Source organism: Accipiter gentilis, chromosome 17 (assembly GCF_929443795.1).
Source record: "Accipiter gentilis chromosome 17, bAccGen1.1, whole genome shotgun sequence".
NCBI classification, from domain to species: domain Eukaryota; kingdom Metazoa; phylum Chordata; class Aves; order Accipitriformes; family Accipitridae; genus Astur; species Astur gentilis.
Window position 1 is genome coordinate 6604271 of NC_064896.1, and position 212109 is coordinate 6816379.

Genomic DNA, 212109 nt, shown 5'->3' on the forward strand with positions numbered 1-212109 from the left:
TTGTTTTGAAAACATCTGAAATGAGCACAATTCGACACAAGGCACCCTACGCAAAGCATCTTCTGTCAAAGGCGGAAATCTCAGACACGTGTCTGAAAAAGACTTGAAAGCTTTTTGTTGTTGTGTTGCTGGTGGTAATTTTGTTTAAAAAAAAAATTAAAGGAAGAGACTCCTTTTTTCAAGAACTCACCCAGATGTTTGTGGTTTGGGATTTTTTTTTTTTAGAGCCTGGTTAGTCTCATGTATATTGAAACCTGCTCTGCTCACACAGAACAAGAGGGCTCTGACAATGTTCAAAGGGATCTGGAGAGCAGCAGTTTATACAAAGCTTTGCTCTGCTTTCCTGCAAGAGAGGGAGGAGGGAGGGAATGGTGGGTAAGAGCTGTAAGGGCAGCTGTTCACTGCAGTAGCTTAGTCTATAGAAACAAAATCCAGTGAAACAGAGCTTTAAAGCAAGAAGCCCCAGAGCCACACTCAGGCTTTTCTCCAGCATAATGTTCCCAAAGTCTTCAACAGATTTCCCGGTGAAGGTAGAAAGTGCAGCCAAACATGGAAGAGTAAAGACCTTCTCCATGTATCCCCTAAACATTAACTGACTCCTGCCTCCCATCGGGGCATGCTGTGGCTGTCCCAGGTGTCACCTCTCTTCTGTGAACACTTATCACAGAGTTATACTTCTGTGTAAGGTGGTGAAGGTAAAGGCTTAGGACAACAGGGAGAAGAAGCCCAAGAAGCCCACTAGGCATCAGGATGAAATACAGGGCATTTAGGAACAGTCATGGTGCAATGGCAGGGGTAGGAGCCTGGAAAGATGCAGATTTTCAAAGCATTTGAATTCCCCTTCCAGAATTCATGCCACCACATCCGGAAAGGCATCATCTATCTGACAGATTGAACCGACACAGAAACCTGTGTCTCCTCATAGGGACGCCAAAGGACATAGTCACTACTTGAATGCCAAACATTACTTCCCAACACAGCAGTGCGAGTGTATGCACAGCCACCCAGCAGCCTTTAATGCTCCAGTTAGAGCTAGTTGCTGTTTTCCACCCTGAAATACAGTTTGACCTGAAAGAGCATTCCATTGCAATTTTTTCCACCAAGCCAGGAATTGTCAAATGGCAGATCAGAGCTGAGCACAAGCAGACACTATGCAGTCGCAAGACAGAAAAACAGCCAATTACCCCCAGATTAGACAAATTGCAGGAACTGGTGCTGAGGGAGGTTAGCTATCAAGTGTGCTGGTGAATCAAGTCCTCTTGGCTCAGCAGTGTCAGCTCAGACAACAAGAACTTTGCTGCTGCCCTCCCAGCATGTCCACCCACATCATCCCCTTCCATTCCAAAGGACATCAGCATCTCAGGATGCTGATCCAGGCAGCCAAGCTCAGAGGGGCTGGATGGCTCATCAACTGGGCAGGACCTCAGCAGGAGAAGATGCACAGCCTCTCAAAGGTAAATAAATAAAGTCTCAGGAACAGCATATTCTAGCAGGGAATATGCAAGGCTGGGGCTGGAGAGAGGGAGGAGAAAAGCCTTCCTGGTCTCTGCATCCATTACTACTAGACATACCTGAAATGGATCCAGGCAGGATAGATGTTGCTAACTAGGTACATTTTTCACCAGGCTAACGAGGAGATGTTTTAAATCTTAGCAAGGAAAAACTAAATAATTCAACAAACAAGACTGGGGTAGGTGAGAGGACTGAAGAGAGTCAAGTTCGCAGCTCTGAGAAAGCCCAGCAGTATCTGAACCACCACATAAGCTGCGATGACAGCCCCACAACACTTGACCATATAGGTTTGGGCCCCACGGGTGCTAGTCATTAAGCAGTGGCCAGAGGACCCATCTGGCTGTAATGGGACTAGTAGCAGAGCTAGGCTGAATATATGGATCTGCAGTGCCCTCGGGGCAAGGCAGCCACTTCATGGATCACTTTCAGGGTCCTGGGGACCCAATTCCTCCTCAAACCCTAGTCCTCACCTCTCTTTCTTGCCTTTTTTTTATATATATATATAGTAATTCCTAAACACTAAGAAAGCATGATGCTGATATTAGAGACCTCTGCTTTTTGCTATGACTGTGATGCCCCAGGACAAGAAAAAAAGGTGGAGAACTGCCTTGTGATCACCAATGCAAAGGGCATTGCTCTTTCCCTGCATCTCTCCCTGGGTTGAGCTCCTGGGTCTCCATGGTGCTGTCAGTTTACCTGCAGAGCACTTTCTTTCTACAAGGCTGCGCCCCATCAGACCACCACAGGGCTGGATCTGGCCCTCAAGGCTGGAGGAAGAGTCTCACCCCATATGTTACCCTCCCCTATTTCCTTTTACCCTCGTTTTGCTCTCAGGACTGGATACCTGCCAAAGAGCAGACAATTTTGCACCAATTGTCTCTCTGCTGATGTTTCCATCAAGATGGGAAACACGAAAGGCTTCACTGATTTACCGAGGCTCACTGGTTTTGTGCCTTGACAAGAATTACAAAAGGAATCTCATTACAATCTCCTCGGTTCTCATCAGCCTGGCACAGTGCCCGCTGGTGTGCCGTGTCGATCAAAGCCTCGCTCATGAAAGCCCAAAGGGTGCCAGCAGAGCTGTTAGGAATATGATTTTTTTTCTTCTTGTCGTAGCTGTGGCACTCATGTGAAACCAGGAGGGAGGCTGGAGGATCAATCAGGGGATGCAGCCACTTTGGGGAGAGTGTTAAACGTGTACCCCTGCCTGCCCTCCTCCAGCTGCCAGTGGGAAACTTCCAGCTCCATTTGTAGCCAGCATCTGGAGAAGGCTGTGATCTGGGATCACGCAGAGTGTCTGAGCTCTGAGGGACAACCATCTTTCTGCTGTAGGTCCAATTATATAGGGCAAAGCAGAGGGATTGACATCCATGAGCAGGCTGGAAATCTATTTCCATGCAGGGAATGGGGGTCTGACTCCATGCTATGAGATCAACTCCAGGCCATGCTGGGGACCCGGGTAAAAGTTAGGCTTGCCATGCCTAATTTAGGCTTTCCTTCACAGCCCCTGGGAAGCATTGTGATATACCTGCATTCTGCAGCATGTTGGACTGTTGAAAGCCACTGCCATGGTTTGAGGCGCTCTGCCAGAGAAAGGTCTGTGATAAGACACATGTTCAGCAGCAGAAACTGAAGAACTTGGGGATATTGTGGATGAAAATCTTAGCTAAAAGCCCAGGTTTGGCAGCAACAGAGATGGGATGGGATGCTCTAAATCCCTCTGTGGCGGCTGATCACACAGGAGGGCTGTCATGGAGGTCTTTCAAACCCCAACAGACTCTACACGGATGGCCAACTGCAGGACATTCCACCTAGCAGCTTCTCCTATTAGTTCCGCTCCCTGGCTGCCAAGGGCAAGAGCAAACGCTGCAGTCCCTGATGTATGCCAGAGTGACGCTTCTGTTAGATTTCCTTCCTCAGTTGAACAGAGGCTTGCTTGGAAATAATTAAATGTTGATGGGGAGGAGGATTCAGGACTGTTTCCTGGTTTTTGGCCTATTCATTTAGGAAGATCTAATTGGCTTTCCATTCCTCCCAGTAGCCTTTGAACCTGCCAATTAATTTCTAGCGAATTTGATAAAGTGGGAAAAGTTTCAAATGTGTCACGGTCCTACAAACTGTGTGAAAATAGACGGCTGGGAGAGAAGATCCTGTTAATGTCTCACTGGATGGCTGCAGGATGAATTTATCTGGCATGTCAAGCACCAGCAAGCCCACGCTGGAAAGTGCTGTTAGGACTGTACCTAACCTCAAGAGAAGATCTGGTCAGAAATTGCATTTCTCTAGGCACAGGAGCAAGAGAAAAGAAAAGGAAATCAAGTATCCCAACCCCTACTACCTGTGTGGGAACTTGTTTTAACCAGTGAAAACATTTCTCTCCTTGACTCTGAAGTTGCTCTAATAATCTGGTATCTCCAATTAGGGCAAGAAACACGTTTTCTATTCATTATTAAATCAAGTATGTATTGCGACATCATGGGGATGGTATCTTTGATGTTAGACTGCACAAATGAGCTTTGGTGGAGCATGGAATAAAGAATGGTGGTAGAAGTCCCTAATGGGGACCCCCAGCACACAGGGTAGGTGCACATCTCAGTGTCAGCACGATGTGATGGGGATTAAGTCACAAAACACCCTCTGAGAATTTGGATGCTGCAAGGGTTTCTTCTCACTTTTACACATGAGGCTTGTCAAAACAGCAGCGTCCAGCTTGTTAACATTTTTTAAAACATTTACACAGCAGTTGCTTTTCTAGTGGCCATTAAGACAATTCCACTTGGCCGATTCCCCCTCACCTCCTATTTGTTGTCACAATAATCTGGCTCTGCGTGTTTTGGAAAACCAGTTGAATTTTATGAGGGCTTAAATCTGGAGTCATCTCCACAGGACTTCCTTTAAATGTTTTCATCGTCTCCCCTTCCCCTACTCTGCAGACTCCAACACGGAGGAAATTTTTTCAAAAGCCGGGTTAACTTGCTGAGACGTCATTATAAATCCAAAGCAAATAGGCCTGAGATGTTCCTTGCAGGCCTTTTATTCAGTGAAATGAGTTCAGCAGCACGGCAGTTGCTTTGCATATACAGTGCAAAGCTTTGGGGTTTGCTTCGAATCATGGCGTCTCTCTTTGCTGCCTGCTCCTTGGAGCTGGAGGAGGGATGGGAAGGTCACTGGATTATGCCTGCCAAGAAAATGCTTTCTCACAAGTGCTGGATGAGCCCCCTTTGCATGCTAAAATTGGTCTGCAGAACTGGAACCCCTTACTATATCTGTAGGGTTAACTCTTGGAAGACATTTGGCACCGCTCACTTTATACCAACCTATTGCCTCCATGAAAACCTATGAACATTCCACAAGCCCTGGTGGTGCTGGCTGCCTACAGAAACCACTCCCAGCAGACCTGGGTAGTGCAGATGACTGACCTGAGTATGAGTTGCTCTGCCAGGACATGCCTGTGAGAGCAGGTCTCCCCGTTCCTGCCTTTGCTAGACTCGACACATTCTCCTACCACACACATCCCCTCCAGCCATGACTTGGTCAAGTCCTGGGAGCTCCAGAGCACCATGAGTTCATCTGCACTGAGCACTTCAGTGCTTGTAGGGAGCAAGAAAGACAGAGAAGTCCAACCATTAGATGAAATGACTAACAGTAGTGGGCAGAGCCAAACCAAGACCAGACTGGTTTCTGACAAACAGGGATGACCAGCTGCCCAGAGAGGTACCAGCACAGAAGCTGATTAGAAGCACACAGTTCCCTTTCCGTCCCCATCGGCACCAGCAAGTGTCATCCCTGCACCCATGAGCCCTCCCTATATGATATGTTGGTCCACCTTGGCCTATGGCCTTGAAAATGGGGTGCAGGGAAGAACCCAGAGCTGGGTGATGCTGATGAATCAGTCCCTCTCTCTGTTATATGCTTTGTCTCTGGAGAGTACAACTGCTGTAAGGCAAACGCTGGCTCCTCTCTAGAGATCCTCTAGCTGTTAGCTAAGCATGAATAATATCTTTTGCATTTAGTTGCACCTAATGAAGACTAGATGGGAGGCAGTTCTGCTGCTCCTTCAGCTGCTCTTAGAGGTGGTTCTTCTCCATTCAATCAACTGCTGTTGTGTCAAATATCCTTGCCCCGAGAGATAAATGAACACAGTTTGTTCAGCCTCTGATGAAGGTAGATGAAACCCTCACTCAATTTCTGAGATTCAATCATGCTAAAATCTATCAATTAACTAAAGACATTGGAGCTTGCTAATGTCAGACTAATTAAGACATGCTTCAAGCACTTCCTATTAGTTATTCTTGTGGTTATTAGGTGTGGAGGAGATGTATATAAATAGACAGGGGCTCTCTGCTAACGCAGGAAAAACGTGCAAAATTAGGCTCTGGTGGGGTGTTTTGAAATGAAGTTTGAGGGATATTGTTACTTAGCAAAGGAGGGATTTAATCTAAATATTAGCCATATGACAGGAGCATCTTGAAACCTCTCAAGGGATTAGGGCCTTCTTATATTAGGCACTGTATGACTAACTGTAGCTGTCTAAAATGGAAGGGTTTTCCCGAGAAGGCAAGCAATACCAGAGGACCACGGAGACCCTCTCTCTCAGACACACTCCTGAAATGCCCCTCTCTTCTCAGCAAAGGGGACTTCATAAAACAGACATCTAACTTCTAAATAGACAAAGCTTGGGGTGGTCTCAGCCCTAGTGAGCCTGTGAGGTTGTGTGCCCTTGATGCGTTTCATGACAACACTGACTTCAGCCCATGGTCCCTGGAGTCCCTTGCCCTGACTTTGCTGGCTCCAGGCCCTACAGACCAGACACCGCACCTGATCCAAAGCTGGTTTTGGAGACTAGGCTCGGAGGCATCATCTCAGCCATGCCCTCTGGGAGGAGGGAAATGAAGGTTTGCTTTGAGTGTCTTTCAAGCAGGAAGATAAATTAAACTTGAGTTGGACATGGGGCTACTGGAATTGGTCTCTGCCAAAAACATTGTTCATGCATGTGTTGAACTGAGAATGGGACATGAGAGCTAGAAGACCAGAGCACCCATTGAATTTTCTCCCTTCTGGAAACAGGGTGCATGATCATACTAGCAGCTACTATTGCATCTGTCTGTCCTAAGTAACTTGCAAACCTGCTGGCTGACTTCAATGCTATTTGAGATAGGGTAAGAAGTCTCAAGGAGATAATTTCTCTACTGGTTTAGTGGAAATAAGTAATAAGAAAAATTCGGAGGGAAAAGCTGCCATACAGATTTAGCCTTTATTATACTCCTGACTGTTCACACAGGAGGAAAGGGCTATAGAAGTCCCAGCCACAAGGAAATCTTCCTTTCTCTGGTTTGACCAGAGGACTGATCCATGAGATCTCTAGGAAAATGGAGGTCTTTTTATCTGTGCTCCTTCTGTTGGAATACACAGCTAAAGCGCTCTGAGCCGCCTGGCAAGGCTGAAATTCTCACTCCAGTGGAGCAGAACAAAACATCAGACCTGGAGAGGTACCCAGAGATGACCTTTTCCATAAGAAGAAGATAAGGCTATGGCGATCAAATGGTCCAGCCCGGCCTCTTTGCTGAGGCCAGTTACACTGGTGGGTTTATATGAAATGCCATCAGAGCCCCAGGAAGGAGGACCATGAGCTGGCAGCTCTTTCTGACATACCACCCAACGGGTCACCAGCACAGGGGGTTGGAGAAAGTCTCTGTTCTCCATTTCCATGCTGCTGAGCCATTCAGCATCCTCAAAGAGCTGCTCTTTAATCAGGCATCTGAAATAGCAAATAGAAGACTCACCCAGGGAGCACGGCCCTGAAGTTAAAAAAGGCACTTACTATGAAGCCTGAAACTAAAGACAACCCGCCCATGAGTTTCCTCCTGCAAGTTATTCTCTTTTCTATCCAGCAAAAACCTCAAGGGATCAACTCCCACTAAATTACCCTCTTCTCTGCCAGCCAGAAACTTATATGCATCACCTCCCACTAAATTACCCTCCTCTCTGGCCAGCCTGAAACCTCAGTGGCTCACATCCCCTAGCGCTCCCCTCTGCCAGCCACAATTAATCTTTTCAGTTGAATTTTCATTCCCAAGTTCTCCTCCAAATGAAAGATCTGGGGCTCCACTATGGAAAAAACAGTCTGCAGGCTTCTAGAGATGTCCAAAGTGGCCTTGAACAGCAGGCTCCTACCAAAGCCAGGCACGAGCCCTCAGGCTTCGCTTTTGCTGCTCCTTAAAAGCTCCCTCAAATGTAGTGGGAATCCAGAGTTTCTTCTCTTTTCTTGAAACAGCTGCAGCTTTGGGGGGTTATTTCCACCTGTTCTCAGAGGCAGCAGAGTAGAGGAGATGTAAAGCCTAGGTGGGCACCTGACGATGAATCCCCCTGTTCACTCACTGAAAACCAGTGTGTAAATTGGTGTTGCGATTTTCTCCTTCTCCATGTTCCTAACCTGCCTGGAAAGGAGCTTGGGGAAGCCCTGCTCTTCCAGGCTTGGCAGGTCTTGCACCATAGCATGACACTACAGCTTGGCAAGTCCATGTCCCAGCTCTGTCCTGACCCCACAGTTGCCATCTCCAGGCCTCAGTGCTATAAATATGGGATAACATTACTTCCTAGATATCAAGACACAGTGGGATAACCTGCATTTTAGCAAATAAGAATTACTCAGATATTATAATGTGAATCCCTAACAAAACCTCAAATCTGCTGCATATTCCCCTTCCCATTCTGGGCACTTCTGCAGCTGTATTTCTGCTCTGTCCTCTCCTCAGCTCCCCCAGGAAGGACAAAGTCATGTCCCAGCAAAGTCAAGGGGCTCTGAGATGTGCAAACCATGGTGGTGAGGAAGGAGAAGCATTAAACATTTTTCTTTCCACCCTAAATCTCTTTGTAAAGTGTTTGATCTGGCAGCCTCTAGTACATTTACCATAGGAGATAATCTTTGCCGTTTGGGGCTAGTGATAAAGAAAAACTGCCTGTTATCAGCTGACCAGCTCGTCCCAGCAGGAGACATCCTATCTTGGGCACATCAAGGCAGATTTCATTATTAAAGAAGCCGTTTGTTTGTCCCAGAGAAAAAAAAAATATGGCAATTTCTTTTGTTCTCCACAAGCAGCAAATCAGTGTTGCTGCTCTGTCTTCATTACCTGCTCAGTAATTGTCACTGCTGAGTGCCTGGTGAGACATCGTGAAGGATGCTAAAAGCTTTCCTTTCCCTTTTTGCAGCACCATCTGCTTTTGTCTGCTCACAGGCTGATGGAGGCAAGGAAACGTCTGCTGCTTTTAAAGGGGCAGGGTGGTGTAAATGTAACCTCTGGCTTTATTTTTAATGCGTTAAATAGTAAAAATCAAATGGCCTTTTGCCCATCCATCCGTTGCCCTCACCATCTGCTGCAGGAGTTGATTTATTGGAAGCAACGTCCTTTGGCTGTGAAGGTGAGGGCTCCCCTGGACACCTCGGCTCCCTGCCCTTCACCTCACCCAGAATTAGCAAAACAAGGTGAAATTTGAGGTGTTTCAGAGATGGCTGGGGAGTAGATATTTGCTTGCAATGTCCATTTCCCCGCTTCATTTCAGGACAGGACACAGCTTTGTCAGAGGTGTGTGACAGCAGCTTTCCTACACAAATGCTGTAGAAATAAGGAATTTCAAACCAGAAAGAATCATTAAAAGTCCTTGAAAGGTCCTTGAAAGGCTAAATGATGGAGATCCCACAACCGTCCCAGGTAACCCAGTCTCCGCTCTGCTATCGCTGTCTCTAGGATATTATTATTCCTTCTTGCTGTAATTTAAACTCACGATGTCTTGTCTTCTTCACCACAGACATCAAAAAATCAGATTTCGTTTTCATCACACAACTAATATTCAACAAAACCAACACTTTTTAAGGGAAAGATCTAAGTCACTACCCTTCTTAATGTGAATAGCTTAGAGTAATTTCTTAAAAATAGTTTAAATGGTGCAGTTTGCCATTTTCAAAGATGACACAAGATAGGTTTCTAATTTTAAAATGAAAAACCATTCCGACATGCAAGCCAATTGCCACACCACTTTCTTTCAGAGGCATTGTTTTAATTTGGGGTATTTCAGAATTAGTAAAGCAAAATCTTCCTGTTGAACTAGGTGGGATTGTTTTTCTCCGGCTCTGCAGAAGTCACATGAAGACCTGATATGGAGATGTTTAGTCCCATTCCAGGGCAGGGAAAACATCTCACATCTTTTATAATTTCTCACCCTGCAGCGCTCACCTGCAGAGGATGGAGGCTGTAGCATCCCAAAGTGATCACGGTCTTCCCCCTTGACCTGGCTTGGGGTTTTCCCTCCTAGGTCCCTGTCAGAGGCTTCTCCAGCTCTCACTGCTTGGATTTTTAGGAAGCTTCTAATTTCTAGTTTAATTTTATTTACGCTAGTTTATACCGACTTATTTCCTAATTATTGCCTTCGAGCTTAAATTGCTCTTCTCCCTCTGTAGCGCTGATGCTTTGGATGTTATTAGAAACAGAAGCTCCTGCTCAGCCTCTGTTTACAGGGTTAAACACAAGGTTTTGTGGTCTCTCAGAAAAAATGCTTGGGGCTCCCCAAACATCCTGAGAACATTTCTTGGCTCCTCTTCTAGTTTCATGTGCAGAGATGCAAATTGCACACAGAGAGCAGATTTTGGATCATGTCTCTTACATCTGCCCAGGTTTTTGGCCCAAGCTACTCTCAAGACTCAGGGCTGGGAGAGATGCAAACAACCATTGAAGGATGGCTGAATCGCCCTTCGGAGGAGCCGATCTCTTCCCTGACCAGAGACAGGGCTTGGGCCGATGTAGCATCTCAGGTGGCTTTTAGAAGGGACAACAACACATCCTTGACTGGGTGTGTTGTACCACAGGTTACAAATAAAAAGGCACACAAACCACCACAGCCTGGAAAAAAAAGATTTCCTCTCCTTCCCCAGTCAAACCCAATTCAACTAGTAATTTTTAGCTTGTTGCCTTGGCTATTAGTGCAGACGTATGCATCAAGAGATGAGTTTTCTGCTTCACAAGGCAGAGTCCCTCCAATGCAAGGGGGATCCAGGTTATAGCAGTCATCTACACATCCCCACCCTGGGCTGCAGCTCCTTGGTGGCCGGCCTTGGAGGAGAGCTGCCATCCAGTCAACCTCCCAAACATTTGTGCTTATTTGAACTTGTAGTACAAAACGTTTCAGCGGATTATTCAGTGCCTCCGGGAGCTCTTGAGGAGGCAGAAATAATGAAAAAATATTAATTAGGCTATTATTAATTTATTACAATTGTTAACTGCTGACATTCTTCTCGGCACCAGGCTTGGCTCCAGCTGGTGGGACTGGAGTTGCAGATGGCAAGAGCCTGCTATGAGGAGAGATGATCTTGTTATAGCCCTGCTCCACGCCATGCCCCGAGGTGAGCATGAACGGGGGAATGGGGAGGAGGTAGAGGGGCTCTTCAGATGCCTCCAAAAAAAATAACAGCCCAGGATTTCCATAGGTATTAAATTTCCTGCCCAAGCAGTACACACAGTCTAAACTATCTTATAGGAGGGGTGATAGTAGCGTAGAGAACAGTTTAAGGATGTGAATAGTGTTTTTTCAGAGCAGAAAGCCAGGTGAGATGGGAAAGCTGTGGTCCAAAATCTTCTTGGTGGAGCAGGAGGACACAGAGCACACGCTGTACATATCATTATCCCACACCAGACAGGATCAGGGCTTTGTGTGCACATCCACATTGATGTGCAGTGCTCTCTCTACCTAAACCATCCTCCAACTTCTCATATCAATGCACGGAGACCTTATAACGTCAAGTTTCAGAGACATCCCTTCCCAGGGCACTGCTCTTCATGCAAAACACACAGGCAAGAAGTGCCTAAAAACCAGCCTGCTTTTAGAGCTTTTTCACTGATTTTAGCTGTTGAATTCATTGCCTTGAGTCGGTTTGGGTTCAAAGAGTGTTTGGCTTTTACAAAGGGAAATGGCCTGGGGTATAATAATACGGATTCAGACTGAAACCCGAGCTCCAGCCTGCGCACAAGACCTAGTGTTTCTGAGCAGGAATTAACTCCTAACCATTCACAGCCAGGAAGAAACTTTCAGCTCCAGTTCAGAGAGCAGCAGAAGGAATCATTTCCATCCCCAGCTGCACCCCTAGCTGACACTATTAGAGAAATTATTGGATTAGAGCAATAGGAGATAAATCACTGCCTGTGCCTCAGTTTCCCTAGGATGTAGCTGAAGAAATAGTTCAGCCAAAAAGCCTAAAACTCAGAAACCCTCCTGGTTCAAGCACACTGAATATGATTTTAGGATCTTGCCAGAGAACTCCCTATTGTCCCCCACCCACAGCAGCTCCTCTAGGCATACTGCTGCCCAGCAGTTGTCTGGAGAGCACCCCTGGGTGCCAGGGTGCTTGTTGTAGCCTCTGCTGTGACCCAGGTGTGGAGACGTGCCACAGCCTTGGTAAGTCATTATCCAGTTACCTTGAAATCACTTTTAACTCAGGCCAAATTAAGGTAAAGTGCAAATAAAGGTGTTAATTCCCAGCATCCAAAAATAGACAACAGAGCCAGAGATGTTTGTAGAGGACATAAGTGAGGGAATAAAGAAAAAAAAACCACACTTCACATAGCCTCAGTAAGTTCAAATGAGAGCAGTCTCCCTCTGTAACCCCTCCTCTGTTGTAGACTTTTCCAGACAAGGTAGTGGGGAGGATTCCCCCTCCTGCTGCTCCTGGCCCTCAGATTGCCTCTTTTGCTGGTAGTGAGTTGGCGGGTTCATGTCTGTCGCCTGCATGTTCCCAGGGGATGCCACCCAAGGGGTCTTCAAGCAGCTATGACCACCCCAGCTTTGCAGGGAAGGGAGCAGATCTCCAGTTTACCCACCTCATGAAAGGTATGAAATGCAAAGCCACAGCAACATTGCTTGCAAGAAACGTCCTACCCTATGTGGCAAATATCCCGCAAACTGTTTAATGCAATTATTTGCAGCTGTATGGATTATTTGCATATGGAGACCACCTCTCACATTCATTAAATGAGCTCCTGTCCTGATATTTAAAGGAAGAAAGTTGCATTAGGCGCTGTGCTTCTGGCTGGATGGTGTGTGGTGGTTATGGGACTCAACTAACAGTCTTCTCAAGTATTTCCAAACTTCTGCAGCTTTGTTCTTTAAAGAGAATGCTAATGATTTCTGTGGTGGGATGCAAGCAGAATTACCTAGCAGCTCCTCTTGCCAGGTAAGTTTACTGAGACCAGACCTGCAGGAGAGCTTCCCCAACCTATGCTGTGAGAGGATGATGATGACTCCTACCTCCGACACAATCCTTTCCCTAAAATTCTAGTTGTGGAAGATGAAGAGGCTTCCTGCAACTTAATGGGTCAAGTCCAGAGAGAAATCCCATGGTCATGTCAGGAAACACCATCCATGGTGGGAGGAGTGGGGCTGCCTGTGTTTTCCTCTGGAAGTCATTGACAGGGATGAAATTTGGTCTGAGTTTTATCAGAACCAGCTGTTCCAATTCTCCATTTCCAATGACTTAGTGTTGATGAGAGAGGATTACAAAAAATAATGAGAAAGGCAGAATCAGATTGGAATGTTTGGATTTTATCTTAATGGAACACTTAAATTGACTTAGCCTTTTATTATTATTGTTTTGTTACAGGCAGTAGCACAGGGTCCCTATTATTTTTAATTGGCTTTGTTCCTCATTAGATTGAACACAGATTGTCAACCAGCAGAATTTCTCATTGAATACAAATCCAGGCACCAATTGTCCAGGCTCCAGCAGTCCTGGACAAATGCTGATTTTTCTGAACCTTTCTATAGGGGGAAATATCCCACCAGGGAATTCTCTGTCCTCTCAGATGTAGGACACAGGGTGAACTGTCCTGTCCCCCCATCACGAGGATGGATGCAGCCTCAGGAAAAACAGCACCTGGTTTGTGGAGGGGAGGAAATACCTCTGAGTGGGGCTGGGAGGAGGTGAGGGACATGTGCAAATCCCAAAGGTATGTTTATCGGCACAGATGCCAATTGTCTTGAAGCAGGTAAATAATGGGAAATGTTTGACGGCTGTATTAGCTATTATTAATATCTGCTGATGCTCAGGAAATGTTGTCATGCAGAGCAGGAATAGACTGCTCTTTGCCTTGAATCCTGTACAATGGACCAAAAATACTCCAAGGCGGCATTCTGGAGCCACTGGTGTCTGCCGTGCCCAGATATCTATCCCTCCCATCGGGCAGTCCTGTCTTGCAGACCAGGACGAGGAGTTTCATCCGGCCATTCTCTGCTGGGATTTTACTTTTTTATTATTATTATTATTGTAAAGGACTTCCTGCCCTTGAAAAACAGGGGAAAGAGTCCAGGACCGACAAAAGCGAGGTGGGGAAACACAGGGAGGACACTTGGGGAGTGGGACTTGTTTGAGCCCCAGAGATGAGCTGGGTGGGAGGGACCTCAGAGGAAATAGGAAAAGATGGGCGTGAGGATGTGAGGGTTCTTTATTTACAGCAATGCAAAGGACTCTGAAATAGGGTTTTGTGTACACAGGATCAGGCCTGCCAAGGATCTGGGAGAAAGGGAGGCAGGCAGATGACCCACCACGTCCGTGTACTGAGGTGGGAGCAGAGCAGCGGCTGCCTGCTCTCTGGGATGGGCAGGACAGGCCATCACTGCCTTCAGCAAAGCTGCCTTGGGAGCAGTAAGTCAGCATTAGTCAGAGCAGTTGGTAAATACAGTTTATTTGGAGTATGTGGAAAAGCTCAGAAAGGATTTGTAACCCTCTGAGGATCTAACAGGGGGTGACTCTATCACTGCTGAAATGCAGCTGGTGCTGGGGTGGTATGATGTGAAATCTGGGAGTGGGGGTAAAGCCATAAAGGCATTTGAGCCTGACCTCATTCTTCACTACCTGAATGTTTAGGGGGATTTATAGTCTTGGCAAATCCCAGGCAGAGGTACATGCCCCTTTGTGCCCTGCTTCCCTTCCAGCATGCCCCAACGGCTCGTGTACAAGGTTCCCATCCTGCCTGCAAGCCCCTGGCAACCCCCTTCCATTGCACCCAAATATTCTATAGCATTTGGGCACTCTGGGGGACCTGCTCAGGCTGCGAGGACTGCTAGGACATTCATGTATGGCATCCTGTGACCCTGGAACCTGACTCCATCACGCCTTTGAAATGCTGCCTTAGAGAAGCACATCTCCATGGCAGGAATGGGCAACAAAAAGACAAATCCAGCTGAACCACCAAGGCAGTTTATGCAGGTGTGTTGCATTTGAGATATGCTAATGCATCTTTCATGGCTTTGAAAGATTCTCTCTCTGTACTGCTGTTGCCTTGGTTATATCCGTGCAAGAAAGAAAGGTGGCCCAGTGGCCTGATGCCCTGGTGAGGGGCGCTTAGGAGCCCTGAAACTATTTCCAGGCTTGAGGCACATCAGAAAGCAAGAGCCACCAGTGGGATGGCTGTGGATGGTGGATGCCAAATGGGGTCTCCCTGAGCTGCTATGTCCTTGCAGCAGATACATCCTGTGTGGTAGGGCAGCTGGGACGCCTCTGGGCTGATGACTGAGGACCACACTCATCTGCAGGTGCTGCCTTGGCCTGGGATGAAGCACAGGTGTGGACATGGCACATGGAACCACACTATCATGATCTACTGTGATTTTGCTTGCTCTGTATCACAGAGATGCACAGTACCTTGATTTGCATCTCAATAAATATTATCTCCCAAATTTTAGAATGCATTAAACTGCTTTGAAGAAAAACTCTTGATCCCTGATACATTCAGCAAAGAAACAGGCAGGACAAAATGCCTTCTCAAGGTTTCTGTGTTGGATGCTTGAATTATCTTCTGGTGGTACTGACTTCTCCGCTGATTGTGGAGGTGATATTATTTTTTTAATGATACCCTTCCAATTTATTAAGATCACTTGGAATTCCTGCCCTGTCCTCTGATGTGCTTGCTGTCCCTTCCAGTGAGGTATTGTCTGCAAATTTAATAACTATCTAAGTTATGCCATCATTCAACTGTTAATGAAAATATTGAATAAACCTGCCCCCAGGAGAGACCCTGTCTGGACACCCACTCAATCCATCCATCCAGTTTGACAGTGAACTGCTGATAACCACTCCCCAGGTATCTTACGAACAGGTTTTTTTACCCATCCTACAATAAACTGCATATAGATGAGGGTCCCCTGTGTGACGGTGACAAAACCTCACTGCCCTGACCATGTTTGACACAAACAAGTCCTTGTCTGTGCACAGAGCAAGGTTTCTGGTCACAAAAGGACTTTAGATTGATTTGACACATCTGTTCTTGACAAGTCCATCAAGACTGATGTCCTTGTCATCCTCAGGGTGCTTACAAGCAGTGTGACTATTTCATCCAATATTTTTTCTAGTTTTTAAATAAACTAGGAAGTTTAAACCACCCTGGTTCTTCTTTTCCCACCTCTTTGGAAGTCTTTTCACAGGTCTTCAATGGGAACTAATGCTTCCAGATGGCTCAGCCACATTTTTAAGATGTTTATTGGGTCCAGGTTGTTTGAAAACATCTATCTCTGAACAGCTTGTTCATTCCTTTGGTCCTGATTTAGCTTCTCACCTGGACGTGCACTTCTCTGTGAAGTCTTGGTGAGACCTCGGGGCTGAGACTTGCACCCTGTGGGCCTTGGTGTCAGGTTTGACCTTGCTGCCTTTCGTCTTCACTGTGCATCCCCTGAGTACAGGGACAGATGTGGGGGCCTGTTCCACATCCATCCTTTGTTAACCACTCACTGCATTTATCTGGGATAAATTAGCCCCGATCTTTCAATTCTTCATGATTGGCAAGCCGATCATGAGAGCCCATGTCATCAAAGTGCCTAAAAAGCCAAGCCCAGTGTTAACCCTTTAACTTACTGCTGTTTAATCTTTTCCTTTGAAGGCTGAGTAGAGCATTTTCCCACTCCATCTGAAGCCCATCAGAAGTAATAAAAGTAATTTCAGTGTTTTTAGAAATCTCCTATGCTGACTAGAAAGAAATGTTGTATTTCAGCTAAGGTGGTCGATGTTACTTCTTTAGAGTTATTTATTCGTATCCCAGTTTCAAGGAGCAGTGCCACTGCCTATCAGCCTGGATATCCCCTCCCCAAACTTAGCTTAAGCTGGAACCCTAGTTTTACTCCTCCTGTGGGCATCATTTGCAATACAGCTTTTTAGAGCATAGGCACGATGGTTGCTCCAACTGTTGGCTCTTGAAGGCTTTGGGGACAGTTTACCCAGGACAGTGGTGACAATCTTATTTCCCTCCATGCTCTTTTCAGCTCAGGGTTGGTATTTCAAGATCTTTCCCAGCTGTGTCCCCATGAGGTGGTCAGCACTGGACACTTAGGTGTGCTTCATCACTGTTCTCGTGCAATTGCCTAAAAGCCCTTTGAACCAAGAGGGGGTTAGTGCCTTTAGCCTATTAATTTGTAAGGTGAAGTCTCAGTTAAAGTGTTATTTTTGGACGCTCTGCTCATTTCACAGAGATTTATAAAGGGTGAGTCACAGGGAGCCCCTTTTGCTGCAAAAAAACCCCCCACTTGCACATTTGGGGTTATCCTACCAAATCCTGGGGGTCTGCAACGGTGCTGTGGGAAGGGAACATTCCCATAACAGCCGTTTGAGGGGGGGAATATACAAGAAATGGGAATGGGGATATTATTAGAAGCTGTTTCAAGACTTCAGCCTGAATACCAACACCTCACTGCAAGCAGTTATTCACTTCACTTCACTTGTAACGGCAGCTGGCTGCGGCTGCTGCCAAGCGTACGGGTAGTCTGACCGCCAGCACAGTGAAATCATTATTGTTGGGGCTGGGGACAAGCTTGAAAACCTGAATGGGTGGCCCTGGTAAATCTGAGATGCTTCTGTAGGCAGTGAGAGCTGCTGTGGGGAGCAGTCCTGGGGGTACATAGGGGCTGGGGGTGATTGGGACCTGCCCGGCTCTGAGAGCTGATGGTTGGGGTGAAAAGGGAGATGATTTGGGGCTCTATCTGCTACCACCATCCAGCAAGGTACTTCTGAGCTGCCTGGCCTCAGAGGAAGGATGGGGTTTATCCAGCATAGCAGTCTGTGACCCTTGCTAAAGGCTGATTGATGGGTTGTACAGAGCAGCAGTTTAACTATTTTATAGTGGATGAAGCACTTAGAGATGGAGCTTGAGAGCCTTCAGCCAGAGATTTATAAGGGAAGCAGGGTCCAGTTTGGTAACAAAAGCCAGCAACCCTTCAAGAAACGTACCCCAAACCCAAACAAAGTGATGTTCCCTGAAATTCACACCAGCAGTACAACATCACCAGGGCTGTGTGCAGATTTCCTGGCACATAACATGGAGCACATCTGGCCCGTGGGGCTGGGGAAATACTGCTGGTAACCTCCTGGGGCATGGCATTTGCCCTTGGCCACGGCTGAGGCCATACAAACCATGCCTTCTGCTGCGAGGCGGGATGCATCCACGGAGGTCTGGCCTCTGCAATGCAGGAGCCGGTTAAATACAAGTATCTCCTTATGGAGGCCAACAGCATCGCTGCCAAATCTCTCACCGCATCCGCTTCCAGGAATCATTTTGGAAAGGAGAGCTGCGAGAGCAGGACCCCAGGCCGACAGCTCTTACAGTCTGGACATCTTCCCCAGGTTGCTGCTGATGCTCGTGGGACGTGAGGACACGGTGGCTCAGCCAAAATGCTCTGCAGATCTCCGTGCTGTTAAGACACACCTGTATCACTTGCAGCAGCACCCCCACACACACATCCAAACCTCCCCCAAGGTCCAGCACAGGTGGAATTGTGCTGTGCTGGTGTGGTCCACACTGTCACCGGCTCCTCAGCATCGCTGCAGAGTTGCCATGGAGACCGTTAATTAACCATCCCTCGCTTGACGGTATCGAGCCCTGAGAACAAGTGAGATCTTCTGCCTCCACCTTCATCGCACACTGGCACGACAAAAACCAGGGGACAGGCAGCCCACAGCAAGAAAGCAGGTGAAGGCCTGGGCAGACAATGTTTAAATGACTTTATTTTTTTTTTCCTCCTTTTATAAATGGGCACAGCACAGAAATAATTAAAAAAAATAGACAGTACCATTACAGTGCTAGATCCATTGGCAAAGATTATTTTTATAGTCTTTTTTATTATTTTTAAAGTTTTGGCCATTGAGTAAGAACAAAAACAATTAACAAACATTTTATTTTATTTTATTTTTGTTTTTTTAACAGACACTATGAAGCAATTTAAGTACTAAACTCTAGAAGAGTTATGTACATACAAAAAAAAGTTCTGTTTAAGATATGTTTCCTATTAAAAATATTTACATGCATTTTTTTTCCCTCCCATATTCATTGAAAGGTAAAACACTTGTAGTTTCTTCTATTGTTAAAGATTTTTCATTCTCCTATTGGGAATTTAAATCAGCTCCAAAGAAAAAGTGAAGTGGGGCTCACTTGTTGGGCTTTTCTTTTTCTTTTAATTACTTAAATCTTCTGGAAAGGGATATTTTTTTGGATGTATATCAATGGATTTTTTGTTCCATTTTTTCTTTTTTTTTTTTTTAATTTATACAAGAATGTTTCATGTTTATTTACAGAAGAACCAATGGGTGTCAATTTATCCTGGAGACATGGTGGTAAGCGTTAGTGAGAGATAAGCATGTGATTTTAAAAAGTAGTTCTATCAAACTGCAATCGATATATATTTTTCTAAAGTCAGCAGTTCTGTCTGGTTTGATTGTCAGCTGTACTTTTATGACTTAGACCAGGGGGACCCAGAACAGGGGTAGTTTATGCACGTAAAGTCACTGGTACCCTTGAGGTCTGTGGAGATGCGGTGGATGAGCTGTCTGGAATGTGGAGTGAAAAAAAACATCTGGGCATCACACGGGCGTCTCCTAGGGTGACTTTTTCCCAAAAGTAAAAATAATAGTAAAACCAAAAAAAAAAAAAAAAAAAAAAAAAAGAGAAGAAAAAGAAGTTTGTACACTCCAGACTGAGACTTCTCTATAGAGACGGGGTGTGGGTACGTCCACGGAGCTGCAGGCACAAGGTATGTGGGACAAACCAGAGCGAACACGGAGCCGTGGAGGGGCTTTGGCTGCCTCGCCAGCATCCCAGGCTCCACTTCAGCTCCGGCCGGGGATGCAGCAGTCGGCAAAAGGCTCCTTATCCTCAACCCTGGCAGACCCCGACCGAGCACCGAGGCAGCCGGGATCAGGCCATTGCTGTGACAGGGCAAAGAGCAGGAGGGAAGGAAGGAGCCAGCGGCGCAGGGCCAAATCCTGCAGCCCATGGCAGAGAACAGGGTCCGAGGGTTGCAGAGTCCAGCACACGATGCTGGCTGATAAACCCTCCTCCTCCTCATTAGGTGCAGAGTTTACACTGAACCTGTGCACGCACGTGTGCTTTGCACACACACGTATATACATATATACATATATATTAATTACATACACATATATATACATACATACACACACGACACACCCATCCCTGTCGCCGCAGGCTCCAGCCCGGCCGAGCAGCTGGCGAGGCGCCTGGTAAGACGCCAGTTATTCTAATAAACCTTTCAGTGTTGAAAACTCAATGTCACTTTAGGAGCTGCCAGAGCCTTGTAGAAAACCTCCGAGCCCAGAAACGCTTATAATCATAAAAAGGGGGGGGGGGGGGGTGGGTGTGGGAATAATAAAAAAAATCCATTCTTGTTTTTAGCTAATGGTTTTATTCCCGTTAAAGCCTCCGTGATGGTGACTCATGGCAGGGGTCGGATAGCTCTGAATTATGAGTCTGGGGAGCAGGAGCCAAGGCTCGTGTGGAGCAAATAAGCTCCTGGCCGTGGATCTTCGGCATCCACCCGGCAAAATGAGGAGGGAATGGGAAATTTAGAAGCAAACCAGCACACCACGGCACACATCCAGACCAGCGCCATCGCCTTCCCTGCAGCAGGATCCCCTCCACTGCAGGGTCCTGCTGCTTATTTTTGAAAGGTCCAAAATCAAAGAGATTTTTGGAGGAAAGGGGCAACTCGCTCCCACCCCTGCAAAACCTGTCCAAAGCTGGGTCCTGCTGCTGGCCGGGCCCACCTCCATCCTCATCCCTTCCCATCCTCCCGCTTCCAGCCCCTCATTTGGGCTCTCGCACACATTTTCTGGTCGTCCCTTCCATTTCACCCCCTCCTCCTGCCTCGTCTTATTTATGTGGCCCAGGAGTCACTGGTTACTTTATCATTCTCCTCTGAGGCATCGGCAGCTGCAAATCACGGCAGAGAGAGAGAGACTGAAAATCAGCACAGCTGGGAGAGGAGCTGACACCATCTTTCATGCCTTGCAATTGCAGCTCTCCAAAAGTTACAGAACTGGCATGGTGAAGGGTCTTCCTTCAGCTCCACTGTATCATACACACACACACAAGCATGCAGAAAAGAAATGGGAAAGCCCTCCTCTATGCCCACGTGGCTGCCCATGTTCTCGGGGTGCACAGCTGGAAGGACGAGCACATCTGGGCACTATCCCAGCTGGGAGACTGCAGCTGTTCATGGATGATAGCACTACAATGGATATGCACAGGCTGGGGAAGGGGCTGAATTTGTGCAGAGAGAGACAATACCAAATCTGGCAGGCATTGGAAAGGGATGATGTGGGAGAGGCTCAAGCTACCATTGGAGTTAATTTTCCTAAAAACTTGCTCTGTGGCCAAATTGACAGCTGAGAAAAGATGCTCTCGTTCCTCCCCCCGTGCTTTCTTGCCTCTTCCCCATCCATCTTCACACCAGGAATCCCTCAAAAGCCCCAGAGCATGGCGAGCCACGTGTGCCCGTGCAGAAGTGCCTGCTGGAGGAGGCAGCTGCGCCCCACTGCCCACCATCTGCCTCCGGCTGCCCTCGGCATGGCCGCCGGCTCGGCACTGCCGCTCGGTGCGGGGCCAGGAGCCGCGACGCACCACGTTCACGTGGCGTCATGCACAGCCTGGGGGATAGCTACACTGCGGGCCCCCCCCACCCCCAACCCCCTTACATACTCTGGCAGCATCATTCGCCTGGGTTTCATTGGGGTTTTACCTACCCCCATTGCTCTGGTAATAGAGAGCCGATGGTTTCTGCAATTTTTCTGGAGCTGGGCTTTCCCAAAAAACCACAGCCCATGTTCAGCTCTGTCCCACCACCCCCTAGTCTACAAGGGAGGCACAAGATCAGCTATCCTCCAGCATGACAAGGCTTTTTTTTCTTCCAAGCATCAACTCCAACAACTAACCCGGTGCTCCTGGGGAGTGGAGGTGACGGGAAGGTCTCCATCATGATTTATCACCAAAAAACAGGTGGGCTCCAAGCCCAAAAGACAGTCTCCTTGAGCTCACATCCCCTCTCCAGGCAGAGAGCAATACAGCAAACACGTGGAAGCAGCAGACATACAATGAATTAAGACTTTGGTCAATTCTGATTACCAGTTTAATTGCCTTCACCTTTTCTTGTATGTGGTTGTCTCGTACTTTTAATTACTGCAAGAGAAAGCGCTGCCCAGCCTCCTCTCGCCCTCCCACTTCCAGCCTTCCTCACTTCTGAAACTGTAACGGATTTAAGTGCCAGGATTACAACTTAACACCAGCTGAGCAAACCAAGGTTAAGCTTGAGTGAATAAAAAAATTGTATTATAGAACTTCAGACTATTAAATGGGAAAAAAATGGAATGAAGAAGATTAGGGAAGCAGCTGAGAAAGGCAGCATTTAAAACATTAAGCTTGGAGGGGTTTTTTTAATCCAAGCTCAAAAGATTAAGTCCACATTTTTCCAAAAGATGGTGATTTTGGGTGGCCTTGATACTTTCTATGCCCAACTCATTAAATCATGAAAAGGCTTGATTTCTGCACTCTGCAACAGCTAGGGCCTTTTGTGTAGTCCCAACAGGACCCAAAACCACCAAAACCATTAAACAAGTTGAAACTTTCCCATTCAAGCAGGACAGAGAAAGTGGCTCTTGGAGCCAGGTTGGCACCAGCCTTCTTCAGACATGTGGCCCCCCCTTTACAGCATCCTCATCCTCCATAGCCGGGATGGACCCAAGAAATGGGTGTACACAGACACACACACACGCACACACACTCTCTACACTGTCTGCCTTTCAACATCACCATCCAAGACATCCAACAGGACCATCTTCTCCAAACTAAAAGAACCAATATGATGACTATTTTGAGGCTGACATCTCTAAAACGGAGATTTTAGAGCTGACTTGGGCACAGGAGCTCTGCTCCTTACCCTGAAGTAAAACCAGGTTGGCATTTTGGGTCGCAGCCTCCACGCTGCACATCCCAAGGGAGCATAGCCCAAACCTTACATCTTCACAACCACAAAGTCCCATCCAGCCATCATATGCAGTGCAATGAAAATTTACAGGGATTTCATTTCATATATATATATAACTGTGTATGTATGTGAGTGTGTGTGTATATATATATATATATATATATAAAATATGCGTTTGGCCTCTCGAATTCCTAACATAAAGAAGCACTGCTGTCTTGTAGCCTCCACCAGGGTCATAAATCCCTATATCCACTAACACCCTGAGGGGACAAAGTGTCACTGTGTCTCTGCAGGTTAATTCATGATGCAACAGAGTCAAAGCAACTGATTTTTTTTCTGGTTTTCCTGTTTAAATTGCTCTAAGAGGAAAACTAAGGTCTCCATGGGACACCATCGAGATTGCAACCATCATGAAAAGAAAGCTCCTTGACTGCACTGCAAACAGCACTTCAGCTAATTAAAAGCCAACTTATTGAAATATTTAATGACTTTTCTGTGCAGAGAGCTTGCTCCAAAAAAAATCTAGCCTTTCTAGAAGGCACAGTTGGGCTCTGGATTAGGCTCTGCTACTCTGCACCTTAGGTAGCATCAGAGGGGAAACCGCTGCACTTGGGTGATGATGGCTTCCAGGATCTATTGCTCTCAGGCTCCTGGGTGCCCTGTGGGTTATACTGGAATTTAAGCAACAATGAAAGAAACACAAACCATCAATCCTGGGTCTTGCAAAAGATATGTAGCAGCTAACCTGCCCTGGGGCTGACCAGTGGAAAGCCACCGCTGTGCCTCACCTTCCTCACCTTCTGGGTGCGAGTGGCCCAGTGGGGACCCCTGCCCGACCCCTGAGGGAACAGAGTATTACCTCTGCATTGCATTTCTTTTCTTAGGCTGCATCTCACGCCTTGTAGAGCTTTGTTATCCCCTCTGGAGGAACTGGGGAGACGATATAGCTTCTCCGTTTCCAACTCTTCTCCCTACCAACTCCCCACCAAGAAACGTCCCATTCCATTTTAAAACCAGTGCTGTCGGTGGTACTGTGCAAGCTGAGTTTTATTGGTCACAGTGAAAACCCAGCAAATGCAAGGTCCCTTCTCAACCAAACCCCTCAGTGGTCGGCGACACGCGGTTTCTATAGATTCAAGGTCTCTGGCTGTGCACAGCGATGCAGTAAAGCGAGGTGGTGGCAGGAGGGGAGCAGCATGAGATACCCCAATGCAGCTTCTTGCTGCTCCACAAACTCTCCAAAGAGTTGATCTAAAGAGATAATTTCCAGCGTACTGGCCATGTTTGTATTTATTTTTTTCCCCCACTCCAAGAGCAAACCCCAGGGCATCAGGTATTCCAGCCCCTTGTGCTTTTTTCAAGGTTCGAAGCGTATTTGAGAGTCGTGTCCTCTCTTCAGACAGAAGCAGGGAGCAAGGTAATTCCTGCAAAGCAACCAACCCCATTCAAAAAGAAAGTAAAAAATAAAAACAAGAGAGAGGGAAAGAAACCTCCCTCCTTTCCGAAGGGAAAAAAAAAAGGAAGATAAATCCAAACCAACCCCCCTGCGCCCCAGGGCTGGTAGAAGGTGTCCAGATCCCAGAGTCCATTGTGTTGGTGGGAAAAGCCCAGTGACCTCCAGCCGCTGTCGGCAGCCTGACCGCCCCGTCCTGCGCTCACCAGGGCACTCCCCGGGCACAGGTTCCTTGGCGTTGGCTCCTTGCCCCGTCCCTCCCGCTGCACAAAGGCCAGCGGTACTCGGTTTGAACTCGGCAATGCTCTGGGCGCTTGATTTTTCATCATGCCGAAGATGTGTTTTCTCCTTTAGCTGTTGTGGGTTTTGCTTTTTAAATTCACAGTCTGATCCAAAAAAGAGAGAAAAGGGGGGTGGGGGGGGAGGGGAGAGATATTGGATGAAGTAGAGGAGGAGGGAGAGTTTGGAGCGGGGAGGGAGGGAGCGCGAGGCACGCTGGGCTCTCCTTCTACGCATAAAACTCCTCCTGCTTGTCAGGCTTCTGGTACGTCACATTGGCTTGCTTGGGCTCCTCCAGCGTGTAACTGCCCTCGTCCTTCTTCTTCATCCGGTAGATGAGCAGCATGACCAGGAAGGCAGCAAAGAGGGCTCCCACCACACCACCCACGATCACCGCTGTAACACAGAGAAGTGGCACAGCCGTCAGTGCTGCCCCGCAGTCCCAGCCTGGCTTTCGGCACAAATAATGTGGGGGGGGAGCATTTTGGATTCCAGCTTGGTTTTGTGCTTTGTAAGTTTGTCCTAATTTTCTCCTGGAAACCCATCTTAGCAAAAGCAAATTGTGCACAGCTCTGCACTCTCCTGTCAAAGACATGAAGACTGCTGGGAACCCCCCCAGCATGGGCCCTGGAGCTATTTTGGCAGGTGACCGTGGGTTAACCCAGGCTCCACACTACCCCAATGCCCTGCCAAAGACCAACCCCTCTCCTGGGGCATGAACAGCCCAGCTGTCTGAGCCCCCCACAAACACACCAGCTCTTCACCCACAAGCCCATGGCCTCCAGTCTCACCTATCAATACTTCTTTCCTCTCCAGGATGTTCTTCTGAGGGAGCTGAGCGGCTGAGTTACCGGAGTCTATCGTGTTGTCAATCAGCCCCGGCTCTGCGTTCTTGCCCAGCCCGGGTCCCGACGGCGGCGTCACCACAGCCATCACCTCGTTACTGAGCTCGGGACGAGTCGTTTCTTCCTCCTCCCGGATCTCAAAGTCCCCACTGGGGCCGCTGCTGACTGGGACCTCCAGCTCGTTGTCAGGGACTGTCATCACCTCCCCTGGCTCCATCTGGGAGAAAGGACAAGATGGAGCAGGGGACAAGGACCAAAGGGTGGTTCCTGCCTCCAGCAGCTCTGATGTGTCCAGAGGAAGGACATCACAGTACCGATGGCAGGGTGGCCCTCTCAGCAGGGAACATGGGGGATAACATTGGGGTGTCCCTTCCCTGTGTCACTGAAGTGGACAGTTATATTGCAGCAAGCAACACAACCCCACATCTTGATGGTCACCAAAAGGCTGAGGCCACCGTGGCTGAGCTGGACCATTCTTGTCTGTCCCCATCCCAGGTGCCCGCAAGATGCACAAACTCTCACCTGTTCCCTGTAGCTTCCCCTAAAGAGAGCCCCACATCCCAGACCCTCATTTGGGCTCTCTGTCCCTAGTGCAGACCGATGGCTTGCTAAAACATCTCACAGATGCCTCCTTGCTAGACATGAAGTGATGCAACGGTGTGTGCTGCTACAGCAACATAGGAAGTGTAAGGATCGGATGCCATCAGATGAGCCCTAGGAGGGTCCCTTCCCTCTCCCTTTTCTCCCTTCAACCTGCTCTTATGGTTGCAGCCCTGCAGCACAGGGCAGGAGCAGGAAGATGGGTCCTTCTCACCCAGGCCATGGAGCCAGCCCAGCTCCCTGCTGTGGTCCCTGACCAAGCCTCCTTGGCAAGGAGGTGAACCCAGCCTGGATAGCAAATATGGGCTGGGCAGATGAACCACTCCAACCCAACCCTGACCTATTCATTGCCTCCTGCACATCCCCACACCTGCAGCTCCCTCAGGGCCAAATCCCACCTGACCTTCCTCCTTGTCCCAGCAGCCTGACCTGCTATGTGTCCACATGCTGAGCTGGACCACACTGAGCATCCCCCAGCAAAACCTCCCCGGGATCCCTCCTTCGCGGGGCAAACAGCTGCCTCCACGCCTGCCTCGGGACATTACAAATTGGGATGGGTGAAGAGCTTGACGGGCCCAAGCCGGGGAGGGCGAGTAAGAGCCCTCTCCATGTCAAGCTGCCCCCGGCATAAGTGCATGGCTCACTGCTTCCCACAAGCAGGCGTTTTTGTGACAGAGATTAATTGAAGGTCAGAGAAAGCCCAGAGCGCTATACATACATATACGGACACAGAAAAGAGGGACTAGTTCAGACAAATCACTCCACCTTTCAGTCAAAGCGGTTTTCAAAGGGCCCCTAGGGGGTTCTGAATGAGAGATGGATCAGCAGATTAAATCCCCTGCTCAGGACACCCGAGGGGCTGGAAATGCACCATCAAGCTGTAATTGCGGAGCATTTGGACCTCCCACTGAGGGGCTGCAAGTTGGGAAACCGTACAATGAGCCCAGACACCAAACCCAGAGGAAAGCTGCTCTTTCCCCATGGGGCGGTGGTACCCCTGGCCCTGCTCCCCTCCTGCCTGGGGAAACTGCTCCTGAGCAGCTGGGCACTGCAGAGCTGGGGGCACCGGGGACTCGTGGCATACCCCTGGGTGCCCTCCATCACCTCTCATGCCAGCCCCATCACCATGCTCTGCCTGTGCTACATCCCCCACCCTTTAATCTCCCCTCTCCAGCTCCCCAAATGTTCTACTCCCCCCAGAGCTGGAAAGAGCCCAATCCGACTTGACTTCCCTCTGAGCAACTGGCTAAAGACGGATCAACCCCAAAGGCTTCCCATCACCATTGCTTGGCTTCAAACGTGGCCCACAAGCCCTTTAGCAGGTGAGAAGGGCTCCTGCCTCCTACCTGGGGGGCTTCTGTGGGTGGCAGCGTGGCAGGACTGGATGGCAAGGCAGTGCTTTTTTCTGTGAGGTCTGCAGTCCTGGAGGTGCTTGGTTTTGGCAGGGACCTGGGCTTGGCCGTGCTGGTGGGGACAAGCCGTGATGTGGCCACCTCTGTTGGTGTGCTGGTTTCAAGGATGGAGGTGGTGGGTGTCTCCAGGGTTGTGGCCCGGGTGGTGGCTGCCTTGGAGACAAGGGGGGGCAGGAACCTCCGGACGGTGGTGGGCTTAGCAGTGGCCATGGTGGTGCTGGTGGTGGTCGTGGCCATGGTGGTGCTGGTGGTGGTGGTGGCCGTGGTGGTCGTGGTGGTAGTTGTGGTGGTAGGGGAGTCGCTGGCAGTGGTACTGGTAGTGGTTGCTTTCCAACTGGGGATCACTGGTGTCTCTGTCATCCTGGGGATATACAAGACGCTGGTTGTCTCCTCAGGGGTGGTGTCCTCAGCAGGGAATGGTTCAAAGGGGGTTGCCACGGGCTGCACTGAGGTGATAGGCAGCACAGCCGCCGTGGTGGGGAGCGTGACGGACATGTCCGTGGTGAGGCTCACTGCTGTCTCGAGCCCCGACTCCTGCTCAAAATCTGAAAGAAGGGGAGAAGAGCAAAGGGTGAACCTGCTGCTGCCCCAGCATTTCCCAGGGCTGACAGGCACCTGGCCTCACCCCCCAAAAAACTGAGATCATGGACTTGTTCCAGGCTAAGCAGAAACCAAGGGCTGCAGATTCCCATGTGGCGGCCAAAGCCCCTCACTGGGGTCAACAAAACCTCTATAACATGACATGTGCTACTGTGCTGGGGAAGGGCTGATCCTGCCCAGTGGGGCAAGAGACTGAAATGGGAAATGGAGTCATTTGAGCTCAACCTTTGGGACAGTTCCCTTTGCTTTTGTCTAGGAGAGGGCAGCTCCAGAGAGGGATAAGGAGTGATCCCCTCCCTCACATCCCACGGCAAACCCCTCTCCAGTCCCACCAAAACTCATGGCCAGGCTCCCCAGGGACCCTTCCCCAGAAACCCTGCAGCTACTTACACCCTGAGCCGGAGCCCGAGTAGACATCGTCCAGTTCATCGTCCCCAAAGGGGTCATCGTCCCCGGAGCCCTCCAGGTCCACGGGCCTCTCGTAGTTCTCGTTGCGCCAGCGCTGAGCCTGCAGCCAAGCAGGGAGAGACACGTGAGCAGCTCCAGCCTGAGCAAATCAAGACCGGTGCCTGCACAGACACCCCAGACAGCCCTCATGGGATGATGCACGGGTTAAACAGGCCAGGGAAAAGCAAGACCAAGGGAGCAGGAGCGCAGGCAGCGGTCCCTCCAGCTTAACCACCCAGAATTGTGGGGGTTTTCCCTCAAAACAATTCGCTGCTGCAAATCTTTCAGACAAGCTGACATTTTGTGGAGAGCTCACATTGACTCCAATAACATTTCCCACAGAAACAAGCCCTCTGGAAAAAGGGGGGAAAAACCCAACAACTGCATTTGGAAACTGTTAGAAAAATTATCAGTTCAGTTCTTCAGTTCACTGTTGTGTTGTTTTAGATGATTTTCGTGTCATTCTTGGCACAGGTGTGACAGCAACACACACTATCAGCTGCCATAACGCGGAAAGTCTCAATATGAAACAATACCCGACTTCCAATATTCCACTGCTTTACAGTGCTGCTAAACTTGAAGGGCCCTTGCTAGTAGGGCTCTTAAATATCTTGTTTTGCAGATCAAAGTGTCTCCTGTTTGTGTTGCAAGGAAACAGTTTGACACTTCATTACAACCCAAACAAGGAGGCTTTGATCTGCAAGATAGCATCAGATGTTTCAAGATGTAACAAGCCAGGTTAGTGCATAAATTTAAAATAAAGGGGTTGAAGGGTCCCCTTCACCTATTAGAGCATTTTACCTCTGAAAACAGCTTCGAGTTTCTTTGTTTTCATTCCAGATCGGAACAAAAAAGAGTTTTGTAAAGTCAGAAGGTCCCATGACTTAGAAATGTGGGACTTTTAACTCGAATTTTGTCCCCACACCTCTTCTCCTGGAGCCCATCAGAAGGCAAGGGAGAGAAAACCCGGCAGCCCTCAGCTGCAGCGAGATGCTCAGGGCTGGGAAGTGGGAGGACACTTCCCACGGGCTGCAAGCTGATTGCTGCCATGGTGCCCAAGCTAAGGAGATATCTGCTGCCCAAACCCTGCCTATATAGTCACTGGGGTGCTGCAGATGTACCACTTCTGTCATATGCCCATGGTGACAGCATGAGCACATTCCTGGGGACATAAATCTCTCTGGAAGGTCAAGGGGATTTGGGCTTTTAAGTGCCTGTCTCTCCTGAAAGTGCTGCTGAGCTTTTTGTGGCTGGATCTATTCCATGATCTCCAGCGACAGCAGTGCTCTCCCCTATCACCACAGCCACTGCTTATATCCTGCCAGTCTCCAGCACGCCACGCACTTTCCAAATCACTGGGAAGGTTCAGACTTTACCCCAAAGATAATGCACCATCCTGGAGTTTCAAATACATCGTCACCAGCTCACATCTTCAGCAGCTCACTGAAGAAGTCTGATATCCACCAAAATTAATCTGCAGGGAACTGGGAATCATGCAGCCCCTTGCTGAGCCGCAGAAGCCAAACCCTGCTGCAGCATTCAGTGCTCTGAATATGGGAGTCGGCACTGATTAACCCTGCAGAGGTGCTGGGAACCCCAGCAATGGCCACGGTCCTGGGGAAAGAGCCTGGAGAGGGACCAGGAGAGATGGGGTGGAGGCAGGAGGTAGCCAAGAGCGAGGGGAACATCTCCCTACAAGGCAGAAGGTTGCTTTCCCTCCTTGGAAATTGTATTGGGTTTGTGTGGCAAGGTTTTGGTAGCGGCGGGGGCGGGGGGGGGGGGGGGGGGCTACAGGAGTGGCTTCTGTGAGAAGCTACTAGAAGCTTCCCCCATGTCCGACAGAGCCAGTGCCAGCCGGCTCCAAGTCGGACCCACTGCTGGCCAAGCCCAAGCCCGAGCCCATCAGCGCCTCTGGAAGAACATATTTAAGAAGGGGGGGAAAAATTGCACAACTGCAGCAAGAGAGAGAAGTGAGAATACATGAGAGAAACAACCCTGCAGACGCCCAGGTCAGTGCAGCAGGAGGGCAGGAGGTGCTCCAGGTGCCGGAGCAGAGATTCCCCTGCAGCCCATGGGGAAGACCCTGGTGAGGCAGGCTGTCCCCCTGCAGTCCAGGGAGGTCCACGGGGGAGCAGATATCCACCTGCAGCCTGGGGAGGACCTCACACCAGTGGGTGCCAGAAGGAGGCTGTGACCCTGTGGGAAGCCCTGACAGGACCTGCAGATCTGTGGAGAGAGGAGCCCACGCTGGAGCAGGTTTTCTGGCAGGACTCGTGACCCCACGAGAGACCCACGCTGGAGCAGGCTGTGCCTGAAGGACTGCAGACTGGGAAAGGGACCCACGTTGGAGCAGTTCGTGAAGGACTGCAACTTGCAAGAGGGAGCCCATGCCAGAGCAGGGGACAAGTGGGGAGTCCTCCCCCTGAGGAGGAAGGAGCAGCAGAGAAAAGGTGGGATGAACTGACCCCAACCCCCATTCCCCATCCCCCTGTGCTGCTGGGAGGAGGAGGTGGAGAACTCAGAAGTTAAGCCGGGGAAGAAGGGAGGTGTAGCAGGGAAGATGTTTTAAGATTTAGTTTTTATTTTCTCATTACCCTACTCTGATCTGATTGATAATAAACTAATTTCCCCAAGTCGAGTCCGTTTTGCCTGTGACGGTAATTGGTGAATGATCTCTCCCTGCCCTTATATCAACCCACAAGCCTTTTGTTATATTTTCTCTCCCCTGTCCAGCTGAGGAGGGGAGTGATAGAGTGGCTGTGGTGGGCACCAATGGGTGACAAGTCAGATGCGCTTGGTGTTGCCAAATTATTTCAAATAATTATTTGCTCTGATCTATGGAAGAACAGGCTTCAACTCCTGGAGAGGAGATGGTAAAAAGTAGGGAAAAACTGATGCACCAAGGATCAGTACAAGTGATTTTGCTAAATAGGTGATGTCTCACCTATAAACTGCTGTGCAACAACAAAATAAATAAAATACAATAACAAACAGATGCTTGGATAGGATCTGCTGTAGACCAGGGGGAAAGCAGTGGATAGAAGTAAAAGACTCCTAAGAACCACCTTTGGTTTCACCATCCAAGTTTTCCATTACTCCCCAGTACTGACTACAAAACCCTTGTGGCAAAGTCCCTCCTGGGTGACCAGGACAAAGCTATGGAGCTCACTCACTGTGAAATGGCCCATCCAGGACTTCTCTGTCACTGTGACCAGTGCAGGGAAGTCAGGGACCAGGAGATCCCAGGGGACATGCTGGGGCTGGTTCAGTGTCTTCTGAAGGCTGATGGGGTGCATCACCCATAAGAGCCCATAAAGTATGAGACAGGCCACCAAAACTGATGGGAGGGCAAGGAAAAATGGCAAGGTTTGAGGGGTGGGAGGAAGAAACATTTGGAGTTGCTCTTATTTGCCTTTTGTTTTCTTTTTACACCAAAAAAAATTGAGGTTTAACAAGAAATGAGGAGACCACTGCGCAGGCGCTCCCCAGACCACCCCTCACCCCTGCCAGCTATGTCGGGTGAGCTCCCTGAAGGCTGGATTCTCTCTGCGTGACCTGCAAAGCCTCGCCATAATGGGAGCCACATGGCCCAGCTCCATTAAGCCCCTTTCTCCCTTAAATTGGAACCAGATGAGGCAGCTCCAGCCACCGACTTCCCGGCTCCCCATGCTTGGACCAGGAAACGAAAACGGAAGCGCATGGCCCCAGCGTGCCATGCCAGCCCCCATCCATCCATCCATCCATCCATCCATCCATCCCACAGGGTGGAGAGACTCAGCAGAACCAGTGCATGTCCTGGACCTGCTTTGCCCAGGAAAAGAGCCTGGAGTGATGCAGTGAGGGAAAATGGGTAGATGCTGGTGAGAATTGTCCAGCCCCAAAGCCAAAAGCAAACCTTCCCATGAGAATAACACCCCTGTATTTTGCTCAGACAGCAACTCAGCCCAGCAGCCCCCTGCTCAGCACATGGCCAGGGAGGAGTCCGCAGGCACCAGTGCCCGGCTCCAGCATCCTCCCAGGGTCACCAACTGATGCTGTGCTCCAACCTGCAGCATGTGGCTCCCTGACATGATGCAGACTTTTGGAGCTGGGAGCTGTTCCTCTGGGTCTGTCTCCTCCCCAGAGCTGCACCCCCTGCACTGGGCAAACACCATCGCTCCCTCCAGGTTGTGGGAGCAGGATCTCTTCCAGAGCCCCACAGGGATCCATCTCCCGGAGCCACTGACTGCAGCAGGAACAACTTCACAGCAATAAAACACCTCGCAGGGCCAAAACTCGCTCTCCGGAGACAACTCCCTTGATGTGAGAGACGTCTCTCCCACGCCTGCCCCTCACATGCCAGCCTGCAGGAAAGCAGATGTTCTCAGCCAGGTTTTGCCCTAAGTGGATTCCAGAGGATCGGCAGCGATCAGTGGAGTTTACACCAAGGAGGAACTACGGCAGCCCATGGCACAGGGCAGCCCACCAGCAGCCCAGCTCCAGCTGCTGCCTGCCCAGCTCAGTGCATGTAATAACAGCTCCTGCATGACCAGGCAGCACGCTGCTGTTGCACTGCAATATTCATGAAGCTGAAGCGTTCCTGCTGCTCAGGGAAAGTGAAACAGGACCTAAAGTGGGTTGGCAGAGAGTTTCCCTTCTCTTTCTTGTCCACAGGTCTTTGGAGGCTGCTCCTGAGCTGCTCCTGCGTGCAGGGGGAGCTGGTGATACAAAACCACGATGAGCAGCAACGGGTGCTGGGCAACCCTTTGCTCCTCTCCAGCATCCTTCATCCTAGGATTGCATCTGCTCGGCATAAAACCCTAAATAACCACACAGCCAGGACCAGGCATGGGGGCACCCCTTGACTGCAGCAAGCACAGCTCCAGTCCACCAAGCTTCACAAAGATTTATTGAGAAAGACTTGTGAAACATCTCCAGGTGTTCCTGGTGCAGAGGGGGGTGTTTGGGACATGGCTGTTCCCCAAAAAGCCCCCATGTCACTCCCGAGGTACTGACGTAAACCTCCTCCTGGCCAGGCTGCCCCAGCTGCAGCCCTGATGGTATTAGGTCAGGCTCATGCAATAAATCTTGGGAACAGTCGGTGTTTATTTGGATTTACTGCTGCTTAGATCGTTAATGCTCTGCGTGCACCGAGCCTCGCAGTCATGCACGGCCCCCTGCCTCCCCCCAGCAACGAGGGGGCTGCTCACCCTTGCACGGCTGGGATGAAGGGGAGAGGAACAATGATTTTGCCAGCCCGGGAAATCACAAATCACACAGGACGGCAGCTCCCACCTCCTGACCTGCGGCTGCCTCCCCATCCGTCACAGCCTCTGTTGCAGCAGAGACGCAGCTGGCTGGATTTGTCCCAAAAGAGAAACTTCATCCAGACTTTATCCTGGACCCAGCAGGTTCCATGTGGTCAGAGCAAGGTTGAAGGGAGCCCACTGGCAGGACACCCTGGGCATGCTGGATCCGTCCCTTGCAGCCCCTGAGGATGGTGTGAGGGGCTGTCCTGAGCCCGCTGCAGGAGGGATGGGGCTGCTGCCCCAGCAAGGATTGCTAGCCCCAAGAAAGGGTTTTCCACAGCACGAATTTTGTGCCTGCCTAGGGCTGGGAGTCACGCAAGCCACATCCACACCCTTGATCAGTCTCCTCCCGTGGTTGGGATGGGGGGACACGCTCTCAGGACTCCCAGGTCCTCTGTGCAGTCCTCTCCAGGTGTCCAACGCAAAGCTGGGCCAGGTGGGCAGAGGCTCCTTGGAGCAGGGAGGAAATCCCAGCGCGATGCTCGTCCTGGCCCTGGTGCCCCCTGCCCCACGGCAGCCCCTGCCCTGCCTGCAGTGGGATGCCGAGGGCCACAATTAGCTGGCTCAAGCCAAGGGACAGCAGCTCCCATCCATGCAATTACAACTTCCCAGTTAATGGCTCTTGGCAGGGGGTTTCGCTAACCAGCTCAGCACTGCTTCCCCGGCTGGGCTTCATTAGGGAAATTAAACCAGGGGTCAAGGCAAAGCTGCTGGAGGCACCGGGGCCTAAGACGCCGGCTGGGCCCAGGGGGTTGCATCGTCTTTGGTGATGTCCAAGTCTGGGGGCGGCAAAAAGGAACAGAAAGGTTTAAATGTGTGCTGTGAGGTGCTGGCTCTCTGCCGGGCCATGCTCAGGACTGTCCTGCAGAAAGAGAACCACTCATGTCACGTCCCCGTGGCTCAGCCCATGAGCTGGTGACTGCCATGCCAGCCATGGGAGCAGCCCAGGCCAGGATCCGGCTCTGGCATCATCCAGACCCCAATCGCCTGCCCTATTTCTACTCCTCCAATGTTCAAAAAGGTCACAGATCTGCTGCTATAAAAGCAAGACCCAATGCAAAGCAGTCTCCACAGGGCAGGGCCAGAAAGTCAAATTTCAATAAAAGTTCCTCCAGTGCTCTAAATTACCCAAAATAAATGCCAGACCCAAAGGATTTGGATGTCAGCAGCTCTGGAGGTGACAAGGCCACTATATTGAGCTCAGATAAGAGAAAACATCCCCCACTGGATCCCAGAGGACCCTTTTGCTCCTGCAGCTGCCACAGGGCTGAGCGAGATCGGCAGGCGATGGATGACCCCCCTACCCGGCTGCTCTCTGTCCCCTTCAATGCCTCTGTTCTGCAGCTTGGCTGGACCGGCCAGGAATGGCAGCCAAGGGCCACAGCAGTGCAAATCACACCCAAATCCTGCACTAAGAGCCTTGGAAAGCGAGCGGGAGCTCAGGCCCTTTGGCCTGGCACGATCACAGCTGAGCAGGGAGATTAGAGAGGCTTCAGTCCCTTTCCATCATCTATACGCATCTAACACCCCCAGCACAGTGGATGCCCTTCCCTCCCTCTTCTCTCCCTTTATCAAGGTGGGTGACACCATTTTACAGGTCAAAAAATGTAAAGCTTAGGTAAAGGGTCCCACCCTGCCCTCCCATAAGCAGCTATCTGTACACCAGAGAATTTGGGTAGTTAAAAGACGGGGAAACCAAGGCACAGAGGGGATCTGCTCACCACCTTCATCTATGGTACAAACATGCTCCTACAGACCCCTCTACATCTTTGTACATGTCCTGGGGGACGGGGACCAGCTGGTTTGGTTCTTCCTAAATTCCCTGTACACCCATGCTGGCATATGTGTCCCTCCTCCTCTAGGCAGGGAGGATTAGGGTGTTGTATTTTTTTAGGGTGTTCCCAGTCTGTGGCAGGGCTTTCACAGAGACTCTTAAAATTCCTGAAACGTGCCCCAAACATTAAACCCAAAATGTGCTGCTATTGCAAAAGTGATATTCACTGCTGAGTGTCTGGCTTTCACACCGGGAGGAAAGGACCCTTATAAATCAATCCAACTTTAACCACAGGGAGAGGCTGGTGAACATCCCCGGGATGCTCTCAGGCCCTTCGCCGGTAGCCATCGGCATGGCAACGGTCGCCATGGAAACCGCCTCCTCCATGGCGACGCATCCATCGCTGGTGATGGGTGGTGTCCTCCAGCGCATCCACCCGAACTGGGTCTGGGGTCTGCTTCCCCAGGGGTGTTGCGGAGAAGGAGGAATTAAATGGCCTCGTGGGATGGGCTATGGGGACAGAGAGGGGGAGAAAAGTCACCTCCGAAAACACGGAGGAGCTCCCGTGGGAGTGGTCCAGGTAGGGGGTTGAAATCCTGACTCGAGTCCCAGCATCCGCTGTCTGCAGGACTTTGCAGAGGGTCAGAGCATCTCCCCACACTCCAGCAGCCCTGGCTGGGAGTTATCTGCCCCAGTCTGGGTGGTGGAAGTGATTGAAGGCTGTGCATGTTTCTAGCCCTCCTGGCTGGGGACAGAAGCTCAAGACTTTTCCCTGAAGGAAATCAGAAAGGGAATAAAAAGAGCTGAAATCTGGTGGTTTCTAAGGCAGCCAGGACACAGGCTTGGTTCGTGCCTGGAGCTGAGGCTGGCGGTGGTGGGGGACAATGCTAGGTGGTAAAGTCCTTTCCCCAGCACGTGTGTAAGGCTCATTGGCAGCGTGCACGGAGAGCAGAGCTGAGCAACTCCAGAGGCAAAGTGAGCCCCAGGAAAGCATCGCAGCCCGAGGAGCTCACGCACCTCCTCCCACCGGGTCCGGCTGCAGCCTTCAGCACCACGCATGGGGTTTGAGATGAGAAGGCTCCTGCCGCAGGGAGATGTGCCATGGCAAGCTGGGGATGGAAGTAATTTTATCCCGTGATATGGATGTCCACGGCCATCCAGCAGCCTCCGGCACAACTCTGGGGCATGAGATGGGGCCAAGGCAGGGGAAAGGATGTATGCGGAGAGCATCAGCAGGGACACAGGGGACCAGCCTTCTCCACATCCCAACAGGTGGGCAGTTAAAGAGGAAAAGGAAAATTGAATCAGTGTGAAAGCAGCCTGGAGAATGGGACAGGATTGTGCACAAGGACCAACTTGCTGTCCCATCCCTCCCCATCCCTTGGTACCAGGCACAGGTTCTTGTCTCTACATCCCATCCCCTGCCCATCCCGCTTGCAAAACAAACAGCAAAACCAGAAAGCCAAAGTCCCAAAGGTCTGTTTGCATTTCAACCCAGTGAGACAGCTTTGGAAACCCAACCCCCCTGCTCCCAGCAGCAGACCCACAGCCCTGCATGCTGCAAAGGCAAGGGGAGAAGATAAGGTGGGCAGGAGACTGAGACTGGCCTTGCCAGGACGGAGCATGCAAGAGTAACAGTGACCCAGTGTGTGTCCTCCAAGGGAGATGCTGAATCTGGCCATGCTGGAAAGCTTGGAAGGACGCAGCCAGGGTCAGCAATCCATCAGGGGCTGAAAGCCGTTTTCTCCAGGAAAACACATTTAAACTGAGAACATATCGCAGGAAAAGTGTCGATTATTTCTATGATATTTTCCACGGGATATTTTCAATTAATCACCCCTTGAAAGCACTTTTCTGGTGTTTTATATAGAAAACCTTAATAACTCATCCCAACATGTGATTTAGTGATACTATAAACAGTTGAAATAATATTAACCCACACATAAAGTTGGAATGAAAACATTGTTTCTGAACCGTAAAGACTCCACAATTCTTTTCCCACTACAAAAAAATCACTGAATTTCCACTCTTCGATCCAAGGCTGGGAGTTAAAGATAAATCTGTTGGAAAGCTGCTCTGGACAGCATCTCAGTGTCTCTGGGACCTGCTGCTGCGGGAAAAGACCTCGATGTCCCAGCATGGTCAGCCCTGGCCAAGATTTAGCCCAAGGACTGATGCTAGAGACCACTAAAGCTGCTTGTGACGGAGTTGTCCATGACAAAGCCGAGGAGGCTGGGCTAGAAGGCAGTGCCACGGTATGGCTGGAGTTTGGGGATGCAGGATGCTGGTGGAAACCGGGGGGCTGATGCTCACAACCGGCAGAGATCCCACTCGCAAGATGTGGTGTAAGCTCAAGTAAGCAGCCGCCATTATTTTGTGTAACTTCAGTCTTTCTCAGATTAATTAAGCCCCTGAATAACAGCTGCCTAAACCCCAGTGCATTTTGATTTAATAGGCCAGTTATTTTATGCAAGTAAAATAATCATTAACATTTACCGAGGAGCAGCAATTATTCTGGCTTTGTATTGATTCTCCGCTGCCAACGCAGGCAACGCTGTGAGGAGCCAGGCTGGGTGCAGGCACATCCCGAAACCTGCATTTGGACGCGTACGCTCGTGAGTGTTTAATCATCGCTCAGGGAATATAATGAACTGCCGGGTCCAGGTACCCTGGACTAGGCTCAGCTCTTCAAACAGCATCTCTTCCTCCTCCTCCTTGGGATCATCTGTCTCCACCGTCATTTTTTATCCCAGTTCTTCAATGGATTAGTGCCAGATCCTACCCCACTACACAATAAATATCCTCGAGCCAGAGCTGGCATGAAAAATAGCAAACCTCCCGATGTAAATTGTTGCTAACACCTCATCTCCCAGCACGCTCCGCTTTTTACCTCCAGGGAGATGGAGGAGAAAAAAAACCAAACACACAAACAAAAGTCCCCACCTCCTGCTGCATGCAAAACCTCGGATGAAGAGGCACAAACGAGGCACAATCCCAGCTCTGCCACGCATCAGCTGGGATTGCATCAGGCAATTCAGGTGGCTTCTTGGGGTTCCCCTGGGGTGGCAGGTCCCCCCAAGCCCTAAGCACCCCCAGGGACCGCCGTGTTTGGCTCCTGCTGCATCCGCAGCAGTTCAAAGTGCAGCCCTTTGCCCCACAGCTGTGGGTTTAGCCAAAGCTGATGGAGCATTTGGCTGGAAATGATGCTATCAGCAGATGCAGGAGTGGGGCAGGAGGTTCCCCGAACCCTGGGTGAGCCAGCTTAGGGAAAAAGCCAAAGTGAAGTTGGGCTCTACAGACCCACCTTGGTACCCAGGAGTGGGGAGGGTCCCGTGCCACAGCCCGGAGCACCATGATACCCGCTCACGGAAAAATCCCAAACCTACAGTGCTCTCCATCCTCCTACGGAGAACATCCTGCTAATCCAGGCAGGGCAACGGAGACAACCTGCATGGGATGGAGCAAAACCAGCCAGGCTGGCAGGCAGGGCTCGGGCAGCCGGGGTGCCTGCACGCCCAGCTCTGCCGCCTGCCCTCCTCTGCCTCCCTGCTTCACCTGGCCAGGCCGATCTCTTTTCCACCCCGAAGGATTCACAGTGCACTCCAGTCTCATTAATTCCCGTGGGACTGCACATTGCCATGGCAATGCAGGCAGCCCCGGGAAGATCCTGCCCTCCCCAGCACGCTGCCTGCAGACCCCAGACCACCATCCATGGATGCTCACGGTGGTTCTCAGCCCCCCGGCTCCATCCACCATTTCTTTCCTGGGACTCGGGACCTGCCGCCATCAGCAGGAACTCCCCCCAGTCATTACAGAATTGATTTAATTTGCTCTGCTCCATAATCCTATTGCAGCTTAACATGCAAAACTGTCTTGGGCTTTTCTCACCTTCCACAAAGGCACATTTCAGAGCTCGCTCCCCTCCCTGAGACTCAGTCTCTCCAAAGAGCTGCAAAACAGGACTTTATATATTTTTTTTCCTGCCCTTCCTCGAGTGCTTGGCACAGGGACTGCCGCTATGTCTGTTAAACACCTCCCTGATGGCCTCCCGGCAGCAGGACGTTGCTAATTGGCACTTTGGGATTCACACACTCCCCGTCTCACCTCCGTCTCCTCCCCAGAGACCCAGCAGCACAGACAAGCCCCCAGGAGTGCTCGCCCTACCCAACCTGGGGGAAGACGGTCCTGTGCTCCGTATCCACGCCACGGAGATGGAGTTCGGCCAAGACAAACACCTTTGGTGTTGTTGAGGGGCAGGGAGCTGTGGATACAGTCACATGCCCGGGTGGCACCCATGGGGCACAAGTCATCACGTGCCTCAGTTTACCTGCCTGCAAAATAGGTGCAAATAATGCAGGGCAGGGGATGGGAACAGGCAGGGGCTCCTCTCCCATCCCCAGGGCTCTGGGAACCAGATCTCTGCAGAGAGGCATCCATGTCTCATACCCTGCTGACCCAGCAGCTCACGTTTCTCTGCTCCCCCACTCCCCCAGATGTAACTCTGGGCTGAAAGTCAGAGTTTCCCCACCAGCCAGACATAAAAAAGGGTGAGCAGCCTCCTGGGGGAGGCGGAGAGGCCAGCAGGAGAAGTAACCTCTGTGCCACGGATTATATCATGTCTGCTAGTGCCAGTGGGCAGCACATGGCAGGAAAGGGCATCGTCAGCCCTTGCCTCAGTTTCCCCCTTCCCTGAGGACCGTGGGAAAAAGGCATGATGTCCTCTCCAACCAGGACTCGACCTCCTGATATGGGATGACAGCAGGGACAAGCTGGAAGGCAGAGCTGGAGGGAGACAGGCGGACAGGTCTGCGTGGTTTATTTTGCATCTTGCTTTAACCTTGCCAGAGCCCCAGCGCACGAGACAGCCTTGCTGTTAGAGCGGATATTTAAAAAAAATCAAATTGAGACTTGAATGATGCCAGGGGCCACCGCCACGTTAAAGAGAGGTTAAAAACCATGTTACGGAGGTTGGGGTTTTTCAGCTGTGCAAACGTCGTGGTGGTCAGAACTGCTGGGAGCATCCCCTGGGCTGGGTCCACGGGTGAGTGCTGGCCTTGGGCCAGATCCTGCAGCCGCTGCTGGGCAGAGGGTAAAGGGACTTTTCCTTATGGAGGAGGGAAAAAAAATCTCTATACAGATCCAAAGAGGTGGAGCTGGAGATGGCATGTGCAAGTTGGGAGGAAAATAAAGAGGTGCCTGCCTGTGGGGAGGGTGCTGGGGGGGGGAGCAGAGCCCTGCTCTCCACTCCGAAGGCGTGCAGAGCACCCACAAAGCCAGGGTGGGTGCTGCGCACTGGGACCATGACCAGTGAGCTGGACAGCCAGGCTGGTGGCACGTCAAGGTCTCCAGCCTGGCAAGAACCGTTCCTGTGAGCTGGATGTGCACTGGCTCTGATGGCATTTCTTGTACCAAGCTCTTATTCAACCTTTTCTTTTTTCCTTTCTTTGTTTTTTATCTTCCCCCTTTATTTTTTTTCCTTTATTTTTAACTTTTTCCTTTTCCCTCTCAATTCCATGCTCCAGGACTCAGGGCATCGACCGAACCTCTTTGCGCTCCCCAGCAAGGAGATGGAGAGAAAAAGCTCATTCCCAGCCCCGTTTACTGCAAAGAGAAGACCAGGAATTCGCACCATAATGCCTCAAAACTAGAAGCAAAAAAACCCCAACCCAAACCCTCGAGAGCTCTTAAGCCAGACCTAAGATATGAGAAGAGCTCAACAGAAAGTTTTGCACACCCAAAGTTTTGTCTTTGAGCAAACAAACCTGACCCCGAGGAGCTGTGGGGGCATACGGGTGGGGAAGAATTGGGGTGCTGCACCTTGCCGGAAGGCAGCTTCTTCTCTCCTAATTGCTCTCCTAATTAGACCTGAGAGGCTTTTGGTGGGGACCTGAACTAACTATTCCTACTTAACATGACACCTTCATGCATCCTCCTACCTGTTACCCATCGAGGGTGGGTAAAAAAAATAACTCCCTGGTTATTTTGTCCTCATAAGGGCTTTTCTCCAGTCCCAAGGACCAGATGATTCCTTTTGGTCGGTCACTAGAGGTTCAGCCCTTGCAAAGCCACCAGCAGCCCTGGCTGCAGCCGAGCGCAAGCCCTGTTGAGAGCTGGGTGGGTTTTGGTGACAGCTTGAGCTCCGCTGTGCATCCAAATCTCCCCAGCCAGATGGTTGGGCTGATTACACGCTTCCCAGGTCACCTGAGGGCAACACCAGCATTTCCACAGGCCCACCAGTTCCCGAGTGAGAAAATATTTACTCTCCCAGCTTCAGATAGGGAAGGAGCTTTTTTTTTTTCCCCCTTTCCACCCTAATTGCTGCCAACAGGAGCCCATTCACTTCCCTTCTTTGTGGCCAGGGAAGGATGGACACCACAGCCAGAGGAAAGCCACAGCCATGCACCTGATGCCTGTGAGCCCTGTGGAGCAATCGGGTCTCTCCAGGTTCAGTTTTTCTTTACAACCCCAGCAGCAGAAAAGGGGCAGAAAAATAGGTGCTAGGATGGTTTGACGCACAGCACCTCAGACACTGGCGTCCTTGTTCTCTGCTGGCCACACTGCACGGCCGGAGCGGGGGAAACCTAATCCTGCTCCCTCCCCACTTGGATTTCCCAACTCTTCTGTGTTGAAGCACTGACGAGGCAGGCATCAGCGCTAACAAAATATTATGTTGGCGCCAGCCCTTGAGACACAACTATTTAATGCCTGGTGCATTACAAGCAAGGCAGGGATGGAGTAAGGTTTTGCATGGTCTGCGCTCCCATCTCCTCCATTTATTGCAAGCCCCTAAGCCAGGACGGACTCTGGCAAGGGGGTTAATCCTCGTCGAGACCATACTGAGGACAAGACCCCAAAGCAAAATCCCAGAAGGGATGCAGGGATGAGTGCACGGAGCGACTGGGATGCAAGGATAATGCTGGGGCCATCAGGTTCCCGGTGAGGTGCAGTGATTTCCTGGGACTGATGTGTCATTACCACTGGGGGAAGGCACCTGATTTCGGGGGTGTCGAGAGAGTTAATCAATCAGCACTTGAAAGATATGCAAATGCAAGTGTTGCTTGCGTGCTTGACACTTAAATACCCCAATTTTTTGCACCTTAAAAATAGATCGACGGGTGATTAGATTCAGAGCAATCAGGTGTTAATGCTGCAAAGGGGGTGTGAAAACCCCAGGTCAAGCTTCTTGCAAGCTGTGAGTGGTGGTTCCCAGCACACGTGGAAGCGCTTGTCACTGCCTAGAGTAACCCAATTTCTGCTGTCTTGCCTCATCACTCAGCTCTCCAACAAGAATTAGAGCAGGGTGGGGAGTTCACACTGGACTCCCTGCCCTCCCTGCCATGCCCAAGAAGAAGAGGTGATGCCACAAAGCAAAGGCCAGCAGCCAGCCTGGGGCCGCATCCTGGCTCTACTCAGCCCCTCTGAGCAAGACAGTGGTCATCCAGGTCATGAAATTCATTTCAGCTGCATTTTTCAGCTGCAAAATCAGCCTACATCTCTCCAAAAGTGCTCAGGAGCAGGTCGACATTTCCCACCCCCAGCAGATCACCACTGGAACTCCTCGATTTAGGAAAAAAAAGGGTATTTCCTCTTCCTAGTCCACGCACAAGGAGCCCTCAATCTATATTTATCTACCCTGAACTTTATCTGCTGCAGTTATTCATCTGGAAATGTAATCAATCTCCCTTCCGACGGCACCAGCCCCTTCGGCTCAGCGGCTGCACAGCTGCCCTCCCCTTTGCATCCAGAGGTGTTGATGTGTGATAAAGAAAAAGATAAAGAAAAATAAAAACGCAATTAAAAAAAAAAAATTCCCCACACTGGGCAGCTCATACATTTGTTAAAATTCTGCCTTTTTGGATGTCATCCTGTTTTGTGCAAAGGGAGGAGAAACGGTCACAAGGGACCTGCCGGCTGCAGGAGCATGGGGACAGCCCCCAGCAACAGGGTCAAACCAAACGTGGCCACCACTGGGACAGGGCACAGCAGGCGGGACACCAGGACCTATCTCCCAGTGTGTCCTGTCTGGAAGCACTTAGGCTCTGCACCGTGCCAATAAAGCTAAGGTTTCCAGATGAAAGAAAACATCTCGAATCTGCTGAAGATCAGAGCCTTGACCTGAGCGTTGCCCATCTCTGGTTACTGGTCCTTGCCCAGGAAATGCCGCCAGCCCTGCAGGGCTCAGCTTACCGAGAAATAAAAGAGCTGGAGGCTTCAGGCCTTATAAATGAGCAAAGCTTCAGCCAGTGGACAAAAATCACTCCACGCTCTCACTGCCCCTGCACCGGGAATGGGGGATTTGAAGGCTTTTTGTATGCGGTGGGAAATGTTTCAGGGTATCCTGTCCGCATGCGATGGGTGTATGTGTGAAAGGGGGTTATGTTGCTGGAAGGAGTTGTTCAAATATTTATACAGCCTGAGCCTCCTTATTTCCTGCCCCCAGATGAAGTCCTCTTAATGAAATGTAACTAAACAAGCCGCTTCCATTCTGCCTTTCTAACGATAATTACGGCTGATAAGTAAGCGGGATGGCAGCGTTTCAACACCCTGCCAGAGAGATGAAAACCAGCATCCTTAAGGCAACATCTACCAGGCAGTGTCATCCCCAAAGCTTTAAGAAGAGGGTTTGCATTTTGGTGGCGTGACCTCACCAGGGATCCCACCATCCATCTGCCTGGCCAGGTTGTTCATGGGGCTGGGATGGCATCACCGGTTCTGCAGAAAGAGCCTCTCTGTGCCGCTGGCCCAGGAGAGCCACCAGGTTAGTCCCGGCCCCTGATTGCTCTTTACATTCTTCTCTGCGCGGGATATTACCATCATCACAGCAGGTATTAATTTTGTTGGGGAATAAGCAGCTGAAGTGAAGCAGCAGGACCATGTGCAGGGGCAGAGACTGCACACGTTGGAACTGGTATTTGTTGTTGTCGGGTGGGAAGTGCCCCTTAAAGAGCCTCTCCTGGGTACCTCCATCTCACCCATTGCAAAGCACTTGGTGATAGAAGGGGAAAAACACCCTCCTGTGCTTGACAGGGAGAGGGAAACTGAGGCAGAGCAAGGGAATGGACAACAGTGGCAAAGTCCAGCATCTTCTTAATAAATAAGGGCAGCCTCTGCTCTCCTCCACCTTCTCAAGCTGGCAGGGGTCGGATGGACACAGCAAGATACCCCAGTGTGTAGTGCTGCCAGTAGAAAGCAGGTTCAAGTCCTTGCTCCACCACGTTTCCATCACCCTTCAGTCAAATCCCTTTGCCTGCCTCCAGCACCACACATTTTGAAGACAGGTCACCTGGGCAGAAAGAAGGATTTCCACCCCTTCAAAACTTGCAAGAGCCCAGGGCAGCACTGTGCGATCAGCAGAGAAGACAGGCTGGGTGCTGGGTGCCGTGTCCCATGGGTGCTGAGTGCCATGCCTGCTGGGTGCATCAGCAAGAAAGACAGACACCCAACATCAATTCCCTTCTCCTTGGGAGAAGAAATGTTGTGTTTCCCAAGGAGAGGAGATCTCCAGCAGCTGGAGGCAGCAGTCAGGGGTGCTGACGCCCACCATGGATGGATGAATCCTGGGAATGGCTGAAGGCAAATCCCTGGTGCCGACAGAGCTGAGCATCTCCAGCCTGGGCACCTCAAAGCATCCTGCCAGCAGGATAGGAGTGAGGTTGCAATGACCCAGGGGACAGCTATGTTTATGTGTACTTACAACAGCCTGTGCCAGAGTGGGGAGAGATCCTACAGCCCAGCTGGAGGGCTCTGCTTCACCCCTGAGGGGGATTAGCAGAGCAGGAGCAGTGCAATGGGACCACACTTCATCCCATGGACACGGCAGCATCCTGGTGTGACACACACCTCCCTGAGCTCCATGCACCTCAAAAGGGCGGCTGTAAGTTGTAGGGCCAGCCTGGTTCACAGGGAGCACCCTCTCTGCCATTCAGGTGGGGAAACTGAGTCACAAACGACTGGGCAGCATCTCCTCAAAAGCCTGTAAGAGCCTGGGAGAGGATCCAGGAGTCCTGGCCTCTGTCTCACACAGCCTCTCCTCAGGGGATGTGGAAAGCCAAAAAATTGGGGTGTCAGGGCCATGACCTGATCCAGCATCTCTCCCAATGCACTCGCAGCATTATCTGGCCCCACTGCAGCAATTGGGCTCCCCAGAAAGAAAAAAAAAGGGGATAGGGAAAAACACCAGGAAAAAAAAAAAGATTTTCAGCTCACTAGTCTTTTTTTTTTTTTTCCAGATCTAAAATTGATTAAAATAAACCCAGTGATCTGACTTAGCTGTTTCTATTTAGGACCTGAATAAGGACTTGCGAGCCCAAAAGCTTATCTGCTTTGGAGCTTTTTTCCCCCAACTGTATCGGTTGCTCTAATAAAAGATACAGCCTCTCCCTGCCAGCCTCCTCACACTCACATCCTTCAACTGTCATGCTTCCACCCGTACAACTACCACTACCATTGATTTCTTTGCTGGCTGGAGCGAGCAGCGAGGTCTCCAACTGCTATCGCTCAGCAGAGGAGCGACAAGGTTACAACTTGCCTAGCTGCTGCTTAGTCTGCAACAAAAATTTTTAAAAAGCAAGAATTTATGTTTAAAAATCTGCCTCATTCTCCCTATTTATTTTCATGGCTGGTGGTGATCTTCCCACCAAGTTCCCAGCCCAGCCCTCAACACAAATCTTGGGCGCCCACCCAGTGCCAGAAATGATGCTGGAAAAGCCATGGGAGATGGTTTGCATGCAAAGGAAGCAGCAAGGCTTGGGTGCAAGCAAGCTGGGAATGCAAGGCCAGAGCCCAGCCTTGGATGAAGGCAGCTGCCTGGCTGTGTCTGGGTCCTCTTGGCCATTTTGCTGCAGGTGGGGAGAGCAGGAGACCTGGGGAAGCAGCTCTGTGCTGGGAAGCACATGTGGATGCTCAGATTTGGGATGGGGGACTGGAACACTGGGATGCGGCACGGGTGATGGACAGGGGACTGCGGTCCCACAGACCGGCTCTCCCTGCAGGCCCAGTCCCCAGATTCCCGGTTGAAATGGTGATGCTCTTGCAAATCAGGCTCCCAGGTCCTCCAAATCTGGGATATCGCCCTCCCACTGGGGACATCAGTGCCCCTTCCAGCCTTCCCCTGTGCAAGAAGAGCAGCAGGACATGCACCTTGCTGCAAACCCAGGGCAATACAACCCAGCAGCTGGGCTTGTGCAACTCCTCGTCCCCCACCAGCAGATTTTGGCCCTGGCTGGGCAGCACTTTTACCCAACCCTGGCGATCGCTTGCTTGAAAGCAAACCCAAGCTCACCCTGTGCTCGCTTCCTCTGCCCCACGGGTAGTTCAGCGAGGGACAGGGTGAGGATTAAGGATGTGATAGCGGAGGGGATTACCCGCAGCCCTCGCTGGGCGCTCAGATCCCAGCAGATTGCCTGTGCTGTGGGGGCAGGGAAGCATAAAACCTCCTGTCTTTGCATTTGATAGATTTTTATGGTGTAATAAAATGGAGGATTTACCTGGGAAGGCTTAAATGCTAAAATTACACCAGGGAGGTGCACATGCGGTAGCAGAAGCAAGCAATATCCATTGTAACACTGCGATGGGTGAGCGATCCTTGTCTGACCAAAGGGGCACTTTTTCCCCAGGAATTTAAAACCTGCCAGTCTCCGAGCAGCTCAGCAAGGCACCTCCACTCCCTTTTCACCCATGGGGAAACTGAGTCACAGAGCAAATCCCCAGCATGGCTGTAAGTCACTTCTCCGTGAACTTCACCACAAACAACCTCAGAAATGAGTGGGAATTTCCCTTGCTCTTCTCTACATCCTCAGACATCAGCACCCCTGAGCACCCAAAAGAGCACCCCAACCTCTATGTTGCACCCAGCAGCCCAGAGCTTGTGCTCATCCCAGCTTCGCTTCTGCCTTTCCTCCTGCCCACTTCCCAAAATGCACAAGGACTCATATTTGTAGATAAAAAGCCCTATTTTTAGCACCTTGTATCATTAACCTCTGGGACTTACTGCTACACGTGGCATCCCCAGGGACAAGGTTTCAGAAGGGTGCATCAAACCCAGGGACGGGGAAGGCATGCTTACATCAGCCAGAATGAAAACCAGGTTATAAATTTGCACATTGCTGGTGTGGAGAAGAGGGTGTCCTCTATGCTTACCCCCAACTATCTGAAATAAAGTGGTTTGCACACTCAGGGCTGCACTCAAAACGTGGATCCCAAGCCAGGAATGGGAACGCTGGCAAAGCGGTGATGGCTCCGCTGTCCCTGGCCCTGAAACCCCACCAGGACCGAGCTGAGCATGAAGCTTGGCCCAACACCAAGGATTAATGTGGAGTTGCCTTTTGCAGCTGCTGCAGGGATGCTCCGGAGGATGCTACCTGCGCGCACTGCATAGAAATCCTGATTTCTGCCTTTTGCAGGCAACAAGGCTGTGCTTGCCCAGCTGGGCTCTGCCAAGCCCTGCTCCCTGCCCAAAGCTGTGCCCGGGGCTCATGGCAGCAGAGCAGCATGATGCCAGGCTGCTGTAGGGATGGGAGCAGGAGAAATAGTGTGGGTGACCCACTACCGAGGGATGTTTCTTGGAAATCAGCACTGGCTGTGCAAATTGGAGCAATAGGGCTGGGAGTCCCCCACCGCCTGGCTGCGTCTCTCCCATCCCAGGTCTGGGTTGGCTCCGTGTCTCTGGTTCTCAATCCACTGAGCCAGCCCAGCCTTTAGCATCTCCAGCAATGAGTCTGCACAGCATCCCCACAGCCCCTTTATCCCAGCACATCCCCACCAACGTGGGGTTCCTGTTGCCTGGCCCAAAGTTTTCCAGCTGTAGGACGTGTCTCTCACTAATTCTCCATGACCACAGTGGTGCCTGCCTGCTCCTGCCTGCCCCTGCCTGCCTTGTGCAGGGTGACCCAAGCACCTGGGTTCCCTCCTCAACGGCTGCTCAGGCTGGGCACTTGCCATCACTTGTCCCCACACAGATAAGCAATTTTGGGGGTCTCTGCTGAAGAACACTAATGCAGTGCATGGGAGTAAGAAGGTGCAATGGGAGGTGGGGGATTTCTCAGCTGCAGAAAGCACCGAGCATCCCCACTGCTTTCACACCTGATTTCGGGTGATGCTCCCTGTCCATAGGACATCCCAGTAAGCTGGGGGCAATTGGTCTAAAAAAACCCTCCAGGAAAAGCCCCTGGCTGCCAGGAGTGAGGTGGGGAAGGGCTCTCAAGGCCAGGCTTTACCCAGAGAGGTCAAAAACGCCACGATCCCCTTCACTTGCACAGGACTGCTCCCCCCACCCCAAAAAAAGATGCTCTTCAGCATTGGCATCCATCATCATCTGACCTCAGCCCAGCCTTGAGCTAGGCACGTCCTGAGCACGCAAAGGCTGCCATCCAGCCCCCCAGGGTGACCTGCCCACTGTCACCCAGGGGTGACGCCACTGTCACCCAGGAGGCCCCAACCTCTAATTGCAAGACCCCCAGTGGCTCATTTCCCTCCCCCCTCAAACCCCACCACCTCCTTTCGACCCTCCTGTCCCTGCAGTTTTATCTTCCTTAAGCCGATTGCCGGTGCTGCCGCCGGCGCTGGGGCTGCCCGCGGTGAACCTCCGGTGTGCCACCGGCTCACAGCCACCAGGTGAAGCAGGCAGCACTTTGTGGGTTGCAGCACGAGCCTGCCTGCGAGGATTAAAGGGAATTATAGCCACTGCTTAAATAAGGTGGTGGCAGCGAGCCGGAGCAAGGCAGGAGCCAAGGTGCCACCCAAAAGCAGTCCCCAGCCGAAAGCATCCTCCCCGGCATTCCCCGTCGAGCATGGGGAGAGAGGTCTCCTTATTCTCCGTCTTGTTCCCAACCACAGCAGGTGGGTCTGATCCCAGCCTTCCCTAAACACAGGTGGGAGATGCCCACGGGGTGTCTTCCCTCTCTATTTCCAGGAGCACATACATGCCTGGATCCGAACTCGGCCACTGAAGGTGGCATCCATTCCTGCCACTCCCAACCGTCTCAAAACAAGGGGTTTCCCCAAAACCAGGCAGAGCCATTCCCTCTGCAGCCAAGGGAGAGACATGGGGAGGTACCGAGGGTAATTATCCCCGCGTGGGTGAGCCCCCCACTGGGGTGTCACCAGGATGGATGCTGCAGGGGCTGTCCCTGGCGTGGGTACGGGGCTGCAGGGATCAGCTCAGGGCTTGCAGGGAGCTGAGCCAGGGTCTGCTCCTACAAGGACCAGATGGCTCAAGGGAGCCTAATCCTGCCCGGCGCAGGCAAGGAGGGCTGTGGGACCTCCAGGCAGACAGCTTGTCGAGCAGAAAAGCCACAGGGGGCTAGGATGGTCCCAAACCAAGGGACAGTACCAAAACATGGGCACTTGGGAGGGGGATGGGCTGGGGGCTGCCAACAGCTCTGCAATGTTCGGGGGGAGGGGGGGTGTTGGGGTGTTAAGCCCCTCCCTGTGCAATGATGCAGCAAGAAAGCTAAGGGAAAGGTCCCCAGTAAAACCTGCTTTAACACCCCCACATTGCTTCCCCGGGTGCATTTTCCACACTAGTTGCATATTGCTGGAGTGTGCCTTCTCCACAGGCAGGGAGCTGAGGCCACGGCAGGCTCTGGCCACCCACCCCACGTCCTTCAAAGGAAAAGCAGCCTCCAAGCCTGAAGGAACTGTATAAAAGCCTGTGACTTGATGGTTGCGTGGTCCTTTCTAGGCTTAAAACCTACCAACCAAGGTATATCCCACCGGATCTGCGCCTTGGGATGGCACAGCGGAGTTGGGAGCTGCTGGAAATGGGCGGGAGGCAGTGGGGCCGGATCCATACTTGGTCCCCTCCTCCCACATTTCCCACCATGGCTAAAGAAAAGCCCATGGTTTTCTCTCCCTAATTATGGCCAGGAAAGGTTTGCAGTGCCGGGGAGTGCGGTCTCTGTGCTCTGGCTCCTAATTACAATGCAGAGCATGCAAAATACAGGTCACCCGGTGCTATTATTACACACCTGGATGGTTTCCATTAATTAAGGGGGGAAAAAAAGGAAAGCTGCGGAGGGAGATGTGCAACACAAGAGCCTGAAGTGATGGATGTAAAAATACCCTGCAAGGGGACGAGCCACGGGTGACTCATTGGGACTTGGCAAAGCGTGGCCAGCACCAGGATGCCGACAAGATGGGCTCCAAAGATGAGCTGATGACACGTCCCCATCTGCACTGGCTCCATGGGTGCTGCTCCCATGGGCCTCCCAGCTGGGGATAACAAGGGTTTTGGGGTGTCTTTGTGTCCTGGGGTGTGCATCCCACCGTTGCTGGTAATGCACGGAGGAAGAGCGTTACACAATGTGCAGGCTGAGTGGTGGGTGCTGTGTGGAGGCGGGTGGGCGAGGGGAAGAGCAAGATGCTCTCCCTAACGCCGATTCCCTGACAGCACATAAATAAATACCCATGGGCTGGGGCAGAGGGAGTCTCTGCTCCCGTCAGCATCGCATAGGAATATTGCTTATGGGCTTCACACCACAGCACTGGGACCCTTCAGGACCCTCTGTGTGCATCCCAATGGGCACCCTGCAAGCAGTTTTTGGGTTTACAGGGCTCCCAGGAGCCTTTTTATACCCTCCTCTTCCTCACCCTTTCCAAGCAATATAGACCAGCTCTGGATCCCACTTTGGGGTAGCTCTCAATAGCCCCACAAAAAAATTGGGACGTTATTTTTTTGTTTCCCAAACCTCTGTCCTGAAGTCTCATTTCAGTCAGGCTCGTTGAAACGCTCCCTCCAGCCAAGCACCAGCACTGCCAGACTGCTGTTCCCTGCCTGCTTAGATAACAGCCCTTTGCTAAACAATGAAAACGCGAGGAAAAGAGCAATTACCCTTTTTAAAAGCCAGCCAAGCGCAGCCTCAACCCTCCCACCCATCTAGGCTGGGCCGGTCCTAGCGCCGAGATGCAGGCAGGCACTGGCAGCGTAGATTCGGTCCCCACGACCCGGCAGTTCCCCTCCTCTACCAGGGCAAAACCCTTCTTTGCAGCAGGGAAAAGGCTTTGGGGTGCTTGGGGAGCCACATCCCAGCTTGTTCGATGCTAAGAAGAGGAACTGGCAGCCATCAGGCCACCGATCGCAGTATTTTCACTTATATCCCCTACTTAATTTCCATTGGAATAGGGAGGACAATGTTTAATTGTGTTGTGGGAAGAAGAAAATGATCTCATGACTGTTTGTGGAAGAAAAGGTTTCAGCTGGAAACGCCTGCGCGCCAAGGGAAATCACCCACCGACGGAGGTGGGACACGGGAACTGGCCACACCACACCTCAAATCTCTTTTCCATGAGGTTTCTGATGGGGAGCGGCAAGGGCTCTGCCCTCCCCAGGACCAGCAGAGACAGGATGAGCTCAGCACAGTTATTCAAGGATGTGGGGACACAGCCCAGGGACCACGAGCCAGGCTGAAAACCTCTTCTGCTTTTGGGCACGTGATGCCCTTCCCAGCCGGAGCAGCCAGAGTGACCCAGGAGACAGAAATCCCCCTGATCGGAGGCCACCACCGTGTCATCTCCTTCCACGAGCACAAGGCCACCACTGTGTCACCTCCCTCCATGGGGAACACCTCCATGGACCGAGTTGTCCCACTGTGGGTGATACTGGCACAGGTCAGATGCACCATAACTATTTTTTTCCTCCCTATAGAGACTAAGGAGAAATCTGGACCCCCCCCAAAATAGACCTCCGGGGAGCGTGGGATGGCTTCAGTGAGCCGGGGTACTGTCATCCTGCCAGGGGATGCTCAACCGAAACCACAGAAGAAGCAGCTGTGGGAGTAAAAAGCCTCTTAATGACCACAAAAAGCAATTGTGGGATTTTTAATTTTATTTTGTTTTTTTAAATGCCACTTCATTTTCTGGGATTGGCTTAATTGTGGTCATGAAGGTGACAAGGGGAACACTGAGCCTCTGAGGGATGGGCTGGGGCAAGGAGAGGAGGGCTATGGGGGCAGATCTCAGCCCCTTTGCTCTTAGAAGGAAGATCCTCCAGCCCTACAAACCATCCTCCTTCTCCCAACCACCCCCTCAGCTGCTGACTCCTCTCCCTCCCAGCCACTGCCTCAGTTTCCCCATCCCCTAACCAAGGAGTAGCAAGTCACAGCTGGGCATCCATGTGCTGCAGCAGACACGCTTGGTGGGACCCGAGAACTTCCCCAGCCATGAGCTCCAAGAGCAAAGAAATAGTCACCATTAAGAAGGATTTTCTCCTGTTTCCAAGGACACCAGGCCAGCAACATGGAGAAGGGGTGCTGACGCCGGTGGAGGGGCCGCATCCTGCCCCCACGGCGAGGGCAAACAGCAGGGCCTGCAGAGCTGGGTGTCCCCCTATGTTTTAACAGCTCTTTGAGGGTTTTGTGCAAACCCCACCGCTTTCTGAAGCTGCTCCCCATGCACCAGCATGTAACGCTCAGGAAATCCGCACCAGCTCCCCCCACGAGCTGCCCCCTCCTCGGATGCGGGGAGCCCACCCAAACGCATCGCTCCCAGCCACGGGAGGGCTCTCGGCATCATTTTTAGGGATGCAGGAAGCATCCAGGTCCAGGTTGCACAGCAACCATGAAAATGGCAATAAATGCATTTAAAAACAGGGGGGTTGTGGGGACACTTCGTTCACACCACATTTAAGTGGTATGGAAAGGAGAAAAGCTATCGCTGTCCTGATGCCATGATAACCATTGCCTATCTGCTCCTAAAACTGTTACAGTTCAGTTATTGGAGCCCTGTTGCCCCTCCCAATCTGTTCTCATGCTGAGCCACAGCTAATGAACCTCCTAATAATGATTAATCAGGAATATATTAGAGCCTCTTGCATGCAGCTGGAGATTAATGCCAACTCCCCCTCCCCAGCGGCAGTTCCCCCATACCACTGGTGAAAAAATGCCCTTTTCCCAGGCAGCCCTTCTCCTTATGGCATTTAATTAGGAATAATTAATCAAGGGTGGTGCTTTGCTGACCACTAGCCCGAGCAGCAGGACAAGAGTGTTTGCAAGCTTGCGTGTATTCAATGGGAAGGAGTTTCTGCCCACCTTCTCCGGAGTTGTCATGGAAATTGTAAGGGATGTTGATTAAGATGCTGCACTTGCCAAATGCAAACGTGCCGCAATTTTCAGAGGGACTCCAGCCTGAAAGAGATTAGCCGGAGTAATCCTGCACCGGGTTAAAGGGAAATCATTGGAGGGAGACCCAGCCCCTTGATGGGCATGGGGAGAGAAGAGATGCCCCAAGCCTGCCCAGACAAGCTTCATGCTTTGCAAATGCAGCTTTAAAGGGATTTTTCTGCCCTATCGCTAGGAGGAATTAAAAAAATACCCCAAATATTGGGAAGCATGGAGCTGGGGTAGGATCCGCCAGCAACCACTGCCAGAAGTGCCTGGTGCAGGCAGGGGTGGAGGCAGGGAGCTCAGCACCCAACCCAGGCACGGGGTGAGAGCTTTCACCTCCCTCTCCCTGCCCAGTTGGACTGGGAAGCAATCCCAAAGCCTCATCCCAAAACTGCAGACCCACGAGCATCCTCTCTTCACCCCAGAGGTGGAAACAGGATTGGACCCACCTGTGGGGCCCCGGATAAGCCCTGTGGAGGGGACAGACAGCGAAGTATTTCTCAGAGCCGCCTGAGCCCGCAGTCATGCAAGCGGCCATAAATAGACCCGATTTACATATGTAGGACGGAGCCCGCCACGCCAGCACGGCCACGACCTACTTTCCTGCCACCCCGGCGGGACATGGACGCATTCGGGGGCTGCAGTGGGCTCAGCTCGGCCCCCCCCCCAGAGCAGCCCACATCCCCCCCTCCGCAAAGAGCAGAAATAGGTTGGGAGTCCCGCTCTTGACGCATCCCTGGGTTTTCACACCCAAAATGGCAACTCCCGGGGGATGCGACGGCTGCTCACGCCTCCGAAGCGCTGCCGGCGTCGATACCTACGGGAAGGGACCGGTGGGCTCAGAAGATACGTCGCGTTTAGTCACACGCTCATTGCAAATTGCTCTGGAGCTCTGAGCAAGCTGAGGAGCTGGTTCCCACATGTGTCACGAGCTGTGGGCACGCAGCTCCTGCACATCTCTGTCTCCCGGTCCTTGCTGCCATTCCAAAGTCCTCAAGCAAAAGGCTCTTGCAAGGTGGGGCACATGATATAAAGACCCACACACACCCTCTACACGCTATTTTTAATTTTATAAGCCTTTTTGCAACACTGAGCATAAAGCAATAAGCTTTTACCGGTGCCTCTGGGATGCTCCTTCCCTTAAAGGCCACAGAAACCGATTGGTTTCCGTACGAACACGGCTTTCTCCATTAAGAAAAAACCCAACATAATCCACCACTGCTGAGCATCTTCCCACTCACAGGCGTTTCAGCAGCACTCACCTGCGGGTCTGAATTGGGGACAGCACCAGGAAGTCCCTGAGGGGAGAAATGCCGATATTTATTTCACACCCTGTTGTTTCCCTCAGCCTGGGCAGCTCTCGGCAAATATCCAGGCAGGAAGGAGGTTTCTGCTCCGTCTTTGTACAATAGCAAAGATTCAAAGCAGCTTTAGCCTTCTGGTGGAAATACCCCTTCCTGACACATTTTGTGTTATTTGTTCAGAGCTATTCAAGCCTTCCAGTCTCTGCTGTTGAAGAAAAACTTATTATTGTAGAGGGAAAATAAAAACCACCTCAGCTAGCTCTCAGAAGTCCCTAGAAGCCAGTGAGGAACAAACACCCAATGCAAGAGGAGGGTGTCTCACTGCATCTGAGGCCTCTTTTTTTCCATCCAGAGTAGTTTGCTTTAGTGCCCAATGGCTGAAAGCATGAAAGGAAGATTCAAAAGGGAAGAGAGAAATGATCTGCCTGGCCAGGGAGGGTTGAGAGGGGAAGAAAGAAGAGAAACCTCTTTCTTCTGATGGTGGGTGGTCAGTGCACTGTCAAACGTACCAGCATCCCCATGGCAGGACTGTCAAATGTACGAGCATCCCTGTATGGGAACAGGTACCAGCATCCCTGGGGGGGGACTGTCAAACATATCAGCATCCCTGTATGGGGATTGGTATCAGCATCACTGCCCAGGGATGGATACCGGCATCCCTGCAGGGGGACTGTCAAATGTACCAGCATCCCTGTGTGGGAAGAGGTACCAGCATCCCTATGGGGGGACTGTCAAACATACCAGCATCCCTGCATGAAGACAGGTACCAGCGTCTCCAGGCAAATACCACCCAACTACACTCAGGACCAGCCTCGCCATCTCAAGCCCTGCAACTCTTCTCACCCACAACCCAAAAGCCATGAGACCAGGAGGAAAATTAAAGCAGGGAGAAACCCCATCCCAGGGGAGCATGCTCCCAGGGCACCAGGATGCTCGTGGCTCCCTGGCAGGAGAAGCCACGGGGCTTGTTTCACTCCATGCTCAGCTTGTTCTCCTGGGGAGATGTTTCTGGCCTCTGTACAGAGTGAGGAAGAACCTCTCCACACAGCGGCCATCTCCCACCACGCACCATGTTTTCCTCAAAGCCTCAGCTCCACGAGTCAAGGGATTCACCTTGTGCTTGGAAAAGTATTTCCAGCTATTGAGTCAGCAGGGAAAGCTTGAAAACAGGACCCTGAGAAACTCTCACAGCCCAGGGGGTGAAGGAAACATGCAAAATTTTGGTTTCGCAAAATTTTGGTTTCACAAAATGGGAAGATTTTCATGCGGGTTTCACTACTGGTGTGATCACATCAAAAAGGCACGTTGTTGCAAAAGCCAACATAAAGTCAAGACAATTATTAGCCTGAAAGACCAACTGACCCTTCGTTTTTGACAAGGCCAGCTTGTCTTTGTAATAGGTTGTTTGGGTTTTTTTTCCCCAGGAAACACTTTCCTATACTTCAGCGGGACTGTCAGCTCCAGGAAAATGTGGCTTTCCAGGTCCCCCTCCCTTCTGGCACCAGCAGGACCCGCTGCCACCCCCGGGCAGCGCCCGCCCAACGCCCTTCTGGCAGTTTCACCCAGACCTGCTCTTCCTCCCCGGATTTCCCCTCCTGGGATTTTCTTTCCTCTTTCTCATACAAGCAAGGTTCAAGCCATGCTGTGCCAGGCACTCGCTCCCAGAGCCACCCGGCCAGGGTGAGTGAACCCTCAGAGCTCTATGCCAAGATCAAGCCCCGGGCCCCAAAACCTTCGGTAATGCAAAATGCCATGACACCGGGTGCAGTAGCAGAAATAGCCCTAACCCGTGCCCGGTCCTGGACCACAACCACAGTTGACTCTGAACCTCCATCTTCTTGCCCCAGAGAAGCAGCCATGCTCTTCAGCCAGCTTAAAACTTTTCCAGAAGGAAAGAAAAAAAATCATGAAAACCTACTAAACCACTGATTTTTAGGCAGGGACGTGCAAGGCTTGAGCAAACAAGCATGACCCTTGAACCCTACTGCCCGCTGGAGAACTGGGGATTTTTTTTCCCTAGAGAATATTGGGTCAAACAAAGCAACATCAACATTCCCCTTATCCCCAGCATTTGGCCTGTTTCTCTCAGAGCGCCTGTTTTCCCTCACCTCCTGCCCCATCCTCACCCCTGCCATAGCCCAAGGAGGAGAAGGACCCATTCGCACATGATAAATCCCGCTGCAGCTGGCCAAGGCACTGGGGAAGTTCAAGTTGGGTGCTTCCCTAATTAACGGCATCCAGAGACACACAGGAGGCACTGACCCCGCTCTGGCATTGCTGCAAACACCAAAAAGAAGAAGGAACCCAATTAACTTCTTGGTGCCCTTTCATTTTAAGTCAAGATTGAGTTTTTAACATGCTTGGTAGAGCCACAAGATTGGGTGTTCAGCCTGGTTTGATACTCCTGGGTATGAGAGAGGGGTTAGACCTTGTCCCATCCTCCAGAGCCACCGAGATGGGAGAGCAGGAGGCAGGGACCCTGCAACCCCAGCACAGGATGGGAAGCACTCAGAAAAGAGCTGGAATAACACACAAATCGTGTTGTTGGGTTGGCTGGTTTTCTTTTTCCTTCTAATTCCTTTTGCTATTTTAACTGAGACAGACATTTCCTTGACAATTTTCAAGGGCTATAAATGTTTTATGTCCCTTTCCTCTACACTCAGACATCAACTTTTGTTGATGCTTGGCGTAAGCAAGACCTGGAGCGGAGCAGCTAGGTGCTGCCAGGGTGCAAAGGGACTGGGACACCGGCCGCAGGGAGAGGATCTAGCCCTGTATCCGCATGGAAACCCACCATCCTCCCCCCATTCCTAGAAGGAGATCCCACCGCCCGGCCTCCGTGCAAGATGTCTTTCTGCTGCAGGAAACTATATATAGCGCCTAAACCCTTTGGGGGCTTTGCTGCTCTCCGAGATATTTATAGCTGGAGGCAAACTCCAACTGCATTCAGTGGAAGTGGCTGGAATTGCACCAGGAGAGGCAGGATCTGGCCCATGCCTGCAGCAGGGGAGTGGGTGCTGGGGTGAGCATCCCACCTGGCAGCCAGGATCAGCCCCTAAACCTCCGGTCCCCTACGCCACCATGGGAGAGAAGGTGTGGGATGCTCACCTGCCAGGGGTCAGGGGGTTTGGGGGAGAGATTTGGAGGTTTTGGGCCAAATCTGGAGCAAAAAGGATGAGCCATAGAGCTGAGAGGCTCAGGAACAGCCCAGCCGCTGGTCTGTGACTCCTATTCAAAAAAGCAGGCACCCAACCCAACCCATTTCACCACGAGCATTTCCCAAGGGATGGGAAATTCACCCCACATGGCCCCTTGTCTGCTCCAAGCATCCTAAATGGAGCAGGAGGGAAGAAACGGTCCCTTCTCCCAAAACCTCGGCATCCAGCCCTGCTCCTCTCACACACCCGACTGGGGGAGGGCTTGCACAGCCTAATTGCTGGCAGCTTGTCCTCCTCACATCCTGACTTTAATACAGTCCATCAGGCAAAACACTCCGGCTGAAGGAAGGAAAATAAGGAGGGAGAGGGATGGGGAGGGGGACGCCTGGCTGCCTGCAGGCAGCAGCCATTTCCTGAGCTGGGGGATGCAAAAACCCTGCCGGGACAAGGCAAGCGGGGATGAGGGGCACGTTGGGAGCGTGGGGGCTTTGCACCCCAATCCTGCCCGATGGAAAGCAACTGCTCTTTTCCCTGTCCCAGCATCCCTGGCATCACTAGCAGCAAGAAGGTGTCTGGCATGGATTCAGTAATGCTTTTCATCCAGGGGTTACAGCACTGGGACGCACAACCCTGAGGGAAATAGCCTTACTGCTTGCGCTGGAGCTGGCGAGAGCAAATGAGGAGTTTGGAGCTAGGTCAGAAGGAAAAACGTAACATTTGGGTTCCCGGGACTCTCTCCAGTACCGCTAGGTGCTTTGCAGCCAGGATGGCCCCAGGCAGATCCTCAGCCTTGCACCAGGCTGGTGGGACCAGCAGTCAAATAGCTCCTTGTGGAGGAAAACAAAAAGGGAAACAAAAAGGGAAACAAAAAGGGAAACAAAAAGGGAAACAAAAAGGGAAACAAAAAGGGAAACAAAAAGGGAAACAAAAAGGGAAACAAAAAGGGAAACAAAAAGGGAAACAAAAAGGGAAACAAAAAGGGAAACAAAAAGGGAAACAAAAAGGGAAACAAAAAGGGAAACAAAAAGGGAAACAAAAAGGGAAACAAAAAGGGAAACAAAAAGGGAAACAAAAAGGGAAACAAAAAGGGAAACAAACTCTTTTTACCAAATATTGTGTTGGAGTCTATACAGAGGAGCCCATGGGGTTGATCATCTCCAGTCCCTTCGCTGGTGCTTTTAACTCAGCCCAAAACTTGGGTGCCCAAGGGCTGGATGGAAGCAACCCAAGGAGACAACCCCAGGTGTTTAGAGCCAAAAAGTCACTATTTAGATCCAAAAACTCACTCCTCTGGGGGGTGGGAGGCAGGACACAGAGCTATTGCTTCCTTCAGCCCCAGCCACCCCCTGCCTGCTGCCTTCCCTTACAGCTGATGTAATTCCAATTTCCTCTCGGGTCGGGGCGCGTTTGAAGCTGGATTGCTGCATGCAGAGCCTGGCCAGGCTTTTCCCCCCCCCGCCCTTTCTCCACACATCAGCTGAAAATACCCAAAGGACATGCCACTCGCAGACTATTTCTGGGTCTTGTTTGGGATGCTACAGACAGAAATAGAGGTTGGTTGCCTGCAAAGCCAGCTCAAACTTTGGTAAACAGCATCCTTTGCACACACATCTCCAGCTGGGCAAGTGTGTGCATAGCGGGGAAGTTTCGTGAGGGTCCGGGGGATCTGGAGGATTTCACGCTGGCAGAGGTAGGGTGTGTTGCTCTGAGGATGCAGACCACCATGGCGCATCCTCCTCACCGACTCTCTGCAGCCCCTTTTTATTGCAAGAGTAAGCAGGCACAGTCTGGTTGAGCTCAGCCCAAAGGCAAGGAGGCACAGCTGCTCCAAACACAGTAGGCACTGCTGCGGGATGCCACTGATGGAGGAATGTCCATAGGGATGCGTATGTCCCCACACAGGGCAACGTGCCAGGGACCAGCCCGTGGGTACCAGGCAATCCCTGCAAACCCAGCCGTGCCCATCCAATCCCCACGCCACATTCAATGGATTCCCTCTCTTCCTCTACGGCAGCAAGAGCCTTCCCTCCCACCCTCCTCCTCCTCCAGCCTTTGACTGGGTGCTTGAAGAGCTCTTGCCATGCAAAATAAAGGGATACAGGATGCTCTGCAGCCAGGACCTGTTCCTGTCTAGGACCAGGCATCCTGGAGGGAGCAGGGCTGCAATGATCCCCCCAGCACGGAGAGCATCTACCCGCCTTCCCACGAACATCCCTGGGGATCACCCGCAGTGGCTTTAAGGACACCTACATAGGGACATTTGGGGATGGAGTGACGCACGCTGCAAGGTCCTGTGCACGGCTTTAAACCCCACAGCCTGGAGATGGGACAGGCACCTTGAGTCAGAGGAACAGGCATTAATTAATCCCAATTAAAGGCAAGAGGGCAAAGAGAGAGAACCAGCTGCATCGCTCCAATTACAGCACCAAGGGATGTGGCTCATAACTAACACTCCAAAAATCCAGGGGATCCTGCCCAGCAACACGAGCCCCCACAGCCCCGATACCCCAACAGGGCTGGGGACACCCCAATGCCACAGCAGACACCCCAAGGAGCCAGGGCAGCTTGCTAACCCTCCCTACAGCCCTCTCCCACAGCCTAATTGCAGCTTTCAGGCAGCTAATGAGCAAATTGCGCCCAAAACAATTATTTACTGATAAATGGGGAGAAACAGCTCCTTTCAGTGCCAGGAGAAAACAAAGCCAACCGATTACGGAGGCTGGGTGCTGCCGGGTGCCGTGTCCCAGGCAGCTCCACTCACCTAAGCATCCCAGCTGGGTGCAGCTCCAACATCTCCAGCACTTGCAGGTCCCCTGGGCGCCCAGTGGGATGACGATGCCCCATGGCCAGCAAGCCCAGCACAGGACCCTATTTCATCCCAGCTTGCTGCACCTGATGCCCCAACTCCCTGTTTGATCCCCAGGTCCTCATTTAACACCCCCATTTACCCATCACTAAATACATATCGGCATGCTCCCTAATTAACACCAGGATCCGCCCCCCAGGTTTGCCCGGGATGTTTGTAATCGTTCTCTAAACGAAGGCAACTGGCAGCACCACACAAGGTGTGAGCCACACACACTGGCAGGGCACCAACTCACAACCACTGGTGGCTAATTAGAGCTTAATTAGCACTCATCAGTGCCATGGGAGCACGAGGAGTGGGTGCTCCAGGTTGTAGCCCCCTGGCACCCAAGCACACTGCCTGGGCTGGGGTGCACCAAGCTCATCAGGCCTCAGCGGGAGGGGAGCAAGCTGCAAAGCTGATTTATTACATTCTGCATTATTTGTCGCGGAGGAGGAGGCGCAAAAGGGAGTGGTGACACCGGCTGAGGACCAAAGCACCCCAAAGTCACAGGGACACGGCGGCCGTCTCTCCCAGTGCCTCCAAAAAAGGGAACCTCGTACTCCAAGCAGCCTCCTGGGCGTGGGTTAAAGCATCGCTGGAGCTGCATAAAATCATCCCGTTTCATCAACAAATACCTGGCAGCTCTGGGTTTTTCCACTGGGCCAGAGCCAGGGCTTCAGAGCTGTTTAAGTGCTGGTCCCTGCCTCCTCCCCACGCTCCCCATAAGTGCCATCTCCGGTGACACTCAGCTCCGGCTCTTAAATGTCCTCGTCCCAGCGGCAGGAGATTCCCACGACACCCTCACCTCGCATTGAGCAAACACACATGCAGCCCGTGCACGAGGGAGAAGGAAAATTAAAGGCTGGATGATGCTACTAGCCAAAAAGCCTCCAAAATGGGGAAAAGAATACATTATTCCAGCTTTCCCCAATTAATCTTTATGGGGTATGATGGAGAGGTTTCCCAGGAGCATCTTGGGACACAACAGACAGCCCCAGGACAGGCAGCACCTCGAAAAGTTATTAGGAGCCCAGTGGACCCGAATTTGCCTTAAATGAGCTGGAAATGGTGGACTGACACCTAGTTTGGGGTAGTAAAGCTCTTTGCGTGGTCCGTGCCAGCACCACTCGCTGCCTCTGCAGGGAAAACTGCTCTGGGGTAGGAGAGAAACACAGAGGCTTTCTGTTCAGTTACAGCTTTCCTTGCAAAAAATAAGAAATAAATAAGTTTTTTTAAAAAAAATGCCCATTTTGGACCAAAACTCCCACTCTCTTTCCCCAAAACGCAGCCCTCTGCTATATTTTTGACATTTGCTAACGCGAGCATCACTTATAAACCAAGCTAAACTCGTGCTCGGGACCACACGCCCTTCTCAGCAGTTATTCAGCCCGACCAACGCGGCTCATGAAATAGCTTCATTCCCCTCCTCCTCCTCTGGAAAACAGAATTTTTTGGCAAATAAACTGTTTTGCCAACAAGTTGTGCTCCGTGCTGCCTGAGAGATGATGCTTCTCCGTGGCTCCAGCCTCCTCCACCCCGATGGGCCCCAATTCGGGTCCCACATTGGGGCTGCAGCAGTGGGGACATGTGTCCGGCCTCCCCCAAGTTGAGTTTTTTTCCACCCCTCTTGCTAAAATAATCCTTGTTTCGCCATCGGCCAGGAAAGAAGCAGCAGCCCTGAGGTTGCTGCTGTTATTTTTATCTTGAAATAAATAGTTTGAGCCGCGGCCAAGCTGTTCTGAGGGAGGGAGATGCTTTGGATCGTGGCCGCAGAGATGTAAACACACACGGCCTCCGTCTCGGCAGGGGCACATCGCGCGGCCGGGGCAGAGCGAACATCCCGCTCCAGACCAGAAAGCGCTGAAATTGCTTATTCTGGGATGCCAAGGTGGAAAAGGGGGTTGCAAGGTTGGGGGACCATCCCTCCCAGGGTGAGGACTGTAGCAGTACCCATCACTGTTCACCTCCCAAATAGATGCTGTCCCCTCCATCTGCTCAATGCATCACATGCACTGCCACAGCTGGGTTAAATACTGGTTTAACCAGAACCAGAATTAACTTTTTGAGTCATTTTTCACAAAAAGCCTTGAAAGAACCAGCTCTAAAAATGCTTTCACCTTCCTGACAGCAAAAAGGAACATCCCTGTGCCACCCACATGACCCCGGGTTCAATCTCATTGCTTCCCAACCACAGCAAGACCCCAAAAAACACGAGTTTGGCAGGGCAGATGCTGCAACCAGGCTCAGTTCGGCAGCCCCAGGAGCTGCCCTCTGCCTGGATCCGGCCACATCCTTCCCCCCGCCTTCACTTCCAGCAGCTCCCGTCCTGCCCCGCGGGGCTGGGCACAAAGCGGGGGCCTTTGCCCCATGCTCTGCTCACGAAGGTCGCTGAAACGCTCGGGAGGTTTGCACGAGAAACTCAGCGTAAATGTCAAATTAATTAACTGGGAAAGATGTATGCGCTGCCACAAAAAGCTCTCTGTTTCGCCCCGCCGCCCTTCCTCCCACCTCTGCTCTCCCCAGAGCCAGGCACTGGCTGCAGCTTGAGAAAGCCATGGCTGGGGGAGGCCAAGGACCGCTGGGCACTCCTGACGGCAAATATTTCCCCCCAGCCCCCCCCCCCCCAAATAAAGCACCTCATCACGGGAACAGGGAAAAAGCACAAAGCAAGGATGGAAAAGCTGGGAAAACCTCTCCGGCAGCAGCCGCTCCTCCCTCCGCACACGTGTTGCTGCACCGTCTCCAGGGACACGGCCGCCAAGGGACGAGCATCTTCTGCCAGGGCCAGGCTTACACCGCTGGGGTGAAAAGCAGAGGCACGTCCCCCTTTGTGCCCACGAGAAGCTCGATGGCATCACCTCTTCCACAGGATAAATTTTTCTCTGGCAGCTCCCTGGGGTCCTGAGCCAAAGGAGTCTCATGCAGGCATTAACCAGAGTAAGGAGGATGTGGAGGGAAGAGGGATGCTGAGGGATGCTGAGGGACACGGAGGGATGCTGAAGACCACAACTCCGGTGAAGGTACCTGCCCACTGCTCCCAGGGGATGCCAAACCATGTGCCAAAGGGGGTTCTCCCCCACAAATAACTGCTCCCCATCTCCTGAGCACCAAGGCTGGGTTTGCAGAGATGCCGAGCACTGGGTTCATGCATAAAGGAGCAGAATAAAAGCAAAAAAACACCCAGAGCCACGTAGGGTGCAAGTATGTGAGCCTACCTGCCCTGCTCTGAGTATGGGGAAAGCTCGGTGGGACAACAACGTGGGTAGAGAATCAACACCCTGACGTAAAACTATTTTAGTCTTTAAAAGTTCAGGAAGTGAAAGGCTCCGATCTGCCGGGGCACAGCCCCGGTTTCAGTGCCTTCCCAGCTGACCAGCCCAGCAGGGTTTGGTATCCCGCTCACGTCGTGCTGGGGACAGGCATTCCCCTGGTCCGGCTGCCGTCTCCCAGGGCTGCCACTCGTCTCCAGGCCACTCTTGCAAGGGGAAAGGGAGCCTTAGGGACACTTGGGGATTTATCCCCCACTTTGCCCATCCGACTCATGGACAGGAGGTGCCGGTGGCTAGATGACCCTGCGTCCCTTGAGAAGCTCTGGGACCTTTTTTTTTTTTTTTTTTTTTTTTCAAATTAATCCATGAACTTATTTTACCTCTTGCTTATAAGAGGAAGGAACTGGGTGCTGACCACAGCTGGATGGGAAGAGCTGGGATGTCCCTACAAAGAGGGCTGGATCAAACCACCTCATTAACCCAGTTCACACCAGGGAGCTCAAATCCACCCCCCTGGGAGCCGGGCTGAGTCCTAGCAAACTCGTGACATACCACACAATTTCATGGCAGCACCCACAAACCTCAGAAGACCCCCCATGGCCCCGATGCCAGGCTGGCCACCGGGGGGCTGCCGACCCCGGACCACCAGCGAACATCGTGGGAACAAGGGTGCCCTGCAAACCCCCCAGCCCCACGTTGGTACCAGTGGGACCCAGAGCTGTGGGGGATACTGAAATCCCCAAATCCTCTGCAGGGGGAGGTGGATGCTCCACCCCAAACCTCTGCAAGGCCCTGGGGCATCTCTGGGTCCCATGTTCCCCATCATCCTTCCAGACTGAGCCAAGGGTGGATTTTAAGGGATTGCAAGGAGCAAGGGATGCCATCCCACATTGACCCTCGCTGGGAGAGCCCCTGGGAAACACACTCGGACTAAATCAAAATCACTTCTCTGATACCCTATGAGGAGGAGCAGGATGAGGCCAGCCCCAAAGCAGCCTGCCCCCAGAGCCGTCCCAGGCAAAGCTCCAGCAGGGATAGGGCCAGGACCTGCGGAAAGGTTACGGCTAATCGACGCTCTCGTTAATTAAGGTGATGAGTTGATCCCTAAGCTCACAGCTCGGCCAGCCAGCCAGGGCCAAGGCAAAGCATCCTCCCCCAGCACGCCAAGGGACTGGGGGTCCCCAGACCGGGGGTGTCACGCAGGGCTGGCTGGATGCACCCGCTCCCCCGGCATCTCGCCGCAGCCCACCCTCGCTGATTAAAGCTCATCAGCCGTGCTTTCCCTGCATCTAATTAACGTGAGCAGTGCTGCCTGGCGCTGCCCTCTCCCTCTGCCCGCTCTGTCCCCAAACGGTCCCCGGATGCCGCTTGGCTGCCAACATCCCGGTTCCCCACAGAGGCCCTGCGCAGAGGAGGAGGAAGAGGAGGAAGGAACGACACACACACACACACCCCCCCCCAGCCTGCGTGTGGTCTGAGGGGTGGGGAGCAGCCAGCTCTCCCGGCTGTGCAGAAAACAGCCTGCCCTTGGATTCTTGGGTGTCTAATAAGGGGTTGAGCTCTCCCCTGACATGGGCATGGCTTATGTGGGGGCTCCTCTCCACCAGCTGCCTGGATCTCCCAAAAAAGTCGAGACCTTGTCCTCTCTCAAAGTGGTCTGTAGCCAGCTCCAAAGCAATGAAACAGGAGACGGGTCAGCAGGGACAGACGGGGTGAGCTCATGAGCTTTACAGCCCTGGGGAATCCCGGCCAAAACCAAACCTGCGTGTCCGTGACACTTGGGAAAACCCACTGCCAGGATCGGGTCTCACCAGAAGAGGCAGCCTGTGCCCCACGGTGCTCCCACAGAGGCACGCAAAGGGTTAAAGGGACCTATCCCAGCGGGACCCATCCCAGCTTCCCCAAACCAGAGGCCAAGAGGGATCACAGCCATCATGAGATCAAAGGGAAGCGCTGAGTCCCGGGAGACTCATTATGGTTCCCAAACCCTCCAGCAAGGCCATGGCACAGCCCCGTCCCTCCGCACTGCCCCAGGCTGGGGACACGGAGACGCGGCGCTGGGCCCATCCCGGGAAGCTTGTGGGCTCAGTGCCAACGGGAGCCAGAGTTATTTGACCGGTCTCCGCAGTGCAAATATTAATTAATTCTCCGGGTGCTGCTCTGGAGAAGGGCTCCCTGGCAAGGACCCGGATCCAGCACAGGGTTTGCTGGCAGCGTCACCCACTTGCCTGCACAACTGCACCAGGGGGACGGGGGTCCCCAAGTCCATCCCCCATCCCGTTATCATGACAGCCAGCTGAGATGCACCAGAGCTGTGCCAAGTCACTCTTTCCCATCCTGATGACCCCAGGGAGAAGCTGAGACTTTGTCCAACGAGACGGAATGATTTAAAAGGTTCAGCGAAGAGGAGGGGAGAGGAGAGGCCTCAGTCCCCTCCAGGTGAGGATGCCCGATGTCCCCTGGAGCATCCTTCACAGAGGAAAGCAGCCTCCCCCTCCCTTGGGCCGCCTCCCCCAGCCCTTGTGGACCCCAGGAGCATCCCAGCATCCCATCACCTCCCATCCTGGCATTTAACAAGCCTGTAACCTTTCTTGCCTAATTATCCTCAGCAAATGCCAGCAATCGTCTGCGTCACCAGCCACTAACCAGCAACTAAAATTCCCCAAACAGGGAAGGGGAAAGGCTTATTTGGGGGGGGGGGGGGGGGAAGGAGCACCCATACAGCCGACCCCACACCCGCCACGGGTGCTGGAGACGCCGGCATGGCCGCACACACCTCTCGCTGCCGTGGGCACCCAGTGATGGAGGGGAGCTGCCGGCGGAGCTCGGGCTTCCCCGGATCAATAGCAAAGCACAATATTCGGCTTAATAAACTGCCCTTTGATCCACTGCGCAAGCGGCCGTGCGGCATCACCGGGAGCCACAATATTTATCACCGCTCGGACAAGTAAATCACACACCTGACGGTCTTCTCAACAGCAGCTCAGCAGCCTTCTCGGAAACACCGAAGTTTCATCTGCCTCTTTGGGAGGGGAATAACCGCTGCCGGGAAAGCCGGACGAACACCCCGCACGCACCCCCTGCCCCAAAGAAAGAGGGGTGCCGGCCCCCAGGCACACAACGCAGAACCCCAGGAGGATGGGGAAGAGCTCTGGGTTATTTAAGGCAGCAGGTCGTGCACTGGTGAGCAGACAGGCCCTGGGACTTCTTCCCCTCTTAAAAAAAAGAGGAGGAGGAAGAGGAGAAGGCGGCAGCCTTCTTCCCCCCCCCCCCCCCCCACTCTCCCATTCCTTCTGGGCTGTGTTGGTTGCATGGGAAAAGCATCTTCTGGCTGTAGGAGGATCCTTCCCGTAGAGCATCACCCAACAGCCAGCACCCTGCAAAGCCGCCCCAGGTCCCCCAAACACTCCCATAAGCAACTCGTGGAAAAGCACGCGTAAGGCAGGGCAGGGCGGCTCTGATGGATGGTTTCCCATCCATCAGCCCGTGGTGGGGAGAAGCAGTTTTGGAAGTTCCACGAGAAACCACAGACCCTTTCCTTTTGCCAACATCGAAATCCTCTCCCATGAGCCGGGGTAGGAAAACCTCCCAGGAAGGACCCGGGCAGAGAGGGGCAATGCCTGTGTGGGCAAGGGGTGAGCAGCAGGCAGGGCTTGCCTGCATCTACCCCTATCCATCCAGCGTGGGGCTGGAGATGCAAGAGAGAATCCCGGGGGGGGGGGGGGGGGGCGGGCAGGCAGCGCTCTGTGCCTGCAGGGACGGGGCAACACCTCCCCCCCCCCCCCCCCCCCCGCAAGTTTCCTCTGCCACCGAGAAGTGGGAGCGGGCAGGAGCAGGATTTTCCTCCCTCTCCCCCTTGCAGGGTTATTTTTAAGGCGTGTTTCCCTACGACCTTCAAATGGCATCTGCCTGCATCCCCCTCCCCACGCACACGGCAGGGCCCCAGCCCCCTGCCTGTGTGTGTGTGTGTGTGTGTCCCCCGCCTACCTGCTCCTTACCCAGCCCTGCCTGCACCCCTGGGCTGAGCCCCTGCCCCAGCACTGCCCCGGGGGGGTGCTCAGGGGAGGGGGCACCCCCGGGGGGGGGGGGGGGGCGGGGGGGGGGGGTAGGGGTGGGCACTGGCTCCTGCCTGCGCTGCCCGCTGGGGGTCTGCGGCTTTGGGGGAGTGGGGGGGCTGTGCAGGCAGGGAGGAGCCGCCGCGGAGCAGGGTGCGGGGAGAGCGGAGCCCCCTCGGGAGCTGGGTGCCCACCCACCCCCAGCAGGGTGCGAGCCCCAGGCTGGGCGGCGGAGCCTCAGAGCCCCCCCGCCACCCAGCAAGATACCGGCCCGACCCCACCCGAGCAGGGGGCCGGTCCCCACTACCCCGGCTGCGGGACCCCCCCCCCTCCCCTTCCCTCCCCGCCGGGTGCGGGTCCCAGGGCAGGGTGCGAGTCTCGTGCGCGTGTCGCCCACCCCCCTCCCCCCGCACGGTGCCGATCCCCTCACGATCCCGCTGCCGGTCCCACGCCCCCCACCCGCCGCCGGTCCCCTCACGACACCGATGCCGGTGTGTCGTCGTCGTCGTCGTCCCCCCACCCCACACACCCCCTCACTCACCAGCGCTGCTCGGCCGCCCAGCAGCAGCAGCAGCAGCACCGCGAGGCTCCGCAGCCCCCGGGGCGCCGGCGGCGGCACCTCCCCGGGCATCTTCCTGCCGCAAGGACGGCTGGCGGCGGCGGCGGCGGCGGCTGCAGCGGCGGGAGGCGGCGGCGGGGGCGGGGAAGGGCCTTTGTTGCCGCCGCCCGCGGGAGGCGGTGTGGGTGCGGGCCGCCGCCGCGCCGCCCTCCCCGCCGCGCCCCCCCACCCCACGCAGGAAGCGCCGGGCCGTATTCCGCCCCCCCCCCCCCCCACACACACACCCTCCCCGCCACTCGTGGGTTGAGGCTCCCCCCGCCCGGCTGAGACCGCCCCACCGCCGGGGGCGCCCCCGGACCCGGCCCGGGGGTGGGGGACGAGGGAGGGACACTGGGGGAGATAGGAGGGTCTGGGGGTGAATGGGGAGGGGGGGTAGATCTCGGGGGGGGGGGGTGGACGGGAGCCAAGGGTGGGTTAGGGGGGCTGGGACAGATGGGGGGAGTCTGGGGTAGATATAAGGGGCAGACTGGGGGGACCCCGGGGGAGATGGGGGGGCGGGACTGGGGTAGGTAAAGGATGGGACTGGGGCAAACTGGGGGCGGATCTGGGGCAGACTGGGGGGATCCAGGGGGAGATGGGGGGACCCGGGGGTAGATGGGGGAGGGCTGGAGTGACCCTGGTGCAGATTGGGAGGACCCTGGGACAAATTGGGGGGGGGCGGGGGACCTGGGACAGATGGGGGACCCAAGGATGGACACTGGGGGACCTAAGGCAGATTGAGGGGGCCCAGGAGTAGAAGGGGGGGGCTGGGTCAGATTGAGGAGACTCAAGGGTAGATGAGGTGGTGCTGAGGCAATGGGGGGACTCAGGGGGAGTTCGGGGGGCAGGAAGGGAGGGGGGGGGGGGCTCAGGGGGATACGAGGGGGATCAACAGGCAGATGGGTGGGGCCCAGGAGATGGGGGGATCCTGGGGCAGACGGGGTCACCTCCGGGTAGACGGGGAAGAGGAACCAGGGGTAGGTGGGAGCCCCGGGATCTGCCTCCAGGGTGGGACCCTCACCCTGCCCCTCCCCTCCATGGGACCCCTGGATGGGGGCTGGGGCCAGGGTCACCCCTGGGGGTACAACCCAGGAGGGGAGAATCCTCTGGGCAGAGCCAGGACTCGCTCCTGGCCCTGGGCCAATGGCTCAACCAGCCCCCCAGCACCGTGCCTCAGTTTCCCCTTTCAAAAAAAAAAGGGATGACAGTGGGATCAGAGGACAGGGCAGTTCCCTGTCGTGACAGTGACTTCCACGTGGGTACCAGGTGACCCTGGGGTGACTCTAGATGTTCGGTCACCCTGCGGGGCCCGGGAGGCGGTGGCTGTGGGTGAGCTGGGAACAGACGGGATGGGATAGAAATGAGTTGTTTCTCAGCCACGTGTAATTCCTCCTAATGGCTTTCGCACGCTTTCTGTGAAAAGCTTAAAAATATACTTGGATTCTCATTAAAAAAACCACCATTTGGATGCGAAATATACTCCGGGAAGGGGCCAATGGGGGATCGGGGGGGGGATTACCTGGGAGAAGCAGCACTGCCCTCCCAGCACTGCCAGTTTAGGAGGGGAAATCAGCCACATTCAGCTAAAAATTGGGATGCAGCCCCTGGATGGGGAGAGCTGGGGCACGTCCTCAGCAGAGCATCCTCCCTGTCCCCTGTTTGATGGGAATCTCAGAGCAACCCTCTTCTTTGGGGGTGTGAAACATCGCGGGGGGCTCTGCCTCGGGGTCCCCACCTGAGTCACTTCTCTCTAATTGCGCTGTAATTAGCAGGATCCAAATTAATAATAATTTCTCTAAAAAAAAAAAGTGCATTCCTATCCTCAGCCAGAAGCTGGGGCGGGGAGGAAAACCCGGGGAAAAGCTTTGGGTGGCGCAGAAACGCAGCGGGGATGGGTCGGGCTTCTCGGGGGAGGGGGTGTCCCTGGGGTAGTGGGGGGCTCCCTGAGGCAGTGGAGGTGGGGGGGGTGGGCAGCGGGGAGAGCGGAGCCGCCGGGCCGGGGGCGCGTTGCTGGGGCTGCACCGCCCCGCCGTGGCCGCGGCCACCCCTGCAGCTCCGCGGGGATGGAGCGGGGAGGCCAAAGTCCCGGCTGGTGTGTGTCCCCCCCCTCCAAGGGGTTGTCACCAGAGAGGTGGCCCCTGACGCGTGGCGGGACCTGTATACGAGAGTCGGGGTCCCACGGGAGGTGGGGGACGGGACGGGACGGGACGGGACGACCTTTTGGAGCCCGCTGAGGCCTCACTGGAAGTGGGAGGTCTTGTTCTGTCGGGACGCACCCTGGCTGATGTGATGGACCCTGGATGTCGTGAAGGATCCTGGGTGTCATGATGGACCATGGGCGTTTTGACGGACCCCAGCTGACGTGACAGATCCCTTCACATCCCTTCTCCATCAGCCACGCTCAGGAATAACCAAAGAAGGGCCTGCACGGGGTGACCTGGCTGTGATCATCCTGGCAAGCCCCCGCCGTGCCCCTTCCCTTACCCTGGCAGGGCCAACAGCGCTGGCTGTGGGGGGGGTTGCCCAGGCTCAGCCCCCGCCATGCCGATGCTCAGGCACTGCTGGGCAGAGCCTTCTCCCTGAGGAGGAGTTTGCGGGTCTGGGCAAGAGCCAAACCCACTCCCGAACACCTTTGCTGGTGTGGTGCGAAGGGTGCCCAGGGTTAACCCTGGACCCACGGGTGTCCAGAAGAAGAAACACGGAGCCTGGGCTCTCACCCCACTCTCAAAACCAAGATAAATGCTCCATGTGAAATTAAATTAGAAAGATAAAACATCCCTTGTTTTTGCCACATTCTGTCCCAAATCCACAGCCTTGCTGCTGCCTCACTGAGCTGCTCAAGCACTATGCTTTAAATGAAGCGTTAACGAGCTCAAAATGCTGTAAGAGCTCCGAAGACGTGGGACCCAAGTGCTCCCATAACCCTCGTGGCTTGGTGCGATGGCCGTTGCTTATTGCAAGAGGCGCAGGCTGGCTTCAAACCCAGGGCAAAAAAGGTGTCAGAGAGCCCAAGTCAGCTCTCTTTGCTAAATTTAACAGGTGTGAAAACCGATTAAAACCACTGTTGGGTCACAGGGGTATGGTATTGGTTTTTGTTGAGGAGTGAGAAGAAGAAAGTGGCAGCGTAGGAATGATCAGTAATTTGACATATACTCTGAAATCAATCGTTTTAATGTGCTAAGCTATAAAACCTGATTTCCTGTAAAATGGGAAGTTTCTTCCCCTCCATCGATTTATCACAAGTCACCCTATTTGCACAAGTGCTCAAACTTATCAGGATTTCCCACGATTCTGATGACAACCTTCAGAAAAGGGTCTTTCGAAGCAGCAGCCACCAAACTGCACCACAGGGAGAGGGAAGGTTCTGGACACTGGTAAATGGAGAAAAATTGGTGGGAAGAGGAGGCCAATTTTCTCCACGAGCAAGGGTCACGCACGGAGTCCTGTGCAGTGGCACAGGGGATGAAATGCAGAGCTGGAGCTTCCCCGAGACAAGGGAACTGGGGGAATAAAGGACGATGAACTGGGGGTAGGGGTGGGACGTGATGCGGGTGAGCAGGACAGTCCTACCTTTGCTCACCCAGCGCTGGACTCTGAGGTGAAGGAGAGCGTGTGACAGGGAAAATCCTCCATGGAAACACAAGCCAAGCGCTTGCTTTTCTTTTCTAGCAGTTCTCAATGAACTAGAAAACATTGCAGCACTCAGTACTGCTGGGGCATCGCCACCTTGACTGCCAGGTGCGGCTCCCCAGTCCCCTCCCAGCACCTTTCCCCCCCACACCCCAAAAAGTGAAGATGATGAGGATACAAACAGCTTCTGCACAACCATCACCTCCGTGGACCAACCCCAGCTGGCAGAGAGGGCAGGAGGGATGGGAGGATGAAAGCTGCAGAGGAAACCACAAGCAGAAGATGAGACGTACCAGGGAAAGTTATTCCCTGCCCCTCTCTGCAAGAGCTGCAGTGCTTAAAATGACCGAGACACGTGGGGTGGTTGTTCACCTCCAACTCACTGCCAGAGGACAGAGGCTGTGGGTGCTATGAGTTTGTTCAGGCTCTGAAAAGGTTTAGATGTGCTCAAGGAAGTGGGGGGGGGGGGGGGGGGAGGGGAAGCCAAAATCCCAGACCCCCAGAGGAGGGATGGCAACAGTGGGATGCAGAGATATATACGTGGTTGCTCTGCGCTTCATTTTCCATGTGTCATCTGCTGCTCAGAGCAGACACGGCCACCATCGGCTGACGCAGGAAGGCTGCTCTTAAATAAAAGAGAGGGTAAAAGTTGTGGGGGTGGCACACTCTTCTGAAGGTGTTCAAAGTAAACACAAAGCCAGATTCCAAAGTTCTGTATTTTTCAAAATAAAGATCACACGTTGTTTAGAGACAATCTACACAAGAGTTACAAAAAATAGTCGCCAAGGCATAAGCATACACAGGTTTGTTAATTATACACATATGGTTACAAGTGTGCTTGCAAAAAAGTTCATTGGAAATATACACAAGGCTCTGTAAATGTACACCGTGTAGTGTTACAATTCTATATTCAAACAAGGAAAATTGACAGTATGTTACATTCACTTACAAGTAGACAAAATGCAAAATACAGTTCATCTTCTGTACAAAAAGGGAAGGTGATTCACACTTTACAAGGTGAAAAGGGACTCTGATTGTAAGGAAAACTAGGGGATTCTGTACTTTTGCACTTCTTGTTTCTTACTGTCACAAAATAAGCAAAACATTACTTTTTAAGATTCAAAAAAACACTATTTTGAACTGAATCATTTTTGTATAACATTTAGAAAGGATCGCTACTGTTCAACTAGGTGACAAATAAAACCAAGCATTTATTTTTTTTTTTAAACATTAACTAGGCTGTATAAAGAGAACATTTCCTTCAAAAGAAAAAATTTACTTCTGGTTGAAATTACAATTTACAATATACAACACTATATGCTACGACCATAAAAGGTGTGAATATACACTGAAATGCACAGGTTTTGCTAATTCTTTTTTCTTACCAAAAAACGGGTTTATGTCGATTCAAACTTCTCCACATTTACATTACAGAGGTTTACAAATGTACAATTGTACAGTCAGAAGTATGTTCCACTACTAGGGTACATTATAGATACAGATCAGACATCAAAACAAGAAAATACTACAAATTTTTATATATGTAAAGTCTACACCAAGTATACACTATATATTTATAGAAGCAAGACCAAAGCCGAGTTGGATTTTTTTTTTTTTCCTCATGCTAAATAATCAAATTGTGTCTCTCAATGTTAACAGAACAAACTGAGTAGGCAGTAAACAAGTACACCTGCCCCCCACTCCCTCGCTTTAAAAACTTTCTGGGTGTGTACGTTTTCTTCCAAAAACGACAGCTAAGCTACCTCCTTTAGCATGTTATACTTAAAAAAAAAAAAAAAAAAAAAAGCAATTAAAAAGTTTCAAAAACTTAATTCTTCTTTTAAACTGAAGCTTTAGCAAGTTGAATTTTTTTTTTTATATTTATAAACAGCGTTAAATGTGTCCTTTGTGCCATTTAACTAAAATTCAAACTTCTTGCTGACTTTTGACTAAAAGGAGAAAAAACAGGTATTTGCAAAAAAGTTCCCTGCAAGGCAGATGAATTAAAAACTTTTTTTGTTGTTTTTTTTTTCTTCAAACCAACCACCCTGAAAGTTTCCACATTTGGAATATAGATACAACAGTGAACAAAAATGTGGCCTTCCATGTACATTTGATACCTATGTACAAGTATTCTATACACCAGTAAAACAGCAGGGCAATTAGTTAATTAAAAAAAATAATTAGTACATGTTATGCATAATAAAATTAAAGAAATTTACAAAGGCTTTTCTTTTTTCTTTTTTAGCAGTTTAGCAACCATAAAACATTTTCTAACTGTATACTGGAATATTGTCGGTTGCTGGTTGTAGATGCCGGATGGCCAGTGAGCTCCTTCCCAGTTTGCTGCCTCAAATGATACCATTTGGTGGTCCACAGATGGGCCCTAGGTCCACCCCGTTCTTCATGTAGTACTTCTCCAGCTTGGCCAAAATGTGTTTGCCATAGGTGTATTTACGCAGGGTAGCGATGTGAGGCCGGATCTAGGAGACAAAAGAAGAGTGAGCGAAGCTTTGGAACCCGAATTATGGCCGCATCAAACCTGAGTGAGCTCTGGGTACCGAACAGTCAGAGTGCTGGCCACCAGCGGAAGACCACAAAAATGCCTGAAATATTGAAGTGCCATTTACTATAATCACATCAATCACTGTGAATCAAGTTAACGTTCCATAAGTCACTGATGTTATTTTTAGGAGGAACTTCTGGTCAAGCAGGTGGCACTGTCTTGAGCCATATTACTGGAATCCAGTTAGATCTGAGTGTGTAGATGGATATAAGGCTTTGTCCCAAGAGAGGAGGATGGAAAGACAGGACCCCCAGGTGCTCGACCTTCCCAAGCGTGCCCTGACACTCTGCCCCCAGCCCAAGGGCAAACACACTAAGGCAGTAAAGGCATGAGAAGGGTCTAGTGAGGCTGAGCAGCTTTTCCTGAACATGAGCAGGGTCTTCTGCCTCCTTCCAGGCTACAGGCTGAACTTCAAATGCTAAAAGCCTGAAAGAGTGGCTGGTATGAATTTCAGCAGTATATTTGAAAGAGCTACTGGGAGAGGCAAGCAGTATTCCTGGGCTGAACAGCAGTTTAATTTCTGAACCTGACAATTAAAATACTTATTTTAAGCAGAGAAGATGTCTCTGGAAGCAAACTTCACTCGCTCACACTACTTCAGAGTAAAAGTCACTTTCAATGCCACTGTAATTACGGTAGCCAGGCTAAAACCACCTTTACTGCCAGAGCAGCCAAACACAGAAAGCTGTTTTGGTTGTAGTAACATCATCATGCTGCTGAAGTTCTCCTGGACAGTTTCAGAGGAACAAGGCATAAGAGCAATTCATTTTCATTACTAGATGAGAAATACCCCACACCACCAGCACATTCCTTCAATAACGCAATTACAATGGACTTTTTATTCTACAAGTGGAAGCTGTAGACAGGATGAGAAAATACGCAGACCATGATGTACAGCACTCCCTGCTCCTCCAGTGGCTACATCACCATTACTTGCCTAAGCCAGGACTGACCATAAAACTCCCATAGGAAATCCATCTCAAACTCATCGTATTTCATCAGCTCAGCCTCTAGCCGTTTAAATTCCTATTTCACTTCAAGGACCCATCCTGTAATAGTCATAAATTGACGCCTCGGCCCTCCCCACATCCCATTTCCAAGAAGGTCTGACTGCTGCTCTGAGGTTAAGGAGAGGTAAAGCTCCACAGGTCTAACAGTTGCTCTTTGTTCGTCTTCATTTCTAAGACTTCTTTTTTTTTTTTTTTTTTAACTGACAGAACTGACTGTTAAAATTACTTTTCAATATTTTATTTTTTTTTAAATGAAACTGCTGTCTTTAACAGTAACATAAACTGCTTGTTTGTACTAATAGCAATTTTCACAATCCAAAAGCAACAGTCAATACATTCAATTTTCCCAGACTTTCATTCAGCTTGATAACATAGCTGAAATCTTCATATTCAGTCAGTCCTATTTAGCTGTCATCCCAGTTCTATTTTTGACAACCACACTGATAACCTAATTAGCATTTTATTCAAAAGACTTTGCTTGACAGGAAAAAAGAACATGTCAGTAAAGATCATTGGTGTATATATATATATATATATTTTTTTTCATAATCACTGGTATATATATTTTTTTAATATATAACTCTCCATATAGATTAGCAAAGCTACAGGTCATTTTGCTACAAGTAAACTGCGTATATCCCTTGCCATACATTTTTATTTAATTATAATTTCTTTTGGACTAATACAGATTTTGGTTTAAAAGAACTACTCTGAATGATTCCTAAACCTGAGAATTAACCTCCACGAAGATCATTTCAGCTGCATGTATGTTGTCTACACACTGATCAACTGCCTCGTGTAGGTAAAAATCATCTCCTTTACACAGATAATACCCACTTCTTTTTACAGAAAAATCACTTGGCCCATTTTACTCAAGGATTCTTAAATACACTTGATTTCACTGGGATCTGAATACCTGACACTCTTCACAGTTTCTCTTAAAAATAACTAAATATGGGGTTTTCCAAGCCAGTGTTAGTATTTTATTTCTAATAAGAGGTCTAGCTGTAGCTGGTTATTTTTCACAAAGTAACAGACTCCAAAACATGTGACTGAAGAAAATAATCTCAGTTCCACTACACATGTAAAAGCATATTTTTTTCCATCCATTACAATTATAAAGATCCTCACGCGTGACCTTTAAAAGCAGGAAAATGAAGACATCACCTGATTTTTAGAGCTTCCTGCCCATGGGGCAGCAGGCTTATAGCCTTGGGAGGCAGGACTGGCAGCAATGCCTATTTAATGCATATTTAATTCCAAAATGTCTTCATTTTTGACAAATATTAAGTCCTGAAACTGTTATGCATGCAAATGCTGCAGCATAATGCTAAACTGTGCAAGTCTCTCATCAAAACCGTACTCAAAACTGAGAAACAGAGAATTTGATTAATGGCTCCAGGCTCAGACGCTACAGCAACATGCCCTGTTAGCGCAGTGTTACCAGCCAACCTGACTGTCCTGATCAGGGCTGTAAAGCAGGGATGTGAAGTGACAAGGCAGCGCTGGCAGCCCTCAGAAAAGCAACCAGCAGGTCTACACTCGGGCTTCAGGTGTATGGAGGTCTGGCTCGGCTCCGCTGAGCGCATTAAACTGCTCTCATCAGCGAACGCTGTTCTCAGTGAGGGCAAGTGTGTCATCATCGCCAGACCTTCAGAGGACCCTCACAAGGCACCAACCCAATGGCACTGCTGCAGTAAGTCTTGGTGGTTTTTAACAGCATTTGCTACACCACAAATGCAGAACTAGGTTACTAGGTCAGAAGAGATTGCTATAAGCAACCAGCTAGTTTTAAGTCTAAATGGCATCTCGTTATTTCACATTTTCATATTTCAGCTACTACTGAAATACGCAACTTTGAAATACCTCCATTGTTAGGAAATTCTAATGGCAAAAGCAATCATCTCAGCCTTATTTTCTCTCCGCAACCAATGTGGCAGTCACAAGCCTTACATCCTTATCAATCGACGGCAGCTGCTTACCTTGTGCATGACAATCTTCCGCTGAGCTGGTTCTGCCACATCGATCATCTTCTGTACCACGTAGTTGGCGTACTGATCTTTCATCATGGTGTATAAGGCACTGTGAGGGCCATCATTCATAGTGCACACCTCATCGATCAACATGGCACGCTCCGTACGGGAGGCGTGAGTAACACATTTCTCCACCACGTTGCTGTAAAAATAAAACAAGGACAATCCATGAGCACACAACATCTCTACTGGGCTTTTCATTCAACCCCAAGGAGATCTCTTATGCATCTAGCAAGGGCAGAGCATTTGGGAGAGACATATGTACTGGCACAGAAGTTCAGCAACGTGAAACAGAAGAGCAGTCCAAGGAATTTGGGATCTGAGTGGGAATTTGGGTAAAGGACCAGTTCAGGTTTTATTTCACCCAAATTTGTGCAACTCTGCAACAATGCTGTATTTGAGATCAGTGTCTGTTCTCATAACGTGCCGATTAGAGAAGCTGATGAGCTGTTCTTTGTTTGGTTTTCTCAGTACTGGAGCTCGACAGGAAGAGAGGTCCAAGGTTAGAACAACAGGGAAATGCTTACTCAGGAACGAAAAGATCTTAGCAAAGGCAGAGAACTTCCAAAATTCCTGAATATATTAGATGACTAGTCTCTGCTCTCCAGAGAGCCAAGTTAAATAGGATATATGAAAGGGGATGAAGAGTTTTTCTAGTCTTATCTTCTGTATCCCTGACTGAATCATGAAATCACCAAGTGGTTTGCCACAACTAGTGCTCAGCTCAGGGGATATCCTACACTAATTAACGCTCCATCTGGAAAGAAGTTTAGAAAAAAAGTGCAAGGCAAGTCAGGGAGGTTGAATCTGAAATAACAACATTAAGATCACACTCTTCTAGTTCTTGTTAATGTTACACCTCCCTTGTGTCCATAAGTATTAAAGCACCATTTTACTAACCATAAAAAGGGGGGAATACTGAGCCTTTGAAGAGCTCAGCCTTCATGTTCAAATGCCTAGAAACACACACAAAAAAGAATCTGCAAATGTGGGAAGTATTACTGTGCCTTGGCATCAACTAAGGTACCTGGATTTTGCTTCTACCTATGTGTAGCTCTGTAGCATCTGGACTAACAACCTCAGACTGCTGCAGCTTCCCTTAAGAGAATATCATTATGCACGTGTCTCAAAAAGGACCACAAGACTTAGCATATAAAAAGCTTAGATTCTTCTCTGAAAAGTAGGATGAAAAAAGAATTGTTGCTACACTGATTTCCCAAATTCCCTTGTGGCTTGACACAGCATCCCAGGAGAGGTGAAATGCTCTTACGGCATGTTATTATCCGAGGGATAGTGACCACTTAAAAAACACCAAAACAAAACAAAACAAAAAACCCACAACACACACAAAAACTCTTGGTCAAGGTTCAGGAACTTGGACGAGAGCTACTCTTCAACATCTTCATCCTCCTTCACTACAAGTTAAACTTACCTTGCCAGTCACTCATCCCACTTTGTAAGCAGTTATAAATAGCCTTCTGTTGTTAAGCAAAAAGTTATTTTCACCTCCTTTCACCTACCTACACCCCACCCTTAACTCTTCTGCAACTCTAGCATGTATCCATGCTCCCACAGGGTGTGGAGACTTCAAGGAACAAATTCATACCTAGCAAATTTATGTTGACTCAACACGAGCACGTTGCCTCTAATTTCTGCTACAATCTTGCTCTTATCCTCAGGCCGACCATGTTCTAGTACATGCTGGATAACATAGTTCCCATACTGATCCTGTTTGAGAGACAGCAGAAGTGTGTGACAAAATGTGGAGAGGAACCATTAATATCAAACTAGTTCCCAATGTGCATTAAGACTTATAAACTTGAACTAAACACTAATTAAAATATCTATTGTACAAATCATGTAAATACTTTCTACTTCTACAAAAACGTGCATTCTAGAGTTTTATCAGGAGGTAAAATGCTGCATGTTTGTACCAATTGTAAAACTCAAAACAACGTCCTTGAACATGAAATGTCAGTCTCTGCTTATTTCAAGTTTCTTTGCTATCTCCAGGTTCAGACATACAAAATCACATGTCCTGGAGGGCTGTGTCATGGTTCTAGCTACAGAAGACTGTCCTTATGCATGTTCATATTCTGAATGTGTGTATATTCAGATCACAAGATATCTATTTTCCCAGTTCAAAATACCAGAGGCATGACCTGATGCCTTGCCTCCATGCCCAACCTCTTCCCACCTTCCATCTGCTAAATAGGTGAACATATAGGACAGCGTTCATTTGGTGTTATATCCATTGTGCCCCAACATCAGAATCCTAGTAAAACAAGTTCTCAGGACTGCGAGAAAGAAGAAAGGCAGCCAGGAAGGGGGTGTGCATAAAACAACTACGTTTTAAGAACCCCAAATACTTGGCACTTTTTTTTCCTAGAAGTAATCAGCTTTTCCCATCAACTCCCTTTAGGTCTTACCTGCACTGTAACTTCTGGAGTGAAGCATTAGGACACGCACCCCCTCAATACTTAAGATCCTTTTCAAAAAGGAAAGTAACTACAACTTTGATACCTGCTGGATATTTGCACATAGCCAAAACAATTAGTGGTGATATATTTCTTATCTGCTGTGTTCCTTCCCATTCCTCATCAGGAACAGAGCTCCTGTGTTCACATTGCCCCAGCAGCACTACAGCTGCAGTCCCAAATAGGCTGCCAGAAGCTTTCCTCCCAATACAAAGCAGTAACTGAGAAACATCTTACAGCACCTGCATTCCCCCTTCCCACACTGACCTGAACAAGCTGCTCGGTGTGTTGGTGAAGTTCCTCCAAGATGGGAAGGGTCTGCTCAGGAAGACAGTGCTCGAGGATCCTCTGGATTACACGACAGCCATATGGATGTGTAGACAATGCAAAAACCTGCATTCAACAAAGACAGGCAAGCACAGGCAGCAACACATCTGTTAGTCTTTGTGAATCCTAGAAACCTTTTGGAATTAAATGAACACATGGCATTTTTTTTCCCAGGCATGGTAGGTAATGCCAGCTTGCAGCAGGGCAGCTCCAGATAGCATAAACTGAAACTGGAAACATCTGTTCCCCACTGCCACAGGACTAACTGGGTGATCACAGGCACATCACAACCCTACCTGTGCTTCAACTTCCCCATTCATGAAACAGGAAAACAAATAGTAAAGCCTCTTGATTAATAAAAAGAACACGGGGACAACCAATCATTATTAGAAGCTGTGTTAAAACACTGTTTCAGAAGAATAAATCCAGCATACTGTTTGCCAGCTACGTATTTTAAGCTATGTAAGAAATGGTATGAACCAGAAAGGTTAAAAGTGCCCAGCAAAGGATTTTCTTCAACTATTTGGATTTTTTAAAAGCCTTAACTGTGCTTAGGAGAAGCGACAACAAAGAACCTTCTTTCTCATTTCTAACGGATTACCAATTCTGTTGGTAAGAACATGACACATTTTATTAGTGCTGCACAGTTTTCTGTCTAAAGCACAAAGTCCTATTTGGTTGCTTAAAATTAACAAAAGTAGCAAATCCAAGCACTGAAGTTAAATTGACAGTCTACAAAATTTTAATAACTATTGAGTAAACTGTGCAGGAAAACAGGACCTGAAGTACAATTAACTGCAGAAAAATAGTCTTGAAGCAATAAGTTTAATCTTCCATATGAAAGTTGATGAAACTGGGACAGCTGGTCAAAGAAATGTCAGTGCCATCAATGAAGTTCCCAGAGGTATTTCTGCCTTGCCTAACTCCCTAGGGGAAGGTCCAAAGCTAAACTCTAACCAGCAAATTTGCTGAGCCAGTTTCCCAGCCAGCTAGAATCCTGCTTGTTTTGACATAGCCAAACAAGTCCCCACTTTCACAGCTGTTCCAGGAGCAGCCAAACTAATGAAGCCTGGTTCCTGCTATAATAACCCCAGGCTATCCTCACACCCCTGTGGCAAATCCCTCAACGCTTCAAAGTCCCCCTCCAAAGCCAATTAAGTTGAAGTTGGAAACGCCCAAACCAGTGCTTTTGTAATGGAAGACAAGCTGACTACACACAGAATAAGACACGCTGGCAGAATAAAGCCAGCTACATAATTAACATCCAGGACATCAGTTCAGGAGAAGATACCAAGAAAAAAGCTAGCAGAACGAAGCAGTAACTGTCCTTTTCTAGATTAAACTCGTGGTTTAGCCCTGGTCTGAGACAGCAGTCCTCTAAGCCATCCTCACAGACAGGAATCATAATGAAAGTTTACTATACCCATCACAAAACTCTGCTCACCACCTTTACTATGAAGATAGATTAGCTTAGCGAGAGACTTGTTTTCCCCTCCATCAGTCAAAAAATACTTGATGTTCCAGGAAAACAGATTTTTGCAAGGATGCTTTACTGTGATATACCTGCACAGAAATGGTAAAAGATATGACCAAAGAATCTCTAGGCTCCCTAATGCTGCTGCACAGACCTTTCAACTGATGCTTGCTAAAATTTAGAATTCAAAATAGTCGAACAAGTTACAGCCACTCTCATGCTATTCAGAGCAACATATAAGAACATAAAGAATGAGTCAGTATCTTGGTCAAGGACTTACCTGTCCCTTAAATGCATCAATGATAAACTGCAGGGACTGAGGCTGCACACACTCAATACACTTCTGCACCACATGATTACCATTCTGGTCTTTCACGCATTTCAGGACATGGCCATCCAACTCCCGTACCATCTCATTCTATTAGGAGGAGAGAAGGACAAACAGAAAGCACCACCAGGATTCACGGCTGATAAATGCAAAGTTTTCATTGCTAAACGTGGTCAAGAATATCAAAGGTATGAAGGATGCACCAATGTATTTCAAACTGGAAGTTTTCCAGTGGCCAAGTGCTGAGATGAAGCTTGCTGTGCTACAGAAACCACCAAGAAAAATACTGTTATGAAATTAAGACAAAGCACTCCTTTCATTAAACATGTGTCCTCTTAGAAGTATGCAAATTTAAGAAATTTTACTTATCCACAACTCTACTAGGCATCCCCCATTTCCTCCTCTGCTCCCCTCAAAGACAAAGAAATCTAAAATTCCCAAACTTCACGAACTTTTCCAGTTATCAGCTTCGTATGTTGCTAAAATGGGGTCAGCACTGGGATGAGAACTTGCTAGTATTTTACATAGACAAGGTAATACTGCATGATAATTAAGGAATCCGAGCAGATAAAGTTTAGATATGACTAACGTACCACACATGCAGGCTAAAAGCTTCACAGTAAAAAAACAGAGAATGACGGTTTTGGGAAATTTAATGATACTACAAAACTGTATGAGTTCAGTTTTGCAACTGATACAAACCCAGGCATTTCAGGAGCACAGAGTACTCAAAAATACCATTCTGGAGGAAGACAATTAGTAAATCCTTGGACCAGCAGTGCGGGAGCTTGGGCGCCACCCTGCTAACATACTAAGGCAACAGCTTAGCTCAGGCTCAACCTAAAGGGAATGAGCATTCCTAAAGCCTCTAAAGCTTTTTAATTTAATAACCTACATTGAGATTCTTGTATTACGATTCCTAACACCTTTATTAGCTAGCTTGCTGAGCGTATTTTCCATCTTGATTCATTGTTCATAAAACCCTAGAGGAACTGCTTTATTAATGAGCTTTGAGTGGCACTCTGGCTATCATCCACATCTCTCCAATGCCAGGCCTAGCTCAACAGGAACTAGGAGCTCCTCATACATCTCACTGCAGGAAAGCAGAATATTGACCCACATATCAAAGCAGTGGTATCTCAGTGAATGTTAAAGGCAAAACTCTGGCACCGCTTCTTTCAAGGGATTTAAAAATGTCTTCTAATTCACCATCATTCTCAGTTTCCTCTACATACATAATCTGATTTCGGGGAATTAACAGAGAACCAACACCAATACCAGTTAAGTGGAACAAGGAGATGACAACGAGACCCAAGAACAGCATCACACACTTTTATCATGCATATGAAATGTAACAAACATGCCATAAACCAAACCAAAACAACACCAGCCACAACAGGAACAGAAGGTCGCAGTTCAGGTCACCAAACAGCAAGGAACATTAAACATCAAGAAGAAAGTTAAAATTGAAACTTACAATTACCTGCTGGTCTGGGGGAATAAACTCAAGGGCCTTCTGGATCACCCTACAGCCGTACATCTGCAGAGCCAGGGACAAAACATGCCCACGGATACGTTCTGCCAAGGCTAACTTCTGTTCCAGGCTGCCAAACTGGGAAGATGAAAACTATTCACTACAAGCACAAAACCCTCAGGTGGCCAAGCAGCACAGCAGCCCTCCCACGCTGTCACACCAAACTGTTAAACAAGAAACACTGTGCCTACTGAAAAGAAAATACCAACCACACCTCAATGGATGTGAACAGGCACAAGCCAGATGTCTGTTCAGTGTCTCAGACGTGCCTGACGTGAAACTAACTCCAGAGTCAAAGGTGCTGGAGCCGCCAGGGTGACATGTGCCAGTTTACTAACCCTTGACAGGGTTGATATAGAATCACTGGACAGAAGAACCACAAAGGCTTGGTGGAGAAGGAACAGACCAGTTTCAAGAAGGAGACATGGGTGTTTGCCCAACCTCCTGGTATGAAAAAACACTTTCTTCCAGAGGATGCTGTTCACTGGAAAAGTTTCTCTGGCAGCTCAGCACAGCATCCTTGAAAAGTCTTGTTGGACCTACATCTCCTGGATATGCCGCTATTTATTCCTACACCTTTTGCACCTCAAAGCAAAGTGTTATTTTTCAGATGAATCTTTATGAGTCCCACACCTCAGTCACCCCAACAGGAATGATGCAACAGCCTGTGGGGAGGAGATGACAGCAGCGTTGACAGATATCCACCGTTTTAGCCATATACCAGGGTTTCTACGAGCTTGTCCAATACCTCAGGACAGCAGACATCCGAGTAAGACTTGCAGGGGAATGCAGACTTACTTCAAAGAACTTCTGGATGACGTAATTTCCAAATACATCGACCATCAACTGATAAGCTGCCTGGAGGATCTCGTTGAACACAAGCTGACGTTCTGCTGGCGTAGCACGCTCCAGTTTCAGCTGAATAAACCTGAAAAATAGGACTGGTGTGATGTCGCTGGCACATATGCCCTCAACACATTTGTTAATACAAATCCTTTCCAAAGCCTCATACACTAAGCTCTTGCAAAACAAATCTTTAAAACACAGGTGCCCTATCCAGCAATCTGAAACCTCGGGGTGGTTGCAGCCATGAGGTCCATGGCCACACATCATTCTCAGTACCCCAAAAATCTCCTCATTCCAAGCAAAGCAGATCTCAATAGAGTAATACAGCAAGGTCTCGTGTCCAGACAGCTCTTTAAAATGCATTAAAGCTACGCCAGTGGAACTAGCCAGCAAATTACAAAGCAAACAAGCTCTTCTTTCAAGGAGGAACTCCTGCTATCAGCATTTGTACCCAAACAATCTTTAAAAAGAAGGGTCAGAGTGTTACACTACTTGTCTTTTCACACGTCCTTTTCCCTGTTCTGCCTCTTTGCTTCGGGATGTGATGCAAATTGCAAATGATGCTAAGAGCAGCTGTCCTAAGAGCTTCCCATAGGACAAGGTTTTTAATCCCACCTGGAACCATGCTGATCTTGGGAGAACTCCATGATGTGCCCAGCAATCTCCCTCAGCTGTAAATTAGGGTACCGGTTATTGCGAAAGTCTTCAAGCAGCCTGCTTCGGCCAGAGGGCATAACATCAGACATCCCATAGCGCAAGCGAGATGAAGGGAAGAGTGTACTGCTGGGGCTGAAGAGGCTGGAGGCACTACTTGCACTGCGGTACTTGGCTTCAGCTCCAGGAGCAGCAGAGATGTAACGGCCACTCCCATTTGTGAGCCCTCCTGCAAGTCATAAAAACAAGGGCATTCCACGAGATGAAATCAAGTGGCCAGGGGATTCATTTACAACATGTGCATGCCATTTTACTCCTATATACTCCTTTTCCACTGAGATGGGTTTCTGACATTTGTTCAGCTGGGAAGCGTTCTCAGCTAAGATAAATCAACTGCCCACAAGATAATTTATATGGGGACACGTTCAAGCATCATTCCTTAGCATGGCACCATTACATTAAGTTAGGAAAAGCTATAGAGTTCAGCTAAGAAAAGACTGTAACAACTTCTGTTCCTTGCTCTGCGTTGAAACTGTCTAAAACAGACAAATGTTAATCCCAGCACTTGCATCTTTTTGCTAATTTGTGGTTTCTAATTACCTTATCCTCCATTCTCGTTTTTTTTTTCACCTATCCTGCTGCTGTGTGAAAGATTGATTTGAAATAAGCATACTGGGGTTGGGAGACAGAATTAAGATGAAATTAGATAAGAAAAAGGAAGCAAGAAGCACGTATAAAAATTTTGGGTATAAAAGCCATAAAAATCACTATTAAATACAGGTAAATAACAATAAATTAAAAACAAGAAATAAATAAATACTTCAAAAAATCCTGTGCTTTCACAAATGCCCTAAAGATTTTCACCCATATTTAGACAGCCGCTGAGTTAGCCAGTAACAGGTATATGAGGAATAGGTAATGATTCATCATATAGTTAGTAAACTGCAAGCGCTGACAGGAACCAACTTAAAACCTTTAAACGCTATTTCCTTGCCCATAATTTTTCAAAATTTGCTTCAGAGCTATGGCAGAGGATTCTTCCCTTTCTTGCAGGGCTTGGGATCCCTCTGCTGGTCAAAGACCGCAAGATGCCTTGAGAGAGTACGGTGTTTCCTGGATGGGACAAAGTCTTCTTATCACATGGGAACCTGCCACCTGAAAGACCAATGTGAGGCAGAGAAGACAAACCACCTGAAAAAAAAAAGCGACAAGAAGTCTTTGCACAGGAGGGAAGACCTTCGAGGCAAAACACTGGTAGGGCTGTCTGCAGAGAGAACAGACCACCTCCTGGCAGCCGTGCCCATGACAGTGTCTGGAAAAAAAAAAAAAAAAAAAAAAAAAAAAAAAAGAGCTGAGTGAACTGCACTCCTCTGCCATCAATGCCTGAAGGAAGCTCCCATGCAGGAAACACTGTATCAGAATTAAGTATCTGGTAACAGCCTAATTAAGTTCCCCCTTCTCTGAGCTGGGCAAATGTGTTCTGACTTCTCCAGAGCTGATGCCAAAGCTCCGCTTTCTCAAGGAGACTTGAGAGCTTCTTGTTCACATCTCTTTTTTTATGCTGCCTTGCCAATGGTGCAGCCATCATCTTCTCTACCTACCTAACTTCCTAATTGAAGAAGAAGTCTGAAAAATGACCAAGTGATATTCCTTACTGCTGGGAGGACCAGGATGTTCAAAGGAACAGTTAATCAACTCTCGGGTAAAGGAAACCCAACAGTGACAAGCTGAGCAACAGTGTACTGATGTTTTCCATGGCATTCAAAGAGCTCAGAATTACCACTTGTTTTTTGAAAGCCTGGAGCAAGTAAGAGTCATACCAGTAACACGCTGAAGTGGAAAACTAGTTCCTGATCATCTACGAATGGCTGTAAGAGGAAAGGGTTTAGCTGTTATCACCTCTGCCTTATCTCTTAGTTAAGAGGGAAAGCACAGTTTGTGCAGAAAGTCTTCTCTGTTGGAGGTTTTCTGAGAAAAACCTTCTGATCTTTTTAGGGATTCAAAATAAACCACAAATTACTCCAGTCTTCTACCTGTCTCTCTTCTGGAGATGTTGTCTGCAGGTCTCCCCATGATGTTCAACATCATACTGGGAATTAAGAGACCGTGGGGAACAGGTTTCCTAAATCAAGCAAGCGCTTCTGAAACCCACCTGTCAAACACCAAAGGTCAGAAACATTGGAACATCTCAAGCTCCTTTATGCCAATGTGTGGCTGGGAATACAGTGACTTTGCCAGATCCCAGACTTCATAGAATCATAGAATCATTTAGGTTGGAAAAGACCTTCAAGATCAAGTCCAACCATTAACCATGCCCACTAAACCATGTCCTGAAGTACCCTGTCCACTCGCTTTTTGAATATCGCCAGGGATGGTGACTCAACCACTTCCCTGGGCAGCCCATTCCAATGTTTGACAACCCTCTCGGTAAAAAATTTTTTCCTAATATCTAACCTAAATCTCCCTTGCCTCAGCTTGAGGCCATTTCCTCTTGTCCTACCTCCAGCCACCTGACAGAAGAGACCAACACCCACATCACTACAACCCCTTTTCAGGTGATTGTAGAGAGTGATAAGGTCTCCCCTCAGCCTCCTCTTTTCTAGACTAAACAGCCCCAGTTCCCTCAGCCGCTCCTCATAAGACTTGTGCTCCAGGCCCCTCACCAACTCGGTTGTCCTCCTCTGAACATGCTCCAGCAACTCAATGTCGTTCCTGTAGTGATGGGCCCAAAACTGAACACAGGACTCGAGGTGCAGCCTCACCAGTGCCCAGCACACGGGAACAACCACCTCCCTGCTCCTGCTGGCCACACTATTTCTGATACAGGCCAGGATGCGATTGGCCTTCTTGGCCACCTGAGCACACTGCTGGCTCATATTCAGCCGGCTGTCAAACCAGCACCCCCAGGTCTTTCTCTGCTGGGCAGCTTTCCAGCCACTCTTCCCCAAGCCGTAGTGCTGCATGGGGTTGCCATGACTGAAGTGCAGGACCTGGCACTTGGCCTTGTTGAACCTCATACAACTGGCCTCAGCCCATCGATCCAGCCTGTCCACATCCCTCTGTAGAGCCTGCCTACCCTCCAGCAGACTGACCCTGCCTCCCAACTTGGTGTCGTCTGCAAACTTGCTGAAGGTGCACTCAATCCCCTCATCCAAATCATCAATAAAGATATTAAACAGAACAGGGCCCAACACCGAGCCCTGGGGAACACCACTTGTGACCCGCTACCAACTGGATTTCACCCCATTCACCACAACCCTCTGGGCTCAGCGATCCAGCCAGTTTTTCACCCAGTGAAGAGTGCACCCATCCAGGCCACGAGACGCCAGCTTCTCAAGGAGTATGCCATGACAGACAGTATCAAAGGCCTTGCTGAAGTCGAGGTAGATAACATCCACAGCCTTTCTCTCATCCACTAGGCGGGCCACCTGGTCATAGAAGGACATCAGGTTGGTCAAGCAGGACCTGCCTTTCGTAAACCCATGCTGACTGGGCCTGATCCCCTTCTTATCCTGGACTTGCCATGTGAGTGCTTTGGTGAGATCTTACCAATAACTACAATGAAACAGCTCCTTGTTCAAGAGCAATACACAGAGGCTGGAAGCTCCTGAAGCTCTTAGGGACACTAGTGTAGAGCAAAGGGGGCAAAAACCCCAAAGAAGGGACAGGACTCCTGCAAGATGTTGGCACCAATCAGTTCTGCATCCTCAGCCAGAACAAACTTCAAAGGGGGGGGGTCTACAAACCCTGTGGAAACATCCTATCGTGCTAACACCATGCTGCCCATCCAATGCACCCTGCATTGATATATGACAGCAAACCAGCACTGTATACAGTACATGGAGGTTGTATGGAAGCGATAGCTGTGGTGTGATTCTGTCTCTGAACATACCAACCATATTTTCTTTAAAATGTCTGGGATATGTCAGGAAAAATCTGCATCCGGAGAGGACAAAGTGCACAGACTGTATCCTGGGGACTCCAAGGCAGACATGTTACTCAGACTCACACCACAGCCATAACAACTGAGCGTTTCCTATTTTGAAATGGTAAGTCATCTTCTCAGTGGTTGCTGGGACACTTGAGACAGATGTTAACCTGAAAGAATTACTGACTGGGGGGGAGGACAATGAAAGGATGAGTCAAAAAAGAAAACAGGGGAAGAAACACAAAGGCTGCTGTCTGAAAACAAAGCACTTCTTAAGCAAGCTTCCAGGGGACTTTTATAAGGCCCTCAAATTGCTCTGCAACGCAGGAGTCCCCAGTATGAGAAATACCAGAACAATAGGGGAAAAAAAGCAAGATGAAAAGATGGCTCTGTGAGAAAGCAGGCGGAGAAGACGTCCCTGCTGCTCTCCCCTACGAAGGGCTAAGCGCAGAGGCGCCAGACAGCGCCCGCCCAGCCGAGGGGACCCCATGCTCCCTCCCCGGGGCTGGGAAGGGCAGGAGCTAGCCAGCCTGGAGACACCCCCGCCAGCATCATTGTCCCAACCTGTCAGTCCGTGCAGCAGCCCGCTGCTGGGGTGTGCCACCAGCCACCCAGGGAGACACAGCCCTACAGCCCTCCCAGTCGGTCACAGCTAACTAGTTATCAACTCCCCAGCCAGTTTTCCCCCAAAATCTCTAATAAATTTAATTCCCACATGCGTGTATCAGCTTCCTCACACTGATCCTGCCTTTTAAATTACAGGCTGACTACAGTATGGGACTGCTCTCTCCCAAGCAGCTTCTGCAAGAATATAACTAATTATTTTAATGTTATCCGCTGCAAATCCCAATCCCCATTCCAAACTGGGAAAACCCAGAGCCGGACACATTCAGCCCCAGGGTTCAGCATGGTGTTTCTATTGACCATGCTAGCTACATATATACAAGGGCTGGCAAAAACTGGTTGTGGGACTACATAAACCAAGGTGAAGTGTAACCTAGCCAAAATTAAAATTTATAATTTAAAAAAAAGTATTTAGCAATTTATAATTCTATAATTTTGATCAATAGTGGGGAAGAAGAGGGCCACTGTAGCCTTTAGCACCCAAAAGTGCATATTTATTTACAGTTGCTTTAACCTAGCTATGCACAGTTGCATATGTTGCATACACCTTTGAGTTTAAAGCATGTAATTAGCTCAGCCTTCCTCCTCCAGTAGTTCTTTTCGTAACAACTGGCTGCATGGTTATTCCAGGTACTTGTGATTGCCCAGACGTTTTACAAGGTCACTTTACAACACCAGAAAGAAAAACTAGCTTGATAAATACACCCCATTTTTCACAGCTATGAGCTTTCAGAAAGCCTGAAGAGCCAGAGCTGAATCTTTGCACACATCACCAACCCAACAAATGATTGACTTGCGCATCCGTGAGACATGACAAAGTCAAACCCACAACTTACACTGCGTTTAACCATAGATTTGCTGACTGCATGTCAGATTTAATGCAAACTTCTTAGGTCTTTACGTAACCCTGAAATCAAAGCTCCCTGAAGTGACTGTCCCAGGTTATCTTCCTCCACGTAACACAGTGGCAGGACGTGGTTCTAAACCCAACTGCTCTAACTGCCCTTTTTGCAAACAATACATTTGGGTGTTCCCATCTGTCCTTTCATTTTTAGATATTTACAAATACTCCTCATCCTCTTTATCACAAACCACTTCTGATATCACTCCAAATAGAAAAGGAATCACCCTCAAGCTTCTTAAGAGGAAAAACAACGCCTGTGCTGTTTTTATAATATTAAAACTTATTTTACATCTAAAGTAAACTACAACTACACTGAACACTGTCTTCCATTACAGGTGAAAGAGAAACTTTAAAAAATAAAATTATCTTTTACAGATTTCAAGGTGAAAACCACACAAATGCAGAGCTATTCTACGTGAGATTTTTTTTGTGTGTGCGTACCAAGCAGAGTCAGCCACAGAGGAAACCTGGCTACAAGGAGAGGAATATTTTGTCAAGATGGAAAGACCCATGCTAACTCCACTTTCTTTCCAGAATGTGTTCTCAAACAGATTAACCTTTCTCTGATTCAGTTTTTAAGATTCATTCTTTTGTTTGCCTGCAGGGGCAACAGACTTTTTTTAGTGCCAGATTTGGAATCTGGTTAGTCTTCAGCATTAATTTATTGTAGCTATTTAACTGTCAGCTTAAGGAGTGTACAGCTGCATAAATAAAGCTAAAACCCCTTTGAATTCTATTAAAGGTCTGAACAAGGAAAGATGGTAAATCTAAACTTGATCTCAAAAAATCATATTTATTACTATTCCATGCTAACCTTTAGCCAGCATCAAATTATCACACATGCATGTAATAAACATGATCAATATAGTATTTGATGAGTGTGTGTATATGTATGGAAAATGTTCTGATAACCAAATGTTTTGCTAAATCCAAACAGAGACATGACAGAACCAAAACAAGGTGATTTTTTCTAAGCAAGTACTAAATTATCTGGTGCAGATGCAACGAATAACCTATCTTGTTTCTTTATGAGGCCTGGAAATGAACACTTCAGGAAGTTCAGATGAGAATTGCATTATTATTTAGTATTTGCTTTATTTATTTTAAAGATTTACTTTATTATATGTAAGAGCTCTGGGCTAACGAGAAGCTCTTCCAGGAGATGTAGTTTGTATAAAGTAATGTATCTTACCAAGATTAAGAAAGCCTCTCCCATGCACTAATGCGCTTTTGATAAGGCCACATTGATGGGAAATTTTCAAAAGCAAACTCACAAAATCCTCAGCTAAAAGCTAAGTACTGCTCCAGATAACATTGCATATTTTGGTTAAAAGATGAAACTGTATTCTAAGCTCATTAATTTATTACTGAAAACTTAATGGCTATTTTAAAACATTTGACAAGTTTAAGGATCAGCCCTACATATCTATTTTATTCAAGGATAACAAACAATTGGTGCTGTTACCAAGGTCTGCGCAAGAAAGCCAGTTTGTTTTTCAAACACTTGGAAATGTTGTTATCTGTAATGTAGAGATGAGGAAACAAGGAGGCAATACATAAACCTTCCTGTTTAACAGCTGAGCTACTGCAAGAGACAAACACGTAACATAGGTGCTACAACTCCTGCTTCAGCGTTTCACCTACTTTTTCTGCAAAAGCAGGGACCCTGCCACAGGAGTAAGAACAGCAACCAGGCAGCAGGTACCTCACCTACCCAGCAGTGGGGTGTTCACATCTCTGCACCAAGGGACAGCAGAGCAGTAACCTGCAGTGCCAGGACAGTGGCATCATGGCTCTTACCCAGGTTTAAACTTGAAGATGATCCATGTGAAGATAAGGAAGGCGGTGGAGTCTGAGAGTGGCCAGGTCCTTGACTGGGCAGAGGCATTCCCACAGGTCCAGGAGAGGAGGAAAAGCCAAGGCCATTATAAAAACTGTGTCCTATAGGTGTCAAACTGCTGGATGTCCTCTTGTACAGGTCACTGCTCCCTGTAAGGGAGTCTCGGCGGGAGCCACTACCCGTGTTGGAGTTAGCAACTGTAAAGCAGAAGAGAGTATAATTGGGTGATGTCAACAAGCTGCCCGAGACAACTGGATAGCTGGAGAGCCAGTACAACGGCACCTATTAACAACTGCATTGCACCAGGCTGTTGTTTTCCTAAGGGTGTTGCATGTGCCTAAATGAAATGCATTAATTAAAACCACGTTGTTAATGATCAAGCAGAAATCCTTGATTTAAAAAATTAGATTGAATCCTGTCTTTGCATGTATAGTTTTGTAGGTTTTGTACCAATAGAACACATTGAGAAATACAGCTCCAAAACTCTACAAGCAGAAAGATCAAGAAGATAAAAATCTACCTAAGGGAAGTGATAGAATGAAGTGAACTCATTGGCTTTTGGACACAAACACTTGCGCTTTGCTTCTGAACCTTCAGAAGAAGGTTTGCACACTTCAAAGCTCTTTTCCCCTAAGCATATCACTTAGTTTAACAGAAGATATTAGATTGCCCTACAAGCATTGCCTCGTATTTATTCTTTGGCCATTAGAGCTAAAACAAATCCAACATGAGATTTTATCTATTCATGTTTACTTAAGAGCATGTACAGCTTCGTGTACGTTTACTTGAAATCCTTGTGCTCACCTTTCATTATATTAGAAAACAGCTGCTGTTTGCACCAAGCTTTATTGAGATAGAAATCAGAATTCAATTTAACACATAAACCCAACATATTTTCAAAGAGTTGTCTTGATACTCAAATATGAACTCTTTAAATGCGCTGTCAACTTGAGGAAAAAAATCAATTTTGTATTAAAATCTAGTTTAATAAATAGTGAAATTCTTAACTGTAATGAACTAATCATTTTTCATGACTGCACACAAGTTCTAGAAGCAACAGCCTCACATTTTTATTCATTGATTGAGGGCAAACAAATCTGTGCATCTTGGCACTGAGCAAACTATTAATTGAATTCAATTAGTTAAACAAACTGAAATGAAAGGAGCAAATGCTGTGTTCACCTGAATCCAAGATGGTTCAAATTCTCAGATTGGGTTTAAGAAAAATATTTAGAATAACTTTTATTTAAAACTGTGATTTGATGCAGTGACAGTATGCCCCTCAGTCTTTTCTGATGAAGCAGGTTCAAAAGGCATGTTTTAACTTGCCCTTCATGCTGATGAAAGCAGGAAAGTTCAGGACATAATTACTACCTCTGAGACTAAGCAGTAATTAAAACAATTGTTCTACTTCAAAAAAACCCAAACCCAAGGAAGAAAACCCCAACCCACAGACATCTTTCTGATTTGGTTTTATTCTGAAAAGAGATCTTTGTCTCCAACCACCTGACAAACAAATCAAAACAAACCATGTACATAGCATTTCTTGCAAGCACAATAAGTGACTTTTTTTGGTGTACAATAGAAACAATTCCCAGAATAAAACATGGAAACCACCTCAGATCAGCTATTTTAAAATCATGAAGTTACTCAGCCATTATTCTGAGGTAAGAGCACATGGATGGATACCACTCTGGACCCGGTTCCTGTTAGTCCAGTATCTCCACCAAGCACATGCAGGTAAAGGCAAGGAAATCCAAAGCTGTTTAAAAACTTAAACTGTATCAACAAGGGGACACCTGATAATACGTATTAAAAAACAAATTAACTACTTTGGTACTTCTAATTATATCATCTACTACAAGAATTTTCACCAGAAAGCACTGCAGATTTTGAAAGCCAAAGTAGTCCCTAAAGGAAAATTTCCATTTAACCTCAAATGGATGAAAAGGAGGGCTCAGCAGCTTGGTGCACCAGCGCCAGCGGCTCGCAGGCCAACTAGCTGCATTGGGAGCTATTTGCTTCTCTCCTTTTTCCCCATGAAGAAGCTGCTGTTCTTACCTGCTGTCCCAAATCCTCCCAGCGCAGACCCCAGCGTGGCACCAAGAGAGCTGCTGCTTCCGAATCCCAGGGAAGTGTTGGCAGGCTGGGCAGAGCCCTGAGAAAAGAGTGAGCTGCTCTGGGAATTGCTGCTGAGAGAGTTGTTGCCATAAAATGAGCTGGATGCCAAGTTGTTGGTGGGCTGCTGCTGGGGCTGGGGTTGGGGCTGCTGAGTTCCTAGAGGGCGAAATGGTCCGTTTGTTGTTCCTGCCAGGCCACCCGCTGCACCGTTGGCTGAAGCTGCAGCTGCTGCAACTGCTGAAGAGAAAGTAATTGAAAGCATAGACTGAAAAAATTCATTTTCGTAGCAGTTTTGGAAATTAAAACTTAGCAGGATCCTTTTATTTACTATAGATTTTTTTTCTTTCCTCTCAGGATGAAAATCTCCCTTTCACATCTAACTCTGCATAAAGTCTCTTGACTTTGTATCTGAGCTCCAGAAGTCTTGCACAGAGCCACTGAATACCAACATTGCCTAGTTACTATTACTGATGCTTGTATTACATAGATGAAACACACAAAAGTGTTCCCTTTCTCCCAAGATCTAAGATTCAAATCAATACAGCCACACACTTAGCAATATCCAATTAAGAAACACAAGTTTTGAAATATGTAAAATTGTCCTTTAGCATACGAAACGCAATCCTGCGGTGCTAAAACATCAAAACCAAGTACTTTTGGTTTTCAGCCAGTTCCAAAGTAAAAGAAAAAGCAAAATAAACAAGAGCTACAAGGAAACAATTAAAAGGCCCATTTCGTAATCTGTTACTAACACTGGCAAAGACTGCTTACACGCACAGATTCTGGCTGAAAAAATCCTTTTGAAGCCTTGAACTCCCAAAGAACCCTAATAAAACTAGAAACAACTCATGGCAAAGGCCAGGCACATAACATTTTACGCAAGGTGATCATTTGGGAATTCAACACGGGCTAAAACCTTTTATTACATGGGAAACTAGATGCCAGCAGACAAATTTAAATAACTGTCATGAAACTCTGCAAAATTATTAATAGAGCTTATGCGATGCTACCTCTGAGGCTGTTCTGGAGGCTCAGCCCACAGTGAGCACAGAGGATGTTCTCAGCAACAATCCCCGCAATGGATCTCAGTGAGGGCAAGTGTGTCATCATTGCCAGCAAAGCCTGGAGGATTTCAGTTCCACCCTCTGCCAGGGATGGAGCCAGTTTTCACTTGACAGCCTGGGGACTCACCTGCTTGTGCCGCGGAGGAGCTGATAATGACTGGAGCGGGGGCTACCAGACGGACAGGGGCTCCCAGCCCATTCCTGGCCCCTGCATTCACCACTAGAGCACCTGTTTGGTCATAGTATGCAGCAGGAGCCAGCACTGGGTAACCTGAAGAGGCAAATTACAGGTGCACAGGTAAGGTAACAAGCAACACAACACACAGCAGATCAATTGTCTTCAGACAAGTACAGTGCAAAAGGATTTTAAAAGGATAATCTGAATGGAAAAAGAAAAAGCAACAATAGTTCTGCTTCTCCTGGAAAAAAAAATATCCGTATTAACAGTCTACGACTTGACACTGGTAAGACATTCAGGTAGAGAAGAGGTAGAGAAGACATTTCCCCTCCCCCCCAAACTACTACACTAGCATTGCCCTCTGTGTAAATTCAGTTATATGGATAAAAAAGGTCTTAAAATACTTATAAGGAAAAAGAAATAGCACTTTTGTATGACATGTGCTGGGACTTTTCATATATGTGAACACACTGCACTTTTCCAACTCTCCCATTGTATGCTGAAGTTGTTCAATGTGCACACACATGCCAACAAGACATGGAACCTAAAGTTATGTATTTTTGAAGGTATGTATCATAAAGCATACTTTAACATACATAAATAAAAACTCATAAATCAAATATGTTGGTGATCACAAAGCAAAAGACTTTCAGTAGTATATAGCTATTTAGGTACCTTGCTATGTAATTGTACAGTTAAATAAAACTTTGAAGAAAAAGTGCATGGTTCTCCAAGGTGGGGTCACAAACAGAATACTTTCTGTGACTATTTGCTTTGTAGATATAACACCCAAGCCCCCAATAATGCAGATATAAGGAAATCTGCAGACTGCTTGGAAACATGCATGTTATAGTTCATTCTGTAACTTAATACAGCAACATACTTCTTAAATAATAGAAAAACCCTGTGTAACAACCATGTGACACTTCCAGTGAGGAGACCTGGGGTCGAAATAATCCTGTTATCTTATATTTGACCAGTGGGACATACTTGCACATTATTCAGAGAAATACTTACGTTTGCCCTTTGCCATTACAATAATACTCTGTGTAACTGAATGTCAAAAGCATTTGTACCACACAGTCTCATGGATCAGAGCTAAAATTCATACAGTAGCTTCTCTCTTGTAGAATTACAAATTACAATAAAACCCTGCTTCCTTTTATCCATTTTCTTTTCTTGTTTTTAAGCCACTAGTATTTGCCTGGAAGAAATTATGAAGGGGAAGTCCTTATCCTGTTAAAGTCAAGCACCTGGCAGGGATAGAAAGACAAGGCTAATGAATGGGACTAAGATACCTCTGAGGTTTTAAAATAAAGATCACATAAGCTAGCATGATCCACAGAAAAAACTGAAAGCAACTTCCAATAGGGGCCATCAATTCTTTTGAGTATGCAAGCAACTAATGCACCCATACAGCAATATGGTTGATGACATTTGTTTTCATCTGTGGAACGGGGACCTAAACCTTGATTTAACTTAAATGCTGCATAGGTCGTTAGGTTCACCATCTAACAGCCTCTCAAAAGTGCCTTCTATACCCACAGATTAAACCAGAAAGCAATAAAAACCCCCACTGCTGAATGCCAGCCAAATGTGACACCATGCAGAGACACAAGATATAATTTTCTTAGATCTCCTTGGGCACTGGAGAAATTGCAGCTCCCTCGGAGCCCCTACCTGGCATCCCCGCTGCCAGCCCTTGTCCAAAGGCAAGAGCAGAATTGACGGCTGCAGCAGCCACCAGCGGATCAGTCTGCTGTCCCTGCTGGTTCTGATTTGGGGTCAAAGGACGCTGACTGGCCCCTCCGCGGAGAACCTGGAGAAGACAGAGGAACATCGATCTGTTTATTTTGGGACCCAGAAGCAAGCCGCAATCACCAGACACTTGCAGGAGCATCAGCAGCAGTCTAGTTGAAGTTCTTGCACTAGTGTGTGACAACCCCTCCCCTTTACTCAGGACAGAGCTGCCTTCACCACAAGCTTTGACACTACTACCATGGCTAAATGCAGAAGACCCAATTTAAATAATACATCCCCTCTCAGGCTTGCTGAGCATAATCTGGAAGCGCTTCATCATCTGACCTCTTTCATTTCTTGATATACCTTCAATACTCATCCTTGTTAGAATTGTTTGCAAGCTATCTGCCCCATCCCAGGCAACATTTGGTCTCTGCCACAAAAGCACCACTGAAAGCCCACTTGAGCAGAAACTTAAAAAGCCCGACTTAAGAGCTGGTGCTGATGACACAAGGTGACATGGGTTTTTCCAAGCTGCCAGCCCCCATAGAAAACAGCAACCCAGTGACATGACACTTACTCATCAGAAATAATGACCAAAGATCACACACCATCTTTTATATGTAGCTCTTGTGGTTTAAGCACATGTTGCTCTCAAAAGGGAAGATGGCAAACTGACCTTTCCTGTAATTACCTGTGACAGGCTTTGTTTGCAAAAGCCTTTTACTCAAAGTGGTGATGCAAGAGTCTGCACCCATGAGCGAGGTCAGCTTATTAAAAAAGCCATCCTTTGGTACTCAGCATGCCTTGTTGCAAAAGGTAACATTGTGCGTGTCACCCGATAAAGTTATTGAAAGGAAAAAATGACTTTGTGCATTGAGAGACTGGGAGAGGATCCTGAAGTTAACTGATTTAGACATGCATCCCAGAGTTTGCTATCGCTGTCAAAGCCTGAACGTGAACTCTTCAGCCGAGGGAGTCTCACAAGTCGCAGCTGCTCAGTAAGCACGCATTGTGCAAGGGCGCTGTACCGAATATACACATTGGATGGCAGGCTACAGGAAGTCAAATGTTGCGTTTTTTAGAAATAAGCTATTAAGAAGTTGTAAGCATCACAAATCAACTGTCTATAATCATCGCTCTAGCTTTCCAAAATGTTTGCCTCAGTACTTTTCAGAAAAATTTCATTAAAAAAAATACATACTGTATCCCCTTACAGATGTAAGGTTTGCATTAAAAACAATACCCACGATTCCCACTCATGCCTGCTGCATGGCTATAAAAGTAATGAAAAATACTATAAAGGCTACTGATGATTGATATTTTTTATTTTAATAGCCTAAGTCTTTGCAGAAGCATTTTAGCACACACCTTCCTTACAGGGAAAGGTTCCCAGTTTGAATTCCAAAGCATAAATGGCTTTTACACACTCTTAATGCCATTTTACCTGTGCACACGGGTGCATGCAGGAGGTCTGTTCAATATGCTCCTGTCTGTGACCTGCCAGGTGGGGAGGTTTGATGATTAACTTTGACAGGAGCAAAGTGTTCTCCTCCTGATCACTGGTCCAGAATCATTGTTGTGAAACATCACTGCTTTTTTTATCTGAAAAGGCCTTATAATACTACCAAACACTGTTTTTTGTTTTCACAGCAGCTAATAAATTCAACTGCCAATTGCTATCTTCTATAACTGCTATCTCAAACACACGAGGACCAGAAAGGAAGGCTTTGTGTTACTATGAGAAAGGAGCCACCTCACTTTTTGGTAAGATAGCAAACCCATTTTGCTTCCAAGCAGGAAGTAACATGGGAGAGAGACTGACAAAACTGTATAAAGCCAACATCAGCCAAGGACTAGTGCTTAAGCAAATACTAGACAAATTATCTGGGGTTGTGCCAGAGAGCTGGCCAGGTAACAGAAGCCTGAGTCCACTGCTTGACACCCATCCCACAGGCCCTTCAGAGGTCTGAAAGGAGAAAAGTAGAGTATATCCAACCATGTGTCCAAGGGGAATAAGAACCAAAATAAGGGTGGTTCGATGCCTCTCATCCTTCTAGCATTTAACTAATGACGCAGGTTCAGCAACAGTTTAGTTTGAAAGTTTGGATTATTATTTTTTAAATAGCAAACTAACAATTTGCACTCCCATACAACTTCATAAAACATTTAGGATAGCTTTTCATTATAGTAAAGGAAGAAAATTATTGTTCCCTATTAATTCTCATACTAGCCTCTCAGTTTCCACCTTCTGCTCCAGTAGTTGCTAGATTTACATTTGTGTCATCTGCATCAGAGGTACAACTATGATTGAATACCAGACCTTTAAAATGCTTATTTTACCTAACTGAAGTTAGGAAAATTAACGTAGTTAAATTCCAAGTGTGTATGTGGGGAAACAAACAACAAAACTGAACAAGAAATTACATACTGATTCATCACAAAGATGCATAACAGTTTCCGATAAAGGAAAAAGTACAGGCTATATAATCCAATATGCTGTCACTGCTAAGGGATTAAGACAGAAGAGGTGGATGGTGCAAACCCCAGCAAGCACATCTCATTTACAAAATATGTAAGGAAAAAGGTCCCGTTATCAGCCCCCAGAGTGCTCTCTTCATTGTTTGGGTTTTTTTAAAAAGCAAATATCATTTAAACAACAGATACCTGTCTCAATATTCATCTCTAACATAAAGAGATCCTTCACTAACTTGATTAATTTTGTACCTTTAGGTGTCAAATTCTCCAAATTTTTGTGTAGACTAAAGCAAAACAGCTGCAGTTTGCCTTATAAAAATAGCAAACTCAATGTTTTCTTTTTGCACTCATCTTTTGTCTTCAAGTCCTCACATGGATAGCAAACTAATTCATTTTGCTGTTATTTTGAGCCTTCTAAAGCTAGTCTTCACCACTAAAAGCATCCTATACTGGACAGCGCCCTGAAGATAAGAACACACTTCCTGACATTTAGTATTTGACACACATTATCATCCCCTCCATGGCCTTCAAGTTGCAGTGATGGGCACAAAAACAGACTGCAAGATGATAATTTCCACTTGCACGCCAACGGCATGTGTTTGCTACTGTGTCGCTCAGCAGTGTTCATAAACTTATTAATTTTTTTCCAAAGCATTAACACGCAATAATTCACCACCACAAATGTACGTGCGCTATCCTCCATGTGCTTGATGCATAAAAGACGTAACAGAATGCATAGATGTTTCTTCTTTTTTCGAGAGAGGTCAAAGGCTCTCTTCCTCAATTACAACTGAGTGTCAGGAGCAGTCATTGAAAAAAAACCATCAGAATTCTTCAAAGCTGCTGTGTTCCCTGTAAATGACTTGACGTGCAAAGCACCCCACCCCTTACCTGTTGTTGGCCCTGCTGGGTTTGCTGAGTAGTCTGCTGATTTGCTGAATTAGTTGCAGCAGCAGCTGCAGCAGCTTGCTGCTGGAAGAGACTGGCAGGATAAACTCCCCAGGGCGTAACTCCATAGTACTGGTGAGGAACAACTGCAGGACCTAAAATGTGAAGGGAATCAGTGAGCTTCTGTAGCGTGACAAGCATTACACAGCAAACCGTCACCAAAAATACCTGCTTGTCATATTTGGTTTAACAAATCCTATTTCAAGGTGATCTGCTTTAAATCCTTTGCAAATACGGAGGGATTCTGGCACTTGTATTATTAATTTTTAAAAAGCTTAGAAGGCAGACCTGAAATTTCATCTTTACTTGCTTTTACCTTATTGGATAAGGTCAAATTCTGCTACCAGTGATCCTGTTGAAATTCCAAGTTTTTATTTTTGTTCCCTAATTTTTTAGTGAAGGAACAAAACTTTATCTCTAACCAAAAGAGAAGGAAACTTGTTTAAGCAGAGATATACAAGTCTCTTCTGATCTCAGCTGACATTCACAGCTCAGTAACATCTGTCATTTAGCTCCCCAATAAATTAGGAAAACCTCTTTGCAGCTGGATAGCATAAATTCTCAAGTGTTTAAAATGTTATTTTTCTAACCACTCAGATCTACTTCACACTTGCAAACCACTATAAAAGTCTGTATGTTCCTGTATCTTTTTACATTCCCTCCTCCTCAAACTTAAGAGGCTTTAAAAAAAATAAAAATAAAAAATCTTGGAGGGTACCAGAAAAAGCATAACTTTTGAAGATTCATTGTGTTTTATCAAGTCTCAGGACACCGCATACTTAATTTGGCGATAGCAGAATAGCAGCCTATATCCTTAAATACTTCTAGTTGGCATAATGCTGGGGAAGCAGCAAGTACTCTGTGATGAACAGTGGAGTCCCTCCCACCAAATAACAGTTATGTGAATCCAATAATATTTTTTAATATGTCTGTTCTATATCTTTTGGAAAGGTCAGCAGAAAAGTAGAAGTTATTTCCTCTGCTTTTCAAATACATCACCTATCCCACGGGTTCCCTCCCCACAGTAGGAGTAACTTATGGCACGCTAGCCTTTTTAAGGTAGAGTGCCACAGTCATATTTGACACTGTAGAATAAACAAGTCTTTAGTGAATTTGAATCACACACTTGTTCTTATATGGAGTATAAATAGCTTCTATTTTAAGAGAGACAGTTAGCATTTTAGTTCTAACCAAGTCATTTCAGTATGGCTGTAAGTTATGTCTTAGAGTAAGACACTGTAAGGAGAACAAGTGTAACACACATAAAGACTATGAGCGGTTTGCCCCAAGAGACTTAAAAACTATTGCCCCCAAAATGAGGGATGACAGTAAAAAAGAAGACGCAAAAAGACACTGCTGAGTCTAAGCTTGGGTATGACAAAGGGGGAAAAATCCAGGAAGTACTTTTTTGTTTTGGTTTTGATTTTTATACAGCAATATGTGTTTGTCTCAAATGAGCTACTACATAATACAAAAGCAATCCACTGTGCAACAGTCTGGATCTCAGCCTGGATGAACTACTGCTCCTGCAATCAATACTGCAGACTGGTGAGATTCAGCAACACTTCATGATGTTAATTTCCTATTTAATGTCAAATATTAAATTCCTATTTCAAAAGTGTAATAGTCACTCTCCTTTATTATTTTGGTTTTAACCACTGTACTTTCCCAAAATTTAGGATTTTGTAGTGTCATTAACACACATGCTCAACTATGTACAGCAGGGAGATATTACAAGTAGTCTGTTGTCTTAACGCCAGGCACTTAGCAATATGTGCTGAACAGTCGGATTTGTATCTCACACTAAAGCTCTGCCACGAAATCCACCCTTGCTGGATTTACTATTTGCCATCAGTCAGAGAAGGTGACTTGTCTGTCTTGCTCAGATTCGTCTTGGAGGAGCAACCACTTGTTTCTTACCTTCCAACCTGGAAATTCATGCACAGCAATAGCTACAATTAAAAAACCTGCAGAAAATTAATGAGTCCCACAATGGTATTGCCTATCTTGACCTAAGCAGTTAGAGACACACAGCTAATTGGCGGATTATAACCTGTTTATATTCAGTCAATGCAGATCAGATGCCAACTGCTAGGGTCCTCCTGCACTCAAAAAGAAAAGTTGCAACTGCTCTGTTTTATGCGAGTAGTCTGTGTTTGCACTTAGGCTACTGGGAAGTTGCTGCAATATTCTTTATCTGGGCAAAATGTGGGCATCTCTCTGGGTTATTTTAATTTCAGTTCTAATTATCAAACAAGCAGTCTAGATGGGGTTTTTTCCTAGTTAGAGGTTGCTCATCAGATGTGCAAAAGCCTTAGGTGTTTAAAAGAAGAGGAGACACAAAGTCTTTGAAGTTTGCAGGCGGCTGGGCTTAAAAGAGCTGCAAGTCTGGCTCAGCTCATTTGAGCACACGGTGAGGCTCATTATTGAACAGTGTTCTCAGTGAGGGCAAGTGTGTCATCATTGCCAGACTTATAAAAACATGCAGTGTTTCTTTACTTCAGGAGATATTGCATCTGCTTTTACACTTATTAAAGATACACATACGCAAGAAATTAAAAGCCATTCTAGTGCCTTTGAAATCAAATATTCCCACTACGTCTCACACATTGGCCACAGACACCCACAAATATTCCTTTCAAGAAACATTAGCAAATCCATCTGTACGTGTGTTCATAACAAAATTTTTGCTTTTAATCTCAGCCTTCACACTCAAATCTCTGTAAGCAGAAGCCATACTTGCTCTCTGCAGGAACAGCCAGCCCCCTCTTGCCAAGGATGAGGACTTAGTGACCACCTGGTTAAACAGCCTCAAGAACCTCACATCTGAAAATGCAAGGCTGTGGATAGCAACTTTATCAAATACTATCGACTTGTGAGCTCATCACTTCACAATGATCGGTATGGCAACCACAGGGATGGGGGTGAGAAACAGCTGAACTCAGAAGGCTCTGGTGCAGCCCCATGCAAACCCTGCCGTACAGCGCCTGGGGCCAGCACAGATCAAGAAGAGGAGAGGCACCCTTGCATGACACGTGCTCCCCCAAACCCCAGTCCTAGGCGGTATGTGCATGCATCCATACCTGTCACCAGCTCTGAGCTGGCTCTGCATGGGACACAGGTCAGCACCAAGTGAATGAGGCTTCTAAGAAACCCAAGCTTGAGAAGCACAGTGCAGACACATCCAAACCGACTCTACCTTCAGTCTAGGAGCACTGTGTTTTTCCTGTATGCAGATTATTCCAGCATCCACTTCTCTACAAAGAACAGAAACACTTTTCTACCTGTAACACGCCACCTCAGAGGGAATCAGCATTTCCCAACTTGTCTTACAAAAGGCAAGATTTCTTTTTTTCAAGTGACATCTTTCTCAAATTTCACAACACTTTTTAAAGACAGCAGTATCTTTCCCATGGTTTAAACTCACAAGTGATATTTTTCTTGAGTCTAGAAAGCCCTTCCCTCTGCATTCAAATTTGTTCTTTAAAATGCTACTATTGTTGGGAAGAGAAGAGTATTATCAGAGGGCTGACAGTCTTACAATGATGAAAAAGCTGCCATAATGGCAGAATCTTAATTGACAGAATTATTTCTGCCATAAAACACACAAAAGTTTCCCATTCACTCTCAGAGTAACTGTGAGCAATAAACTACCAACAACTCTAAACTCATTTCTTCCACCTCATTAACTTCTCTAAGTCCTCCCAATTTAACATTCCCGTACACATTAGGGAGGCCTTCTGACTTTATACATAACTCTAAACATCTAAATTGCCCCATGCCCCTTCAGTGCTACACTCAGTCATTAGAGAGAAAAGGCTTTCAAAAGAGCTTGAGACTAGACAGAAAAGGTGCTTTTCCTAAAACAAACATCAACAAAGAGTGAAGTTTGTTATATTGCCATTTCTAGCTGTTGGGGTCCAAAGCCCAACGAGATCAAGTAACTTGTATTTCTCAGTGGTGTAATACTGTAAGTACACTGCAGCACATTACACATTCTTTTGTTTTGCTTTCAAGAGTCATAAAGTTTACAAATTATTCAAGTAGAGATTCTGATGCCAAGTTTTGGAATGCTTTAGGTATCCTGGGGTATGTTATTTCCTAGTTCAAATTTATAAGGCCCTAATCAGATATTCAGGCAACTGCAGCTTTAATACTGCTGAGAGAAAGGAAGAAGAAAAAAAAAGTTGTCGCAAACACACTTGCTGTTTCCTAGAAATCTGGTAGCAGTTACATGTGGTCCTTCTATGAAATCAAGATGCTGACCTCCTGCTCCACTGAACTTCAGCATGTTACTGAAGAATGAGCGCTAGCTTTAGAAGCACTGAGATGATGCATAAAGGCCAACCAGAATCCTCTTTTTATAGTATTTGTTTACAAAGCACCTCTTCTAACTGTAACTGGAATTGCTAGTGTTCTAGCACCTCTTCCCTGCTAAGTCCTGACTGAAGCTTCCTACTTATATCTGCCACCAAGAGTTCAGGTCATTCATTCACTGTCATACAGTCATCATCACATGATAGTTTCTCAATTCCTGGACTATAAGGAATATCCCTGTACTCTAGCTCTTGGCTTTCTTCCATTTAATCACAGCGTCATTTGTTTGCCAACAACATGTTGTTACCTAAACTTAATCTTGCATTGTTATTATGCAATCAGCATACAAAATTCACAACAGCGAAAAGGTGCAAAGCCCGTCTTCGAACTATAATCTTGATTTTTTTTACATACTTCAATATGATCCACTAAAAAATGCCATCCAACTGGGTAACAGTTGCTGAAATCCCATTGCAGAGCTTGACCTGATACTGGCCTCAAAGCTTAAAAGCTAAGCAGCGATTATGTAAGAGCTGTTAAACATGCCGAAAAGTCACGTACCAAACCACAATGCTGTTTGGCAGAGTGCTACATTCAGGTACAACCAACGTTTCATGGTTTTGATTTGGTACAAGCTATCCCATAGTGGAAGAGATTTGCAGTGGGTATACAAGTTTTAAGTGGAGTGTGGCAACAGCGTGCAGGCTCCACTAAAAATCACCACTACTGTGAACTAAGCAGTTTTTATTTAAAATGTAGAAGGTTTCCTTTCCCGGTGGCTCATGGAAAGAAAAGCATAGTTATAAAAAAGTTCTTCTGAAAGTACATTCCTCCTTTGTCCTCAGCGCTTAGGCAAGAACTTTATGGCATATGCAGCAAAAGTTCAACGTACAATGTGTTCTTCACACTGCCTGATAAGCTGTTTTACCGAGCTGTCATCTCAAGATACAACAATCTTGGCTATGACAGTTGGCAAGAATTTGGAAACTGATACATGAATGTTTGGGAGAAAGATCTTGCATGAAGACAAGAGCCACCATCTTTGCTTGCCATCTGGAAAACTGCATATTCATAGTATAAGCCTCACAGCAGACATGGGATGTTTTTACCTAAAGAACCTAAAAAGCATAAATTCTTAACAGACTCTAGAAAAAGAGAAAGATATCATTTGCAGGATGCACTACAGTAGGTCAAGCTAAACAGCAATGAAATACAACTTTCCTGGCAAGAAAACACATCTTCCATCTTTCTAGCATTTAATAAGTATATTTTCAAAGGTACCTCTCGCTGTCAGTTACCAAACAAACCCAAACATGTAGCAACGTTTATGTCTGCAAGTGTTTTATTTCAGATTTGCTCTGGTTGTTTATCCTCAACAGAGCCCACAGCAAGCGTTACACAAGTATTATCACATTTAATCTACAGAAAATACAGTTTCCAAGACAAATTGTGTTCCAACTCACTGATATACAATGATCTCTCTAGAGAAATTACAATGAACTAATATTTAATTTTCAATCACAGACTCAAGAACAGTTTTGGTACAGAAAACAGTCACAAATGCACAGTCAACTGGAAGTATCTCACCTAATGTTGCAGCTGCTGCAAGTCCGGCTGCATACGGATCTGTTCCTGGTGGAGCGGCGCTGATGATGTACGGATTGGGGACAAAGGCAGCAGGAGCTAAACCTGCTGAAAACATACCTGTCAGTAAAAACAAACTTAACTAGAACTGAAGCCCTACCAAAACACCTCTGGCTACCTGGCTGGCAAACACAAAAGCTCAGGTTGCTTTAGTATTTTCAATCTTTTTACAGGTTGTTTTTTATAGGGAGTGAGCAACCACTGAGTTTCCCAGAGTCTTAATAAACAATCTACAGAGGATATAACTTACATAAAAGGAACCTAATTCCAAGGTTGCAATGCCCCATAAGTAAAGCTGAAGTGGTAAAATACTTGTATATACAATACCCATACTTGCTCAGGTACATCTGCAGCACAGGCACACCCTTACTGTTTAGGTGACTATTAACACCATCTAGATATTAACATTATCTAATTGCTTGTTACTATTTTGTATTTTCTATAGCAAGTTGATGGAGAACCAGTTTACCCTACTGAGTTCCATGCCCACTACACAATACCAGGACTTGAATTAATTAGTTTGGAAGGAGCTCAGGAGTGTACAGGCAACATCGCAGGGCACTATCACTGCCGTGTACGCATTACCTTCCTCTGCAAGGAAACAGTTTAATTATTAGAGAAATTACCAGTGGGCGGGAGAGGGGTGTGGAGGGGAGGTAAAGGGGAGTAAGTTAAAAAGCTAAATAATTTTAATTCAGGTCTATCCCTGAACTCCAATAAGCACACAAATGCACTGCAGAGAGCCCCGAGAGTCCCAACACATTTGTATTGGGCTTTCAGGTAGGAAGAACTACCACTTAAATTGCTTATTGTGCTGAAACCATTTAACTCTAAGATAGTTTAATCATCCAGGAGTAGCCCTTCTACAGTTCTCCTGTTTTTCTATGCACACGATTAAGTGCTTTCTTCCCAGTTAATCTATACTGTTTTAATAATATGAATCATGTGTTTGCATAAATTACATCTTTAAGTTGAAGTCAGACCCCAGACAGCTGAACCACAGGAAGCACATTTAGGTGTATATTGAATTGTGCATTTTTCCCCTCACTTCACTGTGCCACTTACCCCAAATTCATGCCTCACTCAGAGCAAGCAAGCACTTGAAAACGCTCTCATTACTGAACAGCACTCTCAGCAAGGGTAAGAGTGTCATTCCTGCCAGACATGCATGCTCTAGAGCTTTTGAAATGTGCAAGATATACCTCCAGATTTTTTCAAGTAAATCTTCAAACAATTTACTTCTGCTTGTGTGTCAATTACCAGTTGCAAAAACATACTCAGGATTCTCTAAAACCTACCAAGCCTTTCCCCCGGTATTTTCCCAATATATTCTGAGGATTAACAGAAGTCCAGTAAAACATAATGTATTAAATGCAATACTTACCTATGTGAGGCTGATGAGCAGCTGCCAACGCGTACTGCTGCTGCTGCGCTGCTGTTAGTTGTTGAACAGCAAGTGCATTCGGTCTTTGGAACAACTACAGGGACAAAAGCACAAAAAAGGTCCTTTACTCATGCACAAAAAGCATTCTCTTACTTCCTTTCAAAGCAATTCCTTTACACTAGATTTATTTTCACAACTACAGATATTCCTCTTTAAAGAGAAATATTTCAAAAGTAATTGAAAAAAAAAAATCAACTCCTCTGAAATCAATTGCCTGTGATAATCCACCTGAAAAAAAAATATATTTCTGAAGTACAGCTAAACCACAGCTGGGGTTTTCTCAGTTGTTCTCTACACAATGCCTGAAAGCCATTTTTTCCCCAATTCCTCAAACACACAACCCCTAACTGCAACCTGTGGATCACTAGTAGCTGCCACAAACACTTCCCGACCTTGAACAACACTGACTACACTGAAATTGCAGTTACACCAGCAGACAACCCATGCAACTCTCCCAGATATCTGAAGTGGCAAGCAGGGCAGCAGGTGGGCTGCAGAGCAAGGTGTGGGTGAGACGATACACTCAAGACGGCTTCACAGCCAGCTCAAGAGCCATCAAACGGGATGCCAGCCTCAGCACCTCACAAACCCCTGGACAAAATGCTTCCTTTACCTGCCAGCCTTCCATCTCCAGCATCTCCTATGTGAATCCAGGCATGAAGAGTAAATTCTGCTTTGACCACAGACAGAAACCAGACCTGGGGACTTTTTGGTTAAGTCATCCAAAGCATGTACAAGTTCACCAGCTCACTGCAACCTTACGGAGCAATGGGCAATGTTATTGAAAACAGTCATTCTCAGTAAGGAAAAAAAAAAAAAAAAAAAAGAGAGGATTACATTAGTCTTCAAAGTATTTTTGCTTAGGGGTTTGTTTTGGTTTTTTTCATTCATCCAGATCCTTACTAAAAAACTTAACTTCCTCAGCTTCCTATGCTTCTCTCTAAATGAAACACCTCCTGAACCAATCCATGAGCAGACCATCGCTTAGCTCTAATTAAAACATTCAAGGATTCACAACCTGAATAGCCACTCAAACTATTCAGAAGCAATGTTCATCCCCACTTACTTCCAAAAGTGATTATTTCTGAGGTGTATCACAAAAACCGCTGTGATAAATGTTTTCTCTCTACACTCACTCGGAAAAAATAGGCCTAAATGCCATTCAATTTTCACACCTATTATCTCTGCCCTCCTTTCAGACAAGACAAGTGAGCTACTTCAGCTGTCAGAAGGAGCAATAATCATTCTGCCCAAATTTTTGGCAGAAACTCACAACCATCAAGAAGAAGCACGGAATCATTTAGAAAATTAGGGTGGGGTTTTTTATAGGCAAAAATTGGAGTTGGTTCTCCTGAGAGCAGGATGAGCAACTGCACTGTTTAGGCAGAAAAACTGGGAAAAAAAAGATGGGTGATAGTCCACCTCTATTTTCTTCTCTTTTTACAAGTTCAGAAGGAGAAAAAAACATGTAAGGGATCAGTATATCAGATTCAGGATGTGGAAACTCAGTACTTGGGGGAACCAGAATTGATCTTCTGTGTGCCCAAAACCCAGGTCACCACTGTTTTCCCCAAAGATTGCTCACCCCTTAAGACATTGGGGCCTGTCCATATATCCAAGGAGTATAGTAATGTTGCTTATAGAGAAACATATCAAATCCATGGTTACTTTATTACCTCCCTGGGCCTAACAACAGGAGGGCCATAAAACACTCCTAGCAGTCTTTATACAGAACACACTTTTTTTTTCTTTTCCTTTTTTCTTTTTTTAAACATGTCATTCAACAATACTTCATGCTTATGAGGGGTGTAATCTTTGTTAATATACCATCTGTCATTAGTAGCTGGATCAAATGCTCTACTGACATCTTTTAGTTTAAAAAAGCAAGGACATCATGGACAACATGACCTACAGAAAATGGAATGAGGGATACTGGCTCTGTAGGAGTCTCCAGCAACATCTCATTAACCGAGCAGCATGGGCAGATATGGATGAAAATATATATATCCCCTAAACCATTTCACTGCTCGGTATAGACACATCTAGAACAGCCATCCTTGGTTTTGTTCTCTACCTTTGTATTGAGTTCAGCAATCCAATATTTTAACTTTCTTTACCTGCAAACACTTCACCAAAACCTTTAATTTTCATATTCTTTTGCAACCCTGGGATCTGTTCTTCCAGTCTGCTAATGTGTATTCCACCAAGGTGAACAGCAGAGGAAATGGCTAGATTATTAGTTGCCCATCTTAAAGGCAAAAAAGCACTTATCTTCTCTGAAAATACTTTTTCTTGTGCTCAGTTTACATGTCTGATGACTTCCACACCTCCCAAATGCATCTCAATGATCCATTTTTAAATTAGAAGTACTAGCAAAAAAAAAAAAAATTTAAAAAAATCCACAACTACTCAAAGCATGAATATTTCATCTGCTACTCTTGTAATTTTTTTGTTATCTGCTTGCTCTCTCCCCCTTTTCTGAGCACAGCTGATGTACGTCTGGAAGTCAAATTTAGCAGTCAAGGACCCACACCAGCTTTGTGCGTTTTTCCTTTTGCTGAAATCAAGTCAAAGTATCCAAAATGCTCTGCAAATAGCTGCTGTCAGCAGCTGTTGAGGGTCTACCTAAAGACTCAGAGGGAGACTGAAAAGATGCTCCTTTACCTAAAATTACTGGTATTATAGAAAGTAGGAATAAGGTACAGAGTAGCTGGGCAGAGTTCTTTCATCTGCTCAAGAAATCACCAAAAGTAAGTCTGCATCCTCAAGTCAAAGAAACCTAACGACTTAGCTCCAACTTAGTGATGCTTACTTCCCTAGACAATATTCTTGAGCTTCTTTAAAACCACATGCAAACATTCTGCATTCACAGTGTGCATTCACAAGCATGAGGAAGGGCTGGATTCCTTCTGCCTGCAGCAGACCTCCTCTCAAGTCTTTACAGAAATTCCCTTCCAAAGAAAGGTCAGATAAATGTTGGTATCTAAGCCGTGCACTCTGACAGTGACTCAAATCAGCCACCTCTCCCTCTGCCCACTTTAAATCACAGTTTCTGCAAGCCTTCAAACCCAGACTCTAGACCCAACTTACCCAGAAGAAACTCAATGTGAACAGCTAAAACTTTCTGCAGCTGCAGATTTCATAGTGCCTGTGGCATATACAAGGAAGTGGAGCCAACAAAAACGATCACAATTTCAGGCTTTACTTAGCCAGATAAGCCCCTACACCACATGAGCTCTGGGAATCATCAACTCTACGTATTTAGGAAGAGTTATTAAAGCCTCAATGCACGGTCTCCATCTGCTGACAGCAAAGACCTATAGTCCAGAAAGCAAAGCAAAAAGTAAAAACTCACATAATAGCTTTTTGTCATCTTATTTGGAACCCTACTGGATATGAAACAAAGGTTGAACTATGTATCAGTATTAAACTGTGAGGTCCAGTAAGTGGAAAAAGGAAACCTCTTCTAATAGCAGTTTTAACTGGAATTTACAATGTGAGACTGAAGTTTTAAGAATGTACACATGGAGCATTTTAGCATATTAGAAATCACATTCAGAGTAAAAACCTACAAATGACTGACACAGTTTTGGAGGAGTTCAGCAGGATCACTCGACATTTCAAAAAGCGAGGCTATTTTCCTCTCTCACACATGTACACAAAAGAAGTATCATTTATAACACGTGGGGGAGTTCATCAAGGGAATTCCAAGAAACCAGAACATCGCAATCTGTATTACACAGTTATGGGAACATTGTAAGATTAGACTTCTGTAAGCCAGTTTCTGCTGCAATATAAACATCTGACATCTCTAATCAGATTACACGTGGTTAAGACCTTCCTTTCTTAATATTGCTTCTAGCTGTACTTGCTTGTAATCCCTTCAAAGTATATGACGCTTCCCAACAGACCGAGAAAGACACTTTTACAGAACGAGATCCTTTTGTTCAGGACGTATTTCCTTCTGACAACTGAATGGAAAAAACTATTCTGCCAAAAGACAGATTTCTTTCATACAAACTGTAACTGGCAGACAACGAATACCAAGAAACACTGGCTGCTGGATACCATATATTAAGAAAATGGGTACCACTGTGCCAAGACACATTGCATTTACACAAATGTGCACTGAGAGAGGTCACATTTGGCCTAAGAGTGAATCCTTATCTTTAATACAGCACTTACACTTACAAAAGCCTGTGGTTTGCATTTACTGTAGGTGTAAGTAGCTATTGCAACAAAGATGAAACTAAAATAACAGCCCTTATTATACAGCCCGGCCTGCTTATTCTCAGCATGACCTGGGTGGGAGCTAAGCATGCCAGAGCAACTGGGTGGGCAGGCAGCTGTGCTCACAGCACCAGGACCTCCTGCTCCTTCCCAGAAATCACAGTTCAAAGAAACGAGAGAGAACTGCAGCTTCACAGGCAACCCAGCAAAGAGTCTTAAGCATGATTACATGGAGATGACATCAGCTCTACATGGATACTACGCATACCCTTTATAGAAAGAAAACAAAAAAACCCAGGCCTCCCTACAGGGCCAGAGCCAGAAAGCCATACTGCAATCACTTCTGAAATAGGCACACTTTCCAGGTCGGCCTTACTTCAAGCGTTTTTATTTCTAGATAGGCGCAAGACATGCCAAATTTTAAATCCTATTTCTTAAAGGCTGGAAGAAACAAATAAAAACTACTTGAACTTGTAATTGAGCCTTAATTTAAATAAAATACACTAACAGACAAAATACAAATTACAGGCTTCACATTCCTGCAGTTACTTTCACACACCTAATGGTTCTTTAAAAAGGAGTTCACTTACTTAGCTCTAACATACTGTTTTAAAAAAATACACAAGTTTCATTGTTTAAAACTAATTCTTGCATTCAAGGTCCTACACTACAGAGTAAGACAAAGACTTGAAACTAGCTTTTTTCTTTTCTTCCCCTATTTGAACTACACAGCAGCTATTTAGTTTAATCATTAAATTTTTTTCCATCATTAACCTCTTAAAAATGCTATATAATAAAACAGCCCATTAAGCTATAACACAGATATTTACATTGCTTTTAATACTATGATAACTCTCTGAAGGTAGGCCTTTAGCACAAGCTTGGCAATGGTCTCTCCTCACTACAGAGTGCCAACAGGCACTAAAAAAGATCAGATATTTCAGGAAACCCAGGGCTAGTTACATACTCTTGCAATCAGCTACAACAAAGGATTTTATTCTTGAGGGATATCATACTTACAAAAGGAAAACAATAAAAGTTTACAATCATTACTCAGACTAGCAGGAACAGGAGTGGATTACGAGTCGATCGTTGGATCTAGGCCCAGCATTCAAGAAAAGCCAACAGCAAAGCAAGGACTTAAGTTACTTGTCCGGGATGAGAAGCCTGCGCCGCTTGCGTGGGAGAAAAGGTCAAACAAACTCACTGGGCTGAGATAAAGTTTTCTAGTACTGGACTCTGACCTCAGGTTTTAAACCACGCTCAAGTGCGAGTGAGCCAGTTTAAACTCATTATTCCTTCAGTCTGCTCCAGTTCAATACTGCAGAGATCTCAAAGCAGGGCTGCAACACTAAGGCTGAAGAGTCGTTTGACCATTAAGTCACTTTAAAGGCTTGAGGGTAGGGGTTTTTTTTGTTTAGCAGTTTTTACTAATTTAAAGCTCTTCTCCAATGCAAACTTACTCAAGCTAAAAACGATTAATACACAGAAAATTGCTGTTGTTAACTGCTATTTATTACAGGTCCTTAAGACTGCTGTTCAGATGCCCATGTTAAGTAGATCTCCTGCCTCAAGCTCCCTAGGAGGACACATGCAGCACTCTATAGATGGCATAGACGTGATGAAACTATTCCAAGTCTTCGTCCATCCCTCTCTCCAAAACAAGAGCCTGAGCTCATGCTAACCCCATGATGACTCTCTTGGAGGAACTGGAACAGTAAGTAGACCAATGGCTGACACTTTACCTGCTGTTGGGAATTGTAATCAAAGAGCCCCACGGTGGCTGCAGCTGAGTCCACAGGTACTTGAGTGCCAGAATAATCAAACTGAAGAGGCTCCATACCAACATGCTCCATGGGATCCAGAGGGACGCTCTGGGACTCAATATTGGAGAAATCCTCCACTGGCTTGGCACCGTTAGTACTTGCCAGCTGGGCTAAGCCCTCTGATCCATTCTGGTTTGGACCCAGAAGATCTACTTCACTAGCAGAGTTCTGGCAATTACCAGGTGTACGGCTATGCAGAAAGAAAAGATACTCGTCACTAAGCATGTCCATTTAATGCCATGTCACACATCATCAGTTAACAGCAACAGACACTAGTACTCACCAGAACTGCTTGTAGATGTTGTGATAAAGGGGGAAAAAAAAAAAAAATAAAAGGATGGTCTGAAATAGTTCCCTAAATGAATTCTACAGAGCAATTTATGTATTTAAAAAAAACAAACAAAAAACCCCACCCACAAAACCCTCAGTCCCCCTGACTCAAATACCTGTTACAGTACAAGTGTAAAAAAAATTGTTTCTTTTTTCTCCTCAACTGAGAGATTCACAAGAAGACAGGATTTCAGAAATGCCGAAGTTATTTTTTCATAAAGCTATTTGGTGGTTATTAACCACGTGGTGCTCTGGCGCTGTATCTCACTTGAAACCTTTCCAAAGTAGCTGCCATGGTTTCCTAATTACCTAACATAAGCACTTGACTCGAGTGGGAAATGGTTCATCTCAATGCAAGGGCCAGCAGTATGCACCTCACAGGACATTTGTTTTGCTTTTACAGTTTTCCTGCATGTCAACGAGGCACAGCAAGTAGGTAAGCTAGCAAGAAATACAAATGCACTGATAACATTAATAGCCACAATTTCAAAAGCCTTTAATCTCTTGAGAGCTACAGGGAATAAGTCCAAAACCCCAACTATAATTTAGACTAGTATATAAGCAGAGTCAACATCTTTAGTATGTATTTCCATAGGAATCCCATACAGATTAATTAAAAACAGGTGTGAAAATAAAACAAGATTACAATATACAGAACTAGGTCTGCACAGACTAGAGCTATCAGATGCTATCCTCCACCTTCTCACAGTGCTTCCCTGCATAGATTATAACATCCTTATGATACTGTTTCAATGAGTCGAAGGCTTTTTCACTACAGCATGGAAAATCTTTCAAAAAATGTTACGTGTGACACTGATTAATTATTAACTCATGGTGCACCTACCTGAAGTCTTTGACATCTGCGTCGATTCCATTCTGCACAGGCAAACCATTTGTTTTATCCATCACATCCCCCTCCTCCTTCAGATCTCCTAATTTATCGCCATCAAATGTGCCCTTATTTTTCTTATCCCCTTTGTCATTCTCATCATTCTCTGCATCCCTTGGCCCCTAGGCAAAAGAGACATTATTTTTAATAAGCTTAGTTTTCAGATCAATTTTACTTTTATTCCAAGATGGTAACAAATCAAGGAAACATGTCACAATAAAGCAAGTCACTTGCAAACATTATTTCTCACAAATAAAAGCATAAAAAAGCAAAATAGTCAATCATAATCGAAGAAAGAAGGGAACTAGTTCTCACTCTTCCAAGAGAGGTTTCATCTATCCACTCAGTTTCTTCCATTTAGTAATTCACGGTCTGCTTCTATAGGCTCTAAAAATCCCACCCCAAAATAATTTTAAAGAATACTCATCCAAATCCTCTCTCTAGATGGGATTTAGGCACTTCAAAATTAACTCAGGAACTTTTAAATACGACAGCATGTACTGAAGGGGTACAAACTGCATTAGTGCCTCTCTGAAAATCACTGTCTCTGTCAAAGATGCAGTAATTGACTGGACAAGCGCATGTATTTGAGCAGAACAGGATCACCTCACCCTTTGGGAGGCATTACTGCGATTTGCACACTGATTTGCACAGTGAATTCCAAGGTATGGCTCATTTAAGAGCACTCAAGTCAATGACTAGCTTGATCATTGGTTCATATAATCCCAAAGCACTTTGGTGGTTTGGGGTTTTTTGTGGGGGGAGGGGGGAGTGGGAGGGGAAAGGGAAAAAAGGATTTCTGTTCTATTGAGCATTTTATGAGTGGTATTACATCTGCAGCATTTCTGCCCTTAATGTCTGCATTTTGTTTCACTTGGGAGAAGAATAAAGGGTGATTATGCCAGAGGCAGAGTTTTGAACAACAAAAGGGAAAGGAAAAACAACATAATTTATGATAAAAAACAGCAAGGGGCATATAAACATATTTATCAGAGACAGCTTTGGTGCTGTCACAAAAACAGACATTCAAACACTGTCTTCCACCTCATTTGAGGGAAAAGTACTCCATACGTAACAGGGCATTTGAACGCTCTATCAACTAAATTTTCCACTTCTCTCTAATTGGAGGGGGGGAATTTTTCCCCCCACATTTAGGAAAAATTAGGATTGTTTTAAAAGCAATCATCTTCTGATGCTTCTTTTTAAAGAAAATAAAATCGTGCTTCCTTAATATTAAAGGGCAGACTTGGAAATGCCAATAGTAAATACAAATTTGGAGCCCAATTCTCACCCACACAATGTGATGATATTCACCAGTGAGACCCTTCATTTCAGAACTGGCATCCTGACGATCAATGCTGCAGAGCAGACACCTCTCTAAACCCCAATTCGGATGATAAATTGGCTCCTTCCACTGACTGTTCATTTCTCAGAAATCATCTTTCTTAGGCTCAGGGTTCAACAAGGTTATCAGGTGCCCAGTATCAGGTGCCCAATTCAGATGATAAACTGGCTCCTTCCACTGCCTGCTCATTTCTCAAAAATCATCTTGCTCAGGCTCAGGGTTCAACAAGGTTATCAGGTGCCCACTAATGAGGGACAAAAATAAGAGGATGGATGAAGGAAACCACAAATCAGCTCCCTGAACAGATGAGCACAGGAGTCTAACAGCAACAAACCTACTCCACTTTTATGGTTTTCGACAATTCCTGACCTAGCACTTGGCTGACGAGGTAGAGTTGAGATGCAGCCCCTTTTTCCCCACTACAGGAACGGGACTTGATTTTGCCTCTCTCACTACATCCTTAGATTCGAGGCAGCAGCAACTGTACTCCCTTTCCCACCCCAAAAAGCAGTAACTAATGCCATTTCTCCATAGGAAACGATATGCCCTTGAAAGCATTCCCCTGCTGGAGTGGCTTTTGTAGTTACATTACATTTCTAGCATCATTACATGGAGCTTTTTCTTAGCCAGCAACAAAGCAGCCACACGCTCATTCAAAAACCACAGGTATATTTGCATACTGTTCCAACGACAAGCTTAGATGGGGTGTTACTGCCGGTGTGATTATCCAAAGAACCAGGGAATGTCAGCAACCTTCACTATCCTTTACACCCATCTCCCATACTGCATCCCCTAAGTCAAGAACAATGGTTAAATTGCTAGCCTACCCATTTTAAGAAAGACAGCTAAACTAAGAGCAAATAAAAGAAAGAAGAAACATCTGCCTTTAGGAATGGATTAAGAAACAAACAAACCAAGCAGCAAATGGAGAAAATAACATAATGGGAACTCAAATGTCAGAATCAGGCACACTTACAAATCCTCCTTTCCTTAGGCAGGAATCTCCAGGAGATGAGCTCAACACATACTCCACCATGCTAACTCCAAGTCCTCCACTCTCTGACCGTGGTGAAAGCACTGAGTTGACTTCACTATTCACATGAAACCCCTGACCAGGTCTTCTCTGAACCATAATTGGTTGGGAAACAGAGTGATCTGGAACAAAAACATGTGTAATTCTTATAAGTAGATCCAACTATTCAAAGGAGGCAAGTCATTAAATATGTACTCTCTAGGGTCTTAATTGTACTAAAAAGTGCCAACTTTTTGACTCTGATGATGTCCGTTAGAAAAAGCAGGATGACTTTCTTATTTTTTAAATATTAGAACCTGCAAACCTACAAGCAATAACTGCATTTAAAGTCTAAAATCATAGAATTTCAGAAATTTAAGTCTCTAAGTAAAGGTCATAATTAAAAAAACAAAGTTCTAGTTTTTAGTTTTAGTAAAACTCTTGCATTAGTACAGTGAAAAAACAATCAGTCTTGGTTTGTCATTTAAAACATCATCCTACCATTACCCCAGCCTATATTTGTTTTCTTGGTCATATGAACTGCCATATTTGTGTCACAATCAGAGTCTCTCTTTGCTGCTATTTCCTCGATAAAAAGTTTGAGAACTTAATTTCTTCTTCCTCATCACCTGTCCTCCTGCATAAGCCCCATCATCCCTTTATCACCCCTGCAGTGTGAGGGTCTGATATCCCACCAGAACAGACTAAGGATAGATGGTCCCCAAGTCCTTACAAGCTCTGCAAAAATTGCTGTCTGGGCAGGAGAAAGTGACCCTACATCCCCAATGAAGGAAGGGAAGAAGTTCTCTGCTCCTGGCTGCTCAGACTGGCAATAGTCAGTGAGTCAAAAATAATATGCAGTAGATACAGTAGTTGTCAGGGGATGGTGGAAGGGACGTGCAATGATATTGATACTGTAGCTTCCTTATAAAGCAAGCATAGGCTGTCAAGAGAAATAATTCTGTTCTATCATTGCTCTTGGGTACACCTTCCTGCCTTCTCCCTCAAGCCAGCACAAGCGTCTATGTGGCCACAAAGTGAAGTGGACTGGGGAGATTTTTCGGGGATAAAGCTAACAAAGAAAAGAGAAAAACTAGTTTTAACCCAGATCAATTCCCCAGCAGGTTTCATTGCACTGCTGCGTTAACTACTTGTACCACCAGCAGGGGAAGAAAGGAGTGGCCTGCATCAGACAGGACTGCTTCTTTTAGCAGTACTGGCTTTAAATGCTCTAAACCTACAAGTTAAAGGTAGAGTAGTGAAGAACCAAAGCCATACGGCTGGATTGCGGTGCATACTGTGGACACAGACAGAAAGGAAAATGGATGGAGCAAAGGGCATCTTACAGAAAACCAGGCTTCATTAGTTCCACTGTTAATGGAACAAACTAGTCTTCTGGCCAAGGATACTTCCACACCCCACCTCCAAGTTGTGCTCTTTGCTCTGGGGCAGTGACCTTGAGCAACTGCTCAGTCATGGCTGTTCTCTTCATTTTAGATGAGCAAAAGGGGAAACTATGACTTCGCTGACTCACAGACACCAGTGCAGGCCATCGCTCAGGAATAAAGGCTGTAAGGTGCACAGGATTAACTGAGAATAAACAAAGGAAGAGATGAGACGAAGAGCTTTGACTCACGGAGATTTGTGATCAGCCAGCGTAGGAGGTTACCTCCCCCAGATGTCTACCCTGCCTGTCTGGTGGATGTAACCAGCCCAACAATACAGGCAGCAGAGGAGAAAGTCTTCTCAGCTGTTGCTGTTCAGAGTCTGGCTCAGCCCTTTAATCCACCCTCAACTTCAGTTTATATTAATACAACCAGGCACAAACTGTTGCTGAGGTCTGGATGCAGGCGCTGCTACAGAGGTCCACTGCGGACAGGCAAGTCAGACAGCTGGAGGCAGCAGCTCCCCCAAATCTCCCCAGTACTCAGCCAGACTGCAAGGTTCTGCCTATCAGATTTTAAGGAGCTTTATCCCCTTTTCACAGCCATTTTGAAATTTAAATAATTAAAAAATGCCCTTATCACTGTCCCAATAGCTTCACCCTAATAATGGATATTTTCAGTAGGAAAAAAACCCCACACAACAGTGAAGTTGCTCTAAATCACATCTCCCCTGGAGCTGTAGTTCTGTGCAGTTGTTGGAAACTGCATGAGATACTCAGCAGTGTTTAAGGAGCATATTCATTACATATATAAAGCACAGAAAATAAAAAGTAAAAGGTTATCATTTCAAATTAAGCACATGCATGTGATTTTTTGCCATTTAACTAAAACCAACCTGAACACTCTCCCCTTAAATTCAACAGAAGGGACAATCTGATCCAAGAACAAAATTCTTGGCAGATAAACTTCAACACTACTAATTCAAAACATCACTTTTTTTCTTTTTTAAACTGAATGTTGTTGGCTTTTGGTTGGTTGGTTTAGTATTTAAAAAAATTGTGGGGTTAGTTTTGATTATTTTTTTTTCACTAATCTTTTTCTCCAGTATCTTTGTTCAAACTTAGAAGTAATCCATCCCAAGGCAGAAAATACATCAGAAAATTTGAATTGAAATTTTAATGGCAATCTAAAATTTTTAAGCAGACAAACATGAGGGTACACACGTTCACATTAGACAATCTTTTTATAACTATGGATATCTTTTAACTCTATCACAAAGCAATGTGGGTTTTTCTATTAGTTTTCTATTATGTAAAACAGATGGTTTTAAAAATCTTTTAAAAGCCGTGTCATCCAGACTGGCCAGCAATTTTGAGTAGATGAGTTGCACATTTCTGTATTCAACCCCAACTAAATTAAGTAAATAATTGAGCTACCTGATGTTCCCCAAGCACTGTCTCTCCACTGATCTCCCAGAAATATCCCTTTTGGTCCATCTTTGCTGGAATCATCAGATTCCCAAAACTTTTTACCCGGCAACAGCTGCTGCAATTAAAAAAACAAACAAAAAAACAAAACAAACAAAAAAAAAAACAAAAACAAAAAACAAAGCATGATTAAAATAAGTATAAAATGCAAACATAAACCATAAGCGTCTCCCTTCTAAACATGAATCAATCATTAAAGACAAACTGATACATGCTTTATAATCAAAATATTTACATACTCCTAGGGTGAAAGCCATACAGCAACTGAGACAATGATTCAATCTCCGCAATCCTCTTACATTCTTAAATGCTTTATGAACCCCACACACGTAAGCACACACATACAATTTACATTCTCCAGCCTCTCAGCACGAGAGCTACTTGCAAGAAAAATATTAACAGAAAAAACTGTTCTGATCAGAAAATTGTCATTACTTCCACCTGAGCTGTGAGGATACCTCTGAAACTACCCAGCGTTTCCAGCACAAATTCTTGCCTTCAAATACTGAGGTTCTGATGCTGGCAGGGACAGAATAGCTCAAGAGGTGCCAAGATCTCTCACTTCTTGCTTATTTAATGACTGCTGAGGACTCTCCATGCTATGAAGGTTATTTGTAAACACTAATAAGAGTGAACAGTTCTGGGCCACTGCACCTGCCAAGCATGTATTGTTCCTACCGGATGAAAAGAAAAAAAAAGGTTATGCACTTACTAAGAACGAGAAAGAAAGTCATCCTTGGCTTGAATGAATCCAAGGAAGATTGTTCTGAAGTTCAGAAGATGGCAGAAAGAATGATGTGCCCTGTTCAGCAGATGTATTTTGAAAATACCAGCTTCACCAAGGAAACACCTGCCACGCGGCATCTACATATGGCAAGGGAATTCCAAGCCCTGCTTAAGTGCCTTAGATGTCAAGCATACAATCTTCAAATTAAATCTTCTGGCTGAATGAGATGTATGCAATTCAGACAGAAAACAACAGTACATTCATAGCAAATTAACAAAATAAATGAGCCTTGCCTGCTGAAGTTGGAATAAAACTAAAAGAACTGGAAGATTAACAAGTACTTGCATCTGTTTGAAATTACCATAGAACAAACAAGAATCATCAGATTAGTCAATGCCTCCTATATATTAGAAGTGTTGATAACTCTATACTCCATCAGCAGACATGCAAATTTAAGGCTACAGCATAACAAAGTAAATAGGCTGCTGGATGACGACGAAGCAAACATAAATGATTTAAGAGCTCCCAGCTTGTAGCGTACTCTGGTTTAAGACAGATGATCAGAAAAGTTGTGCTCACCATTTACTTTTTAACTTCAGGAAGACCTGTTTACTCAGAAATGTATTGCTAAGCAAGTCTGTACGTATGAGATTACACCCAACGTTCATATTTGGGTTAACTGGACAGGTTACACAGAAGATAGGAATTATAGTGAAAGCAACATAAATTTTACCCCACACCTGAAAAGCAGAATTCCTGGCAAATTCAAAAAAAAAAAAAAAAAAGCACAACCAAACAACCACCAAAACACAAAAAAACAACCAAAAAAACAAACCAAAACCCCACACAACACCACAGATAAGACAGCAATGACATTCAGCTATTTAACTAACGCTCAAAGTTGCTATTGACTAAAAGTAACCTTGCTTTTGTGCCAAGATCAGCAGAGAATAGTATCAATCCCTGACTTAAACATGGTAGATGCCTACAAGGGAAAATAAATAAATAAATGCAATCCCTTTGGAAAAAAAAAGCTTGTACAGGCACGAGATGGAGGGCAGGCATAGCACCTGAGCAGAGCTCAAGAGCAGAAGCACTGCTGCTTCAGGGGCTCTCAGTCAAATCTCAAGCTGTACACAGACATGCAAGTTTTACAGCAGCAGAAACACACTCTCAGCTCCTCAGCCCACTGCTGACTGTAAGCCCTGGGCAAGAGCTGGCACGGGGGCATTTTCCAGCTGAACTGAAACATTTATGCATACCCCGCTTATTGTCTATACGAGTACACAGGAATGTAAAACAAAGCAATCCTCACCTACAGAGGCTGAATCAACATCTCAGACTAACATGTAACAGGTCAAATTTTAGGATGACATGTGCCAGTTACACTCCTGTTGTACCAGGCACACCAGGAGCTCCAGCATAGAGGTTGCCACTTCTGAACCAGACAAGATCCTCCTAGAAGGCTGAAGACACCGTGCATGTGTGTGTGTGCTGCCACAGTGCTAAAACAAAACTTATTTACAGATAAATGTTGCTAAATTAAATTGCTGTTTTTCTTTTACTGAAAGTATATGCTTGTATAACTTATTGCCACCATCTTAACATCCTCTTCCAACTTGCAATAGCCTTCCTCCTACTAATTCGAAAGCAAAAATCTTCATGTTAGTTTTCAAACTAAGGATGAGATGAGCTCATTCACCTTCTATGCCTAAACACAATGCAGCGTACTCCAAAGTCCTTCAGAGGTCTGTGCACTTCAACCCCAAATGGACATACGGATTCCAGTACCTGGGCTGTCCCTAGGGCAGATGAAATAGCTGTACAAAAAGTGTCAGGATGAGGGACATGCAGGACTTGTACCCACCCTGCTTTGCAGTATTCATTACAGATGCTGAATCTAGAATCACAGAATAGTCTGGGTTGGAAGGGACCTTCAAAGATCATCTAATTCACACACCCCCCCACAACGAGCATGGACATCTTTTCAGCATCTTTCAGGTTGCCCAAAGCCACGTCCAACCTGACCTTGAACACTTCCAATAATGGGGCATCCACAAAAATGATCAGAGGGATGGAACACCTGTCCTATGAAGAAAGGTTGGGTATGTTCAGCCTGGAGAAGAGAAGACTCCAGGGAGACGTTATTGCAGCCTTTTGGTACTTAAAGACGGCTTATATGAAAGATGGGGACAAACCTTTTCATAGGGCTTGTAGCAATAGGACAGGGGGTAACGGTTTTAAACTAAAAAAGTGTAAATTTAGACTAGATATAAGGAAGAAATTTTTTACAATGAGGGTGGTGAGACAGTGGAACAGGCTGCCCAGAGAGGTGGTCAATGCCCCATCCCTGGAAACATTCAAGATCAGGTTGGACAGGACTCTGAGCAACCTGATCTATTGGAAGATGTCCCCACTCATTGCAAAGGGGTTGGACTAGATGACCTTTAAAGGTCCCTTCCAACCCAAACCATTCTATGATTCTATGATCCACAACTTCTCTGGGCAACCTGTTCCACTGTCTCACCACCCTCACTGTAAAGAATTTCTTCCTTGTGTCCAAGAAGTCTCGCTTTCCCTACAGTCAAATATTCATTGAAAACACTGGATTTGAGTATCAGAACTTTTCAGTTCAGAAACGCCAAACTTGTTTTCCCCAGTTCTTCAATATTTGGCACACTATCCATGTCTATAAACTCTGTATCTTGCACACAGTTTGTCCAAGCAAGACCATTTAATTGCCTACTTTCTCTACAAGGTATCCCATTCTAGTTTCAATCTTTTTTCAGCAGCAAGTCACTTCCACCCAAACCTCTCAGAAAGGTTAAAATTCAAAGTAAGAAAGCATTTTAATTCAAGTGCTAAGCTTCCTCTGGGTTTCTATTGTCTTCTTCCTACTGAGAGGACAAGACTCAACTTGTTCTTTTAACTCACAAACCACTGAGTAGAGAACACAGTGCTTCCCCCAGCTGCTCTTCTGCAACCAGCAAAAGAAGCATCATGAGATATCGGCACATCACTCATTTTTTAGAAATGTGTTGATGATTTAGGATTTATCATTGCATCATAAACACAGTGTAGGACTGCTCATGATTCTCTCAGCTGAACAATAAAGCAGGGAAACTTGCACCACACCCCCCTTTTATGTAATCCAAAAGTAACTCAAGACAACTGTAAGGACCAATGACTCCCATCAGCAAAACTAATTTCAAAACACACAGACCTGTTCCTCCATCTGCACCGCAGGGTGACATTAAGGAGGTGAAACCCAAGTCTATGCTCTCTAGTATTTATAAACATAAACACACATCAGGTGTGTCACGTTTTTTTTTAAGCTCCTGTCATTCCCATATTTCTTAAATTGCAGCTTTTTTACTCCCGCTGCTGCCCCCAGCAAAAATAACTACTCTCCTCATCATTCCATTTCAAGGAATTTTGAAGAAGAAAGCGATACGGACCGATTAAACAAAATTTTAGCTGCAACTAAACACTCTCATTTCCTTTGACAATACCTTACAGTGTAGAAGTATACAATCTGTTCTGCAGTCACACCTCAAATAAAGCATGAGAAGGGGCATCGGTTTGCAGAAAGAAGACAGGAAAGAAGTGAGCAGAATAGAGTATTTTCCTTCCAAGAAAAGAGCAATCTCTAGTTTAAAAGAAAATTAAAACTCCTTTCACAAGCTCCTGCGTTTCCAAAATGTTAATAAGTTTTCCTGATATACACTAGAATTCACTATTGCTTTCTTAGCTTATGAAATTTATTTCTACTTTAAGATAAAAGACAAAATGGAACTTAAGCAGAAAAATCAAGTATAATTTAAACCTAAGAGAAAATCTGCATCTGTAAACAAGCACAGAAAAGGGCAACAGGAAGCCCAGCAACTGCCTGTAAGTACAGTCACAGCAATAGGTAACCTCAACATTTTTAAAGCAATGCTAAAATCTGAAGCAAACACACATAAAAGTTCAGTAGGTACTTCTCCTGAAGAAGTCTGCTAGAGGTAACCAAGTTCAACCTCCCTTCTTGGTTTTAGTACTTTGAGGTACTTGCTTTCTCATTAAATATAAACAGTGGCAACAAAATGAGATTTTTCGTTTCTACTGTTTTAAAATTTACAACACATTTCCAAACCAGCAGCTCCAGCAGAATTCATCTGAGTAAGGCCATGCTTCGACAATACTTTGTCTTCAGCAGCAACAGTAGGCAAAGATATTTCCCTCTGCGTGTCCCAGGTGCCAGAGCACGCAGCGCACTCAAAGCTCCTCTTCAGAAGGAGCAATCTTTTGCAGGTCCACCTTGCAAATTGTTCAGAGCCCTTGCCAAGAGCAGTCTGCAAATTTGGCTGCTGAGAGGGCTCGAGGAGGTAAGGGGAGAAGTTTGCAGCACATGTGCAAGCACCCCCTGGCTGCTGTAAGAACAAGAATACCTTAAACCAGTACTGCCAATGCAGGCGTGCTGCGTCTCACAAAGCACTTTCAAATCTCAATTATAATGAAATTATACACTAAAAATGTGGAAAGGGACATCCACAGACATGAAGCACCAAGTTCAGACACACTTCACATATAGCTGCATAAACCAGGCAAACACTCCTAATTGAAAGATAAGGAAAACGAACACTTCATATGAGTATATACTTACAAACCACAGCAACAAGCTGTGTTATGAAGTAGAATACACAGACCAAGCTTTTATTTGTATTCTGGTCACTTATTTAAATAAATATTTCAATTTTCCTGACCATACAAACTGGGTCACTACCACAAAAGGTAGCAAGACCATCTCCTCTGGCTGGAGGGCAACCTGAGGCTAATTTAGCCCTTTATTGTTTCAACTACCCTCTGCCCCTTTCTTAAGGGTGAAAACACATCCACTTACCACCAAGATCCTGAAGAACTGCACCCGAACACCTTCTTATGGTTTTGCAGTGAATCACAGACAAGGATTAGAAAAAATCCTAATACTCACTGTTTAGTGCACACACACACCCTTTACTGCACAGCCAACTACAACTCTGTCCCCTTATAGTTGAATCTTTTCCCCCCAGAAACAGAAAGTTTCTGGAAGCTCTGTACCATAAGCAGAAAGAAACAGAATACAAATGTTTATTTCACATACAGATTCCAGATGCATTTACAGATACTGGGGAGGATAAAAACCAAAAGACAATACTAACAGATGGCAATGGGGGTCCTTGTTCTGTCAAGAACTGCTCCAACCAAAACTAGAGGTTTAGCAAACAGTAATCATCTGTACTGAATTATGCAACAGGCTGCCAAGACAATGAATTTTTCCTCAGGGAAAGTTGTCGGTTGCAATGGAAAAAACCCAAACCAACAAAATTATTTCAAGTGAATATCATCCAGTTCTTCAGGTTGGAAATTAAAAAAGAACATGCAGCAGTTTAGAACGAGACTAGTTTATTTGTTCCCCAGTTTTTATTAAAATTGACCCTATCTAACATGAAAATAATCCTTCTAAGCCCTCTTACAGAGGACTTACGGAGTTAGGCCAATATTCAATTTAGCAGAGCAGGGAGGAGGGGAGGGGACGACTTAAACATCAACAAAAGCAATTCTACAATGAACAAGTACAGAGCCTGTGCATATAGATCCCACTGAGATGGGATTATGAATTAGACAAATTAAGTAAACTGATCCCCTTCAGACAAGCCAAATATTAAGATAAAAGAAGCCATCTGTGCAGCTGGAGAACTCAGTTTATCTGCAGCAACAGGTAGGAGAAGGCAGAGCATGTATTTACAAGTCACATTTGGGCAGCACTGCAGGTTTACAAACACTAAGATGTTATCTAACCTAAAAAAACTTGCCATCTAAAACCCAAACAAGATAGGGAGGCTGAGCACACAACAAGCAATCCAAGATGGAATGCCACCTGTGACAGCTGCCTCCAGGGCAACATTTGCTCTCCTGTCCCAAAGAACAGGCAGCTTTCTGCCACCTTAGGGAGTTAAACTGGCTCGCAGGAGGGTCTGATAACACCAAAAAAAGGGGCAGGATCATAAGATTAGGCATATAGTGGGGAAAGTTAAAAAAAAAAAAAAAATTTAAAATCTCCAAGTTACCAGGATGGCAAGCTGTTAAGCAGTCTAACTGCATTTCACTGGCCCTGCAGCTGTAAGCTGTCCCTCCACAGCTGCCAGCCTAACCATCTCCTGGCACGTTTTTGCTCAGCTCCTGCCCCGGTTCTGGTGCTCTCAGACCCTGCACTGAGCCATCCTGATGTGCCAGCATAGCTGCTGTGGCACCATCACACTTCAAACACTGCTTCAATCCTCCCATTTCTAATGCTGCTAGCGCTAGATAAATTGAAGGGGGGTGGAGGGAGGGGGGTGGGGAACTGAACAGAAACATTCAAAACTGTCCAGAAACATTATTCAAAAACTGACAATACTCCCCAGCCCAGCTGCCAATGAATCATAAATTTATGAGAACACAGTAAAGGCATCATTAGCAGGGAAAGCAGAGCCATGTGGGTTTTTTTTAGGTGGGGGTTTTTTTTGCTTGGTTTTTGTTTGGTTATGTTTTTTTAAACCAGATACAAGAATGTCTAGGCCCAGTGTCACAACCACTTTGCTTAAAAAAAAGCGCTTGTCCCTGGAGAAGCAGGGGCTTATCTAGGACCTAATCAATCACATCAAGGGGACGTAAATGTGTTTGTGGTGAACCACCTATCACTTCAGCCTTTGAGGTTTAAGAGCTCTGCTACAAAGAAACAAGAGGGTTGCAGCAATTTCACTGTTTGGCCAGAGCCAGACCTACACTACACTCCAGCACCAAAACCTGCAGGCGACAGCAGCAGAAAGCAATAATTAAATGCTTGTCTGATGAAGTGGAAAATATTTCTTACCAGCATTTCTTTTCAAGTGTAGGGTGAGATTCACTGTTACCTCTGATATTCATACTTCAAAATTTTTGGTCCAATTCCTTCTATTTTTGAAGTTAAGTACCTACCAGTTGCCTAATGTCTTTCTGTTCCCATCCTCCTCCCACCCTCCCAGATTAAGTTACAGCTAGCTACTCACCCAGCTGCTCTTTTATTCTAGACAGAGGCTTATCTCGCAGCATAACACACTACCAAATCAATAATGTTGCCACAGTTCAAAATGCATGTAATGCACTGATGACAAACACCACCTCACAGTCTCTCTGCACTGTCCACTATCCCCAAAAGACAGTGCACAAATATTCAATATTGCAAAGCTACAGATAAGAGGGATTTAAGCGAAGAAAAGCAGATATCCAGCTCCCCTGCCTCAAAGGCCAGAAAAGAAAGAACTTGCATAGCTCATGTTAAGCCTCAGATAAGTATCACTGCTGTGTGATCAAAGACGTCAGAAGACAGCAGAAGCAGCATGGACACACGTTCTGGTCCAAAGCAGCTAAAGCAGCAAAACCGACTAGCTCTATGTACGACTTCTGAAGTGCCATTCTCTTTCTTCATCAATTGCTATAAACCATTGCTTTTTATTACTTTCCAGTTCAACATATGCTAAGAAGCGGAGTTTGGTACGAAACTAGTGAAGATTTCATTATGCTTACGTGGCTTGTAGTGAGGCTCCAAGATGACTTCCTTCATTACAGCTAACAACCTGGACAAAGTGCTAAAAAGGGGAGTCTTTCAGAAGGCTACTTTCAACATTATTGACCACATCCACTATCAATGGCCCAAATCTTTTCCATTTTAGAGCGGAGCAAAAGGGTTTCTGTGGCTTTTCTTTTCAATCTCACACTTGAGAAAGTATTGCACTTCCACTCATACAGAAATTTAGGGGGGTAGAAGGCCGCTTGCAGTGGGGGAGGGTGGGATTTTGAGGACACAGAGAAACAGCCACAAGGCAGATAGAAGTTGTGGGGTTTCTAACTATTCTTAGTTTCCCCAGATTAGGATATCTGTTCATCACCAAATACTACCTATCCTGCTGTCAAAATCCAGAGAAGAGATTTAACGGTTTACCAGCACTCTGACATCTTCAGAGGCACAAACTCCTCTAAGTCCCTAAAATTATGATGATGTTGCTTACTAAGCAGCAAGAAAACAAGATAAAGAGATACACTAAATGTATAAACACTTTTCTTCATCTTTCTCCTCCAGGTTTTTCACTATTACCTCAAAAGTATGAGACTATTGACACTTCCTACAGGTAAAGCTCAGAAGACACAAGATCAAGAAATACAATCAAATTTGCTCTTTCCCTCATTTATTTCAGACTTAAATTTTTTCTTAGTACTGTCTTTTTCCACAAGTTTCCTTCACATTCCAGGAACAGGAGGAAGAGAGGAAACCACCAGTGCCTTGCTAAGGCATCTAAACAACAGATAGGACATGCTGCACAAAATCAAAGTCTGCAGTTGAAGAACACAGTCTTGAAAGCCAATATGCATATCCTGTGGGGATCTCAGTTTATATTGTTCCTTAAATTGGCCAGATGGATCTATGTTGAAATATCTTGGGAAATACAGATAAAATTCAATGGATAAAGAAAGAAAACTGTGGGACTGAGGAAGAAAAACACCAAGAGAAACAAGAAATAGTGTCTTAGCTTAGAGAGAAGGGCAAAATGTCACCTTTCCTGGAAAAACATGCACATTCCAGCATGTGGAAAAGCCCAGTGACAAAAGAATGCCATCTCCAAAACTTTCTGCATCACACGTTAGAAGAAGGGGGGGAGGGTGGGTCATCATTCAAGGCAAACTTCACATCCTCAAAAAACCAAACCCAAATTCACTTCTCTCAAGAAATGGCTTAATAAACTAAGAGTTGGTAAAAATCAGCATATTTAGGAATGCCTTCAGGCATTTAAGCTAACATGACCTAATGCCACGTTAAGTACAAAACAAGTTCTGTATTTACTCTTAATGGGCTTTCAAAGAGCCTGTAGGCTCTATATCTGAAAATGAATGTCTTGCCCAAGTGAGGTGTTAAAAAATAATATTCACAGAACGTTCACACCCCCGTCATTCCACTGGCGTGCTTCATATGGAGGCACATCAGCTGTTTTTCAGCAACTTTAGACAGATTTTTAATGTCATGCTTTCTCCTTTGTAAATAATTTTCATCTACTCTTATTCAATAGTCTCAGTGTAGGTTAACATCACCTAGAGAAACAGAGATTTTCCTATCAAGTACTGTCAAATTAAAATGCAACTCAGTATTACGATCTTCCAGAGAAGGAAGGGAGGAGAGGAGAGAAGCTAAGCTGCAAGCACCATGAATTCCCTGAGGCCTTCATCTGAGAGAGGGCACCTTCTTATGAATCCCACCACACAACAGTCCTAGTGTGCTGTTTTCTCCACAACAGTAATTTTTGGGTTGTAGGGATTTTTATTTTTAATTTTAATTTTTAGGCTGGCTCATAAACTAGGTAACAGAGATAGGATGGACTAAACATGGAGAAAATGAACTAGCCTGAACTTGACAGACAGGAATGCAAAAAGGAAGTCTCTCCAAAACAACAGACCTGCATCTAGGTTACCTGCCACACATTAATATCCTCCTACAAGACATGATGTTCTCATCTCTGTTCTTCCACAAGCCTCTAAACAGACTGACTATAAACGAGAAGGGAACGAGGCAAGGAAAAGAAGCATTTGTATCCAACTTGCAGGAACCTAACATAGCCAACTACAGTAACTTGCTACTCTTTCAAGTCACTCTAAAAATAAGTAAACTCTCTCTTTTCAAACAAAACCAATGGTCATCTCCCCCAAATCTGCCACCTCCTTACTGCCCTGTGAGATTAAAATAACTCTCACTGGATTTCTATAAAGTTAGAACTGAAGGGTCCATTATCTGACAACTCCCTGCTCAGTCCTTTGACCTGTCCGAAGCACTTATCACTTCTGCAGCCCTTGATTACGTTGCCCAGTTACTTTAAAGGTTAAACACAGTCCTGTGCTTTATGACAAGAGCCAAAAGGTGGCCAGGAGTGGAAACAGGGCAGCAGACAATGACAGACAACTAAACCCACAATATTATGGGGTCTGAGATCACTGGATCCCAAAATAAACATGCTACAAGTATTGTAACACTTGTGACAAGACATATTTCTAACTGTTCTTTTACAACCACCATTTTACTGTTTGATGATACAACAGGTGGAGGGCTTAGCTGTTCCTCCTACTAAGATGTATTCCAGCCTGACAGGTTTTTGTTAAAGTGCACACGGACACACACACACACACAAACTTCACAGTCATAATGGAGAGCTCTCAAGTTCAGAATCATTCCAGCAGCCTCAAAAACTGTTATTTATTTTCCTCCTCCCCCCAAAATACATAGACTTTTCTCTATAGGCCTTTCACTTACCTCTCCCATAGCCCGTCCTTCCAGAGCAAGCGCTTGAAAATCATGATTCAGTTCATCCATGGAACGCACCTATTTATAGACGGGCAAGAAAAATACATGAGGAAATGCTTGGGGGGGGGGGGGGGGGGGGAGGGGGGGGGGGAGTTTAATGATAATCATAGTTTATAGCAATTTTTCTGATACAAACTGAGAGCTACATTCCATATTACAGCATTATAACAAGGTTATTGAGCTCCAAAAGATGACTTACCTTTAAGACTCCCAGAAGCTACAATGTTTATAGTGTTAAATTTATACACACACAAAAAAGGAAAAACTAGCAATTACTTTTAAGACACACAAAGTCCAATGCAACTGCCTTTGTTAAGTTCACTGCAAAGACTAATATTTCACAGTAAGTTGCATGATTTCAGGTGAGGGAGTCAATGCATAAGCAAGCAAGACAGCATAATTTCCTTTCAGGTGAAAATCAAGTGAAGACTTTTTTATAAAATAGGCAGAATTATATTCAAGTTACTTTGATATGAAAAACACAATGGTAGAAACAAAAAACAAATTAAATGAAATAACACCATTTGAAATGAGGGGCAGGGGATGAAGAAAGGAGAGCAAGCAATACCTTAAGATCAGTTGCCTATTTTAGTTACTGTACCCACAACAATGTCTCAAAGTGGAAATCCAGAAGCACAAACTGGGCTGCAAAAGACCTTAAGAAAACCCCGATAGGGTATGGCCTTTTTCGCATTCCTGAGAGGTTGCTGGTGTGTGGCATGGCAGCCACGCAGCTCCGTGGCTATGCTGGGGGCCCCAACACTTGCCAGCTAAGGCAAGGCACGCAAGGGAAAGGCAATAATGAAGCAGTCCTTCCAGATTCATGCAGGGCAGATCTCAGGCACTGCAGGAACAAGAGGGCGGCCCTGGGAGGTGACACTGGCCTTGCTCACCTGGAAGACTTGTAGCTATACATTTACTTGGCCAGCTGTGTCATTTTCTGCTTTGGATCATGGTTTGATGAAAATTGATTGAATTAGAACAGGAAAAAAAAAGCAGCAACTTAAAACTGTTAGCTAAATAAGTCAGATATTTTGAAAATGCAAGAAAACACTTCTGATTTCATTCCCAAATCTCATCCAGGCAAGTCCCTACAGATGCAGCCATTGAACACATGTGCAGAAGCAAAGAAAAAAAAAAAAATCCCCCCCCCCAAAAAACCCCCAACTATGGGCTTAAGAAAGCACAGAAGTACAACCATGTGCTAGGATTCAGCCTAAATTATTGGCCTCCTCAGATAACACACCTGTATCAAAGCAGCACTTATTACAACAGCCACAAACACTTATGATGGCACATAGGCAATACTACACACCTCCTACTCAATGTTTACATAATCCCTGCTACCCAACAGATCCGATACACCTTTCTGCTAGAGCAGAGGTAACAGTTTGTAAAACACTTATTTATGAGTAATCCGCACACTCTGTTCACTGCAGTCCCTTATGGATTCTTTTTAATGTGCAGTGTTTAGTCATGTCACCACTGAAGACATTGCAGGTGATTTGGACACAGCCTCCTCTAGGCCAAGGGAAGGGACCCAGTAATACCTGGTGGGCGATTTATAGGACAAAAAAAACCCCAAAAACTGGTTTAGATGCTAACGCACCATGCTGCCAGTGACTAGTGCTGTAAGCAGTTATACCATGTTCACTGACCTTAACCCTGACTTCTGATACTCACGCCACTATTTCCAGCAGAACCAAGTCAAGACTTTGTTGTGATTACGCTTTATTTCTATTTTAAGACAAGATTCAATAGACCTCATCCAAGAATATCAGATGTAGGGAAAGCACCACAGATAACCTCCAGAAGTCCCCTCCACTCTGAATTCTTCTACTAGTCTGTGACAATACTACTTTGCAAAAGATCAGTAACATATTGTTAAATTATCTAATACATTTTTATGTAATTCACAAATCCTCAATGGCCAGTCGCTCAGAATCACAGTTTAAAAATAAAGTATCCTCTTATTACTATATCTCAGTTGAAAGTTATTTTCAGTTATGCCTCAGTCTTGCCACCTTCTGTGGTGACGCTTATCACATCAAGTGACGAACACACAGAGTGAAAACAGGACTCCACCTTCCAGAAACTACAGTGCCAGGCAAGATCAAGGACTTCCCTTCACTGTCAATTCCATCACTGATCTGCCAGCTAAGGTATCTCAGTTGCCTAGTGTGAAACAGAAGCTAATAAGACCAAATTCTTCTGCGAAGCATTTCAAGTCTAACTCATGGAAAGGGCTGCAACCCCCAGACATGCCAAGCCACAAAAGCTTAACAGCAGCAAATTATTATTTCAATGAGACATCTGAGGAATAGAGAAGCTATACAAAGAGATTCAGTAGGTGATGTTCATTACTCTCACTGCTAAAGCAACATCCCAGCAAAACCACAGATGCAGCCACAATGGCACTGATCCAGGACTTGCAGTGCTGTGGAAAGTGCTAGTGGAGAAACAAAGGCTGCTTAGTTCATGTCCCCCAACTTCCCCAAAACAAATAAACTCCCAAAGGTAGATGTTGTACTATGGGAACATCAAAAAAAAGCTGCTAGAAAGATATAATCATTACCTTCCTAGCTTAAAGGGTATTAAGAGACATTTGTACTTTGTTTTGGTCATATCCCAGCCCTATCAACTCCCCACTGCCAAGCAGAGCTCCCCTCTCAACTTCAGTTGCACTAACATCCCTGGTGAAAGCCCTGTGCAGAACATGCAGGCAGTTTCTGAACAAGAATCAACTCCTCAGCCCCTTCTCTCACCCCTCTTTATGGTACTTCAGCATGTTACATGGTCATCCTTACTGTACCAAACATTTTTTAAAATGCTAGAATTGTGTATTTTATTTGTTCATGTTAAATGCAAGAACATTTTCACAGATGTCTTGTTTAAGCATTTGTCTTGAGTAGAAAAACATGTTATCATCTCGTTAAACCAATTACAGCAGCACAAATATGTGAGTTACATCCACGTGTTGAGCTATGCTCCATGCTGCCCTGAATTCTTGGTGGGGAAGCTAGAGCTGGTGTAACTAAAAACGACATCATCTCCAACACAGTCAAAGCCTTCAATGCAAGTTCACGATCCCCTACCAGACAACACAATAATTTAGCAATTCCTGTTTCTCTAAGACCTACAGTCCAGTAAGCACACATAGCTCTCCTCAGTGCTGATCATTCGTCCATTTCCAGTGTGGAGAAGCATGTCTGTCTTCAAACAATGCCATGATAGTTGATTACTACAGAGGTGATACAGAGACCAAGATAAGAAGAGTGGTAAAGGGCAAAAAGGGGGATAAACATGAAAGCAAAGTACACTCCAGCTTTTTCATACCTGGTTGGTTTAACTGCACACTTAACAGAGCGCTATTATTTTCACTCCTCGCAAGGGCTGAAGGAACCTGTCCTTTAAACATGTCTTAGGTTGCAAACTGCCATCCTAACCTCCCTATTAAATGATACACAGTAGAAACAGGTTGTCTCCATCTCCTTCCCAAATACACTTTACCCCAGTCACTATCAAAAGCAGAAAAAATAATATCAGCTTCTCTATCTGCTATCAGAGGTCAGGTAAAGATCTGTAATGAATAATTTCTTTCATTAAGTCACACCCCTCATCATCTCTCTTTCATCAATCCTACCAATTATGGTTAAAAATGTTTTCTAAATCAGGTCTTTGTGCAGGCACTGTATACTCAAACTGTATATAATCGCCAATTTTGAGGCCCTTTCAGTCACATAGTTCCTTTATCTCTACTCATCACTGCATCTATTTGTTTATGATACAGGCTAGCTTATTTTTCAGTTTTTAAAGGCTGTACTCAAAAGGTCCTCTTCTCATTTCCCCACTTTATAATATTAAATAGCAACACCTCTTCACCTTATTTTCTTACACTGCATGCACAAATATCACAGGTCTCCTTCATTTCTTTTTGAAAGATGAGCAAATAGCTTCTGAAACAGCAGAACATAAAAGCCAAAATCACGACTTCCTACACCTTAGCATTCCAAAAGGCAAGGCCATACTCTGAAATGGTAATTAAATGATATAGATGGTCTTCCACCTCATCAGGATCTATTCCTGTTAACTATCACTGACCCATAACAAACACAAACACATAGAGCAGTCACGATGGTGTAAACACTAGAAACAAGGAGGTCCGCAGAGAAAGAACTTCTTCATAGATGAGTGCTAACGTCAATGAGATTTGATTACCATAAAATCTGGTTCACCACTGAACCAGAGTTTTGAAAGAAATCCGGAAGACAACACCAAGAGAACTTGGCTGCACAAGGAATCGATGCCCTGACATCAGGATACAACATGACAACCTGGTTCCTTGGAGGAAGAGGTGATCTTGAGAAACGTCAGGAATCACATGAAGAGATGTCAGCTGCAGTCCCAACTGCCTCATAAGTGATCCAACAAAACCTGACTCCTGCTCTCAGCCAGCAGCACCCCTCAGTCACACCCCCATTTCAGCCCTTTCCAGGCAAGCCAACTCTGCAAAGCAAAATGCAAAGTGCACATCCTCGCCAACTACGAAAAACAGACCTCCCTACCTTGTCAAGAGTACTTGTTCTTTCTGATAAGGCAGAAAACCAGCAAGCTTGCTTTTGAAGCCTGCTTAACAAAATTAAGGCTCTGTACATCAGCAACACTGGTACTGAATGAGAGTTACAAAACAATTTCATTGCACAAGAACATTCCTCCCCTTCACAAAATGCTGCGTATGCACTCAGGAATTATGTAAATCTCACCAAAATTAATGAAAATCTCATTCAAGAAGAGTAATTTCCATGCACGTTAATATATGAATGTGTCATTGTAACACACTCCAGCTTATAGACACTTCACCAACTCATAAATAATTTCCTGGCTGCACAGTGAAAGCGCATACCCCAAAGCAGATTTGCCCAGTGCACTGACTACGAGCCATGCTGAGAAACCAGAGTAAACCCACTGGATTGCTTCGCTTCACCAAGGCTTAAGCCAATCCAGTCTCTCAAAAGCCCTCTTAACCAATTTCCACCCTTGCTCCGAAAAACATGCGATAAAGCAAGAGACAGCTGTATTATTCATTGCACACTCACTCTAGGTCAGACCTCCAAATCTTATTTTCAGTCTCCTGAATAAAAACCCTTGGCCTTATACATGCTGAGGCTAGAGAGGTCTTTCCAAGTTTCAATAGCAGATTCCCACTGCCTATTTTAGAGGGGACAAGCCAAACCACAGAATGCTTTCTGCTCTCACCTACTGCAGATTGCAACAACGCAAACCAATTTCTCTCTAGGCCAGTGGCCACTTTCAAGACTCAACCTCCCAAACAGCAGAAGAGCCTCTCAGCAACTCTGCATCAAACATACTCACTGTGGATTTTCCAACCCCTCAAGCAGCACACAGCTAATTTATGTCAGGTAGCCATCTTACACAGGACATTTACACTTTTTTTTTTTCTTTTTTTTTTAAAATAAGATTAGAGGGCCTCACCACTGCAAAACTCAATGACAGCAGCTCAGAAGCAAATGCTTTCTTGGTCCCAAAGCTACACAGACACTAGGTTCTTGTCTGTATCTGGAACACTTTTGAATTTATATAGCTGTAGCAGAAACAGAGAAAGCAATATTCCAGCAGCTAAAGATGTTTTATGTGCTGGTACTATTTAGAACAGGACCTGCTGCTCAGCTACCACACCACAAACCCAGGCAAGACACTTTTCCCTGCCTTTGAACACCCCCCTCGAAACATACTCTGTCACAGATATAGCCAGCATTTGGAAGTTTTGCCAACTTTTTTCTTACAGAAGAGCAAAGCAGACTCAGGCAATCATTCCAGGAATCACCAAAGACCCAAGGGTCTGAACTGCTCACAAAACAGGGTGAGAACAGAGGGAACAACTTACAGACAAAGACCAGGACCAAACCTCTTCTATTACACCTCTAACAAGCCATCCCAAAACAGGGTCTGATGTCCCCAGTACTAAAAAGCTGCAAGGCAGCAAAGGATCAGCAGGGGAAACCTGCAAAAGCACCAGTGTGCCCACAGAAAGAAGCAATAAACCCAAGCACCTGATAGGACACACTGCACTGCTGGTACTGAAAACTCCAGTTAATTTTAACCTAGCAAACAACAAGGCCTACAGGGCTAAATGGCACTTGTCAAAAGGAATTCTGCAGTCAGTTAAATTAACAGGAACTGGGGCCCCAAACCGTCCTTATGATTACTAAGCAGGGATTTGAAGGACCTAACAAATTAACGAGAGCAACAGTATATTTACCTTTTGGATTTCCAGTACCGTATTTTTTATTCTAGAATAAACCAAGGGGGTTTTTTTCCCAAAACTGATAGCTACCAGCAAAGTAGCTGAATTTTAATTTTAAGTAAATATTAATGTCAATAATCAGTGTTAACACTGCACCTTATATTAAGCAAACATGGTTGCTAATATGACCTTTACATATAAATTCGAAGTGTAATACTGTATCACATTTCATGGTCTGCAGGCATCTCAGGGGATTGTACACTAGCCTTATATATTAAGGAAGCCTCATTTATGGAGAATTTATATTCACCTAGACAGATGCACAGCAAAACTACCAAAGGCTAAGTTTCACTCTTAATCATAAAGGATTTTTTCTTCCTCCTTATGCAAGTGATGTTTCCCAGTAAGAGAAAGGACAGGTGGAATTAAACAAAGAAGAAAAAGCCAAACATACAGGAGAAAAAAACAGGCGAACAAACTAGAAAATCCTTCGGAGAAAAAGAAGCTGAGAAATAACCAGCTGATGATCTAAAAATTCTAGCTGATGAAATATTCTAGCTGACGATCTAAAAAAATTGTCTCTAAAAGTGTACCATGAAGCCTGAGGGTTTATGATTTTTATTTTATTTTTTGATGTTGGACAACATTAAACAGATCAAATATCTGCATTTATCAGCGGTAACAGCAATTGAAGAGGGCTTAAACTATCTATTTCTATTAAGCCAATTATGTTAAACAGGGTAACCAAAGCAAATGAAGGCTGCTTCTGTAAGTCTCAGTTCTCCAGTTTCTCCATTTCCCCTCTCCCTAACGCTGCTACCCATGTGGCCCCATTTCAAAGACTGCCTTTCTCCTTCCCCTGCGCTTTCTTATGCCAGGACCTATCTAGCCCCCAGCTGTCCCCCAATTCCACTTCTGACCAGCAGGCAAAACCCCCAGGACAGCATCTGCTAAAACAGAGGAACTGCAGAGACAGGATTTCAAGAAGTTGGAACATGTAAATGGCTGCTTTCAAAATTTCTTTGATCTACAGTAAATTACAGGGTCGACTGCAGCCTTCAGTCCTGCCAGCCAAGCAAACGAACTCCAGTGTATCCCACAGATACTACCATAAGGAATTCTGACAAATCACCCTGAACTTATCTGCCATCCTGGCAAACAAAAGCATAGGCAAGGGCCAGGCGCTGTGACCACAAATCCACGGGAAGGGGCCATTCTTCAATCTTTGCCGATGATGGCTGTGCTCCTGGCGAGCCTGGCGGGAGCCCTCCAACAATTTTAGCTCTGCACAAGCTTGATGGGACCACCTTGCTATGAGACCACTTGTTTTCCTTTTCTACTCCTGCAGAGTAATGCAGGAAATTGTGTTACTGTTATACTTGTCAGGATAGATCAAAACGTTATGATTTCTCAGCTCCTAAGATGAATAGCATGTTTGTTTCTGTGAGAAGACAAGAGATGAGACATTACAAGTTCTCCCTCTTTGCACAGGTAAATTATGAGCGCTTACCTAGAGCACCTCAAAAGTGTAATTATTACTTGGATATTTATTTATTTTTAACTCAAGTGCACTCTGCAACCGTGAAAAGGCAAGTATCTGTAAAGTTTCCATCCATTAGGCCTCCACATTTTAAGTCTTGCTTTTTTTGTACTAGAAAAAAAGTAAAAAACAACAAAACAAAACAACTATTTTCTAGTAAAACATTCCTCAAAAAAAGGTTGACATTACTACAAGAACACCGGGATTGAGGCAGTAAGAACAATATCAAAAACATTCAGACTGCTGCCTCCATCCTTAGAATAGAGAAGAGGAAAGAAAAAAAAATATAGCTGGTTGAATAGCCTAAATACTTGTAGCACTTGATTTATATACTCACAAGTTGTTAAAGCCTTTTAAATTAACCAAAGGTTTACAAATTTCCAATGGAAACAAATGCCTCCTACTCAGCTGTGGGAGACTGCCTGCATTTGTCTTGTTTGAACAGCTCACATAGCACGTTATTTAAATAATATCTACCCTGCATGCATACACACACACACATATATATATAGTATCTAGGAGAGGGGGAAAAAAAAGTATTTACCAGCTGACAATAAGAAAAGCACCGCACACTGTCAACAACAGGCTTGCCACTAACAACGAGATCCAGGGTTAAAATATGTTGTTCCATCAACTGATTACAGCACTATTTTTAGTCCTCTCCTATAACAATAGTCGGTAAAGAAAGAATGTGAAGTCACAAGTATTAGACAGGATTAGGTGGTTTAACTACTATTTTTGTAGTAAAGGATTCATCATTAGAATTGCTACTACCATTAGCATTCAAAGCAAAAAGCTATTGAAATTGCAGATTGGCTAATGCTTTACATGGCATTTAGCCAAGATGATTAATGATTCAGGGTACAGAAATAAATGCAAGAAAGGCAGCCTTTCAGAGTGGCTCGGCTTAGTTAGCTAATTATGTTTTTCCTCAGATTTTATTCACCAAGGGAAGTGCTTCATTAACGTGGAATTTAGGTTACCCTGAGATGTCTCAGGCACATATCGTTGCGGTGCAAACTTCCAAAATATTGGATTACAGAAGAAGTAACCTTAATTTTGCCCTGCTGGAGCTGGCAGCACCTTGGGAAAACAGTCTTCTGCTTCCCAGGTGTGTGTCTGGATCAATGTTTTTGTGCAAGCACTGAGGGCTACACTAAGATCTGGCTCATTTGACCCCTGGGAAGGCTTTTTGTTTCACTCCCACCCCTACTCTGACCTTCTAAGGTTTAAATTCAGAGGGAAAAAGGTGTAAAGGAGGGACACAGCAATGTCTCATGCCAGTGCCAAGCTCAGTATTTGTCAGAAACGGATGCAAGCAGCCCCATGCCACAGCGACTGTTGGCAGCAGGACGAAGGGCTCACTTGAGGGTTTAACAACAGTGGAGTTTCACCCCAGCACAGAATCAAGGTCTGAAGCACAGCTTCAGTACAAGGTAAGTAACACGGCCAGATGCTCCCAATAAAAACAACTGCCCTAGAACAAAAGTTACCCTTAGCAAAGGAAGAGGAGTAACATGATATCTGAGAGCAGATCGCTTGACAGGAGGGAATGCAGCATCACATGACATCCGCACACAAAGGCAAGTTTGTTCATTGCAGACCCACAAGATCATCATACAGAGAAGACAGCTTTAAAATTGTCTCAGCATACACCTATAAGCAAGTTTTCAGACACAGGCAACACTAGATTCAATGCTCTGGAACAGCCCTTTGTTAAGGAGATTTTCGATCAGCAGTGAAAATTAACCGTGCCAATTTGCAAGGAAGAAGCTACTGTGGATGGATTATATGGCTTGTATCTTCTGTAAAGTTTCACTCATTTACAAAAATGCTATAAGTATCACAACCTGTTCTGCAGAAGCACAGATGGGTCACACCAGATCAGCAAACCACCAAAAAGCTGATAAGGGGAAAGCAAAGTTGGAGAGAGGGGAGGAAGAAAACAAGCAGAAGCTATGCTCTAATAAAGCTCTATTCAAAACACCCTTGGGCCCAATATATTAACTGAAATACTTGAAGTCTTCTTGAAGCACTGAAATTTGCAAAGTCAATAGTATGAAAATACCTTTGCTCTTCCTGAGCAAGCACCACAGCAAAGAAACAGACTACAAAGATGATATACCACAGAGAAATCTGAAAGCCAGCACATCAGGTCACTTGTGCAATCCCAACTAGAGCCAGGTATCTTGCAACTGCCTGTCAAGGACAGCAAAACCTACAGATTCAGAGGAAGCAGAGTCTTTAACTGGCTTTCTGAAGATTTCAGGGTGTTTTCTGTCACCTATACAAGAGAAGGATTTTCCAATAACCAACCTTAAATATCCAATTTAGCCAATCTACTCATGAATGTATCTCAGGAGTAATTTTCAAAGGGCAATGTAAAGCAGAAAACTAAATGAAATGTTCCGATTCTCCTCCCCCCAAAAATACCCCTTTACTCTTGGGAAATTTCTGCGAAACAAAGCAGCCAAACTAGACATTTCATTTCAGCACGGCATTATATTCTAAGTTATTTGGGTATCAAGTTAGCACAGCCATTTCAGTGTCAACTTAGGAAAAGCCCTAACCACTTCACTGTCATACAAGGAAGTACCCATGAAAATTCAACAGATTTAATGAAACATCTATCAGAAAATGTTCTTCAAGAACAGAGTCACGTGTTCTATCATGTGGTATACGCGATTAAGAACTTGCTCCATGCCTTCAACTCTAGCCCAGACAACAAGCCACATTATTTGGACTACTGCAGCCCTCATACACTAGGTGCTTTCCCTAGGCAGATCAGGAAATCTCTGTCCTGAAGAGTTAACCGTCACTTAAGCAGGCTTTCACTTTGGAAGAACGAACGCTAGGACTTCTGCTTCCTTAGCTGCCAGGATCTTTTTAGAGGACCTTGCCACAACTTCAAGACAAACTCTGGCCATGGTGCCTGCCAACAGGCACCAAGCATTGTCAAACACAGTCAAATCCAGACACTTTCACAGCAGCAAACAGCACAGTTTGAGTAGCAGTGCTCTAGAAGAGCAGCTACCAGGAGAATTACCTTCTGTCTCCACTTGAACGCAAGTTCCCAGTTAAGAAGTTGCACACCCACATTGCCAAAAGGCAAAACTGAGCACAAAACGCAGTCCCAGCCCAGTTGCTCACTATTCTTCACCAACTATGTGAAAAATTCCCCACATTCAACAAGACAATCCCTGCAGAGTTCTATTGTCTCAAATTATTAATTAAACATGCTCTCAAAGAAAGTAAATCCCTAAAATCATTTGCTTCTACTAAGCAACTCCCACATTACCCTAACTGCAACTCAGACAGTCTAAGTATATCCATTCACTGTAATTCAGAAGGGACCACCACAAGAGAAACTCTCTCTTCACTCTAGTTCAAGAACATACACGCATTCACAAGCCACAAGAGACCCCATCCAAGAAAACCCAGCCAATTTTCCTAAAAACCTGCTCGGTGTTGGTAACTTCTCCCAGCTGAATATCTCAACCATCTTTTCATTCCTCGCAGGAGTAGTAGATGGCTGTTTGGATTTGTAATGAGATACGCAACCTTTCCTAATCAAGACAAACCCAACCTAGGCCATTACTCATCAGGAGTCATATTGCACCTCTTCACTCACCCATGTGAAGTTCTGATCTCTACCCATTTTTATGCAGAATAAAGAGCATACAAACACCCTAGTGCAACTAGCACAACTGTCTGCCCAAAGAGCCTGAGTAAGTGAATGACAGCCTTAACCTCTTCCAGTTTGAATCTTATAATTACTGGTGGACATTGACACTCAGCTTCCATCTTGCTGCTTTTTGTGGATAAAAAGAGAAGACTACGTTTTGCAGTCAAGACCTGGCTGATGAAAGTGTCTTCCATGTAAAGTTTGGTGATGAAGTATCTGTAGCTGCAGACAGCTAGAATTTTGCTTAGGAGTTCAGAGATTCCAACCATTACTACAGTGTCTGCAAGAACAAAGAGGAATTTATAATATATGCCATTTGTGTGGATGACGTATCGTTGATACCCAAAAATGCAAAGTGAGAGTAGCACCTTTAATTGCTTAATTTTATATAAAAACTCAGTTATTCTCCTGCCTTCTGGAGAAGGGAGAAATGCAAAGGAAAGAGAAAGTTTCTAGGTAAAATATAAAAAGAACCAACATTTTCTTTCTGTTCTCAACAAGAGGACCCCATCTACTTCCTTGGGAGCAAAGAAACTTTGTCGAAGCCATCCCTAGTAAAGCCACTCACAGCTCAATTCTCAGAGCTGCTAGTCAAAGTATGAACAAATGACAAGGAGGAACAGCCAGCACAATAAAAAATGAAAAGCAAGGATCCCGTAAATAAGTCCTGACTCACAACACTCATAGCTATTTAATAACACATGATGAAATGCTATCATTTGGTAAAAATCACTGGAGTATTATCACCAACAGACGGAGATAGATGTCTGTCTACATACGTAACAAAGAAGAAACTGGGATTCAACAATTAAAAAAAAAACCCTCTACCTTTAATTATGACCTCCCAAGCTCTAGGCAGGCATTAACCTATATTACCCTATAATTATTTTTTCTGACTTTCCATTATCTTTTATCTACTGAGTTTCCTAACCAGTCTTCAAGGCAGCAAGGCAAGGGCCCTCACTGCATTATCTTTCAAAGTCTAAAATCAAAAATATAGTAACATAAGTGTATCCATAGGAAATTGAGACTCAGCAGACATCCATAATGATTCCCCACCTCTCTGCATGTCCCAGCACTTCCTTCCACTTCTATTCTTGCAGGACAAATTCAATTTTACCCCAGCTAAGCCCAAACTGAATTAAATTATTTTGCATGCATAAGACTAGTTCTTGCTCCAAGGAATTTATAATTTAAGAAGCAGATGCAGAGGTGGCCAAAAAGTCAAAAGGAATGGCAGTATTAGGATTACATATATCCTGCATTCTGCTTCCCATGAGTAAAACCCCCGAGGCAAACAGAGAACCGTGGAAAAACAGGCACTCAAGAAAGGCTGAAGCTATAAACACATAGATAAAACTGCCCAGCAATCACTGGAATATATGGTATCAAATAAGACACATGAGAAAAGGGTTACTGCCCCATCTCAGAGCTGACTTCGAAGAAATTAAACACAAAAATTGGTTTAAGGAGGCATACTGAGTGCAATGCATCAGGACTATGTGACACATACGTTACACCCAATGCAAAAACCACCAGGAAGTAGAACAGATAAAGTCCCGATGTTAATTGTATTATAGTGGGTATTTCTCAAGCTTCAGATCACAGAACACATGGGGGAAAACGGTGAAAAGCATCACACAGAACCTTATGAGCTTAAGCCTGCAGGTATATTTTGTCCATACAGTCTTCTCAGAAGTTTTCTGCCTCCAAAGAATACATGTGTTATTTTTTTTAAAAGTTCATTTAAACTAGTGTAAGCTAATGAGGTTTTTGTCTTCATTACGTGGTACATTCATTAATATAATTTCATTCAAGAAGTTACTGAAGAAAAATCAAGCTGAGGAAGAGCAACACATCTACTGACATGAGGGCAAGTCTCAATAACAGGTAGGATTCTTCTGTTCGAGTGAAAGTTTAAGTCTTCTGGTTATTAAAGAATGCAGTACAGAAAGTTCAAGTACCAGCGCAATTTTTAATGACCACAAGGTTTGGGTGTCCTGTCCCCGTCCCCCCCATCTCCAGTGAGTTTTGTTGTCTTTGTTTTTATGGATTTTCAGAGAAAGAGTGATGAAAGTGTGAGCTGGAGGAAAAGAGGATTGAGAATTTAATGATGTTCATTTTAATTCATTGTCATCTTTCCACAAAATGTCCAAACAAAAGCAGTCCCTGCCCAAACACCTCCACACCAAACTGCACGATAGTTTTTATTTGAAAAACTTAAAAGCTGCAGCCTTTCAGTAAGAAATTTTTTCTTACTGTTTCTTACACAACATATAAGCACGTTAAGATCTCTTCCATCGAGGTCTCTTGAAACAAGTTTTACATTTCGCAACTGAAAACTTGGATACTTAACAGAAAAATTACATCTCAATTCAATGCAGTTATTTCCTTTAAAGGTAACTGAATAGTTAATACTTAACTAAATACTATGTTTCTACATAAGGGAATAACTACAATATTCTTCTGGCTGCTTAGTTCATATTGCAGTATTTTATGCCATTTTTCTTCCAGAACAAATTGACAGGACACTTGGGTTTACTTCTTTGGTGATGTACACACTGACTTCAGTGAGGTTGCAAAATTCACTGCAATGTTTGCTTTTAAATGGTCCCAATGGCAACACATCCCCTGGGGAAGCACAGCAGAGGAACAAGGGCTTGTTTGCTTTTATTTGAAAAACTAGAGGCAAGAGATATTCATAAAGGTTGCAAAAGCTTTGTGTCTGCTGCTCTGACAGTATTTGTGGGAATCATTCGTTTTTAAAATGTGCTTACACTTAAGTTCTGCTCCTTTAGAAGAGGAAGCACATCTCCTTTGACGAGTTACTTAGAGGTCACAGACAGAAAGCTAGAGTGAGTCATACACCCATTTAACTCACAGCACATCTGACAATGCAACTACTGAAAAGGCCTTCTAGTAAACACTACTACAAAGACACATTTTGGCCCACTACCCTTTTAGAAATGTTATGTTGATGTAAGAAGTTAGCTGTGTTTCTGAAAGCACTGTTCCATGACATTCTTAAGGCTGTTCTCTTCTCAGTTCAGCTAAGCACATTAATAGCACCTTCCCCTCCCAATTATAACCAGAAAAACCCAAACCCAAAACCCCAAAACAAACAAGCAAAGAAACCCAGGAAAACACATTACCAGCAACTTCCAGAACTGTGTTTTTCAATATTGGGAATGGTAAAAGCCCAACCTCCATGCATTGGCAGTTTTGTAATACCATTACATAAGAATTATTTAACTACAGCAACAGATTTGAAAAGCAGCAGCACTCACTGCTATGGTGGTTCACACATCCAAAAAAAAAAAAAAAAAATCAATAAAGGGAATGATAAACTTTGCAAACATGCATTTGACTGTCACAGAGAGTGGATTGCGATTTCAACACCCTCAAGAGCAGAAATGTTTCAGCTTATAGCTACCAAGGCACGGCAATCCTGAAAAGAGAAAACAAAAAGTACAACTGTTGCCATTATCCAACCACACAGTAACCAGCTTAAGCTTTAAAAAGTGTCATTAAAAGCATCTACCATAAGCCCGATGCGTTCAGGTGTTGAGTTTGGAAACATTGAACTTTTTTTTTTTTTTTACCTGATGTTCTGCATGAATGTTATCCCCAGTAGGCCAGCGATGTTTGCTGTTATTATAGCCGCCTCCACCACTTCCTCCTCCCCCAAGCTGCTCACCATGCTGCCTCTGGAAGAAGTAATCCACCATAGCGTCGTCCTGGGAGCGGCCTGCAACTCCTATGGATCCAGGAACAGGACTGGAGTGTGTCCCTGCTGCAAGCGCCTGATTTGCAGCTGGCTGTTGCTGAGCCTGGGACCCTGTTCCAGATGTCAATACAACAGGCATGTTGGGATTAGCTGTATCTTGAGCGTGCTGTTTCAGGTGGGGGCTGAACGAGTCCTGCCAGAGTACTGCTTTTCTCTTCAAAACACACGCAACGCTCATTCCACCAACACCTACAGGGGGGTGAGGGGAAGGGGGGAGAGACGGCAAGAAAGAGAGAAGGAAAACATGAAATCCTCACAGCTTCAGCTTTAAGTGTTAAATAACACACCCATCTTGACAGTGGCAGGGAAACATCATGATGCCAAATCTGACGCCTTTTAACACAGTTATTTGCTCCATTAACCTAGCAACTAAAATATCACATAAAAACGCACACTAGCCAAAAATCCCACATTTTGTGCTGCAAAGTGTTATCAGTATACGCATGATTCATGTAAGGTGCCCATTACACTGAAATCAGAATGCCAATTTATGCGATGGACAAAATACCAACTGGAGTGCTGCCACAGAAAATTGCTAGAAAAAAGCCCCCGAAAAACCCGGTGGAATGCAAATTACACCATCAGTGCCTGCCGTGCTGTTTACACCTGACAAATTGCAAGGCAGATCTTCAATCAATACACAAGTCCCACTGTATCACGATGTGTTCGCTCAGTCATGCAAAACATCAAGGCAACAGGTTTGGTTTTTTTTCAAATGCAAACTTAAAATACTGGATTTCTGCTTATACAGTTAATTAAGTCCCAAACACAATGTGCGCTCTTCCTGCAAACTCAGAAGCTGGCTTCGGTCATGAGATGGTAAAACGCACTGGCACGTTTTGTACGAGATTCCCTGGAGAAAAGAGCAGCTAACCTCTCGGTGCCTGGGATCTCGGCAGAACCTTCCAGAGCCAGAGCAGCCAGCAGTGCCGGTCCTGCTGTCGATGGCACCAGGGGAAAGCTGGACAAGTTGTGGAAACCATCCAACACTGAAAATACCCCAAATGCTTTGCACACACCCAAAATCATCTGCGTGCAGGACAACTGGCAGACTAGGCTGACAGCAACTCAATAATTTACTATCCCCCCAAATATTTTGATAGCATCCCAGCAGCACAAAAACACACAAGTTTGTTTGTTATTTTAAGACAACATTATCAGCTGATCCCAAGAGCAATAAAGACATTACACATGTGAACAGAAAAGTGTTTTCCCCCATTATGTAATCTCAGCCAATGCAGAGCGCACACACAAATTGAATTTGTTTTCAAAGGCATGGTATAGTCAGAATTACTATTTTTTAGAAAGATTGCTATTTATGACTTCAGTTACCTAAATGCAACCCATACCACAGAGAGTTACAAGGATGAAACTGGGGCGGGGGCAGCCCTTATGGATTCCCAGCACAGCTGCATACCAGCACGAGAATGCTTTTACTCTTGTACCTTGGTGGCTGTAAACCTTGGCCCTGATCCTGACAGCAGCTCCAACGGCCTGAAAGGCGGCTGTGTTTCCTCTATGCTCATCATAGTAGTTTTGAACTACAGTCAACTACTACAAGCAACTTCCAAGAACAATTTTCCAACAGTGGAGAGAGAAACTTGACACAAAAAAATCCAAATCCTATCTTTCATCAAACTGAGTCAAGTTTGTCCCACTAATTGAGAACAGTGTTAATATTCAGAAGAAAATGACTATAAGAACTGCAGAGAGAAGACTTTTTTTTAACTGCACCTACAACATGCATTTGTTGACACACATACACAGCCTCCATGGACACATAAAGAAGCAACTCTGCAAGGCTTTTTATATATTCAAAAACCTTCACAACTTAAATACCAGCAACATTCAACAGAATTAGCTCCTCTGTCTTTCAGAAATTCTGGAAATCACTACCTTCCCCAAATACTTCATAAAATACTGTGACAACACCAGATATTACTAAATCTTCACTGATTTTTAAGAATGCAATACTGCAATTTCATGGCATTTTCCCATTAGTTTCCCTTTAATAAACATTATCAAAATCCTTCAGTAACATGAAATGAAGCAATAAAGCTCCTCTATGAAATAAGAAAAAAAATTAAGTAATTACTGGTAAGAAATTCACATACCACCAAGTTGGGTTATATATTAAGGGCAGACAATGAAATCTGAGCAGCCTCTATGAAAGCAGGTTACAAGCAATCTTGGGGCAGTCTTTAAAAGACTCTCTTTAAAAGAGAGAGATACTATGAATCCACAAAAAGTTTCAAGTATCTATATATTGTGACAAGCCCTGTTTCCAGTGGGAATACCACGAGGTACAAAGTTGCCAGTGGAAGTCTGCACAGCCACAACCTTACTTCCCTCCCTCAAAAGGCAGCGGACTGCAAGGCCCCTCTGCTCACCAGCACAAATGCATTTCTAGTTTAATTTGCAGGCAGACCGTTAATAATTGCACTACTGTAAAAACTGGGGGTTTTTTTGAAACTCTAGAAAATCTCAGCAAAGGTATTATGAAGATGTGCACAAGTGCCTCCTGCTCCCAGACGCTTCCTCTTTCGTCTAATACAGACGAGGCAGCTCCAAACACAAGAGAAAAACTTGGCAAAGGCGACATTTTGAAAGGGAGCAAAGGGGAAAAGAGCATTCTGGGTAGTTCAAGTGTAGTTCCAAGACGTGTTTTTATAGAAATGCCGTGTTAAATGTAGCGGACAGCTGAATCCTGTCATTCAAAGCACACAGAGCATCAGAAATATGTTAAGTCACCTACACAACGCACATTCACAAGCTAACTGGCAGCTGCAAGACTCGCCACTGCTAATGGTTACTAGGACCCTTTTCATTCCCAAACTCTTCATAACAATACATAATAAACTTTTTCTAGGTAAACCATTTGCTTGGAAGAGTTACGTATTAACAAGCAAAGGCTTCTACGTGGCTACAAAGCACTTCAAAGCAGACAATTTTCCTCTTCCCTTGATAAAAACATAGCAAGTAAATAAATTGCTCTGAGTTATCATTACAAGCAAAATACTTTAGATTATGGGAGGCCCCACAAGCAACAAAAACTTCGGAGACATCCCCAAGCAAGTTTTAAGCAGAAGTGGCAACAATGCTGAATAAAGTGGCTTTAATCCACATAGCGCACAGCTACGCGTTCAGAGCTTCACCGCTCTTATTCAATATTCCTCTAAAAATAACAGATTGTATTAAAAAATTAAGGCAGCATGAGATCCGCGTTTCAAAAAGTTCAATCACGAACTAGAAGAGAGTTTGGGTCGGGTGGTTTGGATTTTGGTTGTGAAAGTTAGACTGGAAATTAAAGCACAGCCATTGTTCACAAGCTGTGTGGCCTACAAGAACTTTTAACGTTAAACCTTGTGTTTTCCTGAAACCCTGGGGAGACACAGCAGGAAGCAGGTAAATTGATCACCGACCGAGTTGCTTAAACCAGAGGTAAAACCTCATAAGATAAATTCTACCCCTTACCCCACCTCCCTCGCTCTTAATAAAGGAAATTCCTTACTCATGATCTGTCTAATAAAATCTCTGCTCAGAACAAAGTTATTAAACATTGACCAAAAAAAATTAATTTCATAGTATTTCTCAGGTTGAGGCAAGAGGCAGACTCTTCGAATTACCAGCGTGCCAAACGCCGTTATTACCCGAAAACGAGATAAAAACAAGGAAGAAAACCACACAAACACAAAAACCCCAGGGTCACCCAGCACATCAAAAAGTATTGTCTGCGTTTTCCTTCCCTCCCACTTGCGAGGCACCGTCCCTCTCCTCTGCCAGGGACACCGGCCCCCCCCAGCCCCGCCGAAGACCCCCCCCAAGGCCGGGGCGGGGGGGGGACGGGGACCCAACCACCCCCCCCACACCAACGCGGACCAGCGCCGGGCCGGGCCCCTCGGGGCAACAAAGCGGGGCCTCGGCCCTGCCCGCCGGGTCGGGCTGGGGCCCCCCAGGGGAGAAAGGGGAGCCCCGAGGTGGGGGGGGGGGGGTCCCCCACGGCGGCCCGGGCCCAGGGGGAGGCAGGCGGGGGGCACCGGCGCCGCCCGGCCGGGATGGGCCCGGGGCCTCCCCCCCCCCCCCCCCCCCCAACAATAACACCCCCCTCCCTGCCGGCCGGGGCGCGGCGGCGAGCGGCCGAGGAGCCGCTCACGGGAGGCGGGGGTCCGCCGAGCTCCCCCCCTCCTCCCCAGTAACAATAGGGGCCAGGCCCCAGCCCCCCGAGCGCCTACAGGGAGCCGGGCGCAGCGCCCCGCCGCCGCTCGCCTTCGGGGCGGCCTGGCGCCGCTCCGCCTGGCCGCCCCACCAATATGGCCCCACCGGCGGCTCCGCTGAGGTGCGCGGCGCGCCGGGGGCCCGGTCCGGTGCCGATACTCACGGGCGGAGCGGTAGGATGAAGACGGATCTCGGCCCCCCCCAGGCCGCTCGCCGCCTGCCTCTCCCCCTGCCTTTCACTCCGACAACATGGCGGCCCGGCGGGGACGGGCGCCGCGCTGCACGCCGGGAAGGCGAGGCCGCTCCAAGCGGCGCCGAGCCGCCGCTCCCCGGGCCGGGCCGGGCCCTGCCCGCGGCCCCTTTTCCCCCCCGCCCCCGCCGAACCCGCACCGCGCCGGCCCGGGAGCGCAGCGCGGGGGGACACGGGCCGTGCCCGGCACCCTCCTGCGCGTCCCCTCGCGGGTGTCGCCGCTCCCCGGCCAGGCCCGGGCTGGGTTGGGGCCAGGCCTGGGCCCAGGGGCCTCGGGCTTTCAGCGTCGCCCCTTCCCCAGCTGGGCTTGTGGGGCGCAGGCCGTACTCAGCCCCACGCTGCTGCCATCAACGCTCCCTCGGCTAAGGGGGCTGTGGTTGAGCCCCCCCCCCCCCCCCCACACACACCGCCGCCACGGCTCCCGGCCTTGGGCACCCCCAGGCCTGCGCTGGGCAGCAGGGAGGCCACCAGGCAGGCACCAGCTCCCCCTGCCCGAAGCAGCAGCCATCCACCCCGGGGCCTGCTGGCACAAAGGCATTGAAGAACTGCACCAGAGACATGAAGCGCAGCCAAGCGCAGGCTGGGAGAACGGCTCTTCCTCACCCCACGCCTTTACAAGCCCAGCACCAGCAGCCAAGCACAATTTTGGGGTGTTTTCCCCTCATATCCCTCCCCCCGGCTCCCCTTCCCCACAAAGCCAGGGCTATGGAGAAACTACACACCCCAGCGTGCGCCGCTGCGGCGCCGGCCAGGCTCTCGGTCTGGACATTAAAACAAAGCGCTGTACTCTGGGAGCAGTAGTTTCTGCAATAACACCTCCATGTTAAAGGGGCAGCTCGTTTGGGAGCGGCCGCGGTTGGTTTTGTGCACCCTCCTGCATTGGGCTCTGATGTTTTGGGGGGGATTTAGCACCTGCACTTGTTGCTTAGATGTAATATTTTGTCTCCCTCTCGCCCAGGCAAGAGAACCACGCACAAAAAAGGGGAGGAAACTTGCCCATGCAGGGAAGCAGCTTGAGGCATGCCCTTGCACGCACACAGAGAGCAAACAAGCAGCAGCCCAGTGCAGCGGCTGTAGCGTTTCAAAGGGCTTCGTCAGCCAACGGGGTCCTGCAGACCGCATGGGCCTTGGCGAGAGATTTCCCTGAAGTCTGAGCTTTCGTGGGTGAAGCAAGCAGGTTGTGGTTTCAGATACAAGAAGTTACTTCAAGCCTGGTTCATCACAGTCATTAAAGCACAAGTAGGGCCGGATCCAGCTGAGATCTGGCTGCGTGGCTTGCATCCATTTTCTCCCCAAAGGGCTGCTGGGGTGATAGGTGTCTCTGCTGCCACGCTGCCTATTCCAGGTGCCCGTGCCATGGTGGAGGGTGCAGCCCAGGCAGCCAGGGCTTGCGGGGAAGTGGGGCTTCACCCCAGCCAACCTCCAAAACCCTGGGGAAATGCAGCTCGTGGGCGCAGCCTTGGGAGGTGCCGAGTACCCCAGGCTGGGCATGACAGGAGACCTTCAGGATAAACAGTTAGCAAAGGCTTTCACGGCTGATGGCTGTTTTTTAAGCCAAGTTTTGCGTAGCCACCCAAAGCTTTCTTTGGCCAGCGCCAGCGTGGCTTATTTGACCTGGCAAAACCCCACTATGATAAACTCAGCTCTGCTGGGCTGCCACAGCAGCATGTTGCACAAATGGCTGTGTCGCACTTGGCATGGATCCCCTGCCCTTCTGCCACGCAGCCCTGCAGGGCCCTGAGCACCCCACAAACGGCTGTGGCATGGATCCTGTGCAACGAGTAGCTCCTGTTAGCAAGGCCTGGCTGCCTCCAGGCTCTCCACTGGAATAGGAACATCAGCAGGTTCTTCTGGCAAGCGTCCCTAGTGAAGTTGCAACTCATTCTGCTTAGCTGCGCTGCTCTGTTACAAGGAAACTGCCTCGGTGACACAGTCAGTCCATCAGAAGCATGCTTGTGCAGTGAGGTCGGATCAGTTCTCCACCTTCCAGCTGGTAGAGCCCTGAACCCAGCTCTGCTGTGCCATGGTGGGCCATGCAATGTCCCCAAAACACCACCGCTGTGAGCAAGGCCAACTTCACGGCATAGCGAAGATGTGAATAGTGAAACTGTGTTGTCTTGGCATTGGAGCAAATAAATCTGTCCAGACACCCTTCTCCTTTGGTTGAATTCTGCAACATCTCCTGAATGTCCTGGGCTGATACAAGATGTCAGTGTTGACTTTTGGGTGACAAATGTTTGAGTTGCAAAGCATGAGAGGTTGGGAGCTCTTTCCCACACCATGTCCTCACTGTGGAGCCTGGGGGAAGGAGGGTTGGCAAGTTCCTACCTGCTTCTGCTGGCCAGCTTTTGGGGTGCTGTGCTTGCAAACTGGCAACCTCAGCACCCCACCTTGTTGGTGGGGTTGCCTGTCCCCGAGCTATTGTGCTGTCAGTAGCGCAGAGGTCCCTGAGCAGCACTGACCCTCTGCTGCAAGCCAGAGATAACAGCTATGCCACGGCGGGTTGCAGCACACACCCAGGCTGCTTGCTGACACTAGAAACATGGTTTGTGTTAATTATACCCAAGATAATTACATTTATACCAGTATAATGAGAGGGGGAGGGAAGGAGTCCTCCTGCGGATGAAGTATTAGTGGTTAAAACCCACTTATGCCAGTTAGTTTATTCGGTTTAGGAAGAAAGGTGCAGAGAAATGGCACGTGGGGACCTGCAGCTCTGTGGCTATGGGACTGAGTCGGAGTCTGGGTCTCACCTCCATCACCTCCATTCCTCCCACAGCCACTTCTGCCTCCCACTGCTGCTGTCTTCTCTCATGTCCTTCAGACCCTGCCCAAGCTCCTGACTTGCTGCAATCCATGGAAAGGCTCCCACTCAGCGAACATGCTGTTCCAGAGACTTTGGAGCCAGGGCAGGCAGAGTGGGAGGAAGAGGCAGCGCAGGCAGTGAAATAATTTCCGTCTCCATGGGAAAAACCCTCTGGAGGTGGAAATGTCCTTCTGATCTTTGTTGCACTGTTGGCCATCAAGGGCAGTCCCAGGTCCCTGGCCCTGGCTCACCCTGTACTAGTCCTGGCATAAGTTATTCCGGGCTTCATCTTCAGTCCACAAAGACAAAAAAGTGCCTCCAGAAGGTGACTGATGTCCTCTTAAACGCTGAATGACTCGCAAGAAGCACCTTTCTCCCTCCATTGACTACAGAAGGGGCTTCAGTCAACTGCAGTCTTCATTAAACTTCAAAGTTACACATCCAAAGCCAAATGCCCAAATTCAGACCCTCCATCCATGCTCTGCCCAGACTCTGTTCGTGGTGGCATGATGCCCAACACCACAGTATCTTCTCTTTGAAGGAGCCTTCTAACTAAGAGCAAATAAACCAAGTGCTGCTGTGATTCATGCTCCTCAGAGCAGAGCTTCTCACAGCTTGACGGAAGAGGCACGTGCACAGGACAGGGGATACAGCTGGAAAAGAAAATAGATTGAGTGACTCCAGAAATCACAGATGAGTAGCGTCAGTGCTGCCCCCAGACAGTCCTGGCTGTCCCAGCCTTGGAGAAGTGTAGAGAGGTCCAGCACTTCTATTTCAATGACAACTTGGTCTCTGAAATTAAAAGCCAGATGGGAGGAAAGGGCATCTCCCCCCACTAGTGCCAAGTTCTTTGGTGGGGCAGCAAAATTTCGTTGGCCACCAGAAAAAAAATAATCCACTTAATTACTTGATTTTTTCTAAACCAAGGCAAAACCTGCTGCCATCTTTATGCAGGATACTTTCAAAATGTGCCGGCTTGACCAAAAAGCTTTAAGAGCCAAATACATCATTCAGCTTTGTCATGGGGACAGTGTTTCAACAAACCCTATTGCCTTGAGACAAAAAGTACTGACCAGCCCCACAGATGGGTAGGTTTAGTGCTTGTTCATGAACACAGGCTGTGTGCTAACCCATCCATTGCTCCATCAGCTGCTTTGCAAAGATGACCAGAGACCTCAAATCATGGACCTTCCCCAAGGGACCTTCACTGTGAGAGCCCAGTCCCACATGCATGCATATACAGGGTATGCACATAAATGCTTTCTGAGCTGGACCTGTCGTCATCAGTGGACCTAGCTGAGAAACATCCCTTTGTCTCTACAGCAGCTTTCAATGATCAGATAAAACCATGGTTTTCACCGACACTTTTCACCTACGGGTTTCCACACTCCTGTTGAGAAACCCAACCCAGATGTTTTCAGGAGTCAGCAGCCAAGTGCCTAAAAGCAGCTAGTGAAATGTTGCAGTTATAGCAAGCTGAAGGAAATTCTGGCTGTGGACCCACCTGACAACAGTAAAGTCTGAAAGTTTCATTTTGGCTGGAAAGTCACTTTTTCTTGCAAAAATACACCCCCATAAAATTAAAGTGTTTAAGCAACTCCCACCCATCGGCTGTACATAGGGTTGTATCAAGCCCAACACAGAGTCCCCGATCCTGGGTGCAAGGACAACAACCAAGCAACTCTGGGTGATGTCTTGAGGGTCATTAACAACAAATCCCACTATTTCCTCTCTGCGTGCAGGAAGGCAGCTGGCAAAGCCATGCCATACATCCCATGGTTAGAAAACAGTGGTGCCAATGCTCTCCTTCACATCCTGGTGATGTCCTCTGCTGTCCTCCCTCCCTCCAGTTTGCCACGGCTCACTGAGCCACCACAGAAGACAGCCAGAGGCAGGCAGCAAAAAAGGTACTGGAGAAGTGGAGATAAATCCAGGGTGGATTTATGGGATCCAGAGTGGGTTAAATCCAGGATGAGAAGAGACACACAGGACTTCTTCTCACTCTTATGGGGTCAAGAAGGTATTTTCCTCAGGGACCAAGTAGCGAGAAATATTTTTGGTAGGGTCACTAGCACACCGGGCTGAGTGTCATTGGGAAGGATCCTTGAGTGCCCCTCTGCCACTCCACTGATATAGTCTATTAATGAGAAGGTAATTGAGAAACCTACAGAAAAGCAGCCCACAAACTCCTGACAGGAGCTATAAACCAGGAAAAGGAAATTCTTGTTTGTTTTTTAAACCACATGGGTTTTCCCCCTGGACCTTGCTGCTGAGACATGTCATGGCAGCGAGGAGCAGGGCTGAGCCCTGTTCCATGTTCCTACCTTTTCATCAGCCTTTTTAACTAGCCACCAAACCCTGTAGGGACCCAGACACCAGAGCTGCAGAGAAAACAGGAGCTGTGATTGATAGATGCTGATGGATAAAATAAATGAGTGCTTGGGGTATGAAGAGCTGTTCCCTCCTGAGAGCCTTGCGGGCAGCGTTATGGTGGGACAGCAGTTGTGTCGAGACCAGCCCTGGGATCCAATGGGATCCAAAAAATTCTACAGCTTAGCAAAGCAGCTGCAGGCATGACAGTTCAGGTGGTGGCACTTTCTTCCCGAGATGGAGGTGGTGGTGGTGTCACTGCTGAGTGTGGGCTGCTGGGCAGGGCTTGGTTGATTCCCAGCTGGAAAAGAACTGGCAGGCTCCAGGGCTGGTCTTGGCCAGTGCTGGCCAAGTCGTGGCAGAGACATGGCCCTGCTCAGGGCGTCCCACCTTCAGCAGCTGTCCCTCCAAACATGTCCCAGGCCAACCATAGCCTGGGGAGTCAAGGGATTGTACCTATGTGTGGTCTAGCTAGATCAACCCGATATCCAAGCTAGATCCTTACACCTATCCACCTCCCTTCTTTGTGGGCCCCAGGAGGGTATAGACATCCACCAGGAGTAAGGGGATGGGACACAGGGGTCCCTCTACTATTGATGCCCCATCAGTGAGGCAGGTAAATGCTGCCTGGGGACATTTCACATCCACTGGTGGCACGTTGTCCCCATATGCTGTCACTGGCAGGAACGACACCACCTCCTTCGTGGGTGCTTGTGAGATGCCCCTTCTTGGGGATCATCCCCCACACCATGTCTCATCCTGATTTCTAATCATTAGAGCTGTGAAGCAGAAGGCTGATTAAGCTTTCCAGCTTGTTTGTTATCATTAAATATATCAATGCTGGATTTTCTCGACAGGCAATTACATGACTAAGCCATTTGGAAACTTGCTACTTTCTCAGACTGCATGACTTCTTCTTGTAGGCCCATAGCCTGATTGCGTTTCACAGGGAGTGATTTCCTACCAGCTCCGTGTTTCCCATTTGCATTGCATCAGCTCTTCCTTGGCGCTGGAAGATGAGTGGGACGGATGCTCTGACTTTCTCCTGCCTCTCTAACATGTCCACAGCCAAGCTGGGCTGGAGCATGGCATTGAGAACAGCAGATCCTTCCTCTGCAGGCAGAGCTATTTATTGGAATATGTATACATTTTGGGAAATATATATTATTACTGGAAATGTATAGACTGCATATAGAGGCAGAGTCACAGGACAGCAATGCTCAAATAGGAACAAGGGGATGAGTGGTGACTTCGCAAGGGGCTGGTCGCCAGGTTTTCCCAGTCCCCAACCCCACTTCTTCTCTGCTTCCAGCTTTCCCAGACCTTATTTCTTGGGGCTTAAGTTGTCCAATTTGCTCTTGTCCTTGTCACCCTGGAGAGGGTGACAACATGCTACTGCTGTCAGGCTGTCACAGTGGCCTCCTGGGGCCCTCCCCAGGGCACAGCTATCTGTACGCTGCACATTCAAGATGAGTTTCCTGTTACGTTCCCAGTTAAGAAAAAAACAACCCAACAAATAGTCATGTTCAGAAGAACATCATCCCGGCTGCCGACTCATATGCTCAAATTTAGGAAATACCAGAGTTACAGTTGCCCGTGCAACCTTAATTCAGCCCCCCTTACACACATGCTTTGCGATCCAGTCTTTAATTACAGGTTTGCAGACAAGGTTTTTCCCATGGCACCTGTGGCCCAGTTAGGGCTGGCTCTGCCCCAGGACAGAGCGATGGGGGAGATATGGATGTGGGACCCCCATGCCCCCCCGCCCAAGCTGGAAGGGGTGTGCAGCGTGAAGAACAGAGGTCTGATGCTTGAATTGCTTTTGCTTTTCTCCTCTCTCATAACCTGCGCAATTTTGCTAAAATCCAGTGAGCTACAGGAGGGTTTGCTGAGCAAGAAAGGGTGAAGGTGGAGCATCTCCTCTCCCAGCTCCAAACCCCGCTGCCACCAGCATCCCCCCAAGACTCCCTCGCCGCCACCTCCTTGTGCTGCCCAGGGCTCCCTGGCTGCCTCCTCCCTCCCCTCCTCTTGCACAGACAGAGACCTTCTGTCAAGCCGAGCTCCACGCCATCCCTCCACCCACGCACGCCTTTGATTTGGACACTGAGATGTGCCTGGGTGCTGGGTGGAGGCTGCTTTTCTTCTGACTTCCTCCTTGCAGAAGGCAGCCCGCTGGCTCTTGCGGCTCTGCCTAATGCAGGCAGCTGCTCCTCCTGCCTGCCTGCTGCAGCCCAGCCCAGCCTGGGGTGACAGCCTGGGGACCTGGACGCCTCCTGCCTCTACTTGCACGTCCCCATGTGCCACGAAGCTCCGCAAACCGCTCAGCCCAAAGGCAAGGGTGCTTTGCACAGCGGGGAGCTGGCTGGGGAGCAATTTGTGACCGACAGCTTTGCCAGCGAAAACTCCCAGCGTGGCTTGTTTTACAAAGAGGGAAGCCTGGGATTTACTGGGGAGCCAGAAATGATGTTTCGCAAGTGGTGGCTAAACCCACCCCAGCAGTGCCTTGCCTGAGCAGTGTTCGACTCCTATGTCCTCTCTGCACGGGAGCTTGCACGGCCGTCAGCACGCTTCCCAGCCGCAAGCTCCCAGCTCCTCACCAGTGCTCCTGGTTTTGTCTTCGTTGCACAGATGGGAGATTCAGATATACCTGGCTTAGAAACTTAATTGCCCTCGGCATAATTTGGAGGCAGCGAGCCCATGCTTAGAAGGGCTGATTCACCCTCTGGACCTGCCCCTGCTCCTCCTGTGAGGCTGGAGGGAGCCGAGGGCAATGGAGCAGCACCCAATAGAGGTGCCTAACGTGGGTGACCCCAGGCTTCAGGGTGGTGGCGACCCCTTCCTTGGGGTGCCAGCTTGCAGACCAGGATTTGCCTGAGCAAAGCTGCAACAGGTGTCAGCAGGAGCCAAGCCTTGCACACACAGAGGGGCGATGCATTGCAGAGACCTCGGAGACGTCTGGTTTGGAGGGTCCTGAGCATTAGCTGCATGTTCAACCAACCCCAGGTGGTCATTTACCTGTTATTCCCTGTTCTTGCACCCGTCTTGACTGTAACGGTGTGAATTTACTCCAGATCACACCCAGGCATGGTGCTCGTGGTGACGAAGGTTCGTGCATCCTTCTGCCAGCCCTGGAGCCACCAGCCCTGAGACCTTTCCCATACACTTCCCCTGCATGGGAGGTGATGCACAGTGGTTACAGCTGGTTGCATCTCCATTACCTTCACATGCAAAACCCCACCTTTCTGGCTGTGCAGCAGGACTGGGTTGGAGCCCAGAGGGGTCAAGGGGTTCTTCAGGGGGAGTTTGGGAAAGCAGCTCTACCGCATGCATGGAGAAGGCCCTGGAGATGCAATCAAACTGCCTGGAGCAAGAGGCACCGGTGCCAGGAACAACACAGGGAGTCCCATGGCAACAGGGCAGGGAGACAAGTTTGGGGAATGGTGTAACAAGGCTGGCACCTGCCTTGCTTTCAGGAACAAAATGGAGATTTCCTGCCCAGCCAGCCGCCCATGCCAGCTCCCACCTTCCCCTGTGCCAGGATGCATCCCCTATCCTGCCTGCCATAGCACTGGGACTGGTGTGCTTCTGGCAGGAGTCCTGGCACCAAATCCCTTGCAAAATCCACCCTCATTGCCCCCACCGTGCCGTGGCTTTCCCCTACGCATTTTTGGTTCCAGTGGTGGCTCCCAGACACTCTCTGGCCCATCGTTGACCCCTTCTTGATGCTCTGGAGCTAAAAGCCAGCTGATCTGGAGCTGGGTCTGTTGCAGGACTGAAGCGTGATGTTCCAAAGGTATCTTAGCTGCTCTTCTGGGGAGTGATGGGGCCAATGGTCCATATAGATATATATACTACATATATACGTGCAGCATCTTTCAGGAGAAGCCAGCTCCCGGTGCAAGCCAGCAGTCTGCAGGGAACTCATCACGCACTTTAGTCTCTGCCCAGGATGAGCCATGTGTTGTGCATCCTGAGCCAAAAATTGTGCATATGCCTGTGGATGCACTACGGTCGGCAGAGAAAGCCCAAGACTCCCACCAAGGCAGCCGTCACATCCATCCAGCATTCATCTGGGTGAAGACCTGTCCATGTATCACCTTCCAGCTGGGACCAGAGGTGATGGGAGCACTGAAAAGAGCATCTTTTTAGGGACGTGGGGCCGGGGATTTTGGCAGCCTCACACCCATACTGTGGCACAGGTCTGCTGGGCAGTGTGATGTCAGGTGGAGGATGTCCCTTGGGGATGCCACTGCATCTTCCATCTGGCAGGGACCACTGGAGAAGCATTCATCCATGCTAAGGAATCAAAGGGGGAAAAATAAGGCCCAGGATATGTTTCTTAATCAATTTACCACCAAAAGCAAGCAGTGAGCTTTCCTCCAAGCATGAAAACATTGTTCCCATTTACCCACCACATCGTACCGGCTTTGCTCCTGTTCCCACTCCCATTTCCCTGGAACTGGCTGTATATAACTCGGCACACCTAGGACTGCGGCAGCCGGATCTACAGATCTCCTTGAGTCCCTGAAAAGCGTCTCTATGCCTTTGTTTGAGGTTGTGAAAGCGGCTTTTTTACTCCTTAACATCTGTGACTCACTGGGGTCCCGCGGCTGCGGGAGGGAGCCGGCGTTTCTGTGCGGGGTAAATTAATCCTTTGTTGCTCCTCAGCCATTTCTTTCCTCGGGTTGGGATGGAAAAAAATCAACTCGTTTTTCTTCCTGCCCTTCCTGTTTACGGCGACACAGGGTTTCTTCACATGATAGTGGCAAGAGATGCTTGGACTCTATAATTACATCTCAGCCGCGGCCAGGCAGGGGACAGTGGCTGTAACGAGGGACTGGTTTGGTCCAGGCTGTAAGGGGTTCAAAGTAAAGTCCCCCAAGACGTCCCACGGCTGTGTGTAGTGGTGCAATGCCCACACTCACATGCTTTTTAAATTTGAGGTGCCCTGGTAGTTTTTGGGCCAATAGGAACATCACTGCTGGGGATGCTGTCCCTGTGTCCTGGCTTCAGACTAGGGTGGGAGCAGGATGGGCGATATCGCACGGCAGGGATGGCCAGTACCATTCGGGTGATCATTCATAACATTTTTATTTTGAAGAATTTCCTCTGCTGCTCTGAAAATAAAATCATGGCTATAAAACCAAAGTGATGGGAGTGATGTACCTGTCGTCTGTGGGGACCTGGGGGAAAGGCACCCGCTTGTGCACTGAGCATCCTTCCTGCTCAGCAAAGGATGCACCAGCTGCAAACCAGGAGGAGAAAGGAGTCGGGCTTTCCTGGGGAAGGTGGAAAGGCAGGAGGTGTTTTAACATCCATTTCCCAAGAGAGGTAAGTTATCTGAGAATGTAACATGCCCAAATAATGGGGCAGATGCGGTGATGCTCCCAGCCAAGGCGTTGCCGTTCACTCTCCCCATGAGTCATGCTGGAACGGGAATTAAAGGTCGGGTTATCGACCGTCTTTATCTCCTCCGACAGGTCCATGCCGGTGCCCGGCCTTGCCTGAGGACCCTGGGCTGGGTGCATGGCACCCAGGTTCAGCTGGTTGCCAGCAGTGTTAACCATCACAGCAGTCTGGGTTTCCCAGGAGCCACGTGACAATGTCAGTACCGCTGGTGGGATATGGCTCTGGCGTGGGAGACGCTGCTCGGTTTGCAGGGGAAAGGAGATGTGACACCCCCAAAAAATCCACAGTTTGGTTTTTGGTGGCTGGTCCTGAGCTCACTTTGCCATTTCAAAATGATCTTGCTTGGACAATGCAGCTCTGAATTTGCAAATATAAATTTGGAGGAGAATGGCTGTGGGAAAAGGGGTGGAAAGGAAACAGGGAGAAGGGAAACATTGGGAAGCAGGTGGTTGGTTTTCCTCTATATCCTGACTTTTTCCTGTCTGTCTCCATATGGCGAGGGTCAGGACGCTGTTGGCTTTGCCTTGGGGGGAGACACATGGACCATCCTCTGAATTTCCAGCCCGAAACCCAGGGGATTTATTACCTGCGATGCAAATCTCAGCCCTCCCATCCTCCTGGGTTGTCCCACTGGCCACAAGCACTGAGCAAACGGCACAAAGCCACCTCCAAAACGTGTTTTCCCAGCACTCAGGTTGGGATGATCTTTTAAACCGGTTTTTGCAGGCTAGCAATTTTGTTTAAAAAAGCTCCTCTATTATAAGACATTAAAATCTGAGTTGTTATAACTCCTCAAACACCCCAGTACAGTTTTATCTTTTGTCTATGGATGCAGTTTCACACTTTCCTTTTTACTTTTCATTTACTTTTTAAACTTATTTATTTACTTACTTATTTAATTTATTTACTTATTAGATTATCCTTATTTACTATAAACAAACAAATAAGTAAATAAGTTAATATATTTACTTATAAATAAATATGTTTTAAAAGTAAATAAAAGTTATTTAAAACTAACTAACTAACTATTTAAATTTAAAGTATATGACTCCAGGCTGGATCAGCAAAAGCCATCACCTTCCTCGCCCAGGAGCTGGAGGAAGGATTTCTGGACGAGACACGTTTCAGCACAGTGCTGAGCCCCAGTCTGCACCCCCGTGGTGCGTGGGGTGGCTTCAGCTGCACCCGAGAGCACCCACATCCCACATCCCAGCTGGGGATGCCCAGAAATAAGGTACTGCCCCCAGCCAGGATGCTTTTTTTGCTTTTAAAGCAGCTTTCCAAGTATTTTTCTTTCTTTTTCTGCACCGTGGGGATGTTTTGGAGCAGGGAAGCATCTCCCTCATGATGGCTGTGGGTAGATGACGGTGGCTGTGGCTTTTGGAGGGGGTGCTAGATATAACCTCATCCCAGCACTGATGTGAGCCCAGAGCTGCGGGGAGCCATCGCCTTGGTCTGACTTAGGGTCATTTTAGTAACAGCAATAAAATCCCCCCGAGCAAGGCTCCTGGGGCCATCCTCTGTGTTTCCCAGTCCCACCAGTGCCACCTTCTCAGTGTGCCCAGAGCCCTGCTGGGAGGCAGCTCACCAGCTGTGCCATGGCAGCACCCGCAGAAAAAACACCCAATGTGTTCTGGACCCGTTTCTGAATTAATTCTCATTGCAATCATTATCCAGCCAACACATGCATGTGATGGGGTTTTATTTCCCTCATCTGGGTGACATCTCCCAGCCCCACAACCACCTTTCACAGCATCAGCCACCTCCAAAGGGACCCGATCCGTGTCAGATAAAGGACAATGAATTTTATGACCACAAACACTGTGCAATGAACTGGCAGATGCTTCCACAACAATTAAGAGTTTAATTGAAAAACACTTTAATAACCCTATTTCAACCTCCAGTTTGGTGCTCACCTCCCCTGACCTGCCCCCTCCAAGGGTATGGGAGGCAGAACACAAGGCATGGTGAGGCCGAAGGCTGGAACGCTGTTACTTCCCGGAGGGTTTCCTGGCACGCCTGGGCAGGCTGCCAGAGCTGGGATGGGGCTGGGCAGCAGGAGGTTGTTTTGCAAGAGGTAGATCGATGGGTGTGGGCAAGCAAAGAGGTTCCTCCTTCCTCCCCAGAGGAGGAGTGCAGCAGGATGCTCCAGCAGCACAGCTGTGGGATGCTCAGACAGCACAGCTGTGGGATGCTCAGACAGCACAGCTGTGGATGCTCCATCAGCACAGCCATGGGATGCTCTGGCAGCATGGCTGCAGGATGCTCCAGCAGCATGTCCATGCGATGCTCCAGAAGGACCGTGGGGATGCTGACCCACTTCTTCCCTGGTCCACAGCCATGGGGTCTGACTGGCCTCACTGTTGTCATAGAAACAGGCCTCTATCCCTGCTCACCCCCCAAAAAAATCCTCCCCTGTTCTACAAGGCATGAGATAGCTCTTGTTTGATGAGGCTTCACCCAAACACACATCATTACCCACAGAGGCAGTGGGTGCTGTCCCCACTTGCCCCAGCAGGTGCACCCACACCGGGGGTCCTTTGGGTCCCTTCCCTGGGGACTCACTCGAGGCTGGGGGCTGCTCATCTTCCCCCATGCATGGGGAAACGCCAGTGCCCCAGGAGGGGCCACTGTCTCCCCCCACATCCACTGCTTTGAGGCAATATCTGCCTGTCCCCAGGGTGCTGGGACACCCCACTGTCCCCGTGGCCAGGGCAAAACATGTGGCTCCTCCATCCCTGGACATGCCCCTAAACCCCATAGAGTTTAGGTCTGGAAACCTGCTTTTAGTCTTTTTGATTACAGACTGGACTCAGGTGATGGGATCCCACAGCAGAGCAGAGCCAGTGGGACCTGTGGGTGACCCGGTGACATCTGCTCAGGGCCACTGACCCTGGCCCAGGGACACCCAGGGCTGTTGGAGATGGCACCACCGTGCTCCAGCTTTTCTCCACGCCAGCTCCCAGCTAGGGACAGGAGGACCCTTACGGGGATGAAGGCTTACTTCTCGTGGGGATGGAGATTTGGAAACAAGTGGGAACAAGTCAACACAGGCATTGTGTCCCCAAAAAGCCCGTGACAAAAATGCTGTGGGCAAGGAGTTGCTGAGCAGAAGCATCATGGGGAGCTCAGCCCAGGGGGAAAGGAGTATCCGGCTGCTCTGGTCCCTGATGTCACCGCAGACATCGTGTTTGCTGCCCTGGCCTCACCACATTTCCATTTTGATTTAAAAAATAAGATTTAATTCAATGTCATCACCCCCTTCCTTCTCCCGTTTAGATGGAAAAGGCAGCAAAGGAGAAAATACCCAAAAGCAGAGGATGGGAGCAGAAGGCGACCACCTCTCATTTGAAATCAATTAAAAATAGAGTGAATGAAATGGCTTTGGGTACTTTGAATGAAACCACGTGTGAAGTAAGCATCATCCCGAAGGAGTGGCATTGAATGAAATTAAAATTGCTGCTTTGGTGATGGAAAATGTGAGTATTTGGGGGAGGGGGAGGGAAACTTTTCCCATGGGGCTGCAGCGGTGACCTGGTGTCTCTCACTGCAGAATCCCTACCCTTGTTCCTGGTAGGGCTGGAAAACTTTATTTCAGGAGCTCAACCTGAAAAAACACCCTGGGTGGGTTCTTAATATTTTTCTTGGGGGTTTATTAATATGTCTTTGGGGGTTTGTTGGTATTTTTCTTAAGGGAAGGGAGGCTGCAGACCCCCTGGGCTGCCCCCATGCACAGGGATGGTACCCACACCCAGCCTGGAGGATGGTGCACAGGGATGGGACACGCCAGTCACTGATGCATCCCCCATCACACGATGGGTGATACCCACACCCAGCCCAGAGGATCCTGCTTTTCTACATTTCTGCTTTTTAAATTTTTTTTTCAGTTATTTTGCTACCAGGGAGGAAATTGCCTCTGCAGGCAGTGAGGAAGGAGGCAGAATCTCACTGGGGCAACATTAAAAAGAAGTGCTGGGTTATAAGGTGACGCAGAGCCTGCGGGAGTGAGCTGGCAGCATTAAGGGGTGGGTGGGGGGAGCAAAAATTTTTAAAAAACCACCACTTTTTAATCAATTCAACTGCACAAGGAAGTGAAATGCCCCAAAACCAGAACAGCCATCAAATGAAACTTTCCTTCGACTTTTATAATTACAGAATAGAAAAGAAATCCTTGGTTCACGTTACAAATACAGTCTTATATAAAAACAAGCCAATGGAAAAGGAAAAAAAAAAAAGGTCGCGGAGCGCCGGTGCTTGGCTCCTGCCGAGCTCAGGAGGGAAGGAAACTCTTTTGAATGAGTTTTAAATGACGGCAAGTTTTGTTTTTCTTTCTGCTTTCTGCTAGGTTTGAGAAGGGTTTTGAGCAGGTGGGTGTCTGCCCATCCCATCCCATCCTATCCCATCCCATCCCACGGCAGGTCAGCAAGAGCGTCCTTGGTCCTGGAGAGGAAAATAAACCCTGGAGATGCTGCTGTCCCTGGGGCTGGGCAGCGCTTGGGGCTGGGGATGTGTTTCGGGGGACAGGGGGGATCTGTTGCCTGAAAAAACACTATTTTCCTTGGAAAAAAGAGGGGGAAAGGGTGGAAAAATTATTGCCTGTAAAGTTCGCAGCTTGGCTGGAGGCAGTGGAAGGGCTGGCGGGGGGATGCAGCCTGTCCCCTGCCCAGGGTTTGGGCTTGGGCACCTTCGGTCGTTGGCACTTCACGGCTGCTTGTTGGGAAGGACAAAAAGAATCACTCCAGGGTGCAAAAAAAATCCCCAAAGAACCCCCAGGACTGGAGAAAAAACACCTGGGAGGCAAAATTCATGTGAACCCCCGTGCTCCCAGATGCAAAGGGTGGGCTTGGGGCCAGATCCAGGGATCCAGGAGAAACCGCATCCCACCTCCAGGAAAAGAAAGAGAACAAGGAGGTTGGGGGGAGCTGCGATGCTTCGTGAAACTACTTTTTTCCTTCCAGCTTCTTCTGAGGCTTTTAATTCCCAGCTCATCATCATTTTGCAAAGTGATCGCTGCCCAATAGACCTTGCACATTCCCCCCCAAAAAATAATCATTCCCCACATGCCGATGTCACCCCTCTTCTGCCACTGAACATGATGGATGGATTTGCCACCAAGACCCCGAATGGATGAAGGGGCCGGGGGGGGGTCAGAGAGGCACCGAGCTGCCCCCCCCGCAGCCCTGGGCGAGGGGCCAGGGGGCACTGGAGCAGCACCGAGGTGGGCAGAGCATTGCTGAAGGCACGATGTCGGCCTTGGGGGGGGGCCCGGCATGGACTCACTGGGGGGGGGGTCATGCTCAGCCAGAATCTACTCAGGCACTTTAAATTAAAACAAAAAACAAAAAACAAAAAAACAAACAACAAACAAAACCCCAACCCAATAATTAAAAATAAAACTAAAAACCTAACCCAAAACATTCACTAGATTCGTTAAAACAGCCGGAAAGGGGCTGTGTCGAAAGCAGCGTCAGTATTGCCAAATTTGAGCAAGACGCCCCCCAAAATGTGGCAGAGGTGGGGGGGCTTGCAGGGGGATTTTGGGGTGCTCTGTCCCTCCCCCTCATCCCCAGGTTTTTGGGGGGGGGGTCGAGGCAAGATGCTGATGGCTGGATCTGGCTCCTCCGGGTGAAGGGAGCATCCAGGTCTGCGCCCCTTCGACGCTGTTTCATCCAACCAGGGGGGGCTGGAAAATACCGTTTGGGAGCAAAAACCCCTTTTTTGAGGCCAGCCCAACACCCAAACCCAGCGTTTCAGGAAATTGTCCCAACCCCGCAGAGGACGAAGCTGCTCTTTGTGCGCCGCTGTCCCCAAAGCTGTGTTTATCCCTCACCCCCGGTCCTAGTTTGCTCCAAACCAGCTGGTTTTTGCCCCAATCCCACTCTGGGCCCCCCTCCTGCCCGGCATGCCGGGAAGGGCCCCGCTGCTCCAAGGAAAAACCAGGCTGGGAGAAGCAGAAGAAAACGGTGTCCAGTGAGCAATGCCACCTCCCCGCATGTCCCCATCCTGGGGAGGCTGTGGGAGCCTGAGGGGGTGGCACAGCTTGGGGGGGTCCCCCCGTATCCAGGCCCCCCCGATCCTGCTGTGGGTGGGTGGTTTGGGCTTGGAGGCATCCAGGGTGGGATGGACGTGCAGCTCCTGGCTCCGTTTTTGGGGGTCTTGTGGGGGTGCAGGGAGGCAGGAGGGGACCGGGCGGCTCAGCGTTGTGTCGCCCCATCTCGCCGGGGTCGTCAGGTGTGGGACAGTTTGCTCTAGGGGGGTTCTGTCGCCTCTGGCTCCCACGCCGGGCCGGGGCCGAATCCAGGGCAGGAGGAGGTTACCCGGATCTGGGGAGAGAAGAGGAGAGGAGGCGTTAGGGATGAGACCGGGGTCCGAGCAGTCGTCCCCACCACGTGTCCCCATGTGGGGACAAGGAGCCATGGCCAGCTCCCCATCCTGGGGGACAGGGACCTGCTGGGGTGAACCAGGGTGGCTCTCACATGGCCATCACCCTTGTATCAACCCCCCAAAAATGTAAGAGAGCAACTGGGGCCAGGCTGGGAAGCCCCCACTGGTTGATGTCCCCCCGCTGCGGTGACACAGGGACTGCCATCGGGGCTGCCCCGCTCACCCATCCCCGACTGCTTGCGGGCACCGAGGGGACACAGAGGGGACACGGAGGGGTCCAGGACCCCACTGCCCATGGCCCCGGCATGCTGCCAGCCCTCTCTCCCGGCAGGACACCTTTTGGCAGCGGCTGGTGGGTGCTGGAGTCTGGGGGACGCTGCACACGCCTGCAGACCGCCTGCTCCCTGTGCACGTGTGCAGGCATATGCATGTGTGTGCATGTGTGCACGAGCGTGTGCAGGCATATACATGTGCCTGCAGGTGTGTGCATGTGCGTGCAGGTGGGTGCACAAGTGTGTGCAGGCACGTGAGAGTGTGTCTGCACACGAGTGTGTGCGCAGGCAGGTCTGTGCGTGCACACGTGTGCATGCACGGGCATTGCTGTGCATCCTCCTACGTACACCTGCACATTTAAAATGCGTGGGGAAAAGCCGGCGCTGTGGGAAGCCGGATCCTGGTGCACACCCAAGGCCCTGGCTGCACCTGCAGACCCCACTCCCACAGACCCCTGTCACAACTGCCCAGGTCTCAGCTACCTGCTCCCAACCTGCATTTCCCCCATTCCCGATGCGCTACTGGAGGTGAGAGCTCCCGGCCTGGCAGGGGGACGCGACGTGGGTGGGGACCCAGTGCCACCCTGGATGGGCAGGAGGGACCCAAGGGGACAAGAAGCGGGTGCTGCCATGGTACATCCTCCTCCTTCCGCTGGGTGGAAACCCTCCCCCGCGCCTGCCGTTAATCCAATTATAGCTAATTGGTAACTGCAGAACAAGCTTTAATTTCTCAGACTAGGACGGCAGCCACGCTCTGTCCTGCCCGGCTCTCCCCTGGGGATACAAGTGGCCGGATCCACTCCACTGAGCCTGGACAGCACCTTGTACATCTTTTCACCGGTGACGGGTGGCAGCTAGACCCCCCGGTGTCCCCGTCTCCGAGATGGGGTTACTTCTGTCCCAGGACCCTGTCGGGTCCCCCCTGGGTGTCATGAGCCTGACCTGCTGCCGCTGTCAGGGTGATGGAGGTGCCTTGATATAAATTATAGCTGCATTAATTAGGTGGTGGGTTATTAATGAGCTGCTGGGGTAGGATGGAGGAGGCTGTGGGCAGGCAGGAGCTGGCAGCACGGTGGCAGGGTCCCGGTTGTGACCCCCCTCCCAGGCCCTGCCTGCAGAAAGACCACAAGGATGTGGGCAGCCAGAGCGAGCTTGATTAATTAGGAAGCAATCTAATTACAAGGAGCACTGCCCGAGCCAGCCTTGCAGGCAGGGTGAGAGCCAGCAGCCCCAGCACACACTGCCCATGAAGGGCTTTGGGACTTGCCCACGGGGTTGTCACAGGCAGGGAGTGAGGCCAGAGGCTGGATCCGTGCGGGGGAGCCAGGCAGCACCATCCCCAGCATCACCTCGGGATGGGATGCTCTGGTACCCGGGTGGCTTCACAAAATCCAGCCCCCAGCCATGCAACCCCAACCCCCCCATCACCCCAAAACAAGTCCTGGGCAGCCAGGGGAGCTCTGGAAGGGGGCTGGGTTTTGCAGAGGATACAGGGCTGGGTTACACATCTCCCAGAAAGGGAGGAGAGGGATTTCCCCAGCACCTCTGAACCCTGCTGAGGTCTCCCCGTCCTGGTATCTCAGTGCTGAGTTTCTCTGCCATCAGCTTTTGGGTCGCCTGTATATCTGAATTGACATTTCCCCCACCTAAAATTGATATTCCTGCCGATATCCCCAAATGTTGCAGCTCTCAGCACTCATCCTGCAGCCATTGGGGAACTCTGGGCCCACAGCAGCCCCCTGGCAGCCCCCTCATTCCCCCTGTGCTGCTGGAGGCTGCAGGCAGGAGAGGGTCAGGCAGGGCTCCCCCCAGTCCCCACCTTCCCCATTGCCCGTCTTTGCCACGGTGGCTTTGCACCTACCCACCAAGGCAAGTGTGAAATGGTTCCCTGGGGGACACCATCCATGGGACATGTCCCATCCATAGGACAACGCTCTCCTGGGTTCCCCTGAGGGTGGGCAGCTGGCTGGGGGAGGGCAGGACATCCACATCAATCCCCAGGATGTGGGTGCTGGCACTGCTCCTACCCCAGGGTGACACCGTGGTGAAACGCCAGTGCCACCACCCATGTACCCCCCTGGGAAGCTCCCATCCCGCTCACACCCGGAGGACTGGGGGGTCTCTGGGGAAGCACCAGCTCAATGCAGGGAGGCACAGCACCCATGGGTGCTCACCCGCACCCATGCACTGGGGCAGGCACACGAGAGACTGTCTGTGCCCAAACACCCAGGGAGGGCTGAGCAATATCACAAATGCATTTGTTCCACCGCAGCCCCCTCTTTGCATCTCTAATTGCATGGCGTGCCCTTGAATTTGCATAGAAGGCTTAAAATATAATTAATTTTTGGCACCCGGCAAAGCCCGTACGAGGCTAATCCCTTTAGATATTGCAGCCTTATCTTATTTGAGCGTTTATCTAGTTAAGCTTAATGGGTAAGGGAGAGGAAAAAAAAGTCAGCCGCACTTATCTGAAGAGCTGCTGCTCCCCCTGGGCAGCTCCAGCGTGTTGAGTCTCAGCAAACAAAAAGCAGTGAAAAGCAAAACAAGGGCACGATCCCCCCTAAAACGGCCCAGCCCCAATGGAGCCTCTGGGCTTTATATTGAGGCCGAGCAGACTCACAGACCCAAATCTTTTGGGTTACGATGGTGCAATGAGGCACCTTGGAGGGGCTCCTGCATCCCTGAGCACCCCCAAGGCTTTCCCCGGCCTGGCGCCGACTCACGTGTAGAGCGGCTGTAGCTGTAGGTGTGATGTCTTCTGTGGCGCCTGGTAGCCGTAGGAGTCAAACCCGCCGATGAAGTCGACTGGGGAGAGGGGGGAGAGCAGCAAGGTGAGCTGGGGAGGGCAGTGGGGCAATTGTCCTGCCTCCCCCCACCCCGATGGCACCCATGGGTCATGCGGCATCCCAGGTTGCAGCAGCATCTTGGAGAGGTGCAGCATCCCAAGTTGCCGCAGCACCCCAGGAAAGTGCAGCATCACAGTTTGCAGCTTCATCCCAGGGAAGCGCAGCATCCCAGGTCACCACAACAACCCAGGCAAGCACAGCATCCCAGGGAAATGCAACATCTCAGTATGCAATAGCATCCTGGGTCACCACAGCATCCTGGTCACCACAGCATCCTGGGAACATGCAGCATCCCAGGTCACCACAGCATCCCAGGTCCCAGCAGCATCCCAGGAAAGTGCAGCATCCCAGGGAAGTTCAGTATCCTAAGCTGCTGCAACATTCCAGGATACCACAACATCCTGGGTCATCGCAGCATCCCAGGTCACCACAGCATCTTGGGGAAGTGCTGTATCCCGGGTCATGGCAGCATCTGGGGTCATAGCAGCATCCCAGGGAAATGCAGCATCCCAGGGAGGCACAGCATCCTGGGTCACCACAGCATCCCAGGTCACAGCAGCATCCTGGAGCGCTGCAAAATCCCAGGTCATGGCAGCATCCCAGGTAGCAGCAGCATCCCAGGTAGCAGCAGCATCCCAGGAAAGTGCCAGCGAGAAACCAAGGAAAAGAGCTGGACCAACTTGCAGAGATCCCTGTGGCTTTCTTCTCACCACCACAACAGCCCTTGCCTTCAGGCTGGACAAAGTGGGTAAAATTATCCCATCATTGTCTCCAGAGTGGGCATTTAAGGAGAATTATGGGGGAATTACATCTCGTTTAAAGCCTGTCATTTAGCGGAATTGCAGACACCAATATATCAGTTTTCACGGCTGTGATTTCCAGGCCAACAGTTCATCCTCTCCGGCCAGCAGAGCCCATCACCCACCCAACGAGCCCCCGGGGCATTCGCCAGAGGGACCGTGGCGGCAGACCCCAGCCCTTCACCCCGGCTCGATGCAGTGGCAGCGATGGGTGGCTGAGGGTGCCCCAACTTCTTCCATGATCATCCTATGTGCCTCCAGCCCTGAACCCTCCCATGGGCACAACCAGCGGCTGCTCAGCCAGCCCAGGAACAGGCACCATGCACGGCCGGGCTGGGGTATCCAAGCTGTTACAGGCGCTATATCACAACCCATCTCCCCAAAACCAATCTATTAATCCCCATGGAGCCGTGATCCAGGTGGGTTTGCACACAGGTGTCCAAGAAAGAGCAGCGAGCTCGAGGGGGGAGCCCAGTTCTCCCAGGATATTTATCTTCCCGACTTAATATTCAGCCAGCTCTCAATTTTGACGCCATCCATCCATTTCCAAATCTAATAAGATATTCCATTAAAAAAGATGCATTTGAATCTTGGGATCCAGCAGCATTAATATTAAAAGTGTATTGAATGCGAGAGTTTGTTTGAATGCAAACGCGCTTCAAAGCCGGCAGCGGTAGATAAACCCTTTTGCCAGCTCCCCGGGTATAGAAACAAGTTATTACCGCAGGCAGTGTCCAATTTCACACGGAGATTTTCCTTTTCCGCTACACCAGTTCCCGGTGGCAGAGGGGGGAAAACATGGGGATGCTGAACCCGGGCATCTCCTGGGTTGGGCCGGGCCCATTTCTGGGTCGATGGCACCGGCACTGATGCTGATCCCGATGCTGCGCCCAATGCTGAGCGCATCTGCGTGGCTTTTGCCGCGCTGGCGGTTGCGGCACATCCTTGCCTGCAGTCGGCTGCTGGGAGCTGCCAGCTGGTGCGAATTAATTAATGGCAGATGAGCATTTAATGCGGTTGGGTGGCTACAGCCTTAACCACCTGGTTAATTGGGACTGGGGTGCTCAGCGCTTCCGGAGGGGTCTTTGCAGGGATCGTTGTCAGATCAGAAAGCACAATATAGATTGTATAAAAATTAGCCTGTAACTTTGCTTAAATTGCTGGGTTTCCCCCTGCTTTGGGGTGAAAAACCTTGAGGTGGAGAGGAGGGCTCTCTGTGGGGATGCTGGCTGGGGGGACGTAATATTTCCCATTTCATTGTCCCCAAGCCCCAGGTGGCTGTCGAAAGGAGGAGGCAGGTGATGGCTGGTTCCAGGGGCCATGAGCAGGGAGGACGGCTCCTCTCTTGCAGCCCCCATGGGGCTGGATCCGCACCAGGAGGAGCATTTGCCATGAATTTATCAGGGCTTAGAAGGGGCTCTTTACAGCAAGGGCAATTATCCCCGCTGCAACACCGGACCAGGGACCTGGGGGGAGATGTTCTGTCCTGGAGGAGATGCTCTGAATTTGGGGCAGTGGGGAGGAGCAAGAGCGATGCCGGCCCCAAATCCGCCCCTGAGCGGCCGCACACGGGGATGAACATCCCGGCTTCAACGGGAGCTGGACTCAGTGCCGCAGTGCTGGTACGGAGACCAGGGACCAGGGACCGGGGATGATCTCAGCCTCGTCATGGGCTGGTGCGGGGACAAAGCCTGACCCTATGCGTTGCATGAAACTGTCCCGTTCCTGCACCCGAAGGTTGTGAGTGCTGCAATCCTGTGGGAGATGCAGCAGCTCAGGGCTCAGTGTCCCCGTCCCCCTCCTCTCCCAGCCCTGGCCAGGGTGCAGCACCCTCCCTGAGGCTGGGAGGGGGCGACTGCTGGTGGCATGGTGTGGCACATCACACCCCAGCGCATTTGCCTCATTGGGGATGGAAAAATGGGAAAAAACCCAACTAAAGGGATTTCTTCACCTGCCTGCGAGCCAGGCATCGCTCCCCCCTCACCAGCCAGGAGCTGCCACCTTGGCAAGGTGCTGGCTGGCATCAGCCAAGGCCCTTTTGCAGTGCTGTAGTTCTCCCCTCCCCGTGACTGAGAGCAAGAAGCACTTACAGCTGTCTTCTTCCTCCAGGAACACTTTGCTGACATAGCAGGCGTAGACAAAGCCAAAGAGCTGCGAAACAAAAGTGAGCAGAGACAAGTTGGTTATGGGGCTGATGGATGCCATGACCAGCAAGGTACTGGTGGGAGGATGGAGGTGGGTGCTGCGAGGTGGATGCCTGGGAGCATCCTGCGGGGACCCCGGGCAGGTTCAGGGCTGCCACGGTGCTGGACCCCATCTCCGGTGGGTCCGGCTGCTGATTTGGGACGTAGTGAGGTCGGATGGTTTCAGCTGCACTGGGGGACAAGGGTGGTGGCCCTAGGGGAAATGGGCTGGCATTGCACTGGGATGGCAGTGCAGAGGGTGCTGAGCCCCACCTAGCACTGGGTACCCCTTTGGTGGGTGCATGGTAGCTGCTCTGGACCCCAATTCTTATTAAAGCTTTATTTTCTTACAGCCCCCCAAGGCTCCCCAGGAGCTTTGCATCCAGGTGTGTCCCCTTCCCACCCCCCCATGGGGTGAGACAGACACTGGGAAGCGGGGGCTCTCCCTTTCCAGTGTGCGGCACATCCCACCAGCTCACACTCCAGCAATGTCGCTCCTGCATGCGTTACACCGAGAACACCCCGATTCCTGCAGCATCCAGCCCACAGCCCGCCAGGTTTTGGGGCGGGCAGCACCCCCGGGGTGCTAGCATGGGCTCCATCTGCTCCTCTCTTCCCAGCTCTGAGCCAGCGCCACCCTTGATGCTATAAATGGGCACTGATGCGTGATGGCACGGTGGGACATCTCCAGCTGGACCATGGCGGTTCTGCCTGTCCTAGTCCCTGCCATCATCCCCCCTCTCTCGCTTCGCAATTCGGGGTGAGGAGGGAAGATGTCAGCAGCTGCCCTTACCGCCAGGAATATCTGCGTGGCACTGCTCACTACCTCGATGTACTGGTAGTCAAGCAGGCAGCCACTGACGGTGATGACGTGATGGTCCTCGGGTGCCAGGTTGGAGTTCATCACCGGCGTCACCAGGCAGCCCGGCCCGTTCTCCATCCACCATGAGCGGTGCAGTGAGGTATTGAAGGTCATGATGAAGTCTCGGTCCTGCGGGAGGGGAGCAGAGGAGGAGGCATAGACTGTGGAACTGAGGTTCTTTGCAGAGGAGGTGGCCAGAAAATGGGCTTTTCCAACCCAAGAAAGCTCCGTGAGTATTGCACCCACCCAGACCATGTCAATGCAGCGTGGCCAACAAACCCCTGCATCTCCCTAACCCGCAGCCAGCGTCCCAGAGGTTTGTGGCTTCCTCCCATGTCATGGCATTGGCATGGCATCACGGCATCATGGACCATTTGGTCAAGCAGCACCCAGGTGCGTCGTGATGCCCAGGTGCCCTCATGGATGTCACGGAGCGGTCACCAGCGTGGCAGCTTGGCCTTGAGGTGGGGAAGCAGCCACTTGTGATGCTGCCAACCACATCCAGCCATCTGCAAGATGGGACCATGGGATCACCCCGCCAGCATGGTCCAGGGATGCAGGGCAATCCTCTCTGCTTCCCCTGGGGTTTTGGGGTGCCATCCCCCCAACTGCATCCACACGGAGTCTTGCAGTGGCCTTGCTCACACACGTCCCCTCCTTGTAAGCCCATTACCAGGTTTTGGGGCTCTCCCTGTTTCATCTCCAGCAGCTCTGAGGTGGCAGTAGCCTCCCCGCTGCAAGGCACGGCAGTGGGCTCTCATCAGGGTCAGATAAGATGCAGGGCTAATCCCCCAGCCTCTGCCTGTGCCCTCCCCATAGCAGGCTCGAGCGAGATTAAGCTCCTGGGCTCAATCCCAGGGTGCACCATGGCATGTTCGATGCCAATGCCTGTGGATCGTGGATCCGGCAGGGAGATGGGGACTGCATGGGTTGGGATGCAGCCCTGGCACAGGGCTCCTGCAAGCAGCAGCAGCATGGCTGGGTGAGCACCCACCCCATGGAAGGTCCTCCTGGCACAGCTGGGTGAGCACCCACCCCATAGAGGGTCCTCCCAGACCATCTCTGCACCACCACCTCTTGGGTCTGCAGGGGGCTGGGAAATCCGTTGAGCATTCTTTGTAGGAAATCAACAATCTGGGATCAAAAGATATTTGCTGGTGAGAGTGGAAAAAATAGAAAGAAAGTGGGTTTTGGTTTCTAAAGCCAAAGGATGTGGATTTGGGTGCTGGGAAGAACAAAGAGGGGGTGTTCTGGCATTGCAGCATTTCTGAGAGATTGGGGATTTCCACCGAAAACACTCAGTGGGAGTGAATCCTCCCCTATTGCATCCTTCGTGCCTGCTGCACGTATCCAGCATTTCAGCTTTTTAGAAGAGCCTCAAATGACCTGTTGCAACATGGAAAGATGGTTTCATCCATCAAGCCCCCAAAGAAGCCCTTTTCCCAGCTGTGGGCAGCCACAGAGTGAGCCACAGCCTGTTTCCCCAAGCCTTCTGTGATGCCCCGAGCTCCTCAGAGCTGGGAGCGGGGTGCCAGAGTGGGGCACATCGTCCGCATGGGTACCCCAAACATGGGCTGAGGATGCTCAAACCACCTAGTGATGCATCATCACTACATTAAGTTTTGCTCTTTTTCGTGTAAGAGCTACAATTTAATAGCCCAGCGTGGGGCAGAGAGACATGGAGAGGCACAGCCCTACTCACATCCTCACTTCCATCACCACCGGGTGACTTTTCAAAGCTATTAACGATGTTCAGCTGCTCTCCTGCCGCTGCTGGGTGCTCCGGGGCTGAGCAGCATTTGCAGAGCCCCAGAAGACCCAGGAAAATTGGGAATCTGCAGGAGGGGGGGGGGGTCTCCTCCTCCCCACCCTGCTGCCTTGCCCATCCCTGCCTGCACCACGAGCTGAGCTGCTGGAGACCCTGCCCCAAACTTTCCTGTCATTGCTTGTCCCCAGTCCCTGTGTCCCTTCTCCGCTTTCTCTCCTCACTGCCATGTTAGGGAACGGCACCGTCCAATTTCTGCACCCCATAAACCCCAGCAGTGCTGAGGGCATGCTGGTGATTAATGAGTGCCCTGCAATTCCCGACTCATCAGCCTCATTAATTTTGCACTCCCGCTTCAAAGCCTCCCCCCCAGCCACCTTGGCCTGAACCATCCGTCTGTCCATCCCACGCACACATGGGTGCTCCGTGCTGCAGCCCACCCCCAGCGTGGGTGCTTTGCTGCCAGGGTGGGAGCACCCACAGGCTCTGGGTCCCTTTTGAGGGGCAGAGCTGTGGAGCAGGGGAAGGAGGAGGAAGGACAGCAGGAAGGATAGGAAGACAGAGAGGGAAGGAGGATGGTGGGATGAAGAGAAGGAGGATGGAGGGAGGAAGAGAAGGAGGATGGAGGGAGGAAGAGGAGGCAGGTGGGGACATTACCTGCGACAAACGTCCGACCTCCAGGTAGAAGCAGATGATGAAGGCGTTCCAGCCGACCCACAGCACCAGCCACACTGCGTACTGCCGAGAAGAGAGCTGGTCAGGGCATGCCATTCCAAACAGATATCCCCTGGTCCATCCCTCCTCCACCCTGCTCACTGGATCCCACCGGATCCACAGGGATTTGGGTTTGGATATGGGAGGGGACCTGGGGCTGAGCCATCCCCGGGGGGTGACGATGCTGCACCTGGGCATAGGGACTGGCATCTGCGGTGGTACCTACCATCATGAGGTATTTGGATCTGTACTGGATGGTCCCAAAAATACCCAAAATAACGGCCATGATGTGTAAAAAATTAGCCAGGATGGGTGCCCACTGGTAGCCCAGGAAATCAAAGATCTGCCTCTCCAGCGCCGCTACCTGCAACAGAGCAAAGGAGAGGTTGTAGGTATTAAAGCAGGGCATCGGTCGCCGCAGCAGCTCCTGGGATGTTAAAGGCAAAGAGCAGCTGGTAATTAATGGGAAATACCATGGATAATTAGTTGCGATAGGCTGAAATGTCTGCGTGATGAATTGGCCGGTGGTGGGCAAATGCATTGTGGCAAGCAAGGGGTTATTAGGAATATCTGGAACTGAGAAGGGGAAAGCAAGGAGACGTCAACTTGTTGTCCTGCCAGCACCCTCTGTGCCTCAGTTTCCCCATTGCTCAGGTCTCGGGCACTGCTGGAAATCACCCTTCAGGATGGGTTTATCCCTGAGCTCAGCTTGTCCAGGGGAAAATCTGCTCAGGTCGTGCACCGGGTCCTGGTATTTTGCAAGTGATTTTTCTGCCCATCCTCACCAGCTAATCGTGTCCCTTCCCATTTAACACCATTGAGTTTTGATTGCCACTATTGTTTGTAATCCATAAATAAGGATGTGACACAGCTTAATAAATTGCATGGCATGCAAAATTAGGGACAGTAGCTCATGTGATCTGCCTGTTATCCCAGCGCTTATTTATGGCTCTATTTGCTACCGGCTCAGGGTCTATTACTCTTAATTACAGGATTAGCTTAAAGAAAGGTGGTAGCAAAGGTGAGGTGGGAGTGCTGGAGCATCTGCCGATGGTTTTAAGTTAAAAAATGGAAGTTTGATGAGGCTATGTTTTTTCAGGGAACTTTCAGAGAATTTCAGGGTGCGTCGGATGCCACAATCCCCAAGGGTGCAGGGACAGGGCTGCAGCGAGCTGTGTCTCCAGCAGACTTGCAAACCAAAAAACCTCTTTATATTTATCTTTTTGACAGCCCAGCCCTGTCTCATTTTTCTTTGAGATGCCCCAGATTCACCCCAGATATATGCTGAGAGCTCTGGGGTCCCAAGTCCTCCCCGCAGCACTGTACCTCAGTTTCCCCTCCCAGTGCAATGCCTCTCATGCTGGTAGAGAAGAGTTTATCCTGAAAAGTGCAGGAGAAAATGGGCTTTACATCCCCCCCACCATTCACTGGCAGCTTCCCCCGGTGATCTGGATTTAGGGGAGCTCCATCCTGGTGCTCCCTGAAACTCACATGGGAGTTATGGCCACGGGGCTGCCCCAGGGCCCCGCAGCATCCCTGCCCATCCAGCCCGACTTAATGTGTCCTAATTACAGGGGGAAATAAATGAGGTGGCAAAAGTCCTTCCCTAAGTGTTTCGTGAGGATGAGCCACGGCTAACGCATCTGTGTGTGCAACTGCCAGCTGTGCCTCAGTTTCCCCATCCATAAAGCATCACGCATTCATTGAATTGGCTTAGCAAGGGCTCTAATTAATGCCTATTTTAGCTCAGCTCCATTTTGCCAGCAGGTGGAAAGCCAAAGGCAGAGCTGAGGTCCATGGTATCCCATTCCCTACCCTACCCCGGGCTAGGATCTGCTGGATCCATGCTGGCAGGACCCCGGTTTCAATTAAAGGTGATGCAAAGGCATGGAGCAGCTGAGCCTGGGCAGCCCCTGGATCCACAGGGCCGGGACCAAGGCTGTTTGCATTGAGGCTTAATTCACTTCCACGCTATTTAAACTCTCTGAGGAAACGGCCTTTGGAAATACTTACAACCAGGCCGTAAATCTTTTAAATTGAGGAATGTAAATAATAAATGATACAAGGAGCACGGTGCTCGGCATTTTATAGCCATCCATCGATCTGGTGACTGTTGACAGAGCTGCTTAGCAGGAACTAGATGCGAAGGCTGTGAGTTTTGGGTACCGGTGAGTCTCTGAGCCGAGGGATGGGGCTGGGAAGAGACTCTCAGAGCATCCCATGGAGCCGGAGCAATGCGCTTTCACCTGCATGGCTCCTTAATTCCAGTCCATCAGGCCAGGACAGGCTGAAGGAGAAGGAGTTGGGAAGAGCCTGGTTGAATCGAATCTTTCTTCATCCCAATGAGAGGCAAAATTAGCGGCAAACAACAGTCTCCCCGCGGAAGAGCAAGGGCTGCTAACTGCGCCGAAAAATGTTGTCAGAGCCGCCTGGCAGGTAAAATGCTGCTTTGTGTGTGCTGTTATTTAAGCATATTCCCACCACCTGAAAAGCAAATCTTGGTTTTTTAGCCTCATCAGATCCTGCTTAAAGTTAAGGAAAATACAGAGACACAGCACAAAACGTGGTGAGTCTGCAGCTGCAGCTCCTCTGGCTTTCAGTGCCTGCAAAGCGCCAAGGGCATCTCAAGGGCAGCTCAGTAGCCTTATGCCCAGTTTCATGAGTGGGGAAACTGAGGCATGGCCGTGCTGCAGGGGAAGTGGGGGGCACAGATTTGGCAATCCTCACACGGGTCACTGTGGGGCTGAGTGAGCACCGTCTTCAGCTCAGACCGATGCTCCTGGCTTGCTCTAAGCACTTCTCACGGCTCGCTCGCTGCAGACCCCAGGCTGGTCTAGCACCTGGAGCATCCTCCCCTGATCCTTTGGGGGTGAGATGTCCCCCGGCAGCAAACTTCAAGACAGCCAGCTTTTCATGCAGCCACCCCCAGCTGTTCATCAACAGTGGTCCTAATTGAAGCAAGAACAGTGAGCAAGCCTGGCTGCAAGGCTGCAAGCACGGCAAGGGGCTCTGCAAGCTCTCAGCGTGCTCCACAAGAAAGCTCCGAGCAACCTGGGGACCCCCAGCATCCAACCCCCACAAACCTAGGTGACTTGTGGAGCTCAGAGCATCCTCCCCAGGCTGTCCTCCTCCTGTAAGGGGTATTTCCCATGCTAATAGCAGCCCCATTAACAACCCATCCTCATTAATACCCAGCTCTCCCCTTTCAGCTCTTACTGCTGCTCCGCCATCGAAGCTGTGATGCTCCTGGGGGTGCAGGACCAGGAACCACACACCATCCTGCTACTAATTAAGATAAACCTGCAGCCGATCAATGCAATGAGTTTTAGGGCTCCCTCTTAATTAAACACTCTAGTTTATCGATCGGCCCCAAAAGTTCCCTTTGCAGCAAATCACATCAATTAGTCGGGGGCAGGCGCGCACCAGAGTGCTGCTAATTGAAACGCGTTGCCTGCAATGATTTTATTTTAATCAAGAAATCGAAGTAGGCGAGACATGGGGATAGGGCTCCATCAGTGCATGGTAGTCCCTGCGAAGGACCGTGGCAGGAGGGGACATGTGCACGGCCCCCTGGGGACAGGACGCTGCCAGGGCTCAGCCTGGGGGCTCTGGGCGGGCAGAACCAGTGAGGCAGAATTGGAAGAAAATGGGATTTTTCAAGGGTGCTGGCACCAAATTCAAGTAGGAAGGAGCTGACCTGTCCCCACATCACCCCTTGGTTATGGCACCTTCACCTTCCTCAGACCCATCTTGTTACTTGGTGGGGTTTCCTAGTCCTTTTTAACCCCCATGACAAGAATGGGAGAGATGAATCCCACTCCAGCTGTGCACAGACACTGGTGAGCACCTTCCCCAATGTCCCATTCCCACCAGATTTGATATTTTGAGGTTGGAAATCCCTCCTGCAACCCAGCTGGGTAGTGTTGGGCCCTGGGAAGAGCATCCCCGACCCAGCACCCTCCAACCTGCTGCAGTATTAAAACAGAAATCTTCTTGCCCAGCAGCTGCCATTTTTGCTCTCTTGGAATCAGAGAATCACAGGATGGGTTCAGTTGGAGGGACTTTTGAAGACCATCTAGTCCAACCCCCTGCCATGGGCAGGGGCACCTTCCACTAGACCAGGTCGCTCAAAGCCCCACCCAACCTGGCCTTGAACACTGCCAGGGATGGGGCAGCCACAACCTCTCTGGGGCAAACTGTTCCAGTGTCTCACCAACCTCACCATACAATGTTTCTTCCCTGTGTCCAGTCTAACCCTACCCTCTTTCAGTTTGAAACCATTGTCCCTTGTCTTGTCACTACAGCCCCTGGTAAAAAGTCTCTCTCTACTTTTCTTGTAAGCCCCCTTTATATATTGAAAGGCTGCAAGAAGGTCTCCTTGGAGCCTTCTCTTCTCCAGGCTGAACAACCCCAACTGTCTCAGCCTTTCTCCATAGCAGAGATGCTCCAGCCCTCTGATCATCTTTGTGGCCATCCTCAGGACTCGCTCCAACAGGTCCATGTCCTTGTGCTGGGGGGCCCCAGAGCTGGACACAGTACTGCAGGTGGGGTCTCACCAGAGCGGAGCAGAGGGGCAGAATCCCCTCCCTTGACCTGCTGGTTATGCTGCCTTTGATGCAGCCCAGGATACGGTTGGCTTTCTGGGCTGTGAGTGCACATCGCTGGCTCACGTCCAGCTTTTCATCACCAGTACCCCCAAGTCCTTCTTGGCAAGGCTGTTCTCAATACCATTCACCCCCCAGTCTGTACTGGTACTGGGGATTGCCCTGTCCCATGTGCAGGACCTTGCACTTGACCTGGTTGAACTTCAGCCCACTCCTCCAGCCTGTCCAGGACCCTCTGGATGGCATCAATCCCTCTAGTGCATCAACTGCCCCACTCAGCTTGGTGTCATCTGCAGACTTGCTGAGGGTGCACTCCATCCGACTGTCTATGTCACTGATGAAGATATTAAATAGTACTGGTCCCAGTACAGACCCTTGAGGGACATGACTCGTTACCCATCTCCACTTGGACATTGAGCCATTGACTGCGACTCTTTGAACACAGCCATCCAGTCAACACCAGGGGACCAAGTACTTCCACTGCCCAACAAGATGGACACCGCATCCACAGCATGGTCCAGGGCCATCCCTCGTCCCACTATGCCCACCGGGGACAGGCTGGAGCCACCACGGCCCCCCATCAGCCCATGACTCTGCTTGGAATTTACAGAAGCAGGATTTGGCAGCAGATCCTCCCATCATAGCTGTCACATCTGATGGCTCTTAGACACTTTCCCAAACCCCACTTCATTACCACCAAAACCAAAGGGACATGAGGACATGGCCACCTATGGACACAGATGACCCTGAGGCACACATGTCCAGGAGCTTGGCGGTCCTGGCAATCGCAGGAACAATTTATCCATGTCCTTCCCCCGCAGTACCCAGGGGAGGTGACGCTCATGTCACCAGGGCCTGGGGCTAGGACACTGGCCTGGCTGCGGCCCCCGGTCCCCCCAGGCTCCGTGGGGGAGGCAGCACTGCCCCACTCCCTGCACTCCATCCTCTCGCCTCGGCTGCAATGGGGATGACATGTTTGCTGACAAAGTTGCATAAATATATTATTGCATCCCTAAAGCCTCAATAATTAATGGGTGGAGAGACATGGGAGCTTGTTCTGATGCTGCGGTGGGGGGGAGAACCATGTCCCGGGGGAGCTGGAGAGGGGGACAGTCCCTCCATTCTGCTCGCTCGCTCGCATCTGTGTGGAGCCAGTTCCTCTTGTCTCTCCCTGAGACCCCCAAAGCTGCAGAGCCCCACGTTTGGGTGCTGGGCGAAGCCTTGGGAACATCCCTGCTGCTTGCTGTGCTCTTGCCCAGCCCTAAGCCCCCGAGCATCACCCCGGGGTGCACCATCACCCCAGGGTGCAGTGGGCAGGGAGTCATGCCTGGGGACATGGGGCAGTGACCCCCCCGCCCCGATCCCCCAGCTGCATCTCAGGCTGTGCCACTCCCCATGCCCATGCAGTGATTTTTCTAGGTACATCATTATGTATTTAACTGCTTTTAAATAAAAGCCCCCTGTCCCTGATGTCCCCAAGGAGGAACCCAGTCATCCAGAGCACATGGGGCAGCGGTGACATGGAAGGGCGGCACAGTGACACAGGGGTCCGGCCCCATTAAAACACACAGGGTGACACTGGTCACCCCATCCCTCTGCCCATGGGGATGGCCCCAGCCACCACGTGCCCTTCCCCGTCCCGGGCTCCCCCCACTTGCTGCCACTTCAGCTGGGCCGTTTTAGGGCAGAACAAAAGGTTTGCACATTTTCACTACTTGGGCAAAACACTTTCTGGGAGGGGAACATCTCTTTTTTCTGGGATGGAAACCCTTCCCATCTATTTTTTTCCCCTTTCTGGGAAAAATCAGGGGGGGAATATCCCCCTTCCCTGCTTGTGTGGCTTTATTAAAACCCTCAGAAGGGTGACGGGCAGGTTTGCTCCTGCCTGCAAATGTCAGAGCCACATCCCAGGGACCCAGCAGCAGAAAAGCTGTGGTTTCAGTGGGGGAGATAATGTAGGGGGAAATTCTTTAAAAATACACTCTTCCCCAATCTCGACCCCTGTGGCTGGCCAGGGGGAGCTGCGTGGTGAACCCCCACAAAATCTGGGGCAAGACCCCGTGTGCTCAGGCATGCCAGGCGTGAGATGCCCCAACCTGGAGAGGGAGCTGGTTCCCTTAGGGTGAGCCGAAGTCAGGATTCCCAGATCCAGGCTGAGCCCGGGAGATCCACCAGCATTGGAAGCGCCAGCTGAGGTTGGGGAGCAGCCGCTGACCGGAGCCCGTGGGCTGCGGAGGGCAACGGAGCCGGTGGCAGGAGGAGGCAGCACGTGGGCAACCACGGCCTGCCTGCACTCACGATCTGCCTGCACGCACAGCCTGCCTGCACATTCTGCCTGCACATTCTGCCTGCACACATGGTCTGCCTGCACACATGGTCTGCCTGCACGCACATTCTGCCTGCACACATTCTGCCTGCACATTCTGCCTGCACACATGGTCTGTCTGCACACATTCTGCCTGCACATTCTGCCTGCACATTCTGCCTGCACACGTGGTCTGCCTGCACACATGGGTCTGCCTGCACGCACAGTCTGCCTGCACGCAGCCTGCCCGCACACATGGCCTGCCTGCACGCACAGCCTGCCTGCACAGTCTGCCTGCACATTGCACCCCCCCACCCTCAGAGCAGGGCTAGCTGAATCGGGATGCTCCCCACCACCCCCAGCCCTGCCCTCACCGCCCCCTCCCCAGTGTCCCACCGGCCCCACTCGCTATGGGACAGGGTGCGTGGGCATCACCCGTGTGTCGTGTGCCCATCATGAGGGGTATCCTGCACCGGTCCCCAACAGCCTAATTTTCGGCAGAGCGGGAAGCATCCTTGCGCAGCACCCACTGCCAGCTGGGATACAGGACCCCAGGAGTCCCCAAGGGACCCAGCCGTGGGGAGGGAGGGAGCAGAGGGGTGAATCCCCCCACAGAACACCCTGCAGCAGGGAGAGGATTCTCAACCATGCTCCAGCACCAAAGCGGCAGACCCAGCATCCCCGAGTGCACAGGGTCTTGCTCCAGATTTTGGGGGGCTTGATGCACCAGGAGCCAGAAGCTACCCCCAGGGTAGAGGTTGGGGAAAATTAGGGGATTTTTTTTCCCCACCAGCAAAACTCCAGCTTTTCTGCTGCTGGGCCCCCAGGGATGTGGCTCTGACATTCGCAGGCAGGAGCAAACCCACCCATCGCCATTCTGAGGGTCCTCACCAAGCCATGCGGGCAGCGGAAGGGGATATTCCCCCCTTCATTTTTCCCAGAAAGGGGTAAAAATAGATGGGAAGAGGTTCCATGCCAGAAAAAAAAAGGATGTTCTCCCCCCTGAAAATATTCTCCCTAATGATTGAAAAACCCTGACAATCCAGCTGCATTTTTTTTCGGTGTCAGAGAGGCCGGAGCAGGCAGCGCAGGCAGGATGCTCCTCCCGGCTGCCTGCTGCCCTTGATCTCAGCAGCAGCATCTGTGCGTTGGGCTGAAATAAACCCTCTGCTCTCCCCTCCGTGCTGCGGCGTGGCAGGAGCGGAGCGGGGCTTCGTTACCCCCTGATGGGTTATTATCCTTCAGCCGGGTGATTTCCTCCCGAACACCATATGCCTTGGGCTCGCCGGGGATTTAACTTTTCATTTCGCTGCATTTTGAAGAGATTTGGGGTTTTTATTTCGCCTCAAATTCCCCTCTGTGCTGCGTCCAAAGATGCTGCGAGAGCATCGCTCCCCCCGCTGCTGAGTCCATCCTGGTTGTTTGGAGCAGAAATGCCTTGTTTCTAAGCGGTTTGGCCAAAATAATGTTGGGGTTTAGGGAAGAAACACTCCCCAGACAGAGCTGTGGGGCAGGACCTGGCCCGCTAGCACGATGCCCGATGCTGTCAGTCCCCATAAGGGATGTTTCCTGCAGTCCCCAGGGCTGGGTGTCCCCGCAGCAGATGGAGCACCATTGGGGCTGACGAAGCGCACAGGTTTCCTGGGGGCTGGCCAGAGCCTGGCCCCCATCCCCAGGAGGGAAAGCAAAGTCCAGCTCCCAGCCCCAAAGGATGCTATGGGGTCCTGCATCCCTGAGCCCCCACAACACGCAAGCACCCCATTGCAGCCTCACCCCCCCTCCCAACCTCTCTTTTTGAGGCAGTTTAAGGCATTTTGCTGATTTTCACTCTTCCAGCACCTTCACCTGCTCCTGGGGAACCTGAGGAGCCGTTGGAGGCGTTTTCATCGTACAGTCCCTGCAAGCCGCCCCTCTCCACTTAGGGAAATTGGCTGCGATTTAAATGAACGGCAAGCAAGCGAATTGACTATTAAGAAGGTGCAAACACCGCTGTGAACCCAGGGACTTCATTTAATGACTTGGAAACAAGTTCTTGACCTACTTCCAACTTGCAAAAGCCTTCGTGAAATCGCAGAGGAAAAGAAATTAAAGGCGCCGGAGCCTTGATCACTCTCCAGTATTGGGTGGTGATGAGCAGGATGCAGCCCTTTGCTGACAAGATGCTCTGGGACCAAGCAGCCCCATTGTAAAACATGGCAGGAGCAAAAAGGGGGGTGAAAGAGGCACAAATTGGGTCCTTCCCCAGCTGTTGCAACCCCTTGTTGATGCCAGTGGATTCTGGGGGGCTCCTGGCCTCTGCACAGCCCCTTTCTGCCCCCCAACGCCAGCATCCCTGGATGTAGGAGTTCCTGGCATGTGGCTCAAACATCCCAGATGTCTGGGATGAGGCTGCAGGTGCTGGGGGTACAGGCAGAGACTTGGGGTGCATGGGCGGCCTTGCCACGGCTCCCCAGCACCCACCCAGCACCCACCACCCATCCGATGGGCTTTTCTTTCTCTCACCTTTTCTTTTTCCCCCCTATTCCTGGTTATTTCATTTCACCGCATCCGGCAGCGTTGCCATGGGAACGTGGCGGCAACCCCAGCTGGATGCGCTTGTCTAGACGCTGCGCCCCAGGAGCCTGCTGCCAGCAACCTGCTCCACGGGCTGGATATGGCCCCAGGGTGGGCTGCACCCCTAGGTGTGAGGTCACTCATTGCACTTATACCCAGGACCCCCAGGAGACCCCAGCACCCATATGGCTGGGTGTCCTCCCAGCCGTGGCACCTCAGATTCATGGTCTTGGCTCCATCCATCCCTGCGGGGTTCCGTAAAAGCAGGGCTGGGAAATGCAGCCTCAAGGTGGTTAATGGCTATAATAATAATAATGATAATAAAAAATCCCCTAAATGTAGCCCAAGGGTTGCAAAGTGCTCTTTGCACAAGGCGGATTAAACCCAGCCTCCTGTTTGGCTCCATCATAGTGAAGGGAAACTGAGGCACAGCACGGGGAGACACACCCAAACCTTTGCAGTGCTCTGAGATGCCAGGAATGCCGAAGCCCAGGGCAGTGGGTGTTCCCATGCAGAGAGGGATGCTCCATCACCACCCTGGGGTCCTCCTGATTTACACCCGCTAGAACAAAGCCCTAGGCCACTGCTGGGGCCATTGGCTCCCAAAACCGTGGGGTTTGGGTGGATTTGGCTCTTGCCAGCTCCAACGTCCCCAGCGAGGACCCACAGCAGGTCATTACCCCGGAGGAGTTTTGGTAGGGTTTGTTCAGACATCACAAATCTCAAATTTCCCCATGAGCAGGCTGGTTTAACTCTAATACAGTATTACATCTATTTAACGTTAGTACAATATTGCATCTATTTGACTTTAATACAAGATTACATCTATTATTTGCACCGTCCTATAAATGCTGAGACGAGACTTTTTTCTTTCTCTTGCCTCCCAGCAAGGAAACTTTTCCATGCCTGGGGAAAGCTGAGGAAATCGAAGCAGCTCAATTCCCTGCTGGCCCATCAGAGCTGGCTCCAGAGCGATGCCCTCCCACACACCAGGCTTTATTCCTGCAGGGAATTGCTCCATCCCTCCGGGAATTTCTCCACCCCCTTGGGAATTGCTCAGGAGATGCAAACCCATTTAACTGTTCCCGCAGAAGGGAGCTGGGATGATCCCGTTAACCCCGAGCTTGTTTTGCTCTGCATCCACCCAGTCTGACCTTGCAAACAACCTTGAAACAACCCAGGACCCTGGGGTCCCCTTGGTGGGGAGGACATGGGGGGGTGGCATTCATGGGATGGGGTAAAGGGGTACCAGCTGTGTCCCTGAGGGGGAAATGTGCACCGGGGACAGCAGAGGTGCCCAAAGAGGTGCTTGCCATGGAGGGGAAACTGAGGCACGGGGCTGCAACCCCAGCGGGACCCAGCCATTCATTGCTGTGAGGTTGAGGTGCTTTCACACCCACAGGGCTGAAGCACCAAGGTCGCCGGTGATGGCTGGGGAACGGCTGATCCTGCGCTGCCCAGGTGCTGTGCACTGCTGTGCTGTGCCTCAGTTTACCTGGAAAATGGGGTAAGTCCTGCCCGGCCCTGCTCAGCACCGCATTCGGGGCATTTGCTTTCTTGGTCAGGGTGACCAGCTTCATCAGAGCAGGTCCAATGGGGAAACTGAGGCACAGAGGGGTGGTGAAGAAGACCAAAAGCTCAGACCAAAAGCTGGAGAAAGGCTGTGCCTTGAGGACACCCAGTTGAGAGCTGCTCCAAATGTGTAGGAGCAGGGCTGAGACTGCTGGGTTGGCACAGAGAGACAGGATTTGGACAGAATCTTGCTGAATTACAACTTCTAGCCTAAGTTAAGCCACAAGGAGAAATCAAGAGAAGAGACATGGGCAACGGCCAGCAGCACAGGGCTGCAGGGGGAACGGGTGCTGGGGAGCGATGGGACACAGGGGCCATACTGCCTCAGGCAGCTACAAAGAGAAGTTAGGCTTCGGGTTGAAGCAAATCCATCTGGAAGCAGAGGGGGAAGTGAAGGGGCTGTACAGCCCCATGCCGTGCCCAGATAACCCAGCTGTGTGTCTGGGATGGAGCGTGAATGGGGGACCCTGCTGTCCCATCCATCCATCCCACCCCATGCCATCCCTCCTATGCATCCCATCCATCCTATCCATCAATACCCTTCCATCCCATTTTTCCTATGCATCCTATGCATTCCATTCAACCAGTCCATCCCATCCAATTCACCATCCATCCCATCCCACCCTACCCCATCCCATGCATCCCACCATACCCCATCCCACCCACCCCATCCCATCCCATCCCACCCCACCCCACAGCAAATAAACCCCCTGCCCTAGTCCGACAGAGACCCCTGATCCCTGGCTCAGTCTCAGAGGCCCTTGCTGTCTCTGAACCATCGGCAACCACCCCCTGTGAAAGCCGGCTTCAACAAACAGCCTTTTGGATAAAAAAAATTGGGATTAATCAAGCGCCTCAATTAGCCACAATGAGCCACAGCTTGTCATCACGCCGGAGACTCGCAGCAGAAAGAACATTAGCAGCATGGCCACTGAGAGGCTGAGAATTAATTAAAATGGAGCAAAAAACCCTAAAAAAAACCCCTTGAGCGAATGGGGAATTGCTCAGAGCAGGGGGATTTCTCCCTGCAAGCCTGGAGATGCCGAGTGGAGCCACATCCCAGACCCTGGCAGAGCATCACCGGCACCCAGACTGGCCCGGCACCTCTTCCAGTGCCAGTTTGCCGGTGGGATGCAGTGACGAAGGGGACATCCCCCGCTGCCCACAGGGACCCCACTGCTCACCCAACCCCTTGTCCCATGGTCAATGGGGCGAGGAAGAGCCTTGCAAGCTCTCGGTGCTCAATAATGATGGAGCCTTCAACACACCGTAGGGGAGGACTGATCCTGCCCTGTGCCAGCCTGGGGGGGAGCCAGGGCTTAGATCTGGGGCATCTTGGGCTTAAATTTGGGGGACCTTGGGCTTAAATTTGGGGGATCTTGGGCTTAGTTCTGGGGGACCTTGGGCTTAAATTTGGGGGGTCCACAGGTATGGCAAACAAGATGGAGAACCGGGAGAGATACAGGAAGCCTGACCCCCTAAATAACAAATTCTGCAGGTAAGGCACAGACAAACGCTGGGGCTGGACAAGGGTGGGGAGCGAGCAGGAGCCGGCTGCTCCAGGAAAAGCAGCTTTGGGCCATTGGAAAGAGGAGGAGTGGAACAAGCTGGTCTCCAAAAATTTGCAAAAACCCACCAGATGCTGTGTCGGGTGGGACAGGATGGATCCTGGCTGAGAGGTCCCCATCAGCCCACAGTGGCCAAGCCCGTTTGGACAAGGATTAAGCCGCAGGCAATTTCGATGCTAATTCTCCCAGTTAAGTTCTTTAAGCCCAACATCTGCGAGAAGCAAGAGGTAATTTCCCCCGGATCTCAAACGGCGCCTCAAAGACGCCGTTAATATAATCCGATAGAGGGGAGAAATATATATATATATATATATATATATAAAATCCAATTTACTGACTTATTTAGTGACACCTTTCGTAATCAATTCTCCCAGGAAAGAAATACTGATTAAAGCCAAGCGCATTGCTATGGAAACCAGCAGTCCCTCCTCCCACGACCCGCAGGCTGGGAAGGAGAAAATCGGGTGAGGAAATCTGCCTGGTAACAACCCCGTTAATGAGCCAGGGAGCAAAAATAATCCCTCGGAGCGATGCCGCCGTGAAAGGAGCAGCCGGCGGCAGCCGGTGGGGAGGCGAAACTGCATGCGGCTCCCAAAATATTTATTTTTATGGGAGGGTAGAGCTGTTTTGGAGGAGGAGGGGATGCTCCTGCATCCTGGAGGGATGAAGGGGGCATCCGGAGGTGGTACCCAGGGGTGACTGGGTGCACCCACCATGCCCTGCAAATGTGGGTGTTTCTTCCAGCACTTACCCAATTTTTTAACCTTAAAATACAGGATAAAACCACCCTGAGACACAGGTTTAAGAGATGCAGCTGCCACCAGCCTGGGAGGAGGTAGCTGCCAGCACAAAAGGGATTTATATGATAAACACTGCAGGTCTCCCTCTCCCTGGGGTGATCCCCCAACCCACAGGCAGCCACGATGCCTGGTGAGGGGCATTGCTGTCCGCTGCAGGCAGGGTTGTCATGCCTGCACTCATCCCCGGCTGAGCGAAACCCCTGTGGGCCAGTTTCTTGAAGAATTGAGATTTATTCTGATTTCTACATTGAACAATGCCCCTGGGCTCCTGGAGGGTTTGGGGGTCTCCTCCTGGCTGGATGTGTCCCTCACCCCAGCATCCTGCAAGGAGAAGATGCTTGAGGCACCCATCAGTGCTGGCGACGCAAGGATAAATCTTACCATGGGCTGAATATAAAAGCACCCACGCCGTATGAAGCAGCTGGGGCTGACAGCGAGTGGCACGGAAGGGACTTGGCTGCTTCCCCAAGAACCCGCAATGCTTTTTGGGGTGCTTTAAGGAGCAAAGGTCTGCACAGGACATCATTAGTGCTGCTCATTGTCTATTGACGGATTTAATAACAATCCCACCCAGCATTTTCCTTAAATTCCCCCCATCACCATCACTGTCACCACGACTGGTGCTGGGAGTGGAGCCCCACTGCTCCGGCAATGGGACCATGGTCCAGCCCAGGGCTGTGATCCCACAGGACCAGAGCATCTGACTGCTGCCATCATCCCATCCACCAGCATCCCAGGACAATTGCAAACCTGGGTATCGGAGCTGGAGAGGCATCCAAAGGGATGCACTGTCCTAATAAAACCAGAAACCTGAATATTTTGAACAATTCATTTAGTGAAAGAGCCGGTGCTGTTAAACCCGCTGATACCTTTCCCATTCATCGTGGAGAGGATTTAATAATGCGCCTTAGCAGAGCGTGCTGTGACCACCAGCGCATTATTAAACGTAGCGATTAGCGGCTGCCGCGGATGGGAGCTCATTAGAGACTTCTTAAACATCCATAAAAATTGCTTTTATTAATTGGTTCGTCGTCTTTTTATACCCACTGTGTTCAGGAGGGGGTTTTTTGGGTTGCGTTTTACAAACCCCTTTGTTGCATGGTGGTGGATGATGAGCTCCAGGGGCTGGATCCCTCCCAGCGCCCGCCCTGGAGCCTTCCCGCTCCACTTGGCCGCATTCTTTAATGACAAGGCATGACACTGGGATGTTGTGATGGGTGACAACACCACGGCTGAGTGGGGAGGATGATGCCACCTCAAGCATCCCAAACCCTGCAGTGGGGCTGGCACAGTCATCAGTCCCCTGCATCCAACAGGGCTGTGAGCCCATCCCACTGTCATCGAGGCCAGCTGGACATTGGTGAAACTGGGATTTCCCCTAAAACCCCATTTCTCCCCCCATAACCACATGGGATGGCTTTGCTGGCTGGGAGATGGGTGCTGCCCCCAAATTCAGCACCCACAGGGTGCTGCCCCAAGCCATCCCCCCTTTTGGGTGCACCCGCAGGAGGGATGATGATTTCCATCCCAAAATTTTTGGGGAAAAATGAGCCCAGTAGCACCCATGGCCTGGACACAGGACTGGGGGGGGACTCCTGGGGTCCCCATGTGGGACCCCTCATGGCCTGGACACAGGACTGATGCTTGCACTATCTCCTGGGGTCCCCATATGGGTGCACCCATAGGAAATGGGGCTCCAGGGCTCTTCCCATGTCCCCCTGCTCCATCTTCTCCTCTGGTGGGTGGTGGACACCAACCCCGCCATCAACCCCACTAATGAGGGCGCTGCTAATTGCCAGGCGGATGGTGAGCCCATCCCATGTATAATTCAAGCCCCTTTGTTCAGGCTGGGTTTGCTTTGTCTGGCAAGTGCCGCCTCCCCGTGGGACCCCCGCCCCGACCCAGCCGCCACGCAGCTCCTTCTTTGGGAAGGGCTTGATTAAAAATAATTAGGGCCTGGGGCTGCTGGGAGGTGGGAGGCGGTGTCATTAGCAGGGTCAGGGTCATTAGTGGGGTCAGCATCCCCCACGGCAGAGGAGAAGATGGAGCAGGGGGACACAGGGAAAGCCCTGGAGCCCCATTTCCTACGAGGGCACCCATGTGGGGAGCCCAGGAGGTGGTGGGAGCAACAGTCCTGGGTCCAGGCCATGGGTGCTGCTGGGCTGGGTCTTGCCTCCAAATTTTGAGATGGAAATCCTCATCTCTCCTGCAGGTGCACCCAAAGGGGGGAATGGTTTGGGGCAGCAGCACCCTGTGGGTGCTAAAGTTGGGGGCAGCACCCATCTCCTGGACGGTGGAGTGGGAGTGCTCATGGGGTGATGGGGAGGACCTGCACCCAATGGGACATAAACTGGCCCAAAATGGGTGAGTGTGTCCTAAATATGGCCCCTGACACCCACTGGAGCTCCAGGTAGACAAGCCAAATTTACTGCAGCATCGCTCGCCTGCGCTTCCCGAACCAGCCGTCCTCAGCACCAAGCGCAGGCACTGCCAGCACCCTGCCCAGCACTGGTTCTGAGCTCAGCCCTGCAGCCCAGGGCCAAATCCAGGCTAGGCTTAATGGGCAGCAGTCTTGGGAGGGGCTGCCTTAAAATCTGGTGAGATGCAGCCCGAGGAGGGTTGGTGGCCCCAAGTATGGGACAGGGATATGCTCCCCGCCACACTGGAAGGGACTGTGGGGACCTGCCCCAGCTCACACCAGCCTCCACTCACCATTACCCACACAACTGTTGAGCTTCGGGGGGGGGGGGGGGGGAAAGATTAAAAAATACATAAATAAAGAGCGGTTCATAACAATACCAGCCTGCTGCTGCCAAATGAAATCCTTGTTCGGAGCCACCGAGTCAGAGATGTGATGTGAATTCCCAAGAGGGAATAAAACAGGTCTCGGCACTGATCCTGCTCGTGCTTCCCCGTCCCTCTGGGCTCTGCCCTGTGTCCCTCCCAGTGGAAAGGGGGGTGATATCCTGGGTGTCCCCCAGGAGCAAAGAGTGAGGGGACATGACCGTGTCCAGTGCTGCAGTGGCAGAGCTGGGAGCCGGAGGGGACGGAGGCATGGCCAGGCTGGGCACGGGGACACCCAGCCCTTGGGGACTGGCCCCACTCCCTGCGACCTCCATGTGAGCTCCCTGCCCCACAGCATCGTCCCCACAATGTCTCCACCAGAGCCTGGCTGTGGTACCCATGGCCACAGGGCTCCCAATGGCCGTGCTGCCATGCCAGGGGGATGCCACCACTGATGCTACCCTCCAGCAAGCTCCCAGTACCATCTCCAGCCCTGGGGAGCAAACAAGATATCCCCAGATCCCTCTAAACCTCGCTGCACTCCGACCACCCCACCACCCTCGTGTCGGCGGTCCCCAACACCGCCACGGGGACACAATGCCAACCCTGTGCCACCCTGGTGCCCGTCACAGGACTCCTGCTGTGTCCCCCCACTCCCCGAGCTGAGGAAAAACGACGCCAGATGCTACAAAAAGGGGCCAGGAAAGGACAGTTTCGCCTGAGAGTCCCGGCAGCTGCCGAGGGGAATTGGCAACCGGCCGGTGACGGGCTGGAATTGGCGGCAGAGGAGGGGACAGGAGAGGACAGGACAGGGAGGGTCCTGGAGGCACAGATGGGGACGCCGTGGCCCTGGGGTGGGTAAGGGGGACAGGGCTGGTTCCTGAGCCAAAACAGGGGAAAAAAAGAGAAAATACAAATCGGAGCCTGCAAAGGGTTTGTGCAAAGCCACACGGTGGGTGCCAGGTCCCTTCCCAGGGCTGGGGGACACAGTTCAAGGCAGCGGGAACCCCGGCTGAACCTCACGGCCACGGCCAGCACAGCCACACTGCCGGGCCTCCCGCAGCTCCTGGTCATTCCGTGGAGTGGAGGAGGAGGAGGAGGGGGAAGATGGGGGGGAGGGGGAGAGAGCCCCGAGGGGGATGGGACAAGGACTCTCAGGACTCTCAGCTTGACGTTTCCAGGCAATAGCTGAGGACCACCATTAATCTGAGCCATTACTGCACAGAAGTAGAGAGCCGACAGGTTTTCCCGTGGGGTCCTGTTAGCCTCAGCATCCCTCACTGTGCTGCCTGAGCATCCTCCACTCCCACTCCAAGCATCCTCCATGCTCACCCGGAGCATCCTCCGCTCCCACCCCAAGTATCCTCCATGCTCACCTCAAGCATCCTCCACTCCAGCTGGAGCATCCTCCACTCTCACACCAAGCACCCTCCTCTTCCCTGGGACATTTCCTAGTTGGGACTTTGTCCCTGCGGGATGGCACGAGCGTGCCCAGGGGACAAAGTACCAGGCAGAGATGCACCACTCCAGTGACATGCCCACAGCTCCCTGCAACCCCCGAGCCCCACACCGGGACAGTCTCCGAGGCAAAGCCACACCACCCTAAGCCCTTTGGCTTCCCAAATGCCTTCCACCAAAGGTCTTTACATTTTCCTTCCCCATCAAGAGACGAAGGGAAGCAGAGCTGCTCTGCACCAGCTCCTCTCTGGCTCCCTGATGCCACGCTCCCGGTGTCCCCAGGACACAGGCTCTGCCCTGCGCACCTGTGGTGGGAAAGAGCTGCACTATCGATTCAGTTATCGGAAGAGACCAGAGTGACCCAGAGTGCTAATTAACCCTAATCAAGGTAATTAGCCTGAGAGCCAGGCAGCAGGCCAGCCCTCAGTTTGCTCCCTGCCCTGCCTCTGGTTGTCCCCCCTGTGTCTGACAGTGCGGCTGCATCCACAGGCCAGGCACGGTGGCCGTGTCCTCTGCTGAGATGTCCCAGTCTGGGCAGTGAGGATGACGAGTGTGCTGGGACACAGCCAGGCAGGGAGCCTGCACCGGTGGCTTTGCAGTGACATTGTCACCGCCAGCCCCACGGGGTGCCCACAGGATGCTCAGTGCCAGGGGCTGCACCATGCTCCAGTGCCACCCCCCCAGTATCCCCCCCAAGGGGATAGGTCCCCGTTGCCGGCTCAGAGCCAGGACACGGCACCACTCGTGCGCGGTGACCAACTTCCACGTGCGCGTGTGATTCCCACAGTTTGGGTGATTCCCAAACTGTCCCTGTCATGGGCTGCAAACAGCCCCCAGCTCAGCTCGGGGGTCCCGCCGGCCCCGGGGGGATGCAGCCGGATTCACCGACCCCCCCAGATACTTATGTTTTCTTGCACGCTTTTGGGCAACTGAGCAGCTCTGGGATGTTCCCCTCCAAACCCAGCCCATGCCCTCCTGCATCCCTCCCTCGAAGCTCCTGCTTCCTAAGGCCTCCCCGGCATCACTGGGATATGCCAAGCCCCCCAGCACCCGTGCCGAGCCCCCCGATTCCCTGAGGGCTCCCAGCAGCCGATCCCTGATCGCGAAGGGAGGCCTGACAGTGGTGGGAAGGATTTTAGGGGGGGAATAGACCTTGGAAAGCTCTGTGCTCCCACACCTCGATCCCTGTCTAAGGACTACAGGGGTGAGATGTTTGACTAGGGAGGGGTCCGGGCCTGATCCTGCACCCCCTCATGCAGCCACAGTCCCCTGGAGGGGTGGCAGCAGGTGGCCCCCAGCCAACGCAGGACCAAGCTGCCATGGGTGCTCCTGGGGGACCTACTCAGGTCCCCCAGGGGCTGGTGGGACACCCCTCTTCCCCAGCCCACCCCACGTTCCCCTCCAGGGCTCACAAAACACTGTTGGGAGGATTTTCTTGATTCCTGTGTTGCCTCAAGCCATGAAGCGATGGAGGCCACGTGGGACCACGCGGGGACAGGAGTGACAGGGGCAGAAACTGCCCCCAGCATTTCTGCGTAGGGTCCCCCCTCCAATGGGGTCCACCCTACAGCCCCCCTAAATACTTGTGTATGCTTTTGGGCATCAGAGCAGCCCAAACATACCCCTCGAAACCCACCCCATGACATCCTGTATCCCTCCCTTGAAGCTCCTGCTTCCTAAACCCCCTGCATCACCAGGATGTGCCAAGCCCACCAAAACCCATGCCGAGCCCCCCAGCTGCCTGTAGGCTCCCAGCAGCAGATCCCTGATGGGGAAGGGGGAAACATCACCCCAACGTGGGTCCCCACGGTACCTCCCGCCCCAGTGCAGGGGCAACTGGCTGTAAAAATCACTGGAAAATAAGGCAAAATGTGCCAGCGTAGGACCCCCGTTGGGGCAGGGTGGGAGGGATGGCTGCGGTGTGGCCACATCCTGCCCTGCCGCTCCCATGTGGGTGCAGGCAAAGCAGCACTTGGGCAATTGGTTTTTTCTCCCCCAAATCTCCTTCTACCGCAGAGTGAAAACCAAAGACGGGTGAAATTTCCCAGCCAAGCACATGGGAGCTGTTATTAATCTTATTAATAAACCACTCGGGGTTTAATGTCCTGTTTAAATATGACGGGGGCTGCTGTCTGCCAACTTTGCCTTTCCAGTTTTCCAGGCCGTTACGTACATATTTTGAAAATTGAAATAAAGAGCTGCTTTCAAATGAGGGGAAGAAAAAAAAAGATGCCAAGGGGCCCACCCTGAGCTGCTCTGCCCTTCTGAGCATCCCCCTGGGATTCAGGCAGAGTATTTTCTCCCCACTCAACCCCCAGTGCTCCCATCACTTCCAGCCAAAAACTGCTCCCAGCTCCATGCTGCAATGGGGACAAGGACATCCTGGGGCATCCCAGGAGGATGAGGAATGGGGATACAGCCTAGACCGCCGGGATGAGAGGGGTCTGAAGCCGCCTGCCTACAGCTCAGCTTGGCCAGGTGCCGCAGCGATCAATACATAATAACCTGCATCTCACTGGCCGGTGCTGGAGGAGCTGTTAAGACGTGCAGCCGGACTTGATGGGAACGTTAGGGTTTCATGGGTCTTTCATCCCTGCCGTGTGCTCCTGGCCATTTTCTCCCCTTTCCATAAGTATATATCCAAGCCTCGGTACCCAGCGATGGCTGCAGAATCCCAAGGGGTCCCCAGCCCCGTGGAGGGAGGTGATGCTGGCAGGACCCCACTCCCTGGGGTGATGTGCAATGGCTGCTGGGTTACAAAGCCGTTTTCCAGCCCCAGAGCATCAGCGCAAGGCTGGGAGGATGCTGGTACCCCAGTGCCTGCACCCAGCATCCTCCCAACAGCCGTAACCAGCGCTGTATCGACATTTGTGGGTGAAGCAGGATCAGTGCAGCACTGGCAGCACCACGGGCTTAGCACTGGGTCCAAGTCCCAGAAAGGGATGTGGGTTTCCCATCAGGAAATTAATTTCTCCACAATGAGTTTTGAACTGTTTGAATCCCTCTCCCTGCTCAGTTATTCAGCCCCTCCAGGTCCTCCCTGTGCTTTCTCTCCAGATAAACCGGGGGGAGAGGAGCCGACAGCTCCATTGCAGGGGGACAGAGTGGTGGGAGCTGTCGGGCTGGGGGAGAGCATCCCTCGGGGCTCCAAGTCTGCAAACAAATAAAGCCGCAAGGAGCTTGGCCGAGATGTTCATCGATCCACGAGCAGCGAGTTCCCACAGCAAAACCAACCGGTTCACTGCCGATACACAACCCAGGGCACTCGGCACCTCCCAAGCATGACCACTTGTCACCGGCGCGGGGACGTCCCTGCAGTCCCCTGCATCCCCCACGGATGGATGGAGTCAACTGCCAGCACCAAGCCCGGGGCAAGCGCTGGCCAAAGGCAGCGGGGAAAAGCCGTCACACCCAGAGGTAATTTCTTGCTGTGGTTAATCACCTTCAGGGCAAAAAGCCGCTTTTCTGCCCCCAACCCACTCTCTTTGCCTTATTTCTCCTGGGTTAAGGACTGTTGGTACTTGGAATCTCTTCCACCTCCCCGTCTTCCCTCGGACCAGACACAGAGACTGAGCTTCTCAAGAGGCCGCTTTGCCACATCTTCCAACCTCAGATCTCTCTTCCCGATCCCCTCCTGATGTCTTGGTGACATATTTTGGGATGGGAGACCCAGCTGCCCCACAGGCTGGTAGGGATGCGGTACCGGGGGGCCTGTCTCTGACTCGCCCTGTGCCAGGCGATGCTCACCATCCTCCCATTGGTCCACACGTTTTCTCCTGTGATGATTTTATTCCTTCTCTTCTTTCTTTCTATTACTGAAACGAGCATCATTGATTTTTTATAGCGCTAATTTTTTTCCTAACAGAAAGCCACCTGGGATTAAATCAAATTGCTTATCGGCATCTAAACACTATTATGGCAGCTCAGTCCCTTTCAGCAGCCAAACTTGCGAGCTCAATAAGAAACAAGATCAAGTTTGGCTGGACGAGATTCATTTTCCCAGACATCAATTAGGCCACTGGCTTTTAGGCTTTGCTGATCACATCGTGCATCAACCTTTCCTTCCCATGCTCTCACGGCTTCGGTGTTGGGCTAGGCTGTTTTCTGGCTCATCCTCTTTACTTTCTCTACAACCCAGCCCTCCGAGACATTTATTTTCCAGTCCCCATTGCTCCCAGCTCTGTTACAAACTGGCATGAATGATTTAGAGAGTTCTTCAACCGGTCTTGTTAATACTCTTGGGTGCACATTAGCTGGTCCTGCAAATTTAGACGTACTGCACTTTAATCGCGGTTTTAATTGCGAGCTGTAACGCTCTGCCTTCCCAAACGTGCACCAATAAACCTTTATAGCGGCCTGTCAAGCAAAGCTCTGCCTGTGAATAATGCGGATGCGCCGAAGGATGCACATCCACGCGGAGGTCTCGCCAGGCTGGCATGCTTCTCCACAGCCACCCGTACCCGTGGTCCCTCCTGTGCCTCTTGGAGTGGTCACCTGGGGAGGTGACAAGGTGGGTTGGGGTTTTTCATGCCTCTAACACATGCAGTTCCCACCTTGGGGCTATCTCTGGATCCTCAAGGCTGCCCATCCCCAGAGCATCCCCATTCCTCCCCACCAGCAACCACCGCCCCACAGCATCCCCAGGCGCGGAGGCATCGCCGCACCCATCGTGTCCCATCCCGCGGAGATGGGGTGCGGGGAAATGAGGGGCTCGCCATCCCTGATGTCTCCGTCAGCCCCCCCATTTCCATGGCAACCATGCAAATGTGAAAGCTTTCCATAATCATTAGGGAGCGGAGCCGAGCAGTACAAACAGTGACTGCAGTAGATTACATGCCTATTATGAACAGTCGCACCTTCTGAGCACTGGTAATTATACCTAATTGTGCATTTAATTGTGTAATTGAAAAACCCCATCCAGAGTTCAGCCTGGGCTCCTTTCCCCCTTCCCTGGCGGTGGGAAGGTGGCCAGGGGCAGCTCTGGCCCCGCTGTCCTCGTGCTGCGGATCGGGCACGATGGGAACTGCGTGAGGACAAAAGATGCTGGCAGATGTCAGAGGTGGCTGACTCTTGCAGGTGCTGGAGCCAGAGGGTTGGTGGCCAAAAATGGGCAAATGAGGGCAGGAGGGGTGATGTGGCTGGCAGGGGACAGCAGGGCCATGAGGCTCCTGAGGGTGCAGCGTGGTACCGCTGGGGAAGAGGATGTCACACAGGGCTGGTGGGTGGTTGAGGGATGCAGGGGATGGGACCATCCTCTCCCTTTGCCCATCCTTCATTAAGCCAACCCTGTTAGCTCCTTCTCCAGGCTCGGTGATGGGAGGTTGCATCCTGGAGGCTCTCGGTGTGAACCCCACAGCACGGGCAGGTGGAATGGGATGGACCCATGGCCCCTCTCCCTGCACCCCGACCCCAGGAGGCTGCAGGGGGAAGGATGCCAGTGCCAACGTAGCATGGTACAGCATGGCATGGCATGGCATGGCACTGCCCGACGTCAGCCTGGCAGGCTTCGGCAGGCTCAGTGGGGCGGGAGGTGCCAACTGAGCTTTGCTTTTCCAGCCAATTAAAGGAGAAGCAGAGAAACAAAGAAGGAAATGAAACCCTGGTTCAGAGCAATGCCGAGCTCTGCCAGGCAGAGGTAGGAATGCTGAGCATCTCCTGTCCCCACCCAGCTCTGGGGCTGGACCTGTATCCTACCCCCCAATAAGCCCCACGCTGCAGGGTGAGGCAATGGAGTCACCACTTCAGGATAGAGAAGGAGCCCACTCAAGCAAGCCTGCCCTGCACTAGCGCCTGAGCCCCAGGTTACAGAACGGGATGGCCAAGGGGCATGTGACAGCAGCTGGTCAGATCCAGCCAGACCTCAACTTCCAGCAATCCACATCCCGATATCCCGTATCACTGCCGCTAAGGTTGGGTACACCACCCCCACCACCCCCCCGCAGCAGTGCAGCTGTCCCAAACTGCAGCTGACACCACTAGGCTTCAGAGTTAACAAGAGTCACGGCTTGTGGCTCTCACGCCCCTGTGCCTGTGCTGGCAGTGGCAAGCAGGGCAGCATCACCTCCATGTTCATTTTCCACCCAACCACCTCAGCGGCTCTTGCCTTTGCATATAGAAAAGATAGGTCCTCCCAACAACAATGGGCATGCCCAAGAAAGGTTTACTAAGCCACCACAAACCCCCAGCCAGTTATTCAGTCTCCCAGATGATGGGGAGGACCAGCAAAAACCTGAGAATTTTTATTTCATCCCACCTCATCAGCATAAATATCTCCTGGCAGCCCCTCTCAAGGTGGGGCAGAGCCAGTGAGTACCTAACAAGTGGATCCCTGGGGTTTTTCCAGAGAAAAAAACATAAATGGAAGCAAAATCTGGAAGGTGCTGCTTGTCCCCTAGGAATGGAGACACCCAGTGCTTGCAGTATCACCTGGCCGAGGGGCAGCGAAGGAGCATGTAGGATATTTGGATGCTCCAGAGGGGCTGCCCGGGCTCCCCCATCAAGCCATGACCTAAAAAACAGTTTCCCAAACTGGTTCAGGTGTAACTACTGCCCCGAGGTCTGGGCTGCATGGGGTGGAGCAGGCAGGGCTCTGCCCGCACTGGGCAGGGCGAATTGCCTCTCCAGACCTGCCTTATCCCACCCCAGCATGGGGGACCTTGCATGTGGACCTTGTACCCAGTGGGTGCCAGCAGCACCCTGGCACCCTGCAGCCACCACAAGCATCCTCCACGTCCAGGGGGGACAAGGGACCAGGGGCTCATCCCCCAGGGACCAGGTTGCAAATATTGGGGAACCAACGGGGACGTGAGAAGGTGCCCGCAGGGTCACAGCGGCACCCGGGCAGCCACAGGAAGGTGCCTGCAGGTAGGTGGCCTGGTAGCGAGGACCAGCCGGAGATGGTCCATCACCCCAGGGCAGGCTGCATCTCACCCACGCTGCTTTGTTTAAGGGAAACTGAGGCACAGGCTAGCTGGTGAGGTTTAGGAAGCCAGCATGCTCGCTGGGTAGCCTCGCTGTTGGCACAAGCTGACCCTGCAGCAATGGAGCACGGCTTCCCGGGCAGTCCCAGCACACACCAGTCCAACCCCAGCCCCAGCAGCTGGGGGCACTGGGAGCACGGCTGTCAGCCCCTGCCCCCGTAGTACAGAGGACCCAGAACAGGCGTCAGGGCTACCTGGACGGGGGAACACATTCCGTGTGGTGCCATCCCCATGTTGGGGGTGGCACAGAGCAGTTGAAGCAGAGCAGAGGAGCAGAGCTGGGGTCAGGCGTCATCCCTGCTCCCCATCGTCCCCTCCCAAACCTCAGCACCACCTGGTCCACGCACCCCGGCCATGCCACCTCGGGGATGAATATTGGCCTCGATCACCCAAGGGGACACCCTGATGGCACCCACCACCTCCACTGCCCTGGGGTTGGCTCAGGCCAGGGCTGTGGGTGGGCACCCAGACCCTCCCCACCCCGGGCAGGGCACCCAGTGGCACCTTTTCCCCGTGGGGCGGTGTGGGTGCCACCGCTGCAGGATGGGGTACTGGGGGTGGGGGACATCTCCCCATGGCTGGCAGGATGCATGCTGCTGCCTCTGGAGCTGGGAAGGAGCTTGGGAGAGCATCCCGCAGGCTGGAAGGGGATAAGCTGGAGTACGGGGTGAGCCTGGGGTGGACAATTTTGGAGCCAAGCCTTTGGGGAAGCCAGCAGCACCAGGACACACAGGGTGAGGGGTGGAGAGGAAAGCCTGACTTCAATCTGCAGCGCAAAGTTTCTCCGGGTGTGAGCAGGAGCTGCTCTCCCAGCCCGGGAGCTCGCGCCGATTCAGTTCTTCCCCTAAAATAAATAGATTAAAATCTCTTGGATCTGAGATATCTCAGGGAATAAATGCCAACAAACCTGTTTGGGAGCTGAGTGGTAAAAAAAAAGTGACCGAAGGCCAGGAAACTCCCACACACCCAAAAAACACCCGCCAGATTTATTCTGAATAAGGGGGAAGGTGAGCGAAACGCAAAGCAAGACTTTACAGACCGAACCGGGCGCACAGCTGGGGACACGAGAGGCCATTCCCACTGGGGACGGCGGGACTTCAGCCCAGGGATAAGCCCACCGTGGCTCCACTCCCCGGGGTCCAGGACTGGCTTCGAAGCTTCTTGCGTCCCCCTCAGGGAAGCCTGGTCCCCCCCCCTCTATCCAAAGGTAGGGACCCCTCCCCACTCGCTGCCTTCCGAAGGATGGAGAATGAACAAGAGCAACGCCGGGAAGAAAGTGCCTGTCAGCAGGATGCCACCATCATCTCCAGAGCAGATCCGGAGCCCGTTTCCATCACTGCCTCCATCCACCCCATCACCCCCCCCGATCCCCGGGGACATCACGGGCTGACCGCCACGCGTTTCGGCAATCCCCCCCTCATTTTGCTCGCCGCGACAAGCCCCGGTATAGCCGTAGGGGCAAGTTGGAAGATGCTGATTCCCTGTTAACGAACCACCCAGCCGGGATAATTAATCGCAACCTCATTGGCACTGGTTTTAGCTGAAAACCCCCCGAATACCCCACGCGCTCCCTTCGCCTGCTCCTCTGTCAGCAGCCTGATGAAGATTGATTCAGAGGCGGCGGCAAGCGTGGCAACTAATTATTACGAAGACCGACAATCCTATTAAAATTAAACCTCTCCCTTCTCTCTGCCCGCAACATCCCAGCGTCCCCCGGCCATGGGCAGACGGTCCCGCTCGAAAGCAGGAGAGTTTACAAAGTGCTGGCAGCGGCTCCAAGTTTCCCTCTTGCCCCGACTCAGGGGACCAGCACCCCAAGAAACATCCTTGGAGTCACCAGGATGGGAGACCACCAGTGGGAGCGAACTCGGAGGGAAGAGACTGCAGTTGGGAACAAAGCTCACACCTGCTGGAGACGCATCCCCAGGCGCTGACAGCACAGGGAACTGGTTGGCATCCATCTCCCCAGCCTCAACTCCAGCCAGCGCTGGATTGAGGTTGGGGACGAGGGTGGCATTTGGTCCTCCTGGATTATTATTTTTTCTTTTTCTTTTCTTTTGTTTTTTTTTTTTTTTTTTTTTTTTTTTGGGTGGCAGCGAAGCATCCCCAAGCAAGGTCACCGCCGAGACAGAGTGGGTAGCGGTGACAGCCAACATTTCGCACAAAGCACAACCCGGCATGCTGATGAGCGCGGACGGCCCCTCGCCTTACCAGCTGCAGGCAGCAGAATCCGACCAGCGTACATCTCCCATTGCATCTCCCCATGGTTTCCCAGCCGGAGCCTCGGATTTCCCCCACCGTGGCCTCGCGTCGCCGTCCTCCAGCTCCTCACCAGCCTCCCCTTCGCCAGCAGAGCCGCCACCCGGGGAGCATCAGGGGGGCACCAGCAACATGTCCCGCTCTCCAGCCTCCGGCCAGCCCCGGTACTTTCTTCACAGCAGCCCTGCCGTCTCCCGCATCCTGCCAGGTTAGCACAGAGGCGGGCTGGGCTCAGAAAGGGGCATCGCCCCCCTTCTCCGCCTTCCCCCCCCCTCCAAGCCCCGCTCCCCCCGAGCCCGCTACAGCCCCATCCCCCGGTGCAGGGACCCCGGGGCCGCGCACACCTCGCCATCCATCCCCGGGGCGCGCAGGTTTGCGCGGAGCCCGCCCGGCCCCTCTATTGTCTCTCCCGCACAGCCGCGCTCCGCGCCCCGGGGGCGGGCGGGGAGGAGGCGGCGGGTGGGGTCGGGGGCGCGCCGGGCAGGGCGGGCCGCGGCCGCCGGAACAAGGCGAGACGCGCTCCCGGCGGGGCCCGGCGGGCGGCGCGGCCGGGCAGGGGGGAGGCGAGGCCGGGCACGCCGGAGCCGCGCCGAGCCCTTGGCGGCTTCCGGGGGCGCGGGGCAGCGCGGCCCCCGCGTCGCAGCCGGCGGCAGGCGCGGTTGCTGGTCGCGCCCGCCTTTCGTTATCGTCAGTGCTTGTCTTTTTAATCGCAGATTTTTATTTTTTTTTTTTTCTTTCTTCCCCCTCCGGAGCCAGGTGGGGCTGGGTTAAATCCCGGCGGTTTGCAAATGCAAAGGGCTGGTGAGCTGCTGCCCTCCCCCTTCCTTCGGTCCTGCGGCCCTTGGGTGTTGCCTGGACCCGCAGCACAGGGACCTCGCAGCCACCTCCTCTGGGGGCGTCCCTGGGGTGGCCCTGCCAGGGCAGCAGCTGGGCTTGCAGGGAGCACAGATGGCCCAGCCCTGGGAGGAAAGCCCCCAAGATGCCCCTGCAGAGCCCTGCTCCACACACAGCCCAGCACACGCGGCTCCAGAGCCGGGAGCGACCGCTGGCAGGAGGCAAGAGAACACCCAGCCATCCGGCTTTGGGTCTCTGCTCCTGGAGGGCTCGCAGGCTCAAATCCAGCAGGTCTGGACAAGGAGATGGGTGCAGGCAGAGCTGGCAGGGTATGGCCCTTAACCGCCACCCACCCAGCTCGCCTTTGTTCTTTTTTCATAGCACACCTTCAGGGGGACTGGAGAGTGCACATCTGCCAAGGAATCACTGGGATGCTGCTTTTCCGGTGGTTTAGAAACCTTCTGAAATGCCACCCAGCAGAAGGACTTGGGAAGAGTTCACTGCTTTTCAGTTCTATGATTTCTTAATCTTCAGTCCTGATTTTTATAAGGAAGCATCTCCTAAACAAGCCCCACACGCTCTTAGGTGTCAGAGCAGCTCTGCAGGGGATCCCACGGGCTGCAACATTACAGATGCGTTTGTGTGCAAGTGTCGGTCTGGCCGTGGTCTAACCTGGCCCATCCAAGCTTGCAGGGGCCCAGCCAGACCACATGTCCCCATACACTGCTGGGACCAACCTACAGCACCTACCACACCTGGAGCTTTTCCTTCATGCTCCGTGGTGGGAATTTCTCTCCCTCCCAGCTGTTCTTTGCTCCCAGGAGTGTTTCGGGAGGCCCGCGCATGGCTGAAGGACGGGGCTTTGCAGCAAACGCTTCCATGAATGCAAAAACCATGCTGCAAAAATGCAGTGGGTTCAACAAGCAATCCTCTTAACCAGGGGTCCTGGGACAGGTGGTTGAACCCAGACTGAGACAGTGGGTGTTTGAAACACAGGGACCTCTGCGTTTATTCCACACTATCTCAGGCTGGTTAAGTGAGTGCACAGTGAGCTGCAACCTCCACCAGCCCTGCGTACGCCCACGCCTCGCCGTGCAGGCTGCCGAGGATCCCACCCGTGGACCTGGCCTCCTTGTGACACCCCCACTGTGGGCTTGACTCCATCACCCCAGTGTTGCTGGCTCCATCATCTCCAGGTCCTCACCAAGAGCCTGAGAGAGGTCCCAGCACCCTCATCCCATGGGGAGAGGTGTCCCAGGCTCCTAGGGGTTATCTGGGTGCATAAGGCAGGGCAACCAGACCCATCTCCAGGATCAAGCTTGTGGGTTCCTCTAGGGTTTGAGCACAGCAGAAACTTGGACCAGAGGGACTGGTTTCACCCCATGGGTCAAAAAAAGATGAGGACCCAACTGCCCCATAGCATCTCCTTGGCAATGGCCGGGCAAATCTGCTCAGTTCAACTCTCCCCATCAGCTCCAAAAAATACCAAAGAAAGGCAAATCACCCTGATGTACAATTATGAAAACCAATACAATAGAGCTGAGATCCTGCCTGGCTCTTCACCAGGTGGAGTTTCGTGAGGAATCAATTTTAGATTAAAAAAGGTCAATATAGCATGTCAAGGCACTTCCCTAGAAGGCAAGGAGATAACTTCATTTGTGAGCAGGTGGGAAACAAGCCCAACATTTTGTCTTTGGCTCCGCTCATAACCTACCACCCTCCAGACCCCACAACCCTTGGCTTTTTTTTTTTCTTTTTTCCAGGAAAAAAACCTGACGACCAAAACTACAGAGGAAATATTAGAAGGAAATTAAATCGGAGTCATGTTATTCATTCATGGGAATGTGAAGATATGTGCTTTGATGTGCACCCAGAGCTGCCATCAAGCCCTGGCAGGCCTTGGTTTCCCCAACACCCATTGCGATGGTGATGTCAGAGCCTCATCCCAAATAATGCATCCCTGCCCTCCAGGAGCCTGGGTATGACATTGGTCCCCATCCTGGCCCTTTGGGATGGAGATGGGAGAGAAGCCATCTCCCCCTGGGGCTGAGCCTCCACTTCACTGCCACCCCATATCCCGTGGGGGGGGGGTGGGGTGTGACAGGACATGTCCCCCATAGCCACTGCGGAGGTCACCAGCCACGGGGACATCCTCACGCCTGGTGTTAGCACAGCTGCCGGTGACCTCTCTACTCTACAGGGGCTCTGGCAGCCCCTGAGGACCAGCAGCGGGGCTGAATCTGGCCTGGCCAAGCCCTCCATCCCTGGGGCAGGAGGAGCCAGGTGAGATCGCTTCCCTGCGTACACAAAATCATCTCCTTCCACCAGAAAGGGGTGTTTTAAGTAAAAAAAGTCTGGATCCTTATGCCAGCGAGAGATCTCTCTACTAGGGGTATAAACAGAACACATGGAAATAGAGGTTTTTCACTAAACTGGTATTTTTACCCCAAAATGTCTATTTTTTGCTCAAGAAAACCAACACGGGGATTTTATTTATTTATTTATTTATTTATTTATTATTTTTCCCTTTTTTTCCCCTCAAAAAATTCTAGAGCAGAAAGAAATCACACCACCAGCAGCTTTTGCTCCCCTTCCCCAGCTGAAGGCAGGGATGTGCCCTGGAGAGCTGCGCTCCTGCTGGGACACCAGGACTTTGGGTACTTGTATCCATCACCAGATTTGTTCAGTATTTCCAAACAGAGCCAAAAAATAAAATATGACTCCCCAGGATAAGCATCAGCAATGCTCCCAATACAGCCAGCAAATAGTTATTTGGGGGAAGAAGGAGGTGCAAAGCTGCTGCAGGGCAAGCCAGGCTGGGGTTGCTGTTTGCTGCCTTAAAAAAGGCAAAACCAGGGAAAAAAGGTGGGTTTTAGGTTAATAGAAAACACCCAGGGGACATCACAGTTTTGCAGCCCCAAGCCCTTAGCATTGGAGTTGGCTTTTTTTTCCCCCTTCTCTTCCTCATGGGCTCTTGGGGTTGATTTTTTTTCCCTTCTTTTGGGCTGAAACCACTGCCCAGGCTTGGTGATGATTCAGAATGTGAATTTTGGGGGCAAATTTATACCGGATCTCTGCTCAGGGATGTCCTTGGTAGAGGCCAGTGGGGAAGTGCCAGCCCATGGGAGCTGCCGCAGAGACAAAGCCAAGGGGGCTGGTGAGCATCTGTCACCCACTCAGGCAGTAATTAATGGCACTAAGTCATCAGAACAAGACAAAATGATGATTTTTGGCATGTTTATTGGCAAAGAAATCTTTGAAGGGGTCCCATCTATCTGCATTACGGTGATGGGGAAAAGATATTTATTCCAATGCTCTATGTAAATCAGTGTGGGATAAACACATGCAAAGCATTGGCACAGGTCACGTGTAATTAAGCCAGATGGGTAATTCCCCTTAACAGGGAGCAGGGATGGGGTTTGTGCCTAGCTCAGGTTAAATCCCTCCAGAGGCTAATGGGTGGCTGGATTTGGGGTGAAGAGCCATGATATGCACACCTTCATTGCTCAAGGGATGAAGGTCTCCAGGATTCATGCTAATAAGCTCCTAATTAACCAGTGGCCGGAGTGGCAGAGCAGCCCTGTCACGGCAAGGGAGAAGGTGACGAGGTGCAGCCCAGCACCTTGTGATGGGGCAGCCAAGCTGGAGCCGGTAGCGGGGATGGACACAGCTCCTCAGGGGTGTGCTGGGACAGAGTGGCCTGGGGACAGGGACATCCCAGTCCCAGGGTCAGGGGTGCTCCGGCTCTGGGGTCAGGGATGCCCCAGCCCTGGGGTCAGGAATGCTCCATCCCTGGGGTCAGGATTGCTTCAGTCCTGGGGTCAGGGATGCTCCATCCCCAGGGTCAGGGACCCTCCATCCCTGGGATGAAGGGTGCTCTCTGTGATGGGGAGCCCAAATCTGGGTGGGCATCAGGCTTGTGCTAAGGGTGCTGGATGTCAGCCCACACCCAGCACCTCTGGTGCTGGCCTTGACTCTGAACCCATCCTTCCTTGCTTCTCCTGGGAACAGCCGCAAACCCCAGCAATTCAGAAGCCCCGAGGGACACCTTGTGTCACCCCACGCAGGGCATCCTCCACCCACTCAGCCATGCAGGGACCAAGGGAAGGGCCACAACGGAGCAAGCCAAACCGAAGCGACTTCCCCAACCACCTCCAGCAATAAACACACATCTATTTAACCAACCTTTCCCCAATTTTAACATAATTAGCCATCAGTCTGCCAATCAATGTCAGCTCCCGCAGATCACCATTAATGGATCGCTGTTCAGCCGGCTGTTATTGAATCGATATAGAAATTAAAATGCATTCACGCCATTCTTTCTCAGCTGTCATCTTATCTCGGTGTCTAGCAAAAAGCACGGCAGATTACAGAATCCATCATCATTTAGCCTTTGTAGCTCACAAAATTCATAATTAACAACAAATTTCTATTCACTTGCTCATGTAATTTAATTAGTTTTCCATTAAATAGAGACTAAATATCATCTAATCCCCCAACAGAGCAAATAATTGTTTTCCATTCTTTTAGAAATTATCACTTGCTTATTGTAACTATCAAAATTCATTAGAAGCCTTGGAGCAGCAGTGGGAAAAGGTGGGAAAAGTGCTGGAGGAAGGATAGGGAGGTAATTAGAGGGGGTGGCAGGGCCAGGGCTGCCCTTGGCTGAGCCAGGACCTCCTGGTGAAACCCCTGTTATACCCAGCATAGGGATCACCAGCACCCAGCGCAGGATCCCACCTGCTGCACCATGCCCGGGTGCTGTGGGTACCACATCTGCCTCCAGCCGGGATCGCTTGCTGACGCTGGCATTGCCGAAGGGTCAAGGACCAGAATGGGGATGAGGATGGGGACAACCACACCGGACCATGTCAGGGGGTCACTGTCAGCCCAACCAGTCCCCACCGAAAGGCCAGGAAGCAGCCAGCAGCCCCCACCACAGCAGCTCTATTGCACAGAGGCAATAGATCTGGATCCCGGGAAAGATTTAATTTATAGTGGAAATCTCTCAAGCAAATACCTCCCTTGGAGGAATAAACCTGTTTAAGAAAACAATTTTCTCTGCGCTTGGATTATGCCTTTAACGGTTTGCTGCTGTGATGCCCTGGAGCTGGCAAGGCTCCGGCATGGGACAAGAGCCAAGAGGGGCCCACACTCACTTGGGTGCAGCCTTTCATGGGAGGAAACCAGCCCCTGGGGCTGCCTGGCCCCAAACCCCCCTGGATGCTTTGCTACCCAGTGTGGGGCATCGCCCTGTCCCCAAGGTGGGGTGGCAGTGCTGGACCTGGCAGTGTCCATGGTGGGGTGCGTGGGTACATGTGGATGCATGTATGCCTGTGCACCTGCATGTGGCTGTGAGTGGGCATGTATATGTGCATGTTTGCACCTGTGTGCATGTGAGTGCATTTGTATGTGCACGTGTGAGCATGGGCATGCACGTGTGTGCACAAATGTGAATGTGTGTGCACAAATGTGTGTGCATGCGTGTGCATGTGTGTGCTTGGGTGTACATGCATGTATGTACATGTATGTACACGCAGGGTGCAACCTTGCAGTACTCACTTTGCACAGCAAGGATTTGCCATGGTCCTGTGCCAGCCAGCCCTGCTGTGGGTGCCAGTCCCCCATGGTGGATGCCTGGCTCTCCCAGTAGCCCCCATGGCCAGGTAGCGAGC

The 212109-nt window shown here is 49.2% G+C and overlaps 3 protein-coding genes and 3 non-coding genes across 19 annotated transcripts; all 6 read right to left on the bottom strand.

Moving 5' to 3' along the window:
- Window positions 1–18562: 18562 nt before the first annotated feature.
- SDC3 (syndecan 3) lies at window positions 18563–68952 on the bottom strand. The gene is made up of 5 exons (XM_049820844.1): window positions 68784–68952; window positions 28392–28509; window positions 27336–27946; window positions 25336–25606; window positions 18563–24940 (listed from the first exon to the last, which is right to left on the bottom strand). The coding sequence occupies exons 1-5, from the start codon at window positions 68871–68873 to the stop codon at window positions 24774–24776; spliced, it is 1257 nt and encodes a 418-aa protein (XP_049676801.1). The 5' UTR covers window positions 68874–68952; the 3' UTR covers window positions 18563–24773.
- Window positions 68953–73168: 4216 nt separating this feature from the next.
- On the bottom strand, window positions 73169–152341 carry PUM1 (pumilio RNA binding family member 1). Of its 11 annotated transcripts, none has more exons than XM_049819693.1 (22): window positions 152220–152340; window positions 147657–148030; window positions 132514–132582; window positions 121403–121508; window positions 118546–118724; window positions 116180–116346; window positions 114925–115195; window positions 108890–108983; window positions 107449–107565; window positions 101488–101639; window positions 98059–98197; window positions 96328–96471; window positions 95077–95373; window positions 92976–93212; window positions 85681–85948; window positions 85018–85147; window positions 84169–84297; window positions 82638–82775; window positions 80824–80949; window positions 79686–79807; window positions 78029–78221; window positions 73169–74953 (listed from the first exon to the last, which is right to left on the bottom strand). In XM_049819693.1, the coding sequence occupies exons 2-22, from the start codon at window positions 148017–148019 to the stop codon at window positions 74822–74824; spliced, it is 3573 nt and encodes a 1190-aa protein (XP_049675650.1). In that variant the 5' UTR covers window positions 148020–148030; window positions 152220–152340; the 3' UTR covers window positions 73169–74821. The 11 variants fall into 11 exon arrangements, 10 of the variants coding, with proteins under 10 accessions (XP_049675650.1, XP_049675640.1, XP_049675645.1 ...); XM_049819683.1 differs by having other exon boundaries at window positions 84163–84297; XM_049819688.1 differs by having other exon boundaries at window positions 107449–107550; window positions 121403–121511.
- LOC126047593 (small nucleolar RNA SNORD103/SNORD85) lies at window positions 77611–77696 on the bottom strand. The gene has a single exon (XR_007508618.1). It is a non-coding gene; the product is annotated as a small nucleolar RNA SNORD103/SNORD85 (small nucleolar RNA).
- On the bottom strand, window positions 103932–104015 carry LOC126047592 (small nucleolar RNA SNORD103/SNORD85). The gene has a single exon (XR_007508617.1). It is a non-coding gene; the product is annotated as a small nucleolar RNA SNORD103/SNORD85 (small nucleolar RNA).
- On the bottom strand, window positions 108583–108668 carry LOC126047573 (small nucleolar RNA SNORD103/SNORD85). Its single transcript, XR_007508598.1, has one exon. It is a non-coding gene; the product is annotated as a small nucleolar RNA SNORD103/SNORD85 (small nucleolar RNA).
- A 15898-nt stretch (window positions 152342–168239) lies between the features above and the next one.
- NKAIN1 (sodium/potassium transporting ATPase interacting 1) lies at window positions 168240–206063 on the bottom strand. 4 transcript variants are annotated; one of them, XM_049821126.1, is made up of 9 exons: window positions 205945–206063; window positions 205553–205801; window positions 204102–204185; window positions 178944–179081; window positions 178661–178741; window positions 176170–176367; window positions 175284–175344; window positions 172271–172352; window positions 168240–169214 (listed from the first exon to the last, which is right to left on the bottom strand). In XM_049821126.1, the coding sequence occupies exons 4-9, from the start codon at window positions 179001–179003 to the stop codon at window positions 169205–169207; spliced, it is 492 nt and encodes a 163-aa protein (XP_049677083.1). In that variant the 5' UTR covers window positions 179004–179081; window positions 204102–204185; window positions 205553–205801; window positions 205945–206063; the 3' UTR covers window positions 168240–169204. The 4 variants fall into 4 exon arrangements, with proteins under 4 accessions (XP_049677083.1, XP_049677082.1, XP_049677080.1 ...); XM_049821125.1 differs by lacking the exon at window positions 204102–204185; XM_049821123.1 differs by lacking the exons at window positions 168240–169214; window positions 172271–172352; window positions 204102–204185 and having other exon boundaries at window positions 174165–175344.
- Window positions 206064–212109: the final 6046 nt, after the last annotated feature.

Bases quoted from the DNA above. Each gene is read 5' to 3' on its own strand.
- SDC3 (XM_049820844.1), bottom strand. From the start codon at position 68,873: ATGCCCGGGGAGGTGCCGCCGCCGGCGCCCCGGGGGCTGCGGAGCCTC. The intron at 28,510-68,783 runs GTGAGTGAGGGG...GCTTGGCTGCAG, and splicing joins TGGGCGGCCGAGCAGCGCTG to GCTCAGCGCTGGCGCAACGA. The intron at 27,947-28,391 runs GTAAGTAGCTGC...CCCTTCTTTCAG, and splicing joins CTCGGGCTCCGGCTCAGGGT to ATTTTGAGCAGGAGTCGGGG.
- PUM1 (XM_049819682.1), bottom strand. From the start codon at position 148,019: ATGAGCGTTGCGTGTGTTTTGAAGAGAAAAGCAGTACTCTGGCAGGAC. The intron at 121,512-132,513 runs GTAAGTGAAAGG...TTTTAATTGCAG, and splicing joins AAGGACGGGCTATGGGAGAG to CAGCTGTTGCCGGGTAAAAA. The intron at 84,298-85,017 runs GTAAGTCTGCAT...TCATCTTCCCAG, and splicing joins TCATCCAGAAGTTCTTTGAA to TTTGGCAGCCTGGAACAGAA.
- NKAIN1 (XM_049821123.1), bottom strand. From the start codon at position 205,606: ATGGGGAGATGCAATGGGAGATGTACGCTGGTCGGATTCTGCTGCCTG. The intron at 178,742-178,943 runs GTAGGTACCACC...TCTTCTCGGCAG, and splicing joins GATCCAAATACCTCATGATG to TACGCAGTGTGGCTGGTGCT. The intron at 175,345-176,169 runs GTAAGGGCAGCT...TTTGTTTCGCAG, and splicing joins CCACGCAGATATTCCTGGCG to CTCTTTGGCTTTGTCTACGC.